The sequence below is a fragment of the Diachasmimorpha longicaudata genome, chromosome 9, assembly GCF_034640455.1.
Source record: "Diachasmimorpha longicaudata isolate KC_UGA_2023 chromosome 9, iyDiaLong2, whole genome shotgun sequence".
Lineage (NCBI taxonomy): Eukaryota > Metazoa > Arthropoda > Insecta > Hymenoptera > Braconidae > Diachasmimorpha > Diachasmimorpha longicaudata.
Window position 1 is genome coordinate 1,999,225 of NC_087233.1, and position 288,358 is coordinate 2,287,582.

Genomic DNA, 288,358 nt, shown 5'->3' on the forward strand with positions numbered 1-288,358 from the left:
CGTGAGACGATTTCCGATTTTTCTAGGGGGCCGGGAATTTTCTAAAGTCGATTTTTTCGTTTTTCGCGTTTTTCTCGGCTCCTGGGCCTCCTAGAGCAAAACGCGCCCGGATTTGGGATCCCACAGTCTTTTGCCCATATCTTCGGAAATATCATAGCTAGGACAATTTGGCTGGCGCCAGTGGATTCGTGAGACGATTTCCGATTTTTCTAGGGGTCCGGGAATGGTCCACAGTCGATTTTTTCGTTTTTTGCCTTTTGCTTGGCTCCTGGGCCTCCTAGAGCAAAACGGGCCCAGATTTGGGATCACACCGTTTTTCGCCCATATCTTTGGAAATATCATAGCTAGGACAATTTGGCTGGCGCCATTGGATTCGTGAGACGATTTCCGATTTTTCTAGGGGTCCGGGAATTTTCTAAAGTCGATTTTTTCGTTTTTCGCGTTTTTCTCGCCTCCTGGGCCTCCTAGAGCAAAACGGGCCTGGATTTGGGATCACACCGTTTTTCGCCCATATATTTGGAAATATCATAGCTAGGACAATTTGCCTGGCGCCATTGGATTCGTGAGACGATTTCCGATTTTTCTAGGGGTCCGGGAATTTCCTAAAGTCGATTTTTTCCTTTTTCGCGTTCTTCTCAGCTCCTGGGCCTCCTAGAGCAAAACGGGCCCGGATTTGGGATCACACTGTTTTTCGCCCATATCTTTGGAAATATCATAGCTAGGACGATTTGGCTGGCGCCATTGGATTCGTGAGACGATTTCCGATTTTTCTAGGGGTCCGGGAATTTTCTAAAGTCGATTTTTTCGTTTTTCGCGTTTTCTCGGCTCCTGGGCCTGCTAGGGCATAACGGGCCCGGATTTGGGATCACACCGTTTTTCGCCCACATCTTTGGAAATATCATAGCTAGGACAATTTGGCTGGCGCCATCGGATTCGTGAGACGATTTCCGATTTTTCTAGGGGTCCGGGAATTTTCTAAAGTCGATTTTTTCGTTTTTGGCGTTTTCTCGGCTCCTGGGCCTGCTAGGGCATAACGGGCCCGGATTTGGGATCACACCGTTTTTCGCCCACATCTTTGGAAATATCATAGCTAGGACAATTTGGCTGGCGCCATCGGATTCGTGAGACGATTTCCGATTTTTCTAGGGGTCCGGGAATTTTCTAAAGTCGATTTTTTCGTTTTTGGCGTTTTCTCGGCTCCTGGGCCTCCTACGGCATAACGGGCCCGAATTTGGGATCACACCGTTTTTCGCCCATATCTTTGGAAATATCATAGCTAGGACAATTTGGCTGGCGCCATTGGATTCGTGAGACGATTTCCGATTTTTCTAGGGGTCCGGGAATGGTCCACAGTCGATTTTTTCGTTTTTTGCCTTTTGCTCGGCTCCTGGGCATCCTAGAGCAAAACGGGCCCAGATTTGGGATCACACCGTTTTTCGCCCATATCTTTGGAAATATCATTGCTACGACTATCTGGCTGGCGCCATTGGATTCGTGAGACGATTCCCGATTTTTCTAGGGGTCCGGGAATTTTCTAAAGTCGATTTTTTCGTTTTTCGCGTTTTTCTCGGCTCCTGGGCCTCCTAGAGCAAAACGGGCCTGGATTTGGGATCACACCGTTTTTCGCCCATATCTTTGGAAATATCATAGCTAGGACAATTTGCCTGGCGCCATTGGATTCGTGAGGCGATTTCCGATTTTTCTAGGGGGCCGGGAATTTTCTAAAGTCGATTTTTCCGTTTTTCGCGTTTTTCTCGGCTCCTGGGCCTCCTAGAACAAAACGCGCCCGGATTTGGGATCCCACAGTCTTTTGCCCATATCTTCGGAAATATCATAGCTAGGACAATTTGGCTGGCGCCAGTGGATTCGTGAGACGATTTCCGATTTTTCTAGGGGTCCGGGAATGGTCCACAGTCGATTTTTTCGTTTTTTGCCTTTTGCTTGGCTCCTGGGCCTCCTAGAGCAAAACGGGCCCAGATTTGGGATCACACCGTTTTTCGCCCATATCTTTGGAAATATCATAGCTAGGACAATTTGGCTGGCGCCATTGGATTCGTGAGACGATTTCCGATTTTTCTAGGGGTCCGGGAATTTTCTAAAGTCGATTTTTTCGTTTTTCGCGTTTTTCTCGCCTCCTGGGCCTCCTAGAGCAAAACGGGCCTGGATTTGGGATCACACCGTTTTTCGCCCATATATTTGGAAATATCATAGCTAGGACAATTTGCCTGGCGCCATTGGATTCGTGAGACGATTTCCGATTTTTCTAGGGGTCCAGGAATTTCCTAAAGTCGATTTTTTCCTTTTTCGCGTTCTTCTCAGCTCCTGGGCCTCCTAGAGCAAAACGGGCCCGGATTTGGGATCACACTGTTTTTCGCCCACATCTTTGGAAATATCATAGCTAGGACAATTTGGCTGGCGCCATCGGATTCGTGAGACGATTTCCGATTTATCTAGGGGTCCGGGAATGGTCCACAGTCGATTTTTTCCTTTTTTGCCTTTTGCTCGGCTCCTGGCCCTCCTAGAGCAAAACGGGCCCAGATTTGGGATCACACCGTTTTTCGCCCATATCTTTGGAAATATCATAGCTAGGACAATTTGGCTGGCGCCATTGGATTCGTGAGACGATTTCCGATTTTTCTAGGGGTCCGGGAATTTTCTAAAGTCGATTTTTTCGTTTTTCGCGTTTTTCTCGCCTCCTGGGCCTCCTAGAGCAAAACGGGCCTGGATTTGGGATCACACCGTTTTTCGCCCATATATTTGGAAATATCATAGCTAGGACAATTTGCCTGGCGCCATTGGATTCGTGAGACGATTTCCGATTTTTCTAGGGGTCCGGGAATTTCCTAAAGTCGATTTTTTCCTTTTTCGCGTTCTTCTCAGGTCCTGGGCCTCCTAGAGCAAAACGGGCCCGGATTTGGGATCACACTGTTTTTCGCCCATATCTTTGGAAATATCATAGCTAGGACGATTTGGCTGGCGCCATTGGATTCGTGAGACGATTTCCGATTTTTCTAGGGGTCCGGGAATTTTCTAAAGTCGATTTTTTCGTTTTTCGCGTTTTCTCGGCTCCTGGGCCTGCTAGGGCATAACGGGCCCGGATTTGGGATCACACCGTTTTTCGCCCACATCTTTGGAAATATCATAGCTAGGACAATTTGGCTGGCGCCATCGGATTCGTGAGACGATTTCCGATTTTTCTAGGGGTCCGGGAATTTTCTAAAGTCGATTTTTTCGTTTTTGGCGTTTTCTCGGCTCCTGGGCCTCCTACGGCATAACGGGCCCGAATTTGGGATCACACCGTTTTTCGCCCATATCTTTGGAAATATCATAGCTAGGACAATTTGGCTGGCGCCATTGGATTCGTGAGACGATTTCCGATTTTTCTAGGGGTCCGGGAATGGTCCACAGTCGATTTTTTCGTTTTTTGCCTTTTGCTCGGCTCCTGGGCCTCCTAGAGCAAAACGGGCCCAGATTTGGGATCACACCGTTTTTCGCCCATATCTTTGGAAATATCATTGCTACGACAATCTGGCTGGCGCCATTGGATTCGTGAGACGATTTCCGATTTTTCTAGGGGTCCGGGAATTTTCTAAAGTCGATTTTTTCGTTTTTCGCGTTTTTCTCGGCTCCTGGGCCTCCTAGAGCAAAACGGGCCTGGATTTGGGATCACACCGTTTTTCGCCCATATCTTTGGAAATATCATAGCTAGGACAATTTGCCTGGCGCCATTGGATTCGTGAGACGATTTCCGATTTTTCTAGGGGGCCGGGAATTTTCCAAAGTGGATTTATTCGTTTTTCGCGTTTTTCTCGGCTCCTGGGCCTCCTAGAGCAAAACGGGCCCGGATTTGGGATCACACCCTTTTTCGCCCATATTTTTGGAAATATCATTGCTACGACAATCTGGCTGGCGCCATTGGATTCGTGAGACGATTTCCGATTTTTCTAGGGGTCCGGGAATTTTCCAAAGTCGATTTTTTCGTTTTTCGCGTTTTTCTCGGCTCCTGGGCCTCCTAGAGCAAAACGGGCCCGGATTTGGGATCACACCGTTTTTCGCCCATATATTTGGAAATATCATTGCTACGACAATCTGGCTGGCGCCATTGGATTCGTGAGACGATTTCCGATTTTTCTAGGAGTCCGGAAATTTTCTAAAGTCGATTTTTTCGTTTTTCGCGATTTTCTCGGCTCCTGGGCCTCCTAGAGCAAAACGGGCCTGGATTTGGGATCACACCGTTTTTCGCCCATATCTTTGGAAATATCATAGCTAGGACGATTTGGCTGGCGCCATTGGATTCGTGAGACGATTTCCGATTTTTCTATGGGGCCGGGAATTTTCCAAAGTCGATTTATTCGTTTTTCGCGTTTTTCTCGGCTCCTGGGCCTCCTAGAGCAAAACGGGCCCGGATTTGGGATCACACCGTTTTTCGCCCATATATTTGGAAATATCATTGCTACGGCAATCTGGCTGGCGCCATTGGATTCGTGAGACGATTTCCGATTTTTCTAGGGGTCCGGGAATGGTCCACAGTCGATTTTTTCGTTTTTTGCCTTTTGCTCGGCTCCTGGGCCTCCTAGAGCAAAACGGGCGCAGATTTGGGATCACACCGTTTTTCGCCCATATCTTTGGAAATAGCATTGCTACGACAATCTGGCTGGCGCCATTGGATTCGTGAGACGATTTCCGATTTTTCTAGGGGTCCGGGAATGTTCTAAAGTCGATTTTTTCGTTTTTCGCGTTTTTCTCGGCTCCTGGGCCTCCTAGAGCAAAACGGGCCTGGATTTGGAATCACACCGTTTTTCGCCCATATCTTTGGAAATATCATAGCTAGGACAATTTGCCTGGCGCCATTGGATTCGTGAGACGATTTCCGATTTTTCTAGGGGTCCGGGAATTTTCTAAAGTCGATTTTTTCGTTTTTCGCGTTTTTCTCGGCTCCTGGGCCTCCTACGGCATAACGGGCCCGAATTTGGGATCACACCGTTTTTCGCCCATATCTTTGGAAATATCATAGCTAGGACAATTTGGCTGGCGCCATTGGATTCGTGAGACGATTTCCGATTTTTCTAGGGGTCCGGGAATGGTCCACAGTCGATTTTTTCGTTTTTTGCCTTTTGCTCGGCTCCTGGGCCTCCTAGAGCAAAACGGGCCCAGATTTGGGATCACACCGTTTTTCGCCCATATATTTGGAAATATCCTTGCTACGACAATCTGGCTGGCGCCATTGGATTCGTGAGACGATTTCCGATTTTTCTAGGGGTCCGGGAATTTTCTAAAGTCGATTTTTTCGTTTTTCGCGTTTTTCTCGGCTCCTGGGCCTCCTAGAGCAAAACGGGCCTGGATTTGGGATCACACCGTTTTTCGCCCATATCTTTGGAAATATCATAGCTAGGACGATTTGGCTGGCGCCATTGGATTCGTGAGACGATTTCCGATTTTTCTAGGGGTCCGGAAATGGTCCACAGTCGATTTTTTCGTTTTTTGCCTTTTGCTCGGCTCCTGGGCCTCCTAGAGCAAAACGGGCCCAGATTTGGGATCACACCGTTTTTCGCCCATATCTTTGGAAATATCATTGCTACGACAATCTGGCTGGCGCCATTGGATTCGTGAGACGATTTCCGATTTTTCTAGGGGTCCGGGAATTTTCTAAAGTCGATTTTTTCGTTTTTCGCGTTTTTCTCGGCTCCTGGGCCTCCTAGAGCAAAACGGGCCCGGATTTGGGATCACACCGTTTTTCGCCCATATCTTTGGAAATATCATAGCTAGGACGATTTGGCTGGCGCCATTGGATTCGTGAGACGATTTCCGATTTTTCTAGGGGGCCGGGAATTTTCCAAAGTCGATTTATTCGTTTTTCGCGTTTTTCTCGGCTCCTGGGCCTCCTAGAGCAAAACGGGCCTGGATTTGGGATCACACCGTTTTTCGCCCATATATTTGGAAATATCATTGCTACGACAATCTGGCTGGCGCCATTGGATTCGTGAGACGATTTCCGATTTTTCTAGGGGTCCGGAAATTTTCTAAAGTCGATTTTTTCGTTTTTCGCGATTTTCTCGGCTCCTGGGCCTCCTAGGGCATAAGGGGCCCGGATTTGGGATCACACCGTTTTTCGCCTATATCTTTGGAAATATAATAGCTAGGACAATTTGGCTGGTGCCATTGGATTCGTGAGACGATTTCCGATTTTTCTAGGGGTCCGGGAATTTTCTAAAGTCGATTTTTTCGTTTTTCGCGTTTTTCTCGGCTCCTGGGCCTCCGAGGGCATAACGGGCCCGAATTTGGGATCACACCGTTTTTCGCCCATATCTTTGGAAATATCATAGCTAGGACAATTTGGCTGGCGCCATTGGATTCGTGAGACGATTTCCGATTTTTCTAGGGGTCCGGGAATGGTCCACAGTCGATTTTTTCGTTTTTTGCCTTTTGCTCGGCTCCTGGGCCTCCTAGAGCAAAACGGGCCCAGATTTGGGATCACACCGTTTTTCGCCCATATCTTTGGAAATATCATTGCTACGACAATCTGGCTGGCGCCATTGGATTCGTGAGACGATTTCCGATTTTTCTAGGGGTCCGGGAATTTTCTAAAGTCGATTTTTTCGTTTTTCGCGTTTTTCTCGGCTCCTGGGCCTCCTAGAGCAAAACGGGCCTGGATTTGGGATCACACCGTTTTTCGCCCATATCTTTGGAAATATCATAGCTAGGACAATTTGCCTGGCGCCATTGGATTCGTGAGACGATTTCCGATTTTTCTAGGGGGCCGGGAATTTTCCAAAGTGGATTTATTCGTTTTTCGCGTTTTTCTCGGCTCCTGGGCCTCCTAGAGCAAAACGGGCCCGGATTTGGGATCACACCCTTTTTCGCCCATATTTTTGGAAATATCATTGCTACGACAATCTGGCTGGCGCCATTGGATTCGTGAGACGATTTCCGATTTTTCTAGGGGGCCGGGAATTTTCTAAAGTCGATTTTTTCGTTTTTCGCGTTTTTCTCGGCTCCTGGGCCTCCTAGAGCAAAACGCGCCCGGATTTGGGATCCCACAGTCTTTTGCCCATATCTTCGGAAATATCATAGCTAGGACAATTTGGCTGGCGCCAGTGGATTCGTGAGACGATTTCCGATTTTTCTAGGGGTCCGGGAATTTTCTAAAGTCGATTTTTTCGTTTTTGGCGTTTTCTCGGCTCCTGGGCCTCCTACGGCATAACGGGCCCGAATTTGGGATCACACCGTTTTTCGCCCATATCTTTGGAAATATCATAGCTAGGACAATTTGGCTGGCGCCATTGGATTCGTGAGACGATTTCCGATTTTTCTAGGGGTCCGGGAATGGTCCACAGTCGATTTTTTCGTTTTTTGCCTTTTGCTCGGCTCCTGGGCCTCCTAGAGCAAAACGGGCCCAGATTTGGGATCACACCGTTTTTCGCCCATATCTTTGGAAATATCATTGCTACGACAATCTGGCTGGCGCCATTGGATTCGTGAGACGATTTCCGATTTTTCTAGGGGTCCGGGAATTTTCTAAAGTCGATTTTTTCGTTTTTCGCGTTTTTCTCGGCTCCTGGGCCTCCTAGAGCAAAACGGGCCTGGATTTGGGATCACACCGTTTTTCGCCCATATCTTTGGAAATATCATAGCTAGGACAATTTGCCTGGCGCCATTGGATTCGTGAGACGATTTCCGATTTTTCTAGGGGGCCGGGAATTTTCTAAAGTCGATTTTTTCGTTTTTCGCGTTTTTCTCGGCTCCTGGGCCTCCTAGAGCAAAACGCGCCCGGATTTGGGATCCCACAGTCTTTTGCCCATATCTTCGGAAATATCATAGCTAGGACAATTTGGCTGGCGCCAGTGGATTCGTGAGACGATTTCCGATTTTTCTAGGGGTCCGGGAATGGTCCACAGTCGATTTTTTCGTTTTTTGCCTTTTGCTTGGCTCCTGGGCCTCCTAGAGCAAAACGGGCCCAGATTTGGGATCACACCGTTTTTCGCCCATATCTTTGGAAATATCATAGCTAGGACAATTTGGCTGGCGCCATTGGATTCGTGAGACGATTTCCGATTTTTCTAGGGGTCCGGGAATTTTCTAAAGTCGATTTTTTCGTTTTTCGCGTTTTTCTCGCCTCCTGGGCCTCCTAGAGCAAAACGGGCCTGGATTTGGGATCACACCGTTTTGCGCCCATATATTTGGAAATATCATAGCTAGGACAATTTGCCTGGCGCCATTGGATTCGTGAGACGATTTCCGATTTTTCTAAGGGTCCGGGAATTTCCTAAAGTCGATTTTTTCCTTTTTCGCGTTCTTCTCAGCTCCTGGGCCTCCTAGAGCAAAACGGGCCCGGATTTGGGATCACACTGTTTTTCGCCCATATCTTTGGAAATATCATAGCTAGGACGATTTGGCTGGCGCCATTGGATTCGTGAGACGATTTCCGATTTTTCTAGGGGTCCGGGAATTTTCTAAAGTCGATTTTTTCGTTTTTCGCGTTTTCTCGGCTCCTGGGCCTGCTAGGGCATAACGGGCCCGGATTTGGGATCACACCGTTTTTCGCCCACATCTTTGGAAATATCATAGCTAGGACAATTTGGCTGGCGCCATCGGATTCGTGAGACGATTTCCGATTTTTCTAGGGGTCCGGGAATTTTCTAAAGTCGATTTTTTCGTTTTTGGCGTTTTCTCGGCTCCTGGGCCTCCTACGGCATAACGGGCCCGAATTTGGGATCACACCGTTTTTCGCCCATATCTTTGGAAATATCATAGCTAGGACAATTTGCCTGGCGCCATTGGATTCGTGAGACGATTTCCGATTTTTCTAGGGGGCCGGGAATTTTCTAAAGTCGATTTTTTCGTTTTTCGCGTTTTTCTCGGCTCCTGGGCCTCCTAGAGCAAAACGCGCCCGGATTTGGGATCCCACAGTCTTTTGCCCATATCTTCGGAAATATCATAGCTAGGACAATTTGGCTGGCGCCAGTGGATTCGTGAGACGATTTCCGATTTTTCTAGGGGTCCGGGAATTTTCTAAAGTCGATTTTTTCGTTTTTCGCGTTTTCTCGGCTCCTGGGCCTGCTAGGGCATAACGGGCCCGGATTTGGGATCACACCGTTTTTCGCCCACATCTTTGGAAATATCATAGCTAGGACAATTTGGCTGGCGCCATCGGATTCGTGAGACGATTTCCGATTTATCTAGGGGTCCGGGAATGGTCCACAGTCGATTTTTTCCTTTTTTGCCTTTTGCTCGGCTCCTGGCCCTCCTAGAGCAAAACGGGCCCAGATTTGGGATCACACCGTTTTTCGCCCATATCTTTGGAAATATCATAGCTAGGACAATTTGGCTGGCGCCATTGGATTCGTGAGACGATTTCCGATTTTTCTAGGGGTCCGGGAATTTTCTAAAGTCGATTTTTTCGTTTTTCGCGTTTTTCTCGCCTCCTGGGCCTCCTAGAGCAAAACGGGCCTGGATTTGGGATCACACCGTTTTTCGCCCATATATTTGGAAATATCATAGCTAGGACAATTTGCCTGGCGCCATTGGATTCGTGAGACGATTTCCGATTTTTCTAGGGGTCCGGGAATTTCCTAAAGTCGATTTTTTCCTTTTTCGCGTTCTTCTCAGCTCCTGGGCCTCCTAGAGCAAAACGGGCCCGGATTTGGGATCACACTGTTTTTCGCCCATATCTTTGGAAATATCATAGCTAGGACGATTTGGCTGGCGCCATTGGATTCGTGAGACGATTTCCGATTTTTCTAGGGGTCCGGGAATTTTCTAAAGTCGATTTTTTCGTTTTTCGCGTTTTCTCGGCTCCTGGGCCTGCTAGAGCATAACGGGCCCGGATTTGGGATCACACCGTTTTTCGCCCACATCTTTGGAAATATCATAGCTAGGACAATTTGGCTGGCGCCATCGGATTCGTGAGACGATTTCCGATTTTTCTAGGGGTCCGGGAATTTTCTAAAGTCGATTTTTTCGTTTTTGGCGTTTTCTCGGCTCCTGGGCCTCCTACGGCATAACGGGCCCGAATTTGGGATCACACCGTTTTTCGCCCATATCTTTGGAAATATCATAGCTAGGACAATTTGGCTGGCGCCATTGGATTCGTGAGACGATTTCCGATTTTTCTAGGGGTCCGGGAATGGTCCACAGTCGATTTTTTCGTTTTTTGCCTTTTGCTCGGCTCCTAGGCCTCCTAGAGCAAAACGGGCCCAGATTTGGGATCACACCGTTTTTCGCCCATATCTTTGGAAATATCATTGCTACGACAATCTGGCTGGCGCCATTGGATTCGTGAGACGATTTCCGATTTTTCTAGGGGTCCGGGAATTTTCTAAAGTCGATTTTTTCGTTTTTCGCGTTTTTCTCGGCTCCTGGGCCTCCTAGAGCAAAACGGGCCTGGATTTGGGATCACACCGTTTTTCGCCCATATCTTTGGAAATATCATAGCTAGGACAATTTGCCTGGCGCCATTGGATTCGTGAGACGATTTCCGATTTTTCTAGGGGGCCGGGAATTTTCCAAAGTGGATTTATTCGTTTTTCGCGTTTTTCTCGGCTCCTGGGCCTCCTAGAGCAAAACGGGCCCGGATTTGGGATCACACCCTTTTTCGCCCATATTTTTGGAAATATCATTGCTACGACAATCTGGCTGGCGCCATTGGATTCGTGAGACGATTTCCGATTTTTCTAGGGGTCCGGGAATTTTCTAAAGTCGATTTTTTCGTTTTTCGCGTTTTTCTCGGCTCCTGGGCCTCCTAGAGCAAAACGGGCCCGGATTTGGGATCACACCGTTTTTCGCCCATATCTTTGGAAATATCATAGCTAGGACGATTTGGCTGGCGCCATTGGATTCGTGAGACGATTTCCGATTTTTCTAGGGGGCCGGGAATTTTCCAAAGTCGATTTATTCGTTTTTCGCGTTTTTCTCGGCTCCTGGGCCTCCTAGAGCAAAACGGGCCTGGATTTAGGATCACACCGTTTTTCGCCCATATATTTGGAAATATCATTGCTACGGCAATCTGGCTGGCGCCATTGGATTCGTGAGACGATTTCCGATTTTTCAAGGGGTCCGGGAATTTTCTAAAGTCGATTTTTTCGTTTTTCGCGTTTTTCTCGGCTCCTGGGCCTCCTACGGCATAACGGGCCCGAATTTGGGATCACACCGTTTTTCGCCCATATCTTTGGAAATATCATAGCTAGGACAATTTGGCTGGCGCCATTGGATTCGTGAGACGATTTCCGATTTTTCTAGGGGCCGGGAATTTTCTAAAGTCGATTTTTTCGTTTTTCGCGTTTTTCTCGGCTCCTGGGCCTCCTACGGCATAACGGGCCCGAATTTGGGATCACACCGTTTTTCGCCCATATCTTTGGAAATATCATAGCTAGGACAATTTGGCTGGCGCCATTGGATTCGTGAGACGATTTCCGATTTTTCTAGGGGGTCGGGAATTTTCTAAAGTCGATTTTTTCGTTTTTCGCGTTTTTCTCGGCTCCTGGGCCTCCTAGAGCAAAACGGGCCCAGATTTGGGATCACACCGTTTTTCGCACATATATTTGGAAATAGCATTGCTACGACAATCTGGCTGGCGCCATTGCATTCGTGAGACGATTTCCGATTTTTTTAGGGGTCCGGGAATTTCCTAAAGTCGATTTTTTCGTTTTTCGCGTTCTTCTCGGCTCCTGGGCCTCCTAGAGCAAAACGGGCCCGGATTTGGGATCACACCGTTTTTCGCCCATATCTTTGGAAATATCATAGCTAGGACGATTTGGCTGGCGCCATTGGATTCGTGAGACGATTTCCGATTTTTCTAGGGGGCCGGGAATTTTCCAAAGTCGATTTATTCGTTTTTCGCGTTTTTCTCGGCTCCTGGGCCTCCTAGAGCAAAACGGGCCCGGATTTGGGATCACACCGTTTTTCGCCCATATATTTGGAAACATCATTGCTACGGCAATCTGGCTGGCGCCATTGGATTCGTGAGACGATTTCCGATTTTTCTAGGGGTCCGGAAATTTTCTAAAGTCGATTTTTTCGTTTTTCGCGTTTTTCTCGGCTCCTGGGCCTCCTAGAGCAAAACGGGCCTGGATTTGGGATCACACCGTTTTTCGCCCATATCTTTGGAAATATCATAGCTAGGACAATTTGCCTGGCGCCATTGGATTCGTGAGACGATTTCCGATTTATCTAGGGGTCCGGGAATGGTCCACAGTCGATTTTTTCCTTTTTTGCCTTTTGCTCGGCTCCTGGCCCTCCTAGAGCAAAACGGGCCCAGATTTGGGATCACACCGTTTTTCGCCCATATCTTTGGAAATATCATAGCTAGGACAATTTGGCTGGCGCCATTGGATTCGTGAGACGATTTCCGATTTTTCTAGGGGTCCGGGAATTTTCTAAAGTCGATTTTTTCGTTTTTCGCGTTTTTCTCGCCTCCTGGGCCTCCTAGAGCAAAACGGGCCTGGATTTGGGATCACACCGTTTTTCGCCCATATATTTGGAAATATCATAGCTAGGACAATTTGCCTGGCGCCATTGGATTCGTGAGACGATTTCCGATTTTTCTAGGGGTCCGGGAATTTCCTAAAGTCGATTTTTTCCTTTTTCGCGTTCTTCTCAGCTCCTGGGCCTCCTAGAGCAAAACGGGCCCGGATTTGGGATCACACTGTTTTTCGCCCATATCTTTGGAAATATCATAGCTAGGACGATTTGGCTGGCGCCATTGGATTCGTGAGACGATTTCCGATTTTTCTAGGGGTCCGGGAATTTTCTAAAGTCGATTTTTTCGTTTTTCGCGTTTTCTCGGCTCCTGGGCCTGCTAGAGCATAACGGGCCCGGATTTGGGATCACACCGTTTTTCGCCCACATCTTTGGAAATATCATAGCTAGGACAATTTGGCTGGCGCCATCGGATTCGTGAGACGATTTCCGATTTTTCTAGGGGTCCGGGAATTTTCTAAAGTCGATTTTTTCGTTTTTGGCGTTTTCTCGGCTCCTGGGCCTCCTACGGCATAACGGGCCCGAATTTGGGATCACACCGTTTTTCGCCCATATCTTTGGAAATATCATAGCTAGGACAATTTGGCTGGCGCCATTGGATTCGTGAGACGATTTCCGATTTTTCTAGGGGTCCGGGAATGGTCCACAGTCGATTTTTTCGTTTTTTGCCTTTTGCTCGGCTCCTAGGCCTCCTAGAGCAAAACGGGCCCAGATTTGGGATCACACCGTTTTTCGCCCATATCTTTGGAAATATCATTGCTACGACAATCTGGCTGGCGCCATTGGATTCGTGAGACGATTTCCGATTTTTCTAGGGGTCCGGGAATTTTCTAAAGTCGATTTTTTCGTTTTTCGCGTTTTTCTCGGCTCCTGGGCCTCCTAGAGCAAAACGGGCCTGGATTTGGGATCACACCGTTTTTCGCCCATATCTTTGGAAATATCATAGCTAGGACAATTTGCCTGGCGCCATTGGATTCGTGAGACGATTTCCGATTTTTCTAGGGGGCCGGGAATTTTCCAAAGTGGATTTATTCGTTTTTCGCGTTTTTCTCGGCTCCTGGGCCTCCTAGAGCAAAACGGGCCCGGATTTGGGATCACACCCTTTTTCGCCCATATTTTTGGAAATATCATTGCTACGACAATCTGGCTGGCGCCATTGGATTCGTGAGACGATTTCCGATTTTTCTAGGGGTCCGGGAATTTTCTAAAGTCGATTTTTTCGTTTTTCGCGTTTTTCTCGGCTCCTGGGCCTCCTAGAGCAAAACGGGCCCGGATTTGGGATCACACCGTTTTTCGCCCATATCTTTGGAAATATCATAGCTAGGACGATTTGGCTGGCGCCATTGGATTCGTGAGACGATTTCCGATTTTTCTAGGGGGCCGGGAATTTTCCAAAGTCGATTTATTCGTTTTTCGCGTTTTTCTCGGCTCCTGGGCCTCCTAGAGCAAAACGGGCCTGGATTTAGGATCACACCGTTTTTCGCCCATATATTTGGAAATATCATTGCTACGGCAATCTGGCTGGCGCCATTGGATTCGTGAGACGATTTCCGATTTTTCAAGGGGTCCGGGAATTTTCTAAAGTCGATTTTTTCGTTTTTCGCGTTTTTCTCGGCTCCTGGGCCTCCTACGGCATAACGGGCCCGAATTTGGGATCACACCGTTTTTCGCCCATATCTTTGGAAATATCATAGCTAGGACAATTTGGCTGGCGCCATTGGATTCGTGAGACGATTTCCGATTTTTCTAGGGGCCGGGAATTTTCTAAAGTCGATTTTTTCGTTTTTCGCGTTTTTCTCGGCTCCTGGGCCTCCTACGGCATAACGGGCCCGAATTTGGGATCACACCGTTTTTCGCCCATATCTTTGGAAATATCATAGCTAGGACAATTTGGCTGGCGCCATTGGATTCGTGAGACGATTTCCGATTTTTCTAGGGGGTCGGGAATTTTCTAAAGTCGATTTTTTCGTTTTTCGCGTTTTTCTCGGCTCCTGGGCCTCCTAGAGCAAAACGGGCCCAGATTTGGGATCACACCGTTTTTCGCACATATATTTGGAAATAGCATTGCTACGACAATCTGGCTGGCGCCATTGCATTCGTGAGACGATTTCCGATTTTTTTAGGGGTCCGGGAATTTCCTAAAGTCGATTTTTTCGTTTTTCGCGTTCTTCTCGGCTCCTGGGCCTCCTAGAGCAAAACGGGCCCGGATTTGGGATCACACCGTTTTTCGCCCATATCTTTGGAAATATCATAGCTAGGACGATTTGGCTGGCGCCATTGGATTCGTGAGACGATTTCCGATTTTTCTAGGGGGCCGGGAATTTTCCAAAGTCGATTTATTCGTTTTTCGCGTTTTTCTCGGCTCCTGGGCCTCCTAGAGCAAAACGGGCCCGGATTTGGGATCACACCGTTTTTCGCCCATATATTTGGAAACATCATTGCTACGGCAATCTGGCTGGCGCCATTGGATTCGTGAGACGATTTCCGATTTTTCTAGGGGTCCGGAAATTTTCTAAAGTCGATTTTTTCGTTTTTCGCGTTTTTCTCGGCTCCTGGGCCTCCTAGAGCAAAACGGGCCTGGATTTGGGATCACACCGTTTTTCGCCCATATCTTTGGAAATATCATAGCTAGGACAATTTGCCTGGCGCCATTGGATTCGTGAGACGATTTCCGATTTTTCTAGGGGTCCGGGAATTTTCTAAAGTCGATTTTTTCGTTTTTCGCGTTTTTCTCGGCTCCTGGGCCTCCTACGGCATAACGGGCCCGAATTTGGGATCACACCGTTTTTCGCCCATATCTTTGGAAATATCATAGCTAGGACAATTTGGCTGGCGCCATTGGATTCGTGAGACGATTTCCGATTTTTCTAGGGGGTCGGGAATTTTCTAAAGTCGATTTTTTCGTTTTTCGCGTTTTTCTCGGCTCCTGGGCCTCCTAGAGCAAAACGGGCCCAGATTTGGGATCATACCGTTTTTCGCACATATATTTGGAAATAGCATTGCTACGACAATCTGGCTGGCGCCATTGCATTCGTGAGACGATTTCCGATTTTTTTAGGGGTCCGGGAATTTCCTAAAGTCGATTTTTTCGTTTTTCGCGTTCTTCTCGGCTCCTGGGCCTCCTAGAGCAAAACGGGCCCGGATTTGGGATCACACCGTTTTTCGCCCATATCTTTGGAAATATCATAGCTAGGACGATTTGGCTGGCGCCATTGGATTCGTGAGACGATTTCCGATTTTTCTAGGGGGCCGAGAATTTTCCAAAGTCGATTTATTCGTTTTTCGCGTTTTTCTCGGCTCCTGGGCCTCCTAGAGCAAAACGGGCCCGGATTTGGGATCACACCGTTTTTCGCCCATATATTTGGAAACATCATTGCTACGGCAATCTGGCTGGCGCCATTGGATTCGTGAGACGATTTCCGATTTTTCTAGGGGTCCGGGAATTTTCTAAAGTCGATTTTTTCGTTTTTCGCGTTTTTCTCGGCTCCTGGGCCTCCTAGAGCAAAACGGGCCTGGATTTGGGATCACACCGTTTTTCGCCCATATCTTTGGAAATATCATAGCTAGGACAATTTGCCTGGCGCCATTGGATTCGTGAGACGATTTCCGATTTTTCTAGGGGTCCGGGGATTTTCTAAAGTCGATTTTTTCGTTTTTCGCGTTTTTCTCGGCTCCTGGGCCTCCTACGGCATAACGGGCCCGAATTTGGGATCACACCGTTTTTCGCCCATATCTTTGGAAATATCATAGCTAGGACAATTTGGCTGGCGCCATTGGATTCGTGAGACGATTTCCGATTTTTCTAGGGGGCCGAGAATTTTCCAAAGTCGATTTATTCGTTTTTCGCGTTTTTCTCGGCTCCTGGGCCTCCTAGAGCAAAACGGGCCCGGATTTGGGATCACACCGTTTTTCGCCCATATATTTGGAAACATCATTGCTACGGCAATCTGGCTGGCGCCATTGGATTCGTGAGACGATTTCCGATTTTTCTAGGGGTCCGGGAATTTTCTAAAGTCGATTTTTTCGTTTTTCGCGTTTTTCTCGGCTCCTGGGCCTCCTAGAGCAAAACGGGCCTGGATTTGGGATCACACCGTTTTTCGCCCATATCTTTGGAAATATCATAGCTAGGACAATTTGCCTGGCGCCATTGGATTCGTGAGACGATTTCCGATTTTTCTAGGGGTCCGGGGATTTTCTAAAGTCGATTTTTTCGTTTTTCGCGTTTTTCTCGGCTCCTGGGCCTCCTACGGCATAACGGGCCCGAATTTGGGATCACACCGTTTTTCGCCCATATCTTTGGAAATATCATAGCTAGGACAATTTGGCTGGCGCCATTGGATTCGTGAGACGATTTCCGATCTTTCTAGGGGTCCGGGAATGGTCCACAGTCGATTTTGACGTGACAACGTCTTAAATTAGGTTGCGGCTGGGAGTCACTTATGAAAAAGTGTAACGCCCGGTAACGTTACGATGAGTCACCGAACGAGAGAGAGGCCCGCCGAATGCCTTGCGTCTCTCTCCCACTCAACTATGATCGGTCTGCCGCGCATTGAATCGGCGCATGCTTGTCTCTGTCTTTGTCTTTCTCGAACGTTCTTGGCGTTGGAAAAACAAGAACGCGTCATAATACAAGTTCACACGTGTGGTTAAAGTATCGTCTGCTGTGTCTGTAGTGAAAATGTGGAGTGCTTAGATTCGTCATTTACAACAACTACAACAATAAAGGTAAATAATTGTACACTGATATTTCATTATCGTAAACTATGATTGATTGATTAATTGTTAGATTGACACAAAAGTTGAGAAACTGAGTTTATAGGTTATGTCATACTATTGATAAATGTTGATAGTGACGAAAATAATTCTGTGTGTGCGGATGTGTGTGTGTGCTCGTTTCTTAATTTCATGAAAAATACGTATAATCTTGATTGCGTATCAAACGTTTCTAAGTCAACTACGTTAAAAGGAACAACTATCGACTTGACTTTCGCAAGACACATTACAGCAGAAACACTTCCTTTCATTTCATATTTCTCGTATCATCGTCCTATCCTCAACAAAATCACTCAAATAGGAGTTAGTTAAGTTTAAGTTTACATGTACAATGTTTTAGTAAACAAAATATATTTCTATAGTTAAAATTTGTGCAATTCTTATTTTCATTCAATTCCTTGTTCCTATTGTGCAATTTAATTATATTCATATCAATAAATATTCTACCGAGAAAAAGACGTTGTCACGTAAAATCTTCGCCCGTAAAACCGACTTTTTTCGTTTTTTGCCTTTTGCTCGGCTCCTGGGCCTCCTAGAGCAAAACGGGCCCAGATTTGGGATCACACCGTTTTTCGCCCATATCTTTGGAAATATCATTGCTACGACAATCTGGCTGGCGCCATTGGATTCGTGAGACAATTTCCGATTTTTCTAGGGGTCCGGGAATTTTCTAAAGTCGATTTTTTCGTTTTTCGCGATTTTCTCGGCTCCTGGACCTCCTAGAGCAAAACGGGCCCGGATTTGGGATCACACCGTTTTTCGCCCATATCTTTGGAAATATCATAGCTAGGACAATTTGGCTGGCGCCATCGGATTCGTGAGACGATTTCCGATTTTTCTAGGGGTCCGGGAATTTTCTAAAGTCGATTTTTTCGTTTTTGGCGTTTTCTCGGCTCCTGGGCCTCCTACGGCATAACGGGCCCGAATTTGGGATCACACCGTTTTTCGCCCATATCTTTGGAAATATCATAGCTAGGACAATTTGGCTGGCGCCATTGGATTCGTGAGACGATTTCCGATTTTTCTAGGGGGTCGGGAATTTTCTAAAGTCGATTTTTTCGTTTTTCGCGTTTTTCTCGGCTCCTGGGCCTCCTAGAGCAAAACGGGCCCAGATTTGGGATCACACCGTTTTTCGCACATATATTTGGAAATAGCATTGCTACGACAATCTGGCTGGCGCCATTGCATTCGTGAGACGATTTCCGATTTTTTTAGGGGTCCGGGAATTTCCTAAAGTCGATTTTTTCGTTTTTCGCGTTCTTCTCGGCTCCTGGGCCTCCTAGAGCAAAACGGGCCCGGATTTGGGATCACACCGTTTTTCGCCCATATCTTTGGAAATATCATAGCTAGGACGATTTGGCTGGCGCCATTGGATTCGTGAGACGATTTCCGATTTTTCTAGGGGGCCGGGAATTTTCCAAAGTCGATTTATTCGTTTTTCGCGTTTTTCTCGGCTCCTGGGCCTCCTAGAGCAAAACGGGCCCGGATTTGGGATCACACCGTTTTTCGCCCATATATTTGGAAACATCATTGCTACGGCAATCTGGCTGGCGCCATTGGATTCGTGAGACGATTTCCGATTTTTCTAGGGGTCCGGAAATTTTCTAAAGTCGATTTTTTCGTTTTTCGCGTTTTTCTCGGCTCCTGGGCCTCCTAGAGCAAAACGGGCCTGGATTTGGGATCACACCGTTTTTCGCCCATATCTTTGGAAATATCATAGCTAGGACAATTTGCCTGGCGCCATTGGATTCGTGAGACGATTTCCGATTTTTCTAGGGGTCCGGGAATTTTCTAAAGTCGATTTTTTCGTTTTTCGCGTTTTTCTCGGCTCCTGGGCCTCCTACGGCATAACGGGCCCGAATTTGGGATCACACCGTTTTTCGCCCATATCTTTGGAAATATCATAGCTAGGACAATTTGGCTGGCGCCATTGGATTCGTGAGACGATTTCCGATTTTTCTAGGGGGTCGGGAATTTTCTAAAGTCGATTTTTTCGTTTTTCGCGTTTTTCTCGGCTCCTGGGCCTCCTAGAGCAAAACGGGCCCAGATTTGGGATCATACCGTTTTTCGCACATATATTTGGAAATAGCATTGCTACGACAATCTGGCTGGCGCCATTGCATTCGTGAGACGATTTCCGATTTTTTTAGGGGTCCGGGAATTTCCTAAAGTCGATTTTTTCGTTTTTCGCGTTCTTCTCGGCTCCTGGGCCTCCTAGAGCAAAACGGGCCCGGATTTGGGATCACACCGTTTTTCGCCCATATCTTTGGAAATATCATAGCTAGGACGATTTGGCTGGCGCCATTGGATTCGTGAGACGATTTCCGATTTTTCTAGGGGGCCGAGAATTTTCCAAAGTCGATTTATTCGTTTTTCGCGTTTTTCTCGGCTCCTGGGCCTCCTAGAGCAAAACGGGCCCGGATTTGGGATCACACCGTTTTTCGCCCATATATTTGGAAACATCATTGCTACGGCAATCTGGCTGGCGCCATTGGATTCGTGAGACGATTTCCGATTTTTCTAGGGGTCCGGGAATTTTCTAAAGTCGATTTTTTCGTTTTTCGCGTTTTTCTCGGCTCCTGGGCCTCCTAGAGCAAAACGGGCCTGGATTTGGGATCACACCGTTTTTCGCCCATATCTTTGGAAATATCATAGCTAGGACAATTTGCCTGGCGCCATTGGATTCGTGAGACGATTTCCGATTTTTCTAGGGGTCCGGGGATTTTCTAAAGTCGATTTTTTCGTTTTTCGCGTTTTTCTCGGCTCCTGGGCCTCCTACGGCATAACGGGCCCGAATTTGGGATCACACCGTTTTTCGCCCATATCTTTGGAAATATCATAGCTAGGACAATTTGGCTGGCGCCATTGGATTCGTGAGACGATTTCCGATTTTTCTAGGGGGCCGAGAATTTTCCAAAGTCGATTTATTCGTTTTTCGCGTTTTTCTCGGCTCCTGGGCCTCCTAGAGCAAAACGGGCCCGGATTTGGGATCACACCGTTTTTCGCCCATATATTTGGAAACATCATTGCTACGGCAATCTGGCTGGCGCCATTGGATTCGTGAGACGATTTCCGATTTTTCTAGGGGTCCGGGAATTTTCTAAAGTCGATTTTTTCGTTTTTCGCGTTTTTCTCGGCTCCTGGGCCTCCTAGAGCAAAACGGGCCTGGATTTGGGATCACACCGTTTTTCGCCCATATCTTTGGAAATATCATAGCTAGGACAATTTGCCTGGCGCCATTGGATTCGTGAGACGATTTCCGATTTTTCTAGGGGTCCGGGGATTTTCTAAAGTCGATTTTTTCGTTTTTCGCGTTTTTCTCGGCTCCTGGGCCTCCTACGGCATAACGGGCCCGAATTTGGGATCACACCGTTTTTCGCCCATATCTTTGGAAATATCATAGCTAGGACAATTTGGCTGGCGCCATTGGATTCGTGAGACGATTTCCGATCTTTCTAGGGGTCCGGGAATGGTCCACAGTCGATTTTTTCGTTTTTTGCCTTTTGCTCGGCTCCTGGGCCTCCTAGAGCAAAACGGGCCCAGATTTGGGATCACACCGTTTTTCGCCCATATCTTTGGAAATATCATTGCTACGACAATCTGGCTGGCGCCATTGGATTCGTGAGACAATTTCCGATTTTTCTAGGGGTCCGGGAATTTTCTAAAGTCGATTTTTTCGTTTTTCGCGATTTTCTCGGCTCCTGGACCTCCTAGAGCAAAACGGGCCCGGATTTGGGATCACACCGTTTTTCGCCCATATCTTTGGAAATATCATAGCTAGGACAATTTGGCTGGCGCCATCGGATTCGTGAGACGATTTCCGATTTTTCTAGGGGTCCGGGAATTTTCTAAAGTCGATTTTTTCGTTTTTGGCGTTTTCTCGGCTCCTGGGCCTCCTACGGCATAACGGGCCCGAATTTGGGATCACACCGTTTTTCGCCCATATCTTTGGAAATATCATAGCTAGGACAATTTGGCTGGCGCCATTGGATTCGTGAGACGATTTCCGATTTTTCTAGGGGGTCGGGAATTTTCTAAAGTCGATTTTTTCGTTTTTCGCGTTTTTCTCGGCTCCTGGGCCTCCTAGAGCAAAACGGGCCCAGATTTGGGATCACACCGTTTTTCGCACATATATTTGGAAATAGCATTGCTACGACAATCTGGCTGGCGCCATTGCATTCGTGAGACGATTTCCGATTTTTTTAGGGGTCCGGGAATTTCCTAAAGTCGATTTTTTCGTTTTTCGCGTTCTTCTCGGCTCCTGGGCCTCCTAGAGCAAAACGGGCCCGGATTTGGGATCACACCGTTTTTCGCCCATATCTTTGGAAATATCATAGCTAGGACGATTTGGCTGGCGCCATTGGATTCGTGAGACGATTTCCGATTTTTCTAGGGGGCCGGGAATTTTCCAAAGTCGATTTATTCGTTTTTCGCGTTTTTCTCGGCTCCTGGGCCTCCTAGAGCAAAACGGGCCCGGATTTGGGATCACACCGTTTTTCGCCCATATATTTGGAAACATCATTGCTACGGCAATCTGGCTGGCGCCATTGGATTCGTGAGACGATTTCCGATTTTTCTAGGGGTCCGGAAATTTTCTAAAGTCGATTTTTTCGTTTTTCGCGTTTTTCTCGGCTCCTGGGCCTCCTAGAGCAAAACGGGCCTGGATTTGGGATCACACCGTTTTTCGCCCATATCTTTGGAAATATCATAGCTAGGACAATTTGCCTGGCGCCATTGGATTCGTGAGACGATTTCCGATTTTTCTAGGGGTCCGGGAATTTTCTAAAGTCGATTTTTTCGTTTTTCGCGTTTTTCTCGGCTCCTGGGCCTCCTACGGCATAACGGGCCCGAATTTGGGATCACACCGTTTTTCGCCCATATCTTTGGAAATATCATAGCTAGGACAATTTGGCTGGCGCCATTGGATTCGTGAGACGATTTCCGATTTTTCTAGGGGTCCGGGAATGGTCCACAGTCGATTTTTTCGTTTTTTGCCTTTTGCTCGGCTCCTAGGCCTCCTAGAGCAAAACGGGCCCAGATTTGGGATCACACCGTTTTTCGCCCATATCTTTGGAAATATCATTGCTACGACAATCTGGCTGGCGCCATTGGATTCGTGAGACGATTTCCGATTTTTCTAGGGGTCCGGGAATTTTCTAAAGTCGATTTTTTCGTTTTTCGCGTTTTTCTCGGCTCCTGGGCCTCCTAGAGCAAAACGGGCCTGGATTTGGGATCACACCGTTTTTCGCCCATATCTTTGGAAATATCATAGCTAGGACAATTTGCCTGGCGCCATTGGATTCGTGAGACGATTTCCGATTTTTCTAGGGGGCCGGGAATTTTCCAAAGTGGATTTATTCGTTTTTCGCGTTTTTCTCGGCTCCTGGGCCTCCTAGAGCAAAACGGGCCCGGATTTGGGATCACACCCTTTTTCGCCCATATTTTTGGAAATATCATTGCTACGACAATCTGGCTGGCGCCATTGGATTCGTGAGACGATTTCCGATTTTTCTAGGGGTCCGGGAATTTTCTAAAGTCGATTTTTTCGTTTTTCGCGTTTTTCTCGGCTCCTGGGCCTCCTAGAGCAAAACGGGCCCGGATTTGGGATCACACCGTTTTTCGCCCATATCTTTGGAAATATCATAGCTAGGACGATTTGGCTGGCGCCATTGGATTCGTGAGACGATTTCCGATTTTTCTAGGGGGCCGGGAATTTTCCAAAGTCGATTTATTCGTTTTTCGCGTTTTTCTCGGCTCCTGGGCCTCCTAGAGCAAAACGGGCCTGGATTTAGGATCACACCGTTTTTCGCCCATATATTTGGAAATATCATTGCTACGGCAATCTGGCTGGCGCCATTGGATTCGTGAGACGATTTCCGATTTTTCAAGGGGTCCGGGAATTTTCTAAAGTCGATTTTTTCGTTTTTCGCGTTTTTCTCGGCTCCTGGGCCTCCTACGGCATAACGGGCCCGAATTTGGGATCACACCGTTTTTCGCCCATATCTTTGGAAATATCATAGCTAGGACAATTTGGCTGGCGCCATTGGATTCGTGAGACGATTTCCGATTTTTCTAGGGGCCGGGAATTTTCTAAAGTCGATTTTTTCGTTTTTCGCGTTTTTCTCGGCTCCTGGGCCTCCTACGGCATAACGGGCCCGAATTTGGGATCACACCGTTTTTCGCCCATATCTTTGGAAATATCATAGCTAGGACAATTTGGCTGGCGCCATTGGATTCGTGAGACGATTTCCGATTTTTCTAGGGGGTCGGGAATTTTCTAAAGTCGATTTTTTCGTTTTTCGCGTTTTTCTCGGCTCCTGGGCCTCCTAGAGCAAAACGGGCCCAGATTTGGGATCACACCGTTTTTCGCACATATATTTGGAAATAGCATTGCTACGACAATCTGGCTGGCGCCATTGCATTCGTGAGACGATTTCCGATTTTTTTAGGGGTCCGGGAATTTCCTAAAGTCGATTTTTTCGTTTTTCGCGTTCTGCTCGGCTCCTGGGCCTCCTAGAGCAAAACGGGCCCGGATTTGGGATCACACCGTTTTTCGCCCATATCTTTGGAAATATCATAGCTAGGACGATTTGGCTGGCGCCATTGGATTCGTGAGACGATTTCCGATTTTTCTAGGGGGCCGGGAATTTTCCAAAGTCGATTTATTCGTTTTTCGCGTTTTTCTCGGCTCCTGGGCCTCCTAGAGCAAAACGGGCCCGGATTTGGGATCACACCGTTTTTCGCCCATATATTTGGAAACATCATTGCTACGGCAATCTGGCTGGCGCCATTGGATTCGTGAGACGATTTCCGATTTTTCTAGGGGTCCGGAAATTTTCTAAAGTCGATTTTTTCGTTTTTCGCGTTTTTCTCGGCTCCTGGGCCTCCTAGAGCAAAACGGGCCTGGATTTGGGATCACACCGTTTTTCGCCCATATCTTTGGAAATATCATAGCTAGGACAATTTGCCTGGCGCCATTGGATTCGTGAGACGATTTCCGATTTTTCTAGGGGTCCGGGAATTTTCTAAAGTCGATTTTTTCGTTTTTCGCGTTTTTCTCGGCTCCTGGGCCTCCTACGGCATAACGGGCCCGAATTTGGGATCACACCGTTTTTCGCCCATATCTTTGGTAATATCATAGCTAGGACAATTTGGCTGGCGCCATTGGATTCGTGAGACGATTTCCGATTTTTCTAGGGGGTCGGGAATTTTCTAAAGTCGATTTTTTCGTTTTTCGCGTTTTTCTCGGCTCCTGGGCCTCCTAGAGCAAAACGGGCCCAGATTTGGGATCATACCGTTTTTCGCACATATATTTGGAAATAGCATTGCTACGACAATCTGGCTGGCGCCATTGCATTCGTGAGACGATTTCCGATTTTTTTAGGGGTCCGGGAATTTCCTAAAGTCGATTTTTTCGTTTTTCGCGTTCTTCTCGGCTCCTGGGCCTCCTAGAGCAAAACGGGCCCGGATTTGGGATCACACCGTTTTTCGCCCATATCTTTGGAAATATCATAGCTAGGACGATTTGGCTGGCGCCATTGGATTCGTGAGACGATTTCCGATTTTTCTAGGGGGCCGAGAATTTTCCAAAGGCGATTTATTCGTTTTTCGCGTTTTTCTCGGCTCCTGGGCCTCCTAGAGCAAAACGGGCCCGGATTTGGGATCACACCGTTTTTCGCCCATATATTTGGAAACATCATTGCTACGGCAATCTGGCTGGCGCCATTGGATTCGTGAGACGATTTCCGATTTTTCTAGGGGTCCGGGAATTTTCTAAAGTCGATTTTTTCGTTTTTCGCGTTTTTCTCGGCTCCTGGGCCTCCTAGAGCAAAACGGGCCTGGATTTGGGATCACACCGTTTTTCGCCCATATCTTTGGAAATATCATAGCTAGGACAATTTGCCTGGCGCCATTGGATTCGTGAGACGATTTCCGATTTTTCTAGGGGTCCGGGGATTTTCTAAAGTCGATTTTTTCGTTTTTCGCGTTTTTCTCGGCTCCTGGGCCTCCTACGGCATAACGGGCCCGAATTTGGGATCACACCGTTTTTCGCCCATATCTTTGGAAATATCATAGCTAGGACAATTTGGCTGGCGCCATTGGATTCGTGAGACGATTTCCGATTTTTCTAGGGGGCCGAGAATTTTCCAAAGTCGATTTATTCGTTTTTCGCGTTTTTCTCGGCTCCTGGGCCTCCTAGAGCAAAACGGGCCCGGATTTGGGATCACACCGTTTTTCGCCCATATATTTGGAAACATCATTGCTACGGCAATCTGGCTGGCGCCATTGGATTCGTGAGACGATTTCCGATTTTTCTAGGGGTCCGGGAATTTTCTAAAGTCGATTTTTTCGTTTTTCGCGTTTTTCTCGGCTCCTGGGCCTCCTAGAGCAAAACGGGCCTGGATTTGGGATCACACCGTTTTTCGCCCATATCTTTGGAAATATCATAGCTAGGACAATTTGCCTGGCGCCATTGGATTCGTGAGACGATTTCCGATTTTTCTAGGTGTCCGGGAATTTTCTAAAGTCGATTTTTTCGTTTTTCGCGTTTTCTCGGCTCCTGGGCCTGCTAGGGCATAACGGGCCCGGATTTGGGATCACACCGTTTTTCGCCCACATCTTTGAAAATATCATAGCTAGGACAATTTGGCTGGCGCCATCGGATTCGTGAGACGATTTCCGATTTTTCTAGGGGGCCGGGAATTTTCTAAAGTCGATTTTTTCGTTTTTCGCGTTTTTCTCGGCTCCTGGGCCTCCTAGAGCAAAACGGGCCCGGATTCGGGATCCCACAGTCTTTTGCCCATATCTTTGGAAATATAATAGCTAGGACAATTTGGCTGGCGCCATCGGATTCGTGAGACGATTTCCGATTTTTCTAGGGGGCCGGAATTTTCTAAAGTCGATTTTTTCGTTTTTCGCGTTCTTCTCGGCTCCTGGGCCTCCTAGAGCAAAACGGGCCCGGATTTGGGATCACACCGTTTTTCGCCCATATCGTTGGAAATCTCATATCTAGGACGATTTGGCTGGCGCCATTGGATTCGTGAGACGATTTCCGATTTTTCTAGGGGGCCGGGAATTTTCCAAAGTCGATTTATTCGTTTTTCGCGTTTTTCTCGGCTCCTGGGCCTCCTAGAGCAAAACGGGCCCGGATTTGGGATCACACCGTTTTTCGCCCATATATTTGGAAATATCATTGCTACGGCAATCTGGCTGGCGCCATTGGATTCGTGAGACGATTTCCGATTTTTCTAGCGGTCCGGGAATTTTCTAAAGTCGATTTTTTCGTTTTTCGCGTTTTTCTCGGCTCCTGGGCCTCCTACGGCATAACGGGCCCGAATTTGGGATCACACCGTTTTTCGCCCATATCTTTGGAAATATCATAGCTAGGACAATTTGGCTGGCGCCATTGGATTCGTGAGACGATTTCCGATTTTTCTAGGGGGCCGGGAATTTTCCAAAGTCGATTTATTCGTTTTTCGCGTTTTTCTCGGCTCCTGGGCCTCCTAGAGCAAAACGGGCCCGGATTTGGGATCACACCGTTTTTCGCCCATATATTTGGAAACATCATTGCTACGGCAATCTGGCTGGCGCCATTGGATTCGTGAGACGATTTCCGATTTTTCTAGGGGTCCGGAAATTTTCTAAAGTCGATTTTTTCGTTTTTCGCGTTTTTCTCGGCTCCTGGGCCTCCTAGAGCAAAACGGGCCTGGATTTGGGATCACACCGTTTTTCGCCCATATCTTTGGAAATATCATAGCTAGGACAATTTGCCTGGCGCCATTGGATTCGTGAGACGATTTCCGATTTTTCTAGGGGTCCGGGAATTTTCTAAAGTCGATTTTTTCGTTTTTCGCGTTTTTCTCGGCTCCTGGGCCTCCTACGGCATAACGGGCCCGAATTTGGGATCACACCGTTTTTCGCCCATATCTTTGGAAATATCATAGCTAGGACAATTTGGCTGGCGCCATTGGATTCGTGAGACGATTTCCGATTTTTCTAGGGGGTCGGGAATTTTCTAAAGTCGATTTTTTCGTTTTTCGCGTTTTTCTCGGCTCCTGGGCCTCCTAGAGCAAAACGGGCCCAGATTTGGGATCATACCGTTTTTCGCACATATATTTGGAAATAGCATTGCTACGACAATCTGGCTGGCGCCATTGCATTCGTGAGACGATTTCCGATTTTTTTAGGGGTCCGGGAATTTCCTAAAGTCGATTTTTTCGTTTTTCGCGTTCTTCTCGGCTCCTGGGCCTCCTAGAGCAAAACGGGCCCGGATTTGGGATCACACCGTTTTTCGCCCATATCTTTGGAAATATCATAGCTAGGACGATTTGGCTGGCGCCATTGGATTCGTGAGACGATTTCCGATTTTTCTAGGGGGCCGAGAATTTTCCAAAGTCGATTTATTCGTTTTTCGCGTTTTTCTCGGCTCCTGGGCCTCCTAGAGCAAAACGGGCCCGGATTTGGGATCACACCGTTTTTCGCCCATATATTTGGAAACATCATTGCTACGGCAATCTGGCTGGCGCCATTGGATTCGTGAGACGATTTCCGATTTTTCTAGGGGTCCGGGAATTTTCTAAAGTCGATTTTTTCGTTTTTCGCGTTTTTCTCGGCTCCTGGGCCTCCTAGAGCAAAACGGGCCTGGATTTGGGATCACACCGTTTTTCGCCCATATCTTTGGAAATATCATAGCTAGGACAATTTGCCTGGCGCCATTGGATTCGTGAGACGATTTCCGATTTTTCTAGGGGTCCGGGGATTTTCTAAAGTCGATTTTTTCGTTTTTCGCGTTTTTCTCGGCTCCTGGGCCTCCTACGGCATAACGGGCCCGAATTTGGGATCACACCGTTTTTCGCCCATATCTTTGGAAATATCATAGCTAGGACAATTTGGCTGGCGCCATTGGATTCGTGAGACGATTTCCGATCTTTCTAGGGGTCCGGGAATGGTCCACAGTCGATTTTTTCGTTTTTTGCCTTTTGCTCGGCTCCTGGGCCTCCTAGAGCAAAACGGGCCCAGATTTGGGATCACACCGTTTTTCGCCCATATCTTTGGAAATATCATTGCTACGACAATCTGGCTGGCGCCATTGGATTCGTGAGACAATTTCCGATTTTTCTAGGGGTCCGGGAATTTTCTAAAGTCGATTTTTTCGTTTTTCGCGATTTTCTCGGCTCCTGGACCTCCTAGAGCAAAACGGGCCCGGATTTGGGATCACACCGTTTTTCGCCCATATCTTTGGAAATATCATAGCTAGGACAATTTGGCTGGCGCCATCGGATTCGTGAGACGATTTCCGATTTTTCTAGGGGTCCGGGAATTTTCTAAAGTCGATTTTTTCGTTTTTGGCGTTTTCTCGGCTCCTGGGCCTCCTACGGCATAACGGGCCCGAATTTGGGATCACACCGTTTTTCGCCCATATCTTTGGAAATATCATAGCTAGGACAATTTGGCTGGCGCCATTGGATTCGTGAGACGATTTCCGATTTTTCTAGGGGTCCGGGAATGGTCCACAGTCGATTTTTTCGTTTTTTGCCTTTTGCTCGGCTCCTAGGCCTCCTAGAGCAAAACGGGCCCAGATTTGGGATCACACCGTTTTTCGCCCATATCTTTGGAAATATCATTGCTACGACAATCTGGCTGGCGCCATTGGATTCGTGAGACGATTTCCGATTTTTCTAGGGGTCCGGGAATTTTCTAAAGTCGATTTTTTCGTTTTTCGCGTTTTTCTCGGCTCCTGGGCCTCCTAGAGCAAAACGGGCCCGGATTTGGGATCACACCGTTTTTCGCCCATATCTTTGGAAATATCATAGCTAGGACGATTTGGCTGGCGCCATTGGATTCGTGAGACGATTTCCGATTTTTCTAGGGGGCCGGGAATTTTCCAAAGTCGATTTATTCGTTTTTCGCGTTTTTCTCGGCTCCTGGGCCTCCTAGAGCAAAACGGGCCTGGATTTAGGATCACACCGTTTTTCGCCCATATATTTGGAAATATCATTGCTACGGCAATCTGGCTGGCGCCATTGGATTCGTGAGACGATTTCCGATTTTTCAAGGGGTCCGGGAATTTTCTAAAGTCGATTTTTTCGTTTTTCGCGTTTTTCTCGGCTCCTGGGCCTCCTACGGCATAACGGGCCCGAATTTGGGATCACACCGTTTTTCGCCCATATCTTTGGAAATATCATAGCTAGGACAATTTGGCTGGCGCCATTGGATTCGTGAGACGATTTCCGATTTTTCTAGGGGCCGGGAATTTTCTAAAGTCGATTTTTTCGTTTTTCGCGTTTTTCTCGGCTCCTGGGCCTCCTACGGCATAACGGGCCCGAATTTGGGATCACACCGTTTTTCGCCCATATCTTTGGAAATATCATAGCTAGGACAATTTGGCTGGCGCCATTGGATTCGTGAGACGATTTCCGATTTTTCTAGGGGGTCGGGAATTTTCTAAAGTCGATTTTTTCGTTTTTCGCGTTTTTCTCGGCTCCTGGGCCTCCTAGAGCAAAACGGGCCCAGATTTGGGATCACACCGTTTTTCGCACATATATTTGGAAATAGCATTGCTACGACAATCTGGCTGGCGCCATTGCATTCGTGAGACGATTTCCGATTTTTTTAGGGGTCCGGGAATTTCCTAAAGTCGATTTTTTCGTTTTTCGCGTTCTTCTCGGCTCCTGGGCCTCCTAGAGCAAAACGGGCCCGGATTTGGGATCACACCGTTTTTCGCCCATATCTTTGGAAATATCATAGCTAGGACGATTTGGCTGGCGCCATTGGATTCGTGAGACGATTTCCGATTTTTCTAGGGGGCCGGGAATTTTCCAAAGTCGATTTATTCGTTTTTCGCGTTTTTCTCGGCTCCTGGGCCTCCTAGAGCAAAACGGGCCCGGATTTGGGATCACACCGTTTTTCGCCCATATATTTGGAAACATCATTGCTACGGCAATCTGGCTGGCGCCATTGGATTCGTGAGACGATTTCCGATTTTTCTAGGGGTCCGGAAATTTTCTAAAGTCGATTTTTTCGTTTTTCGCGTTTTTCTCGGCTCCTGGGCCTCCTAGAGCAAAACGGGCCTGGATTTGGGATCACACCGTTTTTCGCCCATATCTTTGGAAATATCATAGCTAGGACAATTTGCCTGGCGCCATTGGATTCGTGAGACGATTTCCGATTTTTCTAGGGGTCCGGGAATTTTCTAAAGTCGATTTTTTCGTTTTTCGCGTTTTTCTCGGCTCCTGGGCCTCCTACGGCATAACGGGCCCGAATTTGGGATCACACCGTTTTTCGCCCATATCTTTGGAAATATCATAGCTAGGACAATTTGGCTGGCGCCATTGGATTCGTGAGACGATTTCCGATTTTTCTAGGGGGTCGGGAATTTTCTAAAGTCGATTTTTTCGTTTTTCGCGTTTTTCTCGGCTCCTGGGCCTCCTAGAGCAAAACGGGCCCAGATTTGGGATCATACCGTTTTTCGCACATATATTTGGAAATAGCATTGCTACGACAATCTGGCTGGCGCCATTGCATTCGTGAGACGATTTCCGATTTTTTTAGGGGTCCGGGAATTTCCTAAAGTCGATTTTTTCGTTTTTCGCGTTCTTCTCGGCTCCTGGGCCTCCTAGAGCAAAACGGGCCCGGATTTGGGATCACACCGTTTTTCGCCCATATCTTTGGAAATATCATAGCTAGGACGATTTGGCTGGCGCCATTGGATTCGTGAGACGATTTCCGATTTTTCTAGGGGGCCGAGAATTTTCCAAAGTCGATTTATTCGTTTTTCGCGTTTTTCTCGGCTCCTGGGCCTCCTAGAGCAAAACGGGCCCGGATTTGGGATCACACCGTTTTTCGCCCATATATTTGGAAACATCATTGCTACGGCAATCTGGCTGGCGCCATTGGATTCGTGAGACGATTTCCGATTTTTCTAGGGGTCCGGGAATTTTCTAAAGTCGATTTTTTCGTTTTTCGCGTTTTTCTCGGCTCCTGGGCCTCCTAGAGCAAAACGGGCCTGGATTTGGGATCACACCGTTTTTCGCCCATATCTTTGGAAATATCATAGCTAGGACAATTTGCCTGGCGCCATTGGATTCGTGAGACGATTTCCGATTTTTCTAGGGGTCCGGGGATTTTCTAAAGTCGATTTTTTCGTTTTTCGCGTTTTTCTCGGCTCCTGGGCCTCCTACGGCATAACGGGCCCGAATTTGGGATCACACCGTTTTTCGCCCATATCTTTGGAAATATCATAGCTAGGACAATTTGGCTGGCGCCATTGGATTCGTGAGACGATTTCCGATTTTTCTAGGGGGCCGAGAATTTTCCAAAGTCGATTTATTCGTTTTTCGCGTTTTTCTCGGCTCCTGGGCCTCCTAGAGCAAAACGGGCCCGGATTTGGGATCACACCGTTTTTCGCCCATATATTTGGAAACATCATTGCTACGGCAATCTGGCTGGCGCCATTGGATTCGTGAGACGATTTCCGATTTTTCTAGGGGTCCGGGAATTTTCTAAAGTCGATTTTTTCGTTTTTCGCGTTTTTCTCGGCTCCTGGGCCTCCTAGAGCAAAACGGGCCTGGATTTGGGATCACACCGTTTTTCGCCCATATCTTTGGAAATATCATAGCTAGGACAATTTGCCTGGCGCCATTGGATTCGTGAGACGATTTCCGATTTTTCTAGGTGTCCGGGAATTTTCTAAAGTCGATTTTTTCGTTTTTCGCGTTTTCTCGGCTCCTGGGCCTGCTAGGGCATAACGGGCCCGGATTTGGGATCACACCGTTTTTCGCCCACATCTTTGGAAATATCATAGCTAGGACAATTTGGCTGGCGCCATCGGATTCGTGAGACGATTTCCGATTTTTCTAGGGGGCCGGGAATTTTCTAAAGTCGATTTTTTCGTTTTTCGCGTTTTTCTCGGCTCCTGGGCCTCCTAGAGCAAAACGGGCCCGGATTCGGGATCCCACAGTCTTTTGCCCATATCTTTGGAAATATAATAGCTAGGACAATTTGGCTGGCGCCATCGGATTCGTGAGACGATTTCCGATTTTTCTAGGGGGCCGGAATTTTCTAAAGTCGATTTTTTCGTTTTTCGCGTTCTTCTCGGCTCCTGGGCCTCCTAGAGCAAAACGGGCCCGGATTTGGGATCACACCGTTTTTCGCCCATATCGTTGGAAATCTCATATCTAGGACGATTTGGCTGGCGCCATTGGATTCGTGAGACGATTTCCGATTTTTCTAGGGGGCCGGGAATTTTCCAAAGTCGATTTATTCGTTTTTCGCGTTTTTCTCGGCTCCTGGGCCTCCTAGAGCAAAACGGGCCCGGATTTGGGATCACACCGTTTTTCGCCCATATATTTGGAAATATCATTGCTACGGCAATCTGGCTGGCGCCATTGGATTCGTGAGACGATTTCCGATTTTTCTAGCGGTCCGGGAATTTTCTAAAGTCGATTTTTTCGTTTTTCGCGTTTTTCTCGGCTCCTGGGCCTCCTACGGCATAACGGGCCCGAATTTGGGATCACACCGTTTTTCGCCCATATCTTTGGAAATATCATAGCTAGGACAATTTGGCTGGCGCCATTGGATTCGTGAGACGATTTCCGATTTTTCTAGGGGGCCGGGAATTTTCCAAAGTCGATTTATTCGTTTTTCGCGTTTTTCTCGGCTCCTGGGCCTCCTAGAGCAAAACGGGCCCGGATTTGGGATCACACCGTTTTTCGCCCATATATTTGGAAACATCATTGCTACGGCAATCTGGCTGGCGCCATTGGATTCGTGAGACGATTTCCGATTTTTCTAGGGGTCCGGAAATTTTCTAAAGTCGATTTTTTCGTTTTTCGCGTTTTTCTCGGCTCCTGGGCCTCCTAGAGCAAAACGGGCCTGGATTTGGGATCACACCGTTTTTCGCCCATATCTTTGGAAATATCATAGCTAGGACAATTTGCCTGGCGCCATTGGATTCGTGAGACGATTTCCGATTTTTCTAGGGGTCCGGGAATTTTCTAAAGTCGATTTTTTCGTTTTTCGCGTTTTTCTCGGCTCCTGGGCCTCCTACGGCATAACGGGCCCGAATTTGGGATCACACCGTTTTTCGCCCATATCTTTGGAAATATCATAGCTAGGACAATTTGGCTGGCGCCATTGGATTCGTGAGACGATTTCCGATTTTTCTAGGGGGTCGGGAATTTCCTAAAGTCGATTTTTTCGTTTTTCGCGTTCTTCTCGGCTCCTGGGCCTCCTAGAGCAAAACGGGCCCGGATTTGGGATCACACCGTTTTTCGCCCATATCTTTGGAAATATCATAGCTAGGACGATTTGGCTGGCGCCATTGGATTCGTGAGACGATTTCCGATTTTTCTAGGGGGCCGAGAATTTTCCAAAGTCGATTTATTCGTTTTTCGCGTTTTTCTCGGCTCCTGGGCCTCCTAGAGCAAAACGGGCCCGGATTTGGGATCACACCGTTTTTCGCCCATATATTTGGAAACATCATTGCTACGGCAATCTGGCTGGCGCCATTGGATTCGTGAGACGATTTCCGATTTTTCTAGGGGTCCGGGAATTTTCTAAAGTCGATTTTTTCGTTTTTCGCGTTTTTCTCGGCTCCTGGGCCTCCTAGAGCAAAACGGGCCTGGATTTGGGATCACACCGTTTTTCGCCCATATCTTTGGAAATATCATAGCTAGGACAATTTGCCTGGCGCCATTGGATTCGTGAGACGATTTCCGATTTTTCTAGGGGTCCGGGGATTTTCTAAAGTCGATTTTTTCGTTTTTCGCGTTTTTCTCGGCTCCTGGGCCTCCTACGGCATAACGGGCCCGAATTTGGGATCACACCGTTTTTCGCCCATATCTTTGGAAATATCATAGCTAGGACAATTTGGCTGGCGCCATTGGATTCGTGAGACGATTTCCGATTTTTCTAGGGGGCCGAGAATTTTCCAAAGTCGATTTATTCGTTTTTCGCGTTTTTCTCGGCTCCTGGGCCTCCTAGAGCAAAACGGGCCCGGATTTGGGATCACACCGTTTTTCGCCCATATATTTGGAAACATCATTGCTACGGCAATCTGGCTGGCGCCATTGGATTCGTGAGACGATTTCCGATTTTTCTAGGGGTCCGGGAATTTTCTAAAGTCGATTTTTTCGTTTTTCGCGTTTTTCTCGGCTCCTGGGCCTCCTAGAGCAAAACGGGCCTGGATTTGGGATCACACCGTTTTTCGCCCATATCTTTGGAAATATCATAGCTAGGACAATTTGCCTGGCGCCATTGGATTCGTGAGACGATTTCCGATTTTTCTAGGTGTCCGGGAATTTTCTAAAGTCGATTTTTTCGTTTTTCGCGTTTTCTCGGCTCCTGGGCCTGCTAGGGCATAACGGGCCCGGATTTGGGATCACACCGTTTTTCGCCCACATCTTTGGAAATATCATAGCTAGGACAATTTGGCTGGCGCCATCGGATTCGTGAGACGATTTCCGATTTTTCTAGGGGGCCGGGAATTTTCTAAAGTCGATTTTTTCGTTTTTCGCGTTTTTCTCGGCTCCTGGGCCTCCTAGAGCAAAACGGGCCCGGATTCGGGATCCCACAGTCTTTTGCCCATATCTTTGGAAATATAATAGCTAGGACAATTTGGCTGGCGCCATCGGATTCGTGAGACGATTTCCGATTTTTCTAGGGGGCCGGAATTTTCTAAAGTCGATTTTTTCGTTTTTCGCGTTCTTCTCGGCTCCTGGGCCTCCTAGAGCAAAACGGGCCCGGATTTGGGATCACACCGTTTTTCGCCCATATCGTTGGAAATCTCATATCTAGGACGATTTGGCTGGCGCCATTGGATTCGTGAGACGATTTCCGATTTTTCTAGGGGGCCGGGAATTTTCCAAAGTCGATTTATTCGTTTTTCGCGTTTTTCTCGGCTCCTGGGCCTCCTAGAGCAAAACGGGCCCGGATTTGGGATCACACCGTTTTTCGCCCATATATTTGGAAATATCATTGCTACGGCAATCTGGCTGGCGCCATTGGATTCGTGAGACGATTTCCGATTTTTCTAGCGGTCCGGGAATTTTCTAAAGTCGATTTTTTCGTTTTTCGCGTTTTTCTCGGCTCCTGGGCCTCCTACGGCATAACCGGCCCGAATTTGGGATCACACCGTTTTTCGCCCATATCTTTGGAAATATCATAGCTAGGACAATTTGGCTGGCGCCATTGGATTCGTGAGACGATTTCCGATTTTTCTAGGGGGCCGGGAATTTTCCAAAGTCGATTTATTCGTTTTTCGCGTTTTTCTCGGCTCCTGGGCCTCCTAGAGCAAAACGGGCCCGGATTTGGGATCACACCGTTTTTCGCCCATATATTTGGAAACATCATTGCTACGGCAATCTGGCTGGCGCCATTGGATTCGTGAGACGATTTCCGATTTTTCTAGGGGTCCGGAAATTTTCTAAAGTCGATTTTTTCGTTTTTCGCGTTTTTCTCGGCTCCTGGGCCTCCTAGAGCAAAACGGGCCTGGATTTGGGATCACACCGTTTTTCGCCCATATCTTTGGAAATATCATAGCTAGGACAATTTGCCTGGCGCCATTGGATTCGTGAGACGATTTCCGATTTTTCTAGGGGTCCGGGAATTTTCTAAAGTCGATTTTTTCGTTTTTCGCGTTTTTCTCGGCTCCTGGGCCTCCTACGGCATAACGGGCCCGAATTTGGGATCACACCGTTTTTCGCCCATATCTTTGGAAATATCATAGCTAGGACAATTTGGCTGGCGCCATTGGATTCGTGAGACGATTTCCGATTTTTCTAGGGGGTCGGGAATTTTCTAAAGTCGATTTTTTCGTTTTTCGCGTTTTTCTCGGCTCCTGGGCCTCCTAGAGCAAAACGGGCCCAGATTTGGGATCATACCGTTTTTCGCACATATATTTGGAAATAGCATTGCTACGACAATCTGGCTGGCGCCATTGCATTCGTGAGACGATTTCCGATTTTTTTAGTGGTCCGGGAATTTCCTAAAGTCGATTTTTTCGTTTTTCGCGTTCTTCTCGGCTCCTGGGCCTCCTAGAGCAAAACGGGCCCGGATTTGGGATCACACCGTTTTTCGCCCATATCTTTGGAAATATCATAGCTAGGACGATTTGGCTGGCGCCATTGGATTCGTGAGACGATTTCCGATTTTTCTAGGGGGCCGAGAATTTTCCAAAGTCGATTTATTCGTTTTTCGCGTTTTTCTCGGCTCCTGGGCCTCCTAGAGCAAAACGGGCCCGGATTTGGGATCACACCGTTTTTCGCCCATATATTTGGAAACATCATTGCTACGGCAATCTGGCTGGCGCCATTGGATTCGTGAGACGATTTCCGATTTTTCTAGGGGTCCGGGAATTTTCTAAAGTCGATTTTTTCGTTTTTCGCGTTTTTCTCGGCTCCTGGGCCTCCTAGAGCAAAACGGGCCTGGATTTGGGATCACACCGTTTTTCGCCCATATCTTTGGAAATATCATAGCTAGGACAATTTGCCTGGCGCCATTGGATTCGTGAGACGATTTCCGATTTTTCTAGGGGTCCGGGGATTTTCTAAAGTCGATTTTTTCGTTTTTCGCGTTTTTCTCGGCTCCTGGGCCTCCTACGGCATAACGGGCCCGAATTTGGGATCACACCGTTTTTCGCCCATATCTTTGGAAATATCATAGCTAGGACAATTTGGCTGGCGCCATTGGATTCGTGAGACGATTTCCGATCTTTCTAGGGGTCCGGGAATGGTCCACAGTCGATTTTTTCGTTTTTTGCCTTTTGCTCGGCTCCTGGGCCTCCTAGAGCAAAACGGGCCCAGATTTGGGATCACACCGTTTTTCGCCCATATCTTTGGAAATATCATTGCTACGACAATCTGGCTGGCGCCATTGGATTCGTGAGACAATTTCCGATTTTTCTAGGGGTCCGGGAATTTTCTAAAGTCGATTTTTTCGTTTTTCGCGATTTTCTCGGCTCCTGGACCTCCTAGAGCAAAACGGGCCCGGATTTGGGATCACACCGTTTTTCGCCCATATCTTTGGAAATATCATAGCTAGGACGATTTGGCTGGCGCCATTGGATTCGTGAGACGATTTCCGATTTTTCTAGGTGTCCGGGAATTTTCTAAAGTCGATTTTTTCGTTTTTCGCGTTTTCTCGGCTCCTGGGCCTGCTAGGGCATAACGGGCCCGGATTTGGGATCACACCGTTTTTCGCCCACATCTTTGGAAATATCATAGCTAGGACAATTTGGCTGGCGCCATCGGATTCGTGAGACGATTTCCGATTTTTCTAGGGGGCCGGGAATTTTCTAAAGTCGATTTTTTCGTTTTTCGCGTTTTTCTCGGCTCCTGGGCCTCCTAGAGCAAAACGGGCCCGGATTCGGGATCCCACAGTCTTTTGCCCATATCTTTGGAAATATAATAGCTAGGACAATTTGGCTGGCGCCATCGGATTCGTGAGACGATTTCCGATTTTTCTAGGGGGCCGGAATTTTCTAAAGTCGATTTTTTCGTTTTTCGCGTTCTTCTCGGCTCCTGGGCCTCCTAGAGCAAAACGGGCCCGGATTTGGGATCACACCGTTTTTCGCCCATATCGTTGGAAATCTCATATCTAGGACGATTTGGCTGGCGCCATTGGATTCGTGAGACGATTTCCGATTTTTCTAGGGGGCCGGGAATTTTCCAAAGTCGATTTATTCGTTTTTCGCGTTTTTCTCGGCTCCTGGGCCTCCTAGAGCAAAACGGGCCCGGATTTGGGATCACACCGTTTTTCGCCCATATATTTGGAAATATCATTGCTACGGCAATCTGGCTGGCGCCATTGGATTCGTGAGACGATTTCCGATTTTTCTAGCGGTCCGGGAATTTTCTAAAGTCGATTTTTTCGTTTTTCGCGTTTTTCTCGGCTCCTGGGCCTCCTACGGCATAACGGGCCCGAATTTGGGATCACACCGTTTTTCGCCCATATCTTTGGAAATATCATAGCTAGGACAATTTGGCTGGCGCCATTGGATTCGTGAGACGATTTCCGATTTTTCTAGGGGGCCGGGAATTTTCTAAAGTCGATTTTTTCGTTTTTCGCGTTTTTCTCGGCTCCTGGGCCTCCTAGAGCAAAACGGGCCTGGATTTGGGATCACACCGTTTTTCGCCCATATCTTTGGAAATATCATAGCTAGGACAATTTGCCTGGCGCCATTGGATTCGTGAGACGATTTCCGATTTTTCTAGGGGTCCGGGAATTTTCTAAAGTCGATTTTTTCGTTTTTCGCGTTTTTCTCGGCTCCTGGGCCTCCTACGGCATAACGGGCCCGGATTTGGGATCACACCGTTTTTCGCCCATATCTTTGGAAATATCATAGCTAGGACGATTTGGCTGGCGCCATTGGATTCGTGAGACGATTTCCGATTTTTCTAGGGGGCCGGGAATTTTCCAAAGTCGATTTATTCGTTTTTCGCGTTTTTCTCGGCTCCTGGGCCTCCTAGAGCAAAACGGGCCCGGATTTGGGATCACACCGTTTTTCGCCCATATATTTGGAAACATCATTGCTACGGCAATCTGGCTGGCGCCATTGGATTCGTGAGACGATTTCCGATTTTTCTAGGGGTCCGGGAATTTCCTAAAGTCGATTTTTTCGTTTTTCGCGTTCTTCTCGGCTCCTGGGCCTCCTAGAGCAAAACGGGCCCGGATTTGGGATCACACCGTTTTTCGCCCATATCTTTGGAAATATCATAGCTAGGACGATTTGGCTGGCGCCATTGGATTCGTGAGACGATTTCCGATTTTTCTAGGGGGCCGGGAATTTTCCAAAGTCGATTTATTCGTTTTTCGCGTTTTTCTCGGCTCCTGGGCCTCCTAGAGCAAAACGGGCCCGGATTTGGGATCACACCGTTTTTCGCACATATATTTGGAAATAGCATTGCTACGACAATCTGGCTGGCGCCATTGCATTCGTGAGACGATTTCCGATTTTTTTAGGGGTCCGGGAATTTCCTAAAGTCGATTTTTTCGTTTTTCGCTTTCTTCTCGGCTCCTGGGCCTCCTAGAGCAAAACGGGCCCGGATTTGGGATCACACCGTTTTTCGCCCATATCTTTGGAAATATCATAGCTAGGACGATTTGGCTGGCGCCATTGGATTCGTGAGACGATTTCCGATTTTTCTAGGGGGCCGGGAATTTTCCAAAGTCGATTTATTCGTTTTTCGCGTTTTTCTCGGCTCCTGGGCCTCCTAGAGCAAAACGAGCCCGGATTTGGGATCACACCGTTTTTCGCCCATATATTTGGAAACATCATTGCTACGGCAATCTGGCTGGCGCCATTGGATTCGTGAGACGATTTCCGATTTTTCTAGGGGTCCGGGAATTTTCTAAAGTCGATTTTTTCGTTTTTCGCGTTTTTCTCGGCTCCTGGGCCTCCTAGAGCAAAACGGGCCTGGATTTGGGATCACACCGTTTTTCGCCCATATCTTTGGAAATATCATAGCTAGGACAATTTGCCTGGCGCCATTGGATTCGTGAGACGATTTCCGATTTTTCTAGGGGTCCGGGAATTTTCTAAAGTCGATTTTTTCGTTTTTCGCGTTTTTCTCGGCTCCTGGGCCTCCTACGGCATAACGGGCCCGGATTTGGGATCACACCGTTTTTCGCCCATATCTTTGGAAATATCATAGCTAGGACGATTTGGCTGGCGCCATTGGATTCGTGAGACGATTTCCGATTTTTCTAGGGGGCCGGGAATTTTCCAAAGTCGATTTATTCGTTTTTCGCGTTTTTCTCGGCTCCTGGGCCTCCTAGAGCAAAACGGGCCCGGATTTGGGATCACACCGTTTTTCGCCCATATATTTGGAAACATCATTGCTACGGCAATCTGGCTGGCGCCATTGGATTCGTGAGACGATTTCCGATTTTTCTAGGGGTCCGGGAATTTCCTAAAGTCGATTTTTTCGTTTTTCGCGTTCTTCTCGGCTCCTGGGCCTCCTAGAGCAAAACGGGCCCGGATTTGGGATCACACCGTTTTTCGCCCATATCTTTGGAAATATCATAGCTAGGACGATTTGGCTGGCGCCATTGGATTCGTGAGACGATTTCCGATTTTTCTAGGGGGCAGGGAATTTTCCAAAGTCGATTTATTCGTTTTTCGCGTTTTTCTCGGCTCCTGGGCCTCCTAGAGCAAAACGGGCCCGGATTTGGGATCACACCGTTTTTCGCCCATATATTTGGAAACATCATTGCTACGGTAATCTGGCTGGCGCCATTGGATTCGTGAGACGATTTCCGATTTTTCTAGGGGTCCGGAACTTTTCTAAAGTCGATTTTTTCGTTTTTCGCGTTTTTCTCGGCTCCTGGGCCTTTTAGAGCAAAACGGGCCTGGATTTGGGATCACACCGTTTTTTGCCCATATCTATGGAAATATCATAGCTAGGACAATTTGCCTGGCGCCATTGGATTCGTGAGACGATTTCCGATTTTTCTAGGGGGCCGGGAATTTTCCAAAGTCGATTTATTCGTTTTTCGCGTTTTTCTCGGCTCCTGGGCCTCCTAGAGCAAAACGAGCCCGGATTTGGGATCACACCGTTTTTCGCCCATATATTTGGATACATCATTGCTACGGCAATCTGGCTGGCGCCATTGGATTCGTGAGACGATTTCCGATTTTTCTAGGGGTCCGGGAATTTTCTAAAGTCGATTTTTTCGTTTTTCGCGTTTTTCTCGGCTCCTGGGCCTCCTAGAGCAAAACGGGCCTGGATTTGGGATCACACCGTTTTTCGCCCATATCTTTGGAAATATCATAGTTAGGACAATTTGCCTGGCGCCATTGGATTCGTGAGACGATTTCCGATTTTTCTAGGGGTCCGGGAATTTTCTAAAGTCGATTTTTTCGTTTTTCGCGTTTTTCTCGGCTCCTGGGCCTCCTACGGCATAACGGGCCCGGATTTGGGATCACACCGTTTTTCGCCCATATCTTTGGAAATATCATAGCTAGGACGATTTGGCTGGCGCCATTGGATTCGTGAGACGATTTCCGATTTTTCTAGGGGGCCGGGAATTTTCCAAAGTCGATTTATTCGTTTTTCGCGTTTTTCTCGGCTCCTGGGCCTCCTAGAGCAAAACGGGCCCGGATTTGGGATCACACCGTTTTTCGCCCATATATTTGGAAACATCATTGCTACGGCAATCTGGCTGGCGCCATTGGATTCGTGAGACGATTTCCGATTTTTCTAGGGGTCCGGGAATTTCCTAAAGTCGATTTTTTCGTTTTTCGCGTTCTTCTCGGCTCCTGGGCCTCCTAGAGCAAAACGGGCGCGGATTTGGGATCACACCGTTTTTCGCCCATATATTTGGAAACATCATTGCTACGGTAATCTGGCTGGCGCCATTGGATTCGTGAGACGATTTCCGATTTTTCTAGGGGTCCGGAACGTTTCTAAAGTCGATTTTTTCGTTTTTCGCGTTTTTCTCGGCTCCTGGGCCTCCTAGAGCAAAACGGGCCCAGATTTGGGATCACACCGTTTTTCGCACATATATTTGGAAATAGCATTGCTACGACAATCTGGCTGGCGCCATTGCATTCGTGAGACGATTTCCGATTTTTTTAGGGGTCCGGGAATTTCCTAAAGTCGATTTTTTCGTTTTTCGCGTTCTTCTCGGCTCCTGGGCCTCCTAGAGCAAAACGGGCCTGGATTTGGGATCACACCGTTTTTCGCCCATATCTTTGGAAATATCATAGCTAGGACGATTTGGCTGGCGCCATTGGATTCGTGAGACGATTTCCGATTTTTCTAGGGGGCCGGGAATTTTCCAAAGTCGATTTATTCGTTTTTCGCGTTTTTCTCGGCTCCTGGGCCTCCTAGAGCAAAACGGGCCCGGATTTGGGATCACACCGTTTTTCGCCCATATATTTGGAAACATCATTGCTACGGCAATCTGGCTGGCGCCATTGGATTCGTGAGACGATTTCCGATTTTTCTAGGGGTCCGGGAATTTTCTAAAGTCGATTTTTTCGTTTTTCGCGTTTTTCTCGGCTCCTGGGCCTCCTAGAGCAAAACGGGCCTGGATTTGGGATCACACCGTTTTTCGCCCATATCTTTGGAAATATCATAGCTAGGACAATTTGCCTGGCGCCATTGGATTCGTGAGACGATTTCCGATTTTTCTAGGGGTCCGGGAATTTTCTAAAGTCGATTTTTTCGTTTTTCGCGTTTTTCTCGGCTCCTGGGCCTCCTACGGCATAACGGGCCCGAATTTGGGATCACACCGTTTTTCGCCCATATCTTTGGAAATATCATAGCTAGGACAATTTGGCTGGCGCCATTGGATTCGTGAGACGATTTCCGATTTTTCTAGGGGGTCGGGAATTTTCTAAAGTCGATTTTTTCGTTTTTCGCGTTTTTCTCGGCTCCTGGGCCTCCTAGAGCAAAACGGGCCCAGATTTGGGATCATACCGTTTTTCGCACATATATTTGGAAATAGCATTGCTACGACAATCTGGCTGGCGCCATTGCATTCGTGAGACGATTTCCGATTTTTTTAGGGGTCCGGGAATTTCCTAAAGTCGATTTTTTCGTTTTTCGCGTTCTTCTCGGCTCCTGGGCCTCCTAGAGCAAAACGGGCCCGGATTTGGGATCACACCGTTTTTCGCCCATATCTTTGGAAATATCATAGCTAGGACGATTTGGCTGGCGCCATTGGATTCGTGAGACGATTTCCGATTTTTCTAGGGGGCCGAGAATTTTCCAAAGTCGATTTATTCGTTTTTCGCGTTTTTCTCGGCTCCTGGGCCTCCTAGAGCAAAACGGGCCCGGATTTGGGATCACACCGTTTTTCGCCCATATATTTGGAAACATCATTGCTACGGCAATCTGGCTGGCGCCATTGGATTCGTGAGACGATTTCCGATTTTTCTAGGGGTCCGGGAATTTTCTAAAGTCGATTTTTTCGTTTTTCGCGTTTTTCTCGGCTCCTGGGCCTCCTAGAGCAAAACGGGCCTGGATTTGGGATCACACCGTTTTTCGCCCATATCTTTGGAAATATCATAGCTAGGACAATTTGCCTGGCGCCATTGGATTCGTGAGACGATTTCCGATTTTTCTAGGGGTCCGGGGATTTTCTAAAGTCGATTTTTTCGTTTTTCGCGTTTTTCTCGGCTCCTGGGCCTCCTACGGCATAACGGGCCCGAATTTGGGATCACACCGTTTTTCGCCCATATCTTTGGAAATATCATAGCTAGGACAATTTGGCTGGCGCCATTGGATTCGTGAGACGATTTCCGATCTTTCTAGGGGTCCGGGAATGGTCCACAGTCGATTTTTTCGTTTTTTGCCTTTTGCTCGGCTCCTGGGCCTCCTAGAGCAAAACGGGCCCAGATTTGGGATCACACCGTTTTTCGCCCATATCTTTGGAAATATCATTGCTACGACAATCTGGCTGGCGCCATTGGATTCGTGAGACAATTTCCGATTTTTCTAGGGGTCCGGGAATTTTCTAAAGTCGATTTTTTCGTTTTTCGCGATTTTCTCGGCTCCTGGACCTCCTAGAGCAAAACGGGCCCGGATTTGGGATCACACCGTTTTTCGCCCATATCTTTGGAAATATCATAGCTAGGACGATTTGGCTGGCGCCATTGGATTCGTGAGACGATTTCCGATTTTTCTAGGTGTCCGGGAATTTTCTAAAGTCGATTTTTTCGTTTTTCGCGTTTTCTCGGCTCCTGGGCCTGCTAGGGCATAACGGGCCCGGATTTGGGATCACACCGTTTTTCGCCCACATCTTTGGAAATATCATAGCTAGGACAATTTGGCTGGCGCCATCGGATTCGTGAGACGATTTCCGATTTTTCTAGGGGGCCGGGAATTTTCTAAAGTCGATTTTTTCGTTTTTCGCGTTTTTCTCGGCTCCTGGGCCTCCTAGAGCAAAACGGGCCCGGATTCGGGATCCCACAGTCTTTTGCCCATATCTTTGGAAATATAATAGCTAGGACAATTTGGCTGGCGCCATCGGATTCGTGAGACGATTTCCGATTTTTCTAGGGGGCCGGAATTTTCTAAAGTCGATTTTTTCGTTTTTCGCGTTCTTCTCGGCTCCTGGGCCTCCTAGAGCAAAACGGGCCCGGATTTGGGATCACACCGTTTTTCGCCCATATCGTTGGAAATCTCATATCTAGGACGATTTGGCTGGCGCCATTGGATTCGTGAGACGATTTCCGATTTTTCTAGGGGGCCGGGAATTTTCCAAAGTCGATTTATTCGTTTTTCGCGTTTTTCTCGGCTCCTGGGCCTCCTAGAGCAAAACGGGCCCGGATTTGGGATCACACCGTTTTTCGCCCATATATTTGGAAATATCATTGCTACGGCAATCTGGCTGGCGCCATTGGATTCGTGAGACGATTTCCGATTTTTCTAGCGGTCCGGGAATTTTCTAAAGTCGATTTTTTCGTTTTTCGCGTTTTTCTCGGCTCCTGGGCCTCCTACGGCATAACGGGCCCGAATTTGGGATCACACCGTTTTTCGCCCATATCTTTGGAAATATCATAGCTAGGACAATTTGGCTGGCGCCATTGGATTCGTGAGACGATTTCCGATTTTTCTAGGGGGCCGGGAATTTCCTAAAGTCGATTTTTTCGTTTTTCGCGTTCTTCTCGTCTCCTGGGCCTCCTAGAGCAAAACGGGCCCGGATTTGGGATCACACCGTTTTTCGCCCATATCTTTGGAAATATCATAGCTAGGACGATTTGGCTGGCGCCATTGGATTCGTGAGACGATTTCCGATTTTTCTAGGGGGCCGGGAATTTTCCAAAGTCGATTTATTCGTTTTTCGCGTTTTTCTCGGCTCCTGGGCCTCCTAGAGCAAAACGGGCCCGGATTTGGGATCACACCGTTTTTCGCCCATATATTTGGAAACATCATTGCTACGGTAATCTGGCTGGCGCCATTGGATTCGTGAGACGATTTCCGATTTTTCTAGGGGTCCGGAACTTTTCTAAAGTCGATTTTTTCGTTTTTCGCGTTTTTCTCGGCTCCTGGGCCTCCTAGAGCAAAACGGGCCTGGATTTGGGATCACACCGTTTTTTGCCCATATCTATGGAAATATCATAGCTAGGACAATTTGCCTGGCGCCATTGGATTCGTGAGACGATTTCCGATTTTTCTAGGGGGCCGGGAATTTTCCAAAGTCGATTTATTCGTTTTTCGCGTTTTTCTCGGCTCCTGGGCCTCCTAGAGCAAAACGGGCCTGGATTTGGGATCACACCGTTTTTTGCCCATATCTATGGAAATATCATAGCTAGGACAATTTGCCTGGCGCCATTGGATTCGTGAGACGATTTCCGATTTTTCTAGGGGGCCGGGAATTTTCCAAAGTCGATTTATTCGTTTTTCGCGTTTTTCTCGGCTCCTGGGCCTCCTAGAGCAAAACGAGCCCGGATTTGGGATCACACCGTTTTTCGCCCATATATTTGGAAACATCATTGCTACGGCAATCTGGCTGGCGCCATTGGATTCGTGAGACGATTTCCGATTTTTCTAGGGGTCCGGGAATTTTCTAAAGTCGATTTTTTCGTTTTTCGCGTTTTTCTCGGCTCCTGGGCCTCCTAGAGCAAAACGGGCCTGGATTTGGGATCACACCGTTTTTCGCCCATATCTTTGGAAATATCATAGCTAGGACAATTTGCCTGGCGCCATTGGATTCGTGAGACGATTTCCGATTTTTCTAGGGGTCCGGGAATTTTCTAAAGTCGATTTTTTCGTTTTTCGCGTTTTTCTCGGCTCCTGGGCCTCCTACGGCATAACGGGCCCGGATTTGGGATCACACCGTTTTTCGCCCATATCTTTGGAAATATCATAGCTAGGACGATTTGGCTGGCGCCATTGGATTCGTGAGACGATTTCCGATTTTTCTAGGGGGCCGGGAATTTTCCAAAGTCGATTTATTCGTTTTTCGCGTTTTTCTCGGCTCCTGGGCCTCCTAGAGCAAAACGGGCCCGGATTTGGGATCACACCGTTTTTCGCCCATATATTTGGAAACATCATTGCTACGGCAATCTGGCTGGCGCCATTGGATTCGTGAGACGATTTCCGATTTTTCTAGGGGTCCGGGAATTTCCTAAAGTCGATTTTTTCGTTTTTCGCGTTCTTCTCGGCTCCTGGGCCTCCTAGAGCAAAACGGGCCCGGATTTGGGATCACACCGTTTTTCGCCCATATCTTTGGAAATATCATAGCTAGGACGATTTGGCTGGCGCCATTGGATTCGTGAGACGATTTCCGATTTTTCTAGGGGGCCGGGAATTTTCCAAAGTCGATTTATTCGTTTTTCGCGTTTTTCTCGGCTCCTGGGCCTCCTAGAGCAAAACGGGCCCGGATTTGGGATCACACCGTTTTTCGCCCATATATTTGGAAACATCATTGCTACGGTAATCTGGCTGGCGCCATTGGATTCGTGAGACGATTTCCGATTTTTCTAGGGGTCCGGAACTTTTCTAAAGTCGATTTTTTCGTTTTTCGCGTTTTTCTCGGCTCCTGGGCCTCCTAGAGCAAAACGGGCCTGGATTTGGGATCACACCGTTTTTTGCCCATATCTATGGAAATATCATAGCTAGGACAATTTGCCTGGCGCCATTGGATTCGTGAGACGATTTCCGATTTTTCTAGGAGTCCGGGAATTTTCTGAAGTCGATTTTTTCGTTTTTCGCGTTTTTCTCGGCTCCTGGGCCTCCTAGAGCAAAACGGGCCCGGATTTGGGATCACACCGTTTTTCGCCCATATCTTTGGAAATATCATAGCTAGGACGATTTGGCTGGCGCCATTGGATTCGTGAGACGATTTCCGATTTTTCTAGGGGGCCGGGAATTTTCCAAAGTCGATTTATTCGTTTTTCGCGTTTTTCTCGGCTCCTGGGCCTCCTAGAGCAAAACGGGCCCGGATTTGGGATCACACCGTTTTTCGCCCATATATTTGGAAACATCATTGCTACGGCAATCTGGCTGGCGCCATTGGATTCGTGAGACGATTTCCGATTTTTCTAGGGGTCCGGGAATTTTCTAAAGTCGATTTTTTCGTTTTTCGCGTTTTTCTCGGCTCCTGGGCCTCCTAGAGCAAAACGGGCCTGGATTTGGGATCACACCGTTTTTCGCCCATATCTTTGGAAATATCATAGCTAGGACAATTTGCCTGGCGCCATTGGATTCGTGAGACGATTTCCGATTTTTCTAGGGGTCCGGGAATTTTCTAAAGTCGATTTTTTCGTTTTTCGCGTTTTTCTCGGCTCCTGGGCCTCCTACGGCATAACGGGCCCGAATTTGGGATCACACCGTTTTTCGCCCATATCTTTGGAAATATCATAGCTAGGACAATTTGGCTGGCGCCATTGGATTCGTGAGACGATTTCCGATCTTTCTAGGGGTCCGGGAATGGTCCACAGTCGATTTTTTCGTTTTTTGCCTTTTGCTCGGCTCCTGGGCCTCCTAGAGCAAAACGGGCCCAGATTTGGGATCACACCGTTTTTCGCCCATATCTTTGGAAATATCATTGCTACGACACTCTGGCTGGCGCCATTGGATTCGTGAGACAATTTCCGATTTTTCTAGGGGTCCGGGAATTTTCTAAAGTCGATTTTTTCGTTTTTCGCGATTTTCTCGGCTCCTGGACCTCCTAGAGCAAAACGGGCCCGGATTTGGGATCACACCGTTTTTCGCCCATATCTTTGGAAATATCATAGCTAGGACGATTTGGCTGGCGCCATTGGATTCGTGAGACGATTTCCGATTTTTCTAGGTGTCCGGGAATTTTCTAAAGTCGATTTTTTCGTTTTTCGCGTTTTCTCGGCTCCTGGGCCTGCTAGGGCATAACGGGCCCGGATTTGGGATCACACCGTTTTTCGCCCACATCTTTGGAAATATCATAGCTAGGACAATTTGGCTGGCGCCATCGGATTCGTGAGACGATTTCCGATTTTTCTAGGGGGCCGGGAATTTTCTAAAGTCGATTTTTTCGTTTTTCGCGTTTTTCTCGGCTCCTGGGCCTCCTAGAGCAAAACGGGCCCGGATTTGGGATCCCACAGTCTTTTGCCCATATCTTTGGAAATATAATAGCTAGGACAATTTGGCTGGCGCCATCGGATTCGTGAGACGATTTCCGATTTTTCTAGGGGGCCGGAATTTTCTAAAGTCGATTTTTTCGTTTTTCGCGTTTTTCTCGGCTCCTGGGCCTCCTAGAGCAAAACGGGCCCGGATTTGGGATCCCACAGTCTTTTGCCCATATCTTTGGAAATATAATAGCTAGGACAATTTGGCTGGCGCCATCGGATTCGTGAGACGATTTCCGATTTTTCTAGGGGGCCGGAATTTTCTAAAGTCGATTTTTTCGTTTTTCGCGTTCTTCTCGGCTCCTGGGCCTCCTAGAGCAAAACGGGCCCGGATTTGGGATCACACCGTTTTTCGCCCATATCTTTGGAAATCTCATATCTAGGACGATTTGGCTGGCGCCATTGGATTCGTGAGACGATTTCCGATTTTTCTAGGGGGCCGGGAATTTTCCAAAGTCGATTCATTCGTTTTTCGCGTTTTTCTCGGCTCCTGGGCCTCCTAGAGCAAAACGGGCCCGGATTTGGGATCACACCGTTTTTCGCCCATATATTTGGAAATATCATTGCTACGGCAATCTGGCTGGCGCCATTGGATTGGTGAGACGATTTCCGATTATTCTAGGGGGTCGGGAATTTTCTAGAGTCGATTTTTTCGTTTTTCGCGTTTTTCTCGGCTCCTGGGCCTCCTAGAGCAAAACGGGCCCAGATTTGGGATCACACCGTTTTTCGCACATATATTTGGAAATAGCATTGCTACGACAATCTGGCTGGCGCCATTGCATTCGTGAGACGATTTCCGATTTTTTTAGGGGTCCGGGAATTTCCTAAAGTCGATTTTTTCGTTTTTCGCGTTCTTCTCGGCTCCTGGGCCTCCTAGAGCAAAACGGGCCCGGATTTGGGATCACACCGTTTTTCGCCCATATCTTTGGAAATATCATAGCTAGGACGATTTGGCTGGCGCCATTGGATTCGTGAGACGATTTCCGATTTTTCTAGGTGTCCGGGAATTTTCTAAAGTCGATTTTTTCGTTTTTCGCGTTTTTCTCGGCTCCTGGGCCTCCTAGAGCAAAACGGGCCCGGATTTGGGATCCCACAGTCTTTTGCCCATATCTTTGGAAATATAATAGCTAGGACAATATGGCTGGCGCCATCGGATTCGTGAGACGATTTCCGATTTTTCTAGGGGGCCGGAATTTTCTAAAGTCGATTTTTTCGTTTTTCGCGTTCTTCTCGGCTCCTGGGCCTCCTAGAGCAAAACGGGCCCGGATTTGGGATCACACCGTTTTTCGCCCATATCTTTGGAAATCTCATATCTAGGACGATTTGGCTGGCGCCATTGGATTCGTGAGACGATTTCCGATTTTTCTAGGGGGCCGGGAATTTTCCAAAGTCGATTTATTCGTTTTTCGCGTTTTTCTCGGCTCCTGGGCCTCCTAGAGCAAAACGGGCCCGGATTTGGGATCACACCGTTTTTCGCCCATATATTTGGAAATATCATTGCTACGGCAATCTGGCTGGCGCCATTGGATTCGTGAGACGATTTCCGATTTTTCTAGGGGTCCGGGAATTTTCTAAAGTCGATTTTTTCGTTTTTCGCGATTTTCTCGGCTCCTGGACCTCCTAGAGCAAAACGGGCCCGGATTTGGGATCACACCGTTTTTCGCCCATATCTTTGGAAATATCATTGCTACGACAATCTGGCTGGCGCCATTGGATTCGTGAGACGATTTCCGATTTTTCTAGGGGTCCGGGAATTTTCTAAAGTCGATTTTTTCGTTTTTCGCGTTTTTCTCGGCTCCTGGGCCTCCTAGAGCAAAACGGGCCTGGATTTGGGATCACACCGTTTTTCGCCCATATCTTTGGAAATATCATAGCTAGGACAATTTGCCTGGCGCCATTGGATTCGTGAGACGATTTCCGATTTTTCTAGGGGTCCGGGAATGGTCCACAGTCGATTTTTTCGTTTTTTGCCTTTTGCTCGGCTCCTGGGCCTCCTAGAGCAAAACGGGCCCAGATTTGGGATCACACCGTTTTTCGCCCATATCTTTGGAAATATCATTGCTACGACAATCTGGCTGGCGCCATTGGATTCGTGAGACGATTTCCGATTTTTCTAGGGGGCCGGGAATTTTCTAAAGTCGATTTTTTCGTTTTTCGCGTTTTTCTCGGCTCCTGGGCCTCCTAGAGCAAAACGCGCCCGGATTTGGGATCCCACAGTCTTTTGCCCATATCTTCGGAAATATCATAGCTAGGACAATTTGGCTGGCGCCAGTGGATTCGTGAGACGATTTCCGATTTTTCTAGGGGTCCGGGAATGGTCCACAGTCGATTTTTTCGTTTTTTGCCTTTTGCTTGGCTCCTGGGCCTCCTAGAGCAAAACGGGCCCAGATTTGGGATCACACCGTTTTTCGCCCATATCTTTGGAAATATCATAGCTAGGACAATTTGGCTGGCGCCATTGGATTCGTGAGACGATTTCCGATTTTTCTAGGGGTCCGGGAATTTTCTAAAGTCGATTTTTTCGTTTTTCGCGTTTTTCTCGCCTCCTGGGCCTCCTAGAGCAAAACGGGCCTGGATTTGGGATCACACCGTTTTGCGCCCATATATTTGGAAATATCATAGCTAGGACAATTTGCCTGGCGCCATTGGATTCGTGAGACGATTTCCGATTTTTCTAGGGGTCCGGGAATTTCCTAAAGTCGATTTTTTCCTTTTTCGCGTTCTTCTCAGCTCCTGGGCCTCCTAGAGCAAAACGGGCCCGGATTTGGGATCACACTGTTTTTCGCCCATATCTTTGGAAATATCATAGCTAGGACGATTTGGCTGGCGCCATTGGATTCGTGAGACGATTTCCGATTTTTCTAGGGGTCCGGGAATTTTCTAAAGTCGATTTTTTCGTTTTTCGCGTTTTCTCGGCTCCTGGGCCTGCTAGGGCATAACGGGCCCGGATTTGGGATCACACCGTTTTTCGCCCACATCTTTGGAAATATCATAGCTAGGACAATTTGGCTGGCGCCATCGGATTCGTGAGACGATTTCCGATTTTTCTAGGGGTCCGGGAATTTTCTAAAGTCGATTTTTTCGTTTTTGGCGTTTTCTCGGCTCCTGGGCCTCCTACGGCATAACGGGCCCGAATTTGGGATCACACCGTTTTTCGCCCATATCTTTGGAAATATCATAGCTAGGACAATTTGGCTGGCGCCATTGGATTCGTGAGACGATTTCCGATTTTTCTAGGGGTCCGGGAATGGTCCACAGTCGATTTTTTCGTTTTTTGCCTTTTGCTCGGCTCCTAGGCCTCCTAGAGCCAAACGGGCCCAGATTTGGGATCACACCGTTTTTCGCCCATATCTTTGGAAATATCATTGCTACGACAATCTGGCTGGCGCCATTGGATTCGTGAGACGATTTCCGATTTTTCTAGGGGTCCGGGAATTTTCTAAAGTCGATTTTTTCGTTTTTCGCGTTTTTCTCGGCTCCTGGGCCTCCTAGAGCAAAACGGGCCTGGATTTGGGATCACACCGTTTTTCGCCCATATCTTTGGAAATATCATAGCTAGGACGATTTGGCTGGCGCCATTGGATTCGTGAGACGATTTCCGATTTTTCTAGGGGGCCGGGAATTTTCCAAAGTCGATTTATTCGTTTTTTGCGTTTTTCTCGGCTCCTGGGCCTCCTAGAGCAAAACGGGCCTGGATTTGGGATCACACCGTTTTTCGCCCATATATTTGGAAATATCATTGCTACGGCAATCTGGCTGGCGCCATTGGATTCGTGAGACGATTTCCGATTTTTCAAGGGGTCCGGGAATTTTCTAAAGTCGATTTTTTCGTTTTTCGCGTTTTTCTCGGCTCCTGGGCCTCCTACGGCATAACGGGCCCGAATTTGGGATCACACCGTTTTTCGCCCATATCTTTGGAAATATCATAGCTAGGACAATTTGGCTGGCGCCATTGGATTCGTGAGACGATTTCCGATTTTTCTAGGGGGCCGGGAATTTTCTAAAGTCGATTTTTTCGTTTTTCGCGTTTTTCTCGGCTCCTGGGCCTCCTACGGCATAACGGGCCCGAATTTGGGATCACACCGTTTTTCGCCCATATCTTTGGAAATATCATAGCTAGGACAATTTGGCTGGCGCCATTGGATTCGTGAGACGATTTCCGATTTTTCTAGGGGGTCGGGAATTTTCTAAAGTCGATTTTTTCGTTTTTCGCGTTTTTCTCGGCTCCTGGGCCTCCTAGAGCAAAACGGGCCCAGATTTGGGATCACACCGTTTTTCGCACATATATTTGGAAATAGCATTGCTACGACAATCTGGCTGGCGCCATTGCATTCGTGAGACGATTTCCGATTTTTTTAGGGGTCCGGGAATTTCCTAAAGTCGATTTTTTCGTTTTTCGCGTTCTTCTCGGCTCCTGGGCCTCCTAGAGCAAAACGGGCCCGGATTTGGGATCACACCGTTTTTCGCCCATATCTTTGGAAATATCATAGCTAGGACGATTTGGCTGGCGCCATTGGATTCGTGAGACGATTTCCGATTTTTCTAGGGGGCCGGGAATTTTCCAAAGTCGATTTATTCGTTTTTCGCGTTTTTCTCGGCTCCTGGGCCGCCTAGAGCAAAACGGGCCCGGATTTGGGATCACACCGTTTTTCGCCCATATATTTGGAAACATCATTGCTACGGCAATCTGGCTGGCGCCATTGGATTCGTGAGACGATTTCCGATTTTTCTAGGGGTCCGGAAATTTTCTAAAGTCGATTTTTTCGTTTTTCGCGTTTTTCTCGGCTCCTGGGCCTCCTAGAGCAAAACGGGCCTGGATTTGGGATCACACCGTTTTTCGCCCATATCTTTGGAAATATCATAGCTAGGACAATTTGCCTGGCGCCATTGGATTCGTGAGACGATTTCCGATTTTTCTAGGGGTCCGGGAATTTTCTAAAGTCGATTTTTTCGTTTTTCGCGTTTTTCTCGGCTCCTGGGCCTCCTACGGCATAACGGGCCCGAATTTGGGATCACACCGTTTTTCGCCCATATCTTTGGAAATATCATAGCTAGGACAATTTGGCTGGCGCCATTGGATTCGTGAGACGATTTCCGATTTTTCTAGGGGTCCGGGAATTTTCTAAAGTCGATTTTTTCGTTTTTCGCTTTTTTCTCGGCTCCTGGGCCTCCTAGAGCAAAACGGGCCTGGATTTGGGATCACACCGTTTTTCGCCCATATCTTTGGAAATATCATAGCTAGGACAATTTGCCTGGCGCCATTCGATTCGTGAGACGATTTCCGATTTTTCTAGGGGTCCGGGAATTTTCTAAAGTCGATTTTTTCGTTTTTCGCGTTTTTCTCGGCTCCTGGGCCTCCTACGGCATAACGGGCCCGAATTTGGGATCACACCGTTTTTCGCCCATATCTTTGGAAATATCATAGCTAGGACAATTTGGCTGGCGCCATTGGATTCGTGAGACGATTTCCGATCTTTCTAGGGGTCCGGGAATGGTCCACAGTCGATTTTTTCGTTTTTTGCCTTTTGCTCGGCTCCTGGGCCTCCTAGAGCAAAACGGGCCCAGATTTGGGATCACACCGTTTTTCGCCCATATCTTTGGAAATATCATTGCTACGACAATCTGGCTGGCGCCATTGGATTCGTGAGACAATTTCCGATTTTTCTAGGGGTCCGGGAATTTTCTAAAGTCGATTTTTTCGTTTTTCGCGTTTTCTCGGCTCCTGGGCCTGCTAGGGCATAACGGGCCCGGATTTGGGATCACACCGTTTTTCGCCCACATCTTTGGAAATATCATAGCTAGGACAATTTGGCTGGCGCCATCGGATTCGTGAGACGATTTCCGATTTTTCTAGGGGGCCGGGAATTTTCTAAAGTCGATTTTTGATGTGAAACATCTATAGGCGCACCCCTAAACTGAATCGTTGGCCTGGCGATACTTGCCGTGGCGAGCATTCGCCAGGCTATACTAAGCTATGCCTATCTATATTCTGTGTAGTAGAGTGTACGGCGTGGCTTCTCACTCAGTTCGACGTTGTTGTTTACTACGGTACACATAACCTGCGTTTTATTTAATTTTTCATTTTAATTTTTGACAATAAAATATGTGTGACAGTGATAACTCAGAAGATCAAAGTGATCAACCTTGTGCAAAGAAAGTGAAACTACACTATGGTATACTACCAAGTCATCAGTAAGTAGATCGTATTTTTCAAGTCTCCATAAATGTAATTATTATATTTTTATATTTAATTAATTATATTCATATTAATCATATTAATAATTTATATAAATTATATTAATATTATCTTCAATTAAGGATTCTTTTATTATTCATGAAGGAATTAATATAGAAAAATTTATTAATAAAATTTATACTTGCAAATCTTTAGTCATATATTGCAATAATTAACTAAGATTTGAGTTCATGAGTATATTGAAGCCACACTTAAATTTTTTTTTTTTGTGTATTTCAATATCATATTGTTTTAAATATTTCAGTTCCCAACAATCATCAGAAGGATCACAAAATATTATTATTGAAACTGGACGTCACCCTGATCAGTTAAACACAAGGCATACTATCAATGTTGTGTCAGACTTTATTAATCGAATAGTACCAGACTATTTTAAACTATTGCATCTATTGGAAATGTGTGTTCTTCACATGTTAAACTACAAGACGGAAGTGAATTAATTATGATTGTAATATACATTTCACCTAATAACAAAATGGATCATCTCATTTCATTTTTACATGAAAGGTTATTTCCTTATAGTCAAACAGGTTCAATAATTCTTAAAGCGAATAAACATAAACTACCATTATTTTTAGCTGCATATTTCAGTGTAAATTTTGCAAGAGCTGAATCAATGCCATTAATGACATTTCTTCAAAAAGAATTTCAATGGCAAATCAATAACGATCCAAAAGAATCTACTACCAAATATGGAACAACAATAGATGCTGTATTTGTGAGATATCTTGATGGTGTTTCATCCAATACTTTTGTAACGTACTTTAGTTATCATCGACCAATCGTCACAGTAATACCGGCAGAGGAAAAATCGAATATAACTATTATTGAAGCCACAGATGAAAATATTTAAATTGTGGCAACTTGATACTAATATCGAATTTTTATATCATGTAAATAAATGTTTATTAAATAAAGTTACCATTTACTGTAAGAATCTCGTAATACTTCATTTTTTCATTAGGCTATATTTAATTCCTGTAATAATATTATCTTTTATGCATATTACTTGTACACACACGATGTTTCACATCTGCCAGGCGTCCCATGACGGCTCATTTTTTTCGTTTTTCGCGTTTTTCTCGGCTCCTGGGCCTCCTAGAGCAAAACGGGCCCGGATTTGGGATCCCACAGTCTTTTGCCCATATCTTTGGAAATATAATAGCTAGGACAATTTGGCTGGCGCCATCGGATTCGTGAGACGATTTCCGATTTTTCTAGGGGGCCGGAATTTTCTAAAGTCGATTTTTTCGTTTTTCGCGTTCTTCTCGGCTCCTGGGCCTCCTAGAGCAAAACGGGCCCGGATTTGGGATCACACCGTTTTTCGCCCATATCTTTGGAAATCTCATATCTAGGACGATTTGGCTGGCGCCATTGGATTCGTGAGACGATTTCCGATTTTTCTAGGGGGCCGGGAATTTTCCAAAGTCGATTCATTCGTTTTTCGCGTTTTTCTCGGCTCCTGGGCCTCCTAGAGCAAAACGGGCCCGGATTTGGGATCACACCGTTTTTCGCCCATATATTTGGAAATATCATTGCTACGGCAATCTGGCTGGCGCCATTGGATTGGTGAGACGATTTCCGATTTTTCTAGGGGGTCGGGAATTTTCTAAAGTCGATTTTTTCGTTTTTCGCGTTTTTCTCGGCTCCTGGGCCTCCTAGAGCAAAACGGGCCCAGATTTGGGATCACACCGTTTTTCGCACATATATTTGGAAATAGCATTGCTACGACAATCTGGCTGGCGCCATTGCATTCGTGAGACGATTTCCGATTTTTTTAGGGGTCCGGGAATTTCCTAAAGTCGATTTTTTCGTTTTTCGCGTTCTTCTCGGCTCCTGGGCCTCCTAGAGCAAAACGGGCCCGGATTTGGGATCACACCGTTTTTCGCCCATATCTTTGGAAATATCATAGCTAGGACGATTTGGCTGGCGCCATTGGATTCGTGAGACGATTTCCGATTTTTCTAGGTGTCCGGGAATTTTCTAAAGTCGATTTTTTCGTTTTTCGCGTTTTCTCGGCTCCTGGGCCTGCTAGGGCATAACGGGCCCGGATTTGGGATCACACCGTTTTTCGCCCACATCTTTGGAAATATCATAGCTAGGACAATTTGGCTGGCGCCATCGGATTCGTGAGACGATTTCCGATTTTTCTAGGGGGCCGGGAATTTTCTAAAGTCGATTTTTTCGTTTTTCGCGTTTTTCTCGGCTCCTGGGCCTCCTAGAGCAAAACGGGCCCGGATTTGGGATCCCACAGTCTTTTGCCCATATCTTTGGAAATATAATAGCTAGGACAATATGGCTGGCGCCATCGGATTCGTGAGACGATTGCCGATTTTTCTAGGGGGCCGGAATTTTCTAAAGTCGATTTTTTCGTTTTTCGCGTTCTTCTCGGCTCCTGGGCCTCCTAGAGCAAAACGGGCCCGGATTTGGGATCACACCGTTTTTCGCCCATATCTTTGGAAATCTCATATCTAGGACGATTTGGCTGGCGCCATTGGATTCGTGAGACGATTTCCGATTTTTCTAGGGGGCCGGGAATTTTCCAAAGTCGATTTATTCGTTTTTCGCGTTTTTCTCGGCTCCTGGGCCTCCTAGAGCAAAACGGGCCCAGATTTGGGATCACACCGTTTTTCGCACATATATTTGGAAATAGCATTGCTACGACAATCTGGCTGGCACCATTGCATTCGTGAGACGATTTCCGATTTTTTTAGGGGTCCGGGAATTTCCTAAAGTCGATTTTTTCGTTTTTCGCGTTCTTCTCGGCTCCTGGGCCTCCTAGAGCAAAACGGGCCCGGATTTGGGATCACACCGTTTTTCGCCCATATCTTTGGAAATATCATAGCTAGGACGATTTGGCTGGCGCCATTGGATTCGTGAGACGATTTCCGATTTTTCTAGGCGTCCGGGAATTTTCTAAAGTCGATTTTTTCGTTTTTCGCGTTTTTCTCGGCTCCTGGGCCTCCTACGGCAAAACGGGCCCGAATTTGGGATCACACCGTTTTTCGCTCATATCTTTGGAAATATCATAGCTAGGACAATTTGGCTGGCGCCATTGGATTCGTGAGACGATTTCCGATTTTTCTAGGGGGTCGGGAATTTTCTAAAGTCGATTTTTTCGTTTTTCGCGTTTTTCTCGGCTCCTGGGCCTCCTAGAGCAAAACGGGCCCAGATTTGGGATCATACCGTTTTTCGCACATATATTTGGAAATAGCATTGCTACGACAATCTGGCTGGCGCCATTGCATTCGTGAGACGATTTCCGATTTTTTTAGGGGTCCGGGAATTTCCTAAAGTCGATTTTTTCGTTTTTCGCGTTCTTCTCGGCTCCTGGGCCTCCTAGAGCAAAACGGGCCCGGATTTGGGATCACACCGTTTTTCGCCCATATCTTTGGAAATATCATAGCTAGGACGATTTGGCTGGCGCCATTGGATTCGTGAGACGATTTCCGATTTTTCTAGGGGGCCGGGAATTTTCCAAAGTCGATTTATTCGTTTTTCGCGTTTTTCTCGGCTCCTGGGCCTCCTAGAGCAAAACGGGCCCGGATTTGGGATCACACCGTTTTTCGCCCATATATTTGGAAACATCATTGCTACGGCAATCTGGCTGGCGCCATTGGATTCGTGAGACGATTTCCGATTTTTCTAGGGGTCCGGGAATTTTCTAAAGTCGATTTTTTCGTTTTTCGCGTTTTTCTCGGCTCCTGGGCCTCCTAGAGCAAAACGGGCCTGGATTTGGGATCACACCGTTTTTCGCCCATATCTTTGGAAATATCATAGCTAGGACAATTTGCCTGGCGCCATTGGATTCGTGAGACGATTTCCGATTTTTCTAGGGGTCCGGGAATTTTCTAAAGTCGATTTTTTCGTTTTTCGCGTTTTTCTCGGCTCCTGGGCCTCCTACGGCATAACGGGCCCGAATTTGGGATCACACCGTTTTTCGCCCATATCTTTGGAAATATCATAGCTAGGACAATTTGGCTGGCGCCATTGGATTCGTGAGACGATTTCCGATCTTTCTAGGGGTCCGGGAATGGTCCACAGTCGATTTTTTCGTTTTTTGCCTTTTGCTCGGCTCCTGGGCCTCCTAGAGCAAAACGGGCCCGGATTTGGGATCACACCGTTTTTCGCCCATATCTTTGGAAATATCATTGCTACGACAATCTGGCTGGCGCCATTGGATTCGTGAGACGATTTCCGATTTTTCTAGGGGGCCGGGAATTTTCTAAAGTCGATTTTTTCGTTTTTCGCGTTTTTCTCGGCTCCTGGGCCTCCTAGAGCAAAACGGGCCCGGATTCGGGATCCCACAGTCTTTTGCCCATATCTTTGGAAATATAATAGCTAGGACAATTTGGCTGGCGCCATCGGATTCGTGAGACGATTTCCGATTTTTCTAGGGTGCCGGAATTTTCTAAAGTCGATTTTTTCGTTTTTCGCGTTCTTCTCGGCTCCTGGGCCTCCTAGAGCAAAACGGGCCCGGATTTGGGATCACACCGTTTTTCGCCCATATCTTTGGAAATCTCATATCTAGGACGATTTGGCTGGCGCCATTGGATTCGTGAGACGATTTCCGATTTTTCTAGGGGGCCGGGAATTTTCCAAAGTCGATTTATTCGTTTTTCGCGTTTTTCTCGGCTCCTGGGCCTCCTAGAGCAAAACGGGCCCGGATTTGGGATCACACCGTTTTTCGCCCATATATTTGGAAATATCATTGCTACGGCAATCTGGCTGGCGCCATTGGATTCGTGAGACGATTTCCGATTTTTCTAGCGGTCCGGGAATTTTCTAAAGTCGATTTTCTCGTTTTTCGCGTTTTTCTCGGCTCCTGGGCCTCCTACGGCATAACGGGCCCGAATTTGGGATCACACCGTTTTTCGCCCATATCTTTGGAAATATCATAGCTAGGACAATTTGGCTGGCGCCATTGGATTCGTGAGACGATTTCCGATTTTTCTAGGGGGCCGGGAATTTTCTAAAGTCGATTTTTTCGTTTTTCGCGTTTTTCTCGGCTCCTGGGCCTCCTACGGCATAACGGGCCCGAATTTGGGATCACACCGTTTTTCGCCCATATCTTTGGAAATATCATAGCTAGGACAATTTGGCTGGCGCCATTGGATTCGTGAGACGATTTCCGATTTTTCTAGGGGGCCGGGAATTTTCTAAAGTCGATTTTTTCGTTTTTCGCGTTTTTCTCGGCTCCTGGGCCTCCTAGAGCAAAACGGGCCTGGATTTGGGATCACACCGTTTTTCGCCCATATCTTTGGAAATATCATAGCTAGGACAATTTGCCTGGCGCCATTGGATTCGTGAGACGATTTCCGATTTTTCTAGGGGTCCGGGAATTTTCTAAAGTCGATTTTTTCGTTTTTCGCGTTTTTCTCGGCTCCTGGGCCTCCTACGGCATAACGGGCCCGGATTTGGGATCACACCGTTTTTCGCCCATATCTTTGGAAATATCATAGCTAGGACGATTTGGCTGGCGCCATTGGATTCGTGAGACGATTTCCGATTTTTCTAGGGGGCCGGGAATTTTCCAAAGTCGATTTATTCGTTTTTCGCGTTTTTCTCGGCTCCTGGGCCTCCTAGAGCAAAACGGGCCCGGATTTGGGATCACACCGTTTTTCGCCCATATATTTGGAAACATCATTGCTACGGCAATCTGGCTGGCGCCATTGGATTCGTGAGACGATTTCCGATTTTTCTAGGGGTCCGGGAATTTCCTAAAGTCGATTTTTTCGTTTTTCGCGTTCTTCTCGGCTCCTGGGCCTCCTAGAGCAAAACGGGCCCGGATTTGGGATCACACCGTTTTTCGCCCATATCTTTGGAAATATCATAGCTAGGACGATTTGGCTGGCGCCATTGGATTCGTGAGACGATTTCCGATTTTTCTAGGGGGCCGGGAATTTTCCAAAGTCGATTTATTCGTTTTTCGCGTTTTTCTCGGCTCCTGGGCCTCCTAGAGCAAAACGGGCCCGGATTTGGGATCACACCGTTTTTCGCACATATATTTGGAAATAGCATTGCTACGACAATCTGGCTGGCGCCATTGCATTCGTGAGACGATTTCCGATTTTTTTAGGGGTCCGGGAATTTCCTAAAGTCGATTTTTTCGTTTTTCGCGTTCTTCTCGGCTCCTGGGCCTCCTAGAGCAAAACGGGCCCGGATTTGGGATCACACCGTTTTTCGCCCATATCTTTGGAAATATCATAGCTAGGACGATTTGGCTGGCGCCATTGGATTCGTGAGACGATTTCCGATTTTTCTAGGGGGCCGGGAATTTTCCAAAGTCGATTTATTCGTTTTTCGCGTTTTTCTCGGCTCCTGGGCCTCCTAGAGCAAAACGAGCCCGGATTTGGGATCACACCGTTTTTCGCCCATATATTTGGAAACATCATTGCTACGGCAATCTGGCTGGCGCCATTGGATTCGTGAGACGATTTCCGATTTTTCTAGGGGTCCGGGAATTTTCTAAAGTCGATTTTTTCGTTTTTCGCGTTTTTCTCGGCTCCTGGGCCTCCTAGAGCAAAACGGGCCTGGATTTGGGATCACACCGTTTTTCGCCCATATCTTTGGAAATATCATAGCTAGGACAATTTGCCTGGCGCCATTGGATTCGTGAGACGATTTCCGATTTTTCTAGGGGTCCGGGAATTTTCTAAAGTCGATTTTTTCGTTTTTCGCGTTTTTCTCGGCTCCTGGGCCTCCTACGGCATAACGGGCCCGGATTTGGGATCACACCGTTTTTCGCCCATATCTTTGGAAATATCATAGCTAGGACGATTTGGCTGGCGCCATTGGATTCGTGAGACGATTTCCGATTTTTCTAGGGGGCCGGGAATTTTCCAAAGTCGATTTATTCGTTTTTCGCGTTTTTCTCGGCTCCTGGGCCTCCTAGAGCAAAACGGGCCCGGATTTGGGATCACACCGTTTTTCGCCCATATATTTGGAAACATCATTGCTACGGCAATCTGGCTGGCGCCATTGGATTCGTGAGACGATTTCCGATTTTTCTAGGGGTCCGGGAATTTCCTAAAGTCGATTTTTTCGTTTTTCGCGTTCTTCTCGGCTCCTGGGCCTCCTAGAGCAAAACGGGCCCGGATTTGGGATCACACCGTTTTTCGCCCATATCTTTGGAAATATCATAGCTAGGACGATTTGGCTGGCGCCATTGGATTCGTGAGACGATTTCCGATTTTTCTAGGGGGCCGGGAATTTTCCAAAGTCGATTTATTCGTTTTTCGCGTTTTTCTCGGCTCCTGGGCCTCCTAGAGCAAAACGGGCCCGGATTTGGGATCACACCGTTTTTCGCCCATATATTTGGAAACATCATTGCTACGGTAATCTGGCTGGCGCCATTGGATTCGTGAGACGATTTCCGATTTTTCTAGGGGTCCGGAACTTTTCTAAAGTCGATTTTTTCGTTTTTCGCGTTTTTCTCGGCTCCTGGGCCTCCTAGAGCAAAACGGGCCTGGATTTGGGATCACACCGTTTTTTGCCCATATCTATGGAAATATCATAGCTAGGACAATTTGCCTGGCGCCATTGGATTCGTGAGACGATTTCCGATTTTTCTAGGGGTCCGGGAATTTTCTAAAGTCGATTTTTTCGTTTTTCGCGTTTTTCTCGGCTCCTGGGCCTCCTACGGCATAACGGGCCCGAATTTGGGATCACACCGTTTTTTGCCCATATCTTTGGAAATATCATAGCTAGGACAATTTGGCTGGCGCCATTGGATTCGTGAGACGATTTCCGATTTTTCTAGGGGGTCGGGAATTTTCTAAAGTCGATTTTTTCGTTTTTCGCGTTTTTCTCGGCTCCTGGGCCTCCTAGAGCAAAACGGGCCCAGATTTGGGATCACACCGTTTTTCGCACATATATTTGGAAATAGCATTGCTACGACAATCTGGCTGGCGCCATTGCATTCGTGAGACGATTTCCGATTTTTTTAGGGGTCCGGGAATTTCCTAAAGTCGATTTTTTCGTTTTTCGCGTTCTTCTCGGCTCCTGGGCCTCCTAGAGCAAAACGGGCCCGGATTTGGGATCACACCGTTTTTCGCCCATATCTTTGGAAATATCATAGCTAGGACGATTTGGCTGGCGCCATTGGATTCGTGAGACGATTTCCGATTTTTCTAGGGGGCCGGGAATTTTCCAAAGTCGATTTATTCGTTTTTCGCGTTTTTCTCGGCTCCTGGGCCTCCTAGAGCAAAACGGGCCTGGATTTGGGATCACACCGTTTTTCGCCCATATCTTTGGAAATATCATAGCTAGGACAATTTGCCTGGCGCCATTGGATTCGTGAGACGATTTCCGATTTTTCTAGGGGTCCGGGAATTTTCTAAAGTCGATTTTTTCGTTTTTCGCGTTTTTCTCGGCTCCTGGGCCTCCTACGGCATAACGGGCCCGAATTTGGGATCACACCGTTTTTCGCCCATATCTTTGGAAATATCATAGCTAGGACAATTTGGCTGGCGCCATTGGATTCGTGAGACGATTTCCGATCTTTCTAGGGGTCCGGGAATTTTCTAAAGTCGATTTTTTCGTTTTTCGCGATTTTCTCGGCTCCTGGACCTCCTAGAGCAAAACGGGCCCGGATTTGGGATCACACCGTTTTTCGCCCATATCTTTGGAAATATCATAGCTAGGACGATTTGGCTGGCGCCATTGGATTCGTGAGACGATTTCCGATTTTTCTAGGTGTCCGGGAATTTTCTAAAGTCGATTTTTTCGTTTTTCGCGTTTTCTCGGCTCCTGGGCCTGCTAGGGCATAACGGGCCCGGATTTGGGATCACACCGTTTTTCGCCCACATCTTTGGAAATATCATAGCTAGGACAATTTGGCTGGCGCCATCGGATTCGTGAGACGATTTCCGATTTTTCTAGGGGGCCGGGAATTTTCTAAAGTCGATTTTTTCGTTTTTCGCGTTTTTCTCGGCTCCTGGGCCTCCTAGAGCAAAACGGGCCCGGATTTGGGATCCCACAGTCTTTTGCCCATATCTTTGGAAATATAATAGCTAGGACAATTTGGCTGGCGCCATCGGATTCGTGAGACGATTTCCGATTTTTCTAGGGGGCCGGAATTTTCTAAAGTCGATTTTTTCGTTTTTCGCGTTCTTCTCGGCTCCTGGGCCTCCTAGAGCAAAACGGGCCCGGATTTGGGATCACACCGTTTTTCGCCCATATCTTTGGAAATCTCATATCTAGGACGATTTGGCTGGAGCCATTGGATTGGTGAGACGATTTCCGATTTTTCTAGGGGGTCGGGAATTTTCTAAAGTCGATTTTTTCGTTTTTCGCGTTTTTCTCGGCTCCTGGGCCTCCTAGAGCAAAACGGGCCCAGATTTGGGATCACACCGTTTTTCGCACATATATTTGGAAATAGCATTGCTACGACAATCTGGCTGGCGCCATTGCATTCGTGAGACGATTTCCGATTTTTTTAGGGGTCCGGGAATTTCCTAAAGTCGATTTTTTCGTTTTTCGCGTTCTTCTCGGCTCCTGGGCCTCCTAGAGCAAAACGGGCCCGGATTTGGGATCACACCGTTTTTCGCCCATATCTTTGGAAATATCATAGCTAGGACGATTTGGCTGGCGCCATTGGATTCGTGAGACGATTTCCGATTTTTCTAGGGGGCCGGGAATTTTCCAAAGTCGATTTATTCGTTTTTCGCGTTTTTCTCGGCTCCTGGGCCTCCTAGAGCAAAACGGGCCCGGATTTGGGATCACACCGTTTTTCGCCCATATATTTGGAAATATCATTGCTACGGCAATCTGGCTGGCGCCATTGGATTCGTGAGACGATTTCCGATTTTTCTAGGGGTCCGGGAATTTTCTAAAGTCGATTTTTTCGTTTTTCGCGATTTTCTCGGCTCCTGGACCTCCTAGAGCAAAACGGGCCCGGATTTGGGATCACACCGTTTTTCGCCCATATCTTTGGAAATATCATAGCTAGGACGATTTGGCTGGCGCCATTGGATTCGTGAGACGATTTCCGATTTTTCTAGGTGTCCGGGAATTTTCTAAAGTCGATTTTTTCGTTTTTCGCGTTTTCTCGGCTCCTGGGCCTGCTAGGGCATAACGGGCCCGGATTTGGGATCACACCGTTTTTCGCCCACATCTTTGGAAATATCATAGCTAGGACAATTTGGCTGGCGCCATCGGATTCGTGAGACGATTTCCGATTTTTCTAGGGGTCCGGGAATTTTCTAAAGTCGATTTTTTCGTTTTTCGCGTTTTCTCGGCTCCTGGGCCTGCTAGGGCTTAACGGGCCCGGATTTGGGATCACACCGTTTTTCGGCCACATCTTTGGAAATATCATAGCTAGGACAATTTGGCTGGCGCCATTGGATTCGTGAGACGATTTCCGATTTTTCTAGGGGGCCGGGAATTTTCTAAAGTCGATTTTTTCGTTTTTCGCGTTTTTCTCGGCTCCTGGGCCTCCTAGAGCAAAACGCGCCCGGATTTGGGATCCCACAGTCTTTTGCCCATATCTTCGGAAATATCATAGCTAGGACAATTTGGCTGGCGCCAGTGGATTCGTGAGACGATTTCCGATTTTTCTAGGGGTCCGGGAATTTTCTAAAGTCGATTTTTTCGTTTTTGGCGTTTTCTCGGCTCCTGGGCCTCCTACGGCATAACGGGCCCGAATTTGGGATCACACCGTTTTTCGCCCATATCTTCGGAAATATCATAGCTAGGACAATTTGGCTGGCGCCATTGGATTCGTGAGACGATTTCCGATTTTTCTAGGGGTCCGGGAATGGTCCACAGTCGATTTTTTCGTTTTTTGCCTTTTGCTCGGCTCCTGGGCCTCCTAGAGCAAAACGGGCCCAGATTTGGGATCACACCGTTTTTCGCCCATATCTTTGGAAATATCATTGCTACGACAATCTGGCTGGCGCCATTGGATTCGTGAGACGATTTCCGATTTTTCTAGGGGTCCGGGAATTTTCTAAAGTCGATTTTTTCGTTTTTCGCGTTTTTCTCGGCTCCTGGGCCTCCTAGAGCAAAACGGGCCTGGATTTGGGATCACACCGTTTTTCGCCCATATCTTTGGAAATATCATAGCTAGGACAATTTGCCTGGCGCCATTGGATTCGTGAGACGATTTCCGATTTTTCTAGGGGGCCGGGAATTTTCTAAAGTCGATTTTTTCGTTTTTCGCGTTTTTCTCGGCTCCTGGGCCTCCTAGAGCAAAACGCGCCCGGATTTGGGATCCCACAGTCTTTTGCCCATATCTTCGGAAATATCATAGCTAGGACAATTTGGCTGGCGCCAGTGGATTCGTGAGACGATTTCCGATTTTTCTAGGGGTCCGGGAATGGTCCACAGTCAATTTTTTCGTTTTTTGCCTTTTGCTTGGCTCCTGGGCCTCCTAGAGCAAAACGGGCCCAGATTTGGGATCACACCGTTTTTCGCCCATATCTTTGGAAATATCATAGCTAGGACAATTTGGCTGGCGCCATTGGATTCGTGAGACGATTTCCGATTTTTCTAGGGGTCCGGGAATTTTCTAAAGTCGATTTTTTCGTTTTTCGCGTTTTTCTCGCCTCCTGGGCCTCCTAGAGCAAAACGGGCCCGGATTTGGGATCCCACAGTCTTTTGCCCATATCTTTGGAAATATAATAGCTAGGACAATTTGGCTGGCGCCATCGGATTCGTGAGACGATTTCCGATTTTTCTAGGGGGCCGGAATTTTCTAAAGTCGATTTTTTCGTTTTTCGCGTTCTTCTCGGCTCCTGGGCCTCCTAGAGCAAAACGGGCCCGGATTTGGGATCACACCGTTTTTCGCCCATATCTTTGGAAATCTCATATCTAGGACGATTTGGCTGGCGCCATTGGATTCGTGAGACGATTTCCGATTTTTCTAGGGGGCCGGGAATTTTCCAAAGTCGATTTATTCGTTTTTCGCGTTTTTCTCGGCTCCTGGGCCTCCTAGAGCAAAACGGGCCCGGATTTGGGATCACACCGTTTTTCGCCCATATATTTGGAAATATCATTGCTACGGCAATCTGGCTGGAGCCATTGGATTGGTGAGACGATTTCCGATTTTTCTAGGGGGTCGGGAATTTTCTAAAGTCGATTTTTTCGTTTTTCGCGTTTTTCTCGGCTCCTGGGCCTCCTAGAGCAAAACGGGCCCAGATTTGGGATCACACCGTTTTTCGCACATATATTTGGAAATAGCATTGCTACGACAATCTGGCTGGCGCCATTGCATTCGTGAGACGATTTCCGATTTTTTTAGGGGTCCGGGAATTTCCTAAAGTCGATTTTTTCGTTTTTCGCGTTCTTCTCGGCTCCTGGGCCTCCTAGAGCAAAACGGGCCCGGATTTGGGATCACACCGTTTTTCGCCCATATCTTTGGAAATATCATAGCTAGGACGATTTGGCTGGCGCCATTGGATTCGTGAGACGATTTCCGATTTTTCTAGGGGGCCGGGAATTTTCCAAAGTCGATTTATTCGTTTTTCGCGTTTTTCTCGGCTCCTGGGCCTCCTAGAGCAAAACGGGCCCGGATTTGGGATCACACCGTTTTTCGCCCATATATTTGGAAATATCATTGCTACGGCAATCTGGCTGGCGCCATTGGATTCGTGAGACGATTTCCGATTTTTCTAGGGGTCCGGGAATTTTCTAAAGTCGATTTTTTCGTTTTTCGCGATTTTCTCGGCTCCTGGACCTCCTAGAGCAAAACGGGCCCGGATTTGGGATCACACCGTTTTTCGCCCATATCTTTGGAAATATCATAGCTAGGACGATTTGGCTGGCGCCATTGGATTCGTGAGACGATTTCCGATTTTTCTAGGTGTCCGGGAATTTTCTAAAGTCGATTTTTTCGTTTTTCGCGTTTTCTCGGCTCCTGGGCCTGCTAGGGCATAACGGGCCCGGATTTGGGATCACACCGTTTTTCGCCCACATCTTTGGAAATATCATAGCTAGGACAATTTGGCTGGCGCCATCGGATTCGTGAGACGATTTCCGATTTTTCTAGGGGTCCGGGAATTTTCTAAAGTCGATTTTTTCGTTTTTCGCGTTTTCTCGGCTCCTGGGCCTGCTAGGGCATAACGGGCCCGGATTTGGGATCACACCGTTTTTCGGCCACATCTTTGGAAATATCCTAGCTAGGACAATTTGGCTGGCGCCATTGGATTCGTGAGACGATTTCCGATTTTTCTAGGGGGCCGGGAATTTTCTAAAGTCGATTTTTTCGTTTTTCGCGTTTTTCTCGGCTCCTGGGCCTCCTAGAGCAAAACGCGCCCGGATTTGGGATCCCACAGTCTTTTGCCCATATCTTCGGAAATATCATAGCTAGGACAATTTGGCTGGCGCCAGTGGATTCGTGAGACGATTTCCGATTTTTCTAGGGGTCCGGGAATTTTCTAAAGTCGATTTTTTCGTTTTTGGCGTTTTCTCGGCTCCTGGGCCTCCTACGGCATAACGGGCCCGAATTTGGGATCACACCGTTTTTCGCCCATATCTTCGGAAATATCATAGCTAGGACAATTTGGCTGGCGCCATTGGATTCGGGAGACGATTTCCGATTTTTCTAGGGGTCCGGGAATGGTCCACAGTCGATTTTTTCGTTTTTTGCCTTTTGCTCGGCTCCTGGGCCTCCTAGAGCAAAACGGGCCCAGATTTGGGATCACACCGTTTTTCGCCCATATCTTTGGAAATATCATTGCTACGACAATCTGGCTGGCGCCATTGGATTCGTGAGACGATTTCCGATTTTTCTAGGGGTCCGGGAATTTTCTAAAGTCGATTTTTTCGTTTTTCGCGTTTTTCTCGGCTCCTGGGCCTCCTAGAGCAAAACGGGCCTGGATTTGGGATCACACCGTTTTTCGCCCATATCTTTGGAAATATCATAGCTAGGACAATTTGCCTGGCGCCATTGGATTCGTGAGACGATTTCCGATTTTTCTAGGGGGCCGGGAATTTTCTAAAGTCGATTTTTTCGTTTTTCGCGTTTTTCTCGGCTCCTGGGCCTCCTAGAGCAAAACGCGCCCGGATTTGGGATCCCACAGTCTTTTGCCCATATCTTCGGAAATATCATAGCTAGGACAATTTGGCTGGCGCCATTGGATTCGTGAGACGATTTCCGATTTTTCTAGGGGTCCGGGAATTTTCTAAAGTCGATTTTTTCGTTTTTCGCGTTTTCTCGGCTCCTGGGCCTGCTAGGGCATAACGGGCCCGGATTTGGGATCACACCGTTTTTCGCCCACATCTTTGGAAATATCATAGCTAGGACAATTTGGCTGGCGCCATCGGATTCGTGAGACGATTTCCGATTTTTCTAGGGGTCCGGGAATTTTCTAAAGTCGATTTTTTCGTTTTTGGCGTTTTCTCGGCTCCTGGGCCTCCTACGGCATAACGGGCCCGAATTTGGGATCACACCGTTTTTCGCCCATATCTTTGGAAATATCATAGCTAGGACAATTTGCCTGTCGCCATTGGATTCGTGAGACGATTTCCGATTTTTCTAGGGGGCCGGGAATTTTCTAAAGTCGATTTTTTCGTTTTTCGCGTTTTTCTCGGCTCCTGGGCCTCCTAGAGCAAAACGCGCCCGGATTTGGGATCCCACAGTCTTTTGCCCATATCTTCGGAAATATCATAGCTAGGACAATTTGGCTGGCGCCAGTGGATTCGTGAGACGATTTCCGATTTTTCTAGGGGTCCGGGAATTTTCTAAAGTCGATTTTTTCGTTTTTCGCGTTTTCTCGGCTCCTGGGCCTGCTAGGGCATAACGGGCCCGGATTTGGGATCACACCGTTTTTCGCCCACATCTTTGGAAATATCATAGCTAGGACAATTTGGCTGGCGCCATCGGATTCGTGAGACGATTTCCGATTTATCTAGGGGTCCCGGAATGGTCCACAGTCGATTTTTTCCTTTTTTGCCTTTTGCTCGGCTCCTGGCCCTCCTAGAGCAAAACGGGCCCAGATTTGGGATCACACCGTTTTTCGTCCATATCTTTGGAAATATCATAGCTAGGACAATTTGGCTGGCGCCATTGGATTCGTGAGACGATTTCCGATTTTTCTAGGGGTCCGGGAATTTTCTAAAGTCGATTTTTTCGTTTTTCGCGTTTTTCTCGCCTCCTGGGCCTCCTAGAGCAAAACGGGCCTGGATTTGGGATCACACCGTTTTTCGCCCATATATTTGGAAATATCATAGCTAGGACAATTTGCCTGGCGCCATTGGATTCGTGAGACGATTTCCGATTTTTCTAGGGGTCCGGGAATTTCCTAAAGTCGATTTTTTCCTTTTTCGCGTTCTTCTCAGCTCCTGGGCCTCCTAGAGCAAAACGGGCCCGGATTTGGGATCACACTGTTTTTCGCCCATATCTTTGGAAATATCATAGCTAGGACGATTTGGCTGGCGCCATTGGATTCGTGAGACGATTTCCGATTTTTCTAGGGGTCCGGGAATTTTCTAAAGTCGATTTTTTCGTTTTTCGCGTTTTCTCGGCTCCTGGGCCTGCGAGAGCATAACGGGCCCGGATTTGGGATCACACCGTTTTTCGCCCACATCTTTGGAAATATCATAGCTAGGACAATTTGGCTGGCGCCATCGGATTCGTGAGACGATTTCCGATTTTTCTAGGGGTCCGGGAATTTTCTAAAGTCGATTTTTTCGTTTTTGGCGTTTTCTCGGCTCCTGGGCCTCCTACGGCATAACGGGCCCGAATTTGGGATCACACCGTTTTTCGCCCATATCTTTGGAAATATCATAGCTAGGACAATTTGCCTGGCGCCATTGGATTCGTGAGACGATTTCCGATTTTTCTAGGGGGCCGGGAATTTTCCAAAGTGGATTTATTCGTTTTTCGCGTTTTTCTCGGCTCCTGGGCCTCCTAGAGCAAAACGGGCCCGGATTTGGGATCACACCCTTTTTCGCCCATATTTTTGGAAATATCATTGCTACGACAATCTGGCTGGCGCCATTGGATTCGTGAGACGATTTCCGATTTTTCTAGGGGTCCGGGAATTTTCTAAAGTCGATTTTTTCGTTTTTCGCGTTTTTCTCGGCTCCTGGGCCTCCTAGAGCAAAACGGGCCCGGATTTGGGATCACACCGTTTTTCGCCCATATCTTTGGAAATATCATAGCTAGGACGATTTGGCTGGCGCCATTGGATTCGTGAGACGATTTCCGATTTTTCTAGGGGGCCGGGAATTTTCCAAAGTCGATTTATTCGTTTTTCGCGTTTTTCTCGGCTCCTGGGCCTCCTAGAGCAAAACGGGCCTGGATTTGGGATCACACCGTTTTTCGCCCATATATTTGGAAATATCATTGCTACGGCAATCTGGCTGGCGCCATTGGATTCGTGAGACGATTTCCGATTTTTCAAGGGGTCCGGGAATTTTCTAAAGTCGATTTTTTCGTTTTTCGCGTTTTTCTCGGCTCCTGGGCCTCCTACGGCATAACGGGCCCGAATTTGGGATCACACCGTTTTTCGCCCATATCTTTGGAAATATCATAGCTAGGACAATTTGGCTGGCGCCATTGGATTCGTGAGACGATTTCCGATTTTTCTAGGGGGCCGGGAATTTTCTAAAGTCGATTTTTTCGTTTTTCGCGTTTTTCTCGGCTCCTGGGCCTCCTACGGCATAACGGGCCCGAATTTGGGATCACACCGTTTTTCGCCCATATCTTTGGAAATATCATAGCTAGGACAATTTGGCTGGCGCCATTGGATTCGTGAGACGATTTCCGATTTTTCTAGGGGGTCGGGAATTTTCTAAAGTCGATTTTTTCGTTTTTCGCGTTTTTCTCGGCTCCTGGGCCTCCTAGAGCAAAACGGGCCCAGATTTGGGATCACACCGTTTTTCGCACATATATTTGGAAATAGCATTGCTACGACAATCTGGCTGGCGCCATTGCATTCGTGAGACGATTTCCGATTTTTTTAGGGGTCCGGGAATTTCCTAAAGTCGATTTTTTCGTTTTTCGCGTTCTTCTCGGCTCCTGGGCCTCCTAGAGCAAAACGGGCCCGGATTTGGGATCACACCGTTTTTCGCCCATATCTTTGGAAATATCATAGCTAGGACGATTTGGCTGGCGCCATTGGATTCGTGAGACGATTTCCGATTTTTCTAGGGGGCCGGGAATTTTCCAAAGTCGATTTATTCGTTTTTCGCGTTTTTCTCGGCTCCTGGGCCTCCTAGAGCAAAACGGGCCCGGATTTGGGATCACACCGTTTTTCGCCCATATATTTGGAAACATCATTGCTACGGCAATCTGGCTGGCGCCATTGGATTCGTGAGACGATTTCCGATTTTTCTAGGGGTCCGGAAATTTTCTAAAGTCGATTTTTTCGTTTTTCGCGTTTTTCTCGGCTCCTGGGCCTCCTAGAGCAAAACGGGCCTGGATTTGGGATCACACCGTTTTTCGCCCATATCTTTGGAAATATCATAGCTAGGACAATTTGCCTGGCGCCATTGGATTCGTGAGACGATTTCCGATTTTTCTAGGGGTCCGGGAATTTTCTAAAGTCGATTTTTTCGTTTTTCGCGTTTTTCTCGGCTCCTGGGCCTCCTACGGCATAACGGGCCCGAATTTGGGATCACACCGTTTTTCGCCCATATCTTTGGAAATATCATAGCTAGGACAATTTGGCTGGCGCCATTGGATTCGTGAGACGATTTCCGATTTTTCTAGGGGGTCGGGAATTTTCTAAAGTCGATTTTTTCGTTTTTCGCGTTTTTCTCGGCTCCTGGGCCTCCTAGAGCAAAACGGGCCCAGATTTGGGATCACACCGTTTTTCGCACATATATTTGGAAATAGCATTGCTACGACAATCTGGCTGGCGCCATTGCATTCGTGAGACGATTTCCGATTTTTTTAGGGGTCCGGGAATTTCCTAAAGTCGATTTTTTCGTTTTTCGCGTTCTTCTCGGCTCCTGGGCCTCCTAGAGCAAAACGGGCCCGGATTTGGGATCACACCGTTTTTCGCCCATATCTTTGGAAATATCATAGCTAGGACGATTTGGCTGGCGCCATTGGATTCGTGAGACGATTTCCGATTTTTCTAGGGGTCCGGGAATTTTCTAAAGTCGATTTTTTCGTTTTTCGCGTTTTTCTCGGCTCCTGGGCCTCCTACGGCATAACGGGCCCGAATTTGGGATCACACCGTTTTTCGCCCATATCTTTGGAAATATCATAGCTAGGACAATTTGGCTGGCGCCATTGGATTCGTGAGACGATTTCCGATTTTTCTAGGGGGTCGGGAATTTTCTAAAGTCGATTTTTTCGTTTTTCGCGTTTTTCTCGGCTCCTGGGCCTCCTAGAGCAAAACGGGCCCAGATTTGGGATCATACCGTTTTTCGCACATATATTTGGAAATAGCATTGCTACGACAATCTGGCTGGCGCCATTGCATTCGTGAGACGATTTCCGATTTTTTTAGGGGTCCGGGAATTTCCTAAAGTCGATTTTTTCGTTTTTCGCGTTCTTCTCGGCTCCTGGGCCTCCTAGAGCAAAACGGGCCCGGATTTGGGATCACACCGTTTTTCGCCCATATCTTTGGAAATATCATAGCTAGGACGATTTGGCTGGCGCCATTGGATTCGTGAGACGATTTCCGATTTTTCTAGGGGGCCGGGAATTTTCCAAAGTCGATTTATTCGTTTTTCGCGTTTTTCTCGGCTCCTGGGCCTCCTAGAGCAAAACGGGCCCGGATTTGGGATCACACCGTTTTTCGCCCATATATTTGGAAACATCATTGCTACGGCAATCTGGCTGGCGCCATTGGATTCGTGAGACGATTTCCGATTTTTCTAGGGGTCCGGGAATTTTCTAAAGTCGATTTTTTCGTTTTTCGCGTTTTTCTCGGCTCCTGGGCCTCCTAGAGCAAAACGGGCCTGGATTTGGGATCACACCGTTTTTCGCCCATATCTTTGGAAATATCATAGCTAGGACAATTTGCCTGGCGCCATTGGATTCGTGAGACGATTTCCGATTTTTCTAGGGGGCCGGGAATTTTCTAAAGTCGATTTTTTCGTTTTTCGCGATTTTCTCGGCTCCTGGACCTCCTAGAGCAAAACGGGCCCGGATTTGGGATCACACCGTTTTTCGCCCATATCTTTGGAAATATCATAGCTAGGACGATTTGGCTGGCGCCATTGGATTCGTGAGACGATTTCCGATTTTTCTAGGTGTCCGGGAATTTTCTAAAGTCGATTTTTTCGTTTTTCGCGTTTTCTCGGCTCCTGGGCCTGCTAGGGCATAACGGGCCCGGATTTGGGATCACACCGTTTTTCGCCCACATCTTTGGAAATATCATAGCTAGGACAATTTGGCTGGCGCCATCGGATTCGTGAGACGATTTCCGATTTTTCTAGGGGGCCGGGAATTTTCTAAAGTCGATTTTTTCGTTTTTCGCGTTTTTCTCGGCTCCTGGGCCTCCTAGAGCAAAACGGGCCCGGATTTGGGATCCCACCGTCTTTTGCCCATATCTTTGGAAATATAATAGCTAGGACAATTTGGCTGGCGCCATCGGATTCGTGAGACGATTTCCGATTTTTCTAGGGGGCCGGAATTTTCTAAAGTCGATTTTTTCGTTTTTCGCGTTCTTCTCGGCTCCTGGGCCTCCTAGAGCAAAACGGGCCCGGATTTGGGATCACACCGTTTTTCGCCCATATCTTTGGAAATCTCATATCTAGGACGATTTGGCTGGCGCCATTGGATTCGTGAGACGATTTCCGATTTTTCTAGGGGGCCGGGAATTTTCTAAAGTCGATTTTTTCGTTTTTCGCTTTTTTCTCGGCTCCTGGGCCTCCTAGAGCAAAACGGGCCCGGATTTGGGATCCCACCGTTTTTCGCCCATATCTTTGGAAATATCATAGCTAGGACAATTTGCCTGGCGCCATTGGATTCGTGAGACGATTTCCGATTTTTCTAGGGGTCCGGGAATTTTCTAAAGTCGATTTTTTCGTTTTTCGCGTTTTTCTCGGCTCCTGTGCCTCCTACGGCATAACGGGCCCGAATTTGGGATCACACCGTTTTTCGCCCATATCTTTGGAAATATCATAGCTAGGACAATTTGGCTGGCGCCATTGGATTCGTGAGACGATTTCCGATTTTTCTAGGGGGCCGGGAATTTTCCATAGTCGATTTATTCGTTTTTCGCGTTTTTCTCGGCTCCTGGGCCTCCTAGAGCAAAACGGGCCCGGATTTGGGATCACACCGTTTTTCGCCCATATATTTGGAAATATCATTGCTACGGCAATCTGGCTGGCGCCATTGGATTCGTGAGACGATTTCCGATTTTTCTAGGGGGTCGGGAATTTTCTAAAGTCGATTTTTTCGTTTTTCGCGTTTTTCTCGGCTCCTGGGCCTCCTAGAGCAAAACGGGCCCAGATTTGGGATCACACCGTTTTTCGCACATATATTTGGAAATAGCATTGCTACGACAATCTGGCTGGCGCCATTGCATTCGTGAGACGATTTCCGATTTTCTTAGGGGTCCGGGAATTTCCTAAAGTCGATTTTTTCGTTTTTCGCGTTCTTCTCGGCTCCTGGGCCTCCTAGAGCAAAACGGGCCCGGATTTGGGATCACACCGTTTTTCGCCGATATCTTTGGAAATATCATAGCTAGGACGATTTGGCTGGCGCCATTGGATTCGTGAGACGATTTCCGATTTTTCTAGGGGGCCGGGAATTTTCCAAAGTCGATTTATTCGTTTTTCGCGTTTTTCTCGGCTCCTGGGCCTCCTAGAGCAAAACGGGCCCGGATTTGGGATCACACCGTTTTTCGCCCATATATTTGGAAACATCATTGCTACGGCAATCTGGCTGGCGCCATTGGATTCGTGAGACGATTTCCGATTTTTCTAGGGGTCCGGGAATTTTCTAAAGTCGATTTTTTCGTTTTTCGCGTTTTTCTCGGCTCCTGGGCCTCCTAGAGCAAAACGGGCCTGGATTTGGGATCACACCGTTTTTCGCCCATATATTTGGAAATATCATTGCTACGGCAATCTGGCTGGCGCCATTGGATTCGTGAGACGATTTCCGATTTTTCAAGGGGTCCGGGAATTTTCTAAAGTCGATTTTTTCGTTTTTCGCGTTTTTCTCGGCTCCTGGGCCTCCTACGGCATAACGGGCCCGAATTTGGGATCACACCGTTTTTCGCCCATATCTTTGGAAATATCATAGCTAGGACAATTTGGCTGGCGCCATTGGATTCGTGAGACGATTTCCGATTTTTCTAGGGGGCCGGGAATTTTCTAAAGTCGATTTTTTCGTTTTTCGCGTTTTTCTCGGCTCCTGGGCCTCCTACGGCATAACGGGCCCGAATTTGGGATCACACCGTTTTTCGCCCATATCTTTGGAAATATCATAGCTAGGACAATTTGCCTGGCGCCATTGGATTCGTGAGACGATTTCCGATTTTTCTAGGGGTCCGGGAATTTTCTAAAGTCGATTTTTTCGTTTTTCGCGTTTTTCTCGGCTCCTGTGCCTCCTACGGCATAACGGGCCCGAATTTGGGATCACACCGTTTTTCGCCCATATCTTTGGAAATATCATAGCTAGGACAATTTGGCTGGCGCCATTGGATTCGTGAGACGATTTCCGATTTTTCTAGGGGGCCGGGAATTTTCCAAAGTCGATTTATTCGTTTTTCGCGTTTTTCTCGGCTCCTGGGCCTCCTAGAGCAAAACGGGCCCGGATTTGGGATCACACCGTTTTTCGCCCATATATTTGGAAATATCATTGCTACGGCAATCTGGCTGGCGCCATTGGATTCGTGAGACGATTTCCGATTTTTCAAGGGGTCCGGGAATTTTCTAAAGTCGATTTTTTCGTTTTTCGCGTTTTTCTCGGCTCCTGGGCCTCCTACGGCATAACGGGCCCGAATTTGGGATCACACCGTTTTTCGCCCATATCTTTGGAAATATCATAGCTAGGACAATCTGGCTGGCGCCATTGCATTCGTGAGACGATTTCCGATTTTTTTAGGGGTCCGGGAATTTCCTAAAGTCGATTTTTTCGTTTTTCGCGTTCTTCTCGGCTCCTGGGCCTCCTAGAGCAAAACGGGCCCGGATTTGGGATCACACCGTTTTTCGCCCATATCTTTGGAAATATCATAGCTAGGACGATTTGGCTGGCGCCATTGGATTCGTGAGACGATTTCCGATTTTTCTAGGGGGCCGGGAATTTTCCAAAGTCGATTTATTCGTTTTTCGCGTTTTTCTCGGCTCCTGGGCCTCCTAGAGCAAAACGGGCCCGGATTTGGGATCACACCGTTTTTCGCCCATATATTTGGAAACATCATTGCTACGGCAATCTGGCTGGCGCCATTGGATTCGTGAGACGATTTCCGATTTTTCTAGGGGTCCGGAAATTTTCTAAAGTCGATTTTTTCGTTTTTCGCGTTTTTCTCGGCTCCTGGGCCTCCTAGAGCAAAACGGGCCTGGATTTGGGATCACACCGTTTTTCGCCCATATCTTTGGAAATATCATAGCTAGGACAATTTGCCTGGCGCCATTGGATTCGTGAGACGATTTCCGATTTTTCTAGGGGTCCGGGAATTTTCTAAAGTCGATTTATTCGTTTTTCGCGTTTTTCTCGGCTCCTGGGCCTCCTAGAGCAAAACGGGCCCGGATTTGGGATCACACCGTTTTTCGCCCATATATTTGGAAATATCATTGCTACGGCAATCTGGCTGGCGCCATTGGATTCGTGAGACGATTTCCGATTTTTCTAGGGGGTCGGGAATTTTCTAAAGTCGATTTTTTCGTTTTTCGCGTTTTTCTCGGCTCCTGGGCCTCCTAGAGCAAAACGGGCCCAGATTTGGGATCACACCGTTTTTCGCACATATATTTGGAAATAGCATTGCTACGACAATCTGGCTGGCGCCATTGCATTCGTGAGACGATTTCCGATTTTTTTAGGGGTCCGGGAATTTCCTAAAGTCGATTTTTTCGTTTTTCGCGTTCTTCTCGGCTCCTGGGCCTCCTAGAGCAAAACGGGCCCGGATTTGGGATCACACCGTTTTTCGCCCATATCTTTGGAAATAACATAGCTAGGACGATTTGGCTGGCGCCATTGGATTCGTGAGACGATTTCCGATTTTTCTAGGGGGCCGGGAATTTTCCAAAGTCGATTTATTCGTTTTTCGCGTTTTTCTCGGCTCCTGGGCCTCCTAGAGCAAAACGGGCCCGGATTTGGGATCACACCGTTTTTCGCCCATATATTTGGAAACATCATTGCTACGGCAATCTGGCTGGCGCCATTGGATTCGTGAGACGATTTCCGATTTTTCTAGGGGGTCGGGAATTTCCTAAAGTCGATTTTTTCGTTTTTCGCGTTCTTCTCGGCTCCTGGGCCTCCTAGAGCAAAACGGGCCCGGATTTGGGATCACACCGTTTTTCGCCCATATCTTTGGAAATATCATAGCTAGGACGATTTGGCTGGCGCCATTGGATTCGTGAGACGATTTCCGATTTTTCTAGGTGTCCGGGAATTTTCTAAAGTCGATTTTTTCGTTTTTCGCGTTTTCTCGGCTCCTGGGCCTGCTAGGGCATAACGGGCCCGGATTTGGGATCACACCGTTTTTCGCCCACATCTTTGGAAATATCATAGCTAGGACAATTTGGCTGGCGCCATCGGATTCGTGAGACGATTTCCGATTTTTCTAGGGGGCCGGGAATTTTCTAAAGTCGATTTTTTCGTTTTTCGCGTTTTTCTCGGCTCCTGGGCCTCCTAGAGCAAAACGGGCCCGGATTTGGGATCCCACAGTCTTTTGCCCATATCTTTGGAAATATAATAGCTAGGACAATTTGGCTGGCGCCATCGGATTCGTGAGACGATTTCCGATTTTTCTAGGGGGCCGGAATTTTCTAAAGTCGATTTTTTCGTTTTTCGCGTTCTTCTCGGCTCCTGGGCCTCCTAGAGCAAAACGGGCCCGGATTTGGGATCACACCGTTTTTCGCCCATATCTTTGGAAATCTCATATCTAGGACGATTTGGCTGGCGCCATTGGATTCGTGAGACGATTTCCGATTTTTCTAGGGGGCCGGGAATTTTCCAAAGTCGATTTTTCGTTTTTCGCGTTTTTCTCGGCTCCTGGGCCTCCTAGAGCAAAACGGGCCCGGATTTGGGATCACACCGTTTTTCGCCCATATATTTGGAAATATCATTGCTACGGCAATCTGGCTGGCGCCATTGGATTCGTGAGACGATTTCCGATTTTTCTAGGGGGTCGGGAATTTTCTAAAGTCGATTTTTTCGTTTTTCGCGTTTTTCTCGGCTCCTGGGCCTCCTAGAGCAAAACGGGCCCAGATTTGGGATCACACCGTTTTTCGCACATATATTTGGAAATAGCATTGCTACGACAATCTGGCTGGCGCCATTGCATTCGTGAGACGATTTCCGATTTTTTTAGGGGTCCGGGAATTTCCTAAAGTCGATTTTTTCGTTTTTCGCGTTCTTCTCGGCTCCTGGGCCTCCTACGGCATAACGGGCCCGAATTTGGGATCACACCGTTTTTCGCCCATATCTTTGGAAATATCATAGCTAGGACAATTTGGCTGGCGCCATTGGATTCGTGAGACGATTTCCGATCTTTCTAGGGGTCCGGGAATGGTCCACAGTCGATTTTTTCGTTTTTTGCCTTTTGCTCGGCTCCTGGGCCTCCTAGAGCAAAACGGGCCCAGATTTGGGATCACACCGTTTTTCGCCCATATCTTTGGAAATATCATTGCTACGACAATCTGGCTGGCGCCATTGGATTCGTGAGACAATTTCCGATTTTTCTAGGGGTCCGGGAATTTTCTAAAGTCGATTTTTTCGTTTTTCGCGATTTTCTCGGCTCCTGGACCTCCTAGAGCAAAACGGGCCCGGATTTGGGATCACACCGTTTTTCGCCCATATCTTTGGAAATATCATAGCTAGGACGATTTGGCTGGCGCCATTGGATTCGTGAGACGATTTCCGATTTTTCTAGGTGTCCGGGAATTTTCTAAAGTCGATTTTTTCGTTTTTCGCGTTTTCTCGGCTCCTGGGCCTGCTAGGGCATAACGGGCCCGGATTTGGGATCACACCGTTTTTCGCCCACATCTTTGGAAATATCATAGCTAGGACAATTTGGCTGGCGCCATCGGATTCGTGAGACGATTTCCGATTTTTCTAGGGGGCCGGGAATTTTCCAAAGTCGATTTATTCGTTTTTCGCGTTTTTCTCGGCTCCTGGGCCTCCTAGAGCAAAACGGGCCCGGATTTGGGATCACACCGTTTTTCGCCCATATATTTGGAAACATCATTGCTACGGCAATCTGGCTGGCGCCATTGGATTCGTGAGACGATTTCCGATCTTTCTAGGGGTCCGGGAATGGTCCACAGTCGATTTTTTCGTTTTTTGCCTTTTGCTCGGCTCCTGGGCCTCCTAGAGCAAAACGGGCCCAGATTTGGGATCACACCGTTTTTCGCCCATATCTTTGGAAATATCATTGCTACGACAATTTGGCTGGCGCCATTGGATTCGTGAGACGATTTCCGATTTTTCTAGGGGTCCGGGAATTTTCTAAAGTCGATTTTTTCGTTTTTCGCGTTTTTCTCGGCTCCTGTGCCTCCTACGGCATAACGGGCCCGAATTTGGGATCACACCGTTTTTCGCCCATATCTTTGGAAATATCATAGCTAGGGCAATTTGGCTGGCGCCATTGCATTCGTGAGACGATTTCCGATTTTTCTAGGGGTCCGGGAATGGTCCACAGTCGATTTTTTCGGTTTTTGCCTTTTGCTCGGCTCCTGGGCCTCCTAGAGCAAAACGGGCCCAGATTTGGGATCACACCGTTTTTCGCCCATATATTTGGAAATATCATTGCTACGGCAATCTGGCTGGCGCCATTGGATTCGTGAGACGATTTCCGATTTTTCTAGCGGTCCGGGAATTTTCTAAAGTCGATGTTTTCGTTTTTCGCGTTTTTCTCGGCTCCTGGGCCTCCTAGGGCATAACAGGCCCGGATTTGGGATCACACCGTTTTTCGCCCACATCTTTGGAAATATCATAGCTAGGACAATTTGGCTGGCGCCATCAGAATCGTGAGACGATTTCCGATTTTTCTAGGGGGCCGGGAATTTTCTAAAGTCGATTTTTTCGTTTTTCGCGTTTTTCTCGGCTCCTGGGCCTCCTAGAGCAAAACGGGCCCGGATTTGGGATCCCACAGTCTTTTGCCCATATCTTCGGAAATATCATAGCTAGGACAATTTGGCTGGCGCCAGTGGATTCGTGAGACGATTTCCGATTTTTCTAGGGGGCCGGGAATTTTCTAAAGTCGATTTTTTCGTTGTTCGCGATTTTCTCGGCTCCTGGACCTCCTAGAGCAAAACGGGCCCGGATTTGGGATCACACCGTTTTTCGCCCATATCTTTGGAAATATCATAGCTAGGACGATTTGGCTGGCGCCATTGGATTCGTGCGACGATTTCCGATTTTTCTAGGTGTCCGGGAATTTTCTAAAGTCGATTTTTTCGTTTTTCGCGTTTTCTCGGCTCCTGGGCCTGCTAGGGCATAACGGGCCCGGATTTGGGATCACACCGTTTTTCGCCCACATCTTTGGAAATATCATAGCTAGGACAATTTGGCTGGCGCCATCGGATTCGTGAGACGATTTCCGATTTTTCTAGGGGGCCGGGAATTTTCTAAAGTCGATTTTTTCGTTTTTCGCGTTTTTCTCGGCTCCTGGGCCTCCTAGAGCAAAACGGGCCCGGATTTGGGATCCCACAGTCTTTTGCCCATATCTTTGGAAATATAATAGCTAGGACAATTTGGCTGGCGCCATCGGATTCGTGAGACGATTTCCGATTTTTCTAGGGGGCCGGAATTTTCTAAAGTCGATTTTTTCGTTTTTCGCGTTCTTCTCGGCTCCTGGGCCTCCTAGAGCAAAACGGGCCCGGATTTGGGATCACACCGTTTTTCGCCCATATCTTTGGAAATCTCATATCTAGGACGATTTGGCTGGCGCCATTGGATTCGTGAGACGATTTCCGATTTTTCTAGGGGGCCGGGAATTTTCCAAAGTCGATTTATTCGTTTTTCGCGTTTTTCTCGGCTCCTGGGCCTCCTAGAGCAAAACGGGCCCGGATTTGGGATCACACCGTTTTTCGCCCATATATTTGGAAATATCATTGCTACGGCAATCTGGCTGGCGCCATTGGATTCGTGAGACGATTTCCGATTTTTCTAGCGGTCCGGGAATTTTCTAAAGTCGATTTTTTCGTTTTTCGCGTTTTTCTCGGCTCCTGGGCCTCCTACGGCATAACGGGCCCGAATTTGGGATCACACCGTTTTTCGCCCATATCTTTGGAAATCTCATATCTAGGACGATTTGGCTGGCGCCATTGGATTCGTGAGACGATTTCCGATTTTTCTAGGGGGCCGGGAATTTTCCAAAGTCGATTTATTCGTTTTTCGCGTTTTTCTCGGCTCCTGGGCCTCCTGGAGCAAAACGGGCCCGGATTTGGGATCACACCGTTTTTCGCCCATATATTTGGAAATATCATTGCTACGGCAATCTGGCTGGCGCCATTGGATTCGTGAGACGATTTCCGATTTTTCTAGGGGGTCGGGAATTTTCTAAAGTCGATTTTTTCGTTTTTCGCGTTTTTCTCGGCTCCTGGGCCTCCTAGAGCAAAACGGGCCCAGATTTGGGATCACACCGTTTTTCGCACATATATTTGGAAATAGCATTGCTACGACAATCTGGCTGGCGCCATTGCATTCGTGAGACGATTTCCGATTTTTTTAGGGGTCCGGGAATTTCCTAAAGTCGATTTTTTCGTTTTTCGCGTTCTTCTCGGCTCCTGGGCCTCCTAGAGCAAAACGGGCCCGGATTTGGGATCACACCGTTTTTCGCCCATATCTTTGGAAATATCATAGCTAGGACGATTTGGCTGGCGCCATTGGATTCGTGAGACGATTTCCGATTTTTCTAGGTGTCCGGGAATTTTCTAAAGTCGATTTTTTCGTTTTTCGCGTTTTCTCGGCTCCTGGGCCTGCTAGGGCATAACGGGCCCGGATTTGGGATCACACCGTTTTTCGCCCACATCTTTGGAAATATCATAGCTAGGACCATTTGGCTGGCGCCATCGGATTCGTGAGACGATTTCCGATTTTTCTAGGGGGCCGGGAATTTTCTAAAGTCGATTTTTTCGTTTTTCGCGTTTTTCTCGGCTCCTGGGCCTCCTACGGCATAACGGGCCCGAATTTGGGATCACACCGTTTTTTGCCCATATCTTTGGAAATATCATAGCTAGGACAATTTGCCTGGCGCCATTGGATTCGTGAGACGATTTCCGATTTTTCTAGGGGTCCGGGAATTTTCTAAAGTCGATTTTTTCGTTTTTCGCGTTTTTCTCGGCTCCTGTGCCTCCTACGGCATAACGGGCCCGAATTTGGGATCACACCGTTTTTCGCCCATATCTTTGGAAATATCATAGCTAGGGCAATTTGGCTGGCGCCATTGCATTCGTGAGACGATTTCCGATTTTTCTAGGGGTCCGGGAATGGTCCACAGTCGATTTTTTCGGTTTTTGCCTCTTGCTCGGCTCCTGGGCCTCCTAGAGCAAAACGGGCCCAGATTTGGGATCACACCGTTTTTCGCCCATATATTCGGAAATATCATTGCTACGGCAATCTGGCTGGCGCCATTGGATTCGTGAGACGATTTCCGATTTTTCTAGCGGTCCGGGAATTTTCTAAAGTCGATTTATTCGTTTTTCGCGTTTTTCTCGGCTCCTGGGCCTCCTAGAGCAAAACGGGCCCGGATTTGGGATCACACCGTTTTTCGCCCATATATTTGGAAACATCATTGCTACGGCAATCTGGCTGGCGCCATTGGATTCGTGAGACGATTTCCGATCTTTCTAGGGGTCCGGGAATGGTCCACAGTCGATTTTTTCGTTTTTTGCCTTTTGCTCGGCTCCTGGGCCTCCTAGAGCAAAACGGGCCCGGATTTGGGATCCCACAGTCTTTTGCCCATATCTTTGGAAATATAATAGCTAGGACAATTTGGCTGGCGCCATCGGATTCGTGAGACGATTTCCGATTTTTCTAGGGGGCCGGAATTTTCTAAAGTCGATTTTTTCGTTTTTCGCGTTCTTCTCGGCTCCTGGGCCTCCTAGAGCAAAACGGGCCCGGATTTGGGATCACACCGTTTTTCGCCCATATCTTTGGAAATCTCATATCTAGGACGATTTGGCTGGCGCCATTGGATTCGTGAGACGATTTCCGATTTTTCTAGGGGGCCGGGAATTTTCCAAAGTCGATTTATTCGTTTTTCGCGTTTTTCTCGGCTCCTGGGCCTCCTAGAGCAAAACGGGCCCGGATTTGGGATCACACCGTTTTTCGCCCACATCTTTGGAAATATCATAGCTAGGACAATTTGGCTGGCGCCATCGGATTCGTGAGACGATTTCCGATTTTTCTAGGGGGCCGGGAATTTTCTAAAGTCGATTTTTTCGTTTTTCGCGTTTTTCTCGGCTCCTGGGCCTCCTAGAGCAAAACGGGCCCGGATTTGGGATCCCACAGTCTTTTGCCCATATCTTTGGAAATATAATAGCTAGGACAATTTGGCTGGCGCCATCGGATTCGTGAGACGATTTCCGATTTTTCTAGGGGGCCGGAATTTTCTAAAGTCGATTTTTTCGTTTTTCGCGTTCTTCTCGGCTCCTGGGCCTCCTAGAGCAAAACGGGCCCGGATTTGGGATCACACCGTTTTTCGCCCATATCTTTGGAAATCTCATATCTAGGACGATTTGGCTGGCGCCATTGGATTCGTGAGACGATTTCCGATTTTTCTAGGGGGCCGGGAATTTTCCAAAGTCGATTTATTCGTTTTTCGCGTTTTTCTCGGCTCCTGGGCCTCCTAGAGCAAAACGGGCCCGGATTTGGGATCACACCGTTTTTCGCCCATATATTTGGAAATATCATTGCTACGGCAATCTGGCTGGCGCCATTGGATTCGTGAGACGATTTCCGATTTTTCTAGCGGTCCGGGAATTTTCTAAAGTCGATTTTTTCGTTTTTCGCGTTTTTCTCGGCTCCTGGGCCTCCTACGGCATAACGGGCCCGAATTTGGGATCACACCGTTTTTCGCCCATATCTTTGGAAATCTCATATCTAGGACGATTTGGCTGGCGCCATTGGATTCGTGAGACGATTTCCGATTTTTCTAGGGGGCCGGGAATTTTCCAAAGTCGATTTATTCGTTTTTCGCGTTTTTCTCGGCTCCTGGGCCTCCTGGAGCAAAACGGGCCCGGATTTGGGATCACACCGTTTTTCGCCCATATATTTGGAAATATCATTGCTACGGCAATCTGGCTGGCGCCATTGGATTCGTGAGACGATTTCCGATTTTTCTAGGGGGTCGGGAATTTTCTAAAGTCGATTTTTTCGTTTTTCGCGTTTTTCTCGGCTCCTGGGCCTCCTAGAGCAAAACGGGCCCAGATTTGGGATCACACCGTTTTTCGCACATATATTTGGAAATAGCATTGCTACGACAATCTGGCTGGCGCCATTGCATTCGTGAGACGATTTCCGATTTTTTTAGGGGTCCGGGAATTTCCTAAAGTCGATTTTTTCGTTTTTCGCGTTCTTCTCGGCTCCTGGGCCTCCTAGAGCAAAACGGGCCCGGATTTGGGATCACACCGTTTTTCGCCCATATCTTTGGAAATATCATAGCTAGGACGATTTGGCTGGCGCCATTGGATTCGTGAGACGATTTCCGATTTTTCTAGGTGTCCGGGAATTTTCTAAAGTCGATTTTTTCGTTTTTCGCGTTTTCTCGGCTCCTGGGCCTGCTAGGGCATAACGGGCCCGGATTTGGGATCACACCGTTTTTCGCCCACATCTTTGGAAATATCATAGCTAGGACAATTTGGCTGGCGCCATCAGAATCGTGAGACGATTTCCGATTTTTCTAGGGGGCCGGGAATTTTCTAAAGTCGATTTTTTCGTTTTTCGCGTTTTTCTCGGCTCCTGGGCCTCCTAGAGCAAAACGGGCCCGGATTTGGGATCCCACAGTCTTTTGCCCATATCTTCGGAAATATCATAGCTAGGACAATTTGGCTGGCGCCAGTGGATTCGTGAGACGATTTCCGATTTTTCTAGGGGGCCGGGAATTTTCTAAAGTCGATTTTTTCGTTGTTCGCGATTTTCTCGGCTCCTGGACCTCCTAGAGCAAAACGGGCCCGGATTTGGGATCACACCGTTTTTCGCCCATATCTTTGGAAATATCATAGCTAGGACGATTTGGCTGGCGCCATTGGATTCGTGCGACGATTTCCGATTTTTCTAGGTGTCCGGGAATTTTCTAAAGTCGATTTTTTCGTTTTTCGCGTTTTCTCGGCTCCTGGGCCTGCTAGGGCATAACGGGCCCGGATTTGGGATCACACCGTTTTTCGCCCACATCTTTGGAAATATCATAGCTAGGACAATTTGGCTGGCGCCATCGGATTCGTGAGACGATTTCCGATTTTTCTAGGGGGCCGGGAATTTTCTAAAGTCGATTTTTTCGTTTTTCGCGTTTTTCTCGGCTCCTGGGCCTCCTAGAGCAAAACGGGCCCGGATTTGGGATCCCACAGTCTTTTGCCCATATCTTTGGAAATATAATAGCTAGGACAATTTGGCTGGCGCCATCGGATTCGTGAGACGATTTCCGATTTTTCTAGGGGGCCGGAATTTTCTAAAGTCGATTTTTTCGTTTTTCGCGTTCTTCTCGGCTCCTGGGCCTCCTAGAGCAAAACGGGCCCGGATTTGGGATCACACCGTTTTTCGCCCATATCTTTGGAAATCTCATATCTAGGACGATTTGGCTGGCGCCATTGGATTCGTGAGACGATTTCCGATTTTTCTAGGGGGCCGGGAATTTTCCAAAGTCGATTTATTCGTTTTTCGCGTTTTTCTCGGCTCCTGGGCCTCCTAGAGCAAAACGGGCCCGGATTTGGGATCACACCGTTTTTCGCCCATATATTTGGAAATATCATTGCTACGGCAATCTGGCTGGCGCCATTGGATTCGTGAGACGATTTCCGATTTTTCTAGCGGTCCGGGAATTTTCTAAAGTCGATTTTTTCGTTTTTCGCGTTTTTCTCGGCTCCTGGGCCTCCTACGGCATAACGGGCCCGAATTTGGGATCACACCGTTTTTCGCCCATATCTTTGGAAATCTCATATCTAGGACGATTTGGCTGGCGCCATTGGATTCGTGAGACGATTTCCGATTTTTCTAGGGGGCCGGGAATTTTCCAAAGTCGATTTATTCGTTTTTCGCGTTTTTCTCGGCTCCTGGGCCTCCTGGAGCAAAACGGGCCCGGATTTGGGATCACACCGTTTTTCGCCCATATATTTGGAAATATCATTGCTACGGCAATCTGGCTGGCGCCATTGGATTCGTGAGACGATTTCCGATTTTTCTAGGGGGTCGGGAATTTTCTAAAGTCGATTTTTTCGTTTTTCGCGTTTTTCTCGGCTCCTGGGCCTCCTAGAGCAAAACGGGCCCAGATTTGGGATCACACCGTTTTTCGCACATATATTTGGAAATAGCATTGCTACGACAATCTGGCTGGCGCCATTGCATTCGTGAGACGATTTCCGATTTTTTTAGGGGTCCGGGAATTTCCTAAAGTCGATTTTTTCGTTTTTCGCGTTCTTCTCGGCTCCTGGGCCTCCTAGAGCAAAACGGGCCCGGATTTGGGATCACACCGTTTTTCGCCCATATCTTTGGAAATATCATAGCTAGGACGATTTGGCTGGCGCCATTGGATTCGTGAGACGATTTCCGATTTTTCTAGGTGTCCGGGAATTTTCTAAAGTCGATTTTTTCGTTTTTCGCGTTTTCTCGGCTCCTGGGCCTGCTAGGGCATAACGGGCCCGGATTTGGGATCACACCGTTTTTCGCCCACATCTTTGGAAATATCATAGCTAGGACCATTTGGCTGGCGCCATCGGATTCGTGAGACGATTTCCGATTTTTCTAGGGGGCCGGGAATTTTCTAAAGTCGATTTTTTCGTTTTTCGCGTTTTTCTCGGCTCCTGGGCCTCCTACGGCATAACGGGCCCGAATTTGGGATCACACCGTTTTTTGCCCATATCTTTGGAAATATCATAGCTAGGACAATTTGCCTGGCGCCATTGGATTCGTGAGACGATTTCCGATTTTTCTAGGGGTCCGGGAATTTTCTAAAGTCGATTTTTTCGTTTTTCGCGTTTTTCTCGGCTCCTGTGCCTCCTACGGCATAACGGGCCCGAATTTGGGATCACACCGTTTTTCGCCCATATCTTTGGAAATATCATAGCTAGGGCAATTTGGCTGGCGCCATTGCATTCGTGAGACGATTTCCGATTTTTCTAGGGGTCCGGGAATGGTCCACAGTCGATTTTTTCGGTTTTTGCCTCTTGCTCGGCTCCTGGGCCTCCTAGAGCAAAACGGGCCCAGATTTGGGATCACACCGTTTTTCGCCCATATATTCGGAAATATCATTGCTACGGCAATCTGGCTGGCGCCATTGGATTCGTGAGACGATTTCCGATTTTTCTAGCGGTCCGGGAATTTTCTAAAGTCGATTTATTCGTTTTTCGCGTTTTTCTCGGCTCCTGGGCCTCCTAGAGCAAAACGGGCCCGGATTTGGGATCACACCGTTTTTCGCCCATATATTTGGAAACATCATTGCTACGGCAATCTGGCTGGCGCCATTGGATTCGTGAGACGATTTCCGATCTTTCTAGGGGTCCGGGAATGGTCCACAGTCGATTTTTTCGTTTTTTGCCTTTTGCTCGGCTCCTGGGCCTCCTAGAGCAAAACGGGCCCGGATTTGGGATCCCACAGTCTTTTGCCCATATCTTTGGAAATATAATAGCTAGGACAATTTGGCTGGCGCCATCGGATTCGTGAGACGATTTCCGATTTTTCTAGGGGGCCGGAATTTTCTAAAGTCGATTTTTTCGTTTTTCGCGTTCTTCTCGGCTCCTGGGCCTCCTAGAGCAAAACGGGCCCGGATTTGGGATCACACCGTTTTTCGCCCATATCTTTGGAAATCTCATATCTAGGACGATTTGGCTGGCGCCATTGGATTCGTGAGACGATTTCCGATTTTTCTAGGGGGCCGGGAATTTTCCAAAGTCGATTTATTCGTTTTTCGCGTTTTTCTCGGCTCCTGGGCCTCCTAGAGCAAAACGGGCCCGGATTTGGGATCACACCGTTTTTCGCCCACATCTTTGGAAATATCATAGCTAGGACAATTTGGCTGGCGCCATCGGATTCGTGAGACGATTTCCGATTTTTCTAGGGGGCCGGGAATTTTCTAAAGTCGATTTTTTCGTTTTTCGCGTTTTTCTCGGCTCCTGGGCCTCCTAGAGCAAAACGGGCCCGGATTTGGGATCCCACAGTCTTTTGCCCATATCTTTGGAAATATAATAGCTAGGACAATTTGGCTGGCGCCATCGGATTCGTGAGACGATTTCCGATTTTTCTAGGGGGCCGGAATTTTCTAAAGTCGATTTTTTCGTTTTTCGCGTTCTTCTCGGCTCCTGGGCCTCCTAGAGCAAAACGGGCCCGGATTTGGGATCACACCGTTTTTCGCCCATATCTTTGGAAATCTCATATCTAGGACGATTTGGCTGGCGCCATTGGATTCGTGAGACGATTTCCGATTTTTCTAGGGGGCCGGGAATTTTCCAAAGTCGATTTATTCGTTTTTCGCGTTTTTCTCGGCTCCTGGGCCTCCTAGAGCAAAACGGGCCCGGATTTGGGATCACACCGTTTTTCGCCCATATATTTGGAAATATCATTGCTACGGCAATCTGGCTGGCGCCATTGGATTCGTGAGACGATTTCCGATTTTTCTAGCGGTCCGGGAATTTTCTAAAGTCGATTTTTTCGTTTTTCGCGTTTTTCTCGGCTCCTGGGCCTCCTACGGCATAACGGGCCCGAATTTGGGATCACACCGTTTTTCGCCCATATCTTTGGAAATCTCATATCTAGGACGATTTGGCTGGCGCCATTGGATTCGTGAGACGATTTCCGATTTTTCTAGGGGGCCGGGAATTTTCCAAAGTCGATTTATTCGTTTTTCGCGTTTTTCTCGGCTCCTGGGCCTCCTGGAGCAAAACGGGCCCGGATTTGGGATCACACCGTTTTTCGCCCATATATTTGGAAATATCATTGCTACGGCAATCTGGCTGGCGCCATTGGATTCGTGAGACGATTTCCGATTTTTCTAGGGGGTCGGGAATTTTCTAAAGTCGATTTTTTCGTTTTTCGCGTTTTTCTCGGCTCCTGGGCCTCCTAGAGCAAAACGGGCCCAGATTTGGGATCACACCGTTTTTCGCACATATATTTGGAAATAGCATTGCTACGACAATCTGGCTGGCGCCATTGCATTCGTGAGACGATTTCCGATTTTTTTAGGGGTCCGGGAATTTCCTAAAGTCGATTTTTTCGTTTTTCGCGTTCTTCTCGGCTCCTGGGCCTCCTAGAGCAAAACGGGCCCGGATTTGGGATCACACCGTTTTTCGCCCATATCTTTGGAAATATCATAGCTAGGACGATTTGGCTGGCGCCATTGGATTCGTGAGACGATTTCCGATTTTTCTAGGTGTCCGGGAATTTTCTAAAGTCGATTTTTTCGTTTTTCGCGTTTTCTCGGCTCCTGGGCCTGCTAGGGCATAACGGGCCCGGATTTGGGATCACACCGTTTTTCGCCCACATCTTTGGAAATATCATAGCTAGGACAATTTGGCTGGCGCCATCGGATTCGTGAGACGATTTCCGATTTTTCTAGGGGGCCGGGAATTTTCTAAAGTCGATTTTTTCGTTTTTCGCGTTTTTCTCGGCTCCTGGGCCTCCTACGGCATAACGGGCCCGAATTTGGGATCACACCGTTTTTTGCCCATATCTTTGGAAATATCATAGCTAGGACAATTTGCCTGGCGCCATTGGATTCGTGAGACGATTTCCGATTTTTCTAGGGGTCCGGGAATTTTCTAAAGTCGATTTTTTCGTTTTTCGCGTTTTTCTCGGCTCCTGTGCCTCCTACGGCATAACGGGCCCGAATTTGGGATCACACCGTTTTTCGCCCATATCTTTGGAAATATCATAGCTAGGGCAATTTGGCTGGCGCCATTGCATTCGTGAGACGATTTCCGATTTTTCTAGGGGTCCGGGAATGGTCCACAGTCGATTTTTTCGGTTTTTGCCTCTTGCTCGGCTCCTGGGCCTCCTAGAGCAAAACGGGCCCAGATTTGGGATCACACCGTTTTTCGCCCATATATTCGGAAATATCATTGCTACGGCAATCTGGCTGGCGCCATTGGATTCGTGAGACGATTTCCGATTTTTCTAGCGGTCCGGGAATTTTCTAAAGTCGATGTTTTCGTTTTTCGCGTTTTTCTCGGCTCCTGGGCCTCCTAGGGCATAACAGGCCCGGATTTGGGATCACACCGTTTTTCGCCTACATCTTTGGAAATATCATAGCTAGGACGATTTGGCTGGCGCCATCAGAATCGTGAGACGATTTCCGATTTTTCTAGGGGGCCGGGAATTTTCTAAAGTCGATTTTTTCGTTTTTCGCGTTTTTCTCGGCTCCTGGGCCTCCTAGAGCAAAACGGGCCCGGATTTGGGATCCCACAGTCTTTTGCCCATATCTTCGGAAATATCATAGCTAGGACAATTTGGCTGGCGCCAGTGGATTCGTGAGACGATTTCCGATTTTTCTAGGGGGCCGGGAATTTTCTAAAGTCGATTTTTTCGTTTTTCGCGATTTTCTCGGCTCCTGGACCTCCTAGAGCAAAACGGGCCCGGATTTGGGATCACACCGTTTTTCGCCCATATCTTTGGAAATATCATAGCTAGGACGATTTGGCTGGCGCCATTGGATTCGTGAGACGATTTCCGATTTTTCTAGGTGTCCGGGAATTTTCTAAAGTCGATTTTTTCGTTTTTCGCGTTTTCTCGGCTCCTGGGCCTGCTAGGGCATAACGGGCCCGGATTTGGGATCACACCGTTTTTCGCCCACATCTTTGGAAATATCATAGCTAGGACAATTTGGCTGGCGCCATCGGATTCGTGAGACGATTTCCGATTTTTCTAGGGGGCCGGGAATTTTCTAAAGTCGATTTTTTCGTTTTTCGCGTTTTTCTCGGCTCCTGGGCCTCCTAGAGCAAAACGGGCCCGGATTTGGGATCCCACAGTCTTTTGCCCATATCTTTGGAAATATAATAGCTAGGACAATTTGGCTGGCGCCATCGGATTCGTGAGACGATTTCCGATTTTTCTAGGGGGCCGGAATTTTCTAAAGTCGATTTTTTCGTTTTTCGCGTTCTTCTCGGCTCCTGGGCCTCCTAGAGCAAAACGGGCCCGGATTTGGGATCACACCGTTTTTCGCCCATATCTTTGGAAATCTCATATCTAGGACGATTTGGCTGGCGCCATTGGATTCGTGAGACGATTTCCGATTTTTCTAGGGGGCCGGGAATTTTCCAAAGTCGATTTATTCGTTTTTCGCGTTTTTCTCGGCTCCTGGGCCTCCTAGAGCAAAACGGGCCCGGATTTGGGATCACACCGTTTTTCGCCCATATATTTGGAAATATCATTGCTACGGCAATCTGGCTGGCGCCATTGGATTCGTGAGACGATTTCCGATTTTTCTAGGGGGCCGGGAATTTTCTAAAGTCGATTTTTTCGTTTTTCGCGTTTTTCTCGGCTCCTGGGCCTCCTACGGCATAACGGGCCCGAATTTGGGGTCACACCGTTTTTCGCCCATATCTTTGGAAATATCATAGCTAGGACAATTTGGCTGGCGCCATTGGATTCGTGAGACGATTTCCGATTTTTCTAGGGGGCCGGGAATTTTGTAAAGTCGATTTTTTCGTTTTTCGCGTTTTTCTCGGCTCCTGGGCCTCCTAGAGCAAAACGGGCCCAGATTTGGGATCACACCGTTTTTCGCACATATATTTGGAAATAGCATTGCTACGACAATCTGGCTGGCGCCATTGCATTCGTGAGACGATTTCCGATTTTTTTAGGGGTCCGGGAATTTCCTAAAGTCGATTTTTTCGTTTTTCGCGTTCTTCTCGGCTCCTGGGCCTCCTAGAGCAAAACGGGCCCGGATTTGGGATCACACCGTTTTTCGCCCATATCTTTGGAAATAGCATTGCTACGACAATCTGGCTGGCGCCATTGCATTCGTGAGACGATTTCCGATTTTTTTAGGGGTCCGGGAATTTCCTAAAGTCGATTTTTTCGTTTTTCGCGTTCTTCTCGGCTCCTGGGCCTCCTAGAGCAAAACGGGCCCGGATTTGGGATCACACCGTTTTTCGCCCATATCTTTGGAAATATCATAGCTAGGACGATTTGGCTGGCGCCATTGGATTCGTGAGACGATTTCCGATTTTTCTAGGGGGCCGGGAATTTTCCAAAGTCGATTTATTCGTTTTTCGCGTTTTTCTCGGCTCCTGGGCCTCCTAGAGCAAAACGGGCCCGGATTTGGGATCACACCGTTTTTCGCCCATATATTTGGAAACATCATTGCTACGGCAATCTGGCTGGCGCCATTGGATTCGTGAGACGATTTCCGATTTTTCTAGGGGTCCGGGAATTTTCTAAAGTCGATTTTTTCGTTTTTCGCGTTTTTCTCGGCTCCTGGGCCTCCTAGAGCAAAACGGGCCTGGATTTGGGATCACACCGTTTTTCGCCCATATCTTTGGAAATATCATAGCTAGGACAATTTGCCTGGCGCCATTGGATTCGTGAGACGATTTCCGATTTTTTTAGGGGTCCGGGAATTTCCTAAAGTCGATTTTTTCGTTTTTCGCGTTCTTCTCGGCTCCTGGGCCTCCTAGAGCAAAACGGGCCCGGATTTGGGATCACACCGTTTTTCGCCCATATCTTTGGAAATATCATAGCTAGGACGATTTGGCTGGCGCCATTGGATTCGTGAGACGATTTCCGATTTTTCTAGGGGGCCGGGAATTTTCCAAAGTCGATTTATTCGTTTTTCGCGTTTTTCTCGGCTCCTGGGCCTCCTAGAGCAAAACGGGCCCGGATTTGGGATCACACCGTTTTTCGCCCATATATTTGGAAACATCATTGCTACGGCAATCTGGCTGGCGCCATTGGATTCGTGAGACGATTTCCGATTTTTCTAGGGGGCCGGGAATTTTCCAAAGTCGATTTATTCGTTTTTCGCGTTTTTCTCGGCTCCTGGGCCTCCTAGAGCAAAACGGGCCCGGATTTGGGATCACACCGTTTTTCGCCCATATATTTGGAAACATCATTGCTACGGCAATCTGGCTGGCGCCATTGGATTCGTGAGACGATTTCCGATTTTTCTAGGGGTCCGGGAATTTTCTAAAGTCGATTTTTTCGTTTTTCGCGTTTTTCTCGGCTCCTGGGCCTCCTAGAGCAAAACGGGCCTGGATTTGGGATCACACCGTTTTTCGCCCATATCTTTGGAAATATCATAGCTAGGACAATTTGCCTGGCGCCATTGGATTCGTGAGACGATTTCCGATTTTTTTAGGGGTCCGGGAATTTCCTAAAGTCGATTTTTTCGTTTTTCGCGTTCTTCTCGGCTCCTGGGCCTCCTAGAGCAAAACGGGCCCGGATTTGGGATCACACCGTTTTTCGCCCATATCTTTGGAAATATCATAGCTAGGACGATTTGGCTGGCGCCATTGGATTCGTGAGACGATTTCCGATTTTTCTAGGGGGCCGGGAATTTTCCAAAGTCGATTTATTCGTTTTTCGCGTTTTTCTCGGCTCCTGGGCCTCCTAGAGCAAAACGGGCCCGGATTTGGGATCACACCGTTTTTCGCCCATATATTTGGAAACATCATTGCTACGGCAATCTGGCTGGCGCCATTGGATTCGTGAGACGATTTCCGATTTTTCTAGGGGTCCGGGAATTTTCTAAAGTCGATTTTTTCGTTTTTCGCGTTTTTCTCGGCTCCTGGGCCTCCTAGAGCAAAACGGGCCTGGATTTGGGATCACACCGTTTTTCGCCCATATCTTTGGAAATATCATAGCTAGGACAATTTGCCTGGCGCCATTGGATTCGTGAGACGATTTCCGATTTTTCTAGGGGGCCGGGAATTTTCTAAAGTCGATTTTTTCGTTTTTCGCGTTTTTCTCGGCTCCTGGGCCTCCTACGGCATAACGGGCCCGAATTTGGGATCACACCGTTTTTCGCCCATATCTTTGGAAATATCATAGCTAGGACAATTTGCCTGGCGCCATTGGATTCGTGAGACGATTTCCGATTTTTCTAGGGGGCCGGGAATTTTCTAAAGTCGATTTTTTCGTTTTTCGCGTTTTTCTCGGCTCCTGGGCCTCCTAGAGCAAAACGGGCCCGGATTTGGGATCCCACAGTCTTTTGCCCATATCTTCGGAAATATCATAGCTAGGACAATTTGGCTGGCGCCAGTGGATTCGTGAGACGATTTCCGATTTTTCTAGGGGGCCGGGAATTTTCTAAAGTCGATTTTTTCGTTTTTCGCGTTTTTCTCGGCTCCTGGGCCTCCTAGAGCAAAACGGGCCTGGATTTGGGATCACACCGTTTTTCGCCCATATATTTGGAAATATCATTGCTACGGCAATCTGGCTGGCGCCATTGGATTCGTGAGACGATTTCCGATTTTTCAAGGGGTCCGGGAATTTTCTAAAGTCGATTTTTTCGTTTTTCGCGTTTTTCTCGGCTCCTGGGCCTCCTACGGCATAACGGGCCCGAATTTGGGATCACACCGTTTTTCGCCCATATCTTTGGAAATATCATAGCTAGGACAATTTGGCTGGCGCCATTGGATTCGTGAGACGATTTCCGATTTTTCTAGGGGGCCGGGAATTTTCTAAAGTCGATTTTTTCGTTTTTCGCGTTTTTCTCGGCTCCTGGGCCTCCTACGGCATAACGGGCCCGAATTTGGGATCACACCGTTTTTCGCCCATATCTTTGGAAATATCATAGCTAGGGCAATTTGGCTGGCGCCATTGCATTCGTGAGACGATTTCCGATTTTTCTAGGGGTCCGGGAATGGTCCACAGTCGATTTTTTCGGTTTTTGCCTCTTGCTCGGCTCCTGGGCCTCCTAGAGCAAAACGGGCCCAGATTTGGGATCACACCGTTTTTCGCCCATATATTCGGAAATATCATTGCTACGGCAATCTGGCTGGCGCCATTGGATTCGTGAGACGATTTCCGATTTTTCTAGCGGTCCGGGAATTTTCTAAAGTCGATTTATTCGTTTTTCGCGTTTTTCTCGGCTCCTGGGCCTCCTAGAGCAAAACGGGCCCGGATTTGGGATCACACCGTTTTTCGCCCATATATTTGGAAACATCATTGCTACGGCAATCTGGCTGGCGCCATTGCATTCGTGAGACGATTTCCGATTTTTCTAGGGGTCCGGGAATGGTCCACAGTCGATTTTTTCGGTTTTTGCCTCTTGCTCGGCTCCTGGGCCTCCTAGAGCAAAACGGGCCCAGATTTGGGATCACACCGTTTTTCGCCCATATATTCGGAAATATCATTGCTACGGCAATCTGGCTGGCGCCATTGGATTCGTGAGACGATTTCCGATTTTTCTAGCGGTCCGGGAATTTTCTAAAGTCGATTTATTCGTTTTTCGCGTTTTTCTCGGCTCCTGGGCCTCCTAGAGCAAAACGGGCCCGGATTTGGGATCACACCGTTTTTCGCCCATATATTTGGAAACATCATTGCTACGGCAATCTGGCTGGCGCCATTGGATTCGTGAGACGATTTCCGATCTTTCTAGGGGTCCGGGAATGGTCCACAGTCGATTTTTTCGTTTTTTGCCTTTTGCTCGGCTCCTGGGCCTCCTAGAGCAAAACGGGCCCGGATTTGGGATCCCACAGTCTTTTGCCCATATCTTTGGAAATATAATAGCTAGGACAATTTGGCTGGCGCCATCGGATTCGTGAGACGATTTCCGATTTTTCTAGGGGGCCGGAATTTTCTAAAGTCGATTTTTTCGTTTTTCGCGTTCTTCTCGGCTCCTGGGCCTCCTAGAGCAAAACGGGCCCGGATTTGGGATCACACCGTTTCTCGCCCATATCTTTGGAAATCTCATATCTAGGACGATTTGGCTGGCGCCATTGGATTCGTGAGACGATTTCCGATTTTTCTAGGGGGCCGGGAATTTTCCAAAGTCGATTTATTCGTTTTTCGCGTTTTTCTCGGCTCCTGGGCCTCCTAGAGCAAAACGGGCCCGGATTTGGGATCACACCGTTTTTCGCCCACATCTTTGGAAATATCATAGCTAGGACAATTTGGCTGGCGCCATCGGATTCGTGAGACGATTTCCGATTTTTCTAGGGGGCCGGGAATTTTCTAAAGTCGATTTTTTCGTTTTTCGCGTTTTTCTCGGCTCCTGGGCCTCCTAGAGCAAAACGGGCCCGGATTTGGGATCCCACAGTCTTTTGCCCATATCTTTGGAAATATAATAGCTAGGACAATTTGGCTGGCGCCATCGGATTCGTGAGACGATTTCCGATTTTTCTAGGGGGCCGGAATTTTCTAAAGTCGATTTTTTCGTTTTTCGCGTTCTTCTCGGCTCCTGGGCCTCCTAGAGCAAAACGGGCCCGGATTTGGGATCACACCGTTTTTCGCCCATATCTTTGGAAATCTCATATCTAGGACGATTTGGCTGGCGCCATTGGATTCGTGAGACGATTTCCGATTTTTCTAGGGGGCCGGGAATTTTCCAAAGTCGATTTATTCGTTTTTCGCGTTTTTCTCGGCTCCTGGGCCTCCTAGAGCAAAACGGGCCCGGATTTGGGATCACACCGTTTTTCGCCCATATATTTGGAAATATCATTGCTACGGCAATCTGGCTGGCGCCATTGGATTCGTGAGACGATTTCCGATTTTTCTAGCGGTCCGGGAATTTTCTAAAGTCGATTTTTTCGTTTTTCGCGTTTTTCTCGGCTCCTGGGCCTCCTACGGCATAACGGGCCCGAATTTGGGATCACACCGTTTTTCGCCCATATCTTTGGAAATCTCATATCTAGGACGATTTGGCTGGCGCCATTGGATTCGTGAGACGATTTCCGATTTTTCTAGGGGGCCGGGAATTTTCCAAAGTCGATTTATTCGTTTTTCGCGTTTTTCTCGGCTCCTGGGCCTCCTGGAGCAAAACGGGCCCGGATTTGGGATCACACCGTTTTTCGCCCATATATTTGGAAATATCATTGCTACGGCAATCTGGCTGGCGCCATTGGATTCGTGAGACGATTTCCGATTTTTCTAGGGGGTCGGGAATTTTCTAAAGTCGATTTTTTCGTTTTTCGCGTTTTTCTCGGCTCCTGGGCCTCCTAGAGCAAAACGGGCCCAGATTTGGGATCACACCGTTTTTCGCACATATATTTGGAAATAGCATTGCTACGACAATCTGGCTGGCGCCATTGCATTCGTGAGACGATTTCCGATTTTTTTAGGGGTCCGGGAATTTCCTAAAGTCGATTTTTTCGTTTTTCGCGTTCTTCTCGGCTCCTGGGCCTCCTAGAGCAAAACGGGCCCGGATTTGGGATCACACCGTTTTTCGCCCATATCTTTGGAAATATCATAGCTAGGACGATTTGGCTGGCGCCATTGGATTCGTGAGACGATTTCCGATTTTTCTAGGTGTCCGGGAATTTTCTAAAGTCGATTTTTTCGTTTTTCGCGTTTTCTCGGCTCCTGGGCCTGCTAGGGCATAACGGGCCCGGATTTGGGATCACACCGTTTTTCGCCCACATCTTTGGAAATATCATAGCTAGGACAATTTGGCTGGCGCCATCGGATTCGTGAGACGATTTCCGATTTTTCTAGGGGGCCGGGAATTTTCTAAAGTCGATTTTTTCGTTTTTCGCGTTTTTCTCGGCTCCTGGGCCTCCTACGGCATAACGGGCCCGAATTTGGGATCACACCGTTTTTTGCCCATATCTTTGGAAATATCATAGCTAGGACAATTTGCCTGGCGCCATTGGATTCGTGAGACGATTTCCGATTTTTCTAGGGGTCCGGGAATTTTCTAAAGTCGATTTTTTCGTTTTTCGCGTTTTTCTCGGCTCCTGTGCCTCCTACGGCATAACGGGCCCGAATTTGGGATCACACCGTTTTTCGCCCATATCTTTGGAAATATCATAGCTAGGGCAATTTGGCTGGCGCCATTGCATTCGTGAGACGATTTCCGATTTTTCTAGGGGTCCGGGAATGGTCCACAGTCGATTTTTTCGGTTTTTGCCTCTTGCTCGGCTCCTGGGCCTCCTAGAGCAAAACGGGCCCAGATTTGGGATCACACCGTTTTTCGCCCATATATTCGGAAATATCATTGCTACGGCAATCTGGCTGGCGCCATTGGATTCGTGAGACGATTTCCGATTTTTCTAGCGGTCCGGGAATTTTCTAAAGTCGATGTTTTCGTTTTTCGCGTTTTTCTCGGCTCCTGGGCCTCCTAGGGCATAACAGGCCCGGATTTGGGATCACACCGTTTTTCGCCTACATCTTTGGAAATATCATAGCTAGGACGATTTGGCTGGCGCCATCAGAATCGTGAGACGATTTCCGATTTTTCTAGGGGGCCGGGAATTTTCTAAAGTCGATTTTTTCGTTTTTCGCGTTTTTCTCGGCTCCTGGGCCTCCTAGAGCAAAACGGGCCCGGATTTGGGATCCCACAGTCTTTTGCCCATATCTTCGGAAATATCATAGCTAGGACAATTTGGCTGGCGCCAGTGGATTCGTGAGACGATTTCCGATTTTTCTAGGGGGCCGGGAATTTTCTAAAGTCGATTTTTTCGTTTTTCGCGATTTTCTCGGCTCCTGGACCTCCTAGAGCAAAACGGGCCCGGATTTGGGATCACACCGTTTTTCGCCCATATCTTTGGAAATATCATAGCTAGGACGATTTGGCTGGCGCCATTGGATTCGTGAGACGATTTCCGATTTTTCTAGGTGTCCGGGAATTTTCTAAAGTCGATTTTTTCGTTTTTCGCGTTTTCTCGGCTCCTGGGCCTGCTAGGGCATAACGGGCCCGGATTTGGGATCACACCGTTTTTCGCCCACATCTTTGGAAATATCATAGCTAGGACAATTTGGCTGGCGCCATCGGATTCGTGAGACGATTTCCGATTTTTCTAGGGGGCCGGGAATTTTCTAAAGTCGATTTTTTCGTTTTTCGCGTTTTTCTCGGCTCCTGGGCCTCCTAGAGCAAAACGGGCCCGGATTTGGGATCCCACAGTCTTTTGCCCATATCTTTGGAAATATAATAGCTAGGACAATTTGGCTGGCGCCATCGGATTCGTGAGACGATTTCCGATTTTTCTAGGGGGCCGGAATTTTCTAAAGTCGATTTTTTCGTTTTTCGCGTTCTTCTCGGCTCCTGGGCCTCCTAGAGCAAAACGGGCCCGGATTTGGGATCACACCGTTTTTCGCCCATATCTTTGGAAATCTCATATCTAGGACGATTTGGCTGGCGCCATTGGATTCGTGAGACGATTTCCGATTTTTCTAGGGGGCCGGGAATTTTCCAAAGTCGATTTATTCGTTTTTCGCGTTTTTCTCGGCTCCTGGGCCTCCTAGAGCAAAACGGGCCCGGATTTGGGATCACACCGTTTTTCGCCCATATATTTGGAAATATCATTGCTACGGCAATCTGGCTGGCGCCATTGGATTCGTGAGACGATTTCCGATTTTTCTAGGGGGCCGGGAATTTTCTAAAGTCGATTTTTTCGTTTTTCGCGTTTTTCTCGGCTCCTGGGCCTCCTACGGCATAACGGGCCCGAATTTGGGGTCACACCGTTTTTCGCCCATATCTTTGGAAATATCATAGCTAGGACAATTTGGCTGGCGCCATTGGATTCGTGAGACGATTTCCGATTTTTCTAGGGGGCCGGGAATTTTGTAAAGTCGATTTTTTCGTTTTTCGCGTTTTTCTCGGCTCCTGGGCCTCCTAGAGCAAAACGGGCCCAGATTTGGGATCACACCGTTTTTCGCACATATATTTGGAAATAGCATTGCTACGACAATCTGGCTGGCGCCATTGCATTCGTGAGACGATTTCCGATTTTTTTAGGGGTCCGGGAATTTCCTAAAGTCGATTTTTTCGTTTTTCGCGTTCTTCTCGGCTCCTGGGCCTCCTAGAGCAAAACGGGCCCGGATTTGGGATCACACCGTTTTTCGCCCATATCTTTGGAAATAGCATTGCTACGACAATCTGGCTGGCGCCATTGCATTCGTGAGACAATTTCCGATTTTTTTAGGGGTCCGGGAATTTCCTAAAGTCGATTTTTTCGTTTTTCGCGTTCTTCTCGGCTCCTGGGCCTCCTAGAGCAAAACGGGCCCGGATTTGGGATCACACCGTTTTTCGCCCATATCTTTGGAAATATCATAGCTAGGACGATTTGGCTGGCGCCATTGGATTCGTGAGACGATTTCCGATTTTTCTAGGGGGCCGGGAATTTTCCAAAGTCGATTTATTCGTTTTTCGCGTTTTTCTCGGCTCCTGGGCCTCCTAGAGCAAAACGGGCCCGGATTTGGGATCACACCGTTTTTCGCCCATATATTTGGAAACATCATTGCTACGGCAATCTGGCTGGCGCCATTGGATTCGTGAGACGATTTCCGATTTTTCTAGGGGTCCGGGAATTTTCTAAAGTCGATTTTTTCGTTTTTCGCGTTTTTCTCGGCTCCTGGGCCTCCTAGAGCAAAACGGGCCTGGATTTGGGATCACACCGTTTTTCGCCCATATCTTTGGAAATATCATAGCTAGGACAATTTGCCTGGCGCCATTGGATTCGTGAGACGATTTCCGATTTTTTTAGGGGTCCGGGAATTTCCTAAAGTCGATTTTTTCGTTTTTCGCGTTCTTCTCGGCTCCTGGGCCTCCTAGAGCAAAACGGGCCCGGATTTGGGATCACACCGTTTTTCGCCCATATCTTTGGAAATATCATAGCTAGGACGATTTGGCTGGCGCCATTGGATTCGTGAGACGATTTCCGATTTTTCTAGGGGGCCGGGAATTTTCCAAAGTCGATTTATTCGTTTTTCGCGTTTTTCTCGGCTCCTGGGCCTCCTAGAGCAAAACGGGCCCGGATTTGGGATCACACCGTTTTTCGCCCATATATTTGGAAACATCATTGCTACGGCAATCTGGCTGGCGCCATTGGATTCGTGAGACGATTTCCGATTTTTCTAGGGGGCCGGGAATTTTCTAAAGTCGATTTTTTCGTTTTTCGCGTTTTTCTCGGCTCCTGGGCCTCCTACGGCATAACGGGCCCGAATTTGGGATCACACCGTTTTTCGCCCATATCTTTGGAAATATCATAGCTAGGGCAATTTGGCTGGCGCCATTGCATTCGTGAGACGATTTCCGATTTTTCTAGGGGTCCGGGAATGGTCCACAGTCGATTTTTTCGGTTTTTGCCTCTTGCTCGGCTCCTGGGCCTCCTAGAGCAAAACGGGCCCAGATTTGGGATCACACCGTTTTTCGCCCATATATTCGGAAATATCATTGCTACGGCAATCTGGCTGGCGCCATTGGATTCGTGAGACGATTTCCGATTTTTCTAGCGGTCCGGGAATTTTCTAAAGTCGATTTATTCGTTTTTCGCGTTTTTCTCGGCTCCTGGGCCTCCTAGAGCAAAACGGGCCCGGATTTGGGATCACACCGTTTTTCGCCCATATATTTGGAAACATCATTGCTACGGCAATCTGGCTGGCGCCATTGCATTCGTGAGACGATTTCCGATTTTTCTAGGGGTCCGGGAATGGTCCACAGTCGATTTTTTCGGTTTTTGCCTCTTGCTCGGCTCCTGGGCCTCCTAGAGCAAAACGGGCCCAGATTTGGGATCACACCGTTTTTCGCCCATATATTCGGAAATATCATTGCTACGGCAATCTGGCTGGCGCCATTGGATTCGTGAGACGATTTCCGATTTTTCTAGCGGTCCGGGAATTTTCTAAAGTCGATTTATTCGTTTTTCGCGTTTTTCTCGGCTCCTGGGCCTCCTAGAGCAAAACGGGCCCGGATTTGGGATCACACCGTTTTTCGCCCATATATTTGGAAACATCATTGCTACGGCAATCTGGCTGGCGCCATTGGATTCGTGAGACGATTTCCGATCTTTCTAGGGGTCCGGGAATGGTCCACAGTCGATTTTTTCGTTTTTTGCCTTTTGCTCGGCTCCTGGGCCTCCTAGAGCAAAACGGGCCCGGATTTGGGATCCCACAGTCTTTTGCCCATATCTTTGGAAATATAATAGCTAGGACAATTTGGCTGGCGCCATCGGATTCGTGAGACGATTTCCGATTTTTCTAGGGGGCCGGAATTTTCTAAAGTCGATTTTTTCGTTTTTCGCGTTCTTCTCGGCTCCTGGGCCTCCTAGAGCAAAACGGGCCCGGATTTGGGATCACACCGTTTTTCGCCCATATCTTTGGAAATCTCATATCTAGGACGATTTGGCTGGCGCCATTGGATTCGTGAGACGATTTCCGATTTTTCTAGGGGGCCGGGAATTTTCCAAAGTCGATTTATTCGTTTTTCGCGTTTTTCTCGGCTCCTGGGCCTCCTAGAGCAAAACGGGCCCGGATTTGGGATCACACCGTTTTTCGCCCACATCTTTGGAAATATCATAGCTAGGACAATTTGGCTGGCGCCATCGGATTCGTGAGACGATTTCCGATTTTTCTAGGGGGCCGGGAATTTTCTAAAGTCGATTTTTTCGTTTTTCGCGTTTTTCTCGGCTCCTGGGCCTCCTAGAGCAAAACGGGCCCGGATTTGGGATCCCACAGTCTTTTGCCCATATCTTTGGAAATATAATAGCTAGGACAATTTGGCTGGCGCCATCGGATTCGTGAGACGATTTCCGATTTTTCTAGGGGGCCGGAATTTTCTAAAGTCGATTTTTTCGTTTTTCGCGTTCTTCTCGGCTCCTGGGCCTCCTAGAGCAAAACGGGCCCGGATTTGGGATCACACCGTTTTTCGCCCATATCTTTGGAAATCTCATATCTAGGACGATTTGGCTGGCGCCATTGGATTCGTGAGACGATTTCCGATTTTTCTAGGGGGCCGGGAATTTTCCAAAGTCGATTTATTCGTTTTTCGCGTTTTTCTCGGCTCCTGGGCCTCCTAGAGCAAAACGGGCCCGGATTTGGGATCACACCGTTTTTCGCCCATATATTTGGAAATATCATTGCTACGGCAATCTGGCTGGCGCCATTGGATTCGTGAGACGATTTCCGATTTTTCTAGCGGTCCGGGAATTTTCTAAAGTCGATTTTTTCGTTTTTCGCGTTTTTCTCGGCTCCTGGGCCTCCTACGGCATAACGGGCCCGAATTTGGGATCACACCGTTTTTCGCCCATATCTTTGGAAATCTCATATCTAGGACGATTTGGCTGGCGCCATTGGATTCGTGAGACGATTTCCGATTTTTCTAGGGGGCCGGGAATTTTCCAAAGTCGATTTATTCGTTTTTCGCGTTTTTCTCGGCTCCTGGGCCTCCTGGAGCAAAACGGGCCCGGATTTGGGATCACACCGTTTTTCGCCCATATATTTGGAAATATCATTGCTACGGCAATCTGGCTGGCGCCATTGGATTCGTGAGACGATTTCCGATTTTTCTAGGGGGTCGGGAATTTTCTAAAGTCGATTTTTTCGTTTTTCGCGTTTTTCTCGGCTCCTGGGCCTCCTAGAGCAAAACGGGCCCAGATTTGGGATCACACCGTTTTTCGCACATATATTTGGAAATAGCATTGCTACGACAATCTGGCTGGCGCCATTGCATTCGTGAGACGATTTCCGATTTTTTTAGGGGTCCGGGAATTTCCTAAAGTCGATTTTTTCGTTTTTCGCGTTCTTCTCGGCTCCTGGGCCTCCTAGAGCAAAACGGGCCCGGATTTGGGATCACACCGTTTTTCGCCCATATCTTTGGAAATATCATAGCTAGGACGATTTGGCTGGCGCCATTGGATTCGTGAGACGATTTCCGATTTTTCTAGGTGTCCGGGAATTTTCTAAAGTCGATTTTTTCGTTTTTCGCGTTTTCTCGGCTCCTGGGCCTGCTAGGGCATAACGGGCCCGGATTTGGGATCACACCGTTTTTCGCCCACATCTTTGGAAATATCATAGCTAGGACAATTTGGCTGGCGCCATCGGATTCGTGAGACGATTTCCGATTTTTCTAGGGGGCCGGGAATTTTCTAAAGTCGATTTTTTCGTTTTTCGCGTTTTTCTCGGCTCCTGGGCCTCCTACGGCATAACGGGCCCGAATTTGGGATCACACCGTTTTTTGCCCATATCTTTGGAAATATCATAGCTAGGACAATTTGCCTGGCGCCATTGGATTCGTGAGACGATTTCCGATTTTTCTAGGGGTCCGGGAATTTTCTAAAGTCGATTTTTTCGTTTTTCGCGTTTTTCTCGGCTCCTGTGCCTCCTACGGCATAACGGGCCCGAATTTGGGATCACACCGTTTTTCGCCCATATCTTTGGAAATATCATAGCTAGGGCAATTTGGCTGGCGCCATTGCATTCGTGAGACGATTTCCGATTTTTCTAGGGGTCCGGGAATGGTCCACAGTCGATTTTTTCGGTTTTTGCCTCTTGCTCGGCTCCTGGGCCTCCTAGAGCAAAACGGGCCCAGATTTGGGATCACACCGTTTTTCGCCCATATATTCGGAAATATCATTGCTACGGCAATCTGGCTGGCGCCATTGGATTCGTGAGACGATTTCCGATTTTTCTAGCGGTCCGGGAATTTTCTAAAGTCGATGTTTTCGTTTTTCGCGTTTTTCTCGGCTCCTGGGCCTCCTAGGGCATAACAGGCCCGGATTTGGGATCACACCGTTTTTCGCCTACATCTTTGGAAATATCATAGCTAGGACGATTTGGCTGGCGCCATCAGAATCGTGAGACGATTTCCGATTTTTCTAGGGGGCCGGGAATTTTCTAAAGTCGATTTTTTCGTTTTTCGCGTTTTTCTCGGCTCCTGGGCCTCCTAGAGCAAAACGGGCCCGGATTTGGGATCCCACAGTCTTTTGCCCATATCTTCGGAAATATCATAGCTAGGACAATTTGGCTGGCGCCAGTGGATTCGTGAGACGATTTCCGATTTTTCTAGGGGGCCGGGAATTTTCTAAAGTCGATTTTTTCGTTTTTCGCGATTTTCTCGGCTCCTGGACCTCCTAGAGCAAAACGGGCCCGGATTTGGGATCACACCGTTTTTCGCCCATATCTTTGGAAATATCATAGCTAGGACGATTTGGCTGGCGCCATTGGATTCGTGAGACGATTTCCGATTTTTCTAGGTGTCCGGGAATTTTCTAAAGTCGATTTTTTCGTTTTTCGCGTTTTCTCGGCTCCTGGGCCTGCTAGGGCATAACGGGCCCGGATTTGGGATCACACCGTTTTTCGCCCACATCTTTGGAAATATCATAGCTAGGACAATTTGGCTGGCGCCATCGGATTCGTGAGACGATTTCCGATTTTTCTAGGGGGCCGGGAATTTTCTAAAGTCGATTTTTTCGTTTTTCGCGTTTTTCTCGGCTCCTGGGCCTCCTAGAGCAAAACGGGCCCGGATTTGGGATCCCACAGTCTTTTGCCCATATCTTTGGAAATATAATAGCTAGGACAATTTGGCTGGCGCCATCGGATTCGTGAGACGATTTCCGATTTTTCTAGGGGGCCGGAATTTTCTAAAGTCGATTTTTTCGTTTTTCGCGTTCTTCTCGGCTCCTGGGCCTCCTAGAGCAAAACGGGCCCGGATTTGGGATCACACCGTTTTTCGCCCATATCTTTGGAAATCTCATATCTAGGACGATTTGGCTGGCGCCATTGGATTCGTGAGACGATTTCCGATTTTTCTAGGGGGCCGGGAATTTTCCAAAGTCGATTTATTCGTTTTTCGCGTTTTTCTCGGCTCCTGGGCCTCCTAGAGCAAAACGGGCCCGGATTTGGGATCACACCGTTTTTCGCCCATATATTTGGAAATATCATTGCTACGGCAATCTGGCTGGCGCCATTGGATTCGTGAGACGATTTCCGATTTTTCTAGGGGGCCGGGAATTTTCTAAAGTCGATTTTTTCGTTTTTCGCGTTTTTCTCGGCTCCTGGGCCTCCTACGGCATAACGGGCCCGAATTTGGGGTCACACCGTTTTTCGCCCATATCTTTGGAAATATCATAGCTAGGACAATTTGGCTGGCGCCATTGGATTCGTGAGACGATTTCCGATTTTTCTAGGGGGCCGGGAATTTTGTAAAGTCGATTTTTTCGTTTTTCGCGTTTTTCTCGGCTCCTGGGCCTCCTAGAGCAAAACGGGCCCAGATTTGGGATCACACCGTTTTTCGCACATATATTTGGAAATAGCATTGCTACGACAATCTGGCTGGCGCCATTGCATTCGTGAGACGATTTCCGATTTTTTTAGGGGTCCGGGAATTTCCTAAAGTCGATTTTTTCGTTTTTCGCGTTCTTCTCGGCTCCTGGGCCTCCTAGAGCAAAACGGGCCCGGATTTGGGATCACACCGTTTTTCGCCCATATCTTTGGAAATAGCATTGCTACGACAATCTGGCTGGCGCCATTGCATTCGTGAGACAATTTCCGATTTTTTTAGGGGTCCGGGAATTTCCTAAAGTCGATTTTTTCGTTTTTCGCGTTCTTCTCGGCTCCTGGGCCTCCTAGAGCAAAACGGGCCCGGATTTGGGATCACACCGTTTTTCGCCCATATCTTTGGAAATATCATAGCTAGGACGATTTGGCTGGCGCCATTGGATTCGTGAGACGATTTCCGATTTTTCTAGGGGGCCGGGAATTTTCCAAAGTCGATTTATTCGTTTTTCGCGTTTTTCTCGGCTCCTGGGCCTCCTAGAGCAAAACGGGCCCGGATTTGGGATCACACCGTTTTTCGCCCATATATTTGGAAACATCATTGCTACGGCAATCTGGCTGGCGCCATTGGATTCGTGAGACGATTTCCGATTTTTCTAGGGGTCCGGGAATTTTCTAAAGTCGATTTTTTCGTTTTTCGCGTTTTTCTCGGCTCCTGGGCCTCCTAGAGCAAAACGGGCCTGGATTTGGGATCACACCGTTTTTCGCCCATATCTTTGGAAATATCATAGCTAGGACAATTTGCCTGGCGCCATTGGATTCGTGAGACGATTTCCGATTTTTTTAGGGGTCCGGGAATTTCCTAAAGTCGATTTTTTCGTTTTTCGCGTTCTTCTCGGCTCCTGGGCCTCCTAGAGCAAAACGGGCCCGGATTTGGGATCACACCGTTTTTCGCCCATATCTTTGGAAATATCATAGCTAGGACGATTTGGCTGGCGCCATTGGATTCGTGAGACGATTTCCGATTTTTCTAGGGGGCCGGGAATTTTCCAAAGTCGATTTATTCGTTTTTCGCGTTTTTCTCGGCTCCTGGGCCTCCTAGAGCAAAACGGGCCCGGATTTGGGATCACACCGTTTTTCGCCCATATATTTGGAAACATCATTGCTACGGCAATCTGGCTGGCGCCATTGGATTCGTGAGACGATTTCCGATTTTTCTAGGGGTCCGGGAATTTTCTAAAGTCGATTTTTTCGTTTTTCGCGTTTTTCTCGGCTCCTGGGCCTCCTAGAGCAAAACGGGCCTGGATTTGGGATCACACCGTTTTTCGCCCATATCTTTGGAAATATCATAGCTAGGACAATTTGCCTGGCGCCATTGGATTCGTGAGACGATTTCCGATTTTTCTAGGGGGCCGGGAATTTTCTAAAGTCGATTTTTTCGTTTTTCGCGTTTTTCTCGGCTCCTGGGCCTCCTACGGCATAACGGGCCCGAATTTGGGATCACACCGTTTTTCGCCCATATCTTTGGAAATATCATAGCTAGGACAATTTGCCTGGCGCCATTGGATTCGTGAGACGATTTCCGATTTTTCTAGGGGGCCGGGAATTTTCTAAAGTCGATTTTTTCGTTTTTCGCGTTTTTCTCGGCTCCTGGGCCTCCTAGAGCAAAACGGGCCCGGATTTGGGATCCCACAGTCTTTTGCCCATATCTTCGGAAATATCATAGCTAGGACAATTTGGCTGGCGCCAGTGGATTCGTGAGACGATTTCCGATTTTTCTAGGGGGCCGGGAATTTTCTAAAGTCGATTTTTTCGTTTTTCGCGTTTTTCTCGGCTCCTGGGCCTCCTAGAGCAAAACGGGCCTGGATTTGGGATCACACCGTTTTTCGCCCATATATTTGGAAATATCATTGCTACGGCAATCTGGCTGGCGCCATTGGATTCGTGAGACGATTTCCGATTTTTCAAGGGGTCCGGGAATTTTCTAAAGTCGATTTTTTCGTTTTTCGCGTTTTTCTCGGCTCCTGGGCCTCCTACGGCATAACGGGCCCGAATTTGGGATCACACCGTTTTTCGCCCATATCTTTGGAAATATCATAGCTAGGACAATTTGGCTGGCGCCATTGGATTCGTGAGACGATTTCCGATTTTTCTAGGGGGCCGGGAATTTTCTAAAGTCGATTTTTTCGTTTTTCGCGTTTTTCTCGGCTCCTGGGCCTCCTACGGCATAACGGGCCCGAAATTGGGATCACACCGTTTTTCGCCCATATCTTTGGAAATATCATAGCTAGGACAATTTGCCTGGCGCCATTGGATTCGTGAGACGATTTCCGATTTTTCTAGGGGTCCGGGAATTTTCTAAAGTCGATTTTTTCGTTTTTCGCGTTTTTCTCGGCTCCTGTGCCTCCTACGGCATAACGGGCCCGAATTTGGGATCACACCGTTTTTCGCCCATATCTTTGGAAATATCATAGCTAGGACAATTTGGCTGGCGCCATTGCATTCGTGAGACGATTTCCGATTTTTCTAGGGATCCGGGAATGGTCCACAGTCGATTTTTTCGGTTTTTGCCTTTTGCTCGGCTCCTGGGCCTCCTAGAGCAAAACGGGCCCAGATTTGGGATCACACCGTTTTTCGCCCATATCTTTGGAAATATCATTGCTACGACAATCTGGCTGGCGCCATTGGATTCGTGAGACGATTTCCGATTTTTCTAGGTGTCCGGGAATTTTCTAAAGTCGATTTTTTCGTTTTTCGCGTTTTCTCGGCTCCTGGGCCTGCTAGGGCATAACGGGCCCGGATTTGGGATCACACCGTTTTTCGCCCACATCTTTGGAAATATCATAGCTAGGACAATCTGGCTGGCGCCATTGGATTCGTGAGACGATTTCCGATTTTTCAAGGGGTCCGGGAATTTTCTAAAGTCGATTTTTTCGTTTTTCGCGTTTTTCTCGGCTCCTGGGCCTCCTACGGCATAACGGGCCCGAATTTGGGATCACACCGTTTTTCGCCCATATCTTTGGAAATATCATAGCTAGGACAATCTGGCTGGCGCCATTGCATTCGTGAGACGATTTCCGATTTTTTTAGGGGTCCGGGAATTTCCTAAAGTCGATTTTTTCGTTTTTCGCGTTCTTCTCGGCTCCTGGGCCTCCTAGAGCAAAACGGGCCCGGATTTGGGATCACACCGTTTTTCGCCCATATCTTTGGAAATATCATAGCTAGGACGATTTGGCTGGCGCCATTGGATTCGTGAGACGATTTCCGATTTTTCTAGGGGGCCGGGAATTTTCCAAAGTCGATTTATTCGTTTTTCGCGTTTTTCTCGGCTGCTGGGCCTCCTAGAGCAAAACGGGCCCGGATTTGGGATCACACCGTTTTTCGCCCATATCTTTGGAAATATCATAGCTAGGACGATTTGGCTGGCGCCATTGGATTCGTGAGACGATTTCCGATTTTTCTAGGGGGCCGGGAATTTTCCAAAGTCGATTTATTCGTTTTTCGCGTTTTTCTCGGCTCCTGGGCCTCCTAGAGCAAAACGGGCCCGGATTTGGGATCACACCGTTTTTCGCCCATATATTTGGAAACATCATTGCTACGGCAATCTGGCTGGCGCCATTGGATTCGTGAGACGATTTCCGATTTTTCTAGGGGTCCGGAAATTTTCTAAAGTCGATTTTTTCGTTTTTCGCGTTTTTCTCGGCTCCTGGGCCTCCTAGAGCAAAACGGGCCCGGATTTGGGATCACACCGTTTTTCGCCCATATCTTTGGAAATATCATAGCTAGGACGATTTGGCTGGCGCCATTGGATTCGTGAGACGATTTCCGATTTTTCTAGGGGGCCGGGAATTTTCCAAAGTCGATTTATTCGTTTTTCGCGTTTTTCTCGGCTCCTGGGCCTCCTAGAGCAAAACGGGCCCGGATTTGGGATCACACCGTTTTTCGCCTATATCTTTCGAAATATAATAGCTAGGACAATTTGGCTGGCGCCATTGGATTCGTGAGACGATTTCCGATTTTTCTAGGGGTCCGGGAATTTTCTAAAGTCAATTTTTTCGTTTTTCGCGTTTTTCTCGGCTCCTGGGCCTCCTACGGCATAACGGGCCCGAATTTGGGATCACACCGTTTTTCGCCCATATCTTTGGAAATATCATAGCGAGGACAATTTGGCTGGCGCCATTGGATTCGTGAGACGATTTCCGATTTTTCTAGGGGTCCGGGAATTTTCTAAAGTCGATTTTTTCGTTTTTCGCGTTTTTCTCGGCTCCTGGGCCTCCTAGAGCAAAACGGGCCCGGATTTGGGATCACACCGTTTTTCGCCCATATCTTTGGAAATATCATAGCTAGGATGATTTGGCTGGCGCCATTGGATTCGTGAGACGATTTCCGATTTTTCTAGGGGGCCGGGAATTTTCCAAAGTCGTTTTATTCGTTTTTCGCGTTTTTCTCGGCTCCTGGGCCTCCTAGTGCAAAACGGGCCCGGATTTGGGATCACACCGTTTTTCGCCCATATATTTGGAAACATCATTGCTACGGCAATCTGGCTGGCGCCATTGGATTCGTGAGACGATTTCCGATTTTTCTAGGGGTCCGGGAATGGTCCACAGTCGATTTTTTCGTTTTTTGCCTTTTGCTCGGCTCCTGGGCCTCCTAGAGCAAAACGGGCCCAGATTTGGGATCACACCGTTTTTCGCCCATATCTTTGGAAATATCATTGCTACGACAATCTGGCTGGCGCCATTGGATTCGTGAGACAATTTCCGATTTTTCTAGGGGTCCGGGAATTTTCTAAAGTCGATTTTTTCGTTTTTCGCCATTTTCTCGGCTCCTGGACCTCCTAGAGCAAAACGGGCCCGGATTTGGGATCACACCGTTTTTCGCCCATATCTTTGGAAATATCATAGCTAGGACGATTTGGCTGGCGCCATTGGATTCGTGTGACGATTTCCGATTTTTCTAGGTGTCCGGGAATTTTCTAAAGTCGATTTTTTCGTTTTTCGCGTTTTTCTCGGCTCCTGGGCCTCCTAGAGCAAAACGGGCCCGGATTTGGGATCCCACAGTCTTTTGCCCATATCTTTGGAAATATAATAGCTAGGACAATTTGGCTGGCGCCATCGGATTCGTGAGACGATTTCCGATTTTTCTAGGGGGCCGGAATTTTCTAAAGTCGATTTTTTCGTTTTTCGCGTTCTTCTCGGCTCCTGGGCCTCCTAGAGCAAAACGGGCCCGGATTTGGGATCACACCGTTTTTCGCCCATATCTTTGGAAATATCATAGCTAGGACGATTTGGCTGGCGCCATTGGATTCGTGAGACGATTTCCGACTTTTCTAGGGGGCCGGGAATTTTCCAAAGGCGATTTATTCGTTTTTCGCGTTTTTCTCGGCTCCTGGGCCTCCTAGAGCAAAACGGGCCCGGATTTGGGATCACACCGTTTTTCGCCCATATATTTGGAAATATCATTGCTACGGCAATCTGGCTGGCGCCATTGGATTCGTGAGACGATTTCCGATTTTTCTAGCGGTCCGGGAATTTTCTAAAGTCGATTTTTTCGTTTCTCGCGTTTCTCTCGGCTCCTGGGCCTCCTAGAGCAAAACGGGCCTGGATTTGGGATCACACCGTTTTTCGCCCATATCTTTGGAAATATCATAGCTAGGACAATTTGCCTGGCGCCATTGGATTCGTGAGACGATTTCCGATTTTTCTAGGGGTCCGGGAAATTCCTAAAGTCGTTTTTTTCGTTTTTCGCGTTCTTCTCGGCTCCTGGGCCTCCTAGAGCAAAACGGGCCCGGATTTGGGATCACACCGTTTTTCGCCCATATCTTTGGAAATATTATAGCTAGGACGATTTGGCTGGCGCCATTGGATTCGTGAGACGATTTCCGATTTTTCTAGGGGGCCGGGAATTTTCCAAAGTCGATTTATTCGTTTTTCGCGTTTTTCTCGGCTCCTGGGCCTCCTAGAGCAAAACGGGCCCGGATTTGGGATCACACCGTTTTTCGCCCATATATTTGGAAATATCATTGCTACGGCAATCTGGCTGGCGCCATTGGATTCGTGAGACGATTTCCGATTTTTCAAGGGGTCCGGGAATTTTCTAAAGTTGATTTTTTCGTTTTTCGCGTTTTTCTCGGCTCCTGGGCCTCCTACGGCATAACGGGCCCGAATTTGGGATCACACCGTTTTTCGCCCATATCTTTGGAAATATCATAGCTAGGACAATTTGGCTGGCGCCATTGGATTCGTGAGACGATTTCCGATTTTTCTAGGGGTCCGGGAATGGTCCACAGTCGATTTTTTCGTTTTTTGCCTTTTGCTCGGCTCCTGGGCCTCCTAGAGCAAAACGGGCCCAGATTTGGGATCACACCGTTTTTCGCCCATATATTTGGAAATATCATTGCTACGACAATCTGGCTGGCGCCATTGCATTCGTGAGACGATTTCCGATTTTTTTAGGGGTCCGGGAATTTCCTAAAGTCAATTTTTTCGTTTTTCGCGTTCTTCTCGGCTCCTGGGCCTCCTAGAGCAAAACGGGCCCGGATTTGGGATCACACCGTTTTTCGCCCATATCTTTGGAAATATCATAGCTAGGACGATTTGGCTGGCGCCATTGGATTCGTGAGACCATTTCCGATTTTTCTAGGGGGCCGGGAATTTTCCAAAGTCGATTTATTCGTTTTTCGCGTTTTTCTCGGCTCCTGGGCCTCCTAGAGCAAAACGGGCCCGGATTTGGGATCACACCGTTTTTCGCCCATATATTTGGAAACATCATTGCTACGGCAATCTGGCTGGCGCCATTGGATTCGTGAGACGATTTCCGATTTTTCTAGGGGTCCGGGAATTTTTTAAAGTCGATTTTTTCGTTTTTCGCGTTTTTCTCGGCTCCTGGGCCTCCTAGAGCAAAACGGGCCTGGATTTGGGATCACACCGTTTTTCGCCCATATCTTTGGAAATATCATAGCTAGGACAATTTGCCTGGCGCCATTGGATTCGTGAGACGATTTCCGATTTTTCTAGGGGTCCGGGAATTTTCTAAAGTCGCTTTTTTCGTTTTTCGCGTTTTTCTCGGCTCCTGGGCCTCCTACGGCATAACGGGCCCGAATTTGGGATCACACCGTTTTTCGCCCATATCTTTGGAAATATCATAGCTAGGACAATTTGGCTGGCGCCATTGGATTCGTGAGACGATTTCCGATTTTTCTAGGGGTCCGGGAATGGTCCACAGTCGATTTTTTCGTTTTTTGCCTTTTGCTCGGCTCCTGGGCCTCCTAGAGCAAAACGGGCCCAGATTTGGGATCACACCGTTTTTCGCCCATATCTTTGGAAATATCATTGCTACGACAATCTGGCTGGCCCCATTGGATTCGTGAGACGATTTCCGATTTTTCTAGGGGTCCGGGAATTTTCTAAAGTCGCTTTTTTCGTTTTTCGCGTTTTTCTCGGCTCCTGGGCCTCCTAGAGCAAAACGGGCCCGGATTTGGGATCACACCGTTTTTCGCCCATATCTTTGGAAATATCATAGCTAGGACAATTTGCCTGGCGCCATTGGATTCGTGAGACGATTTCCGATTTTTCTAGGGGTCCGGGAATGGTCCACAGTCGATTTATTCGTTTTTCGCGTTTTTCTCGGCTCCTGGGCCTCCTAGAGCAAAACGGGCCCGAATTTGGGATCACACCGTTTTTCGCCCATATCTTTGGAAATATCATAGCTAGGACAATCTGGCTGGCGCCATTGCATTCGTGAGACGATTTCCGATTCTTTTAGGGGTCCGGGAATTTCCTAAAGTCGATTTTTTCGTTTTTCGCGTTCTTCTCGGCTCCTGGGCCTCCTAGAGCAAAACGGGCCCGGATTTGGGATCACACCGTTTTTCGCCCATATCTTTGGAAATATCATAGCTAGGACGATTTGGCTGGCGCCATTGGATTCGTGAGACGATTTCCGATTTTTCTAGGGGGCCGGGAATTTTCCAAAGTCGATTTATTCGTTTTTCGCGTTTTTCTCGGCTCCTGGGCCTCCTAGAGCAAAACGGGCCCGGATTTGGGATCACACCGTTTTTCGCCCATATCTTTGGAAATATCATAGCTAGGACGATTTGGCTGGCGCCATTGGATTCGTGAGACGATTTCCGATTTTTCTAGGGGGCCGGGAATTTTCAGAAGTCGATTTATTCGTTTTTCGCGTTTTTCTCGGCTCCTGGGCCTCCTAGAGCAAAACGGGCCCGGATTTGGGATCACACCGTTTTTCGCCCATATATTTGGAAACATCATTGCTACGGCAATCTGGCTGGCGCCATTGGATTCGTGAGACGATTTCCGATTTTTCTAGGGGTCCGGAAATTTTCTAAAGTCGATTTTTTCGTTTTTCGCGTTTTTCTCGGCTCCTGGGCCTCCTAGAGCAAAACGGGCCTGGATTTGGGATCACACCGTTTTTCGTCCATATCTTTGGAAATATCATAACTAGGACAATTTGGCTGGCGCCATTGGATTCGTGAGACGATTTCCGATTTTTCTAGGGGTCCGGGAATTTTCTAAAGTCGCTTTTTTCGTTTTTCGCGTTTTTCTCGGCTCCTGGGCCTCCTAGAGCAAAACGGGCCCGGATTTGGGATCACACCGTTTTTCGCCCATATCTTTGGAAATATCATCTCTAGGACGATTTGGCTGGCGCCATTGGATTCGTGAGACGATTTCCGATTTTTCTAGGGGGCCGGGAATTTTCCAAAGTCGATTTATTCGTTTTTCGCGTTTTTCTCGGCTCCTGGGCCTCCTAGAGCAAAACGGGCCCGGATTTGGGATCACACCGTTTTTCGCCTATATCTTTCGAAATATAATAGCTAGGACAATTTGGCTGGCGCCATTGGATTCGTGAGACGATTTCCGATTTTTCTAGGGGTCCGGGAATTTTCTAAAGTCAATTTTTTCGTTTTTCGCGTTTTTCTCGGTTCCTGGGCCTCCTACGGCATAACGGGCCCGAATTTGGGATCACACCGTTTTTCGCCCATATCTTTGGAAATATCATAGCGAGGACAATTTGGCTGGCGCCATTGGATTCGTGAGACGATTTCCGATTTTTCTAGGGGTCCGGGAATTTTCTAAAGTCGATTTTTTCGTTTTTCGCGTTTTTCTCGGCTCCTGGGCCTCCTAGAGCAAAACGGGCCCGGATTTGGGATCACACCGTTTTTCGCCCATATCTTTGGAAATATCATAGCTAGGATGATTTGGCTGGCGCCATTGGATTCGTGAGACGATTTCCGATTTTTCTAGGGGGCCGGGAATTTTCCAAAGTCGATTTATTCGTTTTTCGCGTTTTTCTCGGCTCCTGGGCCTCCTAGAGCAAAACGGGCCCGGATTTGGGATCACACCGTTTTTCGCCCATATATTTGGAAACATCATTGCTACGGCAATCTGGCTGGCGCCATTGGATTCGTGAGACGATTTCCGATTTTTCTAGGGGTCCGGGAATGGTCCACAGTCGATTTTTTCGTTTTTTGCCTTTTGCTCGGCTCCTGGGCCTCCTAGAGCAAAACGGGCCCGGATTTGGGATCACACCGTTTTTCGCCCATATCTTTGGAAATATCATAGCTAGGACGATTTGGCTGGCGCCATTGGATTCGTGAGACGATTTCCGATTTTTCTAGGGGGCCGGGAATTTTCCAAAGTCGATTTATTCGTTTTTCGCGTTTTTCTCGGCTCCTGGGCCTCCTAGAGCAAAACGGGCCCGGATTTGGGATCACACCGTTTTTCGCCCATATATTTGGAAATATCATTGCTACGGCAATCTGGCTGGCGCCATTGGATTCGTGAGACGATTTCCGATTTTTCTAGCGGTCCGGGAATTTTCTAAAGTCGATTTTTTCGTTTCTCGCGTTTCTCTCGGCTCCTGGGCCTCCTAGAGCAAAACGGGCCTGGATTTGGGATCACACCGTTTTTCGCCCATATCTTTGGAAATATCATAGCTAGGACAATTTGCCTGGCGCCATTGGATTCGTGAGACGATTTCCGATTTTTCTAGGGGTCCGGGAAATTCCTAAAGTCGTTTTTTTCGTTTTTCGCGTTCTTCTCGGCTCCTGGGCCTCCTAGAGCAAAACGGGCCCGGATTTGGGATCACACCGTTTTTCGCCCATATCTTTGGAAATATTATAGCTAGGACGATTTGGCTGGCGCCATTGGATTCGTGAGACGATTTCCGATTTTTCTAGGGGGCCGGGAATTTTCCAAAGTCGATTTATTCGTTTTTCGCGTTTTTCTCGGCTCCTGGGCCTCCTAGAGCAAAACGGGCCCGGATTTGGGATCACACCGTTTTTCGCCCATATATTTGGAAATATCATTGCTACGGCAATCTGGCTGGCGCCATTGGATTCGTTAGACGATTTCCGATTTTTCAAGGGGGCCGGGAATTTTCCAAAGTCGATTTATTCGTTTTTCGCGTTTTTCTCGGCTCCTGGGCCTCCTAGAGCAAAACGGGCCCGGATTTGGGATCACACCGTTTTTCGCCCATATATTTGGAAATATCATTGCTACGGCAATCTGGCTGGCGCCATTGGATTCGTTAGACGATTTCCGATTTTTCAAGGGGTCCGGGAATTTTCTAAAGTTGATTTTTTCGTTTTTCGCGTTTTTCTCGGCTCCTGGGCCTCCTACGGCATAACGGGCCCGAATTTGGGATCACACCGTTTTTCGCCCATATCTTTGGAAATATCATAGCTAGGACAATTTGGCTGGCGCCATTGGATTCGTGAGACGATTTCCGATTTTTCTAGGGGTCCGGGAATGGTCCACAGTCGATTTTTTCGTTTTTTGCCTTTTGCTCGGCTCCTGGGCCTCCTAGAGCAAAACGGGCCCAGATTTGGGATCACACCGTTTTTCGCCCATATATTTGGAAATATCATTGCTACGACAATCTGGCTGGCGCCATTGCATTCGTGAGACGATTTCCGATTTTTTTAGGGGTCCGGGAATTTCCTAAAGTCAATTTTTTCGTTTTTCGCGTTCTTCTCGGCTCCTGGGCCTCCTAGAGCAAAACGGGCCCGGATTTGGGATCACACCGTTTTTCGCTCATATCTTTGGAAATATCATAGCTAGGACGATTTGGCTGGCGCCATTGGATTCGTGAGACCATTTCCGATTTTTCTAGGGGGCCGGGAATTTTCCAAAGTCGATTTATTCGTTTTTCGCGTTTTTCTCGGCTCCTGGGCCTCCTAGAGCAAAACGGGCCCGGATTTGGGATCACACCGTTTTTCGCCCATATATTTGGAAACATCATTGCTACGGCAATCTGGCTGGCGCCATTGGATTCGTGAGACGATTTCCGATTTTTCTAGGGGTCCGGGAATTTTCTAAAGTCGATTTTTTCGTTTTTCGCGTTTTTCTCGGCTCCTGGGCCTCCTAGAGCAAAACGGGCCTGGATTTGGGATCACACCGTTTTTCGCCCATATCTTTGGAAATATCATAGCTAAGACAATTTGCCTGGCGCCATTGGATTCGTGAGACGATTTCCGATTTTTCTAGGGGTCCGGGAATTTTCTAAAGTCGCTTTTTTCGTTTTTCGCGTTTTTCTCGGCTCCTGGGCCTCCTACGGCATAACGGGCCCGAATTTGGGATCACACCGTTTTTCGCCCATATCTTTGGAAATATCATAGCGAGTTCAATTTGGCTGGCGCCATTGGATTCGTGAGACGATTTCCGATTTTTCTAGGGGTCCGGGAATTTTCTAAAGTCGATTTTTTCGTTTTTCGCGTTTTTCTCGGCTCCTGGGCCTCCTAGAGCAAAACGGGCCCGGATTTGGGATCACACCGTTTTTCGCCCATATCTTTGGAAATATCATAGCTAGGACGATTTGGCTGGCGCCATTGGATTCGTGCGACGATTTCCGATTTTTCTAGGTGTCCGGGAATTTTCTAAAGTCGATTTTTTCGTTTTTCGCGTTTTTCTCGGCTCCTGGGCCTCCTAGAGCAAAACGGGCCCGGATTTGGGATCCCACAGTCTTTTGCCCATATCTTTGGAAATATAATAGCTAGGACAATTTGGCTGGCGCCATCGGATTCGTGAGACGATTTCCGATTTTTCTAGGGGGCCGGAATTTTCTAAAGTCGATTTTTTCGTTTTTCGCGTTCTTCTCGGCTCCTGGGCCTCCTAGAGCAAAACGGGCCCGGATTTGGGATCACACCGTTTTTCGCCCATATCTTTGGAAATATCATAGCTAGGACGATTTGGCTGGCGCCATTGGATTCGTGAGACGATTTCCGATTTTTCTAGGGGGCCGGGAATTTTCCAAAGTCGATTTATTCGTTTTCCGCGTTTTTCTCGGCTCCTGGGCCTCCTAGAGCAAAACGGGCCCGGATTTGGGATCACACCGTTTTTCGCCCATATATTTGGAAATATCATTGCTACGGCAATCTGGCTGGCGCCATTGGATTCGTGAGACGATTTCCGATTTTTCTAGCGGTCCGGGAATTTTCTAAAGTCGATTTTTTCGTTTCTCGCGTTTTTCTCGGCTCCTGGGCCTCCTAGAGCAAAACGGGCCTGGATTTGGGATCACACCGTTTTTCGCCCATATCTTTGGAAATATCATAGCTAGGACAATTTGCCTGGCGCCATTGGATTCGTGAGACGATTTCCGATTTTTCTAGGGGTCCGGGAAATTCCTAAAGTCGTTTTTTTCGTTTTTCGCGTTCTTCTCGGCTCCTGGGCCTCCTAGAGCAAAACGGGCCCGGATTTGGGATCACACCGTTTTTCGCCCATATCTTTGGAAATATCATAGCTAGGACGATTTGGCTGGCGCCATTGGATTCGTGAGACGATTTCCGATTTTTCTAGGGGGCCGGGAATTTTCCAAAGTCGATTTATTCGTTTTTCGCGTTTTTCTCGGCTCCTGGGCCTCCTAGAGCAAAACGGGCCCGGATTTGGGATCACACCGTTTTTCGCCCATATATTTGGAAATATCATTGCTACGGCAATCTGGCTGGCGCCATTGGATTCGTGAGACGATTTCCGATTTTTCAAGGGGTCCGGGAATTTTCTAAAGTCGATTTTTTCGTTTTTCGCGTTTTTCTCGGCTCCTGGGCCTCCTACGGCATAACGGGCCCGAATTTGGGATCACACCGTTTTTCGCCCTCATCTTTGGAAATATCATAGCTAGGACGATTTGGCTGGCGCCATTGGATTCGTGCGACGATTTCCGATTTTTCTAGGTGTCCGGGAATTTTCTAAAGTCGATTTTTTCGTTTTTCGCGTTTTTCTCGGCTCCTGGGCCTCCTAGAGCAAAACGGGCCCGGATTTGGGATCCCACAGTCTTTTGCCCATATCTTTGGAAATACAATAGCTAGGACAATTTGGCTGGCGCCATCGGATTCGTGAGACGATTTCCGATTTTTCTAGGGGGCCGGGAATTTTCCAAAGTCGATTTATTCGTTTTTCTCGGCTCCTGGGCCTCCTAGAGCAAAACGGGCCCGGATTTGGGATCACACCGTTTTTCGCCCATATATTTGGAAATATCATTGCTACGGCAATCTGGCTGGCGCCATTGGATTCGTGAGACGATTTCCGATTTTTCTAGCGGTCCGGGAATTTTCTAAAGTCGATTTTTTCGTTTCTCGCGTTTTTCTCGGCTCCTGGGCCTCCTAGAGCAAAACGGGCCTGGATTTGGGATCACACCGTTTTTCGCCCATATCTTTGGAAATATCATAGCTAGGACAATTTGCCTGGCGCCATTGGATTCGTGAGACGATTTCCGATTTTTCTAGGGGTCCGGGAAATTCCTAAAGTCGTTTTTTTCGTTTTTCGCGTTCTTCTCGGCTCCTGGGCCTCCTAGAGCAAAACGGGCCCGGATTTGGGATCACACCGTTTTTCGCCCATATCTTTGGAAATATCATAGCTAGGACGATTTGGCTGGCGCCATTGGATTCGTGAGACGATTTCCGATTTTTCTAGGGGGCCGGGAATTTTCCAAAGTCGATTTATTCGTTTTTCGCGTTTTTCTCGGCTCCTGGGCCTCCTAGAGCAAAACGGGCCCGGATTTGGGATCACACCGTTTTTCGCCCATATATTTGGAAACATCATTGCTACGGCAATCTGGCTGGCGCCATTGGATTCGTGAGACGATTTCCGATTTTTCTAGGGGTCCGGGAATTTTCTAAAGTCGATTTTATCGTTTTTCGCGTTTTTCTCGGCTCCTGGGCCTCCTAGAGCAAAACGGGCCTGGATTTGGGATCACACCGTTTTTCGCCCATATCTTTGGAAATATCATAGCTAGGACAATTTGCCTGGCGCCATTGGATTCGTGAGACGATTTCCGATTTTTCTAGGGGTCCGGGAATTTTCTAAAGTCGATTTTTTCGTTTTTCGCGTTTTTCTCGGCTCCTGGGCCTCCTACGGCATAACGGGCCCGAATTTGGGATCACACCGTTTTTCGCCCATATCTTTGGAAATATCATAGCTAGGACAATTTGGCTGGCGCCATTGGATTCGTGAGACGATTTCCGATTTTTCTAGGGGTCCGGGAATGGTCCACAGTCGATTTTTTCGTTTTTTGCCTTTTGCTCGGCTCCTGGGCCTCCTAGAGCATAACAGGCCCGGATTTGGGATCACACCGTTTTTCGCCCACATCTTTGGAAATATCATAGCTAGGACAATTTGGCTGGCGCCATTAGAATCGTGAGACGATTTCCGATTTTTCTAGGGGGCCGGGAATTTTCTAAAGTCGATTTTTTCGTTTTTCGCGTTTTTCTCGGCTCCTGGGCCTCCTAGAGCAAAACGGGCCCGGATTTGGGATCCCACAGTCTTTTGCCCATATCTTCGGAAATATCATAGCTAGGACAATTTGGCTGGCGCCATCGGATTCGTGAGACGATTTCCGATTTTTCTAGGGGGCCGGGAATTTTCTAAAGTCGATTTTTTCGTTTTTCGCGTTTTTCTCGGCTCCTGGGCCTCCTAGAGCAAAACGGGCCCGGATTTGGGATCACACCGTTTTTCGCCCATATATTTGGAAACATCATTGCTACGGCAATCTGGCTGGCGCCATTGGATTCGTGAGACGATTTCCGATTTTTCTAGGGGTCCGGGAATTTTCTAAAGTCGATTTTTTCGTTTTTCGCGTTTTTCTCGGCTCCTGGGCCTCCTAGAGCAAAACGGGCCTGGATTTGGGATCACACCGTTTTTCGCCCATATCTTTGGAAATATCATAGCTAGGACAATTTGCCTGGCGCCATTGGATTCGTGAGACGATTTCCGATTTTTCTAGGGGTCCGGGAATTTTCTAAAGTCGATTTTTTCGTTTTTCGCGTTTTTCTCGGCTCCTGGGCCTCCTACGGCATAACTGGCCCGAATTTGGGATCACACCGTTTTTCGCCCATATCTTTGGAAATATCATAGCTAGGACAATTTGGCTGGCGCCATTGGATTCGTGAGACGATTTCCGATTTTTCTAGGGGGCCGGGAATTTTCTAAAGTCGATTTTTTCGTTTTTCGCGTTTTTCTCGGCTCCTGGGCCTCCTAGAGCAAAACGGGCCCAGATTTGGGATCACACCGTTTTTCGCACATATATTTGGAAATAGCATTGCTACGACAATCTGGCTGGCGCCATTGCATTCGTGAGACGATTTCCGATTTTTTTAGGGGTCCGGGAATTTCCTAAAGTCGATTTTTTCGTTTTTCGCGTTCTTCTCGGCTCCTGGGCCTCCTAGAGCAAAACGGGCCCGGATTTGGGATCACACCGTTTTTCGCCCATATCTTTGGAAATATCATAGCTAGGACGATTTGGCTGGCGCCATTGGATTCGTGAGACGATTTCCGATTTTTCTAGGGGGCCGGGAATTTTCCAAAGTCGATTTATTCGTTTTTCGCGTTTTTCTCGGCTCCTGGGCCTCCTAGAGCAAAACGGGCCCGGATTTGGGATCACACCGTTTTTCGCCCATATATTTGGAAACATCATTGCTACGGCAATCTGGCTGGCGCCATTGGATTCGTGAGACGATTTCCGATTTTTCTAGGGGTCCGGGAATTTTCTAAAGTCGATTTTTTCGTTTTTCGCGTTTTTCTCGGCTCCTGGGCCTCCTAGAGCAAAACGGGCCTGGATTTGGGATCACACCGTTTTTCGCCCATATCTTTGGAAATATCATAGCTAGGACAATTTGCCTGGCGCCATTGGATTCGTGAGACGATTTGCGATTTTTCTAGGGGTCCGGGAATTTTCTAAAGTCGATTTTTTCGTTTTTCGCGTTTTTCTCGGCTCCTGGGCCTCCTACGGCATAACGGGCCCGAATTTGGGATCACACCGTTTTTCGCCCATATCTTTGGAAATATCATAGCTAGGACAATTTGGCTGGCGCCATTGGATTCGTGAGACGATTTCCGATTTTTCTAGGGGTCCGGGAATGGTCCACAGTCGATTTTTTCGTTTTTTGCCTTTTGCTCGGCTCCTGGGCCTCCTAGAGCAAAACGGGCCCAGATTTGGGATCACACCGTTTTTCGCCCATATCTTTGGAAATATCATTGCTACGACAATCTGGCTGGCGCCATTGGATTCGTGAGACGATTTCCGATTTTTCTAGGGGTCCGGGAATTTTCTAAAGTCGATTTTTTCGTTTTTCGCGATTTTCTCGGCTCCTGGGCCTCCTAGAGCAAAACGGGCCCGGATTTGGGATCACACCGTTTTTCGCCCATATCTTTGGAAATATCATAGCTAGGACGATTTGGCTGGCGCCATTGGATTCGTGAGACGATTTCCGATTTTTCTAGGTGTCCGGGAATTTTCTAAAGTCGATTTTTTCGTTTTTCGCGTTTTCTCGGCTCCTGGGCCTCCTAGAGCAAAACGGGCCCAGATTTGGGATCACACCGTTTTTCGCACATATATTTGGAAATATCATAGCTAGGACAATTTGGCTGGCGCCATTGGATTCGTGAGACGATTTCCGATTTTTCTAGGGGGCCGGGAATTTTCTAAAGTCGATTTTTTCGTTTTTCGCGTTCTTCTCGGCTCCTGGGCCTCCTAGAGCAAAACGGGCCCGGATTTGGGATCACACCGTTTTTCGCCCATATCTTTGGAAATATCATAGCTAGGACGATTTGGCTGGCGCCATTGGATTCGTGAGACGATTTCCGATTTTTCTAGGGGGCCGGGAATTTTCCAAAGTCGATTTATTCGTTTTTCGCGTTTTTCTCGGCTCCTGGGCCTCCTAGAGCAAAACGGGCCCGGATTTGGGATCACACCGTTTTTCGCCCATATATTTGGAAACATCATTGCTACGGCAATCTGGCTGGCGCCATTGGATTCGTGAGACGATTTCCGATTTTTCTAGGGGTCCGGGAATTTTCTAAAGTCGATTTTTTCGTTTTTCGCGTTTTTCTCGGCTCCTGGGCCTCCTAGAGCAAAACGGGCCTGGATTTGGGATCACACCGTTTTTCGCCCATATCTTTGGAAATATCATAGCTAGGACAATTTGCCTGGCGCCATTGGATTCGTGAGACGATTTCCGATTTTTCTAGGGGTCCGGGAATTTTCTAAAGTCGATTTTTTCGTTTTTCGCGTTTTTCTCGGCTCCTGGGCCTCCTACGGCATAACGGGCCCGAATTTGGGATCACACCGTTTTTCGCCCATATCTTTGGAAATATCATAGCTAGGACAATTTGGCTGGCGCCATTGGATTCGTGAGACGATTTCCGATTTTTCTAGGGGTCCGGGAATGGTCCACAGTCGATTTTTTCGTTTTTTGCCTTTTGCTCGGCTCCTGGGCCTCCTAGAGCAAAACGGGCCCAGATTTGGGATCACACCGTTTTTCGCCCATATCTTTGGAAATATCATTGCTACGACAATCTGGCTGGCGCCATTGGATTCGTGAGACGATTTCCGATTTTTCTAGGGGTCCGGGAATTTTCTAAAGTCGATTTTTTCGTTTTTCGCGATTTTCTCGGCTCCTGGGCCTCCTAGAGCAAAACGGGCCCGGATTTGGGATCACACCGTTTTTCGCCCATATCTTTGGAAATATCATAGCTAGGACGATTTGGCTGGCGCCATTGGATTCGTGAGACGATTTCCGATTTTTCTAGGTGTCCGGGAATTTTCTAAAGTCGATTTTTTCGTTTTTCGCGTTTTCTCGGCTCCTGGGCCTCCTAGAGCAAAACGGGCCCAGATTTGGGATCACACCGTTTTTCGCACATATATTTGGAAATAGCATTGCTACGACAATCTGGCTGGCGCCATTGCATTCGTGAGACGATTTCCGATTTTTTTAGGGGTCCGGGAATTTCCTAAAGTTGATTTTTTCGTTTTTCGCGTTCTTCTCGGCTCCTGGGCCTCCTAGAGCAAAACGGGCCCGGATTTGGGATCACACCGTTTTTCGCCCACATCTTTGGAAATATCATAGCTAGGACAATTTGGCTGGCGCCATCGGATTCGTGAGACGATTTCCGATTTTTCTAGGGGGCCGGAATTTTCTAAAGTCGATTTTTTCGTTTTTCGCGTTCTTCTCGGCTCCTGGGCCTCCTAGAGCAAAACGGGCCCAGATTTGGGATCACACCGTTTTTCGCACATATATTTGGAAATAGCATTGCTACGACAATCTGGCTGGCGCCATTGCATTCGTGAGACGATTTCCGATTTTTTTAGGGGTCTGGGAATTTCCTAAAGTCGATTTTTTCGTTTTTCGCGTTCTTCTCGGCTCCTGGGCCTCCTAGAGCAAAACGGGCCCGGATTTGGGATCACACCGTTTTTCGCCCATATCTTTGGAAATATCATAGCTAGGACGATTTGGCTGGCGCCATTGGATTCGTGAGACGATTTCCGATTTTTCTAGGGGGCCGGGAATTTTCCAAAGTCGATTTATTCGTTTTTCGCGTTTTTCTCGGCTCCTGGGCCTCCTAGAGCAAAACGGGCCCGGATTTGGGATCACACCGTTTTTCGCCCATATATTTGGAAACATCATTGCTACGGCAATCTGGCTGGCGCCATTGGATTCGTGAGACGATTTCCGATTTTTCTAGGGGTCCGGGAATTTTCTAAAGTCGATTTTTTCGTTTTTCGCGTTTTTCTCGGCTCCTGGGCCTCCTAGAGCAAAACGGGCCTGGATTTGGGATCACACCGTTTTTCGCCCATATCTTTGGAAATATCATAGCTAGGACAATTTGCCTGGCGCCATTGGATTCGTGAGACGATTTCCGATTTTTCTAGGGGTCCGGGAATTTTCTAAAGTCGATTTTTTCGTTTTTCGCGTTTTTCTCGGCTCCTGGGCCTCCTACGGCATAACGGGCCCGAATTTGGGATCACACCGTTTTTCGCCCATATCTTTGGAAATATCATAGCTAGGACAATTTGGCTGGCGCCATTGGATTCGTGAGACGATTTCCGATTTTTCTAGGGGTCCGGGAATGGTCCACAGTCGATTTTTTCGTTTTTTGCCTTTTGCTCGGCTCCTGGGCCTCCTAGAGCAAAACGGGCCCAGATTTGGGATCACACCGTTTTTCGCCCATATCTTTGGAAATATCATTGCTACGACAATCTGGCTGGCGCCATTGGATTCGTGTGACGATTTCCGATTTTTCTAGGGGTCCGGGAATTTTCTAAAGTCGATTTTTTCGTTTTTCGCGATTTTCTCGGCTCCTGGGCCTCCTAGAGCAAAACGGGCCCGGATTTGGGATCACACCGTTTTTCGCCCATATCTTTGGAAATATCATAGCTAGGACGATTTGGCTGGCGCCATTGGATTCGTGAGACGATTTCCGATTTTTCTAGGTGTCCGGGAATTTTCTAAAGTCGATTTTTTCGTTTTTCGCGTTTTCTCGGCTCCTGGGCCTCCTAGAGCAAAACGGGCCCAGATTTGGGATCACACCGTTTTTCGCACATATATTTGGAAACATCATTGCTACGGCAATCTGGCTGGCGCCATTGGATTCGTGAGACGATTTCCGATTTTTCTAGGGGTCCGGGAATTTTCTAAAGTCGATTTTTTCGTTTTTCGCGTTTTTCTCGGCTCCTGGGCCTCCTAGAGCAAAACGGGCCTGGATTTGGGATCACACCGTTTTTCGCCCATATCTTTGGAAATATCATAGCTAGGACAATTTGCCTGGCGCCATTGGATTCGTGAGACGATTTCCGATTTTTCTAGGGGTCCGGGAATTTTCTAAAGTCGATTTTTTCGTTTTTCGCGTTTTTCTCGGCTCCTGGGCCTCCTACGGCATAACGGGCCCGAATTTGGGATCACACCGTTTTTCGCCCATATCTTTGGAAATATCATAGCTAGGACAATTTGGCTGGCGCCATTGGATTCGTGAGACGATTTCCGATTTTTCTAGGGGTCCGGGAATGGTCCACAGTCGATTTTTTCGTTTTTTGCCTTTTGCTCGGCTCCTGGGCCTCCTAGAGCAAAACGGGCCCAGATTTGGGATCACACCGTTTTTCGCCCATATATTTGGAAATATCATTGCTACGACAATCTGGCTGGCGCCATTGCATTCGTGAGACGATTTCCGATTTTTTTAGGGGTCCGGGAATTTCCTAAAGTCAATTTTTTCGTTTTTCGCGTTTTTCTCGGCTCCTGGGCCTCCTAGAGCAAAACGGGCCCGGATTTGGGATCACACCGTTTTTCGCCCATATATTTGGAAATATCATTGCTACGGCAATCTGGCTGGCGCCATTGGATTCGTGAGACGATTTCCGATTTTTCTAGCGGTCCGGGAATTTTCTAAAGTCGATTTTTTCGTTTCTCGCGTTTTTCTCGGCTCCTGGGCCTCCTAGAGCAAAACGGGCCCGGATTTGGGATCACACCGTTTTTCGCCCATATATTTGGAAATATCATTGCTACGGCAATCTGGCTGGCGCCATTGGATTCGTGAGACGATTTCCGATTTTTCAAGGGGTCCGGGAATTTTCTAAAGTCGATTTTTTCGTTTTTCGCGTTTCTCTGGGCTCCTGGGCCTCCTAGAGCAAAACGGGCCTTGATTTGGGATCACACCGTTTTTCGCCCATATCTTTGGAAATATCATAGCTAGGACAATTTGCCGGGCGCCATTGGATTCGTGAGACGATTTCCGATTTTTCTAGGGGTCCGGGAATGGTCCACAGTCGATTTTTTCGTTTTTTGCCTTTTGCTCGGCTCCTGGGCCTCCTAGAGCAAAACGGGCCCAGATTTGGGATCACACCGTTTTTCGCCCATATATTGGGAAATATCATTGCTACGACAATCTGGCTGGCGCCATCGGATTCGTGAGACGATTTCCGATTTTTCTAGGGGGCCGGAATTTTCTAAAGTCGATTTTTTCGTTTTTCGCGTTCTTCTCGGCTCCTGGGCCTCCTAGAGCAAAACGGGCCCGGATTTGGGATCACACCGTTTTTCGCCCATATATTTGGAAATATCATTGCTACGGCAATCTGGCTGGCGCCATTGGATTCGTGAGACGATTTCCGATTTTTCTAGCGGTCCGGGAATTTTCTAAAGACGCTTTTTTCGTTTCTCGCGTTTTTCTCGGCTCCTGGGCCTCCTAGAGCAAAACGGGCCTGGATTTGGGATCATACCGTTTTTCGCCCATATCTTTGGAAATATCATAGCTAGGACAATTTGCCTGGCGCCATTGGATTCGTGAGACGATTTCCGATTTTTCTAGGGGTCCGGGAATTTTCTAAAGTCGATTTTTTCGTTTTTCGCGTTTTTCTCGGCTCCTGGGCCTCCTAGACCAAAACGGGCCCGGATTTGGGATCACACCGTTTTTCGCCCATATCTTTGGAAATATCATAGCTAGGACGATTTGGCTGGCGCCATTGGATTCGTGAGACGATTTCCGATTTTTCTAGGGGGCCGGGAATGGTCCACAGTCGATTTTTTCGTTTTTTGCCTTTTGCTCGGCTCCTGGGCCTCCTAGAGCAAAACGGGCCCGGATTTGGGATCACACCGTTTTTCGCCCATATATTTGGAAATATCATTGCTACGGCAATCTGGCTGGCGCCATTGGATTCGTGAGACGATTTCCGATTTTTCTAGCGGTCCGGGAATTTTCTAAAGTCGATTTTTTCGTTTCTCGCGTTTTTCTCGGCTCCTGGGCCTCCTAGAGCAAAACGGGCCTGGATTTGGGATCACACCGTTTTTCGCCCATATCTTTGGAAATATCATAGCTAGGACAATTTGCCTGGCGCCATTGGATTCGTGAGACGATTTCCGATTTTTCTAGGGGTCCGGGAATTTTCTAAAGTCGATTTTTTCGTTTTTCGCGTTTTTCTCGGCTCCTGGGCCTCCTAGACCAAAACGGGCCCGGATTTGGGATCACACCGTTTTTCGCCCATATCTTTGGAAATATCATAGCTAGGACGATTTGGCTGGCGCCATTGGATTCGTGAGACGATTTCCGATTTTTCTAGGGGTCCGGGAATGGTCCACAGTCGATTTTTTCGTTTTTTGCCTTTTGCTCGGCTCCTGGGCCTCCTAGAGCAAAACGGGCCCGGATTTGGGATCACACCGTTTTTCGCCCATATATTTGGAAATATCATTGCTACGGCAATCTGGCTGGCGCCATTGGATTCGTGAGACGATTTCCGATTTTTCTAGGGGTCCGGGAATTTTCTAAAGTCGATTTTTTCGTTTTTCGCGTTTTTCTCGGCTCCTGGGCCTCCTAGAGCAAAACGGGCCTTGATTTGGGATCACACCGTTTTTCGCCCATATCTTTGGAAATATCATAGCTAGGACAATTTGCCGGGCGCCATTGGATTCGTGAGACGATTTCCGATTTTTCTAGGGGTCCGGGAATGGTCCACAGTCGATTTTTTCGTTTTTTGCCTTTTGCTCGGCTCCTGGGCCTCCTAGAGCAAAACGGGCCCAGATTTGGGATCACACCGTTTTTCGCCCATATATTGGGAAATATCATTGCTACGACAATCTGGCTGGCGCCATCGGATTCGTGAGACGATTTCCGATTTTTCTAGGGGGCCGGAATTTTCTAAAGTCGATTTTTTCGTTTTTCGCGTTCTTCTCGGCTCCTGGGCCTCCTAGAGCAAAACGGGCCCGGATTTTGGATCACACCGTTTTTCGCCCATATCTTTGGAAATATCATAGCTAGGACGATTTGGCTGGCGCCATTGGATTCGTGAGACGATTTCCGATTTTTCTAGGGGGCCGGGAATTTTCCAAAGTCGATTTATTCGTTTTTCGCGTTTTTCTCGGCTCCTGGGCCTCCTAGAGCAAAACGGGCCCGGATTTGGGATCACACCGTTTTTCGCCCATATATTTGGAAATATCATTGCTACGGCAATCTGGCTGGCGCCATTGGATTCGTGAGACGATTTCCGATTTTTCTAGCGGTCCGGGAATTTTCTAAAGTCGATTTTTTCGTTTCTCGCGTTTTTCTCGGCTCCTGGGCCTCCTAGAGCAAAACGGGCCTGGATTTGGGATCACACCGTTTTTCGCCCATATCTTTGGAAATATCATAGCTAGGACAATTTGCCTGGCGCCATTGGATTCGTGAGACGATTTCCGATTTTTCTAGGGGTCCGGGAATTTTCTAAAGTCGATTTTTTCGTTTTTCGCGTTTTTCTCGGCTCCTGGGCCTCCTAGAGCAAAACGGGCCCGGATTTGGGATCACACCGTTTTTCGCCCATATCTTTGGAAATATCATAGCTAGGACGATTTGGCTGGCGCCATTGGATTCGTGAGACGATTTCCGATTTTTCTAGGGCGCCGGGAATTTTCCAAAGTCGATTTATTCGTTTTTCGCGTTTTTCTCGGCTCCTGGGCCTCCTAGAGCAAAACGGGCCCGGATTTGGGATCACACCGTTTTTCGCCCATATATTTGGAAACATCATTGCTACGGCAATCTGGCTGGCGCCATTGGATTCGTGAGACGATTTCCGATTTTTCTAGGGGTCCGGGAATTTTCTAAAGTCGATTTTTTCGTTTTTCGCGTTTTTCTCGGCTCCTGGGCCTCCTAGAGCAAAACGGGCCTGGATTTGGGATCACACCGTTTTTCGCCCATATCTTTGGAAATATCATAGCTAGGACAATTTGCCGGGCGCCATTGGATTCGTGAGACGATTTCCGATTTTTCTAGGGGTCCGGGAATTTTCTAAAGTCGATTTTTTCGTTTTTCGCGTTTTTCTCGGCTCCTGGGCCTCCTACGGCATAACGGGCCCGAATTTGGGACCACACCGTTTTTCGCCCATATCTTTGGAAATATCATAGCTAGGACAATTTGGCTGGCGCCATTGGATTCGTGAGACGATTTCCGATTTTTCTAGGGGTCCGGGAATGGTCCACAGTCGATTTTTTCGTTTTTTGCCTTTTGCTCGGCTCCTGGGCCTCCTAGAGCAAAACGGGCCCAGATTTGGGATCACACCGTTTTTCGCCCATATATTGGGAAATATCATTGCTACGACAATCTGGCTGGCGCCATCGGATTCGTGAGACGATTTCCGATTTTTCTAGGGGGCCGGAATTTTCTAAAGTCGATTTTTTCGTTTTTCGCGTTCTTCTCGGCTCCTGGGCCTCCTAGAGCAAAACGGGCCCGGATTTTGGATCACACCGTTTTTCGCCCATATCTTTGGAAATATCATAGCTAGGACGATTTGGCTGGCGCCATTGGATTCGTAAGACGATTTCCGATTTTTCTAGGGGGCCGGGAATTTTCCAAAGTCGATTTATTCGTTTTTCGCGTTTTTCTCGGCTCCTGGGCCTCCTAGAGCAAAACGGGCCCGGATTTGGGATCACACCGTTTTTCGCCCATATATTTGGAAACATCATTGCTACGGCAATCTGGCTGGCGCCATTGGATTCGTGAGACGATTTCCGATTTTTCTAGGGGTCCGGGAATTTTCTAAAGTCGATTTTTTCGTTTTTCGCGTTTTTCTCGGCTCCTGGGCCTCCTAGAGCAAAACGGGCCTGGATTTGGGATCACACCGTTTTTCGCCCATATCTTTGGAAATATCATAGCTAGGACAATTTGCCTGGCGCCATTGGATTCGTGAGACGATTTCCGATTTTTCTAGCGGTCCGGGAATTTTCTAAAGTCGATTTTTTCGTTTCTCGCGTTTTTCTCGGCTCCTGGGCCTCCTAGAGCAAAACGGGCCTGGATTTGGGATCACACCGTTTTTCGCCCATATCTTTGGAAATATCATAGCTAGGACAATTTGCCTGGCGCCATTGGATTCGTGAGACGATTTCCGATTTTTCTAGGGGTCCGGGAATTTCCTAAAGTCGTTTTTTTCGTTTTTCGCGTTCTTCTCGGCTCCTGGGCCTCCTAGAGCAAAACGGGCCCGGATTTGGGATCACACCGTTTTTCGCCCATATCTTTGGAAATATCATAGCTAGGACGATTTTGCTGGCGCCATTGGATTCGTGAGACGATCTCCGATTTTTCTAGGGGGCCGGGAATTTTCCAAAGTCGATTTATTCGTTTTTCGCGTTTTTCTCGGCTCCTGGGCCTCCTAGAGCAAAACGGGCCCGGATTTGGGATCACACCGTTTTTCGCCCATATATTTGGAAATATCATTGCTACGGCAATCTGGCTGGCGCCATTGGATTCGTGAGACGATTTCCGATTTTTCAAGGGGTCCGGGAATTTTCTAAAGTCGATTTTTTCGTTTTTCGCGTTTTTCTCGGCTCCTGGGCCTCCTAGAGCAAAACGGGCCTTGATTTGGGATCACACCGTTTTTCGCCCATATCTTTGGAAATATCATAGCTAGGACAATTTGCCGGGCGCCATTGGATTCGTGAGACGATTTCCGATTTTTCTAGGGGTCCGGGAATGGTCCACAGTCGATTTTTTCGTTTTTTGCCTTTTGCTCGGCTCCTGGGCCTCCTAGAGCAAAACGGGCCCAGATTTGGGATCACACCGTTTTTCGCCCATATATTGGGAAATATCATTGCTACGACAATCTGGCTGGCGCCATCGGATTCGTGAGACGATTTCCGATTTTTCTAGGGGGCCGGAATTTTCTAAAGTCGATTTTTTCGTTTTTCGCGTTCTTCTCGGCTCCTGGGCCTCCTAGAGCAAAACGGGCCCGGATTTTGGATCACACCGTTTTTCGCCCATATCTTTGGAAATATCATAACTAGGACGATTTGGCTGGCGCCATTGGATTCGTGAGACGATTTCCGATTTTTCTAGGGGGCCGGGAATTTTCCAAAGTCGATTTATTCGTTTTTCGCGTTTTTCTCGGCTCCTGGGCCTCCTAGAGCAAAACGGGCCCGGATTTGGGATCACACCGTTTTTCGCCCATATATTTGGAAATATCATTGCTACGGCAATCTGGCTGGCGCCATTGGATTCGTGAGACGATTTCCGATTTTTCTAGCGGTCCGGGAATTTTCTAAAGTCGATTTTTTCGTTTCTCGCGTTTTTCTCGGCTCCTGGGCCTCCTAGAGCAAAACGGGCCTGGATTTGGGATCACACCGTTTTTCGCCCATATCTTTGGAAATATCATAGCTAGGACAATTTGCCTGGCGCCATTGGATTCGTGAGACGATTTCCGATTTTTCTAGGGGTCCGGGAATTTTCTAAAGTCGATTTTTTCGTTTTTCGCGTTTTTCTCGGCTCCTGGGCCTCCTAGACCAAAACGGGCCCGGATTTGGGATCACACCGTTTTTCGCCCATATCTTTGGAAATATCATAGCTAGGACGATTTGGCTGGCGCCATTGGATTCGTGAGACGATTTCCGATTTTTCTAGGGGGCCGGGAATGGTCCACAGTCGATTTTTTCGTTTTTTGCCTTTTGCTCGGCTCCTGGGCCTCCTAGAGCAAAACGGGCCCGGATTTGGGATCACACCGTTTTTCGCCCATATATTTGGAAATATCATTGCTACGGCAATCTGGCTGGCGCCATTGGATTCGTGAGACGATTTCCGATTTTTCTAGCGGTCCGGGAATTTTCTAAAGTCGATTTTTTCGTTTCTCGCGTTTTTCTCGGCTCCTGGGCCTCCTAGAGCAAAACGGGCCTGGATTTGGGATCACACCGTTTTTCGCCCATATCTTTGGAAATATCATAGCTAGGACAATTTGCCTGGCGCCATTGGATTCGTGAGACGATTTCCGATTTTTCTAGGGGTCCGGGAATTTTCTAAACTCGATTTTTTCGTTTTTCGCGTTTTTCTCGGCTCCTGGGCCTCCTAGACCAAAACGGGCCCGGATTTGGGATCACACCGTTTTTCGCCCATATCTTTGGAAATATCATAGCTAGGACGATTTGGCTGGCGCCATTGGATTCGTGAGACGATTTCCGATTTTTCTAGGGGTCCGGGAATTGTCCACAGTCGATTTTTTCGTTTTTTGCCTTTTGCTCGGCTCCTGGGCCTCCTAGAGCAAAACGGGCCCGGATTTGGGATCACACCGTTTTTCGCCCATATATTTTGAAATATCATTGCTACGGCAATCTGGCTGGCGCCATTGGATTCGTGAGACGATTTCCGATTTTTCTAGGGGTCCGGGAATTTTCTAAAGTCGATTTTTTCGTTTTTCGCGTTTTTCTCGGCTCCTGGGCCTCCTAGAGCAAAACGGGCCTTGATTTGGGATCACACCGTTTTTCGCCCATATCTTTGGAAATATCATAGCTAGGACAATTTGCCGGGCGCCATTGGATTCGTGAGACGATTTCCGATTTTTCTAGGGGTCCGGGAATGGTCCACAGTCGATTTTTTCGTTTTTTGCCTTTTGCTCGGCTCCTGGGCCTCCTAGAGCAAAACGGGCCCAGATTTGGGATCACACCGTTTTTCGCCCATATATTGGGAAATATCATTGCTACGACAATCTGGCTGGCGCCATCGGATTCGTGAGACGATTTCCGATTTTTCTAGGGGGCCGGAATTTTCTAAAGTCGATTTTTTCGTTTTTCGCGTTCTTCTCGGCTCCTGGGCCTCCTAGAGCAAAACGGGCCCGGATTTTGGATCACACCGTTTTTCGCCCATATCTTTGGAAATATCATAGCTAGGACGATTTGGCTGGCGCCATTGGATTCGTGAGACGATTTCCGATTTTTCTAGGGGGCCGGGAATTTTCCAAAGTCGATTTATTCGTTTTTCGCGTTTTTCTCGGCTCCTGGGCCTCCTAGAGCAAAACGGGCCCGGATTTGGGATCACACCGTTTTTCGCCCATATATTTGGAAATATCATTGCTACGGCAATCTGGCTGGCGCCATTGGATTCGTGAGACGATTTCCGATTTTTCTAGGGGTCCGGGAATGGTCCACAGTCGATTTTTTCGTTTTTTGCCTTTTGCTCGGCTCCTGGGCCTCCTAGAGCAAAACGGGCCCAGATTTGGGATCACACCGTTTTTCGCCCATATATTGGGAAATATCATTGCTACGACAATCTGGCTGGCGCCATCGGATTCGTGAGACGATTTCCGATTTTTCTAGGGGGCCGGAATTTTCTAAAGTCGATTTTTTCGTTTTTCGCGTTCTTCTCGGCTCCTGGGCCTCCTAGAGCAAAACGGGCCCGGATTTGGGATCACACCGTTTTTCGCCCATATATTTGGAAACATCATTGCTACGGCAATCTGGCTGGCGCCATTGGATTCGTGAGACGATTTCCGATTTTTCTAGGGGTCCGGGAATTTTCTAAAGTCGATTTTTTCGTTTTTCGCGTTTTTCTCGGCTCCTGGGCCTCCTAGAGCAAAACGGGCCTGGATTTGGGATCACACCGTTTTTCGCCCATATCTTTGGAAATATCATAGCTAGGACAATTTGCCTGGCGCCATTGGATTCGTGAGATGATTTCCGATTTTTCTAGGGGTCCGGGAATTTTCTAAAGTCGATTTTTTCGTTTTTCGCGTTTTTCTCGGCTCCTGGGCCTCCTAGAGCAAAACGGGCCCGGATTTGGGATCACACCGTTTTTCGCCCATATATTTGGAAACATCATTGCTACGGCAATCTGGCTGGCGCCATTGGATTCGTGAGACGATTTCCGATTTTTCTAGGGGTCCGGGAATTTTCTAAAGTCGATTTTTTCGTTTTTCGCGTTTTTCTCGGCTCCTGGGCCTCCTAGAGCAAAACGGGCCCGGACTTGGGATCACACCGTTTTTCGCCCATATCTTTGGAAATATCATAGCTAGGACGATTTGGCTGGCGCCATTGGATTCGTGAGACGATTTCCGATTTTTCTAGGGCGCCGGGAATTTTCCAAAGTCGATTTATTCGTTTTTCGCGTTTTTCTCGGCTCCTGGGCCTCCTAGAGCAAAACGGGCCCGGATTTGGGATCACACCGTTTTTCGCCCATATATTTGGAAACATCATTGCTACGGCAATCTGGCTGGCGCCATTGGATTCGTGAGACGATTTCCGATTTTTCTAGGGGTCCGGGAATTTTCTAAAGTCGATTTTTTCGTTTTTCGCGTTTTTCTCGGCTCCTGGGCCTCCTAGAGCAAAACGGGCCTGGATTTGGGATCACACCGTTTTTCGCCCATATCTTTGGAAATATCATAGCTAGGACAATTTGCCTGGCGCCATTGGATTCGTGAGACGATTTCCGATTTTTCTAGGGGTCCGGGAATTTTCTAAAGTCGATTTTTTCGTTTTTCGCGTTTTTCTCGGCTCCTGGGCCTCCTACGGCATAACGGGCCCGAATTTGGGATCACACCGTTTTTCGCCCATATCTTTGGAAATATCATAGCTAGGACAATTTGGCTGGCGCCATTGGATTCGTGAGACGATTTCCGATTTTTCTAGGGGTCCGGGAATGGTCCACAGTCGATTTTTTCGTTTTTTGCCTTTTGCTCGGCTCCTGGGCCTCCTAGAGCAAAACGGGCCCGGATTTGGGATCACACCGTTTTTCGCCCATATATTTGGAAATATCATTGCTACGGCAATCTGGCTGGCGCCATTGGATTCGTGAGACGATTTCCGATTTTTCTAGGGGTCCGGGAATTTTCTAAAGTCGATTTTTTCGTTTTTCGCGTTTTTCTCGGCTCCTGGGCCTCCTAGAGCAAAACGGGCCTTGATTTGGGATCACACCGTTTTTCGCCCATATCTTTGGAAATATCATAGCTAGGACAATTTGCCGGGCGCCATTGGATTCGTGAGACGATTTCCGATTTTTCTAGGGGTCCGGGAATGGTCCACAGTCGATTTTTTCGTTTTTTGCCTTTTGCTCGGCTCCTGGGCCTCCTAGAGCAAAACGGGCCCAGATTTGGGATCACACCGTTTTTCGCCCATATATTGGGAAATATCATTGCTACGACAATCTGGCTGGCGCCATCGGATTCGTGAGACGATTTCCGATTTTTCTAGGGGGCCGGAATTTTCTAAAGTCGATTTTTTCGTTTTTCGCGTTCTTCTCGGCTCCTGGGCCTCCTAGAGCAAAACGGGCCCGGATTTTGGATCACACCGTTTTTCGCCCATATCTTTGGAAATATCATAGCTAGGACGATTTGGCTGGCGCCATTGGATTCGTGAGACGATTTCCGATTTTTCTAGGGGGCCGGGAATTTTCCAAAGTCGATTTATTCGTTTTTCGCGTTTTTCTCGGCTCCTGGGCCTCCTAGAGCAAAACGGGCCCGGATTTTGGATCACACCGTTTTTCGCCCATATCTTTGGAAATATCATAGCTAGGACGATTTGGCTGGCGCCATTGGATTCGTGAGACGATTTCCGATTTTTCTAGGGGGCCGGGAATTTTCCAAAGTCGATTTATTCGTTTTTCGCGTTTTTCTCGGCTCCTGGGCCTCCTAGAGCAAAACGGGCCCGGATTTGGGATCACACCGTTTTTCGCCCATATATTGGGAAATATCATTGCTACGACAATCTGGCTGGCGCCATCGGATTCGTGAGACGATTTCCGATTTTTCTAGGGGGCCGGAATTTTCTAAAGTCGATTTTTTCGTTTTTCGCGTTCTTCTCGGCTCCTGGGCCTCCTAGAGCAAAACGGGCCCGGATTTTGGATCACACCGTTTTTCGCCCATATCTTTGGAAATATCATAGCTAGGACGATTTGGCTGGCGCCATTGGATTCGTGAGACGATTTCCGATTTTTCTAGGGGGCCGGGAATTTTCCAAAGTCGATTTTTTCGTTTTTCGCGTTTTTCTCGGCTCCTGGGCCTCCTACGGCATAACGGGCCCGAATTTGGGATCACACCGTTTTTCGCCCATATCTTTGGAAATATCATAGCTAGGACAATTTGGCTGGCGCCATTGGATTCGTGAGACGATTTCCGATTTTTCTAGGGGTCCGGGAATGGTCCACAGTCGATTTTTTCGTTTTTTGCCTTTTGCTCGGCTCCTGGGCCTCCTAGAGCAAAACGGGCCCGGATTTGGGATCACACCGTTTTTCGCCCATATATTTGGAAATATCATTGCTACGGCTATCTGGCTGGCGCCATTGGATTCGTGAGACGATTTCCGATTTTTCTAGGGGTCCGGGAATTTTCTAAAGTCGATTTTTTCGTTTTTCGCGTTTTTCTCGGCTCCTGGGCCTCCTAGAGCAAAACGGGCCTTGATTTGGGATCACACCGTTTTTCGCCCATATCTTTGGAAATATCATAGCTAGGACAATTTGCCGGGCGCCATTGGATTCGTGAGACGATTTCCGATTTTTCTAGGGGTCCGGGAATTTTCTAAAGTCGATTTTTTCGTTTTTCGCGTTTTTCTCGGCTCCTGGGCCTCCTAGAGCAAAACGGGCCTTGATTTGGGATCACACCGTTTTTCGCCCATATCTTTGGAAATATCATAGCTAGGACAATTTGCTGGGCGCCATTGGATTCGTGAGACGATTTCCGATTTTTCTAGGGGTCCGGGAATGGTCCACAGTCGATTTTTTCGTTTTTTGCCTTTTGCTCGGCTCCTGGGCCTCCTAGAGCAAAACGGGCCCAGATTTGGGATCACACCGTTTTTCGCCCATATATTGGGAAATATCATTGCTACGACAATCTGGCTGGCGCCATCGGATTCGTGAGACGATTTCCGATTTTTCTAGGGGGCCGGAATTTTCTAAAGTCGATTTTTTCGTTTTTCGCGTTCTTCTCGGCTCCTGGGCCTCCTAGAGCAAAACGGGCCCGGATTTGGGATCACACCGTTTTTCGCCCATATATTGGGAAATATCATTGCTACGACAATCTGGCTGGCGCCATCGGATTCGTGAGACGATTTCCGATTTTTCTAGGGGGCCGGAATTTTCTAAAGTCGATTTTTTCGTTTTTCGCGTTTTTCTCGGCTCCTGGGCCTCCTAGAGCAAAACGGGCCTTGATTTGGGATCACACCGTTTTTCGCCCATATCTTTGGAAATATCATAGCTAGGACAATTTGCCGGGCGCCATTGGATTCGTGAGACGATTTCCGATTTTTCTAGGGGTCCGGGAATGGTCCACAGTCGATTTTTTCGTTTTTTGCCTTTTGCTCGGCTCCTGGGCCTCCTAGAGCAAAACGGGCCCAGATTTGGGATCACACCGTTTTTCGCCCATATATTGGGAAATATCATTGCTACGACAATCTGGCTGGCGCCATCGGATTCGTGAGACGATTTCCGATTTTTCTAGGGGGCCGGAATTTTCTAAAGTCGATTTTTTCGTTTTTCGCGTTCTTCTCGGCTCCTGGGCCTCCTAGAGCAAAACGGGCCCGGATTTTGGATCACACCGTTTTTCGCCCATATCTTTGGAAATATCATAGCTAGGACGATTTGGCTGGCGCCATTGGATTCGTGAGACGATTTCCGATTTTTCTAGGGGGCCGGGAATTTTCCAAAGTCGATTTATTCGTTTTTCGCGTTTTTCTCGGCTCCTGGGCCTCCTAGAGCAAAACGGGCCCGGATTTTGGATCACACCGTTTTTCGCCCATATCTTTGGAAATATCATAGCTAGGACGATTTGGCTGGCGCCATTGGATTCGTGAGACGATTTCCGATTTTTCTAGGGGGCCGGGAATTTTCCAAAGTCGATTTATTCGTTTTTCGCGTTTTTCTCGGCTCCTGGGCCTCCTAGAGCAAAACGGGCCCGGATTTGGGATCACACCGTTTTTCGCCCATATATTGGGAAATATCATTGCTACGACAATCTGGCTGGCGCCATCGGATTCGTGAGACGATTTCCGATTTTTCTAGGGGGCCGGAATTTTCTAAAGTCGATTTTTTCGTTTTTCGCGTTCTTCTCGGCTCCTGGGCCTCCTAGAGCAAAACGGGCCCGGATTTTGGATCACACCGTTTTTCGCCCATATCTTTGGAAATATCATAGCTAGGACGATTTGGCTGGCGCCATTGGATTCGTGAGACGATTTCCGATTTTTCTAGGGGGCCGGGAATTTTCCAAAGTCGATTTTTTCGTTTTTCGCGTTTTTCTCGGCTCCTGGGCCTCCTACGGCATAACGGGCCCGAATTTGGGATCACACCGTTTTTCGCCCATATCTTTGGAAATATCATAGCTAGGACAATTTGGCTGGCGCCATTGGATTCGTGAGACGATTTCCGATTTTTCTAGGGGTCCGGGAATGGTCCACAGTCGATTTTTTCGTTTTTTGCCTTTTGCTCGGCTCCTGGGCCTCCTAGAGCAAAACGGGCCCGGATTTGGGATCACACCGTTTTTCGCCCATATATTTGGAAATATCATTGCTACGGCTATCTGGCTGGCGCCATTGGATTCGTGAGACGATTTCCGATTTTTCTAGGGGTCCGGGAATTTTCTAAAGTCGATTTTTTCGTTTTTCGCGTTTTTCTCGGCTCCTGGGCCTCCTAGAGCAAAACGGGCCTTGATTTGGGATCACACCGTTTTTCGCCCATATCTTTGGAAATATCATAGCTAGGACAATTTGCCGGGCGCCATTGGATTCGTGAGACGATTTCCGATTTTTCTAGGGGTCCGGGAATTTTCTAAAGTCGATTTTTTCGTTTTTCGCGTTTTTCTCGGCTCCTGGGCCTCCTAGAGCAAAACGGGCCTTGATTTGGGATCACACCGTTTTTCGCCCATATCTTTGGAAATATCATAGCTAGGACAATTTGCTGGGCGCCATTGGATTCGTGAGACGATTTCCGATTTTTCTAGGGGTCCGGGAATGGTCCACAGTCGATTTTTTCGTTTTTTGCCTTTTGCTCGGCTCCTGGGCCTCCTAGAGCAAAACGGGCCCAGATTTGGGATCACACCGTTTTTCGCCCATATATTGGGAAATATCATTGCTACGACAATCTGGCTGGCGCCATCGGATTCGTGAGACGATTTCCGATTTTTCTAGGGGGCCGGAATTTTCTAAAGTCGATTTTTTCGTTTTTCGCGTTCTTCTCGGCTCCTGGGCCTCCTAGAGCAAAACGGGCCCGGATTTTGGATCACACCGTTTTTCGCCCATATTTTTGGAAATATCATAGCTAGGACGATTTGGCTGGCGCCATTGGATTCGTGAGACGATTTCCGATTTTTCTAGGGGGCCGGGAATTTTCCAAAGTCGATTTATTCGTTTTTCGCGTTTTGCTCGGCTCCTGGGCCTCCTAGAGCAAAACGGGCCCGGATTTGGGATCACACCGTTTTTCGCCCATATATTTGGAAATATCATTGCTACGGCAATCTGGCTGGCGCCATTGGATTCGTGAGACGATTTCCGATTTTTCTAGGGGTCCGGGAATTTTCTAAAGTCGATTTTTTCGTTTTTCGCGTTTTTCTCGGCTCCTGGGCCTCCTAGAGCAAAACGGGCCTTGATTTGGGATCACACCGTTTTTCGCCCATATCTTTGGAAATATCATAGCTAGAGGACAATTTGCCGGGCGCCATTGGATTCGTGAGACGATTTCCGATTTTTCTAGGGGTCCGGGAATTTTCTAAAGTCGATTTTTTCGTTTTTCGCGTTTTTCTCGGCTCCTGGGCCTCCTAGAGCAAAACGGGCCTTGATTTGGGATCACACCGTTTTTCGCCCATATCTTTGGAAATATCATAGCTAGGACAATTTGCCGGGCGCCATTGGATTCGTGAGACGATTTCCGATTTTTCTAGGGGTCCGGGAATGGTCCACAGTCGATTTTTTCGTTTTTTGCCTTTTGCTCGGCTCCTGGGCCTCCTAGAGCAAAACGGGCCCAGATTTGGGATCACACCGTTTTTCGCCCATATATTGGGAAATATCATTGCTACGACAATCTGGCTGGCGCCATCGGATTCGTGAGACGATTTCCGATTTTTCTAGGGGGCCGGAATTTTCTAAAGTCGATTTTTTCGTTTTTCGCGTTTTTCTCGGCTCCTGGGCCTCCTACGGCATAACGGGCCCGAATTTGGGATCACACCGTTTTTCGCCCATATCTTTGGAAATATCATAGCTAGGACAATTTGGCTGGCGCCATTGGATTCGTGAGACGATTTCCGATTTTTCTAGGGGTCCGGGAATGGTCCACAGTCGATTTTTTCGTTTTTTGCCTTTTGCTCGGCTCCTGGGCCTCCTAGAGCAAAACGGGCCCAGATTTGGGATCACACCGTTTTTCGCCCATATATTGGGAAATATCATTGCTACGACAATCTGGCTGGCGCCATCGGATTCGTGAGACGATTTCCGATTTTTCTAGGGGGCCGGAATTTTCTAAAGTCGATTTTTTCGTTTTTCGCGTTCTTCTCGGCTCCTGGGCCTCCTAGAGCAAAACGGGCCCGGATTTTGGATCACACCGTTTTTCGCCCATATCTTTGGAAATATCATAGCTAGGACGATTTGGCTGGCGCCATTGGATTCGTGAGACGATTTCCGATTTTTCTAGGGGTCCGGGAATTTTCTAAAGTCGATTTTTTCGTTTTTCGCGTTTTTCTCGGCTCCTGGGCCTCCTAGAGCAAAACGGGCCTTGATTTGGGATCACACCGTTTTTCGCCCATATCATTGGAAATATCATAGCTAGGACAATTTGTCGGGCGCCATTGGATTCGTGAGACGATTTCCGATTTTTCTAGGGGTCCGGGAATTTTCTAAAGTCGATTTTTTCGTTTTTCGCGTTTTTCTCGGCTCCTGGGCCTCCTACGGCATAACGGGCCCGAATTTGGGATCACACCGTTTTTCGCCCATATCTTTGGAAATATCATAGCTAGGACAATTTGGCTGGCGCCATTGGATTCGTGAGACGATTTCCGATTTTTCTAGGGGTCCGGGAATGGTCCACAGTCGATTTTTTCGTTTTTTGCCTTTTGCTCGGCTCCTGGGCCTCCTAGAGCAAAACGGGCCCAGATTTGGGATCACACCGTTTTTCGCCCATATATTGGGAAATATCATTGCTACGACAATCTGGCTGGCGCCATTGGATTCGTGAGACGATTTCCGATTTTTCTAGGGGTCCGGGAATGGTCCACAGTCGATTTTTTCGTTTTTTGCCTTTTGCTCGGCTCCTGGGCCTCCTAGAGCAAAACGGGCCCAGATTTGGGATCACACCGTTTTTCGCCCATATATTGGGAAATATCATTGCTACGGCAATCTGGCTGGCGCCATTGGATTCGTGAGACGATTTCCGATTTTTCTAGGGGTCCGGGAATTTTCTAAAGTCGATTTTTTCGTTTTTCGCGTTTTTCTCGGCTCCTGGGCCTCCTAGAGCAAAACGGGCCTTGATTTGGGATCACACCGTTTTTCGCCCATATCTTTGGAAATATCATAGCTAGGACAATTTGCCGGGCGCCATTGGATTCGTGAGACGATTTCCGATTTTTCTAGGGGTCCGGGAATGGTCCACAGTCGATTTTTTCGTTTTTTGCCTTTTGCTCGGCTCCTGGGCCTCCTAGAGCAAAACGGGCCCAGATTTGGGATCACACCGTTTTTCGCCCATATATTGGGAAATATCATTGCTACGACAATCTGGCTGGCGCCATCGGATTCGTGAGACGATTTCCGATTTTTCTAGGGGGCCGGAATTTTCTAAAGTCGATTTTTTCGTTTTTCGCGTTCTTCTCGCCTCCTGGGCCTCCTAGAGCAAAACGGGCCCGGATTTTGGATCACACCGTTTTTCGCCCATATCTTTGGAAATATCATAGCTAGGACGATTTGGCTGGCGCCATTGGATTCGTGAGACGATTTCCGATTTTTCTAGGGGTCCGGGAATTTTCTAAAGTCGATTTTTTCGTTTTTCGCGTTTTTCTCGGCTCCTGGGCCTCCTACGGCATAACGGGCCCGAATTTGGGATCACACCGTTTTTCGCCCATATCTTTGGAAATATCATAGCTAGGACAATTTGGCTGGCGCCATTGGATTCGTGAGACGATTTCCGATTTTTCTAGGGGGCCGGGAATTTTCCAAAGTCGATTTATTCGTTTTTCGCGTTTTTCTCGGCTCCTGGGCCTCCTAGAGCAAAACGGGCCCGGATTTGGGATCACACCGTTTTTCGCCCATATATTTGGAAATATCATTGCTACGGCAATCTGGCTGGCGCCATTGGATTCGTGAGACGATTTCCGATTTTTCAAGGGGTCCGGGAATTTTCTAAAGTCGATTTTTTCGTTTTTCGCGTTTTTCTCGGCTCCTGGGCCTCCTAGAGCAAAACGGGCCTTGATTTGGGATCACACCGTTTTTCGCCCATATCTTTGGAAATATCATAGCTAGGACAATTTGCCGGGCGCCATTGGATTCGTGAGACGATTTCCGATTTTTCTAGGGGTCCGGGAATGGTCCACAGTCGATTTTTTCGTTTTTTGCCTGTTGCTCGGCTCCTGGGCCTCCTAGAGCAAAACGGGCCCGGATTTGGGATCACACCGTTTTTCGCCCATATATTTGGAAATATCATTGCTACGGCAATCTGGCTGGCGCCATTGGATTCGTGAGACGATTTCCGATTTTTCTAGGGGTCCGGGAATTTTCTAAAGTCGATTTTTTCGTTTTTCGCGTTTTTCTCGGCTCCTGGGCCTCCTAGAGCAAAACGGGCCTTGATTTGGGATCACACCGTTTTTCGCCCATATCTTTGGAAATATCATAGCTAGGACAATTTGCCGGGCGCCATTGGATTCGTGAGACGATTTCCGATTTTTCTAGGGGTCCGGGAATGGTCCACAGTCGATTTTTTCGTTTTTTGCCTTTTGCTCGGCTCCTGGGCCTCCTAGAGCAAAACGGGCCCAGATTTGGGATCACACCGTTTTTCGCCCATATATTGGGAAATATCATTGCTACGACAATCTGGCTGGCGCCATCGGATTCGTGAGACGATTTCCGATTTTTCTAGGGGGCCGGAATTTTCTAAAGTCGATTTTTTCGTTTTTCGCGTTCTTCTCGGCTCCTGGGCCTCCTAGAGCAAAACGGGCCTGGATTTGGGATCACACCGTTTTTCGCCCATATCTTTGGAAATATCTTAGCTAGGACAATTTGCCTGGCGCCATTGGATTCGTGAGACGATTTCCGATTTTTCTAGGGGTCCGGGAATTTTCTAAAGTCGATTTTTTCGTTTTTCGCGTTTTTCTCGGCTCCTGGGCCTCCTAGAGCAAAACGGGCCCGGATTTGGGATCACACCGTTTTTCGCCCATATCTTTGGAAATATCATAGCTAGGACGATTTGGCTGGCGCCATTGGATTCGTGAGACGATTTCCGATTTTTCTAGGGGTCCGGGAATTTTCTAAAGTCGATTTTTTCGTTTTTCGCGTTTTTCTCGGCTCCTGGGCCTCCTACGGCATAACGGGCCCGAATTTGGGATCACACCGTTTTTCGCCCATATCTTTGGAAATATCATAGCTAGGACAATTTGGCTGGCGCCATTGGATTCGTGAGACGATTTCCGATTTTTCTAGGGGGCCGGGAATTTTCCAAAGTCGATTTATTCGTTTTTCGCGTTTTTCTCGGCTCCTGGGCCTCCTAGAGCAAAACGGGCCCGGATTTGGGATCACACCGTTTTTCGCCCATATATTTGGAAATATCATTGCTACGGCAATCTGGCTGGCGCCATTGGATTCGTGAGACGATTTCCGATTTTTCAAGGGGTCCGGGAATTTTCTAAAGTCGATTTTTTCGTTTTTCGCGTTTTTCTCGGCTCCTGGGCCTCCTAGAGCAAAACGGGCCTTGATTTGGGATCACACCGTTTTTCGCCCATATCTTTGGAAATATCATAGCTAGGACAATTTGCCGGGCGCCATTGGATTCGTGAGACGATTTCCGATTTTTCTAGGGGTCCGGGAATGGTCCACAGTCGATTTTTTCGTTTTTTGCCTTTTGCTCGGCTCCTGGGCCTCCTAGAGCAAAACGGGCCCAGATTTGGGATCACACCGTTTTTCGCCCATATATTGGGAAATATCATTGCTACGACAATCTGGCTGGCGCCATCGGATTCGTGAGACGATTTCCGATTTTTCTAGGGGGCCGGAATTTTCTAAAGTCGATTTTTTCGTTTTTCGCGTTCTTCTCGGCTCCTGGGCCTCCTAGAGCAAAACGGGCCCGGATTTTGGATCACACCGTTTTTCGCCCATATCTTTGGAAATATCATAACTAGGACGATTTGGCTGGCGCCATTGGATTCGTGAGACGATTTCCGATTTTTCTAGGGGGCCGGGAATTTTCCAAAGTCGATTTATTCGTTTTTCGCGTTTTTCTCGGCTCCTGGGCCTCCTAGAGCAAAACGGGCCCGGATTTGGGATCACACCGTTTTTCGCCCATATATTTGGAAATATCATTGCTACGGCAATCTGGCTGGCGCCATTGGATTCGTGAGACGATTTCCGATTTTTCTAGCGGTCCGGGAATTTTCTAAAGTCGATTTTTTCGTTTCTCGCGTTTTTCTCGGCTCCTGGGCCTCCTAGAGCAAAACGGGCCTGGATTTGGGATCACACCGTTTTTCGCCCATATCTTTGGAAATATCATAGCTAGGACAATTTGCCTGGCGCCATTGGATTCGTGAGACGATTTCCGATTTTTCTAGGGGTCCGGGAATTTTCTAAAGTCGATTTTTTCGTTTTTCGCGTTTTTCTCGGCTCCTGGGCCTCCTAGAGCAAAACGGGCCCGGATTTGGGATCACACCGTTTTTCGCCCATATATTTGGAAATATCATTGCTACGGCAATCTGGCTGGCGCCATTGGATTCGTGAGACGATTTCCGATTTTTCTAGCGGTCCGGGAATTTTCTAAAGTCGATTTTTTCGTTTCTCGCGTTTTTCTCGGCTCCTGGGCCTCCTAGAGCAAAACGGGCCTGGATTTGGGATCACACCGTTTTTCGCCCATATCTTTGGAAATATCATAGCTAGGACAATTTGCCTGGCGCCATTGGATTCGTGAGACGATTTCCGATTTTTCTAGGGGTCCGGGAATTTTCTAAAGTCGATTTTTTCGTTTTTCGCGTTTTTCTCGGCTCCTGGGCCTCCTAGAGCAAAACGGGCCCGGATTTGGGATCACACCGTTTTTCGCCCATATCTTTGGAAATATCATAGCTAGGACGATTTGGCTGGCGCCATTGGATTCGTGAGACGATTTCCGATTTTTCTAGGGGTCCGGGAATTTTCTAAAGTCGATTTTTTCGTTTTTCGCGTTTTTCTCGGCTCCTGGGCCTCCTACGGCATAACGGGCCCGAATTTGGGATCACACCATTTTTCGCCCATATCTTTGGAAATATCATAGCTAGGACAATTTGGCTGGCGCCATTGGATTCGTGAGACGATTTCCGATTTTTCTAGGGGTCCGGGAATGGTCCACAGTCGATTTTTTCGTTTTTTGCCTTTTGCTCGGCTCCTGGGCCTCCTAGAGCAAAACGGGCCCAGATTTGGGATCACACCGTTTTTCGCCCATATATTGGGAAATATCATTGCTACGACAATCTGGCTGGCGCCATCGGATTCGTGAGACGATTTCCGATTTTTCTAGGGGGCCGGAATTTTCTAAAGTCGATTTTTTCGTTTTTCGCGTTCTTCTCGGCTCCTGGGCCTCCTAGAGCAAAACGGGCCCGGATTTTGGATCACACCGTTTTTCGCCCATATCTTTGGAAATATCATAGCTAGGACGATTTGGCTGGCGCCATTGGATTCGTGAGACGATTTCCGATTTTTCTAGGGGTCCGGGAATTTTCTAAAGTCGATTTTTTCGTTTTTCGCGTTTTTCTCGGCTCCTGGGCCTCCTAGAGCAAAACGGGCCTTGATTTGGGATCACACCGTTTTTCGCCCATATCTTTGGAAATATCATAGCTAGGACAATTTGTCGGGCGCCATTGGATTCGTGAGACGATTTCCGATTTTTCTAGGGGTCCGGGAATTTTCTAAAGTCGATTTTTTCGTTTTTCGCGTTTTTCTCGGCTCCTGGGCCTCCTACGGCATAACGGGCCCGAATTTGGGATCACACCGTTTTTCGCCCATATCTTTGGAAATATCATAGCTAGGACAATTTGGCTGGCGCCATTGGATTCGTGAGACGATTTCCGATTTTTCTAGGGGTCCGGGAATGGTCCACAGTCGATTTTTTCGTTTTTTGCCTTTTGCTCGGCTCCTGGGACTCCTAGAGCAAAACGGGCCCAGATTTGGGATCACACCGTTTTTCGCCCATATATTGGGAAATATCATTGCTACGACAATCTGGCTGGCGCCATCGGATTCGTGAGACGATTTCCGATTTTTCTAGGGGGCCGGAATTTTCTAAAGTCGATTTTTTCGTTTTTCGCGTTCTTCTCGGCTCCTGGGCCTCCTAGAGCAAAACGGGCCCGGATTTTGGATCACACCGTTTTTCGCCCATATATTTGGAAACATCATTGCTACGGCAATCTGGCTGGCGCCATTGGATTCGTGAGACGATTTCCGATTTTTCTAGGGGTCCGGGAATTTTCCAAAGTCGATTTATTCGTTTTTCGCGTTTTTCTCGGCTCCTGGGCCTCCTAGAGCAAAACGGGCCCGGATTTGGGATCACACCGTTTTTCGCCCATATATTTGGAAATATCATTGCTACGGCAATCTGGCTGGCGCCATTGGACTCGTGAGACGATTTCCGATTTTTCTAGCGGTCCGGGAATTTTCTAAAGTCGATTTTTTCGTTTCTCGCGTTTTTCTCGGCTCCTGGGCCTCCTAGAGCAAAACGGGCCTTGATTTGGGATCACACCGTTTTTCGCCCATATCTTTGGAAATATCATAGCTAGGACAATTTGCCGGGCGCCATTGGATTCGTGAGACGATTTCCGATTTTTCTAGGGGTCCGGGAATTTTCTAAAGTCGATTTTTTCGTTTTTCGCGTTTTTCTCGGCTCCTGGGCCTCCTAGAGCAAAACGGGCCTTGATTTGGGATCACACCGTTTTTCGCCCATATCTTTGGAAATATCATAGCTAGGACAATTTGCCGGGCGCCATTGGATTCGTGAGACGATTTCCGATTTTTCTAGGGGTCCGGGAATGTTCCACAGTCGATTTTTTCGTTTTTTGCCTTTTGCTCGGCTCCTGGGCCTCCTAGAGCAAAACGGGCCCAGATTTGGGATCACACCGTTTTTCGCCCATATATTGGGAAATATCATTGCTACGACAATCTGGCTGGCGCCATCGGATTCGTGAGACGATTTCCGATTTTTCTAATGGGCCGGAATTTTCTAAAGTCGATTTTTTCGTTTTTCGCGTTCTTCTCGGCTCCTGGGCCTCCTAGAGCAAAACGGGCCCGGATTTTGGATCACACCGTTTTTCGCCCATATCTTTGGAAATATCATAGCTAGGACGATTTGGCTGGCGCCATTGGATTCGTGAGACGATTTCCGATTTTTCTAGGGGGCCGGGAATTTTCCAAAGTCGATTTATTCGTTTTTCGCGTTTTTCTCGGCTCCTGGGCCTCCTAGAGCAAAACGGGCCCGGATTTGGGATCACACCGTTTTTCGCCCATATATTTGGAAATATCATTGCTACGGCAATCTGGCTGGCGCCATTGGATTCGTGAGACGATTTCCGATTTTTCTAGCGGTCCGGGAATTTTCTAAAGTCGATTTTTTCGTTTCTCGCGTTTTTCTCGGCTCCTGGGCCTCCTAGAGCAAAACGGGCCTGGATTTGGGATCACACCGTTTTTCGCCCATATATTGGGAAATATCATTGCTACGACAATCTGGCTGGCGCCATCGGATTCGTGAGACGATTTCCGATTTTTCTAGGGGGCCGGAATTTTCTAAAGTCGATTTTTTCGTTTTTCGCGTTCTTCTCGGCTCCTGGGCCTCCTAGAGCAAAACGGGCCCGGATTTTGGATCACACCGTTTTTCGCCCATATCTTTGGAAATATCATAGCTAGGACGATTTGGCTGGCGCCATTGGATTCGTGAGACGATTTCCGATTTTTCTAGGAGGCCGGGAATTTTCCAAAGTCGATTTATTCGTTTTTCGCGTTTTTCTCGGCTCCTGGGTCTCCTAGAGCAAAACGGGCCCGGATTTGGGATCACACCGTTTTTCGCCCATATATTTGGAAATATCATTGCTACGGCAATCTGGCTGGCGCCATTGGATTCGTGAGACGATTTCCGATTTTTCTAGCGGTCCGGGAATTTTCTAAAGTCGATTTTTTCGTTTCTCGCGTTTTTCTCGGCTCCTGGGCCTCCTAGAGCAAAACGGGCCTGGATTTGGGATCACACCGTTTTTCGCCCATATCTTTGGAAATATCATAGCTAGGACAATTTGCCTGGCGCCATTGGATTCGTGAGACGATTTCCGATTTTTCTAGGGGTCCGGGAATTTCCTAAAGTCGTTTTTTTCGTTTTTCGCGTTCTTCTCGGCTCCTGGGCCTCCTAGAGCAAAACGGGCCCGGATTTGGGATCACACCGTTTTTCGCCCATATCTTTGGAAATATCATAGCTAGGACGATTTGGCTGGCGCCATTGGATTCGTGAGACGATTTCCGATTTTTCTAGGGGGCCGGGAATTTTCCAAAGTCGATTTATTCGTTTTTCGCGTTTTTCTCGGCTCCTGGGCCTCCTAGAGCAAAACGGGCCCGGATTTGGGATCACACCGTTTTTCGCCCATATATTTGGAAATATCATTGCTACGGCAATCTGGCTGGCGCCATTGGATTCGTGAGACGATTTCCGATTTTTCAAGGGGTCCGGGAATTTTCTAAAGTCGATTTTTTCGTTTTTCGCGTTTTTCTCGGCTGCTGGGCCTCCTACGGCATAACGGGCCCGAATTTGGGATCACACCGTTTTTCGCCCATATCTTTGGAAATATCATAGCGAGGACAATTTGGCTGGCGCCATTGGATTCGTGAGACGATTTCCGATTTTTCTAGGGGTCCGGGAATTTTCTAAAGTCGATTTTTTCGTTTTTCGCGTTTTTCTCGGCTCCTGGGCCTCCTAGAGCAAAACGGGCCTGGATTTGGGATCACACCGTTTTTCGCCCATATCTTTGGAAATATCATAGCTAGGACAATTTGCCTGGCGCCATTGGATTCGTGAGACGATTTCCGATTTTTCTAGGGGTCCGGGAATTTCCTAAAGTCGATTTTTTCGTTTTTCGCGTTCTTCTCGGCTCCTGGGCCTCCTAGAGCAAAACGGGCCCGGATTTGGGATCACACCGTTTTTCGCCCATATCTTTGGAAATATCATAGCTAGGACGATTTGGCTGGCGCCATTGGATTCGTGAGACGATTTCCGATTTTTCTAGGGGGCCGGGAATTTTCCAAAGTCGATTTATTCGTTTTTCGCGTTTTTCTCGGCTCCTGGGCCTCCTAGAGCAAAACGGGCCCGGATTTGGGATCACACCGTTTTTCGCCCATATATTTGGAAATATCATTGCTACGGCAATCTGGCTGGCGCCATTGGATTCGTGAGACGATTTCCGATTTTTCTAGGGGTCCGGGAATTTTCTAAAGTCGATTTTTTCGTTTTTCGCGTTTTTCTCGGCTCCTGGGCCTCCTAGAGCAAAACGGGCCCGGATTTGGGATCACACCGTTTTTCGCCCATATCTTTGGAAATATCATAGCTAGGACGATTTGGCTGGCGCCATTGGATTCGTGAGACGATTTCCGATTTTTCTAGGGGGCCGGGAATTTTCCAAAGTCGATTTATTCGTTTTTCGCGTTTTTCTCGGCTCCTGGGCCTCCTAGAGCAAAACGGGCCCGGATTTGGGATCACACCGTTTTTCGCCCATATATTTGGAAACATCATTGCTACGGCAATCTGGCTGGCGCCATTGGATTCGTGAGACGATTTCCGATTTTTCTAGGGGTCCGGGAATTTTCTAAAGTCGATTTTTTCGTTTTTCGCGTTTTTCTCGGCTCCTGGGCCTCCTAGAGCAAAACGGGCCTGGATTTGGGATCACACCGTTTTTCGCCCATATCTTTGGAAATATCATAGCTAGGACAATTTGCCTGGCGCCATTGGATTCGTGAGACGATTTCCGATTTTTCTAGGGGTCCGGGAATTTCCTAAAGTCGATTTTTTCGTTTTTCGCGTTCTTCTCGGCTCCTGGGCCTCCTAGAGCAAAACGGGCCCGGATTTGGGATCACACCGTTTTTCGCCCATATCTTTGGAAATATCATAGCTAGGACGATTTGGCTGGCGCCATTGGATTCGTGAGACGATTTCCGATTTTTCTAGGGGGCCGGGAATTTTCCAAAGTCGATTTATTCGTTTTTCGCGTTTTTCTCGGCTCCTGGGCCTCCTAGAGCAAAACGGGCCCGGATTTGGGATCACACCGTTTTTCGCCCATATATTTGGAAATATCATTGCTACGGCAATCTGGCTGGCGCCATTGGATTCGTGAGACGATTTCCGATTTTTCTAGGGGTCCGGGAATTTTCTAAAGTCGATTTTTTCGTTTTTCGCGTTTTTCTCGGCTCCTGGGCCTCCTAGAGCAAAACGGGCCCGGATTTGGGATCACACCGTTTTTCGCCCATATCTTTGGAAATATCATAGCTAGGACGATTTGGCTGGCGCCATTGGATTCGTGAGACGATTTCCGATTTTTCTAGGGGGCCGGGAATTTTCCAAAGTCGATTTATTCGTTTTTCGCGTTTTTCTCGGCTCCTGGGCCTCCTAGAGCAAAACGGGCCCGGATTTGGGATCACACCGTTTTTCGCCCATATATTTGGAAACATCATTGCTACGGCAATCTGGCTGGCGCCATTGGATTCGTGAGACGATTTCCGATTTTTCTAGGGGTCCGGGAATTTTCTAAAGTCGATTTTTTCGTTTTTCGCGTTTTTCTCGGCTCCTGGGCCTCCTAGAGCAAAACGGGCCTGGATTTGGGATCACACCGTTTTTCGCCCATATCTTTGGAAATATCATAGCTAGGACAATTTGCCGGGCGCCATTGGATTCGTGAGACGATTTCCGATTTTTCTAGGGGTCCGGGAATTTTCTAAAGTCGATTTTTTCGTTTTTCGCGTTTTTCTCGGCTCCTGGGCCTCCTACGGCATAACGGGCCCGAATTTGGGATCACACCGTTTTTCGCCCATATCTTTGGAAATATCATAGCTAGGACAATTTGGCTGGCGCCATTGGATTAGTGAGACGATTTCCGATTTTTCTAGGGGTCCGGGAATGGTCCACAGTCGATTTTTTCGTTTTTTGCCTTTTGCTCGGCTCCTGGGCCTCCTAGAGCAAAACGGGCCCAGATTTGGGATCACACCGTTTTTCGCCCATATATTGGGAAATATCATTGCTACGACAATCTGGCTGGCGCCATTGCATTCGTGAGACGATTTCCGATTTTTCTAGGGGTCCGGGAATTTTCTAAAGTCGATTTTTTTGTTTTTCGCGTTTTTCTCGGCTCCTGGGACTCCTAGGGCATAACGGGCCCGGATTTGGGATCACACCGTTTTTCGCCGATATCTTTGGAAATATCATAGCTAGGACAATTTGGCTGGCGCCATTGGATTCGTGAGACGATTTCCGATTTTTCTAGGGGTCCGGGAATTTTCTAAAGTCGATTTTTTCGTTTTTCGCGATTTTCTTGATTCCTGGGCCTCCTAGAGCAAAACGGGCCCGGATTTGGGATCACACCGTTTTTCGCCTATATCTTTGGAAATATAATAGCTAGGACAATTTGGGTGGCGCCATTGGATTCGTGAGACGATTTCCGATTTTTCTAGGGCTCCGGGAATTTTCTAAAGTCGATTTTTTCGTTTTTCGCGTTTTTCTCGGCTCCTGGGCCTCCTACGGCATAACGGGCCCGAATTTGGGATCACACCGTTTTTCGCCCATATCTTTGGAAATATCATAGCTAGGACAATTTGGCTGGCGCCATTGGATTCGTGAGACGATTTCCGATTTTTCTAGGGGTCCGGGAATGGTCCACAGTCGATTTTTTCGTTTTTTGCCTTTTGCTCGGCTCCTGGGCCTCCTAGAGCAAAACGGGCCTGGATTTGGGATCACACCGTTTTTCGCCCATATCTTTGGAAATATCATAGCTAGGACAATTTTCCTGGCGCCATTGGATTCGTGAGACGATTTCCGATTTTTCTAGGGGTCCGGGAATTTTCTAAAGTCGATTTTTTCGTTTTTCGCGTTTTTCTCGGCTCCTGGGCCTCATACGGCATAACGGGCCCGAATTTGGGATCACACCGTTTTTCGCCCATATCTTTGGAAATATCATAGCTAGGACAATTTGGCTGGCGCCATTGGATTCGTGAGACGATTTCCGATTTTTCTACGGGTCCGGGAATTTTCTAAAGTCAATTTTTTCGTTTTTCGCGTTTTTCTCGGCTCCTGGGCCTCCTAGAGCAAAACGGGCCTGGATTTGGGATCACACCGTTTTTCGCCCATATCTTTGGAAATATCATAGCTAGGACAATTTGCCTGGCGCCATTGGATTCGTGAGACGATTTCCGATTTTTCTAGGGGTCCGGGAATTTTCTAAAGTCGATTTTTTCGTTTTTCGCGTTTTTCTCGGCTCCTGGGCCTCCTACGGCATAACGGGCCCGAATTTGGGATCACACCGTTTTTCGCCCATATCTTTGGAAATATCATAGCTAGGACAATTTGGCTGGCGCCATTGGATTCGTGAGACGATTTCCGATTTTTCTAGGGGTCCGGGAATTTTCTAAAGTCGATTTTTTCGTTTTTCGCGATTTTCTCGATTCCTGGGCCTCCTAGAGCAAAACGGGCCCGGATTTGGGATTACACCGTTTTTCGCCTATATCTTTGGAAATATAATAGCTAGGACAATTTGGGTGGCGCCATTGGATTCGTGAGACGATTTCCGATTTTCCTAGGGGTCCGCGAATTTTCTAAAGTCGATTTTTTCGTTTTTCGCGTTTTTCTCGGCTCCTGGGCCTCCTAGGGCATAACGGGCCCGGATTTGGGATCACACCGTTTTTCGCCCATATATTTGGAAATATCATTGCTACGGCAATCTGGCTGGCGCCATTGGATTCGTGAGACGATTTCCGATTTTTCTACGGGTCCGGGAATTTTCTAAAGTCAATTTTTTCGTTTTTCGCGTTTTTCTCGGCTCCTGGGCCTCCTAGAGCAAAACGGGCCTGGATTTGGGATCACACCGTTTTTCGCCCATATCTTTGGAAATATCATAGCTAGGACAATTTGCCTGGCGCCATTGGATTCGTGAGACGATTTCCGATTTTTCTAGGGGTCCGGGAATTTTCTAAAGTCGATTTTTTCGTTTTTCGCGTTTTTCTCGGCTCCTGGGCCTCCTACGGCATAACGGGCCCGAATTTGGGATCACACCGTTTTTCGCCCATATCTTTGGAAATATCATAGCTAGGACAATTTGGCTGGCGCCATTGGATTCGTGAGACGATTTCCGATTTTTCTAGGGGTCCGGGAATTTTCTAAAGTCGATTTTTTTGTTTTTCGCGTTTTTCTCGGCTCCTGGGCCTCCTAGGGCATAACGGGCCCGGATTTGGGATCACACCGTTTTTCGCCGATATCTTTGGAAATATCATAGCTAGGACAATTTGGCTGGCGCCATTGGATTCGTGAGACGATTTCCGATTTTTCTAGGGGTCCGGGAATTTTCTAAAGTCGATTTTTTCGTTTTTCGCGATTTTCTCGATTCCTGGGCCTCCTAGAGCAAAACGGGCCCGGATTTGGGATCACACCGTTTTTCGCCTATATCTTTGGAAATATAATAGCTAGGACAATTTGGCTGGCGCCATTGGATTCGTGAGACGATTTCCGATTTTTCTAGGGGTCCGCGAATTTTCTAAAGTCGATTTTTTCGTTTTTCGCGTTTTTCTCGGCTCCTGGGCCTCCTACGGCATAACGGGCCCGAATTTGGGATCACACCGTTTTTCGCCCATATCTTTGGAAATATCATAGCTAGGACAATTTGGCTGGCGCCATTGGATTCGTGAGACGATTACCGATTTTTCTAGGGGTCCGGGAATGGTCCACAGTCGATTTTTTCGTTTTTTGCCTTTTGCTCGGCTCCTGGGCCTCCTAGAGCAAAACGGGCCCAGATTTGGGATCACACCGTTTTTCGCCCATATATTTGGAAATATCATTGCTACGACAATCTGGCTGGCGCCATTGCATTCGTGAGACGATTTCCGATTTTTCTAGGGGGCCGGGAATTTTTCAAAGTCGATTTATTCGTTTTTCGCGTTTTTCTCGGCTCCTGGGCCTCTTAGAGCAAAACGGGCCCGGATTTGGGATCACACCGTTTTTCGCCCATATATTTGGAAATATCATTGCTACGGCAATCTGGCTGGCGCCATTGGATTCGTGAGACGATTTCCGATTTTTCTAGGGGTCCGGGAATTTTCTAAAGTCAATTTTTTCGTTTTTCGCGTTTTTCTCGGCTCCTGGGCCTCCTAGAGCAAAACGGGCCTGGATTTGGGATCACACCGTTTTTCGCGCATATCGTTGGAAATATCATAGCTAGGACAATTTGCCTGGCGCCATTGGATTCGTGAGACGATTTCCGATTTTTCTAGGGGTCCGGGAATTTTCTAAAGTCGATTTTTTCGTTTTTCGCGTTTTTCTCGGCTCCTGGGCCTCCTACGGCATAACGGGCCCGAATTTGGGATCACACCTTTTTTCGCCCATATCTTTGGAAATATCATAGCTAGGACAATTTGGCTGGCGCCATTGGATTCGTGAGACGATTTCCGATTTTTCTAGGGGTCCGGGAATGGTCCACAGTCGATTTTTTCGTTTTTTGCCTTTTGCTCGGCTCCTCGGCCTCCTAGAGCAAAACGGGCCCAGATTTGGGATCACACCGTTTTTCGCCCATATATTTGGAAATATCATTGCTACGACAATCTGGCTGGCGCCATTGCATTCGTGAGACGATTTCCGATTTTTCTAGGGGTCCGGGAATTTTCTAAAGTCGATTTTTTCGTTTTTCGCGATTTTCTCGATTCCTGGGCCTCCTAGAGCAAAAGGGGCCCGGATTTGGGATCACACCGTTTTTCGCCTATATCTTTGGAAATATAATAGCTAGGACAATTTGGCTGGCGCCATTGGATTCGTGAGACGATTTCCGATTTTTCTAGGGGTCCGGGAATTTTCTAAAGTCGATTTTTTCGTTTTTCGCGTTTTTCTCGGCTCCTGGGCCTCCTACGGCATAACGGGCCCGAATTTGGGATCACACCGTTTTTCGCCCATATCTTTGGAAATATCATAGCTAGGACAATTTGGCTGGCGCCATTGGATTCGTGAGACGATTACCGATTTTTCTAGGGGTCCGGGAATGGTCCACAGTCGATTTTTTCGTTTTTTGCCTTTTGCTCGGCTCCTGGGCCTCCTAGAGCAAAACGGGCCCAGATTTGGGATCACACCGTTTTTCGCCCATATATTTGGAAATATCATTGCTACGACAATCTGGCTGGCGCCATTGCATTCGTGAGACGATTTCCGATTTTTCTAGGGGGCCGGGAATTTTTCAAAGTCGATTTATTCGTTTTTCGCGTTTTTCTCGGCTCCTGGGCCTCTTAGAGCAAAACGGGCCCGGATTTGGGATCACACCGTTTTTCGCCCATATATTTGGAAATATCATTGCTACGGCAATCTGGCTGGCGCCATTGGATTCGTGAGACGATTTCCGATTTTTCTAGGGGTCCGGGAATTTTCTAAAGTCAATTTTTTCGTTTTTCGCGTTTTTCTCGGCTCCTGGGCCTCCTAGAGCAAAACGGGCCTGGATTTGGGATCACACCGTTTTTCGCGCATATCGTTGGAAATATCATAGCTAGGACAATTTGCCTGGCGCCATTGGATTCGTGAGACGATTTCCGATTTTTCTAGGGGTCCGGGAATTTTCTAAAGTCGATTTTTTCGTTTTTCGCGTTTTTCTCGGCTCCTGGGCCTCCTACGGCATAACGGGCCCGAATTTGGGATCACACCGTTTTTCGCCCATATCTTTGGAAATATCATAGCGAGGACAATTTGGCTGGCGCCATTGGATTCGTGAGACGATTTCCGATTTTTCTAGGGGTCCGGGAATTTTCTAAAGTCGATTTTTTCGTTTTTCGCGTTTTTCTCGGCTCCTGGGCCTCCTAGAGCAAAACGGGCCTGGATTTGGGATCACACCGTTTTTCGCCCATATCTTTGGAAATATCATAGCTAGGACAATTTGCCTGGCGCCATTGGATTCGTGAGACGATTTCCGATTTTTCTAGGGGTCCGGGAATTTCCTAAAGTCGATTTTTTCGTTTTTCGCGTTCTTCTCGGCTCCTGGGCCTCCTAGAGCATAACGGGCCCGGATTTGGGATCACACCGTTTTTCGCCCATATCTTTGGAAATATCATAGCTAGGACGATTTGGCTGGCGCCATTGGATTCGTGAGACGATTTCCGATTTTTCTAGGGGGCCGGGAATTTTCCAAAGTCGATTTATTCGTTTTTCGCGTTTTTCTCGGCTCCTGGGCCTCCTAGAGCAAAACGGGCCCGGATTTGGGATCACACCGTTTTTCGCCCATATATTTGGAAATATCATTGCTACGGCAATCTGGCTGGCGCCATTGGATTCGTGAGACGATTTCCGATTTTTCTAGGGGTCCGGGAATTTTCTAAAGTCGATTTTTTCGTTTTTCGCGTTTTTCTCGGCTCCTGGGCCTCCTACGGCATAACGGGCCCGAATTTGGGATCACACCGTTTTTCGCCCATATCTTTGGAAATATCATAGCTAGGACAATTTGGCTGGCGCCATTGGATTCGTGAGACGATTTCCGATTTTTCTAGGGGTCCGGGAATTTTCTAAAGTCAATTTTTTCGTTTTTCGCGTTTTTCTCGGCTCCCGGGCCTCCTACGGCATAACGGGCCCGAATTTGGGATCACACCGTTTTTCGCCCATATCTTTGGAAATATCATAGCTAGGACGATTTGGCTGGCGCCATTGGATTCGTGAGACGATTTCCGATTTTTCTAGGGGTCCGGGAATTTTCTAAAGTCGATTTTTTTGTTTTTCGCGTTTTTCTCGGCTCCTGGGCCTCCTAGGGCATAACGGGCCCGGATTTGGGATCACACCGTTTTTCGCCGATATCTTTGGAAATATCATAGCTAGGACAATTTGGCTGGCGCCATTGGATTCGTGAGACGATTTCCGATTTTTCTAGGGGTCCGGGAATTTTCTAAAGTCGATTTTTTCGTTTTTCGCGATTTTCTCGATTCCTGGGCCTCCTAGAGCAAAACGGGCCCGGATTTGGGATCACACCGTTTTTCGCCTATATCTTTGGAAATATAATAGCTAGGACAATTTGGCTGGCGCCATTGGATTCGTGAGACGATTTCCGATTTTTCTAGGGGTCCGGGAATTTTCTAAAGTCGATTTTTTCGTTTTTCGCGTTTTTCTCGGCTCCTGGGCCTCCTACGGCATAACGGGCCCGAATTTGGGATCACACCGTTTTTCGCCCATATCTTTGGAAATATCATAGCTAGGACAATTTGGCTGGCGACATTGGATTCGTGAGACGATTACCGATTTTTCTAGGGGTCCGGGAATGGTCCACAGTCGATTTTTTCGTTTTTTGCCTTTTGCTCGGCTCCTGGGCCTCCTAGAGCAAAACGGGCCCAGATTTGGGATCACACCGTTTTTCGCCCATATATTTGGAAATATCATTGCTACGACAATCTGGCTGGCGCCATTGCATTCGTGAGACGATTTCCGATTTTTCTAGGGGGCCGGGAATTTTTCAAAGTCGATTTATTCGTTTTTCGCGTTTTTCTCGGCTCCTGGGCCTCTTAGAGCAAAACGGGCCCGGATTTGGGATCACACCGTTTTTCGCCCATATATTTGGAAATATCATTGCTACGGCAATCTGGCTGGCGCCATTGGATTCGTGAGACGATTTCCGATTTTTCTAGGGGTCCGGGAATTTTCTAAAGTCAATTTTTTCGTTTTTCGCGTTTTTCTCGGCTCCTGGGCCTCCTAGAGCAAAACGGGCCTGGATTTGGGATCACACCGTTTTTCGCGCATATCGTTGGAAATATCATAGCTAGGACAATTTGCCTGGCGCCATTGGATTCGTGAGACGATTTCCGATTTTTCTAGGGGTCCGGGAATTTTCTAAAGTCGATTTTTTCGTTTTTCGCGTTTTTCTCGGCTCCTGGGCCTCCTACGGCATAACGGGCCCGAATTTGGGATCACACCGTTTTTCGCCCATATCTTTGGAAATATCATAGCTAGGACAATTTGGCTGGCGCCATTGGATTCGTGAGACGATTTCCGATTTTTCTAGGGGTCCGGGAATGGTCCACAGTCGATTTTTTCGTTTTTTGCCTTTTGCTCGGCTCCTCGGCCTCCTAGAGCAAAACGGGCCCAGATTTGGGATCACACCGTTTTTCGCCCATATATTTGGAAATATCATTGCTACGACAATCTGGCTGGCGCCATTGCATTCGTGAGACGATTTCCGATTTTTCTAGGGGTCCGGGAATTTTCTAAAGTCAATTTTTTCGTTTTTCGCGTTTTTCTCGGCTCCTGGGCCTCCTAGAGCAAAACGGGCCTGGATTTGGGATCACACCGTTTTTCGCGCATATCGTTGGAAATATCATAGCTAGGACAATTTGCCTGGCGCCATTGGATTCGTGAGACGATTTCCGATTTTTCTAGGGGTCCGGGAATTTTCTAAAGTCGATTTTTTCGTTTTTCGCGTTTTTCTCGGCTCCTGGGCCTCCTACGGCATAACGGGCCCGAATTTGGGATCACACCGTTTTTCGCCCATATCTTTGGAAATATCATAGCGAGGACAATTTGGCTGGCGCCATTGGATTCGTGAGACGATTTCCGATTTTTCTAGGGGTCCGGGAATTTTCTAAAGTCGATTTTTTCGTTTTTCGCGTTTTTCTCGGCTCCTGGGCCTCCTAGAGCAAAACGGGCCTGGATTTGGGATCACACCGTTTTTCGCCCATATCTTTGGAAATATCATAGCTAGGACAATTTGCCTGGCGCCATTGGATTCGTGAGACGATTTCCGATTTTTCTAGGGGTCCGGGAATTTCCTAAAGTCGATTTTTTCGTTTTTCGCGTTCTTCTCGGCTCCTGGGCCTCCTAGAGCAAAACGGGCCCGGATTTGGGATCACACCGTTTTTCGCCCATATCTTTGGAAATATCATAGCTAGGACGATTTGGCTGGCGCCATTGGATTCGTGAGACGATTTCCGATTTTTCTAGGGGGCCGGGAATTTTCCAAAGTCGATTTATTCGTTTTTCGCGTTTTTCTCGGCTCCTGGGCCTCCTAGAGCAAAACGGGCCCGGATTTGGGATCACACCGTTTTTCGCCCATATATTTGGAAATATCATTGCTACGGCAATCTGGCTGGCGCCATTGGATTCGTGAGACGATTTCCGATTTTTCTAGGGGTCCGGGAATTTTCTAAAGTCGATTTTTTCGTTTTTCGCGTTTTTCTCGGCTCCTGGGCCTCCTACGGCATAACGGGCCCGAATTTGGGATCACACCGTTTTTCGCCCATATCTTTGGAAATATCATAGCTAGGACAATTTGGCTGGCGCCATTGGATTCGTGAGACGATTTCCGATTTTTCTAGGGGTCCGGGAATTTTCTAAAGTCAATTTTTTCGTTTTTCGCGTTTTTCTCGGCTCCCGGGCCTCCTACGGCATAACGGGCCCGAATTTGGGATCACACCGTTTTTCGCCCATATCTTTGGAAATATCATAGCTAGGACGATTTGGCTGGCGCCATTGGATTCGTGAGACGATTTCCGATTTTTCTAGGGGTCCGGGAATTTTCTAAAGTCGATTTTTTTGTTTTTCGCGTTTTTCTCGGCTCCTGGGCCTCCTAGGGCATAACGGGCCCGGATTTGGGATCACACCGTTTTTCGCCGATATCTTTGGAAATATCATAGCTAGGACAATTTGGCTGGCGCCATTGGATTCGTGAGACGATTTCCGATTTTTCTAGGGGTCCGGGAATTTTCTAAAGTCGATTTTTTCGTTTTTCGCGATTTTCTCGATTCCTGGGCCTCCTAGAGCAAAACGGGCCCGGATTTGGGATCACACCGTTTTTCGCCTATATCTTTGGAAATATAATAGCTAGGACAATTTGGCTGGCGCCATTGGATTCGTGAGACGATTTCCGATTTTTCTAGGGGTCCGGGAATTTTCTAAAGTCGATTTTTTCGTTTTTCGCGTTTTTCTCGGCTCCTGGGCCTCCTACGGCATAACGGGCCCGAATTTGGGATCACACCGTTTTTCGCCCATATCTTTGGAAATATCATAGCTAGGACAATTTGGCTGGCGACATTGGATTCGTGAGACGATTACCGATTTTTCTAGGGGTCCGGGAATGGTCCACAGTCGATTTTTTCGTTTTTTGCCTTTTGCTCGGCTCCTGGGCCTCCTAGAGCAAAACGGGCCCAGATTTGGGATCACACCGTTTTTCGCCCATATATTTGGAAATATCATTGCTACGACAATCTGGCTGGCGCCATTGCATTCGTGAGACGATTTCCGATTTTTCTAGGGGGCCGGGAATTTTTCAAAGTCGATTTATTCGTTTTTCGCGTTTTTCTCGGCTCCTGGGCCTCTTAGAGCAAAACGGGCCCGGATTTGGGATCACACCGTTTTTCGCCCATATATTTGGAAATATCATTGCTACGGCAATCTGGCTGGCGCCATTGGATTCGTGAGACGATTTCCGATTTTTCTAGGGGTCCGGGAATTTTCTAAAGTCAATTTTTTCGTTTTTCGCGTTTTTCTCGGCTCCTGGGCCTCCTAGAGCAAAACGGGCCTGGATTTGGGATCACACCGTTTTTCGCGCATATCGTTGGAAATATCATAGCTAGGACAATTTGCCTGGCGCCATTGGATTCGTGAGACGATTTCCGATTTTTCTAGGGGTCCGGGAATTTTCTAAAGTCGATTTTTTCGTTTTTCGCGTTTTTCTCGGCTCCTGGGCCTCCTACGGCATAACGGGCCCGAATTTGGGATCACACCGTTTTTCGCCCATATCTTTGGAAATATCATAGCTAGGACAATTTGGCTGGCGCCATTGGATTCGTGAGACGATTTCCGATTTTTCTAGGGGTCCGGGAATGGTCCACAGTCGATTTTTTCGTTTTTTGCCTTTTGCTCGGCTCCTCGGCCTCCTAGAGCAAAACGGGCCCAGATTTGGGATCACACCGTTTTTCGCCCATATATTTGGAAATATCATTGCTACGACAATCTGGCTGGCGCCATTGCATTCGTGAGACGATTTCCGATTTTTCTAGGGGTCCGGGAATTTTCTAAAGTCGATTTTTTTGTTTTTCGCGTTTTTCTCGGCTCCTGGGCCTCCTAGAGCAAAACGGGCCCAGATTTGGTATCACACCGTTTTTCGCCCATATCTTTGGAAATATCATTGCTACGACAATCTGGCTGGCGCCATTGGATTCGTGAGACGATTTCCGATTTTTCTAGGGGTCCGGGAATTTTCTAAAGTCGATTTTTTCGTTTTTCGCGTTTTTCTCGGCTCCTGGGCCTCCTACGGCATAACGGGCCCGAATTTGGGATCACACCGTTTTTCGCCCATATCTTTGGAAATATCATAGCTAGGACAATTGGGCTGGCGCCATTGGATTCGTGAGACGATTTCCGATTTTTCTAGGGGTCCGGGAATGGTCCTCAGTCGATTTTTTCGTTTTTTGCCTTTTGCTCGGCTCCTGGGCCTCCTAGAGCAAAACGGGCCCAGATTTGGGATCACACCGTTTTTCGCCCATATATTGGGAAATATCATTGCTACGACAATCTGGCTGGCGCCATTGCATTCGTCAGACGATTTCCGATTTTTCTAGGGGTCCGGGAATTTTTCAAAGTCGATTTATTCGTTTTTCGCGTTTTTCTCGGTTCCTGGGCCTCTTAGAGCAAAACGGGCACGGATTTGGGATCACACCGTTTTTCGCCCATATATTTGGAAATATCATTGCTACGGCAATCTGGCTGGCGCCATTGGATTCGTGAGACGATTTCCGATTTTTCTAGGGGTCCGGGAATTTTCTAAAGTCAATTTTTTCGTTTTTCGCGTTTTTCTCGGCTCCTGGGCCTCCTAGAGCAACACGGGCCTGGATTTGGGATCACACCGTTTTTCGCGCATATCGTTGGAAATATCATAGCTAGGACAATTTGCCTGGCGCCATTGGATTCGTGAGACGATTTCCGATTTTTCTAGGGGTCCGGGAATTTTCTAAAGTCGATTTTTTCGTTTTTCGCGTTTTTCTCGGCTCCTGGGCCTCCTACGGCATAACGGGCCCGAATTTGGGATCACACCGTTTTTCGCCCATATCTTTGGAAATATCATAGCTAGGACAATTTGGCTGGCGCCATTGGATTCGTGAGACGATTTCCGATTTTTCTAGGGGTCCGGGAATGGTCCACAGTCGATTTTTTCGTTTTTTGCCTTTTGCTCGGCTCCTCGGCCTCCTAGAGCAAAACGGGCCCAGATTTGGGATCACACCGTTTTTCGCCCATATATTTGGAAATATCATTGCTACGACAATCTGGCTGGCGCCATTGCATTCGTGAGACGATTTCCGATTTTTCTAGGGGTCCGGGAATTTTCTAAAGTCGATTTTTTTATTTTTCGCGTTTTTCTCGGCTCCTGGGCCTCCTAGAGCAAAACGGGCCCAGATTTGGTATCACACCGTTTTTCGCCCATATCTTTGGAAATATCATTGCTACGACAATCTGGCTGGCGCCATTGGATTCGTGAGACGATTTCCGATTTTTCTAGGGGTCCGGGAATTTTCTAAAGTCGATTTTTTCGTTTTTCGCGATTTTCTCGGCTCCTGGGCCTCCTAGAGCAAAACGGGCCCGGATTTGGGATCACACCGTTTTTCGCCTATATCTTTCGAAATATAATAGCTAGGACAATTTGGCTGGCGCCATTGGATTCGTGAGACGATTTCCGATTTTTCTAGGGGTCCGGGAATTTTCTAAAGTCGATTTTTTCGTTTTTCGCGTTTTTCTCGGCTCCTGGGCCTCCTAGAGCAAAACGGGCCTGGATTTGGGATCACACCGTTTTTCGCCCATATCTTTGGAAATATCATAGCTAGGACAATTTGCCTGGCGCCATTGGATTCGTGAGACGATTTCCGATTTTTCTAGGGGTCCGGGAATTTTCTAAAGTCGATTTTTTCGTTTTTCGCGTTTTTCTCGGCTCCTGGGCCTCCTACGGCATAACGGGCCCGAATTTGGGATCACACCGTTTTTCGCCCATATCTTTGGAAATATCATAGCTAGGACAATTTGGCTGGCGCCATTGGATTCGTGAGACGATTTCCGATTTTTCTAGGGGTCCGGGAATTTTCTAAAGTCAATTTTTTCGTTTTTCGCGTTTTTCTCGGCTCCCGGGCCTCCTACGGCATAACGGGCCCGAATTTGGGATCACACCGTTTTTCGCCCATATCTTTGGAAATATCATAGCTAGGACGATTTGGCTGGCGCCATTGGATTCGTGAGACGATTTCCGATTTTTCTAGGGGGCCGGGAATTTTCCAAAGTCGATTTATTCGTTTTTCGCGTTTTTCTCGGCTCCTGGGCCTCCTAGAGCAAAACGGGCCCGGATTTGGGATCACACCGTTTTTCGCGGATATCTTTGGAAATATCATAGCTAGGACAATTTGGCTGGCGCCATTGGATTCGTGAGACGATTTCCGATTTTTCTAGGGGTCCGGGAATTTTCTAAAGTCAATTTTTTCGTTTTTCGCGTTTTTCTCGGCTCCCGGGCCTCCTACGGCATAACGGGCCCGAATTTGGGATCACACCGTTTTTCGCCCATATCGTTGGAAATATCATAGCTAGGACAATTTGGCTGGCGCCATTGGATTCGTGAGACGATTTCCGATTTTTCTAGGGGTCCGGGAATTTTCTAAAGTCGATTTTTTCGTTTTTCGCGATTTTCTTGATTCCTGGGCCTCCTAGAGCAAAACGGGCCCGGATTTGGGATCACACCGTTTTTCGCCTATATCTTTGGAAATATAATAGCTAGGACAATTTGGGTGGCGCCATTGGATTCGTGAGACGATTTCCGATTTTTCTAGGGCTCCGGGAATTTTCTAAAGTCGATTTTTTCGTTTTTCGCGTTTTTCTCGGCTCCTGGGCCTCCTACGGCATAACGGGCCCGAATTTGGGATCACACCGTTTTTCGCCCATATCTTTGGAAATATCATAGCTAGGACAATTTGGCTGGCGCCATTGGATTCGTGAGACGATTTCCGATTTTTCTAGGGGTCCGGGAATGGTCCAGAGTCGATTTTTTCGTTTTTTGCCTTTTGCTCGGCTCCTGGGCCTCCTAGAGCAAAACGGGCCCGGATTTGGGATCACACCGTTTTTCGCCCATATATTTGGAAATATCATTGCTACGGCAATCTGGCTGGCGCCATTGGATTCGTGAGACGATTTCCGATTTTTCTAGGGGTCCGGGAATTTTCTAAAGTCGATTTTTTCGTTTTTCGCGATTTTCTCGGCTCCTGGGCCTCCTAGAGCAAAACGGGCCCGGATTTGGGATCACACCGTTTTTCGCCTATATCTTTCGAAATATAATAGCTAGGACAATTTGGCTGGCGCCATTGGATTCGTGAGACGATTTCCGATTTTTCTAGGGGGCCGGGAATTTTCCAAAGTCGATTTATTCGTTTTTCGCGTTTTTCTCGGCTCCTGGGCCTCCTAGAGCAAAACGGGCCCGGATTTGGGATCACACCGTTTTTCGCGGATATCTTTGGAAATATCATAGCTAGGACAATTTGGCTGGCGCCATTGGATTCGTGAGACGATTTCCGATTTTTCTAGGGGTCCGGGAATTTTCTAAAGTCAATTTTTTCGTTTTTCGCGTTTTTCTCGGCTCCCGGGCCTCCTACGGCATAACGGGCCCGAATTTGGGATCACACCGTTTTTCGCCCATATCGTTGGAAATATCATAGCTAGGACAATTTGGCTGGCGCCATTGGATTCGTGAGACGATTTCCGATTTTTCTAGGGGTCCGGGAATTTTCTAAAGTCGATTTTTTCGTTTTTCGCGATTTTCTTGATTCCTGGGCCTCCTAGAGCAAAACGGGCCCGGATTTGGGATCACACCGTTTTTCGCCTATATCTTTGGAAATATAATAGCTAGGACAATTTGGGTGGCGCCATTGGATTCGTGAGACGATTTCCGATTTTTCTAGGGCTCCGGGAATTTTCTAAAGTCGATTTTTTCGTTTTTCGCGTTTTTCTCGGCTCCTGGGCCTCCTACGGCATAACGGGCCCGAATTTGGGATCACACCGTTTTTCGCCCATATCTTTGGAAATATCATAGCTAGGACAATTTGGCTGGCGCCATTGGATTCGTGAGACGATTTCCGATTTTTCTAGGGGTCCGGGAATGGTCCAGAGTCGATTTTTTCGTTTTTTGCCTTTTGCTCGGCTCCTGGGCCTCCTAGAGCAAAACGGGCCCGGATTTGGGATCACACCGTTTTTCGCCCATATATTTGGAAATATCATTGCTACGGCAATCTGGCTGGCGCCATTGGATTCGTGAGACGATTTCCGATTTTTCTAGGGGTCCGGGAATTTTCTAAAGTCGATTTTTTCGTTTTTCGCGATTTTCTCGGCTCCTGGGCCTCCTAGAGCAAAACGGGCCCGGATTTGGGATCACACCGTTTTTCGCCTATATCTTTCGAAATATAATAGCTAGGACAATTTGGCTGGCGCCATTGGATTCCTGAGACGATTTCCGATTTTTCTAGGGGTCCGGGAATTTTCTAAAGTCAATTTTTTCGTTTTTCGCGTTTTTCTCGGCTCCTGGGCCTCCTACGGCATAACGGGCCCGAATTTGGGATCACACCGTTTTTCGCCCATATCTTTGGAAATATCATAGCGAGGACAATTTGGCTGGCGCCATTGGATTCGTGAGACGATTTCCGATTTTTCTAGGGGTCCGGGAATTTTCTAAAGTCGATTTTTTCGTTTTTCGCGTTTTTCTCGGCTCCTGGGCCTCCTAGAGCAAAACGGGCCTGGATTTGGGATCACACCGTTTTTCGCCCATATCTTTGGAAATATCATAGCTAGGACAATTTGCCTGGCGCCATTGGATTCGTGAGACGATTTCCGATTTTTCTAGGGGTCCGGGAATTTCCTAAAGTCGATTTTTTCGTTTTTCGCGTTCTTCTCGGCTCCTGGGCCTCCTAGAGCAAAACGGGCCCGGATTTGGGATCACACCGTTTTTCGCCCATATCTTTGGAAATATCATAGCTAGGACGATTTGGCTGGCGCCATTGGATTCGTGAGACGATTTCCGATTTTTCTAGGGGGCCGGGAATTTTCCAAAGTCGATTTATTCGTTTTTCGCGTTTTTCTCAGCTCCTGGGCCTCCTAGAGCAAAACGGGCCCGGATTTGGGATCACACCGTTTTTCGCTCATATATTTGGAAATATCATTGCTACGGCAATCTGGCTGGCGCCATTGGATTCGTGAGACGATTTCCGATTTTTCTAGGGGTCCGGGAATTTTCTAAAGTCGATTTTTTCGTTTTTCGCGTTTTTCTCGGCTCCTGGGCCTCCTAGAGCAAAACGGGCCTGGATTTGGGATCACACCGTTTTTCGCCCATATCTTTGGAAATATCATAGCTAGGACAATTTGCCTGGCGCCATTGGATTCGTGAGACGATTTCCGATTTTTCTAGGGGTCCGGGAATTTTCTAAAGTCGATTTTTTCGTTTTTCGCGTTTTTTTCGGCTCCTGGGCCTCCTACGGCATAACGGGCCCGAATTTGGGATCACACCGTTTTTCGCCCATATCTTTGGAAATATCATAGCTAGGACAATTTGGCTGGCGCCATTGGATTCGTGAGACGATTTCCGATTTTTCTAGGGGTCCGGGAATGGTCCACAGTCGATTTTTTCGTTTTTTGCCTTTTGCTCGGCTCCTCGGCCTCCTAGAGCAAAACGGGCCCAGATTTGGGATCACACCGTTTTTCGCCCATATATTTGGAAATATCATTGCTACGACAATCTGGCTGGCGCCATTGCATTCGTGAGACGATTTCCGATTTTTCTAGGGGTCCGGGAATTTTCTAAAGTCGATTTTTTTGTTTTTCGCGTTTTTCTCGGCTCCTGGGCCTCCTAGAGCAAAACGGGCCCAGATTTGGTATCACACCGTTTTTCGCCCATATCTTTGGAAATATCATTGCTACGACAATCTGGCTGGCGCCATTGGATTCGTGAGACGATTTCCGATTTTTCTAGGGGTCCGGGAATTTTCTAAAGTCGATTTTTTCGTTTTTCGCGATTTTCTCGGCTCCTGGGCCTCCTAGAGCAAAACGGGCCCGGATTTGGGATCACACCGTTTTTCGCCTATATCTTTCGAAATATAATAGCTAGGACAATTTGGCTGGCGCCATTGGATTCGTGAGACGATTTCCGATTTTTCTAGGGGTCCGGGAATTTTCTAAAGTCGATTTTTTCGTTTTTCGCGTTTTTCTCGGCTCCTGGGCCTCCTAGAGCAAAACGGGCCTGGATTTGGGATCACACCGTTTTTCGCCCATATCTTTGGAAATATCATAGCTAGGACAATTTGCCTGGCGCCATTGGATTCGTGGGACGATTTCCGATTTTTCTAGGGGTCCGGGAATTTTCTAAAGTCGATTTTTTCGTTTTTCGCGTTTTTCTCGGCTCCTGGGGCTCCTACGGCATAACGGGCCCGAATTTGGGATCACACCGTTTTTCGCCCATATCTTTGGAAATATCATAGCTAGGACAATTTGGCTGGCGCCATTGGATTCGTGAGACGATTTCCGATTTTTCTAGGGGTCCGGGAATGGTCCACAGTCGATTTTTTCGTTTTTTGCCTTTTGCTCGGCTCCTGGGCCTCCTAGAGCAAAACGGGCCCAGATTTGGGATCACACCGTTTTTCGCCCATATATTGGGAAATATCATTGCTACGACAATCTGGCTGGCGCCATTGCATTCGTCAGACGATTCCCGATTTTTCTAGGGGTCCGGGAATTTTCTAAAGTCGATTTTTTTGTTTTTCGCGTTTTTCTCGGCTCCTGGGCCTCCTAGGGCATAACGGGCCCGGATTTGGGATCACACCGTTTTTCGCCGATATCTTTGGAAATATCATAGCTAGGACAATTTGGCTGGCGCCATTGGATTCGTGAGACGATTTCCGATTTTTCTAGGGGTCCGGGAATTTTCTAAAGTCGATTTTTTCGTTTTTCGCGATTTTCTCGATTCCTGGGCCTCCTAGAGCAAAACGGGCCCGGATTTGGGATCACACCGTTTTTCGCCTATATCTTTGGAAATATAATAGCTAGGACAATTTGGGTGGCGCCATTGGATTCGTGAGACGATTTCCGATTTTTCTAGGGCTCCGGGAATTTTCTAAAGTCGATTTTTTCGTTTTTCGCGTTTTTCTCGGCTCCTGGGCCTCCTACGGCATAACGGGCCCGAATTTGGGATCACACCGTTTTTCGCCCATATCTTTGGAAATATCATAGCTAGGACAATTTGGCTGGCGCCATTGGATTCGTGAGACGATTTCCGATTTTTCTAGGGGTCCGGGAATGGTCCACAGTCGATTTTTTCGTTTTTTGCCTTTTGCTCGGCTCCTGGGCCTCCTAGAGCAAAACGGGCCCGGATTTGGGATCACACCGTTTTTCGCCCATATATTTGGAAATATCATTGCTACGGCAATCTGGCTGGCGCCATTGGATTCGTGAGACGATTTCCGATTTTTCTAGGGGTCCGGGAATTTTCTAAAGTCGATTTTTTCGTTTTTCGCGATTTTCTCGGCTCCTGGGCCTCCTAGAGCAAAACGGGCCCGGATTTGGGATCACACCGTTTTTCGCCTATATCTTTCGAAATATAATAGCTAGGACAATTTGGCTGGCGCCATTGGATTCGTGAGACGATTTCCGATTTTTCTAGGGGTCCGGGAATTTTCTAAAGTCAATTTTTTCGTTTTTCGCGTTTTTCTCGGCTCCTGGGCCTCCTACGGCATAACGGGCCCGAATTTGGGATCACACCGTTTTTCGCCCATATCTTTGGAAATATCATAGCGAGGACAATTTGGCTGGCGCCATTGGATTCGTGAGACGATTTCCGATTTTTCTAGGGGTCCGGGAATTTCCTAAAGTCGATTTTTTCGTTTTTCGCGTTCTTCTCGGCTCCTGGGCCTCCTAGAGCAAAACGGGCCCGGATTTGGGATCACACCGTTTTTCGCCCATATCTTTGGAAATATCATAGCTAGGACGATTTGGCTGGCGCCATTGGATTCGTGAGACGATTTCCGATTTTTCTAGGGGGCCGGGAATTTTCCAAAGTCGATTTATTCGTTTTTCGCGTTTTTCTCGGCTCCTGGGCCTCCTAGAGCAAAACGGGCCCGGATTTGGGATCACACCGTTTTTCGCCCATATATTTGGAAATATCATTGCTACGGCAATCTGGCTGGCGCCATTGGATTCGTGAGACGATTTCCGATTTTTCTAGGGGTCCGGGAATTTTCTAAAGTCGATTTTTTCGTTTTTCGCGTTTTTCTCGGCTCCTGGGCCTCCTACGGCATAACGGGCCCGAATTTGGGATCACACCGTTTTTCGCCCATATCTTTGGAAATATCATAGCTAGGACAATTTGGCTGGCGCCATTGGATTCGTGAGACGATTTCCGATTTTTCTAGGGGTCCGGGAATTTTCTAAAGTCAATTTTTTCGTTTTTCGCGTTTTTCTCGGCTCCCGGGCCTCCTACGGCATAACGGGCCCGAATTTGGGATCACACCGTTTTTCGCCCATATCTTTGGAAATATCATAGCTAGGACGATTTGGCTGGCGCCATTGGATTCGTGAGACGATTTCCGATTTTTCTAGGGGGCCGGGAATTTTCCAAAGTCGATTTATTCGTTTTTCGCGTTTTTCTCGGCTCCTGGGCCTCCTAGAGCAAAACGGGCCCGGATTTGGGATCACACCGTTTTTCGCGGATATCTTTGGAAATATCATAGCTAGGACAATTTGGCTGGCGCCATTGGATTCGTGAGACGATTTCCGATTTTTCTAGGGGTCCGGGAATTTTCTAAAGTCAATTTTTTCGTTTTTCGCGTTTTTCTCGGCTCCCGGGCCTCCTACGGCATAACGGGCCCGAATTTGGGATCACACCGTTTTTCGCCCATATCGTTGGAAATATCATAGCTAGGACGATTTGGCTGGCGCCATTGGATTCCTGAGACGATTTCCGATTTTTCTAGGGGTCCGGGAATGGTCCACAGTCGATTTTTTCGTTTTTTGCCTTTTGCTCGGCTCCTGGGCCTCCTAGAGCAAAACGGGCCCAGATTTGGGATCACACCGTTTTTCGCCCATATATTGGGAAATATCATTGCTACGACAATCTGGCTGGCGGCATTGCATTCGTGAGACGATTTCCGATTTTTCTAGGGGTCCGGGAATTTTCTAAAGTCGATTTTTTTGTTTTTCGCGTTTTTCTCGGCTCCTGGGCCTCCTAGGGCATAACGGGCCCGGATTTGGGATCACACCGTTTTTCGCCGATATCTTTGGAAATATCATAGCTAGGACAATTTGGCTGGCGCCATTGGATTCGTGAGACGATTTCCGATTTTTCTAGGGGTCCGGGAATTTTCTAAAGTCGATTTTTTCGTTTTTCGCGATTTTCTTGATTCCTGGGCCTCCTAGAGCAAAACGGGCCCGGATTTGGGATCACACCGTTTTTCGCCTATATCTTTGGAAATATAATAGCTAGGACAATTTGGGTGGCGCCATTGGATTCGTGAGACGATTTCCGATTTTTCTAGGGCTCCGGGAATTTTCTAAAGTCGATTTTTTCGTTTTTCGCGTTTTTCTCGGCTCCTGGGCCTCCTACGGCATAACGGGCCCGAATTTGGGATCACACCGTTTTTCGCCCATATCTTTGGAAATATCATAGCTAGGACAATTTGGCTGGCGCCATTGGATTCGTGAAACGATTTCCGATTTTTCTAGGGGTCCGGGAATGGTCCAGAGTCGATTTTTTCGTTTTTTGCCTTTTGCTCGGCTCCTGGGCCTCCTAGAGCAAAACGGGCCCGGATTTGGGATCACACCGTTTTTCGCCCATATATTTGGAAATATCATTGCTACGGCAATCTGGCTGGCGCCATTGGATTCGTGAGACGATTTCCGATTTTTCTAGGGGTCCGGGAATTTTCTAAAGTCGATTTTTTCGTTTTTCGCGATTTTCTCGGCTCCTGGGCCTCCTAGAGCAAAACGGGCCCGGATTTGGGATCACACCGTTTTTCGCCTATATCTTTCGAAATATAATAGCTAGGACAATTTGGCTGGCGCCATTGGATTCCTGAGACGATTTCCGATTTTTCTAGGGGTCCGGGAATTTTCTAAGGTCAATTTTTTCGTTTTTCGCGTTTTTCTCGGCTCCTGGGCCTCCTACGGCATAACGGGCCCGAATTTGGGATCACACCGTTTTTCGCCCATATCTTTGGAAATATCATAGCGAGGACAATTTGGCTGGCGCCATTGGATTCGTGAGACGATTTCCGATTTTTCTAGGGGTCCGGGAATTTTCTAAAGTCGATTTTTTCGTTTTTCGCGTTTTTCTCGGCTCCTGGGCCTCCTAGAGCAAAACGGGCCTGGATTTGGGATCACACCGTTTTTCGCCCATATCTTTGGAAATATCATAGCTAGGACAATTTGCCTGGCGCCATTGGATTCGTGAGACGATTTCCGATTTTTCTAGGGGTCCGGGAATTTCCTAAAGTCGATTTTTTCGTTTTTCGCGTTCTTCTCGGCTCCTGGGCCTCCTAGAGCAAAACGGGCCCGGATTTGGGATCACACCGTTTTTCGCCCATATCTTTGGAAATATCATAGCTAGGACGATTTGGCTGGCGCCATTGGATTCGTGAGACGATTTCCGATTTTTCTAGGGGGCCGGGAATTTTCCAAAGTCGATTTATTCGTTTTTCGCGTTTTTCTCGGCTCCTGGGCCTCCTAGAGCAAAACGGGCCCGGATTTGGGATCACACCGTTTTTCGCTCATATATTTGGAAATATCATTACTACGGCAATCTGGCTGGCGCCATTGGATTCGTGAGACGATTTCCGATTTTTCTAGGGGTCCGGGAATTTTCTAAAGTCGATTTTTTCGTTTTTCGCGTTTTTCTCGGCTCCTGGGCCTCCTACGGCATAACGGGCCCGAATTTGGGATCACACCGTTTTTCGCCCATATCTTTGGAAATATCATAGCTAGGACAATTTGGCTGGCGCCATTGGATTCGTGAGACGATTTCCGATTTTTCTAGGGGTCCGGGAATGGTCCACAGTCGATTTTTTCGTTTTTTGCCTTTTGCTCGGCTCCTGGGCCTCCTAGAGCAAAACGGGCCCGGATTTGGGATCACACCGTTTTTCGCCCATATATTTGGAAATATCATTGCTACGGCAATCTGGCTGGCGCCATTGGATTCGTGAGACGATTTCCGATTTTTCTAGGGGTCCGGGAATTTTCTAAAGTCGATTTTTTCGTTTTTCGCGATTTTCTCGGCTCCTGGGCCTCCTAGAGCAAAACGGGCCCGGATTTGGGATCACACCGTTTTTCGCCCATATATTTGGAAATATCATTGCTACGGCAATCTGGCTGGCGCCATTGGATTCGTGAGACGATTTCCGATTTTTCTAGGGGTCCGGGAATTTTCTAAAGTCGATTTTTTCGTTTTTCGCGATTTTCTCGGCTCCTGGGCCTCCTAGAGCAAAACGGGCCCGGATTTGGGATCACACCGTTTTTCGCCTATATCTTTCGAAATATAATAGCTAGGACAATTTGGCTGGCGCCATTGGATTCCTGAGACGATTTCCGATTTTTCTAGGGGTCCGCGAATTTTCTAAAGTCAATTTTTTCGTTTTTCGCGTTTTTCTCGGCTCCTGGGCCTCCTACGGCATAACGGGCCCGAATTTGGGATCACACCGTTTTTCGCCCATATCTTTGGAAATATCATAGCGAGGACAATTTGGCTGGCGCCATTGGATTCGTGAGACGATTTCCGATTTTTCTAGGGGTCCGGGAATTTTCTAAAGTCGATTTTTTCGTTTTTCGCGTTTTTCTCGGCTCCTGGGCCTCCTAGAGCAAAACGGGCCTGGATTTGGGATCACACCGTTTTTCGCCCATATCTTTGGAAATATCATAGCTAGGACAATTTGCCTGGCGCCATTGGATTCGTGAGACGATTTCCGATTTTTCTAGGGGTCCGGGAATTTTCTAACGTCGATTTTTTCGTTTTTCGCGATTTTCTCGGCTCCTGGGCCTCCTAGAGCAAAACGGGCCCGGATTTGGGATCACACCGTTTTTCGCCCATATATTTGGAAATATCATTGCTACGGCAATCTGGCTGGCGCCATTGGATTCGTGAGACGATTTCCGATTTTTCTAGGGGTCCGGGAATTTTCTAAAGTCGATTTTTTCGTTTTTCGCGATTTTCTCGGCTCCTGGGCCTCCTAGAGCAAAACGGGCCCGGATTTGGGATCACACCGTTTTTCGCCTATATCTTTCGAAATATAATAGCTAGGACAATTTGGCTGGCGCCATTGGATTCCTGAGACGATTTCCGATTTTTCTAGGGGTCCGCGAATTTTCTAAAGTCAATTTTTTCGTTTTTCGCGTTTTTCTCGGCTCCTGGGCCTCCTACGGCATAACGGGCCCGAATTTGGGATCACACCGTTTTTCGCCCATATCTTTGGAAATATCATAGCGAGGACAATTTGGCTGGCGCCATTGGATTCGTGAGACGATTTCCGATTTTTCTAGGGGTCCGGGAATTTTCTAAAGTCGATTTTTTCGTTTTTCGCGTTTTTCTCGGCTCCTGGGCCTCCTAGAGCAAAACGGGCCTGGATTTGGGATCACACCGTTTTTCGCCCATATCTTTGGAAATATCATAGCTAGGACAATTTGCCTGGCGCCATTGGATTCGTGAGACGATTTCCGATTTTTCTAGGGGTCCGGGAATTTTCTAACGTCGATTTTTTCGTTTTTCGCGATTTTCTCGGCTCCTGGGCCTCCTAGAGCAAAACGGGCCCGGATTTGGGATCACACCGTTTTTCGCCCATATATTTGGAAATATCATTGCTACGGCAATCTGGCTGGCGCCATTGGATTCGTGAGACGATTTCCGATTTTTCTAGGGGTCCGGGAATTTTCTAAAGTCGATTTTTTCGTTTTTCGCGATTTTCTCGGCTCCTGGGCCTCCTAGAGCAAAACGGGCCCGGATTTGGGATCACACCGTTTTTCGCCTATATCTTTCGAAATATAATAGCTAGGACAATTTGGCTGGCGCCATTGGATTCCTGAGACGATTTCCGATTTTTCTAGGGGTCCGCGAATTTTCTAAAGTCAATTTTTTCGTTTTTCGCGTTTTTCTCGGCTCCTGGGCCTCCTACGGCATAACGGGCCCGAATTTGGGATCACACCGTTTTTCGCCCATATCTTTGGAAATATCATAGCGAGGACAATTTGGCTGGCGCCATTGGATTCGTGAGACGATTTCCGATTTTTCTAGGGGTCCGGGAATTTTCTAAAGTCGATTTTTTCGTTTTTCGCGTTTTTCTCGGCTCCTGGGCCTCCTAGAGCAAAACGGGCCTGGATTTGGGATCACACCGTTTTTCGCCCATATCTTTGGAAATATCATAGCTAGGACAATTTGCCTGGCGCCATTGGATTCGTGAGACGATTTCCGATTTTTCTAGGGGTCCGGGAATTTCCTAAAGTCGATTTTTTCGTTTTTCGCGTTCTTCTCGGCTCCTGGGCCTCCTAGAGCAAAACGGGCCCGGATTTGGGATCACACCGTTTTTCGCCCATATCTTTGGAAATATCATAGCTAGGACGATTTGGCTGGCGCCATTGGATTCGTGAGACGATTTCCGATTTTTCTAGGGGGCCGGGAATTTTCCAAAGTCGATTTATTCGTTTTTCGCGTTTTTCTCGGCTCCTGGGCCTCCTAGAGCAAAACGGGCCCGGATTTGGGATCACACCGTTTTTCGCCCATATATTTGGAAATATCATTGCTACGGCAATCTGGCTGGCGCCATTGGATTCGTGAGACGATTTCCGATTTTTCTAGGGGTCCGGGAATTTTCTAAAGTCGATTTTTTCGTTTTTCGCGTTTTTCTCGGCTCCTGGGCCTCCTAGAGCAAAACGGGCCTGGATTTGGGATCACACCGTTTTTCGCCCATATCTTTGGAAATATCATAGCTAGGACAATTTGCCTGGCGCCATTGGATTCGTGAGACGATTTCCGATTTTTCTAGGGGTCCGGGAATTTTCTAAAGTCGATTTTTTCGTTTTTCGCGATTTTCTCGGCTCCTGGGCCTCCTAGAGCAAAACGGGCCCGGATTTGGGATCACACCGTTTTTCGCCTATATCTTTCGAAATATAATAGCTAGGACAATTTGGCTGGCGCCATTGGATTCGTGAGACGATTTCCGATTTTTCTAGGGGTCCGGGAATTTTCTAAAGTCAATTTTTTCGTTTTTCGCGTTTTTCTCGGCTCCCGGGCCTCCTACGGCATAACGGGCCCGAATTTGGGATCACACCGTTTTTCGCCCATATCTTTGGAAATATCATAGCTAGGACGATTTGGCTGGCGCCATTGGATTCGTGAGACGATTTCCGATTTTTCTAGGGGGCCGGGAATTTTCCAAAGTCGATTTTTTCGTTTTTCGCGTTTTTCTCGGCTCCTGGGCCTCCTAGAGCAAAACGGGCCTGGATTTGGGATCACACCGTTTTTCGCCCATATCTTTGGAAATATCATAGCTAGGACAATTTGCCTGGCGCCATTGGATTCGTGAGACGATTTCCGATTTTTCTAGGGGTCCGGGAATTTTCTAAAGTCGATTTTTTCGTTTTTCGCGTTTTTCTCGGCTCCTGGGCCTCCTACGGCATAACGGGCCCGAATTTGGGATCACACCGTTTTTCGCCCATATCTTTGGAAATATCATAGCTAGGACAATTTGGCTGGCGCCATTGGATTCGTGAGACGATTTCCGATTTTTCTAGGGGTCCGGGAATTTCCTAAAGTTGATTTTTTCGTTTTTCGCGTTCTTCTCGGCTCCTGGGCCTCCTAGAGCAAAACGGGCCCGGATTTGGGATCACGCCGTTTTTCGCCCATATCTTTGGAAATATCATAGCTAGGACGATTTGGCTGGCGCCATTGGATTCGTGAGACGATTTCCGATTTTTCTAGGGGGCCGGGAATTTTCCAAAGTCGATTTATTCGTTTTTCGCGTTTTTCTCGGCTCCTGGGCCTCCTAGAGCAAAACGGGCCCGGATTTGGGATCACACCGTTTTTCGCCCATATATTTGGAAATATCATTGCTACGGCAATCTGGCTGGCGCCATTGGATTCGTGAGACGATTTCCGATTTTTCTAGGGGTCCGGGAATTTTCTAAAGTCGATTTTTTCGTTTTTCGCGTTTTTCTCGGCTCCTGGGCCTCCTAGAGCAAAACGGGCCTGGATTTGGGATCACACCGTTTTTCGCCCATATCTTTGGAAATATCATAGCTAGGACAATTTGCCTGGCGCCATTGGATTCGTGAGACGATTTCCGATTTTTCTTGGGGTCCGGGAATTTTCTAAAGTCGATTTTTTCGTTTTTCGCGTTTTTCTCGGCTCCTGGGCCTCCTACGGCATAACGGGCCCGAATTTGGGATCACACCGTTTTTCGCCCATATCTTTGGAAATATCATAGCTAGGACAATTTGGCTGGCGCCATTGGATTCGTGAGACGATTTCCGATTTTTCTAGGGGTCCGGGAATGGTCCACAGTCGATTTTTTCGTTTTTTGCCTTTTGCTCGGCTCCTGGGCCTCCTAGAGCAAAACGGGCCCAGATTTGGGATCACACCGTTTTTCGCCCATATCTTTGGAAATATCATTGCTACGACAATCTGGCTGGCGCCATTGCATTCGTGAGACGATTTCCGATTTTTCTAGGGGTCCGGGAATTTTCTAAAGTCGATTTTTTTGTTTTTCGCGTTTTTCTCGGCTCCTGGGCCTCCTAGGGCATAACGGGCCCGGATTTGGGATCACACCGTTTTTCGCCGATATATTTGGAAATATCATAGCTAGGACAATTTGGCTGGCGCCATTGGATTCGTGAGACGATTTCCGATTTTTCTAGGGGTCCGGGAATTTTCTAAAGTCGATTTTTTCGTTTTTCGCGATTTTCTCGATTCCTGGGCCCCCTAGAGCAAAACGGGCCCGGATTTGGGATCACACCGTTTTTCGCCTATATCTTTGGAAATATAATAGCTAGGACAATTTGGGTGGCGCCATTGGATTCGTGAGACGATTTCCGATTTTCCTAGGGGTCCGGGAATTTTCTAAAGTCGATTTTTTCGTTTTTCGCGTTTTTCTCGGCTCCTGGGCCTCCTACGGCATAACGGGCCCGAATTTGGGATCACACCGTTTTTCGCCCATATCTTTGGAAATATCATAGCTAGGACAATTTGGCTGGCGCCATTGGATTCGTGAGACGATTTCCGATTTTTCTAGGGGTCCGGGAATTTTCTAAAGTCGATTTTTTCGTTTTTCGCGTTTTTCTCGGCTCCTGGGCCTCCTACGGCATAACGGGCCCGAATTTGGGATCACACCGTTTTTCGCCCATATCTTTGGAAATATCATAGCTAGGACAATTTGGCTGGCGCCATTGGATTCGTGAGACGATTTCCGATTTTTCTAGGGGTCCGGGAATGGTCCACAGTCGATTTTTTCGTTTTTTGCCTTTTGCTCGGCTCCTGGGCCTCCTAGAGCAAAACGGGCCCAGATTTGGGATCACACCGTTTTTCGCCCATATATTTGGAAATATCATTGCTACGACAATCTGGCTGGCGCCATTGCATTCGTGAGACGATTTCCGATTTTTCTAGGGGTCCGGGAATGGTCCACAGTCGATTTATTCGTTTTTTGCCTTTTGCTCGGCTCCTGGGCCTCCTAGAGCAAAACGGGCCCGGATTTGGGATCACACCGTTTTTCGCCCATATATTTGGAAATATCATTGCTACGGCAATCTGGCTGGCGCCATTGGATTCGTGAGACGATTTCCGATTTTTCTAGGGGTCCGGGAATTTTCTAAAGTCGATTTTTTCGTTTTTCGCGTTTTTCTCGGCTCCTGGGCCTCCTAGAGCAAAACGGGCCTGGATTTGGGATCACACCGTTTTTCGCCCATATCTTTGGAAATATCATAGCTAGGACAATTTGCCTGGCGCCATTGGATTCGTGAGACGATTTCCGATTTTTCTAGGGGTCCGGGAATTTTCTAAAGTCGATTTTTTCGTTTTTCGCGTTTTTCTCGGCTCCTGGGCCTCCTACGGCATAACGGGCCCGAATTTGGGATCACACCGTTTTTCGCCCATATCTTTGGAAATATCATAGCTAGGACAATTTGGCTGGCGCCATTGGATTCGTGAGACGATTTCCGATTTTTCTAGGGGTCCGGGAATTTTCTAAAGTCGATTTTTTCGTTTTTCGCGATTTTCTCGATTCCTGGGCCTCCTAGAGCAAAACGGGCCCGGATTTGGGATCACACCGTTTTTCGCCTATATCTTTGGAAATATAATAGCTAGGACAATTTGGCTGGCGCCATTGGATTCGTGAGACGATTTCCGATTTTTCTAGGGGTCCGGGAATTTTCTAAAGTCGCTTTTTTCGTTTTTCGCGTTTTTCTCGGCTCCTGGGCCTCCTACGGCATAACGGGCCCGAATTTGGGATCACACCGTTTTTCGCCCATATCTTTGGAAATATCATAGCTAGGACAATTTGGCTGGCGCCATTGGATTCGTGAGACGATTTCCGATTTTTCTAGGGGTCCGGGAATGGTCCACAGTCGATTTTTTCGTTTTTTGCCTTTTGCTCGGCTCCTGGGCCTCCTAGAGCAAAACGGGCCCAGATTTGGGATCACACCGTTTTTCGCCCATATATTTGGAAATATCATTGCTACAACAATCTGGCTGGCGCCATTGCATTCGTGAGACGATTTCCGATTTTTCTAGGGGGCCGGGAATTTTCCAAAGTCGATTTATTCGTTTTTCGCGTTTTTCTCGGCTCCTGGGCCTCTTAGAGCAAAACGGGCCCGGATTTGGGATCACACCGTTTTTCGCCCATATATTTGGAAATATCATTGCTACGGCAATCTGGCTGGCGCCATTGGATTCGTGAGACGATTTCCGATTTTTCTAGGGGTCCGGGAATTTTCTAAAGTCAATTTTTTCGTTTTTCGCGTTTTTCTCGGCTCCTGGGCCTCCTAGAGCAAAACGGGCCTGGATTTGGGATCACACCGTTTTTCGCCCATATCTTTGGAAATATCATAGCTAGGACAATTTGCCTGGCGCCATTGCATTCGTGAGACGATTTCCGATTTTTCTAGGGGTCCGGGAATGGTCCACAGTCGATTTTTTCGTTTTTTGCCTTTTGCTCGGCTCCTCGGCCTCCTAGAGCAAAACGGGCCCAGATTTGGGATCACACCGTTTTTCGCCCATATATTTGGAAATATCATTGCTACGACAATCTGGCTGGCGCCATTGCATTCGTGAGACGATTTCCGATTTTTCTAGGGGTCCGGGAATTTTCTAAAGTCGATTTTTTTGTTTTTCGCGTTTTTCTCGGCTCCTGGGCCTCCTAGAGCAAAACGGGCCCAGATTTGGTATCACACCGTTTTTCGCCCATATCTTTGGAAATATCATTGCTACGACAATCTGGCTGGCGCCATTGGATTCGTGAGACGATTTCCGATTTTTCTAGTGGTCCGGGAATTTTCTAAAGTCGATTTTTTCGTTTTTCGCGATTTTCTCGGCTCCTGGGCCTCCTAGAGCAAAACGGGCCCGGATTTGGGATCACACCGTTTTTCGCCGATATCTTTGGAATTATAATAGCTAGGACAATTTGGGTGGCGCCATTGGATTCGTGAGACGATTTCCGATTTTTCTAGGGCTCCGGGAATTTTCTAAAGTCGATTTTTTCGTTTTTCGCGTTTTTCTCGGCTCCTGGGCCTCCTACGGCATAACGGGCCCGAATTTGGGATCACACCGTTTTTCGCCCATATCTTTGGAAATATCATAGCTAGGACAATTTGGCTGGCGCCATTGGATTCGTGAGACGATTTCCGATTTTTCTAGGGGTCCGGGAATTTTCTAAAGTCGATTTTTTCGTTTTTCGCGATTTTCTCGATTCCTGGGCCTCCTAGAGCAAAACGGGCCCGGATTTGGGATCACACCGTTTTTCGCCTATATCTTTGGAAATATAATAGCTAGGACAATTTGGCTGGCGCCATTGGATTCGTGAGACGATTTCCGATTTTTCTAGGGGTCCGGGAATTTTCTAAAGTCGCTTTTTTCGTTTTTCGCGTTTTTCTCGGCTCCTGGGCCTCCTACGGCATAACGGGCCCGAATTTGGGATCACACCGTTTTTCGCCCATATCTTTGGAAATATCATAGCTAGGACAATTTGGCTGGCGCCATTGGATTCGTGAGACGATTTCCGATTTTTCTAGGGGTCCGGGAATGGTCCACAGTCGATTTTTTCGTTTTTTGCCTTTTGCTCGGCTCCTGGGCCTCCTAGAGCAAAACGGGCCCAGATTTGGGATCACACCGTTTTTCGCCCATATATTTGGAAATATCATTGCTACAACAATCTGGCTGGCGCCATTGCATTCGTGAGACGATTTCCGATTTTTCTAGGGGGCCGGGAATTTTCCAAAGTCGATTTATTCGTTTTTCGCGTTTTTCTCGGCTCCTGGGCCTCTTAGAGCAAAACGGGCCCGGATTTGGGATCACACCGTTTTTCGCCCATATATTTGGAAATATCATTGCTACGGCAATCTGGCTGGCGCCATTGGATTCGTGAGACGATTTCCGATTTTTCTAGGGGTCCGGGAATTTTCTAAAGTCAATTTTTTCGTTTTTCGCGTTTTTCTCGGCTCCTGGGCCTCCTAGAGCAAAACGGGCCTGGATTTGGGATCACACCGTTTTTCGCCCATATCTTTGGAAATATCATAGCTAGGACAATTTGCCTGGCGCCATTGCATTCGTGAGACGATTTCCGATTTTTCTAGGGGTCCGGGAATGGTCCACAGTCGATTTTTTCGTTTTTTGCCTTTTGCTCGGCTCCTCGGCCTCCTAGAGCAAAACGGGCCCAGATTTGGGATCACACCGTTTTTCGCCCATATATTTGGAAATATCATTGCTACGACAATCTGGCTGGCGCCATTGCATTCGTGAGACGATTTCCGATTTTTCTAGGGGTCCGGGAATTTTCTAAAGTCGATTTTTTTGTTTTTCGCGTTTTTCTCGGCTCCTGGGCCTCCTAGAGCAAAACGGGCCCAGATTTGGTATCACACCGTTTTTCGCCCATATCTTTGGAAATATCATTGCTACGACAATCTGGCTGGCGCCATTGGATTCGTGAGACGATTTCCGATTTTTCTAGTGGTCCGGGAATTTTCTAAAGTCGATTTTTTCGTTTTTCGCGATTTTCTCGGCTCCTGGGCCTCCTAGAGCAAAACGGGCCCGGATTTGGGATCACACCGTTTTTCGCCGATATCTTTGGAATTATAATAGCTAGGACAATTTGGGTGGCGCCATTGGATTCGTGAGACGATTTCCGATTTTTCTAGGGCTCCGGGAATTTTCTAAAGTCGATTTTTTCGTTTTTCGCGTTTTTCTCGGCTCCTGGGCCTCCTACGGCATAACGGGCCCGAATTTGGGATCACACCGTTTTTCGCCCATATCTTTGGAAATATCATAGCTAGGACAATTTGGCTGGCGCCATTGGATTCGTGAGACGATTTCCGATTTTTCTAGGGGTCCGGGAATGGTCCACAGTCGATTTTTTCGTTTTTTGCCTTTTGCTCGGCTCCTGGGCCTCCTAGAGCAAAACGGGCCCGGATTTGGGATCACACCGTTTTTCGCCGATATCTTTGGAAATATCATAGCTAGGACAATTTGGCTGGCGCCATTGGATTCGTGAGACGATTTCCGATTTTTCTAGGGGTCCGGGAATTTCCTAAAGTTGATTTTTTCGTTTTTCGCGTTCTTCTCGGCTCCTGGGCCTCCTAGAGCAAAACGGGCCCGGATTTGGGATCACGCCGTTTTTCGCCCATATCTTTGGAAATATCATAGCTAGGACGATTTGGCTGGCGCCATTGGATTCGTGAGACGATTTCCGATTTTTCTAGGGGGCCGGGAATTTTCCAAAGTCGATTTATTCGTTTTTCGCGTTTTTCTCGGCTCCTGGGCCTCCTAGAGCAAAACGGGCCCGGATTTGGGATCACACCGTTTTTCGCCCATATATTTGGAAATATCATTGCTACGGCAATCTGGCTGGCGCCATTGGATTCGTGAGACGATTTCCGATTTTTCTAGGGGTCCGGGAATTTTCTAAAGTCGATTTTTTCGTTTTTCGCGTTTTTCTCGGCTCCTGGGCCTCCTAGAGCAAAACGGGCCTGGATTTGGGATCACACCGTTTTTCGCCCATATCTTTGGAAATATCATAGCTAGGACAATTTGCCTGGCGCCATTGGATTCGTGAGACGATTTCCGATTTTTCTAGGGGTCCGGGAATTTTCTAAAGTCGATTTTTTCGTTTTTCGCGTTTTTCTCGGCTCCTGGGCCTCCTACGGCATAACGGGCCCGAATTTGGGATCACACCGTTTTTCGCCCATATCTTTGGAAATATCATAGCTAGGACAATTTGGCTGGCGCCATTGGATTCGTGAGACGATTTCCGATTTTTCTAGGGGTCCGGGAATGGTCCACAGTCGATTTTTTCGTTTTTTGCCTTTTGCTCGGCTCCTGGGCCTCCTAGAGCAAAACGGGCCCAGATTTGGGATCACACCGTTTTTCGCCCATATATTGGGAAATATCATTGCTACGACAATCTGGCTGGCGCCATTGCATTCGTGAGACGATTTCCGATTTTTCTAGGGGTCCGGGAATTTTCTAAAGTCGATTTTTTTGTTTTTCGCGTTTTTCTCGGCTCCTGGGCCTCCTAGGGCATAACGGGCCCGGATTTGGGATCACACCGTTTTTCGCCGATATCTTTGGAAATATCATAGCTAGGACAATTTGGCTGGCGCCATTGGATTCGTGAGACGATTTCCGATTTTTCTAGGGGTCCGGGAATTTTCTAAAGTCGATTTTTTCGTTTTTCGCGATTTTCTCGATTCCTGGGCCCCCTAGAGCAAAACGGGCCCGGATTTGGGATCACACAGTTTTTCGCCTATATCTTTGGAAATATAATAGCTAGGACAATTTGGGTGGCGCCATTGGATTCGTGAGACGATTTCCGATTTTCTTAGGGGTCCGGGAATTTTCTAAAGTCGATTTTTTCGTTTTTCGCGTTTTTCTCGGCTCCTGGGCCTCCTACGGCATAACGGGCCCGAATTTGGGATCACACCGTTTTTCGCCCATATCTTTGGAAATATCATAGCTAGGACAATTTGGCTGGCGCCATTGGATTCGTGAGACGATTTCCGATTTTTCTAGGGGTCCGGGAATGGTCCACAGTCGATTTTTTCGTTTTTTGCCTTTTGCTCGGCTCCTGGGCCTCCTAGAGCAAAACGGGCCCGGATTTGGGATCACACCGTTTTTCGCCCATATATTTGGAAATATCATTGCTACGGCAATCTGGCTGGCGCCATTGGATTCGTGAGACGATTTCCGAATTTTCTAGGGGTCCGGGAATTTTCTAAAGTCGATTTTTTCGTTTTTCGCGTTTTTCTCGGCTCCTGGGCCTCCTAGAGCAAAACGGGCCTGGATTTGGGATCACACCGTTTTTCGCCCATATCTTTGGAAATATCATAGCTAGGACAATTTGCCTGGCGCCATTGGATTCGTGAGACGATTTCCGATTTTTCTAGGGGTCCGGGAATTTTCTAAAGTCGATTTTTTCGTTTTTCGCGTTTTTCTCGGCTCCTGGGCCTCCTACGGCATAACGGGCCCGAATTTGGGATCACACCGTTTTTCGCCCATATCTTTGGAAATATCATAGCTAGGACAATTTGGCTGGCGCCATTGGATTCGTGAGACGATTTCCGATTTTTCTAGGGGTCCGGGAATGGTCCACAGTCGATTTTTTCGTTTTTTGCCTTTTGCTCGGCTCCTGGGCCTCCTAGAGCAAAACGGGCCCAGATTTGGGATCACACCGTTTTTCGCCCATATATTTGGAAATATCATTGCTACGACAATCTGGCTGGCGCCATTGCATTCGTGAGACGATTTCCGATTTTTCTAGGGGTCCGGGAATGGTCCACAGTCGATTTATTCGTTTTTCGCGTTTTTCTCGGCTCCTGGGCCTCCTAGAGCAAAACGGGCCCGGATTTGGGATCACACCGTTTTTCGCCCATATATTTGGAAATATCATTGCTACGGCAATCTGGCTGGCGCCATTGGATTCGTGAGACGATTTCCGATTTTTCTAGGGGTCCGGGAATTTTCTAAAGTCGATTTTTTCGTTTTTCGCGTTTTTCTCGGCTCCTGGGCCTCCTAGAGCAAAACGGGCCTGGATTTGGGATCACACCGTTTTTCGCCCATATCTTTGGAAATATCATAGCTAGGACAATTTGCCTGGCGCCATTGGATTCGTGAGACGATTTCCGATTTTTCTAGGGGTCCGGGAATTTTCTAAAGTCGATTTTTTCGTTTTTCGCGATTTTCTCGGCTCCTGGGCCTCCTAGAGCAAAACGGGCCCGGATTTGGGATCACACCGTTTTTCGCCTATATCTTTCGAAATATAATAGCTAGGACAATTTGGCTGGCGCCATTGGTTTCGTGAGACGATTTCCGATTTTTCTAGGGGTCCGGGAATTTTCTAAAGTCAATTTTTTCGTTTTTCGCGTTTTTCTCGGCTCCCGGGCCTCCTACGGCATAACGGGCCCGAATTTGGGATCACACCGTTTTTCGCCCATATCTTTGGAAATATCATAGCTAGGACAATTTGGCTGGCGCCATTGGATTCGTGAGACGATTTCCGATTTTTCTAGGGGTCCGGGAATGGTCCACAGTCGATTTTTTCGTTTTTTGCCTTTTGCTCGGCTCCTGGGCCTCCTAGAGCAAAACGGGCCCAGATTTGGGATCACACCGTTTTTCGCCCATATATTGGGAAATATCATTGCTACGACAATCTGGCTGGCGCCATTGCATTCGTGAGACGATTTCCGATTTTTCTAGGGGTCCGGGAATTTTCTAAAGTCGATTTTTTTGTTTTTCGCGTTTTTCTCGGCTCCTGGGCCTCCTAGGGCATAACGGGCCCGGATTTGGGATCACACCGTTTTTCGCCGATATCTTTGGAAATATCATAGCTAGGACAATTTGGCTGGCGCCATTGGATTCGTGAGACGATTTCCGATTTTTCTAGGGGTCCGGGAATTTTCTAAAGTCGATTTTTTCGTTTTTCGCGATTTTCTCGATTCCTGGGCCCCCTAGAGCAAAACGGGCCCGGATTTGGGATCACACCGTTTTTCGCCTATATCTTTGGAAATATAATAGCTAGGACAATTTGGGTGGCGCCATTGGATTCGTGAGACGATTTCCGATTTTCCTAGGGGTCCGGGAATTTTCTAAAGTCGATTTTTTCGTTTTTCGCGTTTTTCTCGGCTCCTGGGCCTCCTACGGCATAACGGGCCCGAATTTGGGATCACACCGTTTTTCGCCCATATCTTTGGAAATATCATAGCTAGGACAATTTGGCTGGCGCCATTGGATTCGTGAGACGATTTCCGATTTTTCTAGGGGTCCGGGAATGGTCCACAGTCGATTTTTTCGTTTTTTGCCTTTTGCTCGGCTCCTGGGCCTCCTAGAGCAAAACGGGCCCGGATTTGGGATCACACCGTTTTTCGCCCATATATTTGGAAATATCATTGCTACGGCAATCTGGCTGGCGCCATTGGATTCGTGAGACGATTTCCGAATTTTCTAGGGGTCCGGGAATTTTCTAAAGTCGATTTTTTCGTTTTTCGCGTTTTTCTCGGCTCCTGGGCCTCCTAGAGCAAAACGGGCCTGGATTTGGGATCACACCGTTTTTCGCCCATATCTTTGGAAATATCATAGCTAGGACAATTTGCCTGGCGCCATTGGATTCGTGAGACGATTTCCGATTTTTCTAGGGGTCCGGGAATTTTCTAAAGTCGATTTTTTCGTTTTTCGCGTTTTTCTCGGCTCCTGGGCCTCCTACGGCATAACGGGCCCGAATTTGGGATCACACCGTTTTTCGCCCATATCTTTGGAAATATCATAGCTAGGACAATTTGGCTGGCGCCATTGGATTCGTGAGACGATTTCCGATTTTTCTAGGGGTCCGGGAATGGTCCACAGTCGATTTTTTCGTTTTTTGCCTTTTGCTCGGCTCCTGGGCCTCCTAGAGCAAAACGGGCCCAGATTTGGGATCACACCGTTTTTCGCCCATATATTTGGAAATATCATTGCTACGACAATCTGGCTGGCGCCATTGCATTCGTGAGACGATTTCCGATTTTTCTAGGGGTCCGGGAATGGTCCACAGTCGATTTATTCGTTTTTTGCCTTTTGCTCGGCTCCTGGGCCTCCTAGAGCAAAACGGGCCCGGATTTGGGATCACACCGTTTTTCGCCCATATATTTGGAAATATCATTGCTACGGCAATCTGGCTGGCGCCATTGGATTCGTGAGACGATTTCCGATTTTTCTAGGGGTCCGGGAATTTTCTAAAGTCGATTTTTTCGTTTTTCGCGTTTTTCTCGGCTCCTGGGCCTCCTAGAGCAAAACGGGCCTGGATTTGGGATCACACCGTTTTTCGCCCATATCTTTGGAAATATCATAGCTAGGACAATTTGCCTGGCGCCATTGGATTCGTGAGACGATTTCCGATTTTTCTAGGGGTCCGGGAATTTTCTAAAGTCGATTTTTTCGTTTTTCGCGTTTTTCTCGGCTCCTGGGCCTCCTACGGCATAACGGGCCCGAATTTGGGATCACACCGTTTTTCGCCCATATCTTTGGAAATATCATAGCTAGGACAATTTGGCTGGCGCCATTGGATTCGTGAGACGATTTCCGATTTTTCTAGGGGTCCGGGAATGGTCCACAGTCGATTTTTTCGTTTTTTGCCTTTTGCTCGGCTCCTGGGCCTCCTAGAGCAAAACGGGCCCAGATTTGGGATCACACCGTTTTTCGCCCATATATTGGGAAATATCATTGCTACGACAATCTGGCTGGCGCCATTGCATTCGTGAGACGATTTCCGATTTTTCTAGGGGTCCGGGAATTTTCTAAAGTCGATTTTTTTGTTTTTCGCGTTTTTCTCGGCTCCTGGGCCTCCTAGGGCATAACGGGCCCGGATTTGGGATCACACCGTTTTTCGCCGATATCTTTGGAAATATCATAGCTAGGACAATTTGGCTGGCGCCATTGGATTCGTGAGACGATTTCCGATTTTTCTAGGGGTCCGGGAATTTTCTAAAGTCGATTTTTTCGTTTTTCGCGTTTTTCTCGGCTCCTGGGCCTCCTACGGCATAACGGGCCCGAATTTGGGATCACACCGTTTTTCGCCCATATCTTTGGAAATATCATAGCTAGGACAATTTGGCTGGCGCCATTGGATTCGTGAGACGATTTCCGATTTTTCTAGGGGTCCGGGAATGGTCCACAGTCGATTTTTTCGTTTTTTGCCTTTTGCTCGGCTCCTGGGCCTCCTAGAGCAAAACGGGCCCGGATTTGGGATCACGCCGTTTTTCGCCCATATCTTTGGAAATATCATAGCTAGGACGATTTGGCTGGCGCCATTGGATTCGTGAGACGATTTCCGATTTTTCTAGGGGGCCGGGAATTTTCCAAAGTCGATTTATTCGTTTTTCGCGTTTTTCTCGGCTCCTGGGCCTCCTAGAGCAAAACGGGCCCGGATTTGGGATCACACCGTTTTTCGCCCATATATTTGGAAATATCATTGCTACGGCAATCTGGCTGGCGCCATTGGATTCGTGAGACGATTTCCGATTTTTCTAGGGGTCCGGGAATTTTCTAAAGTCGATTTTTTCGTTTTTCGCGTTTTTCTCGGCTCCTGGGCCTCCTAGAGCAAAACGGGCCTGGATTTGGGATCACACCGTTTTTCGCCCATATCTTTGGAAATATCATAGCTAGGACAATTTGCCTGGCGCCATTGGATTCGTGAGACGATTTCCGATTTTTCTAGGGGTCCGGGAATTTTCTAAAGTCGATTTTTTCGTTTTTCGCGTTTTTCTCGGCTCCTGGGCCTCCTACGGCATAACGGGCCCGAATTTGGGATCACACCGTTTTTCGCCCATATCTTTGGAAATATCATAGCTAGGACAATTTGGCTGGCGCCATTGGATTCGTGAGACGATTTCCGATTTTTCTAGGGGTCCGGGAATGGTCCACAGTCGATTTTTTCGTTTTTTGCCTTTTGCTCGGCTCCTGGGCCTCCTAGAGCAAAACGGGCCCAGATTTGGGATCACACCGTTTTTCGCCCATATATTGGGAAATATCATTGCTACGACAATCTGGCTGGCGCCATTGCATTCGTGAGACGATTTCCGATTTTTCTAGGGGTCCGGGAATTTTCTAAAGTCGATTTTTTTGTTTTTCGCGTTTTTCTCGGCTCCTGGGCCTCCTAGGGCATAACGGGCCCGGATTTGGGATCACACCGTTTTTCGCCGATATCTTTGGAAATATCATAGCTAGGACAATTTGGCTGGCGCCATTGGATTCGTGAGACGATTTCCGATTTTTCTAGGGGTCCGGGAATTTTCTAAAGTCGATTTTTTCGTTTTTCGCGATTTTCTCGATTCCTGGGCCCCCTAGAGCAAAACGGGCCCGGATTTGGGATCACACCGTTTTTCGCCTATATCTTTGGAAATATAATAGCTAGGACAATTTGGGTGGCGCCATTGGATTCGTGAGACGATTTCCGATTTTCCTAGGGGTCCGGGAATTTTCTAAAGTCGATTTTTTCGTTTTTCGCGTTTTTCTCGGCTCCTGGGCCTCCTACGGCATAACGGGCCCGAATTTGGGATCACACCGTTTTTCGCCCATATCTTTGGAAATATCATAGCTAGGACAATTTGGCTGGCGCCATTGGATTCGTGAGACGATTTCCGATTTTTCTAGGGGTCCGGGAATGGTCCACAGTCGATTTTTTCGTTTTTTGCCTTTTGCTCGGCTCCTGGGCCTCCTAGAGCAAAACGGGCCCGGATTTGGGATCACACCGTTTTTCGCCCATATATTTGGAAATATCATTGCTACGGCAATCTGGCTGGCGCCATTGGATTCGTGAGACGATTTCCGAATTTTCTAGGGGTCCGGGAATTTTCTAAAGTCGATTTTTTCGTTTTTCGCGTTTTTCTCGGCTCCTGGGCCTCCTAGAGCAAAACGGGCCTGGATTTGGGATCACACCGTTTTTCGCCCATATCTTTGGAAATATCATAGCTAGGACAATTTGCCTGGCGCCATTGGATTCGTGAGACGATTTCCGATTTTTCTAGGGGTCCGGGAATTTTCTAAAGTCGATTTTTTCGTTTTTCGCGTTTTTCTCGGCTCCTGGGCCTCCTACGGCATAACGGGCCCGAATTTGGGATCACACCGTTTTTCGCCCATATCTTTGGAAATATCATAGCTAGGACAATTTGGCTGGCGCCATTGGATTCGTGAGACGATTTCCGATTTTTCTAGGGGTCCGGGAATGGTCCACAGTCGATTTTTTCGTTTTTTGCCTTTTGCTCGGCTCCTGGGCCTCCTAGAGCAAAACGGGCCCAGATTTGGGATCACACCGTTTTTCGCCCATATATTTGGAAATATCATTGCTACGACAATCTGGCTGGCGCCATTGCATTCGTGAGACGATTTCCGATTTTTCTAGGGGTCCGGGAATGGTCCACAGTCGATTTATTCGTTTTTTGCCTTTTGCTCGGCTCCTGGGCCTCCTAGAGCAAAACGGGCCCGGATTTGGGATCACACCGTTTTTCGCCCATATATTTGGAAATATCATTGCTACGGCAATCTGGCTGGCGCCATTGGATTCGTGAGACGATTTCCGATTTTTCTAGGGGTCCGGGAATTTTCTAAAGTCGATTTTTTCGTTTTTCGCGTTTTTCTCGGCTCCTGGGCCTCCTAGAGCAAAACGGGCCTGGATTTGGGATCACACCGTTTTTCGCCCATATCTTTGGAAATATCATAGCTAGGACAATTTGCCTGGCGCCATTGGATTCGTGAGACGATTTCCGATTTTTCTAGGGGTCCGGGAATTTTCTAAAGTCGATTTTTTCGTTTTTCGCGTTTTTCTCGGCTCCTGGGCCTCCTACGGCATAACGGGCCCGAATTTGGGATCACACCGTTTTTCGCCCATATCTTTGGAAATATCATAGCTAGGACAATTTGGCTGGCGCCATTGGATTCGTGAGACGATTTCCGATTTTTCTAGGGGTCCGGGAATGGTCCACAGTCGATTTTTTCGTTTTTTGCCTTTTGCTCGGCTCCTGGGCCTCCTAGAGCAAAACGGGCCCAGATTTGGGATCACACCGTTTTTCGCCCATATATTGGGAAATATCATTGCTACGACAATCTGGCTGGCGCCATTGCATTCGTGAGACGATTTCCGATTTTTCTAGGGGTCCGGGAATTTTCTAAAGTCGATTTTTTTGTTTTTCGCGTTTTTCTCGGCTCCTGGGCCTCCTAGGGCATAACGGGCCCGGATTTGGGATCACACCGTTTTTCGCCGATATCTTTGGAAATATCATAGCTAGGACAATTTGGCTGGCGCCATTGGATTCGTGAGACGATTTCCGATTTTTCTAGGGGTCCGGGAATTTTCTAAAGTCGATTTTTTCGTTTTTCGCGATTTTATCGATTCCTGGGCCTCCTAGAGCAAAACGGGCCCGGATTTGGGATCACACCGTTTTTCGCCTATATCTTTGGAAATATAATAGCTAGGACAATTTGGCTGGCGCCATTGGATTCGTGAGACGATTTCCGATTTTTCTAGGGGTCCGGGAATTTTCTAAAGTCGATTTTTTCGTTTTTCGCGTTTTTCTCGACTCCTGGGCCTCCTACGGCATAACGGGCCCGAATTTGGGATCACACCGTTTTTCGCCCATATCTTTGGAAATATCATAGCTAGGACAATTTGGCTGGCGCCATTGGATTCGTGAGACGATTTCCGATTTTTCTAGGGGTCCGGGAATGGTCCACAGTCGATTTTTTCGTTTTTTGCCTTTTGCTCGGCTCCTGGGCCTCCTAGAGCAAAACGGGCCCAGATTTGGGATCACACCGTTTTTCGCCCATATATTTGGAAATATCATTGCTACAACAATCTGGCTGGCGCCATTGCATTCGTGAGACGATTTCCGATTTTTCTAGGGGGCCGGGAATTTTCCAAAGTCGATTTATTCGTTTTTCGCGTTTTTCTCGGCTCCTGGGCCTCTTAGAGCAAAACGGGCCCGGATTTGGGATCACACCGTTTTTCGCCCATATATTTGGAAATATCATTGCTACGGCAATCTGGCTGGCGCCATTGGATTCGTGAGACGATTTCCGATTTTTCTAGGGGTCCGGGAATTTTCTAAAGTCAATTTTTTCGTTTTTCGCGTTTTTCTCGGCTCCTGGGCCTCCTAGAGCAAAACGGGCCTGGATTTGGGATCACACCGTTTTTCGCCCATATCTTTGGAAATATCATAGCTAGGACAATTTGCCTGGCGCCATTGGATTCGTGAGACGATTTCCGATTTTTCTAGGGGTCCGGGAATGGTCCACAGTCGATTTTTTCGTTTTTTGCCTTTTGCTCGGCTCCTCGGCCTCCTAGAGCAAAACGGGCCCAGATTTGGGATCACACCGTTTTTCGCCCATATATTTGGAAATATCATTGCTACGACAATCTGGCTGGCGCCATTGCATTCGTGAGACGATTTCCGATTTTTCTAGGGGTCCGGGAATTTTCTAAAGTCGATTTTTTTGTTTTTCGCGTTTTTCTCGGCTCCTGGGCCTCCTAGAGCAAAACGGGCCCAGATTTGGTATCACACCGTTTTTCGCCCATATCTTTGGAAATATCATTGCTACGACAATCTGGCTGGCGCCATTGGATTCGTGAGACGATTTCCGATTTTTCTAGTGGTCCGGGAATTTTCTAAAGTCGATTTTTTCGTTTTTCGCGATTTTCTCGGCTCCTGGGCCTCCTAGAGCAAAACGGGCCCGGATTTGGGATCACACCGTTTTTCGCCGATATCTTTGGAAATATCATAGCTAGGACAATTTGGCTGGCGCCATTGGATTCGTGAGACGATTTCCGATTTTTCTAGGGGGCCGGGAATGGTCCACAGTCGATTTTTTCGTTTTTTGCCTTTTGCTCGGCTCCTGGACCTCCTAGAGCAAAACGGGCCCAGATTTGGGATCACACCGTTTTTCGCCCATATCTTTGGAAATATCATTGCTACGACAATCTGGCTGGCGCCATTGGATTCGTGAGACGATTTCCGATTTTTCTAGGGGTCCGGGAATTTTCTAAAGTCGATTTTTTCGTTTTTCGCGATTTTCTCGGCTCCTGGGCCTCCTAGAGCAAAACGGGCCCGGATTTGGGATCACACCGTTTTTCGCCTATATCTTTCGAAATATAATAGCTAGGACAATTTGGCTGGCGCCATTGGATTCGTGAGACGATTTCCGATTTTTCTAGGGGTCCGGGAATTTTCTAAAGTCAATTTTTTCGTTTTTCGCGTTTTTCTCGGCTCCTGGGCCTCCTACGGCATAACGGGCCCGAATTTGGGATCACACCGTTTTTCGCCCATATCTTTGGAAATATCATAGCGAGGACAATTTGGCTGGCGCCATTGGATTCGTGAGACGATTTCCGATTTTTCTAGGGGTCCGGGAATTTTCTAAAGTCGATTTTTTCGTTTTTCGCGTTTTTCTCGGCTCCTGGGCCTCCTAGAGCAAAACGGGCCTGGATTTGGGATCACACCGTTTTTCGCCCATATCTTTGGAAATATCATAGCTAGGACAATTTGCCTGGCGCCATTGGATTCGTGAGACGATTTCCGATTTTTCTAGGGGTCCGGGAATTTCCTAAAGTCGATTTTTTCGTTTTTCGCGTTCTTCTCGGCTCCTGGGCCTCCTAGAGCAAAACGGGCCCGGATTTGGGATCACACCGTTTTTCGCCCATATCTTTGGAAATATCATAGCTAGGACGATTTGGCTGGCGCCATTGGATTCGTGAGACGATTTCCGATTTTTCTAGGGGGCCGGGAATTTTCCAAAGTCGATTTATTCGTTTTTCGCGTTTTTCTCGGCTCCTGGGCCTCCTAGAGCAAAACGGGCCTGGATTTGGGATCACACCGTTTTTCGCCCATATCTTTGGAAATATCATAGCTAGGACAATTTGCCTGGCGCCATTGGATTCGTGAGACGATTTCCGATTTTTCTAGGGGTCCGGGAATTTTCTAAAGTCGATTTTTTCGTTTTTCGCGTTTTTCTCGGCTCCTGGGCCTCCTACGGCATAACGGGCCCGAATTTGGGATCACACCGTTTTTCGCCCATATCTTTGGAAATATCATAGCTAGGACAATTTGGCTGGCGCCATTGGATTCGTGAGACGATTTCCGATTTTTCTAGGGGTCCGGGAATTTTCTAAAGTCGATTTTTTCATTTTTCGCGTTTTTCTCGGCTCCTGGGCCTCCTACGGCATAACGGGCCCGAATTTGGGATCACACCGTTTTTCGCCCATATCTTTGGAAATATCATAGCTAGGACAATTTGGCTGGCGCCATTGGATTCGTGAGACGATTTCCGATTTTTCTAGGGGTCCGGGAATGGTCCACAGTCGATTTTTTCGTTTTTTGCCTTTTGCTCGGCTCCTGGGCCTCCTAGAGCAAAACGGGCCCAGATTTGGGATCACACCGTTTTTCGCCCATATATTGGGAAATATCATTGCTACGACAATCTGGCTGGCGCCATTGCATTCGTGAGACGATTTCCGATTTTTCTAGGGGTCCGGGAATTTTCTAAAGTCGATTTTTTTGTTTTTCGCGTTTTTCTCGGCTCCTGGGCCTCCTAGGGCATAACGGGCCCGGATTTGGGATCACACCGTTTTTCGCCGATATCTTTGGAAATATCATAGCTAGGACAATTTGGCTGGCGCCATTGGATTCGTGAGACGATTTCCGATTTTTCTAGGGGTCCGGGAATTTTCTAAAGTCGATTTTTTCGTTTTTCGCGATTTTCTTGATTCCTGGGCCTCCTAGAGCAAAACGGGCCCGGATTTGGGATCACACCGTTTTTCGCCTATATCTTTGGAAATATAATAGCTAGGACAATTTGGGTGGCGCCATTGGATTCGTGAGACGATTTCCGATTTTTCTAGGGCTCCGGGAATTTTCTAAAGTCGATTTTTTCGTTTTTCGCGTTTTTCTCGGCTCCTGGGCCTCCTACGGCATAACGGGCCCGAATTTGGGATCACACCGTTTTTCGCCCATATCTTTGGAAATATCATAGCTAGGACAATTTGGCTGGCGCCATTGGATTCGTGAGACGATTTCCGATTTTTCTAGGGGGCCGGGAATTTTCCAAAGTCGATTTATTCGTTTTTCGCGTTTTTCTCGGCTCCTGGGCCTCCTAGAGCAAAACGGGCCCGGATTTGGGATCACACCGTTTTTCGCCCATATATTTGGAAATATCATTGCTACGGTAATCTGGCTGGCGCCATTGGATTCGTGAGACGATTTCCGATTTTTCTAGGGGTCCGGGAATTTTCTAAAGTCGATTTTTTCGTTTTTCGCGTTTTTCTCGGCTCCTGGGCCTCCTAGAGCAAAACGGGCCTGGATTTGGGATCACACCGTTTTTCGCCCATATCTTTGGAAATATCATAGCTAGGACAATTTGCCTGGCGCCATTGGATTCGTGAGACGATTTCCGATTTTTCTAGGGGTCCGGGAATTTTCTAAAGTCGATTTTTTCGTTTTTCGCGTTTTTCTCGGCTCCTGGGCCTCCTACGGCATAACGGGCCCGAATTTGGGATCACACCGTTTTTCGCCCATATCTTTGGAAATATCATAGCTAGGACAATTTGGCTGGCGCCATTGGATTCGTGAGACGATTTCCGATTTTTCTAGGGGTCCGGGAATGGTCCACAGTCGATTTTTTCGTTTTTTGCCTTTTGCTCGGCTCCTGGGCCTCCTAGAGCAAAACGGGCCCAGATTTGGGATCACACCGTTTTTCGCCCATATATTTGGAAATATCATTGCTACGACAATCTGGCTGGCGCCATTGCATTCGTGAGACGATTTCCGATTTTTCTAGGGGTCCGGGAATGGTCCACAGTCGATTTATTCGTTTTTTGCCTTTTGCTCGGCTCCTGGGCCTCCTAGAGCAAAACGGGCCCGGATTTGGGATCACACCGTTTTTCGCCCATATATTTGGAAATATCATTGCTACGGCAATCTGGCTGGCGCCATTGGATTCGTGAGACGATTTCCGATTTTTCTAGGGGTCCGGGAATTTTCTAAAGTCGATTTTTTCGTTTTTCGCGTTTTTCTCGGCTCCTGGGCCTCCTAGAGCAAAACGGGCCTGGATTTGGGATCACACCGTTTTTCGCCCATATCTTTGGAAATATCATAGCTAGGACAATTTGCCTGGCGCCATTGGATTCGTGAGACGATTTCCGATTTTTCTAGGGGTCCGGGAATTTCCTAAAGTCGATTTTTTCGTTTTTCGCGTTCTTCTCGGCTCCTGGGCCTCCTAGAGCAAAACGGGCCCGGATTTGGGATCACACCGTTTTTCGCCCATATCTTTGGAAATATCATAGCTAGGACGATTTGGCTGGCGCCATTGGATTCGTGAGACGATTTCCGATTTTTCTAGGGGGCCGGGAATTTTCCAAAGTCGATTTTTTCGTTTTTCGCGTTTTTCTCGGCTCCTGGGCCTCCTAGAGCAAAACGGGCCTGGATTTGGGATCACACCGTTTTTCGCCCATATCTTTGGAAATATCATTGCTACGACAATCTGGCTGGCGCCATTGCATTCGTGAGACGATTTCCGATTTTTCTAGGGGTCCGGGAATTTTCTAAAGTCGATTTTTTTGTTTTTCGCGTTTTTCTCGGCTCCTGGGCCTCCTAGGGCATAACGGGCCCGGATTTGGGATCACACCGTTTTTCGCCGATATCTTTGGAAATATCATAGCTAGGACAATTTGGCTGGCGCCATTGGATTCGTGAGACGATTTCCGATTTTTCTAGGGGTCCGGGAATTTTCTAAAGTCGATTTTTTCGTTTTTCGCGATTTTCTCGATTCCTGGGCCTCCTAGAGCAAAACGGGCCCGGATTTGGGATCACACCGTTTTTCGCCGATATCTTTGGAAATATCATAGCTAGGACAATTTGGCTGGCGCCATTGGATTCGTGAGACGATTTCCGATTTTTCTAGGGGTCCGGGAATTTTCTAAAGTCGATTTTTTCGTTTTTCGCGATTTTCTCGATTCCTGGGCCCCCTAGAGCAAAACGGGCCCGGATTTGGGATCACACCGTTTTTCGCCTATATCTTTGGAAATATAATAGCTAGGACAATTTGGGTGGCGCCATTGGATTCGTGAGACGATTTCCGATTTTCCTAGGGGTCCGGGAATTTTCTAAAGTCGATTTTTTCGTTTTTCGCGTTTTTCTCGGCTCCTGGGCCTCCTACGGCATAACGGGCCCGAATTTGGGATCACACCGTTTTTCGCCCATATCTTTGGAAATATCATAGCTAGGACAATTTGGCTGGCGCCATTGGATTCGTGAGACGATTTCCGATTTTTCTAGGGGTCCGGGAATGGTCCACAGTCGATTTTTTCGTTTTTTGCCTTTTGCTCGGCTCCTGGGCCTCCTAGAGCAAAACGGGCCCGGATTTGGGATCACACCGTTTTTCGCCCATATATTTGGAAATATCATTGCTACGGCAATCTGGCTGGCGCCATTGGATTCGTGAGACGATTTCCGAATTTTCTAGGGGTCCGGGAATTTTCTAAAGTCGATTTTTTCGTTTTTCGCGTTTTTCTCGGCTCCTGGGCCTCCTAGAGCAAAACGGGCCTGGATGTGGGATCACACCGTTTTTCGCCCATATCTTTGGAAATATCATAGCTAGGACAATTTGCCTGGCGCCATTGGATTCGTGAGACGATTTCCGATTTTTCTAGGGGTCCGGGAATTTTCTAAAGTCGATTTTTTCGTTTTTCGCGTTTTTCTCGGCTCCTGGGCCTCCTACGGCATAACGGGCCCGAATTTGGGATCACACCGTTTTTCGCCCATATCTTTGGAAATATCATAGCTAGGACAATTTGGCTGGCGCCATTGGATTCGTGAGACGATTTCCGATTTTTCTAGGGGTCCGGGAATGGTCCACAGTCGATTTTTTCGTTTTTTGCCTTTTGCTCGGCTCCTGGGCCTCCTAGAGCAAAACGGGCCCAGATTTGGGATCACACCGTTTTTCGCCCATATATTTGGAAATATCATTGCTACGACAATCTGGCTGGCGCCATTGCATTCGTGAGACGATTTCCGATTTTTCTAGGGGTCCGGGAATGGTCCACAGTCGATTTATTCGTTTTTTGCCTTTTGCTCGGCTCCTGGGCCTCCTAGAGCAAAACGGGCCCGGATTTGGGATCACACCGTTTTTCGCCCATATATTTGGAAATATCATTGCTACGGCAATCTGGCTGGCGCCATTGGATTCGTGAGACGATTTCCGATTTTTCTAGGGGTCCGGGAATTTTCTAAAGTCGATTTTTTCGTTTTTCGCGTTTTTCTCGGCTCCTGGGCCTCCTAGAGCAAAACGGGCCTGGATTTGGGATCACACCGTTTTTCGCCCATATCTTTGGAAATATCATAGCTAGGACAATTTGCCTGGCGCCATTGGATTCGTGAGACGATTTCCGATTTTTCTAGGGGTCCGGGAATTTTCTAAAGTCGATTTTTTCGTTTTTCGCGTTTTTCTCGGCTCCTGGGCCTCCTACGGCATAACGGGCCCGAATTTGGGATCACACCGTTTTTCGCCCATATCTTTGGAAATATCATAGCTAGGACAATTTGGCTGGCGCCATTGGATTCGTGAGACGATTTCCGATTTTTCTAGGGGTCCGGGAATGGTCCACAGTCGATTTTTTCGTTTTTTGCCTTTTGCTCGGCTCCTGGGCCTCCTAGAGCAAAACGGGCCCAGATTTGGGATCACACCGTTTTTCGCCCATATATTGGGAAATATCATTGCTACGACAATCTGGCTGGCGCCATTGCATTCGTGAGACGATTTCCGATTTTTCTAGGGGTCCGGGAATTTTCTAAAGTCGATTTTTTTGTTTTTCGCGTTTTTCTCGGCTCCTGGGCCTCCTAGGGCATAACGGGCCCGGATTTGGGATCACACCGTTTTTCGCCGATATCTTTGGAAATATCATAGCTAGGACAATTTGGCTGGCGCCATTGGATTCGTGAGACGATTTCCGATTTTTCTAGGGGTCCGGGAATTTTCTAAAGTCGATTTTTTCGTTTTTCGCGATTTTCTCGATTCCTGGGCCTCCTAGAGCAAAACGGGCCCGGATTTGGGATCACACCGTTTTTCGCCTATATCTTTGGAAATATAATAGCTAGGACAATTTGGCTGGCGCCATTGGATTCGTGAGACGATTTCCGATTTTTCTAGGGGTCCGGGAATTTTCTAAAGTCGATTTTTTCGTTTTTCGCGTTTTTCTCGACTCCTGGGCCTCCTACGGCATAACGGGCCCGAATTTGGGATCACACCGTTTTTCGCCCATATCTTTGGAAATATCATAGCTAGGACAATTTGGCTGGCGCCATTGGATTCGTGAGACGATTTCCGATTTTTCTAGGGGTCCGGGAATGGTCCACAGTCGATTTTTTCGTTTTTTGCCTTTTGCTCGGCTCCTGGGCCTCCTAGAGCAAAACGGGCCCAGATTTGGGATCACACCGTTTTTCGCCCATATATTTGGAAATATCATTGCTACAACAATCTGGCTGGCGCCATTGCATTCGTGAGACGATTTCCGATTTTTCTAGGGGGCCGGGAATTTTCCAAAGTCGATTTATTCGTTTTTCGCGTTTTTCTCGGCTCCTGGGCCTCTTAGAGCAAAACGGGCCCGGATTTGGGATCACACCGTTTTTCGCCCATATATTTGGAAATATCATTGCTACGGCAATCTGGCTGGCGCCATTGGATTCGTGAGACGATTTCCGATTTTTCTAGGGGTCCGGGAATTTTCTAAAGTCAATTTTTTCGTTTTTCGCGTTTTTCTCGGCTCCTGGGCCTCCTAGAGCAAAACGGGCCTGGATTTGGGATCACACCGTTTTTCGCCCATATCTTTGGAAATATCATAGCTAGGACAATTTGCCTGGCGCCATTGGATTCGTGAGACGATTTCCGATTTTTCTAGGGGTCCGGGAATGGTCCACAGTCGATTTTTTCGTTTTTTGCCTTTTGCTCGGCTCCTCGGCCTCCTAGAGCAAAACGGGCCCAGATTTGGGATCACACCGTTTTTCGCCCATATATTTGGAAATATCATTGCTACGACAATCTGGCTGGCGCCATTGCATTCGTGAGACGATTTCCGATTTTTCTAGGGGTCCGGGAATTTTCTAAAGTCGATTTTTTTGTTTTTCGCGTTTTTCTCGGCTCCTGGGCCTCCTAGAGCAAAACGGGCCCAGATTTGGTATCACACCGTTTTTCGCCCATATCTTTGGAAATATCATTGCTACGACAATCTGGCTGGCGCCATTGGATTCGTGAGACGATTTCCGATTTTTCTAGTGGTCCGGGAATTTTCTAAAGTCGATTTTTTCGTTTTTCGCGATTTTCTCGGCTCCTGGGCCTCCTAGAGCAAAACGGGCCCGGATTTGGGATCACACCGTTTTTCGCCGATATCTTTGGAAATATCATAGCTAGGACAATTTGGCTGGCGCCATTGGATTCGTGAGACGATTTCCGATTTTTCTAGGGGGCCGGGAATGGTCCACAGTCGATTTTTTCGTTTTTTGCCTTTTGCTCGGCTCCTGGACCTCCTAGAGCAAAACGGGCCCAGATTTGGGATCACACCGTTTTTCGCCCATATCTTTGGAAATATCATTGCTACGACAATCTGGCTGGCGCCATTGGATTCGTGAGACGATTTCCGATTTTTCTAGGGGTCCGGGAATTTTCTAAAGTCGATTTTTTCGTTTTTCGCGATTTTCTCGGCTCCTGGGCCTCCTAGAGCAAAACGGGCCCGGATTTGGGATCACACAGTTTTTCGCCTATATCTTTCGAAATATAATAGCTAGGACAATTTGGCTGGCGCCATTGGATTCGTGAGACGATTTCCGATTTTTCTAGGGGTCCGGGAATTTTCTAAAGTCAATTTTTTCGTTTTTCGCGTTTTTCTCGGCTCCTGGGCCTCCTACGGCATAACGGGCCCGAATTTGGGATCACACCGTTTTTCGCCCATATCTTTGGAAATATCATAGCGAGGACAATTTGGCTGGCGCCATTGGATTCGTGAGACGATTTCCGATTTTTCTAGGGGTCCGGGAATTTTCTAAAGTCGATTTTTTCGTTTTTCGCGTTTTTCTCGGCTCCTGGGCCTCCTAGAGCAAAACGGGCCTGGATTTGGGATCACACCGTTTTTCGCCCATATCTTTGGAAATATCATAGCTAGGACAATTTGCCTGGCGCCATTGGATTCGTGAGACGATTTCCGATTTTTCTAGGGGTCCGGGAATTTCCTAAAGTCGATTTTTTCGTTTTTCGCGTTCTTCTCGGCTCCTGGGCCTCCTAGAGCAAAACGGGCCCGGATTTGGGATCACACCGTTTTTCGCCCATATCTTTGGAAATATCATAGCTAGGACGATTTGGCTGGCGCCATTGGATTCGTGAGACGATTTCCGATTTTTCTAGGGGGCCGGGAATTTTCCAAAGTCGATTTATTCGTTTTTCGCGTTTTTCTCGGCTCCTGGGCCTCCTAGAGCAAAACGGGCCTGGATTTGGGATCACACCGTTTTTCGCCCATATCTTTGGAAATATCATAGCTAGGACAATTTGACTGGCGCCATTGGATTCGTGAGACGATTTCCGATTTTTCTAGGGGTCCGGGAATTTTCTAAAGTCGATTTTTTCGTTTTTCGCGTTTTTCTCGGCTCCTGGGCCTCCTACGGCATAACGGGCCCGAATTTGGGATCACACCGTTTTTCGCCCATATCTTTGGAAATATCATAGCTAGGACAATTTGGCTGGCGCCATTGGATTCGTGAGACGATTTCCGATTTTTCTAGGGGTCCGGGAATGGTCCACAGTCGATTTTTTCGTTTTTTGCCTTTTGCTCGGCTCCTGGGCCTCCTAGAGCAAAACGGGCCCAGATTTGGGATCACACCGTTTTTCGCCCATATATTTGGAAATATCATTGCTACGACAATCTGGCTGGCGCCATTGCATTCGTGAGACGATTTCCGATTTTTCTAGGGGTCCGGGAATGGTCCACAGTCGATTTATTCGTTTTTTGCCTTTTGCTCGGCTCCTGGGCCTCCTAGAGCAAAACGGGCCCGGATTTGGGATCACACCGTTTTTCGCCCATATATTTGGAAATATCATTGCTACGGCAATCTGGCTGGCGCCATTGGATTCGTGAGACGATTTCCGATTTTTCTAGGGGTCCGGGAATTTTCTAAAGTCGATTTTTTCGTTTTTCGCGTTTTTCTCGGCTCCTGGGCCTCCTAGAGCAAAACGGGCCTGGATTTGGGATCACACCGTTTTTCGCCCATATCTTTGGAAATATCATAGCTAGGACAATTTGCCTGGCGCCATTGGATTCGTGAGACGATTTCCGATTTTTCTAGGGGTCCGGGAATTTCCTAAAGTCGATTTTTTCGTTTTTCGCGTTCTTCTCGGCTCCTGGGCCTCCTAGAGCAAAACGGGCCCGGATTTGGGATCACACCGTTTTTCGCCCATATCTTTGGAAATATCATAGCTAGGACGATTTGGCTGGCGCCATTGGATTCGTGAGACGATTTCCGATTTTTCTAGGGGGCCGGGAATTTTCCAAAGTCGATTTTTTCGTTTTTCGCGTTTTTCTCGGCTCCTGGGCCTCCTAGAGCAAAACGGGCCTGGATTTGGGATCACACCGTTTTTCGCCCATATCTTTGGAAATATCATTGCTACGACAATCTGGCTGGCGCCATTGCATTCGTGAGACGATTTCCGATTTTTCTAGGGGTCCGGGAATTTTCTAAAGTCGATTTTTTTGTTTTTCGCGTTTTTCTCGGCTCCTGGGCCTCCTAGGGCATAACGGGCCCGGATTTGGGATCACACCGTTTTTCGCCGATATCTTTGGAAATATCATAGCTAGGACAATTTGGCTGGCGCCATTGGATTCGTGAGACGATTTCCGATTTTTCTAGGGGTCCGGGAATTTTCTAAAGTCGATTTTTTCGTTTTTCGCGATTTTCTCGATTCCTGGGCCTCCTAGAGCAAAACGGGCCCGGATTTGGGATCACACCGTTTTTCGCCGATATCTTTGGAAATATCATAGCTAGGACAATTTGGCTGGCGCCATTGGATTCGTGAGACGATTTCCGATTTTTCTAGGGGTCCGGGAATTTTCTAAAGTCGATTTTTTCGTTTTTCGCGATTTTCTCGATTCCTGGGCCCCCTAGAGCAAAACGGGCCCGGATTTGGGATCACACCGTTTTTCGCCTATATCTTTGGAAATATAATAGCTAGGACAATTTGGGTGGCGCCATTGGATTCGTGAGACGATTTCCGATTTTCCTAGGGGTCCGGGAATTTTCTAAAGTCGATTTTTTCGTTTTTCGCGTTTTTCTCGGCTCCTGGGCCTCCTACGGCATAACGGGCCCGAATTTGGGATCACACCGTTTTTCGCCCATATCTTTGGAAATATCATAGCTAGGACAATTTGGCTGGCGCCATTGGATTCGTGAGACGATTTCCGATTTTTCTAGGGGTCCGGGAATGGTCCACAGTCGATTTTTTCGTTTTTTGCCTTTTGCTCGGCTCCTGGGCCTCCTAGAGCAAAACGGGCCCGGATTTGGGATCACACCGTTTTTCGCCCATATATTTGGAAATATCATTGCTACGGCAATCTGGCTGGCGCCATTGGATTCGTGAGACGATTTCCGAATTTTCTAGGGGTCCGGGAATTTTCTAAAGTCGATTTTTTCGTTTTTCGCGTTTTTCTCGGCTCCTGGGCCTCCTAGAGCAAAACGGGCCTGGATGTGGGATCACACCGTTTTTCGCCCATATCTTTGGAAATATCATAGCTAGGACAATTTGCCTGGCGCCATTGGATTCGTGAGACGATTTCCGATTTTTCTAGGGGTCCGGGAATTTTCTAAAGTCGATTTTTTCGTTTTTCGCGTTTTTCTCGGCTCCTGGGCCTCCTACGGCATAACGGGCCCGAATTTGGGATCACACCGTTTTTCGCCCATATCTTTGGAAATATCATAGCTAGGACAATTTGGCTGGCGCCATTGGATTCGTGAGACGATTTCCGATTTTTCTAGGGGTCCGGGAATGGTCCACAGTCGATTTTTTCGTTTTTTGCCTTTTGCTCGGCTCCTGGGCCTCCTAGAGCAAAACGGGCCCAGATTTGGGATCACACCGTTTTTCGCCCATATATTTGGAAATATCATTGCTACGACAATCTGGCTGGCGCCATTGCATTCGTGAGACGATTTCCGATTTTTCTAGGGGTCCGGGAATGGTCCACAGTCGATTTATTCGTTTTTTGCCTTTTGCTCGGCTCCTGGGCCTCCTAGAGCAAAACGGGCCCGGATTTGGGATCACACCGTTTTTCGCCCATATATTTGGAAATATCATTGCTACGGCAATCTGGCTGGCGCCATTGGATTCGTGAGACGATTTCCGATTTTTCTAGGGGTCCGGGAATTTTCTAAAGTCGATTTTTTCGTTTTTCGCGTTTTTCTCGGCTCCTGGGCCTCCTAGAGCAAAACGGGCCTGGATTTGGGATCACACCGTTTTTCGCCCATATCTTTGGAAATATCATAGCTAGGACAATTTGCCTGGCGCCATTGGATTCGTGAGACGATTTCCGATTTTTCTAGGGGTCCGGGAATTTTCTAAAGTCGATTTTTTCGTTTTTCGCGTTTTTCTCGGCTCCTGGGCCTCCTACGGCATAACGGGCCCGAATTTGGGATCACACCGTTTTTCGCCCATATCTTTGGAAATATCATAGCTAGGACAATTTGGCTGGCGCCATTGGATTCGTGAGACGATTTCCGATTTTTCTAGGGGTCCGGGAATGGTCCACAGTCGATTTTTTCGTTTTTTGCCTTTTGCTCGGCTCCTGGGCCTCCTAGAGCAAAACGGGCCCAGATTTGGGATCACACCGTTTTTCGCCCATATATTGGGAAATATCATTGCTACGACAATCTGGCTGGCGCCATTGCATTCGTGAGACGATTTCCGATTTTTCTAGGGGTCCGGGAATTTTCTAAAGTCGATTTTTTTGTTTTTCGCGTTTTTCTCGGCTCCTGGGCCTCCTAGGGCATAACGGGCCCGGATTTGGGATCACACCGTTTTTCGCCGATATCTTTGGAAATATCATAGCTAGGACAATTTGGCTGGCGCCATTGGATTCGTGAGACGATTTCCGATTTTTCTAGGGGTCCGGGAATTTTCTAAAGTCGATTTTTTCGTTTTTCGCGATTTTCTCGATTCCTGGGCCTCCTAGAGCAAAACGGGCCCGGATTTGGGATCACACCGTTTTTCGCCTATATCTTTGGAAATATAATAGCTAGGACAATTTGGCTGGCGCCATTGGATTCGTGAGACGATTTCCGATTTTTCTAGGGGTCCGGGAATTTTCTAAAGTCGATTTTTTCGTTTTTCGCGTTTTTCTCGACTCCTGGGCCTCCTACGGCATAACGGGCCCGAATTTGGGATCACACCGTTTTTCGCCCATATCTTTGGAAATATCATAGCTAGGACAATTTGGCTGGCGCCATTGGATTCGTGAGACGATTTCCGATTTTTCTAGGGGTCCGGGAATGGTCCACAGTCGATTTTTTCGTTTTTTGCCTTTTGCTCGGCTCCTGGGCCTCCTAGAGCAAAACGGGCCCAGATTTGGGATCACACCGTTTTTCGCCCATATATTTGGAAATATCATTGCTACAACAATCTGGCTGGCGCCATTGCATTCGTGAGACGATTTCCGATTTTTCTAGGGGGCCGGGAATTTTCCAAAGTCGATTTATTCGTTTTTCGCGTTTTTCTCGGCTCCTGGGCCTCTTAGAGCAAAACGGGCCCGGATTTGGGATCACACCGTTTTTCGCCCATATATTTGGAAATATCATTGCTACGGCAATCTGGCTGGCGCCATTGGATTCGTGAGACGATTTCCGATTTTTCTAGGGGTCCGGGAATTTTCTAAAGTCAATTTTTTCGTTTTTCGCGTTTTTCTCGGCTCCTGGGCCTCCTAGAGCAAAACGGGCCTGGATTTGGGATCACACCGTTTTTCGCCCATATCTTTGGAAATATCATAGCTAGGACAATTTGCCTGGCGCCATTGGATTCGTGAGACGATTTCCGATTTTTCTAGGGGTCCGGGAATGGTCCACAGTCGATTTTTTCGTTTTTTGCCTTTTGCTCGGCTCCTCGGCCTCCTAGAGCAAAACGGGCCCAGATTTGGGATCACACCGTTTTTCGCCCATATATTTGGAAATATCATTGCTACGACAATCTGGCTGGCGCCATTGCATTCGTGAGACGATTTCCGATTTTTCTAGGGGTCCGGGAATTTTCTAAAGTCGATTTTTTTGTTTTTCGCGTTTTTCTCGGCTCCTGGGCCTCCTAGAGCAAAACGGGCCCAGATTTGGTATCACACCGTTTTTCGCCGATATCTTTGGAAATATCATAGCTAGGACAATTTGGCTGGCGCCATTGGATTCGTGAGACGATTTCCGATTTTTCTAGGGGGCCGGGAATGGTCCACAGTCGATTTTTTCGTTTTTTGCCTTTTGCTCGGCTCCTGGACCTCCTAGAGCAAAACGGGCCCAGATTTGGGATCACACCGTTTTTCGCCCATATCTTTGGAAATATCATTGCTACGACAATCTGGCTGGCGCCATTGGATTCGTGAGACGATTTCCGATTTTTCTAGGGGTCCGGGAATTTTCTAAAGTCGATTTTTTCGTTTTTCGCGATTTTCTCGGCTCCTGGGCCTCCTAGAGCAAAACGGGCCCGGATTTGGGATCACACCGTTTTTCGCCTATATCTTTCGAAATATAATAGCTAGGACAATTTGGCTGGCGCCATTGGATTCGTGAGACGATTTCCGATTTTTCTAGGGGTCCGGGAATTTTCTAAAGTCAATTTTTTCGTTTTTCGCGTTTTTCTCGGCTCCTGGGCCTCCTACGGCATAACGGGCCCGAATTTGGGATCACACCGTTTTTCGCCCATATCTTTGGAAATATCATAGCGAGGACAATTTGGCTGGCGCCATTGGATTCGTGAGACGATTTCCGATTTTTCTAGGGGTCCGGGAATTTTCTAAAGTCGATTTTTTCGTTTTTCGCGTTTTTCTCGGCTCCTGGGCCTCCTAGAGCAAAACGGGCCTGGATTTGGGATCACACCGTTTTTCGCCCATATCTTTGGAAATATCATAGCTAGGACAATTTGCCTGGCGCCATTGGATTCGTGAGACGATTTCCGATTTTTCTAGGGGTCCGGGAATTTCCTAAAGTCGATTTTTTCGTTTTTCGCGTTCTTCTCGGCTCCTGGGCCTCCTAGAGCAAAACGGGCCCGGATTTGGGATCACACCGTTTTTCGCCCATATCTTTGGAAATATCATAGCTAGGACGATTTGGCTGGCGCCATTGGATTCGTGAGACGATTTCCGATTTTTCTAGGGGGCCGGGAATTTTCCAAAGTCGATTTATTCGTTTTTCGCGTTTTTCTCGGCTCCTGGGCCTCCTAGAGCAAAACGGGCCTGGATTTGGGATCACACCGTTTTTCGCCCATATCTTTGGAAATATCATAGCTAGGACAATTTGACTGGCGCCATTGGATTCGTGAGACGATTTCCGATTTTTCTAGGGGTCCGGGAATTTTCTAAAGTCGATTTTTTCGTTTTTCGCGTTTTTCTCGGCTCCTGGGCCTCCTACGGCATAACGGGCCCGAATTTGGGATCACACCGTTTTTCGCCCATATCTTTGGAAATATCATAGCTAGGACAATTTGGCTGGCGCCATTGGATTCGTGAGACGATTTCCGATTTTTCTAGGGGTCCGGGAATTTTCTAAAGTCGATTTTTTCATTTTTCGCGTTTTTCTCGGCTCCTGGGCCTCCTACGGCATAACGGGCCCGAATTTGGGATCACACCGTTTTTCGCCCATATCTTTGGAAATATCATAGCTAGGACAATTTGGCTGGCGCCATTGGATTCGTGAGACGATTTCCGATTTTTCTAGGGGTCCGGGAATGGTCCACAGTCGATTTTTTCGTTTTTTGCCTTTTGCTCGGCTCCTGGGCCTCCTAGAGCAAAACGGGCCCAGATTTGGGATCACACCGTTTTTCGCCCATATATTGGGAAATATCATTGCTACGACAATCTGGCTGGCGCCATTGCATTCGTGAGACGATTTCCGATTTTTCTAGGGGTCCGGGAATTTTCTAAAGTCGATTTTTTTGTTTTTCGCGTTTTTCTCGGCTCCTGGGCCTCCTAGGGCATAACGGGCCCGGATTTGGGATCACACCGTTTTTCGCCGATATCTTTGGAAATATCATAGCTAGGACAATTTGGCTGGCGCCATTGGATTCGTGAGACGATTTCCGATTTTTCTAGGGGTCCGGGAATTTTCTAAAGTCGATTTTTTCGTTTTTCGCGATTTTCTTGATTCCTGGGCCTCCTAGAGCAAAACGGGCCCGGATTTGGGATCACACCGTTTTTCGCCTATATCTTCGGAAATATAATAGCTAGGACAATTTGGGTGGCGCCATTGGATTCGTGAGACGATTTCCGATTTTTCTAGGGCTCCGGGAATTTTCTAAAGTCGATTTTTTCGTTTTTCGCGTTTTTCTCGGCTCCTGGGCCTCCTACGGCATAACGGGCCCGAATTTGGGATCACACCGTTTTTCGCCCATATCTTTGGAAATATCATAGCTAGGACAATTTGGCTGGCGCCATTGGATTCGTGAGACGATTTCCGATTTTTCTAGGGGGCCGGGAATTTTCCAAAGTCGATTTATTCGTTTTTCGCGTTTTTCTCGGCTCCTGGGCCTCCTAGAGCAAAACGGGCCCGGATTTGGGATCACACCGTTTTTCGCCCATATATTTGGAAATATCATTGCTACGGCAATCTGGCTGGCGCCATTGGATTCGTGAGACGATTTCCGATTTTTCTAGGGGTCCGGGAATTTTCTAAAGTCGATTTTTTCGTTTTTCGCGTTTTTCTCGGCTCCTGGGCCTCCTAGAGCAAAACGGGCCTGGATTTGGGATCACACCGTTTTTCGCCCATATCTTTGGAAATATCATAGCTAGGACAATTTGCCTGGCGCCATTGGATTCGTGAGACGATTTCCGATTTTTCTAGGGGTCCGGGAATTTTCTAAAGTCGATTTTTTCGTTTTTCGCGTTTTTCTCGGCTCCTGGGCCTCCTACGGCATAACGGGCCCGAATTTGGGATCACACCGTTTTTCGCCCATATCTTTGGAAATATCATAGCTAGGACAATTTGGCTGGCGCCATTGGATTCGTGAGACGATTTCCGATTTTTCTAGGGGTCCGGGAATGGTCCACAGTCGATTTTTTCGTTTTTTGCCTTTTGCTCGGCTCCTGGGCCTCCTAGAGCAAAACGGGCCCAGATTTGGGATCACACCGTTTTTCGCCCATATATTTGGAAATATCATTGCTACGACAATCTGGCTGGCGCCATTGCATTCGTGAGACGATTTCCGATTTTTCTAGGGGTCCGGGAATGGTCCACAGTCGATTTATTCGTTTTTTGCCTTTTGCTCGGCTCCTGGGCCTCCTAGAGCAAAACGGGCCCGGATTTGGGATCACACCGTTTTTCGCCCATATATTTGGAAATATCATTGCTACGGCAATCTGGCTGGCGCCATTGGATTCGTGAGACGATTTCCGATTTTTCTAGGGGTCCGGGAATTTTCTAAAGTCGATTTTTTCGTTTTTCGCGTTTTTCTCGGCTCCTGGGCCTCCTAGAGCAAAACGGGCCTGGATTTGGGATCACACCGTTTTTCGCCCATATCTTTGGAAATATCATAGCTAGGACAATTTGCCTGGCGCCATTGGATTCGTGAGACGATTTCCGATTTTTCTAGGGGTCCGGGAATTTTCTAAAGTCGATTTTTTCGTTTTTCGCGTTTTTCTCGGCTCCTGGGCCTCCTACGGCATAACGGGCCCGAATTTGGGATCACACCGTTTTTCGCCCATATCTTTGGAAATATCATAGCTAGGACAATTTGGCTGGCGCCATTGGATTCGTGAGACGATTTCCGATTTTTCTAGGGGTCCGGGAATGGTCCACAGTCGATTTTTTCGTTTTTTGCCTTTTGCTCGGCTCCTGGGCCTCCTAGAGCAAAACGGGCCCGGATTTGGGATCACACCGTTTTTCGCCGATATCTTTGGAAATATCATAGCTAGGACAATTTGGCTGGCGCCATTGGATTCGTGAGACGATTTCCGATTTTTCTAGGGGTCCGGGAATTTCCTAAAGTTGATTTTTTCGTTTTTCGCGTTCTTCTCGGCTCCTGGGCCTCCTAGAGCAAAACGGGCCCGGATTTGGGATCACGCCGTTTTTCGCCCATATCTTTGGAAATATCATAGCTAGGACGATTTGGCTGGCGCCATTGGATTCGTGAGACGATTTCCGATTTTTCTAGGGGGCCGGGAATTTTCCAAAGTCGATTTATTCGTTTTTCGCGTTTTTCTCGGCTCCTGGGCCTCCTAGAGCAAAACGGGCCCGGATTTGGGATCACACCGTTTTTCGCCCATATATTTGGAAATATCATTGCTACGGCAATCTGGCTGGCGCCATTGGATTCGTGAGACGATTTCCGATTTTTCTAGGGGTCCGGGAATTTTCTAAAGTCGATTTTTTCGTTATTCGCGTTTTTCTCGGCTCCTGGGCCTCCTAGAGCAAAACGGGCCTGGATTTGGGATCACACCGTTTTTCGCCCATATCTTTGGAAATATCATAGCTAGGACAATTTGCCTGGCGCCATTGGATTCGTGAGACGATTTCCGATTTTTCTAGGGGTCCGGGAATTTTCTAAAGTCGATTTTTTCGTTTTTCGCGTTTTTCTCGGCTCCTGGGCCTCCTACGGCATAACGGGCCCGAATTTGGGATCACACCGTTTTTCGCCCATATCTTTGGAAATATCATAGCTAGGACAATTTGGCTGGCGCCATTGGATTCGTGAGACGATTTCCGATTTTTCTAGGGGTCCGGGAATGGTCCACAGTCGATTTTTTCGTTTTTTGCCTTTTGCTCGGCTCCTGGGCCTCCTAGAGCAAAACGGGCCCAGATTTGGGATCACACCGTTTTTCGCCCATATATTTGGAAATATCATTGCTACGACAATCTGGCTGGCGCCATTGCATTCGTGAGACGATTTCCGATTTTTCTAGGGGTCCGGGAATGGTCCACAGTCGATTTATTCGTTTTTTGCCTTTTGCTCGGCTCCTGGGCCTCCTAGAGCAAAACGGGCCCGGATTTGGGATCACACCGTTTTTCGCCCATATATTTGGAAATATCATTGCTACGGCAATCTGGCTGGCGCCATTGGATTCGTGAGACGATTTCCGATTTTTCTAGGGGTCCGGGAATTTTCTAAAGTCGATTTTTTCGTTTTTCGCGTTTTTCTCGGCTCCTGGGCCTCCTAGAGCAAAACGGGCCTGGATTTGGGATCACACCGTTTTTCGCCCATATCTTTGGAAATATCATAGCTAGGACAATTTGCCTGGCGCCATTGGATTCGTGAGACGATTTCCGATTTTTCTAGGGGTCCGGGAATTTCCTAAAGTCGATTTTTTCGTTTTTCGCGTTCTTCTCGGCTCCTGGGCCTCCTAGAGCAAAACGGGCCCGGATTTGGGATCACACCGTTTTTCGCCCATATCTTTGGAAATATCATAGCTAGGACGATTTGGCTGGCGCCATTGGATTCGTGAGACGATTTCCGATTTTTCTAGGGGGCCGGGAATTTTCCAAAGTCGATTTTTTCGTTTTTCGCGTTTTTCTCGGCTCCTGGGCCTCCTAGAGCAAAACGGGCCTGGATTTGGGATCACACCGTTTTTCGCCCATATCTTTGGAAATATCATTGCTACGACAATCTGGCTGGCGCCATTGCATTCGTGAGACGATTTCCGATTTTTCTAGGGGTCCGGGAATTTTCTAAAGTCGATTTTTTTGTTTTTCGCGTTTTTCTCGGCTCCTGGGCCTCCTAGGGCATAACGGGCCCGGATTTGGGATCACACCGTTTTTCGCCGATATCTTTGGAAATATCATAGCTAGGACAATTTGGCTGGCGCCATTGGATTCGTGAGACGATTTCCGATTTTTCTAGGGGTCCGGGAATTTTCTAAAGTCGATTTTTTCGTTTTTCGCGATTTTCTCGATTCCTGGGCCTCCTAGAGCAAAACGGGCCCGGATTTGGGATCACACCGTTTTTCGCCTATATCTTTGGAAATATAATAGCTAGGACAATTTGGGTGGCGCCATTGGATTTGTGAGACGATTTCCGATTTTTCTAGGGGTCCGGGAATTTTCTAAAGTCGATTTTTTCGTTTTTCGCGTTTTTCTCGGCTCCTGGGCCTCCTACGGCATAACGGGCCCGAATTTGGGATCACACCGTTTTTCGCCCATATCTTTGGAAATATCATAGCTAGGACAATTTGGCTGGCGCCATTGGATTCGTGAGACGATTTCCGATTTTTCTAGGGGTCCGGGAATGGTCCACAGTCGATTTTTTCGTTTTTTGCCTTTTGCTCGGCTCCTGGGCCTCCTAGAGCAAAACGGGCCCGGATTTGGGATCACGCCGTTTTTCGCCCATATCTTTGGAAATATCATAGCTAGGACGATTTGGCTGGCGCCATTGGATTCGTGAGACGATTTCCGATTTTTCTAGGGGTCCGGGAATGGTCCACAGTCGATTTTTTCGTTTTTTGCCTTTTGCTCGGCTCCTGGGCCTCCTAGAGCAAAACGGGCCCAGATTTGGGATCACACCGTTTTTCGCCCATATATTTGGAAATATCATTGCTACAACAATCTGGCTGGCGCCATTGCATTCGTGAGACGATTTCCGATTTTTCTAGGGGGCCGGGAATTTTCCAAAGTCGATTTATTCGTTTTTCGCGTTTTTCTCGGCTCCTGGGCCTCTTAGAGCAAAACGGGCCCGGATTTGGGATCACACCGTTTTTCGCCCATATATTTGGAAATATCATTGCTACGGCAATCTGGCTGGCGCCATTGGATTCGTGAGACGATTTCCGATTTTTCTAGGGGTCCGGGAATTTTCTAAAGTCAATTTTTTCGTTTTTCGCGTTTTTCTCGGCTCCTGGGCCTCCTACGGCATAACGGGCCCGAATTTGGGATCACACCGTTTTTCGCCCATATCTTTGGAAATATCATAGCGAGGACAATTTGGCTGGCGCCATTGGATTCGTGAGACGATTTCCGATTTTTCTAGGGGTCCGGGAATTTTCTAAAGTCGATTTTTTCGTTTTTCGCGTTTTTCTCGGCTCCTGGGCCTCCTAGAGCAAAACGGGCCTGGATTTGGGATCACACCGTTTTTCGCCCATATCTTTGGAAATATCATAGCTAGGACAATTTGCCTGGCGCCATTGGATTCGTGAGACGATTTCCGATTTTTCTAGGGGTCCGGGAATTTCCTAAAGTCGATTTTTTCGTTTTTCGCGTTCTTCTCGGCTCCTGGGCCTCCTAGAGCAAAACGGGCCCGGATTTGGGATCACACCGTTTTTCGCCCATATCTTTGGAAATATCATAGCTAGGACGATTTGGCTGGCGCCATTGGATTCGTGAGACGATTTCCGATTTTTCTAGGGGGCCGGGAATTTTCCAAAGTCGATTTATTCGTTTTTCGCGTTTTTCTCGGCTCCTGGGCCTCCTAGAGCAAAACGGGCCTGGATTTGGGATCACACCGTTTTTCGCCCATATCTTTGGAAATATCATAGCTAGGACAATTTGCCTGGCGCCATTGGATTCGTGAGACGATTTCCGATTTTTCTAGGGGTCCGGGAATTTTCTAAAGTCGATTTTTTCGTTTTTCGCGTTTTTCTCGGCTCCTGGGCCTCCTACGGCATAACGGGCCCGAATTTGGGATCACACCGTTTTTCGCCCATATCTTTGGAAATATCATAGCTAGGACAATTTGGCTGGCGCCATTGGATTCGTGAGACGATTTCCGATTTTTCTAGGGGTCCGGGAATTTTCTAAAGTCGATTTTTTCATTTTTCGCGTTTTTCTCGGCTCCTGGGCCTCCTACGGCATAACGGGCCCGAATTTGGGATCACACCGTTTTTCGCCCATATCTTTGGAAATATCATAGCTAGGACAATTTGGCTGGCGCCATTGGATTCGTGAGACGATTTCCGATTTTTCTAGGGGTCCGGGAATGGTCAACAGTCGATTTTTTCGTTTTTTGCCTTTTGCTCGGCTCCTGGGCCTCCTAGAGCAAAACGGGCCCAGATTTGGGATCACACCGTTTTTCGCCCATATATTGGGAAATATCATTGCTACGACAATCTGGCTGGCGCCATTGCATTCGTGAGACGATTTCCGATTTTTCTAGGGGTCCGGGAATTTTCTAAAGTCGATTTTTTTGTTTTTCGCGTTTTTCTCGGCTCCTGGGCCTCCTAGGGCATAACGGGCCCGGATTTGGGATCACACCGTTTTTCGCCGATATCTTTGGAAATATCATAGCTAGGACAATTTGGCTGGCGCCATTGGATTCGTGAGACGATTTCCGATTTTTCTAGGGGTCCGGGAATTTTCTAAAGTCGATTTTTTCGTTTTTCGCGATTTTCTTGATTCCTGGGCCTCCTAGAGCAAAACGGGCCCGGATTTGGGATCACACCGTTTTTCGCCTATATCTTCGGAAATATAATAGCTAGGACAATTTGGGTGGCGCCATTGGATTCGTGAGACGATTTCCGATTTTTCTAGGGCTCCGGGAATTTTCTAAAGTCGATTTTTTCGTTTTTCGCGTTTTTCTCGGCTCCTGGGCCTCCTACGGCATAACGGGCCCGAATTTGGGATCACACCGTTTTTCGCCCATATCTTTGGAAATATCATAGCTAGGACAATTTGGCTGGCGCCATTGGATTCGTGAGACGATTTCCGATTTTTCTAGGGGGCCGGGAATTTTCCAAAGTCGATTTATTCGTTTTTCGCGTTTTTCTCGGCTCCTGGGCCTCCTAGAGCAAAACGGGCCCGGATTTGGGATCACACCGTTTTTCGCCCATATATTTGGAAATATCATTGCTACGGCAATCTGGCTGGCGCCATTGGATTCGTGAGACGATTTCCGATTTTTCTAGGGGTCCGGGAATTTTCTAAAGTCGATTTTTTCGTTTTTCGCGTTTTTCTCGGCTCCTGGGCCTCCTAGAGCAAAACGGGCCTGGATTTGGGATCACACCGTTTTTCGCCCATATCTTTGGAAATATCATAGCTAGGACAATTTGCCTGGCGCCATTGGATTCGTGAGACGATTTCCGATTTTTCTAGGGGTCCGGGAATTTTCTAAAGTCGATTTTTTCGTTTTTCGCGTTTTTCTCGGCTCCTGGGCCTCCTACGGCATAACGGGCCCGAATTTGGGATCACACCGTTTTTCGCCCATATCTTTGGAAATATCATAGCTAGGACAATTTGGCTGGCGCCATTGGATTCGTGAGACGATTTCCGATTTTTCTAGGGGTCCGGGAATGGTCCACAGTCGATTTTTTCGTTTTTTGCCTTTTGCTCGGCTCCTGGGCCTCCTAGAGCAAAACGGGCCCAGATTTGGGATCACACCGTTTTTCGCCCATATATTTGGAAATATCATTGCTACGACAATCTGGCTGGCGCCATTGCATTCGTGAGACGATTTCCGATTTTTCTAGGGGTCCGGGAATGGTCCACAGTCGATTTATTCGTTTTTTGCCTTTTGCTCGGCTCCTGGGCCTCCTAGAGCAAAACGGGCCCGGATTTGGGATCACACCGTTTTTCGCCCATATATTTGGAAATATCATTGCTACGGCAATCTGGCTGGCGCCATTGGATTCGTGAGACGATTTCCGATTTTTCTAGGGGTCCGGGAATTTTCTAAAGTCGATTTTTTCGTTTTTCGCGTTTTTCTCGGCTCCTGGGCCTCCTAGAGCAAAACGGGCCTGGATTTGGGATCACACCGTTTTTCGCCCATATCTTTGGAAATATCATAGCTAGGACAATTTGCCTGGCGCCATTGGATTCGTGAGACGATTTCCGATTTTTCTAGGGGTCCGGGAATTTTCTAAAGTCGATTTTTTCGTTTTTCGCGTTTTTCTCGGCTCCTGGGCCTCCTACGGCATAACGGGCCCGAATTTGGGATCACACCGTTTTTCGCCCATATCTTTGGAAATATCATAGCTAGGACAATTTGGCTGGCGCCATTGGATTCGTGAGACGATTTCCGATTTTTCTAGGGGTCCGGGAATGGTCCACAGTCGATTTTTTCGTTTTTTGCCTTTTGCTCGGCTCCTGGGCCTCCTAGAGCAAAACGGGCCCGGATTTGGGATCACACCGTTTTTCGCCGATATCTTTGGAAATATCATAGCTAGGACAATTTGGCTGGCGCCATTGGATTCGTGAGACGATTTCCGATTTTTCTAGGGGTCCGGGAATTTCCTAAAGTTGATTTTTTCGTTTTTCGCGTTCTTCTCGGCTCCTGGGCCTCCTAGAGCAAAACGGGCCCGGATTTGGGATCACGCCGTTTTTCGCCCATATCTTTGGAAATATCATAGCTAGGACGATTTGGCTGGCGCCATTGGATTCGTGAGACGATTTCCGATTTTTCTAGGGGGCCGGGAATTTTCCAAAGTCGATTTATTCGTTTTTCGCGTTTTTCTCGGCTCCTGGGCCTCCTAGAGCAAAACGGGCCCGGATTTGGGATCACACCGTTTTTCGCCCATATATTTGGAAATATCATTGCTACGGCAATCTGGCTGGCGCCATTGGATTCGTGAGACGATTTCCGATTTTTCTAGGGGTCCGGGAATTTTCTAAAGTCGATTTTTTCGTTTTTCGCGTTTTTCTCGGCTCCTGGGCCTCCTAGAGCAAAACGGGCCTGGATTTGGGATCACACCGTTTTTCGCCCATATCTTTGGAAATATCATAGCTAGGACAATTTGCCTGGCGCCATTGGATTCGTGAGACGATTTCCGATTTTTCTAGGGGTCCGGGAATTTTCTAAAGTCGATTTTTTCATTTTTCGCGTTTTTCTCGGCTCCTGGGCCTCCTACGGCATAACGGGCCCGAATTTGGGATCACACCGTTTTTCGCCCATATCTTTGGAAATATCATAGCTAGGACAATTTGGCTGGCGCCATTGGATTCGTGAGACGATTTCCGATTTTTCTAGGGGTCCGGGAATGGTCCACAGTCGATTTTTTCGTTTTTTGCCTTTTGCTCGGCTCCTGGGCCTCCTAGAGCAAAACGGGCCCAGATTTGGGATCACACCGTTTTTCGCCCATATATTGGGAAATATCATTGCTACGACAATCTGGCTGGCGCCATTGCATTCGTGAGACGATTTCCGATTTTTCTAGGGGTCCGGGAATTTTCTAAAGTCGATTTTTTTGTTTTTCGCGTTTTTCTCGGCTCCTGGGCCTCCTAGGGCATAACGGGCCCGGATTTGGGATCACACCGTTTTTCGCCGATATCTTTGGAAATATCATAGCTAGGACAATTTGGCTGGCGCCATTGGATTCGTGAGACGATTTCCGATTTTTCTAGGGGTCCGGGAATTTTCTAAAGTCGATTTTTTCGTTTTTCGCGATTTTCTTGATTCCTGGGCCTCCTAGAGCAAAACGGGCCCGGATTTGGGATCACACCGTTTTTCGCCTATATCTTCGGAAATATAATAGCTAGGACAATTTGGGTGGCGCCATTGGATTCGTGAGACGATTTCCGATTTTTCTAGGGCTCCGGGAATTTTCTAAAGTCGATTTTTTCGTTTTTCGCGTTTTTCTCGGCTCCTGGGCCTCCTACGGCATAACGGGCCCGAATTTGGGATCACACCGTTTTTCGCCCATATCTTTGGAAATATCATAGCTAGGACAATTTGGCTGGCGCCATTGGATTCGTGAGACGATTTCCGATTTTTCTAGGGGGCCGGGAATTTTCCAAAGTCGATTTATTCGTTTTTCGCGTTTTTCTCGGCTCCTGGGCCTCCTAGAGCAAAACGGGCCCGGATTTGGGATCACACCGTTTTTCGCCCATATATTTGGAAATATCATTGCTACGGCAATCTGGCTGGCGCCATTGGATTCGTGAGACGATTTCCGATTTTTCTAGGGGTCCGGGAATTTTCTAAAGTCGATTTTTTCGTTTTTCGCGTTTTTCTCGGCTCCTGGGCCTCCTAGAGCAAAACGGGCCTGGATTTGGGATCACACCGTTTTTCGCCCATATCTTTGGAAATATCATAGCTAGGACAATTTGCCTGGCGCCATTGGATTCGTGAGACGATTTCCGATTTTTCTAGGGGTCCGGGAATTTTCTAAAGTCGATTTTTTCGTTTTTCGCGTTTTTCTCGGCTCCTGGGCCTCCTACGGCATAACGGGCCCGAATTTGGGATCACACCGTTTTTCGCCCATATCTTTGGAAATATCATAGCTAGGACAATTTGGCTGGCGCCATTGGATTCGTGAGACGATTTCCGATTTTTCTAGGGGTCCGGGAATGGTCCACAGTCGATTTTTTCGTTTTTTGCCTTTTGCTCGGCTCCTGGGCCTCCTAGAGCAAAACGGGCCCAGATTTGGGATCACACCGTTTTTCGCCCATATATTTGGAAATATCATTGCTACGACAATCTGGCTGGCGCCATTGCATTCGTGAGACGATTTCCGATTTTTCTAGGGGTCCGGGAATGGTCCACAGTCGATTTATTCGTTTTTTGCCTTTTGCTCGGCTCCTGGGCCTCCTAGAGCAAAACGGGCCCGGATTTGGGATCACACCGTTTTTCGCCCATATATTTGGAAATATCATTGCTACGGCAATCTGGCTGGCGCCATTGGATTCGTGAGACGATTTCCGATTTTTCTAGGGGTCCGGGAATTTTCTAAAGTCGATTTTTTCGTTTTTCGCGTTTTTCTCGGCTCCTGGGCCTCCTAGAGCAAAACGGGCCTGGATTTGGGATCACACCGTTTTTCGCCCATATCTTTGGAAATATCATAGCTAGGACAATTTGCCTGGCGCCATTGGATTCGTGAGACGATTTCCGATTTTTCTAGGGGTCCGGGAATTTTCTAAAGTCGATTTTTTCGTTTTTCGCGTTTTTCTCGGCTCCTGGGCCTCCTACGGCATAACGGGCCCGAATTTGGGATCACACCGTTTTTCGCCCATATCTTTGGAAATATCATAGCTAGGACAATTTGGCTGGCGCCATTGGATTCGTGAGACGATTTCCGATTTTTCTAGGGGTCCGGGAATGGTCCACAGTCGATTTTTTCGTTTTTTGCCTTTTGCTCGGCTCCTGGGCCTCCTAGAGCAAAACGGGCCCAGATTTGGGATCACACCGTTTTTCGCCCATATATTTGGAAATATCATTGCTACGACAATCTGGCTGGCGCCATTGCATTCGTGAGACGATTTCCGATTTTTCTAGGGGTCCGGGAATGGTCCACAGTCGATTTATTCGTTTTTTGCCTTTTGCTCGGCTCCTGGGCCTCCTAGAGCAAAACGGGCCCGGATTTGGGATCACACCGTTTTTCGCCCATATATTTGGAAATATCATTGCTACGGCAATCTGGCTGGCGCCATTGGATTCGTGAGACGATTTCCGATTTTTCTAGGGGTCCGGGAATTTTCTAAAGTCGATTTTTTCGTTTTTCGCGTTTTTCTCGGCTCCTGGGCCTCCTAGAGCAAAACGGGCCTGGATTTGGGATCACACCGTTTTTCGCCCATATCTTTGGAAATATCATAGCTAGGACAATTTGCCTGGCGCCATTGGATTCGTGAGACGATTTCCGATTTTTCTAGGGGTCCGGGAATTTCCTAAAGTCGATTTTTTCGTTTTTCGCGTTCTTCTCGGCTCCTGGGCCTCCTAGAGCAAAACGGGCCCGGATTTGGGATCACACCGTTTTTCGCCCATATCTTTGGAAATATCATAGCTAGGACGATTTGGCTGGCGCCATTGGATTCGTGAGACGATTTCCGATTTTTCTAGGGGGCCGGGAATTTTCCAAAGTCGATTTTTTCGTTTTTCGCGTTTTTCTCGGCTCCTGGGCCTCCTAGAGCAAAACGGGCCTGGATTTGGGATCACACCGTTTTTCGCCCATATCTTTGGAAATATCATTGCTACGACAATCTGGCTGGCGCCATTGCATTCGTGAGACGATTTCCGATTTTTCTAGGGGTCCGGGAATTTTCTAAAGTCGATTTTTTTGTTTTTCGCGTTTTTCTCGGCTCCTGGGCCTCCTAGGGCATAACGGGCCCGGATTTGGGATCACACCGTTTTTCGCCGATATCTTTGGAAATATCATAGCTAGGACAATTTGGCTGGCGCCATTGGATTCGTGAGACGATTTCCGATTTTTCTAGGGGTCCGGGAATTTTCTAAAGTCGATTTTTTCGTTTTTCGCGATTTTCTCGATTCCTGGGCCTCCTAGAGCAAAACGGGCCCGGATTTGGGATCACACCGTTTTTCGCCTATATCTTTGGAAATATAATAGCTAGGACAATTTGGGTGGCGCCATTGGATTTGTGAGACGATTTCCGATTTTTCTAGGGGTCCGGGAATTTTCTAAAGTCGATTTTTTCGTTTTTCGCGTTTTTCTCGGCTCCTGGGCCTCCTACGGCATAACGGGCCCGAATTTGGGATCACACCGTTTTTCGCCCATATCTTTGGAAATATCATAGCTAGGACAATTTGCCTGGCGCCATTGGATTCGTGAGACGATTTCCGATTTTTCTAGGGGTCCGGGAATGGTCCACAGTCGATTTTTTCGTTTTTTGCCTTTTGCTCGGCTCCTCGGCCTCCTAGAGCAAAACGGGCCCAGATTTGGGATCACACCGTTTTTCGCCCATATATTTGGAAATATCATTGCTACAACAATCTGGCTGGCGCCATTGCATTCGTGAGACGATTTCCGATTTTTCTAGGGGGCCGGGAATTTTCCAAAGTCGATTTATTCGTTTTTCGCGTTTTTCTCGGCTCCTGGGCCTCTTAGAGCAAAACGGGCCCGGATTTGGGATCACACCGTTTTTCGCCCATATATTTGGAAATATCATTGCTACGGCAATCTGGCTGGCGCCATTGGATTCGTGAGACGATTTCCGATTTTTCTAGGGGTCCGGGAATTTTCTAAAGTCAATTTTTTCGTTTTTCGCGTTTTTCTCGGCTCCTGGGCCTCCTAGAGCAAAACGGGCCTGGATTTGGGATCACACCGTTTTTCGCCCATATCTTTGGAAATATCATAGCTAGGACAATTTGCCTGGCGCCATTGGATTCGTGAGACGATTTCCGATTTTTCTAGGGGTCCGGGAATGGTCCACAGTCGATTTTTTCGTTTTTTGCCTTTTGCTCGGCTCCTCGGCCTCCTAGAGCAAAACGGGCCCAGATTTGGGATCACACCGTTTTTCGCCCATATATTTGGAAATATCATTGCTACGACAATCTGGCTGGCGCCATTGCATTCGTGAGACGATTTCCGATTTTTCTAGGGGTCCGGGAATTTTCTAAAGTCGATTTTTTTGTTTTTCGCGTTTTTCTCGGCTCCTGGGCCTCCTAGAGCAAAACGGGCCCAGATTTGGTATCACACCGTTTTTCGCCCATATCTTTGGAAATATCATTGCTACGACAATCTGGCTGGCGCCATTGGATTCGTGAGACGATTTCCGATTTTTCTAGTGGTCCGGGAATTTTCTAAAGTCGATTTTTTCGTTTTTCGCGATTTTCTCGGCTCCTGGGCCTCCTAGAGCAAAACGGGCCCGGATTTGGGATCACACCGTTTTTCGCCGATATCTTTGGAAATATCATAGCTAGGACAATTTGGCTGGCGCCATTGGATTCGTGAGACGATTTCCGATTTTTCTAGGGGGCCGGGAATGGTCCACAGTCGATTTTTTCGTTTTTTGCCTTTTGCTCGGCTCCTGGACCTCCTAGAGCAAAACGGGCCCAGATTTGGGATCACACCGTTTTTCGCCCATATCTTTGGAAATATCATTGCTACGACAATCTGGCTGGCGCCATTGGATTCGTGAGACGATTTCCGATTTTTCTAGGGGTCCGGGAATTTTCTAAAGTCGATTTTTTCGTTTTTCGCGATTTTCTCGGCTCCTGGGCCTCCTAGAGCAAAACGGGCCCGGATTTGGGATCACACCGTTTTTCGCCTATATCTTTCGAAATATAATAGCTAGGACAATTTGGCTGGCGCCATTGGATTCGTGAGACGATTTCCGATTTTTCTAGGGGTCCGGGAATTTTCTAAAGTCAATTTTTTCGTTTTTCGCGTTTTTCTCGGCTCCTGGGCCTCCTACGGCATAACGGGCCCGAATTTGGGATCACACCGTTTTTCGCCCATATCTTTGGAAATATCATAGCGAGGACAATTTGGCTGGCGCCATTGGATTCGTGAGACGATTTCCGATTTTTCTAGGGGTCCGGGAATTTTCTAAAGTCGATTTTTTCGTTTTTCGCGTTTTTCTCGGCTCCTGGGCCTCCTAGAGCAAAACGGGCCTGGATTTGGGATCACACCGTTTTTCGCCCATATCTTTGGAAATATCATAGCTAGGACAATTTGCCTGGCGCCATTGGATTCGTGAGACGATTTCCGATTTTTCTAGGGGTCCGGGAATTTCCTAAAGTCGATTTTTTCGTTTTTCGCGTTCTTCTCGGCTCCTGGGCCTCCTAGAGCAAAACGGGCCCGGATTTGGGATCACACCGTTTTTCGCCCATATCTTTGGAAATATCATAGCTAGGACGATTTGGCTGGCGCCATTGGATTCGTGAGACGATTTCCGATTTTTCTAGGGGGCCGGGAATTTTCCAAAGTCGATTTATTCGTTTTTCGCGTTTTTCTCGGCTCCTGGGCCTCCTAGAGCAAAACGGGCCTGGATTTGGGATCACACCGTTTTTCGCCCATATCTTTGGAAATATCATAGCTAGGACAATTTGCCTGGCGCCATTGGATTCGTGAGACGATTTCCGATTTTTCTAGGGGTCCGGGAATTTTCTAAAGTCGATTTTTTCGTTTTTCGCGTTTTTCTCGGCTCCTGGGCCTCCTACGGCATAACGGGCCCGAATTTGGGATCACACCGTTTTTCGCCCATATCTTTGGAAATATCATAGCTAGGACAATTTGGCTGGCGCCATTGGATTCGTGAGACGATTTCCGATTTTTCTAGGGGTCCGGGAATTTTCTAAAGTCGATTTTTTCATTTTTCGCGTTTTTCTCGGCTCCTGGGCCTCCTACGGCATAACGGGCCCGAATTTGGGATCACACCGTTTTTCGCCCATATCTTTGGAAATATCATAGCTAGGACAATTTGGCTGGCGCCATTGGATTCGTGAGACGATTTCCGATTTTTCTAGGGGTCCGGGAATGGTCCACAGTCGATTTTTTCGTTTTTTGCCTTTTGCTCGGCTCCTGGGCCTCCTAGAGCAAAACGGGCCCAGATTTGGGATCACACCGTTTTTCGCCCATATATTGGGAAATATCATTGCTACGACAATCTGGCTGGCGCCATTGCATTCGTGAGACGATTTCCGATTTTTCTAGGGGTCCGGGAATTTTCTAAAGTCGATTTTTTTGTTTTTCGCGTTTTTCTCGGCTCCTGGGCCTCCTAGGGCATAACGGGCCCGGATTTGGGATCACACCGTTTTTCGCCGATATCTTTGGAAATATCATAGCTAGGACAATTTGGCTGGCGCCATTGGATTCGTGAGACGATTTCCGATTTTTCTAGGGGTCCGGGAATTTTCTAAAGTCGATTTTTTCGTTTTTCGCGATTTTCTTGATTCCTGGGCCTCCTAGAGCAAAACGGGCCCGGATTTGGGATCACACCGTTTTTCGCCTATATCTTCGGAAATATAATAGCTAGGACAATTTGGGTGGCGCCATTGGATTCGTGAGACGATTTCCGATTTTTCTAGGGCTCCGGGAATTTTCTAAAGTCGATTTTTTCGTTTTTCGCGTTTTTCTCGGCTCCTGGGCCTCCTACGGCATAACGGGCCCGAATTTGGGATCACACCGTTTTTCGCCCATATCTTTGGAAATATCATAGCTAGGACAATTTGGCTGGCGCCATTGGATTCGTGAGACGATTTCCGATTTTTCTAGGGGGCCGGGAATTTTCCAAAGTCGATTTATTCGTTTTTCGCGTTTTTCTCGGCTCCTGGGCCTCCTAGAGCAAAACGGGCCCGGATTTGGGATCACACCGTTTTTCGCCCATATATTTGGAAATATCATTGCTACGGCAATCTGGCTGGCGCCATTGGATTCGTGAGACGATTTCCGATTTTTCTAGGGGTCCGGGAATTTTCTAAAGTCGATTTTTTCGTTTTTCGCGTTTTTCTCGGCTCCTGGGCCTCCTAGAGCAAAACGGGCCTGGATTTGGGATCACACCGTTTTTCGCCCATATCTTTGGAAATATCATAGCTAGGACAATTTGCCTGGCGCCATTGGATTCGTGAGACGATTTCCGATTTTTCTAGGGGTCCGGGAATTTTCTAAAGTCGATTTTTTCGTTTTTCGCGTTTTTCTCGGCTCCTGGGCCTCCTACGGCATAACGGGCCCGAATTTGGGATCACACCGTTTTTCGCCCATATCTTTGGAAATATCATAGCTAGGACAATTTGGCTGGCGCCATTGGATTCGTGAGACGATTTCCGATTTTTCTAGGGGTCCGGGAATGGTCCACAGTCGATTTTTTCGTTTTTTGCCTTTTGCTCGGCTCCTGGGCCTCCTAGAGCAAAACGGGCCCAGATTTGGGATCACACCGTTTTTCGCCCATATATTTGGAAATATCATTGCTACGACAATCTGGCTGGCGCCATTGCATTCGTGAGACGATTTCCGATTTTTCTAGGGGTCCGGGAATGGTCCACAGTCGATTTATTCGTTTTTTGCCTTTTGCTCGGCTCCTGGGCCTCCTAGAGCAAAACGGGCCCGGATTTGGGATCACACCGTTTTTCGCCCATATATTTGGAAATATCATTGCTACGGCAATCTGGCTGGCGCCATTGGATTCGTGAGACGATTTCCGATTTTTCTAGGGGTCCGGGAATTTTCTAAAGTCGATTTTTTCGTTTTTCGCGTTTTTCTCGGCTCCTGGGCCTCCTAGAGCAAAACGGGCCTGGATTTGGGATCACACCGTTTTTCGCCCATATCTTTGGAAATATCATAGCTAGGACAATTTGCCTGGCGCCATTGGATTCGTGAGACGATTTCCGATTTTTCTAGGGGTCCGGGAATTTTCTAAAGTCGATTTTTTCGTTTTTCGCGTTTTTCTCGGCTCCTGGGCCTCCTACGGCATAACGGGCCCGAATTTGGGATCACACCGTTTTTCGCCCATATCTTTGGAAATATCATAGCTAGGACAATTTGGCTGGCGCCATTGGATTCGTGAGACGATTTCCGATTTTTCTAGGGGTCCGGGAATGGTCCACAGTCGATTTTTTCGTTTTTTGCCTTTTGCTCGGCTCCTGGGCCTCCTAGAGCAAAACGGGCCCGGATTTGGGATCACACCGTTTTTCGCCGATATCTTTGGAAATATCATAGCTAGGACAATTTGGCTGGCGCCATTGGATTCGTGAGACGATTTCCGATTTTTCTAGGGGTCCGGGAATTTCCTAAAGTTGATTTTTTCGTTTTTCGCGTTCTTCTCGGCTCCTGGGCCTCCTAGAGCAAAACGGGCCCGGATTTGGGATCACGCCGTTTTTCGCCCATATCTTTGGAAATATCATAGCTAGGACGATTTGGCTGGCGCCATTGGATTCGTGAGACGATTTCCGATTTTTCTAGGGGGCCGGGAATTTTCCAAAGTCGATTTATTCGTTTTTCGCGTTTTTCTCGGCTCCTGGGCCTCCTAGAGCAAAACGGGCCCGGATTTGGGATCACACCGTTTTTCGCCCATATATTTGGAAATATCATTGCTACGGCAATCTGGCTGGCGCCATTGGATTCGTGAGACGATTTCCGATTTTTCTAGGGGTCCGGGAATTTTCTAAAGTCGATTTTTTCGTTTTTCGCGTTTTTCTCGGCTCCTGGGCCTCCTAGAGCAAAACGGGCCTGGATTTGGGATCACACCGTTTTTCGCCCATATCTTTGGAAATATCATAGCTAGGACAATTTGCCTGGCGCCATTGGATTCGTGAGACGATTTCCGATTTTTCTAGGGGTCCGGGAATTTTCTAAAGTCGATTTTTTCGTTTTTCGCGTTTTTCTCGGCTCCTGGGCCTCCTACGGCATAACGGGCCCGAATTTGGGATCACACCGTTTTTCGCCCATATCTTTGGAAATATCATAGCTAGGACAATTTGGCTGGCGCCATTGGATTCGTGAGACGATTTCCGATTTTTCTAGGGGTCCGGGAATGGTCCACAGTCGATTTTTTCGTTTTTTGCCTTTTGCTCGGCTCCTGGGCCTCCTAGAGCAAAACGGGCCCAGATTTGGGATCACACCGTTTTTCGCCCATATATTTGGAAATATCATTGCTACGACAATCTGGCTGGCGCCATTGCATTCGTGAGACGATTTCCGATTTTTCTAGGGGTCCGGGAATGGTCCACAGTCGATTTATTCGTTTTTTGCCTTTTGCTCGGCTCCTGGGCCTCCTAGAGCAAAACGGGCCCGGATTTGGGATCACACCGTTTTTCGCCCATATATTTGGAAATATCATTGCTACGGCAATCTGGCTGGCGCCATTGGATTCGTGAGACGATTTCCGATTTTTCTAGGGGTCCGGGAATTTTCTAAAGTCGATTTTTTCGTTTTTCGCGTTTTTCTCGGCTCCTGGGCCTCCTAGAGCAAAACGGGCCTGGATTTGGGATCACACCGTTTTTCGCCCATATCTTTGGAAATATCATAGCTAGGACAATTTGCCTGGCGCCATTGGATTCGTGAGACGATTTCCGATTTTTCTAGGGGTCCGGGAATTTCCTAAAGTCGATTTTTTCGTTTTTCGCGTTCTTCTCGGCTCCTGGGCCTCCTAGAGCAAAACGGGCCCGGATTTGGGATCACACCGTTTTTCGCCCATATCTTTGGAAATATCATAGCTAGGACGATTTGGCTGGCGCCATTGGATTCGTGAGACGATTTCCGATTTTTCTAGGGGGCCGGGAATTTTCCAAAGTCGATTTTTTCGTTTTTCGCGTTTTTCTCGGCTCCTGGGCCTCCTAGAGCAAAACGGGCCTGGATTTGGGATCACACCGTTTTTCGCCCATATCTTTGGAAATATCATTGCTACGACAATCTGGCTGGCGCCATTGCATTCGTGAGACGATTTCCGATTTTTCTAGGGGTCCGGGAATTTTCTAAAGTCGATTTTTTTGTTTTTCGCGTTTTTCTCGGCTCCTGGGCCTCCTAGGGCATAACGGGCCCGGATTTGGGATCACACCGTTTTTCGCCGATATCTTTGGAAATATCATAGCTAGGACAATTTGGCTGGCGCCATTGGATTCGTGAGACGATTTCCGATTTTTCTAGGGGTCCGGGAATTTTCTAAAGTCGATTTTTTCGTTTTTCGCGTTTTTCTCGGCTCCTGGGCCTCCTAGAGCAAAACGGGCCTGGATTTGGGATCACACCGTTTTTCGCCCATATCTTTGGAAATATCATAGCTAGGACAATTTGCCTGGCGCCATTGGATTCGTGAGACGATTTCCGATTTTTCTAGGGGTCCGGGAATTTTCTAAAGTCGATTTTTTCGTTTTTCGCGTTTTTCTCGGCTCCTGGGCCTCCTACGGCATAACGGGCCCGAATTTGGGATCACACCGTTTTTCGCCCATATCTTTGGAAATATCATAGCTAGGACAATTTGGCTGGCGCCATTGGATTCGTGAGACGATTTCCGATTTTTCTAGGGGTCCGGGAATGGTCCACAGTCGATTTTTTCGTTTTTTGCCTTTTGCTCGGCTCCTGGGCCTCCTAGAGCAAAACGGGCCCGGATTTGGGATCACACCGTTTTTCGCCGATATCTTTGGAAATATCATAGCTAGGACAATTTGGCTGGCGCCATTGGATTCGTGAGACGATTTCCGATTTTTCTAGGGGTCCGGGAATTTCCTAAAGTTGATTTTTTCGTTTTTCGCGTTCTTCTCGGCTCCTGGGCCTCCTAGAGCAAAACGGGCCCGGATTTGGGATCACGCCGTTTTTCGCCCATATCTTTGGAAATATCATAGCTAGGACGATTTGGCTGGCGCCATTGGATTCGTGAGACGATTTCCGATTTTTCTAGGGGGCCGGGAATTTTCCAAAGTCGATTTATTCGTTTTTCGCGTTTTTCTCGGCTCCTGGGCCTCCTAGAGCAAAACGGGCCCGGATTTGGGATCACACCGTTTTTCGCCCATATATTTGGAAATATCATTGCTACGGCAATCTGGCTGGCGCCATTGGATTCGTGAGACGATTTCCGATTTTTCTAGGGGTCCGGGAATTTTCTAAAGTCGATTTTTTCGTTTTTCGCGTTTTTCTCGGCTCCTGGGCCTCCTAGAGCAAAACGGGCCTGGATTTGGGATCACACCGTTTTTCGCCCATATCTTTGGAAATATCATAGCTAGGACAATTTGCCTGGCGCCATTGGATTCGTGAGACGATTTCCGATTTTTCTAGGGGTCCGGGAATTTTCTAAAGTCGATTTTTTCGTTTTTCGCGTTTTTCTCGGCTCCTGGGCCTCCTACGGCATAACGGGCCCGAATTTGGGATCACACCGTTTTTCGCCCATATCTTTGGAAATATCATAGCTAGGACAATTTGGCTGGCGCCATTGGATTCGTGAGACGATTTCCGATTTTTCTAGGGGTCCGGGAATGGTCCACAGTCGATTTTTTCGTTTTTTGCCTTTTGCTCGGCTCCTGGGCCTCCTAGAGCAAAACGGGCCCAGATTTGGGATCACACCGTTTTTCGCCCATATATTTGGAAATATCATTGCTACGACAATCTGGCTGGCGCCATTGCATTCGTGAGACGATTTCCGATTTTTCTAGGGGTCCGGGAATGGTCCACAGTCGATTTATTCGTTTTTTGCCTTTTGCTCGGCTCCTGGGCCTCCTAGAGCAAAACGGGCCCGGATTTGGGATCACACCGTTTTTCGCCCATATATTTGGAAATATCATTGCTACGGCAATCTGGCTGGCGCCATTGGATTCGTGAGACGATTTCCGATTTTTCTAGGGGTCCGGGAATTTTCTAAAGTCGATTTTTTCGTTTTTCGCGTTTTTCTCGGCTCCTGGGCCTCCTAGAGCAAAACGGGCCTGGATTTGGGATCACACCGTTTTTCGCCCATATCTTTGGAAATATCATAGCTAGGACAATTTGCCTGGCGCCATTGGATTCGTGAGACGATTTCCGATTTTTCTAGGGGTCCGGGAATTTCCTAAAGTCGATTTTTTCGTTTTTCGCGTTCTTCTCGGCTCCTGGGCCTCCTAGAGCAAAACGGGCCCGGATTTGGGATCACACCGTTTTTCGCCCATATCTTTGGAAATATCATAGCTAGGACGATTTGGCTGGCGCCATTGGATTCGTGAGACGATTTCCGATTTTTCTAGGGGGCCGGGAATTTTCCAAAGTCGATTTTTTCGTTTTTCGCGTTTTTCTCGGCTCCTGGGCCTCCTAGAGCAAAACGGGCCTGGATTTGGGATCACACCGTTTTTCGCCCATATCTTTGGAAATATCATTGCTACGACAATCTGGCTGGCGCCATTGCATTCGTGAGACGATTTCCGATTTTTCTAGGGGTCCGGGAATTTTCTAAAGTCGATTTTTTTGTTTTTCGCGTTTTTCTCGGCTCCTGGGCCTCCTAGGGCATAACGGGCCCGGATTTGGGATCACACCGTTTTTCGCCGATATCTTTGGAAATATCATAGCTAGGACAATTTGGCTGGCGCCATTGGATTCGTGAGACGATTTCCGATTTTTCTAGGGGTCCGGGAATTTTCTAAAGTCGATTTTTTCGTTTTTCGCGATTTTCTCGATTCCTGGGCCTCCTAGAGCAAAACGGGCCCGGATTTGGGATCACACCGTTTTTCGCCTATATCTTTGGAAATATAATAGCTAGGACAATTTGGGTGGCGCCATTGGATTCGTGAGACGATTTCCGATTTTTCTAGGGGTCCGGGAATTTTCTAAAGTCGATTTTTTCGTTTTTCGCGTTTTTCTCGGCTCCTGGGCCTCCTACGGCATAACGGGCCCGAATTTGGGATCACACCGTTTTTCGCCCATATCTTTGGAAATATCATAGCTAGGACAATTTGGCTGGCGCCATTGGATTCGTGAGACGATTTCCGATTTTTCTAGGGGTCCGGGAATGGTCCACAGTCGATTTTTTCGTTTTTTGCCTTTTGCTCGGCTCCTGGGCCTCCTAGAGCAAAACGGGCCCGGATTTGGGATCACGCCGTTTTTCGCCCATATCTTTGGAAATATCATAGCTAGGACGATTTGGCTGGCGCCATTGGATTCGTGAGACGATTTCCGATTTTTCTAGGGGGCCGGGAATTTTCCAAAGTCGATTTATTCGTTTTTCGCGTTTTTCTCGGCTCCTGGGCCTCCTAGAGCAAAACGGGCCCGGATTTGGGATCACACCGTTTTTCGCCCATATATTTGGAAATATCATTGCTACGGCAATCTGGCTGGCGCCATTGGATTCGTGAGACGATTTCCGATTTTTCTAGGGGTCCGGGAATTTTCTAAAGTCGATTTTTTCGTTTTTCGCGTTTTTCTCGGCTCCTGGGCCTCCTAGAGCAAAACGGGCCTGGATTTGGGATCACACCGTTTTTCGCCCATATCTTTGGAAATATCATAGCTAGGACAATTTGCCTGGCGCCATTGGATTCGTGAGACGATTTCCGATTTTTCTAGGGGTCCGGGAATTTTCTAAAGTCGATTTTTTCGTTTTTCGCGTTTTTCTCGGCTCCTGGGCCTCCTACGGCATAACGGGCCCGAATTTGGGATCACACCGTTTTTCGCCCATATCTTTGGAAATATCATAGCTAGGACAATTTGGCTGGCGCCATTGGATTCGTGAGACGATTTCCGATTTTTCTAGGGGTCCGGGAATGGTCCACAGTCGATTTTTTCGTTTTTTGCCTTTTGCTCGGCTCCTGGGCCTCCTAGAGCAAAACGGGCCCAGATTTGGGATCACACCGTTTTTCGCCCATATATTTGGAAATATCATTGCTACGACAATCTGGCTGGCGCCATTGCATTCGTGAGACGATTTCCGATTTTTCTAGGGGTCCGGGAATGGTCCACAGTCGATTTATTCGTTTTTTGCCTTTTGCTCGGCTCCTGGGCCTCCTAGAGCAAAACGGGCCCGGATTTGGGATCACACCGTTTTTCGCCCATATATTTGGAAATATCATTGCTACGGCAATCTGGCTGGCGCCATTGGATTCGTGAGACGATTTCCGATTTTTCTAGGGGTCCGGGAATTTTCTAAAGTCGATTTTTTCGTTTTTCGCGTTTTTCTCGGCTCCTGGGCCTCCTAGAGCAAAACGGGCCTGGATTTGGGATCACACCGTTTTTCGCCCATATCTTTGGAAATATCATAGCTAGGACAATTTGCCTGGCGCCATTGGATTCGTGAGACGATTTCCGATTTTTCTAGGGGTCCGGGAATTTTCTAAAGTCGATTTTTTCGTTTTTCGCGTTTTTCTCGGCTCCTGGGCCTCCTACGGCATAACGGGCCCGAATTTGGGATCACACCGTTTTTCGCCCATATCTTTGGAAATATCATAGCTAGGACGATTTGGCTGGCGCCATTGGATTCGTGAGACGATTTCCGATTTTTCTAGGGGGCCGGGAATTTTCCAAAGTCGATTTTTTCGTTTTTCGCGTTTTTCTCGGCTCCTGGGCCTCCTAGAGCAAAACGGGCCTGGATTTGGGATCACACCGTTTTTCGCCCATATCTTTGGAAATATCATTGCTACGACAATCTGGCTGGCGCCATTGCATTCGTGAGACGATTTCCGATTTTTCTAGGGGTCCGGGAATTTTCTAAAGTCGATTTTTTTGTTTTTCGCGTTTTTCTCGGCTCCTGGGCCTCCTAGGGCATAACGGGCCCGGATTTGGGATCACACCGTTTTTCGCCGATATCTTTGGAAATATCATAGCTAGGACAATTTGGCTGGCGCCATTGGATTCGTGAGACGATTTCCGATTTTTCTAGGGGTCCGGGAATTTCCTAAAGTTGATTTTTTCGTTTTTCGCGTTCTTCTCGGCTCCTGGGCCTCCTAGAGCAAAACGGGCCCGGATTTGGGATCACGCCGTTTTTCGCCCATATCTTTGGAAATATCATAGCTAGGACGATTTGGCTGGCGCCATTGGATTCGTGAGACGATTTCCGATTTTTCTAGGGGGCCGGGAATTTTCCAAAGTCGATTTATTCGTTTTTCGCGTTTTTCTCGGCTCCTGGGCCTCCTAGAGCAAAACGGGCCCGGATTTGGGATCACACCGTTTTTCGCCCATATATTTGGAAATATCATTGCTACGGCAATCTGGCTGGCGCCATTGGATTCGTGAGACGATTTCCGATTTTTCTAGGGGTCCGGGAATTTTCTAAAGTCGATTTTTTCGTTTTTCGCGTTTTTCTCGGCTCCTGGGCCTCCTAGAGCAAAACGGGCCTGGATTTGGGATCACACCGTTTTTCGCCCATATCTTTGGAAATATCATAGCTAGGACAATTTGCCTGGCGCCATTGGATTCGTGAGACGATTTCCGATTTTTCTAGGGGTCCGGGAATTTTCTAAAGTCGATTTTTTCGTTTTTCGCGTTTTTCTCGGCTCCTGGGCCTCCTACGGCATAACGGGCCCGAATTTGGGATCACACCGTTTTTCGCCCATATCTTTGGAAATATCATAGCTAGGACAATTTGGCTGGCGCCATTGGATTCGTGAGACGATTTCCGATTTTTCTAGGGGTCCGGGAATGGTCCACAGTCGATTTTTTCGTTTTTTGCCTTTTGCTCGGCTCCTGGGCCTCCTAGAGCAAAACGGGCCCAGATTTGGGATCACACCGTTTTTCGCCCATATATTTGGAAATATCATTGCTACGACAATCTGGCTGGCGCCATTGCATTCGTGAGACGATTTCCGATTTTTCTAGGGGTCCGGGAATGGTCCACAGTCGATTTATTCGTTTTTTGCCTTTTGCTCGGCTCCTGGGCCTCCTAGAGCAAAACGGGCCCGGATTTGGGATCACACCGTTTTTCGCCCATATATTTGGAAATATCATTGCTACGGCAATCTGGCTGGCGCCATTGGATTCGTGAGACGATTTCCGATTTTTCTAGGGGTCCGGGAATTTTCTAAAGTCGATTTTTTCGTTTTTCGCGTTTTTCTCGGCTCCTGGGCCTCCTAGAGCAAAACGGGCCTGGATTTGGGATCACACCGTTTTTCGCCCATATCTTTGGAAATATCATAGCTAGGACAATTTGCCTGGCGCCATTGGATTCGTGAGACGATTTCCGATTTTTCTAGGGGTCCGGGAATTTCCTAAAGTCGATTTTTTCGTTTTTCGCGTTCTTCTCGGCTCCTGGGCCTCCTAGAGCAAAACGGGCCCGGATTTGGGATCACACCGTTTTTCGCCCATATCTTTGGAAATATCATAGCTAGGACGATTTGGCTGGCGCCATTGGATTCGTGAGACGATTTCCGATTTTTCTAGGGGGCCGGGAATTTTCCAAAGTCGATTTTTTCGTTTTTCGCGTTTTTCTCGGCTCCTGGGCCTCCTAGAGCAAAACGGGCCTGGATTTGGGATCACACCGTTTTTCGCCCATATCTTTGGAAATATCATTGCTACGACAATCTGGCTGGCGCCATTGCATTCGTGAGACGATTTCCGATTTTTCTAGGGGTCCGGGAATTTTCTAAAGTCGATTTTTTTGTTTTTCGCGTTTTTCTCGGCTCCTGGGCCTCCTAGGGCATAACGGGCCCGGATTTGGGATCACACCGTTTTTCGCCGATATCTTTGGAAATATCATAGCTAGGACAATTTGGCTGGCGCCATTGGATTCGTGAGACGATTTCCGATTTTTCTAGGGGTCCGGGAATTTTCTAAAGTCGATTTTTTCGTTTTTCGCGATTTTCTCGATTCCTGGGCCTCCTAGAGCAAAACGGGCCCGGATTTGGGATCACACCGTTTTTCGCCTATATCTTTGGAAATATAATAGCTAGGACAATTTGGGTGGCGCCATTGGATTCGTGAGACGATTTCCGATTTTTCTAGGGGTCCGGGAATTTTCTAAAGTCGATTTTTTCGTTTTTCGCGTTTTTCTCGGCTCCTGGGCCTCCTACGGCATAACGGGCCCGAATTTGGGATCACACCGTTTTTCGCCCATATCTTTGGAAATATCATAGCTAGGACAATTTGGCTGGCGCCATTGGATTCGTGAGACGATTTCCGATTTTTCTAGGGGTCCGGGAATGGTCCACAGTCGATTTTTTCGTTTTTTGCCTTTTGCTCGGCTCCTGGGCCTCCTAGAGCAAAACGGGCCCGGATTTGGGATCACGCCGTTTTTCGCCCATATCTTTGGAAATATCATAGCTAGGACGATTTGGCTGGCGCCATTGGATTCGTGAGACGATTTCCGATTTTTCTAGGGGGCCGGGAATTTTCCAAAGTCGATTTATTCGTTTTTCGCGTTTTTCTCGGCTCCTGGGCCTCCTAGAGCAAAACGGGCCCGGATTTGGGATCACACCGTTTTTCGCCCATATATTTGGAAATATCATTGCTACGGCAATCTGGCTGGCGCCATTGGATTCGTGAGACGATTTCCGATTTTTCTAGGGGTCCGGGAATTTTCTAAAGTCGATTTTTTCGTTTTTCGCGTTTTTCTCGGCTCCTGGGCCTCCTAGAGCAAAACGGGCCTGGATTTGGGATCACACCGTTTTTCGCCCATATCTTTGGAAATATCATAGCTAGGACAATTTGCCTGGCGCCATTGGATTCGTGAGACGATTTCCGATTTTTCTAGGGGTCCGGGAATTTTCTAAAGTCGATTTTTTCGTTTTTCGCGTTTTTCTCGGCTCCTGGGCCTCCTACGGCATAACGGGCCCGAATTTGGGATCACACCGTTTTTCGCCCATATCTTTGGAAATATCATAGCTAGGACAATTTGGCTGGCGCCATTGGATTCGTGAGACGATTTCCGATTTTTCTAGGGGTCCGGGAATGGTCCACAGTCGATTTTTTCGTTTTTTGCCTTTTGCTCGGCTCCTGGGCCTCCTAGAGCAAAACGGGCCCAGATTTGGGATCACACCGTTTTTCGCCCATATATTTGGAAATATCATTGCTACGACAATCTGGCTGGCGCCATTGCATTCGTGAGACGATTTCCGATTTTTCTAGGGGTCCGGGAATGGTCCACAGTCGATTTATTCGTTTTTTGCCTTTTGCTCGGCTCCTGGGCCTCCTAGAGCAAAACGGGCCCGGATTTGGGATCACACCGTTTTTCGCCCATATATTTGGAAATATCATTGCTACGGCAATCTGGCTGGCGCCATTGGATTCGTGAGACGATTTCCGATTTTTCTAGGGGTCCGGGAATTTTCTAAAGTCGATTTTTTCGTTTTTCGCGTTTTTCTCGGCTCCTGGGCCTCCTAGAGCAAAACGGGCCTGGATTTGGGATCACACCGTTTTTCGCCCATATCTTTGGAAATATCATAGCTAGGACAATTTGCCTGGCGCCATTGGATTCGTGAGACGATTTCCGATTTTTCTAGGGGTCCGGGAATTTTCTAAAGTCGATTTTTTCGTTTTTCGCGTTTTTCTCGGCTCCTGGGCCTCCTACGGCATAACGGGCCCGAATTTGGGATCACACCGTTTTTCGCCCATATCTTTGGAAATATCATAGCTAGGACGATTTGGCTGGCGCCATTGGATTCGTGAGACGATTTCCGATTTTTCTAGGGGGCCGGGAATTTTCCAAAGTCGATTTTTTCGTTTTTCGCGTTTTTCTCGGCTCCTGGGCCTCCTAGAGCAAAACGGGCCTGGATTTGGGATCACACCGTTTTTCGCCCATATCTTTGGAAATATCATTGCTACGACAATCTGGCTGGCGCCATTGCATTCGTGAGACGATTTCCGATTTTTCTAGGGGTCCGGGAATTTTCTAAAGTCGATTTTTTTGTTTTTCGCGTTTTTCTCGGCTCCTGGGCCTCCTAGGGCATAACGGGCCCGGATTTGGGATCACACCGTTTTTCGCCGATATCTTTGGAAATATCATAGCTAGGACAATTTGGCTGGCGCCATTGGATTCGTGAGACGATTTCCGATTTTTCTAGGGGTCCGGGAATTTTCTAAAGTCGATTTTTTCGTTTTTCGCGATTTTCTCGATTCCTGGGCCTCCTAGAGCAAAACGGGCCCGGATTTGGGATCACACCGTTTTTCGCCTATATCTTTGGAAATATAATAGCTAGGACAATTTGGGTGGCGCCATTGGATTCGTGAGACGATTTCCGATTTTTCTAGGGGTCCGGGAATTTTCTAAAGTCGATTTTTTCGTTTTTCGCGTTTTTCTCGGCTCCTGGGCCTCCTACGGCATAACGGGCCCGAATTTGGGATCACACCGTTTTTCGCCCATATCTTTGGAAATATCATAGCTAGGACAATTTGGCTGGCGCCATTGGATTCGTGAGACGATTTCCGATTTTTCTAGGGGTCCGGGAATGGTCCACAGTCGATTTATTCGTTTTTTGCCTTTTGCTCGGCTCCTGGGCCTCCTAGAGCAAAACGGGCCCGGATTTGGGATCACACCGTTTTTCGCCCATATATTTGGAAATATCATTGCTACGGCAATCTGGCTGGCGCCATTGGATTCGTGAGACGATTTCCGATTTTTCTAGGGGTCCGGGAATTTTCTAAAGTCGATTTTTTCGTTTTTCGCGTTTTTCTCGGCTCCTGGGCCTCCTAGAGCAAAACGGGCCTGGATTTGGGATCACACCGTTTTTCGCCCATATCTTTGGAAATATCATAGCTAGGACAATTTGCCTGGCGCCATTGGATTCGTGAGACGATTTCCGATTTTTCTAGGGGTCCGGGAATTTTCTAAAGTCGATTTTTTCGTTTTTCGCGTTTTTCTCGGCTCCTGGGCCTCCTACGGCATAACGGGCCCGAATTTGGGATCACACCGTTTTTCGCCCATATCTTTGGAAATATCATAGCTAGGACAATTTGGCTGGCGCCATTGGATTCGTGAGACGATTTCCGATTTTTCTAGGGGTCCGGGAATGGTCCACAGTCGATTTTTTCGTTTTTTGCCTTTTGCTCGGCTCCTGGGCCTCCTAGAGCAAAACGGGCCCAGATTTGGGATCACACCGTTTTTCGCCCATATATTGGGAAATATCATTGCTACGACAATCTGGCTGGCGCCATTGCATTCGTGAGACGATTTCCGATTTTTCTAGGGGTCCGGGAATTTTCTAAAGTCGATTTTTTCGTTTTTCGCGTTTTTCTCGGCTCCTGGGCCTCCTAGAGCAAAACGGGCCTGGATTTGGGATCACACCGTTTTTCGCCCATATCTTTGGAAATATCATTGCTACGACAATCTGGCTGGCGCCATTGGATTCGTGAGACGATTTCCGATTTTTCTAGGGGTCCGGGAATTTTCTAAAGTCGATTTTTTCGTTTTTCGCGATTTTCTCGGCTCCTGGGCCTCCTAGAGCAAAACGGGCCCGGATTTGGGATCACACCGTTTTTCGCCTATATCTTTCGAAATATAATAGCTAGGACAATTTGGCTGGCGCCATTGGATTCGTGAGACGATTTCCGATTTTTCTAGGGGTCCGGGAATTTTCTAAAGTCAATTTTTTCGTTTTTCGCGTTTTTCTCGGCTCCTGGGCCTCCTACGGCATAACGGGCCCGAATTTGGGATCACACCGTTTTTCGCCCATATCTTTGGAAATATCATAGCGAGGACAATTTGGCTGGCGCCATTGGATTCGTGAGACGATTTCCGATTTTTCTAGGGGTCCGGGAATTTTCTAAAGTCGATTTTTTCGTTTTTCGCGTTTTTCTCGGCTCCTGGGCCTCCTAGAGCAAAACGGGCCTGGATTTGGGATCACACCGTTTTTCGCCCATATCTTTGGAAATATCATAGCTAGGACAATTTGCCTGGCGCCATTGGATTCGTGAGACGATTTCCGATTTTTCTAGGGGTCCGGGAATTTCCTAAAGTCGATTTTTTCGTTTTTCGCGTTCTTCTCGGCTCCTGGGCCTCCTAGAGCAAAACGGGCCCGGATTTGGGATCACACCGTTTTTCGCCCATATCTTTGGAAATATCATAGCTAGGACGATTTGGCTGGCGCCATTGGATTCGTGAGACGATTTCCGATTTTTCTAGGGGGCCGGGAATTTTCCAAAGTCGATTTTTTCGTTTTTCGCGTTTTTCTCGGCTCCTGGGCCTCCTAGAGCAAAACGGGCCTGGATTTGGGATCACACCGTTTTTCGCCCATATCTTTGGAAATATCATTGCTACGACAATCTGGCTGGCGCCATTGCATTCGTGAGACGATTTCCGATTTTTCTAGGGGTCCGGGAATTTTCTAAAGTCGATTTTTTTGTTTTTCGCGTTTTTCTCGGCTCCTGGGCCTCCTAGGGCATAACGGGCCCGGATTTGGGATCACACCGTTTTTCGCCGATATCTTTGGAAATATCATAGCTAGGACAATTTGGCTGGCGCCATTGGATTCGTGAGACGATTTCCGATTTTTCTAGGGGTCCGGGAATTTTCTAAAGTCGATTTTTTCGTTTTTCGCGATTTTCTCGATTCCTGGGCCTCCTAGAGCAAAACGGGCCCGGATTTGGGATCACACCGTTTTTCGCCTATATCTTTGGAAATATAATAGCTAGGACAATTTGGGTGGCGCCATTGGATTCGTGAGACGATTTCCGATTTTTCTAGGGGTCCGGGAATTTTCTAAAGTCGATTTTTTCGTTTTTCGCGTTTTTCTCGGCTCCTGGGCCTCCTACGGCATAACGGGCCCGAATTTGGGATCACACCGTTTTTCGCCCATATCTTTGGAAATATCATAGCTAGGACAATTTGGCTGGCGCCATTGGATTCGTGAGACGATTTCCGATTTTTCTAGGGGTCCGGGAATGGTCCACAGTCGATTTTTTCGTTTTTTGCCTTTTGCTCGGCTCCTGGGCCTCCTAGAGCAAAACGGGCCCGGATTTGAGATCACACCGTTTTTCGCCCATATATTTGGAAATATCATTGCTACGGCAATCTGGCTGGCGCCATTGGATTCGTGAGACGATTTCCGATTTTTCTAGGGGTCCGGGAATTTTCTAAAGTCGATTTTTTCGTTTTTCGCGTTTTTCTCGGCTCCTGGGCCTCCTAGAGCAAAACGGGCCTGGATTTGGGATCACACCGTTTTTCGCCCATATCTTTGGAAATATCATAGCTAGGACAATTTGCCTGGCGCCATTGGATTCGTGAGACGATTTCCGATTTTTCTAGGGGTCCGGGAATTTTCTAAAGTCGATTTTTTCGTTTTTCGCGTTTTTCTCGGCTCCTGGGCCTCCTACGGCATAACGGGCCCGAATTTGGGATCACACCGTTTTTCGCCCATATCTTTGGAAATATCATAGCTAGGACAATTTGGCTGGCGCCATTGGATTCGTGAGACGATTTCCGATTTTTCTAGGGGTCCGGGAATGGTCCACAGTCGATTTTTTCGTTTTTTGCCTTTTGCTCGGCTCCTGGGCCTCCTAGAGCAAAACGGGCCCAGATTTGGGATCACACCGTTTTTCGCCCATATATTGGGAAATATCATTGCTACGACAATCTGGCTGGCGCCATTGCATTCGTGAGACGATTTCCGATTTTTCTAGGGGTCCGGGAATTTTCTAAAGTCGATTTTTTTGTTTTTCGCGTTTTTCTCGGCTCCTGGGCCTCCTAGGGCATAACGGGCCCGGATTTGGGATCACACCGTTTTTCGCCGATATCTTTGGAAATATCATAGCTAGGACAATTTGGCTGGCGCCATTGGATTCGTGAGACGATTTCCGATTTTTCTAGGGGTCCGGGAATGGTCCACAGTCGATTTTTTCGTTTTTTGCCTTTTGCTCGGCTCCTGGGCCTCCTAGAGCAAAACGGGCCCGGATTTGGGATCACACCGTTTTTCGCCTATATCTTTGGAAATATAATAGCTAGGACAATTTGGGTGGCGCCATTGGATTCGTGAGACGATTTCCGATTTTTCTAGGGCTCCGGGAATTTTCTAAAGTCGATTTTTTCGTTTCTCGCGTTTTTCTCGGCTCCTGGGCCTCCTACGGCATAACGGGCCCGAATTTGGGATCACACCGTTTTTCGCCCATATCTTTGGAAATATCATAGCTACGGCAATCTGGCTGGCGCCATTGGATTCGTGAGACGATTTCCGATTTTTCTAGGGGTCCGGGAATTTTCTAAAGTCGATTTTTTTGTTTTTCGCGTTTTTCTCGGCTCCTGGGCCTCCTAGGGCATAACGGGCCCGGATTTGGGATCACACCGTTTTTCGCCGATATCTTTGGAAATATCATAGCTAGGACAATTTGGCTGGCGCCATTGGATTCGTGAGACGATTTCCGATTTTTCTAGGGGTCCGGGAATTTTCTAAAGTCGATTTTTTCGTTTTTCGCGTTTTTCTCGGCTCCTGGGCCTCCTACGGCATAACGGGCCCGAATTTGGGATCACACCGTTTTTCGCCCATATCTTTGGAAATATCATAGCTAGGACAATTTGGCTGGCGCCATTGGATTCGTGAGACGATTTCCGATTTTTCTAGGGGTCCGGGAATGGTCCACAGTCGATTTTTTCGTTTTTTGCCTTTTGCTCGGCTCCTGGGCCTCCTAGAGCAAAACGGGCCCAGATTTGGGATCACACCGTTTTTCGCCCATATATTGGGAAATATCATTGCTACGACAATCTGGCTGGCGCCATTGCATTCGTGAGACGATTTCCGATTTTTCTAGGGGTCCGGGAATTTTCTAAAGTCGATTTTTTTGTTTTTCGCGTTTTTCTCGGCTCCTGGGCCTCCTAGGGCATAACGGGCCCGGATTTGGGATCACACCGTTTTTCGCCGATATATTTGGAAATATCATAGCTAGGACAATTTGGCTGGCGCCATTGGATTCGTGAGACGATTTCCGATTTTTCTAGGGGTCCGGGAATTTTCTAAAGTCGATTTTTTCGTTTTTCGCGATTTTCTCGATTCCTGGGCCTCCTAGAGCAAAACGGGCCCGGATTTGGGATCACACCGTTTTTCGCCTATATCTTTGGAAATATAATAGCTAGGACAATTTGGGTGGCGCCATTGGATTCGTGAGACGATTTCCGATTTTTCTAGGGCTCCGGGAATTTTCTAAAGTCGATTTTTTCGTTTCTCGCGTTTTTCTCGGATCCTGGGCCTCCTACGGCATAACGGGCCCGAATTTGGGATCACACCGTTTTTCGCCCATATCTTTGGAAATATCATAGCTACGGCAATCTGGCTGGCGCCATTGGATTCGTGAGACGATTTCCGATTTTTCTAGGGGTCCGGGAATTTTCTAAAGTCGATTTTTTCGTTTTTCGCGATTTTCTCGGCTCCTGGGCCTCCTAGAGCAAAACGGGCCCGGATTTGGGATCACACCGTTTTTCGCCTATATCTTTCGAAATATAATAGCTAGGACAATTTGGCTGGCGCCATTGGATTCGTGAGACGATTTCCGATTTTTCTAGGGGTCCGGGAATGGTCCACAGTCGATTTTTTCGTTTTTTGCCTTTTGCTCGGCTCCTGGGCCTCCTAGAGCAAAACGGGCCCGGATTTGGGATCACACCGTTTTTCGCCTATATCTTTCGAAATATAATAGCTAGGACAATTTGGCTGGCGCCATTGGATTCGTGAGACGATTTCCGATTTTTCTAGGGGTCCGGGAATTTTCTAAAGTCAATTTTTTCGTTTTTCGCGTTTTTCTCGGCTCCTGGGCCTCCTACGGCATAACGGGCCCGGATTTGGGATCACACCGTTTTTCGCCTATATCTTTCGAAATATAATAGCTAGGACAATTTGGCTGGCGCCATTGGATTCGTGAGACGATTTCCGATTTTTCTAGGGGTCCGGGAATTTTCTAAAGTCAATTTTTTCGTTTTTCGCGTTTTTCTCGGCTCCTGGGCCTCCTACGGCATAACGGGCCCGAATTTGGGATCACACCGTTTTTCGCCCATATCTTTGGAAATATCATAGCGAGGACAATTTGGCTGGCGCCATTGGATTCGTGAGACGATTTCCGATTTTTCTAGGGGTCCGGGAATTTTCTAAAGTCGATTTTTTCGTTTTTCGCGTTTTTCTCGGCTCCTGGGCCTCCTAGAGCAAAACGGGCCTGGATTTGGGATCACACCGTTTTTCGCCCATATCTTTGGAAATATCATTGCTACGACAATCTGGCTGGCGCCATTGCATTCGTGAGACGATTTCCGATTTTTCTAGGGGTCCGGGAATTTTCTAAAGTCGATTTTTTTGTTTTTCGCGTTTTTCTCGGCTCCTGGGCCTCCTAGGGCATAACGGGCCCGGATTTGGGATCACACCGTTTTTCGCCGATATCTTTGGAAATATCATAGCTAGGACAATTTGGCTGGCGCCATTGGATTCGTGAGACGATTTCCGATCTTTCTAGGGGTCCGGGAATTTTCTAAAGTCGATTTTTTCGTTTTTCGCGATTTTCTCGATTCCTGGGCCTCCTAGAGCAAAACGGGCCCGGATTTGGGATCACACCGTTTTTCGCCTATATCTTTGGAAATATAAGAGCTAGGACAATTTGGGTGGCGCCATTGGATTCGTGAGACGATTTCCGATTTTTCTAGGGGTCCGGGAATTTTCTAAAGTCGATTTTTTCGTTTTTCGCGTTTTTCTCCGCTCCTGGGCCTCCTACGGCATAACGGGCCCGAATTTGGGATCACACCGTTTTTCGCCCATATCTTTGGAAATATCATAGCTAGGACAATTTGGCTGGCGCCATTGGATTCGTGAGACGATTTCCGATTTTTCTAGGGGTCCGGGAATGGTCCACAGTCGATTTTTTCGTTTTTTGCCTTTTGCTCGGCTCCTGGGCCTCCTAGAGCAAAACGGGCCCGGATTTGGGATCACACCGTTTTTCGCCCATATATTTGGAAATATCATTGCTACGGCAATCTGGCTGGCGCCATTGGATTCGTGAGACGATTTCCGATTTTTCTAGGGGTCCGGGAATTTTCTAAAGTCGATTTTTTCGTTTTTCGCGTTTTTCTCGGCTCCTGGGCCTCCTAGAGCAAAACGGGCCTGGATTTGGGATCACACCGTTTTTCGCCCATATCTTTGGAAATATCATAGCTAGGACAATTTGCCTGGCGCCATTGGATTCGTGAGACGATTTCCGATTTTTCTAGGGGTCCGGGAATGGTCCACAGTCGATTTTTTCGTTTTTTGCCTTTTGCTCGGCTCCTCGGCCTCCTAGAGCAAAACGGGCCCAGATTTGCGATCACACCGTTTTTCGCCCATATATTTGGAAATATCATTGCTACGACAATCTGGCTGGCGCCATTGCATTCGTGAGACGATTTCCGATTTTTCTAGGGGTCCGGGAATTTTCTAAAGTCGATTTTTTTGTTTTTCGCGTTTTTCTCGGCTCCTGGGCCTCCTAGAGCAAAACGGGCCCAGATTTGGGATCACACCGTTTTTCGCCCATATCTTTGGAAATATCATTGCTACGACAATCTGGCTGGCGCCATTGGATTCGTGAGACGATTTCCGATTTTTCTAGGGGTCCGGGAATTTTCTAAAGTCGATTTTTTCGTTTTTCGCGATTTTCTCGGCTCCTGGGCCTCCTAGAGCAAAACGGGCCCGGATTTGGGATCACACCGTTTTTCGCCTATATCTTTCGAAATATAATAGCTAGGACAATTTGGCTGGCGCCATTGGATTCGTGAGACGATTTCCGATTTTTCTAGGGGTCCGGGAATGGTCCACAGTCGATTTTTTCGTTTTTTGCCTTTTGCTCGGCTCCTGGGCCTCCTAGAGCAAAACGGGCCCGGATTTGGGATCACACCGTTTTTCGCCCATATATTTGGAAATATCATTGCTACGGCAATCTGGCTGGCGCCATTGGATTCGTGAGACGATTTCCGATTTTTCTAGGGGTCCGGGAATTTTCTAAAGTCGATTTTTTCGTTTTTCGCGATTTTCTCGATTCCTGGGCCTCCTAGAGCAAAACGGGCCCGGATTTGGGATCACACCGTTTTTCGCCCATATATTTGGAAATATCATTGCTACGGCAATCTGGCTGGCGCCATTGGATTCGTGAGACGATTTCCGATTTTTCTAGGGGTCCGGGAATTTTCTAAAGTCGATTTTTTCGTTTTTCGCGATTTTCTCGGCTCCTGGGCCTCCTAGAGCAAAACGGGCCCGGATTTGGGATCACACCGTTTTTCGCCTATATCTTTCGAAATATAATAGCTAGGACAATTTGGCTGGCGCCATTGGATTCGTGAGACGATTTCCGATTTTTCTAGGGGTCCGGGAATTTTCTAAAGTCAATTTTTTCGTTTTTCGCGTTTTTCTCGGCTCCTGGGCCTCCTACGGCATAACGGGCCCGAATTTGGGATCACACCGTTTTTCGCCCATATCTTTGGAAATATCATAGCGAGGACAATTTGGCTGGCGCCATTGGATTCGTGAGACGATTTCCGATTTTTCTAGGGGTCCGGGAATTTTCTAAAGTCGATTTTTTCGTTTTTCGCGTTTTTCTCGGCTCCTGGGCCTCCTAGAGCAAAACGGGCCTGGATTTGGGATCACACCGTTTTTCGCCCATATCTTTGGAAATATCATAGCTAGGACAATTTGCCTGGCGCCATTGGATTCGTGAGACGATTTCCGATTTTTCTAGGGGTCCGGGAATTTCCTAAAGTCGATTTTTTCGTTTTTCGCGTTCTTCTCGGCTCCTGGGCCTCCTAGAGCAAAACGGGCCCGGATTTGGGATCACACCGTTTTTCGCCCATATCTTTGGAAATATCATAGCTAGGACGATTTGGCTGGCGCCATTGGATTCGTGAGACGATTTCCGATTTTTCTAGGGGGCCGGGAATTTTCCAAAGTCGATTTTTTCGTTTTTCGCGTTTTTCTCGGCTCCTGGGCCTCCTAGAGCAAAACGGGCCTGGATTTGGGATCACACCGTTTTTCGCCCATATCTTTGGAAATATCATTGCTACGACAATCTGGCTGGCGCCATTGCATTCGTGAGACGATTTCCGATTTTTCTAGGGGTCCGGGAATTTTCTAAAGTCGATTTTTTTGTTTTTCGCGTTTTTCTCGGCTCCTGGGCCTCCTAGGGCATAACGGGCCCGGATTTGGGATCACACCGTTTTTCGCCGATATCTTTGGAAATATCATAGCTAGGACAATTTGGCTGGCGCCATTGGATTCGTGAGACGATTTCCGATTTTTCTAGGGGTCCGGGAATTTTCTAAAGTCGATTTTTTCGTTTTTCGCGATTTTCTCGATTCCTGGGCCTCCTAGAGCAAAACGGGCCCGGATTTGGGATCACACCGTTTTTCGCCTATATCTTTGGAAATATAATAGCTAGGACAATTTGGGTGGCGCCATTGGATTCGTGAGACGATTTCCGATTTTTCTAGGGGTCCGGGAATTTTCTAAAGTCGATTTTTTCGTTTTTCGCGTTTTTCTCGGCTCCTGGGCCTCCTACGGCATAACGGGCCCGAATTTGGGATCACACCGTTTTTCGCCCATATCTTTGGAAATATCATAGCTAGGACAATTTGGCTGGCGCCATTGGATTCGTGAGACGATTTCCGATTTTTCTAGGGGTCCGGGAATGGTCCACAGTCGATTTTTTCGTTTTTTGCCTTTTGCTCGGCTCCTGGGCCTCCTAGAGCAAAACGGGCCCGGATTTGAGATCACACCGTTTTTCGCCCATATATTTGGAAATATCATTGCTACGGCAATCTGGCTGGCGCCATTGGATTCGTGAGACGATTTCCGATTTTTCTAGGGGTCCGGGAATTTTCTAAAGTCGATTTTTTCGTTTTTCGCGTTTTTCTCGGCTCCTGGGCCTCCTAGAGCAAAACGGGCCTGGATTTGGGATCACACCGTTTTTCGCCCATATCTTTGGAAATATCATAGCTAGGACAATTTGCCTGGCGCCATTGGATTCGTGAGACGATTTCCGATTTTTCTAGGGGTCCGGGAATTTTCTAAAGTCGATTTTTTCGTTTTTCGCGTTTTTCTCGGCTCCTGGGCCTCCTACGGCATAACGGGCCCGAATTTGGGATCACACCGTTTTTCGCCCATATCTTTGGAAATATCATAGCTAGGACAATTTGGCTGGCGCCATTGGATTCGTGAGACGATTTCCGATTTTTCTAGGGGTCCGGGAATGGTCCACAGTCGATTTTTTCGTTTTTTGCCTTTTGCTCGGCTCCTGGGCCTCCTAGAGCAAAACGGGCCCAGATTTGGGATCACACCGTTTTTCGCCCATATATTGGGAAATATCATTGCTACGACAATCTGGCTGGCGCCATTGCATTCGTGAGACGATTTCCGATTTTTCTAGGGGTCCGGGAATTTTCTAAAGTCGATTTTTTTGTTTTTCGCGTTTTTCTCGGCTCCTGGGCCTCCTAGGGCATAACGGGCCCGGATTTGGGATCACACCGTTTTTCGCCGATATCTTTGGAAATATCATAGCTAGGACAATTTGGCTGGCGCCATTGGATTCGTGAGACGATTTCCGATTTTTCTAGGGGTCCGGGAATGGTCCACAGTCGATTTTTTCGTTTTTTGCCTTTTGCTCGGCTCCTGGGCCTCCTAGAGCAAAACGGGCCCGGATTTGGGATCACACCGTTTTTCGCCTATATCTTTGGAAATATAATAGCTAGGACAATTTGGGTGGCGCCATTGGATTCGTGAGACGATTTCCGATTTTTCTAGGGCTCCGGGAATTTTCTAAAGTCGATTTTTTCGTTTCTCGCGTTTTTCTCGGCTCCTGGGCCTCCTACGGCATAACGGGCCCGAATTTGGGATCACACCGTTTTTCGCCCATATCTTTGGAAATATCATAGCTACGGCAATCTGGCTGGCGCCATTGGATTCGTGAGACGATTTCCGATTTTTCTAGGGGTCCGGGAATTTTCTAAAGTCGATTTTTTTGTTTTTCGCGTTTTTCTCGGCTCCTGGGCCTCCTAGAGCAAAACGGGCCCAGATTTGGTATCACACCGTTTTTCGCCCATATCTTTGGAAATATCATTGCTACGACAATCTGGCTGGCGCCATTGGATTCGTGAGACGATTTCCGATTTTTCTAGGGGTCCGGGAATTTTCTAAAGTCGATTTTTTCGTTTTTCGCGATTTTCTCGGCTCCTGGGTCTCCTAGAGCAAAACGGGCCCGGATTTGGGATCACACCGTTTTTCGCCTATATCTTTCGAAATATAATAGCTAGGACAATTTGGCTGGCGCCATTGGATTCGTGAGACGATTTCCGATTTTTCTAGGGGTCCGGGAATGGTCCACAGTCGATTTTTTCGTTTTTTGCCTTTTGCTCGGCTCCTGGGCCTCCTAGAGCAAAACGGGCCCAGATTTGGGATCACACCGTTTTTCGCCGATATATTGGGAAATATCATTGCTACGACAATCTGGCTGGCGCCATTGCATTCGTGAGACGATTTCCGATTTTTCTAGGGGTCCGGGAATTTTCTAAAGTCAATTTTTTTGTTTTTCGCGTTTTTCTCGGCTCCTGGGCCTCCTAGGGCATAACGGGCCCGGATTTGGGATCACACCGTTTTTCGCCGATATCTTTGGAAATATCATAGCTAGGACAATTTGGCTGGCGCCATTGGATTCGTGAGACGATTTCCGATTTTTCTAGGGGTCCGGGAATTTTCTAAAGTCGATTTTTTCGTTTTTCGCGATTTTCTCGATTCCTGGGCCTCCTAGAGCAAAACGGGCCCGGATTTGGGATCACACCGTTTTTCGCCTATATCTTTGGAAATATAATAGCTAGGACAATTTGGGTGGCGCCATTGGATTCGTGAGACGATTTCCGATTTTTCTAGGGGTCCGGGAATTTTCTAAAGTCGATTTTTTCGTTTTTCGCGTTTTTCTCGGCTCCTGGGCCTCCTACGGCATAACGGGCCCGAATTTGGGATCACACCGTTTTTCGCCCATATCTTTGGAAATATCATAGCTAGGACAATTTGGCTGGCGCCATTGGATTCGTGAGACGATTTCCGATTTTTCTAGGGGTCCGGGAATGGTCCACAGTCGATTTTTTCGTTTTTTGCCTTTTGCTCGGCTCCTGGGCCTCCTAGAGCAAAACGGGCCCAGATTTGGGATCACACCGTTTTTCGCCCATATATTGGGAAATATCATTGCTACGACAATCTGGCTGGCGCCATTGCATTCGTGAGACGATTTCCGATTTTTCTAGGGGTCCGGGAATTTTCTAAAGTCGATTTTTTTGTTTTTCGCGTTTTTCTCGGCTCCTGGGCCTCCTAGGGCATAACGGGCCCGGATTTGGGATCACACCGTTTTTCACCGATATCTTTGGAAATATCATAGCTAGGACAATTTGGCTGGCGCCATTGGATTCGTGAGACGATTTCCGATTTTTCTAGGGGTCCGGGAATTTTCTAAAGTCGATTTTTTCGTTTTTCGCGATTTTCTCGATTCCTGGGCCTCCTAGAGCAAAACGGGCCCGGATTTGGGATCACACCGTTTTTCGCCTATATCTTTGGAAATATAATAGCTAGGACAATTTGGCTGGCGCCATTGGATTCGTGAGACGATTTCCGATTTTTCTAGGGGTCCGGGAATTTTCTAAAGTCGATTTTTTCGTTTTTCGCGTTTTTCTCGGCTCCTGGGCCTCCTACGGCATAACGGGCCCGAATTTGGGATCACACCGTTTTTCGCCCATATCTTTGGAAATATCATAGCTAGGACAATTTGGCTGGCGCCATTGGATTCGTGAGACGATTTCCGATTTTTCTAGGGGTCCGGGAATGGTCCACAGTCGATTTTTTCGTTTTTCCCCTTTTGCTCGGCTCCTGGGCCTCCTAGAGCAAAACGGGCCCAGATTTGGGATCACACCGTTTTTCGCCCATATATTTGGAAATATCATTGCTACGACAATCTGGCTGGCGCCATTGCATTCGTGAGACGATTTCCGATTTTTCTAGGGGGCCGGGAATTTTCCAAAGTCGATTTATTCGTTTTTCGCGTTTTTCTCGGCTCCTGGGCCTCTTAGAGCAAAACGGGCCCGGATTTGGGATCACACCGTTTTTCGCCCATATATTTGGAAATATCATTGCTACGGCAATCAGGCTGGCGCCATTGGATTCGTGAGACGATTTCCGATTTTTCTAGGGGTCCGGGAATTTTCTAAAGTCAATTTTTTCGTTTTTCGCGTTTTTCTCGGCTCCTGGGCCTCCTAGAGCAAAACGGGCCTGGATTTGGGATCACACCGTTTTTCGCCCATATCTTTGGAAATATCATAGCTAGGACAATTTGCCTGGCGCCATTGGATTCGTGAGACGATTTCCGATTTTTCTAGGGGTCCGGGAATTTTCTAAAGTCGATTTTTTCGTTTTTCGCGATTTTCTCGGCTCCTGGGCCTCCTAGAGCAAAACGGGCCCAGATTTGGGATCACACCGTTTTTCGCCCATATATTGGGAAATATCATTGCTACGACAATCTGGCTGGCGCCATTGCATTCGTGAGACGATTTCCGATTTTTCTAGGGGTCCGGGAATTTTCTAAAGTCGATTTTTTTGTTTTTCGCGTTTTTCTCGGCTCCTGGGCCTCCTAGGACATAACGGGCCCGGATTTCGGATCACACCGTTTTTCGCCGATATCTTTGGAAATATCATAGCTAGGACAATTTGGCTGGCGCCATTGGATTCGTGAGACGATTTCCGATTTTTCTAGGGGTCCGGGAATTTTCTAAAGTCGATTTTTTCGTTTTTCGCGATTTTCTCGATTCCTGGGCCTCCTAGAGCAAAACGGGCCCAGATTTGGTATCACACCGTTTTTCGCCCATATCTTTGGAAATATCATTGCTACGACAATCTGGCTGGCGCCATTGGATTCGTGAGACGATTTCCGATTTTTCTAGGGGTCCGGGAATTTTCTAAAGTCGATTTTTTCGTTTTTCGCCATTTTCTCGGCTCCTGGGCCTCCTAGAGCAAAACGGGCCCGGATTTGGGATCACACCGTTTTTCGCCTATATCTTTCGAAATATAATAGCTAGGACAATTTGGCTGGCGCCATTGGATTCGTGAGACGATTTCCGATTTTTCTAGGGGTCCGGGAATGGTCCACAGTCGATTTTTTCGTTTTTTGCCTTTTGCTCGGCTCCTGGGCCTCCTAGAGCAAAACGGGCCCAGATTTGGGATCACACCGTTTTTCGCCGATATATTGGGAAATATCATTGCTACGACAATCTGGCTGGCGCCATTGCATTCGTGAGACGATTTCCGATTTTTCTAGGGGTCCGGGAATTTTCTAAAGTCAATTTTTTTGTTTTTCGCGTTTTTCTCGGCTCCTGGGCCTCCTAGGGCATAACGGGCCCGGATTTGGGATCACACCGTTTTTCGCCGATATCTTTGGAAATATCATAGCTAGGACAATTTGGCTGGCGCCATTGGATTCGTGAGACGATTTCCGATTTTTCTAGGGGTCCGGGAATTTTCTAAAGTCGATTTTTTCGTTTTTCGCGATTTTCTCGATTCCTGGGCCTCCTAGAGCAAAACGGGCCCGGATTTGGGATCACACCGTTTTTCGCCTATATCTTTGGAAATATAATAGCTAGGACAATTTGGGTGGCGCCATTGGATTCGTGAGACGATTTCCGATTTTTCTAGGGGTCCGGGAATTTTCTAAAGTCGATTTTTTCGTTTTTCGCGTTTTTCTCGGCTCCTGGGCCTCCTACGGCATAACGGGCCCGAATTTGGGATCACACCGTTTTTCGCCCATATCTTTGGAAATATCATAGCTAGGACAATTTGGCTGGCGCCATTGGATTCGTGAGACGATTTCCGATTTTTCTAGGGGTCCGGGAATGGTCCACAGTCGATTTTTTCGTTTTTTGCCTTTTGCTCGGCTCCTGGGCCTCCTAGAGCAAAACGGGCCCAGATTTGGGATCACACCGTTTTTCGCCCATATATTGGGAAATATCATTGCTACGACAATCTGGCTGGCGCCATTGCATTCGTGAGACGATTTCCGATTTTTCTAGGGGTCCGGGAATTTTCTAAAGTCGATTTTTTTGTTTTTCGCGTTTTTCTCGGCTCCTGGGCCTCCTAGGGCATAACGGGCCCGGATTTGGGATCACACCGTTTTTCGCCGATATCTTTGGAAATATCATAGCTAGGACAATTTGGCTGGCGCCATTGGATTCGTGAGACGATTTCCGATTTTTCTAGGGGTCCGGGAATTTTCTAAAGTCGATTTTTTCGTTTTTCGCGATTTTCTCGATTCCTGGGCCTCCTAGAGCAAAACGGGCCCGGATTTGGGATCACACCGTTTTTCGCCTATATCTTTGGAAATATAATAGCTAGGACAATTTGGCTGGCGCCATTGGATTCGTGAGACGATTTCCGATTTTTCTAGGGGTCCGGGAATTTTCTAAAGTCGATTTTTTCGTTTTTCGCGTTTTTCTCGGCTCCTGGGCCTCCTACGGCATAACGGGCCCGAATTTGGGATCACACCGTTTTTCGCCCATATCTTTGGAAATATCATAGCTAGGACAATTTGGCTGGCGCCATTGGATTCGTGAGACGATTTCCGATTTTTCTAGGGGTCCGGGAATGGTCCACAGTCGATTTTTTCGTTTTTCCCCTTTTGCTCGGCTCCTGGGCCTCCTAGAGCAAAACGGGCCCAGATTTGGGATCACACCGTTTTTCGCCCATATATTTGGAAATATCATTGCTACGACAATCTGGCTGGCGCCATTGCATTCGTGAGACGATTTCCGATTTTTCTAGGGGGCCGGGAATTTTCCAAAGTCGATTTATTCGTTTTTCGCGTTTTTCTCGGCTCCTGGGCCTCTTAGAGCAAAACGGGCCCGGATTTGGGATCACACCGTTTTTCGCCCATATATTTGGAAATATCATTGCTACGGCAATCAGGCTGGCGCCATTGGATTCGTGAGACGATTTCCGATTTTTCTAGGGGTCCGGGAATTTTCTAAAGTCAATTTTTTCGTTTTTCGCGTTTTTCTCGGCTCCTGGGCCTCCTAGAGCAAAACGGGCCTGGATTTGGGATCACACCGTTTTTCGCCCATATCTTTGGAAATATCATAGCTAGGACAATTTGCCTGGCGCCATTGGATTCGTGAGACGATTTCCGATTTTTCTAGGGGTCCGGGAATTTTCTAAAGTCGATTTTTTCGTTTTTCGCGATTTTCTCGGCTCCTGGGCCTCCTAGAGCAAAACGGGCCCAGATTTGGGATCACACCGTTTTTCGCCCATATATTGGGAAATATCATTGCTACGACAATCTGGCTGGCGCCATTGCATTCGTGAGACGATTTCCGATTTTTCTAGGGGTCCGGGAATTTTCTAAAGTCGATTTTTTTGTTTTTCGCGTTTTTCTCGGCTCCTGGGCCTCCTAGGGCATAACGGGCCCGGATTTGGGATCACACCGTTTTTCGCCGATATCTTTGGAAATATCATAGCTAGGACAATTTGGCTGGCGCCATTGGATTCGTGAGACGATTTCCGATTTTTCTAGGGGTCCGGGAATTTTCTAAAGTCGATTTTTTCGTTTTTCGCGATTTTCTCGATTCCTGGGCCTCCTAGAGCAAAACGGGCCCAGATTTGGTATCACACCGTTTTTCGCCCATATCTTTGGAAATATCATTGCTACGACAATCTGGCTGGCGCCATTGGATTCGTGAGACGATTTCCGATTTTTCTAGGGGTCCGGGAATTTTCTAAAGTCGATTTTTTCGTTTTTCGCGATTTTCTCGGCTCCTGGGCCTCCTAGAGCAAAACGGGCCCGGATTTGGGATCACACCGTTTTTCGCCTATATCTTTCGAAATATAATAGCTAGGACAATTTGGCTGGCGCCATTGGATTCGTGAGACGATTTCCGATTTTTCTAGGGGTCCGGGAATGGTCCACAGTCGATTTTTTCGTTTTTTGCCTTTTGCTCGGCTCCTGGGCCTCCTAGAGCAAAACGGGCCCAGATTTGGGATCACACCGTTTTTCGCCGATATATTGGGAAATATCATTGCTACGACAATCTGGCTGGCGCCATTGCATTCGTGAGACGATTTCCGATTTTTCTAGGGGTCCGGGAATTTTCTAAAGTCAATTTTTTTGTTTTTCGCGTTTTTCTCGGCTCCTGGGCCTCCTAGGGCATAACGGGCCCGGATTTGGGATCACACCGTTTTTCGCCGATATCTTTGGAAATATCATAGCTAGGACAATTTGGCTGGCGCCATTGGATTCGTGAGACGATTTCCGATTTTTCTAGGGGTCCGGGAATTTTCTAAAGTCGATTTTTTCGTTTTTCGCGATTTTCTCGATTCCTGGGCCTCCTAGAGCAAAACGGGCCCGGATTTGGGATCACACCGTTTTTCGCCTATATCTTTGGAAATATAATAGCTAGGACAATTTGGGTGGCGCCATTGGATTCGTGAGACGATTTCCGATTTTTCTAGGGGTCCGGGAATTTTCTAAAGTCGATTTTTTCGTTTTTCGCGTTTTTCTCGGCTCCTGGGCCTCCTACGGCATAACGGGCCCGAATTTGGGATCACACCGTTTTTCGCCCATATCTTTGGAAATATCATAGCTAGGACAATTTGGCTGGCGCCATTGGATTCGTGAGACGATTTCCGATTTTTCTAGGGGTCCGGGAATGGTCCACAGTCGATTTTTTCGTTTTTTGCCTTTTGCTCGGCTCCTGGGCCTCCTAGAGCAAAACGGGCCCAGATTTGGGATCACACCGTTTTTCGCCCATATATTGGGAAATATCATTGCTACGACAATCTGGCTGGCGCCATTGCATTCGTGAGACGATTTCCGATTTTTCTAGGGGTCCGGGAATTTTCTAAAGTCGATTTTTTTGTTTTTCGCGTTTTTCTCGGCTCCTGGGCCTCCTAGGGCATAACGGGCCCGGATTTGGGATCACACCGTTTTTCGCCGATATCTTTGGAAATATCATAGCTAGGACAATTTGGCTGGCGCCATTGGATTCGTGAGACGATTTCCGATTTTTCTAGGGGTCCGGGAATTTTCTAAAGTCGATTTTTTCGTTTTTCGCGATTTTCTCGATTCCTGGGCCTCCTAGAGCAAAACGGGCCCGGATTTGGGATCACACCGTTTTTCGCCTATATCTTTGGAAATATAATAGCTAGGACAATTTGGCTGGCGCCATTGGATTCGTGAGACGATTTCCGATTTTTCTAGGGGTCCGGGAATTTTCTAAAGTCGATTTTTTCGTTTTTCGCGTTTTTCTCGGCTCCTGGGCCTCCTACGGCATAACGGGCCCGAATTTGGGATCACACCGTTTTTCGCCCATATCTTTGGAAATATCATAGCTAGGACAATTTGGCTGGCGCCATTGGATTCGTGAGACGATTTCAGATTTTTCTAGGGGTCCGGGAATGGTCCACAGTCGATTTTTTCGTTTTTCCCCTTTTGCTCGGCTCCTGGGCCTCCTAGAGCAAAACGGGCCCAGATTTGGGATCACACCGTTTTTCGCCCATATATTTGGAAATATCATTGCTACGACAATCTGGCTGGCGCCATTGCATTCGTGAGACGATTTCCGATTTTTCTAGGGGGCCGGGAATTTTCCAAAGTCGATTTATTCGTTTTTCGCGTTTTTCTCGGCTCCTGGGCCTCTTAGAGCAAAACGGGCCCGGATTTGGGATCACACCGTTTTTCGCCCATATATTTGGAAATATCATTGCTACGGCAATCAGGCTGGCGCCATTGGATTCGTGAGACGATTTCCGATTTTTCTAGGGGTCCGGGAATTTTCTAAAGTCAATTTTTTCGTTTTTCGCGTTTTTCTCGGCTCCTGGGCCTCCTAGAGCAAAACGGGCCTGGATTTGGGATCACACCGTTTTTCGCCCATATCTTTGGAAATATCATAGCTAGGACAATTTGCCTGGCGCCATTGGATTCGTGAGACGATTTCCGATTTTTCTAGGGGTCCGGGAATTTTCTAAAGTCGATTTTTTCGTTTTTCGCGATTTTCTCGGCTCCTGGGCCTCCTAGAGCAAAACGGGCCCAGATTTGGGATCACACCGTTTTTCGCCCATATATTGGGAAATATCATTGCTACGACAATCTGGCTGGCGCCATTGCATTCGTGAGACGATTTCCGATTTTTCTAGGGGTCCGGGAATTTTCTAAAGTCGATTTTTTTGTTTTTCGCGTTTTTCTCGGCTCCTGGGCCTCCTAGGGCATAACGGGCCCGGATTTGGGATCACACCGTTTTTCGCCGATATCTTTGGAAATATCATAGCTAGGACAATTTGGCTGGCGCCATTGGATTCGTGAGACGATTTCCGATTTTTCTAGGGGTCCGGGAATTTTCTAAAGTCGATTTTTTCGTTTTTCGCGATTTTCTCGATTCCTGGGCCTCCTAGAGCAAAACGGGCCCGGATTTGGGATCACACCGTTTTTCGCCTATATCTTTGGAAATATAATAGCTAGGACAATTTGGCTGGCGCCATTGGATTCGTGAGACGATTTCCGATTTTTCTAGGGGTCCGGGAATTTTCTAAAGTCGATTTTTTCGTTTTTCGCGTTTTTCTCGGCTCCTGGGCCTCCTACGGCATAACGGGCCCGAATTTGGGATCACACCGTTTTTCGCCCATATCTTTGGAAATATCATAGCTAGGACAATTTGGCTGGCGCCATTGGATTCGTGAGACGATTTCCGATTTTTCTAGGGGTCCGGGAATGGTCCACAGTCGATTTTTTCGTTTTTTGCCTTTTGCTCGGCTCCTGGGCCTCCTAGAGCAAAACGGGCCCAGATTTGGGATCACACCGATTTTCGCCCATATATTTGGAAATATCATTGCTACGACAATCTGGCTGGCGCCATTGCATTCGTGAGACGATTTCCGATTTTTCTAGGGGTCCGGGAATTTTCTAAAGTCGATTTATTCGTTTTTCGCGTTTTTCTCGGCTCCTGGGCCTCCTAGAGCAAAACGGGCCCGGATTTGGGATCACACCGTTTTTCGCCCATATATTTGGAAATATCATTGCTACGGCAATCTGGCTGGCGCCATTGGATTCGTGAGACGATTTCCGATTTTTCTAGGGGTCCGGGAATTTTCTAAAGTCGATTTTTTCGTTTTTCGCGATTTTCTCGGTTCCTGGGCCTCCTATAGCAAAACGGGCCCGGATTTGGGATCACACCGTTTTTCGCCTATATCTTTGGAAATATAATAGCTAGGACAATTTGGCTGGCGCCATTGGATTCGTGAGACGATTTCCGATTTTTCTAGGGGTCCGGGAATTTTCTAAAGTCGATTTTTTCGTTTTTCGCGTTTTTCTCGGCTCCTGGGCCTCCTAGAGCAAAACGGGCCTGGATTTGGGATCACACCGTTTTTCGCCCATATCTTTGGAAATATCATAGCTAGGACAATTTGCCTGGCGCCATTGGATTCGTGAGACGATTTCCGATTTTTCTAGGGGTCCGGGAATGGTCCACAGTCGATTTTTTCGTTTTTTGCCTTTTGCTCGGCTCCTGGGCCTCCTAGAGCAAAACGGGCCCAGATTTGGGATCACACCGTTTTTCGCACATATATTTGGAAATATCATTGCTACGACAATCTGGCTGGCGCCATTGCATTCGTGAGACGATTTCCGATTTTTCTAGGGGTCCGGGAATTTTCTAAAGTCGATTTTTTTGTTTTTCGCGTTTTTCTCGGCTCCTGGGCCTCCTAGGGCATAACGGGCCCGGATTTGGGATTACACCGTTTTTCGCCGATATCTTTGGAAATATCATAGCTAGGACAATTTGGCTGGCGCCATTGGATTCGTGAGACGATTTCCGATTTTTCTAGGGGTCCGGGAATTTTCTAAAGTCGATTTTTTCGTTTTTCGCGTTTTCTCGGCTCCTGGGCCTCCTAGGGCATAACAGGCCCGGATTTGGGATCACACCGTTTTTCGCCCACATCTTTGGGAATATCATAGCTAGGACAATTTGCCTGGCGCCATTGGATTTGTGAGACGATTTCCGATTTTTCTAGGGGTCCGGGAATTTTCTAAAGTCGATTTTTACGTTTTTCGCGTTTTCTCGGCTCCTGGGCCTGCTAGGGCATAACGGGCCCGGATTTGGGATCACACCGTTTTTCGCCCACATCTTTGGAAATATCATAGCTAGGACAATTTGGCTGGCGCCATTGGATTCGTGAGACGATTTCCGATTTTTCTAGGGGGCCGGGAATTTTCTAAAGTCGATTTTTTCGTTTTTCGCGTTTTTCTCGGCTCCTGGGCCTCCTAGAGCAAAACGGGCCCGGATTTGGGATCCCACAGTCTTTTGCCCATATCTTTGGAAATATAATAGCTAGGACAATTTGGCTGGCGCCATTGGATTCGTGAGACGATTTCCGATTTTTCTAGGGGTCCGGGAATTTTCTAAAGTCGATTTTTTCGTTTTTCGCGTTTTTCTCGGCTCCTGGGCCTCCTACGGCATAACGGGCCCGAATTTGGGATCACACAGTTTTTCGCCCATATCTTTGGAAATATCATAGCTAGGACAATTTGGCTGGCGCCATTGGATTCGTGAGACGATTTCCGATTTTTCTAGGGGTCCGGGAATGGTCCACAGTCGATTTTTTCGTTTTTTGCCTTTTGCTCGGCTCCTCGGCCTCCTAGAGCAAAACGGGCCCAGATTTGGGATCACACCGTTTTTCGCCCATATCTTTGGAAATATCATAGCTAGGACAATTTGGCTGGCGCCATTGGATTCGTGAGACGATTTCCGATTTTTCTAGGGGTCCGGGAATGGTCCACAGTCGATTTTTTCGTTTTTTGCCTTTTGCTCGGCTCCTGGGCCTCCTAGAGCAAAACGGGCCCAGATTTGGGATCACACCGTTTTTCGCCCATATCTTTGGAAATATCATAGCTAGGACAATTTGCCTGGCGCCATTGGATTCGTGAGACGATTTCCGATTTTTCTAGGGGTCCGGGAATTTTCTAAAGTCGATTTTTTCGTTTTTCGCGTTTTTCTCGGCTCCTGGGCCTCCTACGGCATAACGGGCCCGAATTTGGGATCACACCGTTTTTCGCCCATATCTTTGGAAATATCATAGCTAGGACAATTTGGCTGGCGCCATTGGATTCGTGAGACGATTTCAGATTTTTCTAGGGGTCCGGGAATGGTCCACAGTCGATTTTTTCGTTTTTTGCCTTTTGCTCGGCTCCTGGGCCTCCTAGAGCAAAACGGGCCCAGATTTGGGATCACACCGTTTTTCGCCCATATATTTGGAAATATCATTGCTACGACAATCTGGCTGGCGCCATTGGATTCGTGAGACGATTTCCGATTTTTCTAGGGGTCCGGGAATTTTCTAAAGTCGATTTTTTCGTTTTTCGCGATTTTCTCGGCTCCTGGGCCTCCTAGAGCAAAACGGGCCCGGATTTGGGATCACACCGTTTTTCGCCTATATCTTTCGAAATATAATAGCTAGGACAATTTGGCTGGCGCCATTGGATTCGTGAGACGATTTCCGATTTTTCTAGGGGTCCGGGAATTTTCTAAAGTCAATTTTTTCGTTTTTCGCGTTTTTCTCGGCTCCCGGGCCTCCTACGACATAACGGGCCCGAATTTGGGATCACACCGTTTTTCGCCCATATCTTTGGAAATATAATAGCTAGGACAATTTGGCTGGCGCCATTGGATTCGTGAGACGATTTCCGATTTTTCTAGGGGTCCGGGAATTTTCTAAAGTCGATTTTTTCGTTTTTCGCGTTTTCTCGGCTCCTGGGCCTCCTAGGGCATAACAGGCCCGGATTTGGGATCACACCGTTTTTCGCGGATATCTTTGGAAATATCATAGCTAGGACAATTTGGCTGGCGCCATTGGATTCGTGAGACGATTTCCGATTTTTCTAGGGGTCCGGGAATTTTCTAAAGTCAATTTTTTCGTTTTTCGCGTTTTTCTCGGCTCCCGGGCCTCCTACGGCATAACGGGCCCGAATTTGGGATCACACCGTTTTTCGCCCATATCTTTGGAAATATCATAGCTAGGACGATTTGGCTGGCGCCATTGGATTCGTGAGACGATTTCCGATTTTTCTAGGGGTCCGGGAATTTTCTAAAGTCAATTTTTTCGTTTTTCGCGTTTTTCTCGGCTCCCGGGCCTCCTACGGCATAACGGGCCCGAATTTGGGATCACACCGTTTTTCGCCCATATCTTTGGAAATATCATAGCTAGGACGATTTGGCTGGCGCCATTGCATTCGTGAGACGATTTCCGATTTTTCTAGGGGTCCGGGAATTTTCTAAAGTCGATTTTTTTTTTTTTCGCGTTTTTCTCGGCTCCTGGGCCTCCTAGGGCATAACGGGCCCGGATTTGGGATCACACCGTTTTTCGCGGATATCTTTGGAAATATCATAGCTAGGACAATTTGGCTGGCGCCATTGGATTCGTGAGACGATTTCCGATTTTTCTAGGGGTCCGGGAATTTTCTAAAGTCGATTTTTTCGTTTTTCGCGTTTTTCTCGGCTCCTGGGCCTCCTACGGCATAACGGGCCCGAATTTGGGATCACACCGTTTTTCGCCCATATCTTTGGAAATATCATAGCTAGGACAATTTGGCTGGCGCCATTGGATTCGTGAGACGATTTCCGATTTTTCTAGGGGTCCGGGAATGGTCCACAGTCGATTTTTTCGTTTTTTGCCTTTTGCTCGGCTCCTGGGCCTCCTAGAGCAAAACGGGCCCAGATTTGGGATCACACCGTTTTTCGCCCATATCTTTGGAAATATCATAGCTAGGACAATTTGCCTGGCGCCATTGGATTCGTGAGACGATTTCCGATTTTTCTAGGGGTCCGGGAATTTTCTAAAGTCGATTTTTTCGTTTTTCGCGTTTTTCTCGGCTCCTGGGCCTCCTACGGCATAACGGGCCCGAATTTGGGATCACACAGTTTTTCGCCCATATCTTTGGAAATATCATAGCTAGGACAATTTGGCTGGCGCCATTGGATTCGTGAGACGATTTCCGATTTTTCTAGGGGTCCGGGAATGGTCCACAGTCGATTTTTTCGTTTTTTGCCTTTTGCTCGGCTCCTGGGCCTCCTAGAGCAAAACGGGCCCAGATTTGGGATCACACCGTTTTTCGCCCATATATTGGGAAATATCATTGCTACGACAATCTGGCTGGCGCCATTGCATTCGTGAGACGATTTCCGATTTTTCTAGGGGTCCGGGAATTTTCTAAAGTCGATTTTTTCGTTTTTCGCGATTTTCTCGATTCCTGGGCCTCCTAGAGCAAAACGGGCCCGGATTTGGGATCACACCGTTTTTCGCCGATATCTTTGGAAATATCATAGCTAGGACAATTTGGCTGGCGCCATTGGATTCGTGAGACGATTTCCGATTTTTCTAGGGGTCCGGGAATTTTCTAAAGTCGATTTTTTCGTTTTTCGCGTTTTTCTCGGCTCCTGGGCCTCCTACGGCATAACGGGCCCGAATTTGGGATCACACCGTTTTTCGCCCATATCTTTGGAAATATCATAGCTAGGACAATTTGGCTGGCGCCATTGGATTCGTGAGACGATTTCCGATTTTTCTAGGGGTCCGGGAATGGTCCACAGTCGATTTTTTCGTTTTTTGCCTTTTGCTCGGCTCCTGGGCCTCCTAGAGCAAAACGGGCCCAGATTTGGGATCACACCGTTTTTCGCCCATATATTTGGAAATATCATTGCTACGACAATCTGGCTGGCGCCATTGCATTCGTGAGACGATTTCCGATTTTTCTAGGGGTCCGGGAATTTTCTAAAGTCGATTTTTTTGTTTTTCGCGTTTTTCTCGGCTCCTGGGCCTCCTAGAGCAAAACGGGCCCAGATTTGGTATCACACCGTTTTTCGCCCATATCTTTGGAAATATCATTGCTACGACAATCTGGCTGGCGCCATTGGATTCGTGAGACGATTTCCGATTTTTCTAGGGGTCCGGGAATTTTCTAAAGTCGATTTTTTCGTTTTTCGCGATTTTCTCGGCTCCTGGGCCTCCTAGAGCAAAACGGGCCCAGATTTGGGATCACACCGTTTTTCGCCCATATATTGGGAAATATCATTGCTACGACAATCTGGCTGGCGCCATTGCATTCGTGAGACGATTTCCGATTTTTCTAGGGGTCCGGGAATTTTCTAAAGTCGATTTTTTTGTTTTTCGCGTTTTTCTCGGCTCCTGGGCCTCCTAGGGCATAACGGGCCCGGATTTGGGATCACACCGTTTTTCGCCGATATCTTTGGAAATATCATAGCTAGGACAATTTGGCTGGCGCCATTGGATTCGTGAGACGATTTCCGATTTTTCTAGGGGTCCGGGAATTTTCTAAAGTCGATTTTTTCGTTTTTCGCGATTTTCTCGATTCCTGGGCCTCCTAGAGCAAAACGGGCCCGGATTTGGGATCACACCGTTTTTCGCCTATATCTTTGAAAATATAATAGCTAGGACAATTTGGCTGGCGCCATTGGATTCGTGAGACGATTTCCGATTTTTCTAGGGGTCCGGGAATTTTCTAAAGTCGATTTTTTCGTTTTTCGCGTTTTTCTCGGCTCCTGGGCCTCCTACGGCATAACGGGCCCGAATTTGGGATCACACCGTTTTTCGCCCATATCTTTGGAAATATCATAGCTAGGACAATTTGGCTGGCGCCATTGGATTCGTGAGACGATTTCCGATTTTTCTAGGGGTCCGGGAATGGTCCACAGTCGATTTTTTCGTTTTTTGCCTTTTGCTCGGCTCCTGGGCCTCCTAGAGCAAAACGGGCCCAGATTTGGGATCACACCGTTTTTCGCCCATATATTTGGAAATATCATTGCTACGACAATCTGGCTGGCGCCATTGCATTCGTGAGACGATTTCCGATTTTTCTAGGGGGCCGGGAATTTTCCAAAGTCGATTTATTCGTTTTTCGCGTTTTTCTCGGCTCCTGGGCCTCTTAGAGCAAAACGGGCCCGGATTTGGGATCACACCGTTTTTCGCCCATATATTTGGAAATATCATTGCTACGGCAATCAGGCTGGCGCCATTGGATTCGTGAGACGATTTCCGATTTTTCTAGGGGTCCGGGAATTTTCTAAAGTCAATTTTTTCGTTTTTCGCGTTTTTCTCGGCTCCTGGGCCTCCTAGAGCAAAACGGGCCTGGATTTGGGATCACACCGTTTTTCGCCCATATCTTTGGAAATATCATAGCTAGGACAATTTGCCTGGCGCCATTGGATTCGTGAGACGATTTCCGATTTTTCTAGGGGTCCGGGAATTTTCTAAAGTCGATTTTTTCGTTTTTCGCGTTTTTCTCGGCTCCTGGGCCTCCTACGGCATAACGGGCCCGAATTTGGGATCACACCGTTTTTCGCCCATATCTTTGGAAATATCATAGCTAGGACAATTTGGCTGGCGCCATTGGATTCGTGAGACGATTTCCGATTTTTCTAGGGGTCCGGGAATTTTCTAAAGTCGATTTTTTCGTTTTTCGCGTTTTCTCGGCTCCTGGGCCTCCTAGGGCATAACAGGCCCGGATTTGGGATCACACCGTTTTTCGCCCACATCTTTGGGAATATCATAGCTAGGACAATTTGCCTGGCGCCATTGGATTCGTGAGACGATTTCCGATTTTTCTAGGGGTCCGGGAATGGTCCACAGTCGATTTTTTCGTTTTTTGCCTTTTGCTCGGCTCCTGGGCCTCCTAGAGCAAAACGGGCCCAGATTTGGGATCACACCGTTTTTCGCCCATATATTTGGAAATATCATTGCTACGACAATCTGGCTGGCGCCATTGGATTCGTGAGACGATTTCCGATTTTTCTAGGGGTCCGGGAATTTTCTAAAGTCGATTTTTTCGTTTTTCGCGATTTTCTCGGTTCCTGGGCCTCCTAGAGCAAAACGGGCCCGGATTTGGGATCACACCGTTTTTCGCCTATATCTTTGGAAATATAATAGCTAGGACAATTTGGCTGGCGCCATTGGATTCGTGAGACGATTTCCGATTTTTCTAGGGGTCCGGGAATTTTCTAAAGTCGATTTTTTCGTTTTTCGCGTTTTCTCGGCTCCTGGGCCTCCTACGGCATAACGGGCCCGAATTTGGGATCACACCGTTTTTCGCCCATATCTTTGGAAATATCATAGCTAGGACAATTTGGCTGGCGCCATTGGATTCGTGAGACGATTTCCGATTTTTCTAGGGGTCCGGGAATGGTCCACAGTCGATTTTTTCGTTTTTTGCCTTTTGCTCGGCTCCTCGGCCTCCTAGAGCAAAACGGGCCCAGATTTGGGATCACACCGTTTTTCGCCCATATATTTGGAAATATCATTGCTACGACAATCTGGCTGGCGCCATTGCATTCGTGAGACGATTTCCGATTTTTCTAGGGGTCCGGGAATTTTCTAAAGTCGATTTTTTTGTTTTTCGCGTTTTTCTCGGCTCCTGGGCCTCCTCGAGCAAAACGGGCCCAGATTTGGTATCACACCGTTTTTCGCCCATATCTTTGGAAATATCATTGCTACGACAATCTGGCTGGCGCCATTGGATTCGTGAGACGATTTCCGATTTTTCTAGGGGTCCGGGAATTTTCTAAAGTCGATTTTTTCGTTTTTCGCGATTTTCTCGGCTCCTGGGCCTCCTAGAGCAAAACGGGCCCGGATTTGGGATCACACCGTTTTTCGCCCATATCTTTGGAAATATCATAGCTAGGACGATTTGGCTGGCGCCATTGGATTCGTGAGACGATTTCCGATTTTTCTAGGGGGCCGGGAATTTTCCAAAGTCGATTTATTGGTTTTTCGCGTTTTTCTCGGCTCCTGGGCCTCCTAGAGCAAAACGGGCCCGGATTTGGGATCACACCGTTTTTCGCCCATATCTTTGGAAATATCATAGCTAGGACAATTTGGCTGGCGCCATTGGATTCGTGAGACGATTTCCGATTTTTCTAGGGGTCCGGGAATGGTCCACAGTCGATTTTTTCGTTTTTTGCCTTTTGCTCGGCTCCTGGGCCTCCTAGAGCAAAACGGGCCCAGATTTGGGATCACACCGTTTTTCGCCCATATCTTTGGAAATATCATAGCTAGGACAATTTGCCTGGCGCCATTGGATTCGTGAGACGATTTCCGATTTTTCTAGGGGTCCGGGAATTTTCTAAAGTCGATTTTTTCGTTTTTCGCGTTTTTCTCGGCTCCTGGGCCTCCTACGGCATAACGGGCCCGAATTTGGGATCACACCGTTTTTCGCCCATATCTTTGGAAATATCATAGCTAGGACAATTTGGCTGGCGCCATTGGATTCGTGAGACGATTTCAGATTTTTCTAGGGGTCCGGGAATGGTCCACAGTCGATTTTTTCGTTTTTTGCCTTTTGCTCGGCTCCTGGGCCTCCTAGAGCAAAACGGGCCCAGATTTGGGATCACACCGTTTTTCGCCCATATATTTGGAAATATCATTGCTACGACAATCTGGCTGGCGCCATTGGATTCGTGAGACGATTTCCGATTTTTCTAGGGGTCCGGGGAATTTTCTAAAGTCGATTTTTTCGTTTTTCGCGATTTTCTCGGCTCCTGGGCCTCCTAGAGCAAAACGGGCCCGGATTTGGGATCACACCGTTTTTCGCCTATATCTTTCGAAATATAATAGCTAGGACAATTTGGCTGGCGCCATTGGATTCGTGAGACGATTTCCGATTTTTCTAGGGGTCCGGGAATTTTCTAAAGTCAATTTTTTCGTTTTTCGCGTTTTTCTCGGCTCCCGGGCCTCCTACGACATAACGGGCCCGAATTTGGGATCACACCGTTTTTCGCCCATATCTTTGGAAATATAATAGCTAGGACAATTTGGCTGGCGCCATTGGATTCGTGAGACGATTTCCGATTTTTCTAGGGGTCCGGGAATTTTCTAAAGTCGATTTTTTCGTTTTTCGCGTTTTCTCGGCTCCTGGGCCTCCTAGGGCATAACAGGCCCGGATTTCGGATCACACCGTTTTTCGCCCACATCTTTGGGAATATCATAGCTAGGACAATTTGCCTGGCGCCATTGGATTCGTGAGACGATTTCCGATTTTTCTAGGGGTCCGGGAATGGTCCACAGTCGATTTTTTCGTTTTTTGCCTTTTGCTCGGCTCCTGGGCCTCCTAGAGCAAAACGGGCCCAGATTTGGGATCACACCGTTTTTCGCCCATATATTTGGAAATATCATTGCTACGACAATCTGGCTGGCGCCATTGCATTCGTGAGACGATTTCCGATTTTTCTAGGGGTCCGGGAATTTTCTAAAGTCGATTTTTTTTTTTTCGCGTTTTTCTCGGCTCCTGGGCCTCCTAGGGCATAACGGGCCCGGATGTGGGATTACACCGTTTTTCGCCGATATCTTTGGAAATATCATAGCTAGGACAATTTGGCTGGCGCCATTGGATTCGTGAGACGATTTCCGATTTTTCTAGGGGTCCGGGAATTTTCTAAAGTCGATTTTTTCGTTTTTCGCGATTTTCTCGGTTCCTGGGCCTCCTAGAGCAAAACGGGCCCGGATTTGGGATCACACCGTTTTTCGCCTATATCTTTGGAAATATAATAGCTAGGACAATTTGGCTGGCGCCATTGGATTCGTGAGACGATTTCCGATTTTTCTAGGGGTCCGGGAATTTTCTAAAGTCGATTTTTTCGTTTTTCGCGTTTTCTCGGCTCCTGGGCCTCCTACGGCATAACGGGCCCGAATTTGGGATCACACCGTTTTTCGCCCATATCTTTGGAAATATCATAGCTAGGACAATTTGGCTGGCGCCATTGGATTCGTGAGACGATTTCCGATTTTTCTAGGGGTCCGGGAATGGTCCACAGTCGATTTTTTCGTTTTTTGCCTTTTGCTCGGCTCCTCGGCCTCCTAGAGCAAAACGGGCCCAGATTTGGGATCACACCGTTTTTCGCCCATATATTTGGAAATATCATTGCTACGACAATCTGGCTGGCGCCATTGCATTCGTGAGACGATTTCCGATTTTTCTAGGGGTCCGGGAATTTTCTAAAGTCGATTTTTTTGTTTTTCGCGTTTTTCTCGGCTCCTGGGCCTCCTAGAGCAAAACGGGCCCAGATTTGGTATCACACCGTTTTTCGCCCATATCTTTGGAAATATCATTGCTACGACAATCTGGCTGGCGCCATTGGATTCGTGAGACGATTTCCGATTTTTCTAGGGGTCCGGGAATTTTCTAAAGTCGATTTTTTCGTTTTTCGCGATTTTCTCGGCTCCTGGGCCTCCTAGAGCAAAACGGGCCCGGATTTGGGATCACACCGTTTTTCGCCTATATCTTTCGAAATATAATAGCTAGGACAATTTGGCTGGCGCCATTGGATTCGTGAGACGATTTCCGATTTTTCTAGGGGTCCGGGAATTTTCTAAAGTCAATTTTTTCGTTTTTCGCGTTTTTCTCGGCTCCCGGGCCTCCTACGGCATAACGGGCCCGAATTTGGGATCACACCGTTTTTCGCCCATATCTTTGGAAATATCATAGCTAGGACGATTTGGCTGGCGCCATTGGATTCGTGAGACGATTTCCGATTTTTCTAGGGGGCCGGGAATTTTCCAAAGTCGATTTATTGGTTTTTCGCGTTTTTCTCGGCTCCTGGGCCTCCTAGAGCAAAACGGGCCCGGATTTGGGATCACACCGTTTTTCGCGGATATCTTTGGAAATATCATAGCTAGGACAATTTGGCTGGCGCCATTGGATTCGTGAGACGATTTCCGATTTTTCTAGGGGTCCGGGAATTTTCTAAAGTCAATTTTTTCGTTTTTCGCGTTTTTCTCGGCTCCCGGGCCTCCTACGGCATAACGGGCCCGAATTTGGGATCACACCGTTTTTCGCCCATATCTTTGGAAATATCATAGCTAGGACGATTTGGCTGGCGCCATTGGATTCGTGAGACGATTTCCGATTTTTCTAGGGGTCCGGGAATTTTCTAAAGTCGATTTTTTTGTTTTTCGCGTTTTTCTCGGCTCCTAGGCCTCCTAGGGCATAACGGGCCCGGATTTGGGATCACACCGTTTTTCGCGGATATCTTTGGAAATATCATAGCTAGGACAATTTGGCTGGCGCCATTGGATTCGTGAGACGATTTCCGATTTTTCTAGGGGTCCGGGAATTTTCTAAAGTCGATTTTTTCGTTTTTCGCGATTTTCTCGGTTCCTGGGCCTCCTAGAGCAAAACGGGCCCGGATTTGGGATCACACCGTTTTTCGCCTATATCTTTGGAAATATAATAGCTAGGACAATTTGGCTGGCGCCATTGGATTCGTGAGACGATTTCCGATTTTTCTAGGGGTCCGGGAATTTTCTAAAGTCGATTTTTTCGTTTTTCGCGTTTTTCTCGGCTCCTGGGCCTCCTACGGCATAACGGGCCCGAATTTGGGATCACACCGTTTTTCGCCCATATCTTTGGAAATATCATAGCTAGGACAATTTGGCTGGCGCCATTGGATTCGTGAGACGATTTCCGATTTTTCTAGGGGTCCGGGAATTTTCTAAAGTCGATTTTTTCGTTTTTCGCGTTTTTCTCGGCTCCTGGGCCTCCTAGAGCAAAACGGGCCTGGATTTGGGATCACACCGTTTTTCGCCCATATCTTTGGAAATATCATAGCTAGGACAATTTGCCTGGCGCCATTGGATTCGTGAGACGATTTCCGATTTTTCTAGGGGTCCGGGAATGGTCCACAGTCGATTTTTTCGTTTTTTGCCTTTTGCTCGGCTCCTGGGCCTCCTAGAGCAAAACGGGCCCAGATTTGGGATCACACCGTTTTTCGCCCATATATTTGGAAATATCATTGCTACGACAATCTGGCTGGCGCCATTGCATTCGTGAGACGATTTCCGATTTTTCTAGGGGTCCGGGAATTTTCTAAAGTCGATTTTTTTGTTTTTCGCGTTTTTCTCGGCTCCTGGGCCTCCTAGGGCATAACGGGCCCGGATTTGGGATTACACCGTTTTTCGCCGATATCTTTGGAAATATCATAGCTAGGACAATTTGGCTGGCGCCATTGGATTCGTGAGACGATTTCCGATTTTTCTAGGGGTCCGGGAATTTTCTAAAGTCGATTTTTTCGTTTTTCGCGATTTTCTCGGTTCCTGGGCCTCCTAGAGCAAAACGGGCCCGGATTTGGGATCACACCGTTTTTCGCCTATATCTTTGGAAATATAATAGCTAGGACAATTTGGCTGGCGCCATTGGATTCGTGAGACGATTTCCGATTTTTCTAGGGGTCCGGGAATTTTCTAAAGTCGATTTTTTCGTTTTTCGCGTTTTTCTCGGCTCCTGGGCCTCCTACGGCATAACGGGCCCGAATTTGGGATCACACCGTTTTTCGCCCATATCTTTGGAAATATCATAGCTAGGACAATTTGGCTGGCGCCATTGGATTCGTGAGACGATTTCCGATTTTTCTAGGGGTCCGGGAATTTTCTAAAGTCGATTTTTTCGTTTTTCGCGTTTTTCTCGGCTCCTGGGCCTCCTAGAGCAAAACGGGCCTGGATTTGGGATCACACCGTTTTTCGCCCATATCTTTGGAAATATCATAGCTAGGACAATTTGCCTGGCGCCATTGGATTCGTGAGACGATTTCCGATTTTTCTAGGGGTCCGGGAATGGTCCACAGTCGATTTTTTCGTTTTTTGCCTTTTGCTCGGCTCCTGGGCCTCCTAGAGCAAAACGGGCCCAGATTTGGGATCACACCGTTTTTCGCCCATATATTTGGAAATATCATTGCTACGACAATCTGGCTGGCGCCATTGCATTCGTGAGACGATTTCCGATTTTTCTAGGGGTCCGGGAATTTTCTAAAGTCGATTTTTTTGTTTTTCGCGTTTTTCTCGGCTCCTGGGCCTCCTAGGGCATAACGGGCCCGGATTTGGGATTACACCGTTTTTCGCCGATATCTTTGGAAATATCATAGCTAGGACAATTTGGCTGGCGCCATTGGATTCGTGAGACGATTTCCGATTTTTCTAGGGGTCCGGGAATTTTCTAAAGTCGATTTTTTCGTTTTTCGCGATTTTCTCGGTTCCTGGGCCTCCTAGAGCAAAACGGGCCCGGATTTGGGATCACACCGTTTTTCGCCTATATCTTTGGAAATATAATAGCTAGGACAATTTGGCTGGCGCCATTGGATTCGTGAGACGATTTCCGATTTTTCTAGGGGTCCGGGAATTTTCTAAAGTCGATTTTTTCGTTTTTCGCGTTTTTCTCGGCTCCTGGGCCTCCTACGGCATAACGGGCCCGAATTTGGGATCACACCGTTTTTCGCCCATATCTTTGGAAATATCATAGCTAGGACAATTTGGCTGGCGCCATTGGATTCGTGAGACGATTTCCGATTTTTCTAGGGGTCCGGGAATGGTCCACAGTCGATTTTTTCGTTTTTTGCCTTTTGCTCGGCTCCTGGGCCTCCTAGAGCAAAACGGGCCCAGATTTGGGATCACACCGTTTTTCGCCCATATATTTGGAAATATCATTGCTACGACAATCTGGCTGGCGCCATTGCATTCGTGAGACGATTTCCGATTTTTCTAGGGGTCCGGGAATTTTCTAAAGTCGATTTATTCGTTTTTCGCGTTTTTCTCGGCTCCTGGGCCTCCTAGAGCAAAACGGGCCCGGATTTGGGATCACACCGTTTTTCGCCCATATATTTGGAAATATCATTGCTACGGCAATCTGGCTGGCGCCATTGGATTCGTGAGACGATTTCCGATTTTTCTAGGGGTCCGGGAATTTTCTAAAGTCGATTTTTGATGTGAAACATCTATAGGCGCACCCCTAAACTGAATCGTTGGCCTGGCGATACTTGCCGTGGCGAGCATTCGCCAGGCTATACTAAGGTATGCCTATCTATATTCTGTGTAGTAGAGTGTACGGCGTGGCTTCTCACTCAGTTCGACGTTGTTGTTTACTACGGTACACATAACCTGCGTTTTATTTAATTTTTCATTTTAATTTTTGACAATAAAATATGTGTGACAGTGATAACTCAGAAGATCAAAGTGATCAACCTTGTGCAAAGAAAGTGAAACTACACTATGGTATACTACCAAGTCATCAGTAAGTAGATCGTATTTTTCAAGTCTCCATAAATGTAATTATTATATTTTTATATTTAATTAATTATATTCATATTAATCATATTAATAATTTATATAAATTATATTAATATTATCTTCAATTAAGGATTCTTTTATTATTCATGAAGGAATTAATATAGAAAAATTTATTAATAAAATTTATACTTGCAAATCTTTAGTCATATATTGCAATAATTAACTAAGATTTGAGTTCATGAGTATATTGAAGCCACACTTAAATTTTTTTTTTTTGTGTATTTCAATATCATATTGTTTTAAATATTTCAGTTCCCAACAATCATCAGAAGGATCACAAAATATTATTATTGAAACTGGACGTCACCCTGATCAGTTAAACACAAGGCATACTATCAATGTTGTGTCAGACTTTATTAATCGAATAGTACCAGACTATTTTAAACTATTGCATCTATTGGAAATGTGTGTTCTTCACATGTTAAACTACAAGACGGAAGTGAATTAATTATGATTGTAATATACATTTCACCTAATAACAAAATGGATCATCTCATTTCATTTTTACATGAAAGGTTATTTCCTTATAGTCAAACAGGTTCAATAATTCTTAAAGCGAATAAACATAAACTACCATTATTTTTAGCTGCATATTTCAGTGTAAATTTTGCAAGAGCTGAATCAATGCCATTAATGACATTTCTTCAAAAAGAATTTCAATGGCAAATCAATAACGATCCAAAAGAATCTACTACCAAATATGGAACAACAATAGATGCTGTATTTGTGAGATATCTTGATGGTGTTTCATCCAATACTTTTGTAACGTACTTTAGTTATCATCGACCAATCGTCACAGTAATACCGGCAGAGGAAAAATCGAATATAACTATTATTGAAGCCACAGATGAAAATATTTAAATTGTGGCAACTTGATACTAATATCGAATTTTTATATCATGTAAATAAATGTTTATTAAATAAAGTTACCATTTACTGTAAGAATCTCGTAATACTTCATTTTTTCATTAGGCTATATTTAATTCCTGTAATAATATTATCTTTTATGCATATTACTTGTACACACACGATGTTTCACATCTGCCAGGCGTCCCATGACGGCTCATTTTTTTCGTTTTTCGCGATTTTCTCGGTTCCTGGGCCTCCTAGAGCAAAACGGGCCCGGATTTGGGATCACACCGTTTTTCGCCTATATCTTTGGAAATATAATAGCTAGGACAATTTGGCTGGCGCCATTGGATTCGTGAGACGATTTCCGATTTTTCTAGGGGTCCGGGAATTTTCTAAAGTCGATTTTTTCGTTTTTCGCGTTTTCTCGGCTCCTGGGCCTCCTACGGCATAACGGGCCCGAATTTGGGATCACACCGTTTTTCGCCCATATCTTTGGAAATATCATAGCTAGGACAATTTGGCTGGCGCCATTGGATTCGTGAGACGATTTCCGATTTTTCTAGGGGTCCGGGAATGGTCCACAGTCGATTTTTTCGTTTTTTGCCTTTTGCTCGGCTCCTCGGCCTCCTAGAGCAAAACGGGCCCAGATTTGGGATCACACCGTTTTTCGCCCATATATTTGGAAATATCATTGCTACGACAATCTGGCTGGCGCCATTGCATTCGTGAGACGATTTCCGATTTTTCTAGGGGTCCGGGAATTTTCTAAAGTCGATTTTTTTGTTTTTCGCGTTTTTCTCGGCTCCTGGGCCTCCTAGAGCAAAACGGGCCCAGATTTGGTATCACACCGTTTTTCGCCCATATCTTTGGAAATATCATTGCTACGACAATCTGGCTGGCGCCATTGGATTCGTGAGACGATTTCCGATTTTTCTAGGGGTCCGGGAATTTTCTAAAGTCGATTTTTTTGTTTTTCGCGTTTTTCTCGGCTCCCGGGCCTCCTACGGCATAACGGGCCCGAATTTGGGATCACACCGTTTTTCGCCCATATCTTTGGAAATATCATAGCTAGGACGATTTGGCTGGCGCCATTGGATTCGTGAGACGATTTCCGATTTTTCTAGGGGGCCGGGAATTTTCCAAAGTCGATTTATTGGTTTTTCGCGTTTTTCTCGGCTCCTGGGCCTCCTAGAGCAAAACGGGCCCGGATTTGGGATCACACCGTTTTTCGCGGATATCTTTGGAAATATCATAGCTAGGACAATTTGGCTGGCGCCATTGGATTCGTGAGACGATTTCCGATTTTTCTAGGGGTCCGGGAATTTTCTAAAGTCAATTTTTTCGTTTTTCGCGTTTTTCTCGGCTCCCGGGCCTCCTACGGCATAACGGGCCCGAATTTGGGATCACACCGTTTTTCGCCCATATCTTTGGAAATATCATAGCTAGGACGATTTGGCTGGCGCCATTGGATTCGTGAGACGATTTCCGATTTTTCTAGGGGTCCGGGAATTTTCTAAAGTCGATTTTTTCGTTTTTCGCGTTTTTCTCGGCTCCTGGGCCTCCTACGGCATAACGGGCCCGAATTTGGGATCACACCGTTTTTCGCCCATATCTTTGGAAATATCATAGCTAGGACAATTTGGCTGGCGCCATTGGATTCGTGAGACGATTTCCGATTTTTCTAGGGGTCCGGGAATGGTCCACAGTCGATTTTTTCGTTTTTTGCCTTTTGCTCGGCTCCTGGGCCTCCTAGAGCAAAACGGGCCCAGATTTGGGATCACACCGTTTTTCTCCCATATATTTGGAAATATCATTGCTACGACAATCTGGTTGGCGCCATTGCATTCGTGAGACGATTTCCGATTTTTCTAGGGGTCCGGGAATTTTCTAAAGTCGATTTATTCGTTTTTCGCGTTTTTCTCGGCTCCTGGGCCTCCTAGAGCAAAACGGGCCCGGATTTGGGATCACACCGTTTTTCGCCCATATATTTGGAAATATCATTGCTACGGCAATCTGGCTGGCGCCATTGGATTCGTGAGACGATTTCCGATTTTTCTAGGGGTCCGGGAATTTTCTAAAGTCGATTTTTTCGTTTTTCGCGTTTTTCTCGGCTCCTGGGCCTCCTAGAGCAAAACGGGCCTGGATTTGGGATCACACCGTTTTTCGCCCATATCTTTGGAAATATCATAGCTAGGACAATTTGCCTGGCGCCATTGGATTCGTGAGACGATTTCCGATTTTTCTAGGGGTCCGGGAATGGTCCACAGTCGATTTTTTCGTTTTTTGCCTTTTGCTCGGCTCCTGGGCCTCCTAGAGCAAAACGGGCCCAGATTTGGGATCACACCGTTTTTCGCCCATGTATTTGGAAATATCATTGCTACGACAATCTGGCTGGCGCCATTGCATTCGTGAGACGATTTCCGATTTTTCTAGGGGTCCGGGAATTTTCTAAAGTCGATTTTTTTGTTTTTCGCGTTTTTCTCGGCTCCTGGGCCTCCTAGGGCATAACGGGCCCGGATTTGGGATTACACCGTTTTTCGCCGATATCTTTGGAAATATCATAGCTAGGACAATTTGGCTGGCGCCATTGGATTCGTGAGACGATTTCCGATTTTTCTAGGGGTCCGGGAATTTTCTAAAGTCGATTTTTTTGTTTTTCGCGTTTTTCTCGGCTCCTGGGCCTCCTAGAGCAAAACGGGCCCAGATTTGGTATCACACCGTTTTTCGCCCATATCTTTGGAAATATCATTGCTACGACAATCTGGCTGGCGCCATTGGATTCGTGAGACGATTTCCGATTTTTCTAGGGGTCCGGGAATTTTCTAAAGTCGATTTTTTCGTTTTTCGCGATTTTCTCGGCTCCTGGGCCTCCTAGAGCAAAACGGGCCCGGATTTGGGATCACACCGTTTTTCGCCTATATCTTTCGAAATATAATAGCTAGGACAATTTGGCTGGCGCCATTGGATTCGTGAGACGATTTCCGATTTTTCTAGGGGTCCGGGAATTTTCTAAAGTCAATTTTTTCGTTTTTCGCGTTTTTCTCGGCTCCCGGGCCTCCTACGGCATAACGGGCCCGAATTTGGGATCACACCGTTTTTCGCCCATATCTTTGGAAATATCATAGCTAGGACGATTTGGCTGGCGCCATTGGATTCGTGAGACGATTTCCGATTTTTCTAGGGGTCCGGGAATTTTCTAAAGTCGATTTTTTCGTTTTTCGCGTTTTTCTCGGCTCCTGGGCCTCCTACGGCATAACGGGCCCGAATTTGGGATCACACGGTTTTTCGCCCATATCTTTGGAAATATCATAGCTAGGACAATTTGGCTGGCGCCATCGGATTCGTGAGACGATTTCCGATTTTTCTAGGGGTCCGGGAATGGTCCACAGTCGATTTTTTCGTTTTTTGCCTTTTGCTCGGCTCCTGGGCCTCCTAGAGCAAAACGGGCCCAGATTTGGGATCACACCGTTTTTCTCCCATATATTTGGAAATATCATTGCTACGACAATCTGGCTGGCGCCATTGCATTCGTGAGACGATTTCCGATTTTTCTAGGGGTCCGGGAATTTTCTAAAGTCGATTTATTCGTTTTTCGCGTTTTTCTCGGCTCCTGGGCCTCCTAGAGCAAAACGGGCCCGGATTTGGGATCACACCGTTTTTCGCCCATATATTTGGAAATATCATTGCTACGGCAATCTGGCTGGCGCCATTGGATTCGTGAGACGATTTCCGATTTTTCTAGGGGTCCGGGAATTTTCTAAAGTCGATTTTTTCGTTTTTCGCGATTTTCTCGGTTCCTGGGCCTCCTAGAGCAAAACGGGCCCGGATTTGGGATCACACCGTTTTTCGCCTATATCTTTGGAAATATAATAGCTAGGACAATTTGGCTGGCGCCATTGGATTCGTGAGACGATTTCCGATTTTTCTAGGGGTCCGGGAATTTTCTAAAGTCGATTTTTTCGTTTTTCGCGTTTTTCTCGGCTCCTGGGCCTCCTAGAGCAAAACGGGCCTGGATTTGGGATCACACCGTTTTTCGCCCATATCTTTGGAAATATCATAGCTAGGACAATTTGCCTGGCGCCATTGGATTCGTGAGACGATTTCCGATTTTTCTAGGGGTCCGGGAATGGTCCACAGTCGATTTTTTCGTTTTTTGCCTTTTGCTCGGCTCCTGGGCCTCCTAGAGCAAAACGGGCCCAGATTTGGGATCACACCGTTTTTCGCCCATGTATTTGGAAATATCATTGCTACGACAATCTGGCTGGCGCCATTGCATTCGTGAGACGATTTCCGATTTTTCTAGGGGTCCGGGAATTTTCTAAAGTCGATTTTTTTGTTTTTCGCGTTTTTCTCGGCTCCTGGGCCTCCTAGGGCATAACGGGCCCGGATTTGGGATTACACCGTTTTTCGCCGATATCTTTGGAAATATCATAGCTAGGACAATTTGGCTGGCGCCATTGGATTCGTGAGACGATTTCCGATTTTTCTAGGGGTCCGGGAATTTTCTAAAGTCGATTTTTTCGTTTTTCGCGATTTTCTCGGTTCCTGGGCCTCCTAGAGCAAAACGGGCCCGGATTTGGGATCACACCGTTTTTCGCCTATATCTTTGGAAATATAATAGCTAGGACAATTTGGCTGGCGCCATTGGATTCGTGAGACGATTTCCGATTTTTCTAGGGGTCCGGGAATTTTCTAAAGTCGATTTTTTCGTTTTTCGCGTTTTCTCGGCTCCTGGGCCTCCTAGGGCATAACAGGCCCGGATTTGGGATCACACCGTTTTTCGCCCACATCTTTGGGAATATCATAGCTAGGACAATTTGCCTGGCGCCATTGGATTCGTGAGACGATTTCCGATTTTTCTAGGGGTCCGGGAATTTTCTAAAGTCGATTTTTTCGTTTTTCGCGTTTTCTCGGCTCCTGGGCCTGCTAGGGCATAACGGGCCCGGATTTGGGATCACACCGTTTTTCGCCCACATCTTTGGAAATATCATAGCTAGGACAATTTGGCTGGCGCCATTGGATTCGTGAGACGATTTCCGATTTTTCTAGGGGGCCGGGAATTTTCTAAAGTCGATTTTTTCGTTTTTCGCGTTTTTCTCGGCTCCTGGGCCTCCTAGAGCAAAACGGGCCCGGATTTGGGATCCCACAGTCTTTTGCCCATATCTTTGGAAATATAATAGCTAGGACAATTTGGCTGGCGCCATTGGATTCGTGAGACGATTTCCGATTTTTCTAGGGGTCCGGGAATTTTCTAAAGTCGATTTTTTCGTTTTTCGCGATTTTCTCGGTTCCTGGGCCTCCTAGAGCAAAACGGGCCCGGATTTGGGATCACACCGTTTTTCGCCTATATCTTTGGAAATATAATAGCTAGGACAATTTGGCTGGCGCCATTGGATTCGTGAGACGATTTCCGATTTTTCTAGGGGTCCGGGAATTTTCTAAAGTCGATTTTTTCGTTTTTCGCGTTTTTCTCGGCTCCTGGGCCTCCTACGGCATAACGGGCCCGAATTTGGGATCACACCGTTTTTCGCCCATATCTTTGGAAATATCATAGCTAGGACAATTTGGCTGGCGCCATTGGATTCGTGAGACTATTTCCGATTTTTCTAGGGGTCCGGGAATGGTCCACAGTCGATTTTTTCGTTTTTTGCCTTTTGCTCGGCTCCTGGGCCTCCTAGAGCAAAACGGGCCCAGATTTGGGATCACACCGTTTTTCGCCCATATATTTGGAAATATCATTGCTACGACAATCTGGCTGGCGCCATTGCATTCGTGAGACGATTTCCGATTTTTCTAGGGGTCCGGGAATTTTCTAAAGTCGATTTTTTTGTTTTTCGCGTTTTTCTCGGCTCCTGGGCCTCCTAGGGCATAACGGGCCCGGATTTGGGATTACACCGTTTTTCGCCGATATCTTTGGAAATATCATAGCTAGGACAATTTGGCTGGCGCCATTGGATTCGTGAGACGATTTCCGATTTTTCTAGGGGTCCGGGAATTTTCTAAAGTCGATTTTTTTGTTTTTCGCGTTTTTCTCGGCTCCTGGGCCTCCTAGAGCAAAACGGGCCCAGATTTGGTATCACACCGTTTTTCGCCCATATCTTTGGAAATATCATTGCTACGACAATCTGGCTGGCGCCATTGGATTCGTGAGACGATTTCCGATTTTTCTAGGGGTCCGGGAATTTTCTAAAGTCGATTTTTTCGTTTTTCGCGATTTTCTCGGCTCCTGGGCCTCCTAGAGCAAAACGGGCCCGGATTTGGGATCACACCGTTTTTCGCCTATATCTTTCGAAATATAATAGCTAGGACAATTTGGCTGGCGCCATTGGATTCGTGAGACGATTTCCGATTTTTCTAGGGTCCGGGAATTTTCTAAAGTCAATTTTTTCGTTTTTCGCGTTTTTCTCGGCTCCCGGGCCTCCTACGGCATAACGGGCCCGAATTTGGGATCACACCGTTTTTCGCCCATATCTTTGGAAATATCATAGCTAGGACGATTTGGCTGGCGCCATTGGATTCGTGAGACGATTTCCGATTTTTCTAGGGGGCCGGGAATTTTCCAAAGTCGATTTATTGGTTTTTCGCGTTTTTCTCGGCTCCTGGGCCTCCTAGAGCAAAACGGGCCCGGATTTGGGATCACACCGTTTTTCGCGGATATCTTTGGAAATATCATAGCTAGGACAATTTGGCTGGCGCCATTGGATTCGTGAGACGATTTCCGATTTTTCTAGGGGTCCGGGAATGGTCCACAGTCGATTTTTTCGTTTTTTGCCTTTTGCTCGGCTCCTGGGCCTCCTAGAGCAAAACGGGCCCAGATTTGGGATCACACCGTTTTTCTCCCATATATTTGGAAATATCATTGCTACGACAATCTGGCTGGCGCCATTGCATTCGTGAGACGATTTCCGATTTTTCTAGGGGTCCGGGAATTTTCTAAAGTCGATTTTTTCGTTTTTCGCGTTTTTCTCGGCTCCCGGGCCTCCTACGGCATAACGGGCCCGAATTTGGGATCACACCGTTTTTCGCCCATATCTTTGGAAATATCATAGCTAGGACGATTTGGCTGGCGCCATTGGATTCGTGAGACGATTTCCGATTTTTCTAGGGGGCCGGGAATTTTCCAAAGTCGATTTATTGGTTTTTCGCGTTTTTCTCGGCTCCTGGGCCTCCTAGAGCAAAACGGGCCCGGATTTGGGATCACACCGTTTTTCGCGGATATCTTTCGAAATATAATAGCTAGGACAATTTGGCTGGCGCCATTGGATTCGTGAGACGATTTCCGATTTTTCTAGGGGTCCGGGAATTTTCTAAAGTCGATTTTTTCGTTTTTCGCGTTTTCTCGGCTCCTGGGCCTCCTAGGGCATAACAGGCCCGGATTTGGGATCACACCGTTTTTCGCCCACATCTTTGGGAATATCATAGCTAGGACAATTTGCCTGGCGCCATTGGATTCGTGAGACGATTTCCGATTTTTCTAGGGGTCCGGGAATTTTCTAAAGTCGATTTTTTCGTTTTTCGCGTTTTCTCGGCTCCTGGGCCTGCTAGGGCATAACGGGCCCGGATTTGGGATCACACCGTTTTTCGCCCACATCTTTGGAAATATCATAGCTAGGACAATTTGGCTGGCGCCATTGGATTCGTGAGACGATTTCCGATTTTTCTAGGGGGCCGGGAATTTTCTAAAGTCGATTTTTTCGTTTTTCGCGTTTTTCTCGGCTCCTGGGCCTCCTAGAGCAAAACGGGCCCGGATTTGGGATCCCACAGTCTTTTGCCCATATCTTTGGAAATATAATAGCTAGGACAATTTGGCTGGCGCCATTGGATTCGTGAGACGATTTCCGATTTTTCTAGGGGTCCGGGAATTTTCTAAAGTCGATTTTTTCGTTTTTCGCGATTTTCTCGGTTCCTGGGCCTCCTAGAGCAAAACGGGCCCGGATTTGGGATCACACCGTTTTTCGCCTATATCTTTGGAAATATAATAGCTAGGACAATTTGGCTGGCGCCATTGGATTCGTGAGACGATTTCCGATTTTTCTAGGGGTCCGGGAATTTTCTAAAGTCGATTTTTTCGTTTTTCGCGTTTTTCTCGGCTCCTGGGCCTCCTACGGCATAACGGGCCCGAATTTGGGATCACACCGTTTTTCGCCCATATCTTTGGAAATATCATAGCTAGGACAATTTGGCTGGCGCCATTGGATTCGTGAGACGATTTCCGATTTTTCTAGGGGTCCGGGAATGGTCCACAGTCGATTTTTTCGTTTTTTGCCTTTTGCTCGGCTCCTGGGCCTCCTAGAGCAAAACGGGCCCAGATTTGGGATCACACCGTTTTTCGCCCATATATTTGGAAATATCATTGCTACGACAATCTGGCTGGCGCCATTGCATTCGTGAGACGATTTCCGATTTTTCTAGGGGTCCGGGAATTTTCTAAAGTCGATTTATTCGTTTTTCGCGTTTTTCTCGGCTCCTGGGCCTCCTAGAGCAAAACGGGCCCGGATTTGGGATCACACCGTTTTTCGCCCATATATTTGGAAATATCATTGCTACGGCAATCTGGCTGGCGCCATTGGATTCGTGAGACGATTTCCGATTTTTCTAGGGGTCCGGGAATTTTCTAAAGTCGATTTTTTCGTTTTTCGCGATTTTCTCGGTTCCTGGGCCTCCTAGAGTAAAACGGGCCCGGATTTGGGATCACACCGTTTTTCGCCTATATCTTTGGAAATATAATAGCTAGGACAATTTGGCTGGCGCCATTGGATTCGTGAGACGATTTCCGATTTTTCTAGGGGTCCGGGAATTTTCTAAATCGATTTTTTCGTTTTTCGCGTTTTCTCGGCTCCTGGGCCTCCTACGGCATAACGGGCCCGAATTTGGGATCACACCGTTTTTCGCCCATATCTTTGGAAATATCATAGCTAGGACAATTTGGCTGGCGCCATTGGATTCGTGAGACGATTTCCGATTTTTCTAGGGGTCCGGGAATGGTCCACAGTCGATTTTTTCGTTTTTTGCCTTTTGCTCGGCTCCTCGGCCTCCTAGAGCAAAACGGGCCCAGATTTGGGATCACACCGTTTTTCGCCCATATATTTGGAAATATCATTGCTACGACAATCTGGCTGGCGCCATTGCATTCGTGAGACGATTTCCGATTTTTCTAGGGGTCCGGGAATTTTCTAAAGTCGATTTTTTTGTTTTTCGCGTTTTTCTCGGCTCCTGGGCCTCCTAGAGCAAAACGGGCCCAGATTTGGTATCACACCGTTTTTCGCCCATATCTTTGGAAATATCATTGCTACGACAATCTGGCTGGCGCCATTGGATTCGTGAGACGATTTCCGATTTTTCTAGGGGTCCGGGAATTTTCTAAAGTCGATTTTTTCGTTTTTCGCGTTGTTCTCGGCTCCTGGGCCTCCTAGAGCAAAACGGGCCCGGATTTGGGATCCCACAGTCTTTTGCCCATATCTTTGGAAATATAATAGCTAGGACAATTTGGCTGGCGCCATTGGATTCGTGAGACGATTTCCGATTTTTCTAGGGGTCCGGGAATTTTCTAAAGTCGATTTTTTCGTTTATCGCGATTTTCTCGGTTCCTGGGCCTCCTAGAGCAAAACGGGCCCGGATTTGGGATCACACCGTTTTTCGCCTATATCTTTGGAAATATAATAGCTAGGACAATTTGGCTGGCGCCATTGGATTCGTGAGACGATTTCCGATTTTTCTAGGGGTCCGGGAATTTTCTAAAGTCGATTTTTTCGTTTTTCGCGTTTTTCTCGGCTCCTGGGCCTCCTACGGCATAACGGGCCCGAATTTGGGATCACACCGTTTTTCGCCCATATCTTTGGAAATATCATAGCTAGGACAATTTGGCTGGCGCCATTGGATTCGTGAGACGATTTCCGATTTTTCTAGGGGTCCGGGAATGGTCCACAGTCGATTTTTTCGTTTTTTGCCTTTTGCTCGGCTCCTGGGCCTCCTAGAGCAAAACGGGCCCAGATTTGGGATCACACCGTTTTTCGCCCATATATTTGGAAATATCATTGCTACGACAATCTGGCTGGCGCCATTGCATTCGTGAGACGATTTCCGATTTTTCTAGGGGTCCGGGAATTTTCTAAAGTCGATTTATTCGTTTTTCGCGTTTTTCTCGGCTCCTGGGCCTCCTAGAGCAAAACGGGCCCGGATTTGGGATCACACCGTTTTTCGCCCATATATTTGGAAATATCATTGCTACGGCAATCTGGCTGGCGCCATTGGATTCGTGAGACGATTTCCGATTTTTCTAGGGGTCCGGGAATTTTCTAAAGTCGATTTTTTCGTTTTTCGCGATTTTCTCGGTTCCTGGGCCTCCTAGAGCAAAACGGGCCCGGATTTGGGATCACACCTTTTTTCGCCTATATCTTTGGAAATATAATAGCTAGGACAATTTGGCTGGCGCCATTGGATTCGTGAGACGATTTCCGATTTTTCTAGGGGTCCGGGAATTTTCTAAAGTCGATTTTTTCGTTTTTCGCGTTTTTCTCGGCTCCTGGGCCTCCTAGAGCAAAACGGGCCTGGATTTGGGATCACACCGTTTTTCGCCCATATCTTTGGAAATATCATAGCTAGGACAATTTGCCTGGCGCCATTGGATTCGTGAGACGATTTCCGATTTTTCTAGGGGTCCGGGAATTTTCTAAAGTCGATTTTTTCGTTTTTCGCGATTTTCTCGGTTCCTGGGCCTCCTAGAGCAAAACGGGCCCGGATTTGGGATCACACCGTTTTTCGCCTATATCTTTGGAAATATAATAGCTAGTACAATTTGGCTGGCGCCATTGGATTCGTGAGACGATTTCCGATTTTTCTAGGGGTCCGGGAATTTTCTAAAGTCGATTTTTTTGTTTTTCGCGTTTTTCTCGGCTCCTGGGCCTCCTAGAGCAAAACGGGCCCAGATTTGGTATCACACCGTTTTTCGCCCATATCTTTGGAAATATCATTGCTACGACAATCTGGCTGGCGCCATTGGATTCGTGAGACGATTTCCGATTTTTCTAGGGGTCCGGGAATTTTCTAAAGTCGATTTTTTCGTTTTTCGCGATTTTCTCGGCTCCTGGGCCTCCTAGAGCAAAACGGGCCCGGATTTGGGATCACACCGTTTTTCGCCTATATCTTTCGAAATATAATAGCTAGGACAATTTGGCTGGCGCCATTGGATTCGTGAGACGATTTCCGATTTTTCTAGGGGTCCGGGAATTTTCTAAAGTCAATTTTTTCGTTTTTCGCGTTTTTCTCGGCTCCCGGGCCTCCTACGGCATAACGGGCCCGAATTTGGGATCACACCGTTTTTCGCCCATATCTTTGGAAATATCATAGCTAGGACGATTTGGCTGGCGCCATTGGATTCGTGAGACGATTTCCGATTTTTCTAGGGGGCCGGGAATTTTCCAAAGTCGATTTATTGGTTTTTCGCGTTTTTCTCGGCTCCTGGGCCTCCTAGAGCAAAACGGGCCCGGATTTGGGATCACACCGTTTTTCGCGGATATCTTTGGAAATATCATAGCTAGGACAATTTGGCTGGCGCCATTGGATTCGTGAGACGATTTCCGATTTTTCTAGGGGTCCGGGAATTTTCTAAAGTCAATTTTTTCGTTTTTCGCGTTTTTCTCGGCTCCCGGGCCTCCTACGGCATAACGGGCCCGAATTTGGGATCACACCGTTTTTCGCCCATATCTTTGGAAATATCATAGCTAGGACGATTTGGCTGGCGCCATTGGATTCGTGAGACGATTTCCGATTTTTCTAGGGGTCCGGGAATTTTCTAAAGTCGATTTTTTTGTTTTTCGCGTTTTTCTCGGCTCCTGGGCCTCCTAGGGCATAACGGGCCCGGATTTGGGATCACACCGTTTTTCGCGGATATCTTTGGAAATATCATAGCTAGGACGATTTGGCTGGCGCCATTGGATTCGTGAGACGATTTCCGATTTTTCTAGGGGTCCGGGAATTTTCTAAAGTCGATTTTTTCGTTTTTGGCGATTTTCTCGGTTCCTGGGCCTCCTAGAGCAAAACGGGCCCGGATTTGGGATCACACCGTTTTTCGCCTATATCTTTGGAAATATAATAGCTAGGACAATTTGGCTGGCGCCATTGGATTCGTGAGACGATTTCCGATTTTTCTAGGGGTCCGGGAATTTTCTAAAGTCGATTTTTTCGTTTTTCGCGTTTTTCTCGGCTCCTGAGCCTCCTACGGCATAACGGGCCCGAATTTGGGATCACACCGTTTTTCGCCCATATCTTTGGAAATATCATAGCTAGGACAATTTGGCTGGCGCCATTGGATTCGTGAGACGATTTCCGATTTTTCTAGGGGTCCGGGAATGGTCCACAGTCGATTTTTTTGTTTTTCGCGTTTTTCTCGGCTCCTGGGCCTCCTAGAGCAAAACGGGCCCAGATTTGGGATCACACCGTTTTTCGCCCATATATTTGGAAATATCATTGCTACGACAATCTGGCTGGCGCCATTGCATTCATGAGACGATTTCCGATTTTTCTAGGGGTCCGGGAATTTTCTAAAGTCGATTTATTCGTTTTTCGCGTTTTTCTCGGCTCCTGGGCCTCCTAGAGCAAAACGGGCCCGGATTTGGGATCACACCGTTTTTCGCCCATATATTTGGAAATATCATTGCTACGGCAATCTGGCTGGCGCCATTGGATTCGTGAGACGATTTCCGATTTTTCTAGGGGTCCGGGAATTTTCTAAAGTCGATTTTTTCGTTTTTCGCGATTTTCTCGGTTCCTGGGCCTCCTAGAGCAAAACGGGCCCGGATTTGGGATCACACCGTTTTTCGCCTATATCTTTGGAAATATAATAGCTAGGACAATTTGGCTGGCGCCATTGGATTCGTGAGACGATTTCCGATTTTTCTAGGGGTCCGGGAATTTTCTAAAGTCGATTTTTTCGTTTTTCGCGTTTTTCTCGGCTCCTGGGCCTCCTAGAGCAAAACGGGCCTGGATTTGGGATCACACCGTTTTTCGCCCATATCTTTGGAAATATCATAGCTAGGACAATTTGCCTGGCGCCATTGGATTCGTGAGACTTTTTCCGATTTTTCTAGGGGTCCGGGAATGGTCCACGGTCGATTTTTTCGTTTTTTGCCTTTTGCTCGGCTCCTGGGCCTCCTAGAGCAAAACGGGCCCAGATTTGGGATCACACCGTTTTTCGCCGATATATTTGGAAATATCATTGCTACGACAATCTGGCTGGCGCCATTGCATTCGTGAGACGATTTCCGATTTTTCTAGGGGTCCGGGAATTTTCTAAAGTCGATTTTTTTGTTTTTCGCGTTTTTCTCGGCTCCTGGGCCTCCTAGGGCATAACGGGCCCGGATTTGGGATTACACCGTTTTTCGCCGATATCTTTGGAAATATCATAGCTAGGACAATTTGGCTGGCGCCATTGGATTCGTGAGACGATTTCCGATTTTTCTAGGGGTCCGGGAATTTTCTAAAGTCGATTTTTTCGTTTTTCGCGATTTTCTCGGTTCCTGGGCCTCCTAGAGCAAAACGGGCCCGGATTTGGGATCACACCGTTTTTCGCCTATATCTTTGGAAATATAATAGCTAGGACAATTTGGCTGGCGCCATTGGATTCGTGAGACGATTTCCGATTTTTCTAGGGGTCCGGGAATTTTCTAAAGTCGATTTTTTTGTTTTTCGCGTTTTTCTCGGCTCCTGGGCCTCCTAGAGCAAAACGGGCCCAGATTTGGTATCACACCGTTTTTCGCCCATATCTTTGGAAATATCATTGCTACGACAATCTGGCTGGCGCCATTGGATTCGTGAGACGATTTCCGATTTTTCTAGGGGTCCGGGAATTTTCTAAAGTCGATTTTTTCGTTTTTCGCGATTTTCTCGGCTCCTGGGCCTCCTAGAGCAAAACGGGCCCGGATTTGGGATCACACCGTTTTTCGCCTAGATCTTTCGAAATATAATAGCTAGGACAATTTGGCTGGCGCCATTGGATTCGTGAGACGATTTCCGATTTTTCTAGGGGTCCGGGAATTTTCTAAAGTCGATTTTTTTGTTTTTCGCGTTTTTCTCGGCTCCTGGGCCTCCTAGGGCATAACGGGCCCGGATTTGGGATCACACCGTTTTTCGCGGATATCTTTGGAAATATCATAGCTAGGACAATTTGGCTGGCGCCATTGGATTCGTGAGACGATTTCCGATTTTTCTAGGGGTCCGGGAATTTTCTAAAGTCGATTTTTTTGTTTTTCGCGTTTTTCTCGGCTCCTGGGCCTCCTAGGGCATAACGGGCCCGGATTTGGGATCACACCGTTTTTCGCGGATATCTTTGGAAATATCATAGCTAGGACAATTTGGCTGGCGCCATTGGATTCGTGAGACGATTTCCGATTTTTCTAGGGGTCCGGGAATTTTCTAAAGTCGATTTTTTCGTTTTTCGCGATTTTCTCGGTTCCTGGGCCTCCTAGAGCAAAACGGGCCCGGATTTGGGATCACACCGTTTTTCGCCTATATCTTTGGAAATATAATAGCTAGGACAATTTGGCTGGCGCCATTGGATTCGTGAGACGATTTCCGATTTTTCTAGGGGTCCGGGAATTTTCTAAAGTCGATTTTTTCGTTTTTCGCGTTTTTCTCGGCTCCTGGGCCTCCTACGGCATAACGGGCCCGAATTTGGGATCACACCGTTTTTCGCCCATATCTTTGGAAATATCATAGCTAGAACAATTTGGCTGGCGCCATTGGATTCGTGAGACGATTTCCGATTTTTCTAGGGGTCCGGGAATGGTCCACAGTCGATTTTTTCGTTTTTTGCCTTTTGCTCGGCTCCTGGGCCTCCTAGAGCAAAACGGGCCCAGATTTGGGATCACACCGTTTTTCGCCCATATATTTGGAAATATCATTGCTACGACAATCTGGCTGGCGCCATTGCATTCGTGAGACGATTTTCGATTTTTCTAGGGGTCCGGGAATTTTCTAAAGTCGATTTATTCGTTTTTCGCGTTTTTCTCGGCTCCTGGGCCTCCTAGAGCAATACGGGCCCGGATTTGGGATCACACCGTTTTTCGCCCATATATTTGGAAATATCATTGCTACGGCAATCTGGCTGGCGCCATTGGATTCGTGAGACGATTTCCGATTTTTCTAGGGGTCCGGGAATTTTCTAAAGTCGATTTTTTCGTTTTTCGCGATTTTCTCGGTTCCTGGGCCTCCTAGAGCAAAACGGGCCCGGATTTGGGATCACACCGTTTTTCGCCCATATCTTTGGAAATATCATAGCTAGGACAATTTGCCTGGCGCCATTGGATTCGTGAGACGATTTCCGATTTTTCTAGGGGTCCGGGAATGGTCCACAGTCGATTTTTTCGTTTTTTGCCTTTTGCTCGGCTCCTCGGCCTCCTAGAGCAAAACGGGCCCAGATTTGGGATCACACCGTTTTTCGCCCATATATTTGGAAATATCATTGCTACGACAATCTGGCTGGCGCCATTGCATTCGTGAGACGATTTCCGATTTTTCTAGGGGTCCGGGAATTTTCTAAAGTCGATTTTTTTGTTTTTCGCGTTTTTCTCGGCTCCTGGGCCTCCTAGGGCATAACGGGCCCGGATTCGGGATTACACCGTTTTTCGCCGATATCTTTGGAAATATCATAGCTAGGACAATTTGGCTCGCGCCATTGGATTCGTGAGACGATTTCCGATTTTTCTAGGGGTCCGGGAATTTTCTAAAGTCGATTTTTTCGTTTTTCGCGATTTTCTCGGTTCCTGGGCCTCCTAGAGCAAAACGGGCCCGGATTTGGGATCACACCGTTTTTCGC